Source organism: Cervus elaphus, chromosome 19 (assembly GCF_910594005.1).
Source record: "Cervus elaphus chromosome 19, mCerEla1.1, whole genome shotgun sequence".
NCBI lineage: Eukaryota > Metazoa > Chordata > Mammalia > Artiodactyla > Cervidae > Cervus > Cervus elaphus.
In genome coordinates, this window is record NC_057833.1 from 75,952,404 (window position 1) to 76,238,977 (window position 286,574).

The 286,574-nt window shown below is 45.7% G+C and overlaps 4 protein-coding genes and 2 long non-coding RNA genes across 8 annotated transcripts; 3 read left to right on the top strand and 3 right to left on the bottom strand.

Annotated features, from left to right (window-relative positions):
- Nucleotides 1-24,261: 24,261 nt before the first annotated feature.
- On the top strand, nucleotides 24,262-67,911 carry TMPRSS2 (transmembrane serine protease 2). Its single transcript, XM_043873607.1, has 14 exons — nucleotides 24,262-24,393; nucleotides 34,519-34,589; nucleotides 37,203-37,425; nucleotides 43,438-43,524; nucleotides 44,213-44,326; nucleotides 46,812-46,938; nucleotides 48,074-48,184; nucleotides 56,401-56,444; nucleotides 57,778-57,949; nucleotides 59,472-59,647; nucleotides 60,312-60,407; nucleotides 64,200-64,342; nucleotides 64,536-64,688; nucleotides 66,419-67,911. The coding sequence occupies exons 2-14, from the start codon at nucleotides 34,575-34,577 to the stop codon at nucleotides 66,428-66,430; spliced, it is 1,473 nt and encodes a 490-aa protein (XP_043729542.1). The 5' UTR covers nucleotides 24,262-24,393; nucleotides 34,519-34,574; the 3' UTR covers nucleotides 66,431-67,911.
- Nucleotides 67,912-73,901: 5,990 nt separating this feature from the next.
- On the bottom strand, nucleotides 73,902-120,216 carry MX1 (MX dynamin like GTPase 1). Of its 2 annotated transcripts, XM_043873606.1 has the most exons (16): nucleotides 120,038-120,216; nucleotides 117,403-117,480; nucleotides 116,636-116,732; nucleotides 107,371-107,454; nucleotides 95,066-95,258; nucleotides 94,411-94,548; nucleotides 91,973-92,127; nucleotides 91,245-91,383; nucleotides 88,991-89,189; nucleotides 86,513-86,591; nucleotides 86,078-86,200; nucleotides 85,534-85,675; nucleotides 82,005-82,163; nucleotides 79,029-79,105; nucleotides 77,455-77,694; nucleotides 73,902-74,480 (listed from the first exon to the last, which is right to left on the bottom strand). In XM_043873606.1, the coding sequence occupies exons 3-16, from the start codon at nucleotides 116,723-116,725 to the stop codon at nucleotides 74,250-74,252; spliced, it is 2,049 nt and encodes a 682-aa protein (XP_043729541.1). In that variant the 5' UTR covers nucleotides 116,726-116,732; nucleotides 117,403-117,480; nucleotides 120,038-120,216; the 3' UTR covers nucleotides 73,902-74,249. The 2 variants fall into 2 exon arrangements, with proteins under 2 accessions (XP_043729541.1, XP_043729540.1); XM_043873605.1 differs by lacking the exon at nucleotides 107,371-107,454 and having other exon boundaries at nucleotides 120,038-120,162.
- A 92-nt stretch (nucleotides 120,217-120,308) lies between these two features.
- Nucleotides 120,309-130,769, top strand: LOC122675181. Its single transcript, XR_006335212.1, has 4 exons — nucleotides 120,309-120,466; nucleotides 123,605-123,773; nucleotides 124,251-124,329; nucleotides 130,677-130,769. It is a non-coding gene; the product is annotated as an uncharacterized LOC122675181 (long non-coding RNA).
- Nucleotides 130,770-132,127: 1,358 nt separating this feature from the next.
- On the bottom strand, nucleotides 132,128-168,890 carry MX2 (MX dynamin like GTPase 2). Of its 2 annotated transcripts, none has more exons than XM_043873603.1 (15): nucleotides 168,821-168,890; nucleotides 162,232-162,427; nucleotides 161,792-162,127; nucleotides 160,798-160,990; nucleotides 158,870-159,001; nucleotides 155,564-155,718; nucleotides 154,066-154,204; nucleotides 151,637-151,835; nucleotides 144,568-144,646; nucleotides 140,187-140,309; nucleotides 139,830-139,971; nucleotides 138,532-138,690; nucleotides 136,814-136,890; nucleotides 135,505-135,759; nucleotides 132,128-134,170 (listed from the first exon to the last, which is right to left on the bottom strand). In XM_043873603.1, the coding sequence occupies exons 3-15, from the start codon at nucleotides 162,056-162,058 to the stop codon at nucleotides 133,931-133,933; spliced, it is 2,160 nt and encodes a 719-aa protein (XP_043729538.1). In that variant the 5' UTR covers nucleotides 162,059-162,127; nucleotides 162,232-162,427; nucleotides 168,821-168,890; the 3' UTR covers nucleotides 132,128-133,930. The 2 variants fall into 2 exon arrangements, with proteins under 2 accessions (XP_043729538.1, XP_043729539.1); XM_043873604.1 differs by lacking the exon at nucleotides 168,821-168,890 and adding an exon at nucleotides 162,534-162,801.
- A 3,975-nt stretch (nucleotides 168,891-172,865) lies between these two features.
- On the bottom strand, nucleotides 172,866-230,738 carry FAM3B (FAM3 metabolism regulating signaling molecule B). Its single transcript, XM_043873609.1, has 8 exons — nucleotides 230,597-230,738; nucleotides 221,124-221,267; nucleotides 203,622-203,745; nucleotides 179,092-179,150; nucleotides 177,556-177,606; nucleotides 176,398-176,485; nucleotides 174,502-174,634; nucleotides 172,866-173,109 (listed from the first exon to the last, which is right to left on the bottom strand). The coding sequence occupies exons 1-8, from the start codon at nucleotides 230,613-230,615 to the stop codon at nucleotides 173,020-173,022; spliced, it is 708 nt and encodes a 235-aa protein (XP_043729544.1). The 5' UTR covers nucleotides 230,616-230,738; the 3' UTR covers nucleotides 172,866-173,019.
- Nucleotides 187,690-206,978, top strand: LOC122675183. The gene is made up of 3 exons (XR_006335214.1): nucleotides 187,690-187,699; nucleotides 192,427-192,432; nucleotides 206,843-206,978. It is a non-coding gene; the product is annotated as an uncharacterized LOC122675183 (long non-coding RNA).
- Nucleotides 230,739-286,574: the final 55,836 nt, after the last annotated feature.

Genomic DNA, 286,574 nt, shown 5'->3' on the forward strand with positions numbered 1-286,574 from the left:
GTGTGTGATGAGGGGTCCATGCCCGCAGGGAGAGCCCACAGCAATGCCCATTCCTAGGCTGGGTTTTCCTTCTGTAAATAAGATAGAAGAAAACCCTCCAATAGTGGATGGGCATTAAGATTGTGCCTCTAAAGGACTTGAGGTGTCACTGGAATCACCCTCACCATGGTCCCTGGATCAAGCTGGGGTCCAGTCTGGTCCACCTCTCATCACAGGCCAGCTGCTCCTTCTGCCTGGAACCCCTTCTTCATTCTGCCTCCCTGGACCTCTTCCCCCCTTGGTCCCTCCTGCCCCCATCTCAGGCTCTGCCCTCTTATCCTCCTTCCCCTGAGGACCCCCTGCCCCACACCAGCTCCATTCGTGGGGGTCACTCCCTGCCCGGGGGTCCGTCGAGACCTGGGGTCTCAGTAGCATCATCCTCTGCTGGTGACTGAAGCCTTGAGTGTCCTTTCCCTCAGCTCTGATAGAGTGGCCATCCCCACTTAGAGGCTCAGTTGGCAGCCGTGTCAATTTCCTGGGACCCGTCACGAAATACCATGTGCTGTGAGGAGTTGAACAACACAGCTCCTTACAGCCTGGAGGCCAGAACCCCGAGTTCAAGGTGTCAGCAGGTCTGGTTTCTCTTGAAGCTCTCTCCTTGGCTTGTGGGTGGCTGTTTTCTTGTTGCGTCCTCAGTGGTTTTCTCTCTGTCACATCCCTGTTCTCTGTATCCAGATTCTCCTTGTGAGGATGCCAATCAGATGGGATTAGAGTCATCTTCACTGAATCAGCTCTTTAAAGGCCCAACCTCCAAATGCAGGACATTCAAAGTCCTGGGGTTAGGGCTTCACCATGTGAATTGAGAATGGACACAATTCAACCCATAAAAGCATCTGAAACTCAATCTTCCCAAGACCACATTCTTAACCATCCCCAAATCTGCTTCTTCGTCTCAGTAAATGGCCCTTCCCTTCCAGGGGTTGTTTTCAGGGTCCTCTCTGACTCCCCACTTGCCTCTCGCCCACATCCACTCACTAAGGCTGATCCCATCGCTCTGTCACTGTCCCAGCCTCCAGGATTCTTGGCCCCACCAAACACGGTGTCTCTGTGCACCTCCCTCATCCACGTGGCTCACCAGCAATTTATTCTGAACATAGCAGAGAGCAGAGTATGCCTTCCAAGTGTAAACCAAGCCCTGTGATGTCTCAGCTCCCATCCAACTCAGAATGTAACCTGCATTCTTCCCGAGGCCCCAAGACCTCCCACCACCTGCCCCCATCTCCCATCTCTTATCTCATCTTTCATGGTTCCTGTTTTTTCTCCCATGCAGCCCCTAGGGCTGCTCTCTGAGCCTCTACCTGGAAAGCTATTGCCCTACACAGGGGCACCCGTTCCTCTCCAGCCTCTCGTCAGGGCCTCCCTGACTCCCATGTGAGAAGGAGCCTCTCCCTGCCCCCTTGCCCTGGTTTAATTTTTCTTTTTTGCTCTTAGCTCCACTCCACACTATGTGTTTATTGTCTGCAAATTTCGGCCTTTTCTGGTGGAACAACAGTTGCACATGGACAAGCCCTCCCTGAGCCCCCAGCACAGGCCTGGCGCGTGGCAGATGATCAGTAATTGTGGGGGTGTCCAAGAGCAGAAGCAGGCATGGGGGGGACCCTCCTCTGTTCTCCTCGTCCCACTAAGTAAGGACATGAGGAGCAGGGAGGCCACACAGAAGAAGATGGGAGTGTTCGCAGCAGCTTCTGGTCTCAGGCTGCAGGGAGATAGGTATCCGAAGCTCAGCGCTGTATGTTCAGCACTGCCCGGACCCGGAGCTTCTGGAACAGGTGGTCCAGTGGTGCCAAGGGCCCTCCGTGCCAGGAGCAGCCGCACAGATGCCCACATACACAGAGGCGAGCGAAGACTGCCCAGCACTCAGTTCTACAAGGGAGGAGCTGCAACCTCCAGCAGTGTCCACCGACTGGGCACTGAGAGGAAGGAAGGTGCCCGTGGGAGGAGGTGCCCTGTGCTGTGGACGAGCCGCCCCTAGGCAGCTCCACGCGCGTCTCAGGGAGAACATCAATGACCCCAGGTTCCCACATCTTCCCGTATATAGCGAAGTACTAACATCACTTACTCTAAATATCTCTTCTTTGTGACCAGCAGTGGATAACCTTTTACCGAGATGTATGATTGACTGCAGGTATTTTCCAGCCAAAAAATAATGTATAAACCAGCTTCTCCCCAACCTCTTGGGGGCAGTTCCCTCAGAGCTGCTATAGGCTGTCTCCTGGACTCAGGAAGTCCCTGGATAAAACTTAAACTCAGCTCTGCTGTGTTGCATTTTTTTTCTTTCCTTTTTAAAAAAGATTTATTTGTTCATTTTTGGCTGTGCCGGGTCTTTGTTGCTGCACACTGGCTTTTCTCTTTTTTCAGCCCATGGGGGCTGCTCTTGTTTTCTCTTGTTTTGGGGCGCGGGTGAACTGGCTTCTCACTGTAGTGGCTTCTCTTGTTGAGGAGCACAGCCTCTAGGCATGCGGGCTTCAGTATTTGCGGCTCCCGGACTCTAAAGCACAAGCTCAGTCGTTGTAGCACTCCGGCTTTCTTGCTCGGTGGCATGTGGGATCTTCCTGGAGCAGAAATCAAACCTGTGTCCCCTGCATTGGCAGGCAGATTTTTAACCACTAGACCACATGGGGAGCCCTGCATTTTTTTTCTTTAAGTTGACAGGTTCAGGGTAGCTGGGGCCACCCCTGCTCCATCTAAAAGGTATGGAGCCCGAGCAGCCAGATCTCTCAAGAAAAGATAGAGAACTGGATTTCTGTGAAGTCTCCCTATTTTAAAATGTTGTTTCAAAATGGTTTTATATTTCTGTGTTTCTGGAAGGATGGACTCATACCTGGATTGACCACTACACTTAGGAGCTTGGTTCTAGATCAGTCTAAAGTGACTTGACACAGTTTTAAAGTGATTGATGGTTTTCCTTCTGGCCCCTAGCCTTATAGTTAAGTCATAGAACAGTTAAGACACTAAAACAGTGATTTAACTTTGCAAACCTTGTAGAGGAGAATATTGCCATTGGGTTCGTCCCTCCCATCTTACAAGATGCTGCTGGACAGGCAACCTCAACCCAAGCTTGCTCAGCACTTTCACATGAATTAGAGTAAATCATCCTTTCCGGCATTTGCTGGATGCTGTCATGTTAAAGGTATGCATCTCGCATGACTACAGATGTGAAACACACCCCTGTAGTTGTGCAGTCCACAACCTGCACAACCATACATGACACCCTAGGTGTGGATGCCTCTGTCCAGCCCATCCCAGGAGTACACCAGTTTGGAAAAGATGAACCCTTGGATTTGCCTAGCTCTTCCTGGTTTGCAAAGTCTCTCCTCATTCATTGGTCAATCTAATGTTCCACGATGGAGAAATATGTTGTTACGCCAATTTTGTGAATAAAGGAACTAGGTAAGCAATTTGCCTATGAGATTACAGAAGGAGTTAGAAGCAGAGGGAGTGCAGACCTCAGTGCTCTGACCACAGGGATCCCTGGAGGCCTGGGAGGGGCCACTCTGGTGTCTCTGGGCCTCCTCTTCCATCTCTTGGGCAGTTGGTTCTCTCAGTCCCGTTCTGACAGCCAGAATGCACTGGGGGCCATCTCCAGTCCCTCCCAGAGCACTGCCTGGGGGTGACTAGCGGAACTGGGAGCCGTTCCTTCTTGAAGGCCATAGTTGGTAAAGGAGAAAAGAGATTGCTGTCTTCGTCCATCTTTAAAAAAAAAAAATTATATTTATTGATTTGGCTGCTCTAGGTCTTTGTTTCAGCACGTGGGATCTAGCTTCCTGACCAGGGATCAAACCCAGGCCCCCTGCAATGGGAGTGTGGAGTCTTGGCTGCTGGACCACCAGAGAGGTCCCCTCTTTCATCTTCAATGTGCAGTAACTTACTGTTTCACAGCAGACGATTTGTACCCAAACTGAAAGATCTTTACAACCAGGAACATGACTGCTGTTTAGTTTTCCTTATTAACTCTACTGAATAATTTATCTCTGTCCAACTATGGAAAATTGGTCCATTAATGTCAGGTTCAGGCTCCTCAACACCACTCACTCACCAAAACAGAGCCCAGCTCACTTGCTAGTCCTGGCGGTAAGGCAGAGCTCACCTCTGCGGCAGAGGGAGGCGGGTGAGATTTGCCCTGGAATGGAAACTGGGGGCTCTTAGGAGCTGGGGGGCTGGGGGGGCACAGGTATGATTAGGGTTAGGTGTAGATCGTGCTGCCAGAGCCACACTGGTGGGAAGAGCCGGGCAGGGAGTTTAAAGCAGGGTTCATAGAACCTCAGGGCATGAACTGTGTGTTGACACTTCCCACTGAAAGTGGACCTTTTGGGAGGTTTCCGGAATGAATGACCAAGTAGTTTGCCTGAGCCTCCTGGAATAGCAGCCACGCTAACAAAGGTGTTGGGTAAAATCTTATTAATGTAGACAGGCAGGGGCATGGGGCATGGGGGGTTTCAGTTTTCATATTTTAAAGGAAAGAGTCACTGAAGCAGCTACAGTTTCTAAAAATCAGTGAGAAAAAAGGCATGTCTTTGTATTTTCATCTTTAAATATATATACACACATTGCATATATATACTATATAGATGTGTATGTTTGCACTTGTATGGGTTTATACACACATACATATGTATACACATGACAAGGCTATGTGTGTACACAGTGACAGGTCTTCGTGTGTACTCAATCACATCTAACTCATTGCGATCCCATGAACTGTGGCCTGCCAGGCTTCTCTGTCCATAGGATTCTCCAGGCAAGAATACTGCAGTGGGTTGCCATTTCCTCCAGGGGATCTTCCCCACCCAGGGATCGAACCCACGTCTCTTACATCTCCTGCATTGACAGTCGGGTTCTTTACCACTGAGCCACCTAGCGCAGCCCCGTGAGTACACATACGTGCATAGATATTGAACTTGTGTTCAGCGGGGTCACACAGCTCAACTGAACTGAACTAGAGTCATTTGAGTCCAGATGAACCATGAGGCATATTGATCAGTTACAGCTCATTTCTTGAGCAGAGGCAGCCACACCTGGAGCATCCCTGAGCCTGAAGAAGTGAGAGAAGGACTAGGTAGTCCTGAAGCTGCTGGCCACCCCAGGTTGCACCCCAGGTGCACCTCTTGTTCTGCTTTGTAGCCTGTGGCCCCCAACCCAACAGAGCAGCTGTCTCTTTCACATTCTGCATAGACTCACGACTGGACATTGTGTTCCCCTGGGGAGAAAGAGGTTGAAGAGTTTTATGAACCTTTGAACCAGCCATTACCAGGAAAAAAAAAATTAGATGCAGGTTGCTAAGCTGCCTTCCTGACTCAGGGCATCAGGGATCAGGTAGAGGGAGGGAACTGGGAGACGTAAATTCAGCCAGTGCCAAGGTCTGACCATGGAAGTTTGGGGAACCCCCATGTCTCCTCAAAGTCTGAAAGGGCATTTAAGCGTGAGTACCAAAAAGAGTACGTGTAGCATCACTGGCCAGGCTTAATCTTTTCCCAAAGTTACTTGCCTGGATTTGAGCTAGAAGAGAGAAATTAGGTGTAACATGAAAAAAATCAAGCTTTTTTTTTTTTTTTTTTTTAATCCCCATGTTTTTGTTTTTCTGATGTGGACCATTTTTAAAGTCTTAATTAGATTTGTTACAACATTGCTTCTGTTTTGTGTTTTGGCTTTTGGCCTTGAGGTATGTAGGATCTCAGCTCCCCAGTAAGGGATCAAACCTGGACCCTCTGCATTGGAAGGCAGAGTCCTAACCACTGGACCGCCAGGGAAGTCACATCCAGCATGTTTTAGAATGAGGAATACTTGTGAAAAACAAAACCTCTGATTTTTAGATCTTTAAGAACTTACTATGAATGGAATAACATTTCTAATTTTTCTCTTTTTCAGAGAAGAGAACTATCCAGATCAGTGATACCCCTCTTTGTAGTGTGGGGGTGTCAGCAGGGTGAAGACCCAGGGCTCACACAGAGGTTCAGTGGGGCTGGTTTCATCAGAGCAATCTTCCTGCAAATACGTCGCATTTGGTAATAAAAACATTTTGATTTCCCTTGACATTAAGCTGCTTCCTGCAAAGATAATAAAAACTGTATTGCTCATTTAGAAACAAATTTTAATAAAATGCTAAAAGTAAGAGGGGAGGAATATTATTTGCTAAGCAAATGAAACTTATCAGGAGTCTCCAGGGTATCTGATCTCACTGAGCACCCTGCCCCCACAAGCATCTTCCTCTTCCTGCCACATACCTGGTGGGGCAGGGGTGGTGGCAGAAACCAGGGGCGCAAGTCCATCTCATCTCCCATCTTAAACTCTTCAAGGATGCCCCTGCACTGAGGTCCAACTAAGTTCTTTGAACAGGTCTGTGAGGTCTCTGAGGTCTGACCCAGCCCACTGTTTAAAAATTTCACATTTATTTGTTTTTGGCTGTGCTGGGTCTTTGTGACTGCACACAGTTTCTCTGGTTGCAATGTGCAGGCTTCTCGTTGCAGCGTCTTCTCTTGTTGCCAAGCACAGGTTCTAGGCTCGAGGGCTTCAGTAGTTGGCAGCACATGGGCTTTAGCTGTTCTGGGGCATGTGGGATCTTCCCGGACCAGGGATCGAACTCATGTCCCCAGCGTTGGCACAGACAGATTCTTATCCACTGTACCACCAGGGAAGTCTGACCCAGCCCACCTTTAAAGGTTTCTCAAGCAGTAGCACATTTCCAGTGAAATCTTGCACATGCTGCAAGATGGACCCAGCAGACTTAGCGGATGAAAAGGAGAGTTCAGATCACCCCACCTTGGCCCCCACGCCCCATGGGACCTGGTCCTCTCCTAGCATATGTGGTGGTCCCAGGCCTCCCTGCCAGGAGAAGGGGAGAAGCAGCTCCTGCGTGCAGTCTCTGTCCCCCACTGGAGCCACTCACTGGTCCCCACCTCCCCCAACTTGCTGAGGCTGTCAGCCTTAGTCCTGGTCCCAGTAGGGAACTCCCAGCCTCTGGACATCCTCCAAGGGATGAGCTGGCCAGCAGGTGTGCTGGTCTCACTTTCCTGAAAGCATGCAGCTTGAAAGAAAAGGATCTGTGACCATGACCTCCCCGAAAACTGTCCCGCCCTTTAATGCCTCAGCACCTTGCCTTTTATTCAGCTCTGAGGTTTTCAGAAAGTCCAGGATGTGAGCTTGAAACTAACTCTGATGGCTGACCTTTAAGAAAGTTTGTTTAACAATAAATCGTTATTCTGAGAGCAGGGGGTCATCTACTAAAATGCTTTAACCTGTGCGCTGGCATTTGTATTTTAACCTGCACTTCTGCTCCGGTTTCTTGTCTGAAAGTGTTGGCATTCAACAATATGATGGAAATATTAGTTTTGACCTGATGAAAAAAACTTCTAGTCCCTAAGGCAGAGTGAACACAGTTCATTGGGCTCCTGACAGAAGGTCCATATAGGGGGCTCTGATGATAACAGGATTTTTGGTGCTCCAAGTTGGAAATGTGGTTGGACGAGACACAGAGCTTGAAACTTCCCAGACTGGGGTTGATGGTTCCTCCATCAGGGGGTTAACTCCACAGTCGATTAATGGGAAATGGATAAGTTCACATATGTAAGCAGTGAACATCCTTAATTTATGGTTCTTAGCTGCATGGGTACACCTTGAGCATCTAGAACACGTCGCCATGAGGATGTGGGTTTGAGTCAGGCTGGGGGTTTTGCTAGAGCTATAGCAGGCCATGCTTTAGGAGGCAGTGGTGTGTCCTGAGTATTATGAGCAGTACTGCCAATAGTACATGCACGCTTAGTTGCTCAGTTGTGTCTGACTTTGTAGCTCGCCAGGATCCTCTGTCCATGAGATTCTCCAGGTAAGAATGCTGGAGTGGGTTGCCATTTCCCCCTCCTTGGGATCTTCCCGAACCAGAGATGGAACCTGCATCTCTTGTGTCTTTACCACAAGCACCACATGCAAAGCCAGTTAGCACCAGTAGTAATAACTGAGTAATAGTGATATTTTTTCTAAACCTTTTACGTGCCATTACTCATTTAAACCCAACTTTTCTCTCTATGGCTTTTCCACTGCAGCCCTAAGAGATTAGTTGACTTCTGTCCTGTGTCAGCTTCCCTGGAGACAGGAAGTTTCTTAAGGAGTGTTAAACATTTTGGGGGTGAAAGAAGCAGCTTTGGATAGAGGGAAGGGCTGAGCTGTGGTGCCATCACCCCAGAGGCCTGGGCCACCCCCAGGGAGTCAGGGCTACTTCCCACTGGTCACTGGTGCAGACGCTGTCCTGGGAGAGGAGGGTCCTGGGAGGGGATCTGGCGTCCCAGCCTGGAGATGGGCATTTGGTCAGGAGCCGCCTAGGACCCCATGAAGAGCCAGTGTGTTCTGAGGCACTGCGGTTAGAGGGTTACAGGGCTGTCTCTTCATGGCTGTGAGAGGAGACAGTCAGTGGTGAATAAACCTCTCAGCGCAGGAGCTCATCTTCTCCAGAGGAAAAAGAACATTAAGCAAGAGAAAGGCACGGAATCATGGAAAGAGCCAGACTGTGGCTCAGGCACTGGGTCTGGCTGGCTCAGGGGAGGCCCCGGGAGGTGGTGGGGCCCCTCCCCAGCACTCCTCCCTCTGTGCACCAGGATAGTGGCCGGGCAGAGCCAAGGACCAGGCCTGAGTCTAGCCTGTCTGACCAGAACTGGCTGATGGAAATCGAAGCCCGGCAAGCCAGCCATAGACCTGGAGTCTGCACCTCCAGTGATGTCCCATCCAGCATGGAAAAATCGTAAAACCTCCACCTGAACTGGCAAAAGGAAGTGGGTCCAGGGCAGAATTGGGACCACCAGCACCTCCAGGAGAGCAGGGCAGGGACAGCGGTAAGGGACAGCCAGGTGGCTGCCAAATAAAATGCTGCTTCTTCTCCTCCCCTTTCTAAGTGGCTTTTCTTTTCTTTTTTTTTAAATTTCCACTGTCCTGTATTTGCTCCACTGTTATGAATCTGGTGCCTCTGGGGACAGAGTGGGAACTTAGCCCCCAGAGCCAAGGTGGCTTGCTGCCCTGAGTGAATGCACATCGTCCAGTGCCCCGGCCTAGATCCCTGAATGCAGCGTGATTCCTCATGGAGGCGGGAGGACCAGGGCAGGAGGCAGGGGGCCCAGGGCCCAGGAGGAGGCTGACAGAGGGCTGCTCCTCCTTCACTGCGGCTGCTGTGGGCGTTCCCCCCTCTCCCACCCCGCCCGCCCGCCCCACACACCCTTGCCCCTGCAATTGCCTCCCTCTGCGTTCTGGGGCAAAGGGAGCCCAGAGACCCAGAACAGACTGAGGACACAGGCCCCGCCCACATCCGGGTACCAGGAGCTCCGGGCCCTAAGCTGATGGCGCCGCCCAGGAGTCGGCCGAGCCCAGAGACCCAGTTCTGGCCTTAGCCCCACCTGTGTGCTGAAGCAGGGTCTGGTGCATCCCCTCTCCCAGAGCCTCAGGACCCTCAGTTGTAAAAATGGGGAAATCAATGCCTCTCTCTCAAAGTGAGGTAGCATAAACCCCCAGCGTGATGACTGGCGCAGAAAATGTTTAATGAAAGGTAATTGTTTTTACGGGCCAGAGGCCCAGGACTTGCTGAGCCTTGGCGCAAAGCCTTACCACTGGCTTCAATCACGAGAAACAACAACTACTGAAAACTTTTTCCTTGTGTGAACAAGTGGGATCTGGGCTCACCCAAAGAACTTGGTGAAAGTATGGAGACCATCCCAAGCAGCCGCTAGAGATGCTGTTTGCTCAGCAGTGGGGTTTGATGAGGGGCCTCATTAACTCTGGAAGGACCGGCCATAAGTCCTGAGCTCACCGGGCATGGCATCATATGGCTTCCGCACAGTCCTCCTCATTTTGGTTCGGAATAAATCCTGTGTGTCCTGCATCCTTGTTTTTCAAGGGACTTGATTCCTTTTTACTCTTTCTGACTCTGGGCACCCATGGAACTCTGGTGAGCACCAAAACCACAACACAGAATTATCCTGTCCATCTGAAGCACCATGGGGCCAAGATGGTCTTATTACTGCCAGGTGGTGAGCAGTTCCATCCTTCTCATCAAGGCATTCATGTTCAGGGGCTTCCCAATGGTACAGCAGTTAAACCTCTGTGCTCCCAATGCAAGGGGCTTGGGTTTGATCCCTGGTCAGGGGACTAGATCCCACATGCCGCAACTAAAGAACCAGCGTGTCACAACTAAGACCCAGCACAGCTTAATAAATAGAAATAAATATTTTAAAAAGGCATTCATGTTCAGCTACACACATTATAAAAAAAAAGTTTAATGACACGTGCATCATTTGTAAAATTATGAAATACTCCATATGTACAATAACATATGTGTGCATGCATGCTAAGTCACTTCAGTCGTATCCAATTCTTTGCTAGTCTATGGACTGTAGCCCACCAGGCTCCTCTGTCCACGGGGTTTTCCAGGCAAGAATACTGGAGTGGGGTGCCTTGCCCTCCTCCAGGGGATCTTCCCCACCCAGGGATTGAACCTGCATCTCTTGTGTCTCTGCATTGGCGGCAGGTTCTTTACCACTGAGCCACCTGGGAAGCCCCAACAATAGCATACTGCTGTTCAGTTGCTCAGTCGTGTCCAACTCTGAGACCCCTAGACTGCAGCATGCCAGGCTTCCCTGCCCTTCGCTGTCTCCCAGAGTTTGCTCAAAATCATGTCCTTTGAGTCGGTGATGCCATCCAACCATCTCATCCTCTGTCGTCCCCTTCTCCTGCCTGCAATCTTTCCCAGCATCAGGGTCTTTCCCAGTGAGTCAGCTCTTTGCATCAGGTGGCCAAAGTATTGGAGCTTCAACTTCAGCATCAGTCCTTCCAATAAATATTCAGTGTTGATTTCCTTTAGGATGGACTGGTTTGATCTCCTTGCTGTTCAAAAGACTCTCAAGAGTCTTCTCCAGCACCATAGACCAAAGGCATCAATTCTTTAGCACTTAGCCTTTAAAAAAAAAAAAATATATATATATATATATATAAAATACAAAATGCTATAGAGAACATATAAAGGGAACACCTATGTCTTCATCAACCAGGCTTAGAGACATAATATCATGAATACATTATGCGTGATGTCCAGTCTCCCCAGCTTACATCTCTCCTCATTGAATCTCATCCATTCCCACTGGGGAAAAACTGCAGTACGGAGTTGGTGTTAATCCACTTCTTTCTCTTTTACACAGTTCACCATATATGTAGATACCTCTAAAAACATTGTTTAACATTGAATGTTCAGAACTTTACATGAAGGGAATCCTCTGTATTTTGTTCTCTTGAGGCTCACCTTTTTGCTCCACGTTTTGTGAGATTCATTTGTGGTAAAGCACACCCCTATCATTTGCCCAGTTTCATTGCATCATGTGAATTAGACCAACACATACTTATTTCTTTACCCACGAGAAGAACTGACAGGACTTCTTGTCAATATTTAGGTTGTTTCCAGGCTTTTGCAATAGCAATTGTGCCTCTGTAAACATTTCTATAGAAACTTCACAGGAATATTTCAGGCCACATACTTGGGAGTGAGATTGCTGGGTGAAGAGCTTTCAACAACTTCAGTGTTACTGCAGAATTCTGAAAAGGCTTCCAGTTACACCCTCCCCCTTTACCCTCCCCTCCCCTCCAGCTGACTCAGTTTGGGCCACACATGGTATTGAGTAACTTTAATTTTTGCTGATCTGGCATCTTTGTTTTTGTGGTGAAATATACCACACTCTTGATGAAAGTGAAAGAGGAGAATGAAAAAGTTGGCTGAAAGCTCAACATTCACAAAACTAAGATCATGGCATCCGGTCCCATCACTTCATGGCAAATAGGTGGGGAAACAGTGGCTGACTTTATTTTTTGGGGCTCCAAAATCCCTGCAGATGGTGATTGCAGCCATGAAATTAAAAGACGCTTACTCCTTGGAAGGAAAGTTATGACCAACCTAGATAGCATATTAAAAAGCAGAGACATTACTTTGCCAACAAAGGTCCGTCTGGTCAAGGCTATGGTTTTTCCAGTGGTCATGTATGGATGTGAGAGTTGGACTGTGAAGAAAGCTGAGCACCGAAAAATTGATGCTTTTGAACTGTGGTGTTGGAGAAGACTCTTTAGATTCCCTTGAACCACAAGGAGATCCAACCAGTCCATCCTAGAGGAGATCAGTCCTGGGTGTTCATTGGAAGGACTGATGCTGAAGCTGAAACTCCAGTACTTTGGCCACCTCATGTGAAGAGTTGACTCATTGGAAAAGACCCTGATGATGGGAGGGATTGGGGGCAGGAGGAGAAGGGGACGACAGAGGATGAGATGGCTGGATGGCATCACCCACTCGATGGACATGAGTTTGAGTAAACTCTAGGAGTTGGTGATGGACAGGGAGGCCTGGTGTGCTGTGATTCATGGGGTTGCAAAGAGTTGGACACGACTGAGCGACTGAACTGAACTGAACTGATCTGGTATCTTTGTTTTTGTGGTGAAATATACATTACACAAAAATTCACATATTAACCATTTTTAGGTGTGCAGTTCAACGGCATTAAGGACATTCACAGTGTGGTGCAACCATCTTTATTTCCAGAATGTTCCATCTCCCCAACTGAAACTCAGTCCCCTGAACACTCACTCTGTTCCCCGCTCCCAGCCCCTGCGAGCTGCCATCTACTCTCTGTCTAGGAATTTGACTCCTCTGGGGACCTCATAGGAGTAGAATCCCACAGCATTTGTGTTTTTGTCTGGCTTATTTCATTCCGCAATAATGTCCTCAAACTTCCTCTACATTGGAGCCCTCACTCAGTTTTAATTTGTTCTGTGTTCTACAATGATGTGTCTCTGTGTTTTCAAAAGGGGTTGGTTAGAGGACTTGACCTTGCACTTGAGGAAGCTGTCTAAGCAGTTTCTGTGTGGCCCTAGTGTTCTCCTTTAGTGCCAGAGCTTGCATTCCACGGGGCAATGAGTGACGGCATATCAGTCTGCTCAGGTTGCCATAACAAAACATCACAGACATTTACTCCTTGCAGTTCTAGAGGCTGAAAGTCCAAATCAGGGTGCTAGCCTGTTTGGTTCCTGGTGAGGACCCTCCTCCTGGCTCATAGACGGCTACCTTCTTGCTGTGTCTTCACATGGCCTTTCCTCAACGTGCGTACAAAGTGAGAGAGATCTTTCCACGAGGAGCATCAATCTTACCAATCACCAGTCTACCCATGACCTCACTAAACCTTCATTACCTGAAAGCTTTATCTCCAAATCCAATCACGTTGGGATGGGGCTTCAGCATCTGCATTTGAGGTTCATAATTCAGTCCACAACAGGTGTGAAATGGGGGACAAGCTGGAGCCCACACAGTTGGATTGTTGCCCCTGACCTTGATGGGAGTGTCCTGAAGAAGCTGGGGTGGGGCTCATCATCACAGAGGTAAACACACACGGCCTGGAGTCTCAGAAGCGAGAGGGTCAGGGGAAAGGGCCTGGACATTGCCCTGTGCGAAGAAGTGAGCCAGCTGGCCAGCAATGAATGTGGGAGCAAAACCTTTAATTCCTGCTTCACCTCTGCTCCCCAGATCTCCCAAGATCTCGTGGCCCAGTGTAACGAGAGGCACATAGGAAAGGAAATCCTAGCAAGGCTGTCCCGTACTAACTACTGCATCTTCTAAATACGCAAGCCCTTCGTTCTCATGTTCCCATATGGTCTTTAAATCATCCGAGTTGATTTACATATATGATGTGATGCAAGGTTCTAACTCCATCGTTTTCCATGTGGATAATGGATTATCCCATGAGATTTCTCCCCTGGCCTGTATCCCTGTAACATTTCATGTCTCCAGATAGATATGGCTGTGTCTTGCTCCTTGTTCTTTTCCATTCATGATTTCCTCCTCTCCTTATACCAGTATCATCACACAGCTTTCTAGAATGAAGTTAGGAGACTTGATCTCCTACATTTAGCCTTCTGACCAGGACAGTTGGTTTGGGAATAAGCTTGTCATGTCTTTGCTTTTCTTTGGGTGTCTTAACTTTTTCTGGTCTTTTGTTCTTTCTTGCTCACAAGTATATATTAGACTGATTTCATCAGTGAACTCCAAAAGATGTGTTAGAATTTTGGTTGCAATTGCATTCAGTCTAATATGTCAACTTGAGGAGATAATTAGTATCCTTGAAGTTGTATCTTCCATACACAAATTATTTATGTCTCCATCTATTTAGTCTTTAATACCTTCCAATAAGGGTTTATAATTTTCTCCGTAAGAAAGTTCATATATTTTAGTATATTTATCTCAAGGTAACTAATTTGTGTTGCCACTTAAGTGGTTTATCCTTGTGATTTTTTTCCTCAATTTTTTATGATGACACATTTCAAAGATGCAGAAAATAGGAAAGATTAGTAGAATAAATAGATGTACACCCTCCTCCTAGATCCATTGATTTTTTAAAATTTCCTGTATGTGGCTGGCTTTTTTTTTTTTTTTTTTGATGCACTGTTTGAAATTAAGTTGTAGGCATCATGACACTTCACCTCTAAATATTTTTCCATGCCTCTTGAAAAAAATGGATTTCCCTGGTGGCTCAGACAGTAAAGAATCCACCTGCAATGCAGGAGACCTGGGTTCGATCCCTGTGTTGGGAAGATCCCCTGGAGGAAGGCATGGCAACCCACTCCAGTATTCTTGCCTGGAGAATCCCCAAGGACAGAGGACCCTGGCGGGCTACAGTTCATGGGGTCACAAACAGTCAGACATAACTGAGTGACTAAGCACTTGAAAAAATGATATTCTCCTACAAAATCACACTACCAGTGTCAGTAAATGATACATTTAAAAGCTACATTTCCATTCTATTTATGTACCACATCTTCTTTATCCATTAACCTGTCGATGGACATTTAGTTTCCTTCCATGTTCTGGCTATTGTAAATAGTGCTACAATGAACACTTGGGTTCATGTGTCTTTTTGGATTATGGTTTTCTCAGGGTATATGCCCAGTAGTGGAATTGCTCGGTCATATAGTAGTTTTACTTTTAGTTTTTTAAGGAACTGCCACATTATTCTCCATTATTCAGCCATAAAAAGAAATGAAATTGGGTCATTTATAGAGATGTGGATGGACCTAGTTTGTCATACAGAGTAAAGTAAATCAGAAAGAGAAAAAACAATTATTGTATATTAATACATATATGTGGAATCTAGAAAAATGGTGCAGATGAAACTATTAGCAGGGCAGGAACAGAGATGCATGTGTAGAGAACAGACACGTGGGGAAAGGAGAGGGTGGGATGAATTGGGAGATTAGGATTGCCATATACACACCACCATGTGTGAAATAGCCAGTGGGAAGCTGCTTTGTAGCACAGACGGCTCAGCTCATGCTCTGTGGTGACCTAGAGGGGTGGGATGGGGGGCGTGGGGAGGCCCAGGAGGGAGGGGATACGTGTATACGTGTAGCTGCTTCATCCCACTCTACAGCAGAGGCTAACACGACACGGTAAAGCAATGATGTGCTCAGTGTCCCAGTTATGTCTGACTCTTTGCGACCTCACGGTCTGCAGACCGCCAGGCTCCTCTGTCCATGGGATTCTCCAGGCAGGAATACTGGAGGGGGTTGCAATTTCCTTCACCAGATCTTCCCAACCCAGAGACTGAAACTGCATCTCCTGTGTCTTCTGCACTGAAGGTGGATTCTTTACTGCTGGGCCATTGGGAAAGCCCATAAACCAGTTATGTGCTGTGCTAAGGCGCTTTAGTCTTGTCCATTTCTTTATGGCCCTATGGATCATAGCCTGCCAGACCCCTCTGTCCATGAGGTTTCCCAGGCAAGAATACTGGAGTTGCCACTTCCTCCTCCAGGGGATCTTTCTAATCCAGTGACCGAACCTGCATCTCCTGCATTACAAGTGGATTCTTTGCTGCTGAGCCATCAGGGAAGCCCATAAAGCAATTACACTCCAATTTAAAAAATCCTAACAAGGAAAACTGTTGCATCTCCAATGGTTAGTCGGTGATGTTCAGTTCAGTTCGGTTGCTCAGTTGTGTCCTATTGTTCGTGACCCCATGAAATGCAGCACACCAGGCTCCCTTGTCCATCACCAATTCCCTGAGTGGCTCAAACTCAGGTCCATTGAGTTGGTGATGCCATCCAGCCATCTCATCCTCTGTTGTCCCCTTTTCATCCTGCCTTCAATCTTTCCCAACACCAGGGTTTTTTTTTTACAGTGAGTCAGCTCTTTGCATCAGGTGGCCAAAGTATTTGAGCTTCCGCATCAGTTCTTCCAGTGAATTTAGGACTGATTTCCTTTAGGATTGACTGGTTTGATTTCCTTGCCATCCAAGGGACTCTCAAGAGTCTTCTCCAACACCAGTTCAAAAGCATCAATTCTTCGGCATTCAGCTTTCTTTATAGTTCAACTCTCACATCCACACATGACTACTGGAAAAACCTTAGTTTTGACTAGATGGATCTTTGTTGGCAAAGTAATGTCTCTGCTTTTTAATATGCTCTTTGGGTTGGTCATAGCTTTTGTTAAAGATATGTAGCTGATCCAGGACTCCAAGGTCGATATCTACCTGTAAGTATAGGTTCCTTCCACTGCACCACAAGTGCGGGGCGTTTCATCAGGCTGTACATGGACAGTTCTTCTGTGTATATGTAAGGTTGGTCTTGAGCAGCTTGAGCTGAGTAGATCTCCAAAATTTATGCCAGAATCTTAAATGTTTCCTTAGAGACTCTCACAGGGTTCAATCATGTTTACAGTCTAGATGATCCTCTCAAGGTGAAGTGGCTCCTTGCTTCTTTAACTTATATGCAGAGTGAAGTGAAGTGAAGTGAAGTCACTTAGTTGTGTCCAACTCTTTGCGACACCATGAACTGTAGCCTACCAGGCTCCTCCCATGGGATTTTTCAGGCAAGAGTACTGGAGTGGGTTACCATTTCCTTCTCCAGAGGATCTTCCCCACCCAGGGATCGAACCCGGGTCTCCCGCATTGTAGGCAGACACTTAACCATCTGAGCCACCAGGGAAGTCACATGATGCAGGGTACATCATGTGAAATGCTGTACTGGATGAAGCACAAGATGGAATCAAGATTGCAGGGATATATAACCTGATATATGGTTGATATATGATAATAACCTAATTATATGCAGGTTATTAATATATGATATATGATAATAACCTCAGATATGCAGATGACACCATCCTTATGGCTGAAAGCAAAGAGGAACTAAAAAGCCTCTGGATGAAAGTGAAAGAGGAGAGTGAAAAAACGGTGACAGACTTTGTTTTCTTGGTCTCCAAAATCACTGCAGATGGTGACTGCAGCCATGAAATTAAAAGATGCTTGTTCCTTGGAATAAAAGCTGGGTTTCCCTCATAGATCAATCGATAAAGAATCTGCCTGCATTGCAGGAGACCTGGATTTAATCCCTGGGTTGGGAAGATCCCCTGGAGAAGGAAATGGCTACCCACTCCAGTATTCTTGCCTGGAAAAATCCCAAGGACAGAGGAGCCTGGTGGGCTGCAGTCCATGGGGTCACAAAGAGTCGGACACAACTGAGCAACTAACACTTCATTTACTATGTGCAGTAATTGAAAATGAGTGTCCAGGAGTCTCCAGTGGAGGTGTGGGTTGACAGTGGCCTGCCATGGGATTAGGGGGACTGAATCCAACAGTCCTGGCATAAGTCTTTTTGAAGGAGTTCACGATTACAGCCATTACCCCTACCATAGTTTGGCCTGAGGCCAAGGAGGGAACACAGCCCCACTTATCAACAGAAAATTGGATTAAAGATTTACTGAGCATGGCTCCCCCCATCAGAGTTGGTGGTGTAGAAGGATGCAAATTATTTTTGTATACTGCCTCTGTATTTATCAAATGTAAATATAGATAACCAAACTTTCTTAATAATTCTAATAATTTTCTTTGCTTCTTTGAGGTCTTGTAGGTACACAATCAATATCATCTTCAATAATGACTTGTGTTCTTTTGTAATTCTTTGGCTAAAGCATTCAGTATGAGGTTGAGCAGAAACGGTGCTAACCATAATTCTTTTACCATTGAGGATACCTTTTGACACTTATAAATATCTTTTTTTAAAAAAATCTGAGCCACCGGGGACTCAGACTCTGTCTGTAATGCAGGAGATCCAGGTTCGATCCCTGGGTCAGGAAGATCCCCTGGAGAAGGGAATGGCAACCTACTCCAATATTCTTGCCTAGAGAATCCCATGGACAGAGGAGCCTGGCAGGCTACAGTCCATGGGATCGCAAAGAGTTGGACACGACTGAGCGACTAACACAGACACACAGACACATACACACACATGTATCCTTTATCAGGTAAGAAAGCTTCCTTTTATTTCATCTTTGCAGAGGACTTTTATTATGAGTGCATTTTAGTTTTACTGAATAAAATTTTTTTATCATTTAACATGTTAGACAATTTTTCTGTCTAATGTACTATTGCGTTGAATCATATGAACAGCTTTTCTAATGTTAAATCAGTATTATTGTTCCTAGGATAAACCCAACTTAGTCATAATCTTTTTTATACACTGTTGGATTCTTTTCCCTAATTTTTAAAAAGGATTTTCACATTTATATTCATGAAGTAGATTGGTTTATAACTTTTCTTGAACTTTTTTTGCTGGTTTAGGCACTGATGAGTTGGAGAGTATTTTCTATATACCTATTCCTTGGGGAAAAGCATTTGAAAGACTGGAATATTGTGTTTCTTAACTGTTTCAAAGAATTAACCTGGAAAAGCCTCTGGCCAATTGTTTGGTGTAGACATCTACAAGTGAGTGTTAGTCGCTCAGTTGTGTCCAACTCTTTGCAATGCCTTGAATAATAGCCCACCAGGCTCCTCTGTCTATGAATCTATATATGTCCATTAATAAAGCTTGCTCAAATCTTTATTTTTCAAATCTATATTTTTACTAAATTTTTGTTTGTCTGGCTGACCTGTCATTACTGAGAGAGATGATGGTGGATTTGAAAAGATCTTTTCCCTCTTCTATAAAATTTTCTTTGTACATTTTTGGGGGACTGTGTTTTTAGGTATAGGCAAGTTCACAAGTGTTATATTTCTCAGGTGACTTGTTTCTTTTACCATGACAAAGTCATTCGTCATTCTCCTTATTCCCAATAAGACCCTTTCTTTAAAAGTCTATTTTATCAACTATTAATTTAACCAAGTCAGCTTTCCTTTTCGTATGTCCATTCCACATAGTTCTCACAAATTACATGTTTCTGTCTTTAAAAATTAAAGATAGAAAGATAATTTATATCTTTCAAAAACCTATTCATATTATCATGACAGTTTGGAGTACATATGTACTATGATTACTGATGCACCTGTATATATATTTAGGTTATATTTCTTGCTTCTTTTTGTCTTCTTTCTGGGTCTGATTTTGCTTCTCTTCCTTCCCTATCTTTCTTTGCTTTATTTTGTTAAATTTCACTGAGTTTTTTCCCTTCTTATCTCATTGTCTCTCTGTTAGGTTTGGACTAGGTCAACATACACTCTATTTTTATTCTTTTTCAATTTTCCTTTTAACTCAATGAAGTCTCATGTTAATCCATGTGTTTATGCTCCTCCAGAAGATTGTATTGATTATAATGTTGTAATTCTGTTTCTCCTATCTAGAGCAGCAGAATTAAAACATTTTCCAATATCTTTGTTCTATTTTTTCTTGTTGTTGTCACTTTGCCTTCATATATTCACCATTATCAGTGGGGCCTTTTTTATGCTGTCAATATTTGTTGAGACATATTTGCATTTTTGCCATTTTCTTGCCTCACCATTTCCTTTTGCATGTCAGACTTTCCTTCTGGAATTATTTTTCTTCTTCCTGGATTTCATAATTTTCAAATTTCTATTTGTGATCAACACTGTCTTAGTTTGTCTATAAATGTCATTTCCCTCTTTCTTAAAGGATACTTTACAGGATATAAAATTTTAGGTTAACAGTCATTTTTTTGTCCAAACACTTTGAATATTTTATTCCACCATATTCTTCCTTCCATTTGGGGGCTAGGTCTGTTGCTTCAGGATGTTTTTTAGATCTTTTCTTTATTTTAAGAGTTCTGTAGTTTCACTATATTATACTTTAACTCTGGATTCCTCATTTTTTTCTGCTCAGAATTTGTTGTGCTTCAGTAATCTAAGGATTCATGACTTATCAATTTTGGGGAAAAAAAATTAATCACTATTGCTTTTAACTTTTTTCTCCATTATCACATTTTGGAAGTCTAATCAGATGTACATTAGATCTTCTGACCCTCCATACCACTTAGCTTCTTATAATTTTATATTTTTAAAAATAATTTCATCCTTCTATGTGAATTTTGGATAATTTCTTCAGGGATATATTCCAAGTCACTAATTCCCTCTTCAGCTATTGAAAAAGTATATTGTGGTTTGTTTCTAGAAGTTTTACTTAGTATTTTACCCAAATTCTCTTAATTTTAAACAATCCTTGCTTCTTATTCATTTTTAGAGTCTCTGCTTTATTTTTTCATATAGCAAATATACTTATTTTTTCATTTGTGTCTAATAATGCCAGTATCTATGGTCTGATTCTGCTATTGTTATGCTTGTTGATTTTTTGCATGCTCATTTGAATTATTTTTAATTAAATTAACCTCATTTTAATTGACCAGGAATTTTTCCTGGGTTGGAGAATATATTAGCTCTCCAGAACCAGTAAAAGATATATGTTATGTATGAATGTGTATGCGTATGTGAGCTTATTATTATAGGAATTAGCTCACCAGATTAGGGAGGACAAGTCTTACGACACGCTGTTTGAAACCTGGAAAACCAGGAAAACCAGTGGCATAATTTAGTCCAGGTCCTAAGGTCTAAGAATCAGAAACATTGATGCTGGTAGGCAGAAGATGGATGCCCCAGGTTGGGCAGAGAGAGCAAACTGGCCCTTCCTCTGTCTTTTTTATTTTAAGCCCTCAAAGAATTGAATGTTGCCCACCAGCACTGGTGAGGACAGATCTTTACTTAATCTATGATTTAAATGCTAATCTCTTCCAGAAACACCCTCACCAAGGTGTTATAGCACCAAGCAGTAGTATTTTATCAGTTACCTGGGAATCCTTTAGCCTAGTGAAGTTGACACATAAAATTATTCATCACAAGTGGCATTCCCCTAGAGAGGCTTGCTTCTGCCATTTGCCTGGGGCATTACCTACCTGGGATGGCTTTTCATTAAATTCTTGACTTGATGTTTCTCTGACTGCAAAGTTGGTGGGAGTTAGGGTTCAAAACTTGAATTCTCATAAGAGGGCTTGCTGGTACTTGTAAATTCTCAGGAGAGCATTAGTCCCCCTCCATTAAGCAACCCTGAATATTCATTGGAAGGACTGATGCTAAAGCTGAAGTTCCAATACTTTGGCCACATGTTGCGAAGAGCCGACTCATTGCAAAAGACTCTGATGCTGGGAAAGATTGAGAGCAAGAGGAGAAGGGGATGGCAGAGGATGAAATGATTGGATGGCATCACCAAATCGATGGACATGAATTTGAGCAAACTCCGGGAGATAGTGAAGGACAGGAAGCCTGGTGTGCTGCAGTCCATGGGGTTGCAAAGAGTCAGACACGACCTAGGGACTAAGCACAGTGTATTTTTAACATAGAAGAATATTGTTTTGTTTTACTGTATATGGCTACTCCCCTTGGTTGATAATTCTGATTTCTATTTGTACTCATGGAAAATGTGGTAAAGGAGGCTTAACTTCAGTGGTTGGATGCAGTGGTTCAATGATATTAAGAATTAGGGTTTACTGTCATCTCTATACTGTGCTTTTTTTTTTAACTGAAGTATAGTTAAAGACCCTGATGCTGGGAAAGACTGAAGGCAGGAGGAGGACGGGGGCTGACAGTGGATGAGATGGTTGGATGGCATCACTGACTGGATAGACATGAGTTTGAGTAAGCTCTGGGTGTTGGTGATGGACATGGAAGCCTGGTGTGCTGCAGTCCATGGGGTCACAAAGAGTCAGACACAACTGAGTGACTGAACTGAACTGATATTAATTTACAGTGTTACAATTTACAATGTTACAATTAACTTACAATTTACAATGTTAGTTTCAAGTGTACAGCAAAGTGACTCAGTTATATACATATTCTTTTTCAGATTCTTTTCCATCATAGGTTATCACAAAATACTGAGTATAGTTCTCTGTATGATATACATAGCAGGTCCTTGTTGTTTATCTATTTTATATAATAGTCTGTATATGTTAATCCCAGACTCTTAATTTATCTCCCCTCCTCTATCTCCTTTTCGTCTGTTTTGTAAATAAGTTCATTTGTATCATTTTTTTTTATATCCCACATATAAGTGATAGCATATGATATTTGTCTTCCTCTGTCTGACTTATTTCACCAGATATGATAATCCTTAGATCCATCTGTATTGCTGCAAATGACATTAATTAATTCATTTTTATGCCTGAGTAATGTTCCATTATATATATGTACCATATCTTCTTTATCTATTTCTATGTTAATGGACATTTAGGTTGATTCCATATCTTGGCCATTTTAAGTAGAGCTAGAGTGAACATTGGATGCACATATATTTTCAGATTAGACTTTTCTCCACCTATATACCCAGGAGTGGGAATGCTGGATCACATGGTAGCTCTATCTTTACTTTTTTAAGGAACCTCCATGCTGTTCTCCACAGTGGCTGCAGTAATTTGTTCCCACTAGTGGCATAGGAGCATTCCTTTTTCCCCACACCCTCTCCAGCCTCTATTACTTGTACTTTGTAATGATGGCCATTCTGGCTGGTGTGAGATGTATGCTGTGGTTCTTGGTGGAGAAGCTATCTTTGTTGTGGTACTAGCTCCCTGGTGATGGAGACAGCTATCAACAATTCCTGTGACTACTTGCTTTTTCCTCCAAGCACAAGGAAGAGGGTCTCTGAAGGCTCCAGTAGAAGAGAAAAAAATCCCAGCTTCCCCAGGCTGACCCTAGACCCAGGTGCAAAGGTGGGTTGTGTGTTCATCCCTGAAACACGAAGCCAGGCAAGGATGGGATTTAGCTGCTAAGCCGAACACTGGCCATGTGCTTACCTCCAGAACTGAGGTGGTTCCCCAAGCTACTCATTTGCTCCTGGGAACAAACGTTCCAGAAAGTTGCCAAAAGAAGGGGAAATGGACAGTGAGAAAACAACCACTAAAAGGATGAAGGTGCAGACACACATAGTGCCTGGTGTGTGGTGGACACTGAGGTCTGGTGAACGATGATGCCATTCCCAGCAGACTCCAAATACACTCCTCAAAACAGCAATAGACAAGTCACCACCAGAAGGCCACCTAACCTGTCAGTGACCTGACACTGACCTTGAGGCAGTCCTCGAGGGTCTTCTACTTGGACAACCTGCACACGGTGAAGGATGAGAGATGAGATGGGCCAAAGGGTGGGAGCCAAAGGAGAGGCTGGGAAGAACTTACTAGGCAAGTCCAGTCCCAGGACACCTGCCCAGGAAGGAATGCTGTGCCAACGCAGCACATCACTTGGAATGAATCGGGCTTTCTTCTGCCTCTACCTGATTCTAAAGCAATCCAGATTCATTTGTGTATTGCAAAGGACGTTGGGAAGAGCCTCTTAAAAGGAGGCAGAAAGCTAAGCTTTATCTCACCCTTTTCCCTCACCCTCTGCCTTAGTGGGGGCAGGAAGACCTCAAGCCACTCCTGGGGACGTTCTGAGGGCAGGGGAGGGACTTGGGACCTGAGGGCAGAGAAGGGCCCCCCAAGAGGACTGGGGAGGGTCCTTGGGCTCTAGCGCCCTGGCCAGCGGCCCCTGGAAGCAGATTCCTGGGTCCTCACCGAGGGCACAGAGATCAGGCGGATCCCCTGGGCCAGGGCTCGGCCGGTTCACTGGAGACTCGGTCGGCGCTCCCCAGAATCCCCTTGCCGAATCCAAACTTGAGTGTTCGGGCACAACCCGAACGACCCGCCGGCGACCGGCCCGGTCCCAGGGAATGCGGGAGGGAGACGCGCTCCTCTCCAACCCTAGACTACCCGCCGGGGATGGAAGCGTCCCCCGAGCTCCCTCTGGGTCTCTCCGGGAGCGCGTCCCGGGCTTTCCCTGGAGGAAACTCCTCCTCTCGCCGCCTTCGGCCCGACCAGCCCCGCCCGGGACAGCGGTTCCGGTCCGTCCCCTCCCTCTGTCCGAGGTGACCTGGGACCGGCGCTTGGGGGTGTTGCCCTGGGCGCTCGGACACCGCCTCCCAGGATTAAAGCGAGAGCCGGGGAGGGTCGGGGACTCCGAGCTGGGCCGAGGAAGAAGCGAACTCCAGAGGAGGCGGAGGAGAAGCAGGAGCAGGAAGGGGTGAGGGGAGGGGAGCTGCCCCGGAGCGTAGCAGGTAAGTGGCGCGCGCGACGGGTTCTCTGTGCTGGAGATTCTGGGAGCAAGGGAGGACTTGGGCGCCCGGGCTGGGTTGGGAGTAGCGGGAGGTGAAGCCAGGTGTGAGCAGCTCCGGCCTCGTGGGTCCGTCCTCCCGCCGTCGGGACGCAAGGGGCTGAGCCCGGCGAAGCGACCTGCGTGAGGTCGGGAGGGTTCCGGGAGCCTGGGACGCCTTGGCGCGGGGGTCAGAGGCTCGCCGGCTGCTCCGTTGGCATCACTGGGCTGGTGCAGGCTACTCTGCGGTCCCTTAGCCAATTGGTAGGCGAAAAGGTGCCTCGGGGTGGGTCCTCTTGCCTGAAATCGGCTCATGCTCCCCTGGCCCCTTAAGCTCCGAGTTGGGGACGAGGGGTGCGCCTTTTCCCTTCGGGGACGATGAGAGAGGGAGGGTTGTCCATCCGCTTCTTTGTTTCGGGAAAATCTCTGCAGCCTCGCGGTGTTACCTGAACTCCCGCTTCTTGGCTCCCTCCCAAAGTGGGGAGAAACTGGAAACTCTCGGAGATGCCGGGAGCGATAACGCCGGCGCGGCGGGGACTGGCCTGGAGGGCCTCCGGGCGAGGTGCGAACCGCTCGGTGGCCCCAGACGGCGACCCCGAGGCCACGGTCAGGGTTGGGCCGCCTGGACAGCCGGCAACGCCCCCCGCCCCCGCTCCGGTCCCCTGCGCTTCCATTGCGGGAAGGAGCGGTCCTGATCTCTCGGCTCACACTCCATGCCAGGGACAAGTCCCGACACCTGGGCGCTTCGGTCCACCGCATGCCATCCGGCAGGACCCCGGGCTGTGGCCCCGCGGCTGAACGCACCAGCTTGGCAGCGGGCACCGCTAAGAACTGCCTTATGGCCCCAAATTTCGCGCTTCCAGGCCTCAAAAGGGGAAGCACGGATTGAGGGCGGCCGCCGGCCCTGGCGTGCGCCCCGGCTTTTGGGAAGGGCCCACCCCGCCGGTGATCCCAAATCCGGAATTCCTTTTCGGACGCACAAGTGGCTGCGGGCCAGTCAGGTGGAATCCCAGCGGATCGTTTGGGAAGGAAAAGATAGCGACTCGAGATCTGACTATCGGGCAGGGGTCACCTGGGGCTCTGCCTCGAGCCTGAGAATCCCGCCGGGTTCAAACTCGCGCCGTAGTACTGGGACCACGGCAGGTTCGGGGCACACAGCAGGCGCCCTGGGCTCCCGGCGCTCCGGGCTGTAGAGAGCCAACCAACTGATGGAAAATTACCAAGGCTGCTAAGGAGAGCTTCAAGGTGTTTAGAAAATGTGAAGTGAGGGGAGGGTTGTTGACTTAGCCTGGGAGGTCTCCGAAGGATCTCCAGGAAGTGGGGACGGAGCCAATCTCCCCTGCAGGAGGGTGGGGGCTGGGAGTGGGAGCCGGGCTTACTTCACCCAGCTTCCTGGGGGTGCAGGCGCGGCTGCTGCTGAGTAAGGTGCAGCGGTTGGGGAACCCAGGGAGGCAGTGGAGGTTTGCTTCCGTCTTCCACAGCTTTTCCAGAAGTAGGCCTGCCTGCACCCCCACCACAGCCGACTTTACTGGACCCCTGAGGTCAACGTGAGAGGCCAGGGCAGCACCAGCAAGCCCACACCACAGGAGTCAGGGACCTGCGGTGGGGGCTCTGCCTTGAGATTGGCGTGGACACCTCTCTCTCCGCTTTTAAGGCCTTCAGCAGGCCAGCAGCAGGAGCCTTTTGTTCTTGACTGGGAGATTTGTTTGTTTGATCCCCAGCCATGCCTTTCTTATTGACTCCTCCAAGGTCAGTCTTTTTCCTACAAGGTTGTGTAGTCGCCTGGAGCCTACAGTGCTCAGGTTTGCTTGGTGGTTGGCCTCTGCTCACCCTGGGCTGTTCCACCCTGGACTCCTGCTTTAATTGTAGGAGAACATTGGGTTGTACCCCTGTTATCATAGGAACAGCCCATGTGGATGTGGCCTTTACTTCCAGCTGGGCATCCTTCCAGGCTCTTTATGATGCATGTAACTCAGTTGTGAGGAACTAAGGCAGACAGGGGAAATAACTTGCCCCAGGCGATCCCATGACCTGTAGGGAGGCCAGGGGGTGCAGGCAGGCCAGCTGGCTCGAGGGAAGCTTCGTGAGGCCTGGAATCCTCGTGGGAAAGGGGGTGGCTCTAGGGGCAGGCTGACTTCCTCATGATCCAAGAGCAGAGCTTCTTCCCTTCCCTCTCCCCCCCACCCCCGCCCCACTGGCTCGGAGCTGCTCACTTGCGGGGTAACCAGGCAAGGACAGCCTGCCCCTTTATGGGGCAGGGCAGAGGGCTGACCATCTCTGGTGCTGGGACGGATGGTACAAATGTCCTGTAGGCGATGAAGCCTAGACACGCGAAGGACACTATGACGGTTGTTGCAGAGACTTGGCCCAGCCTGGGACACCGGGTCTACCAGGATGTGTAAACCAGGGCTCCAGGCTGCTGCCTCTCACTTCTTTCCACTTAGGTCTGTGGCAGGAGTCCTGGGGGCCTCAATGACCACTGGGGGTCATTGCCCTGGTTTCAGTTGCTGCATCAGATTCTGATGGAATAGGAAATCTATTTTTCGAAGCCCTCCAGAATTATGCAATCCTTAGGCGTGGAGGCAGAAAAAGGAAAGGCGACTGGGTCAAAGCAGTGTCTGGTCAGCTTTGCTTACTTAAGGAGGGGAAGCCTAGGGGTGGGGGCACACTCAAGGCTCCTCCACCCTCTGCTGCTCTCTCAGCTCTGGGTCTGCTGGGTGGTCTTGCTTCCCACAATTGCTCAGTCTTTGCTGCCCTTCTTGGCACCCCCTAGGGGACCCCCAAGATGAGCTAAGGGGCCTCTGGGGAGGGAATGGCAAGTGTCACACACCTGGGTGCTGAGATGTGAATTGGGCCAGGCTTGGTGAGTCCCTTCCTAACTTGAGGTTGGGAACTCCTATGTATAGGCTATTTTGGGGGATCTGGCTTGCAAGCCGCTCAGGATGGTGGGCCTGGATGTGGGGGAGGGGACTCCCAGAGCCCCCGCCTCCACCGTGCCGATGGCCAGCCTGGTCCCAAATGCAGTAGCAGAGGGCTCAGCTGATCACACAGCCAGGTCTGAGGAACAACTCAGGCAGAACTCGAGATCAGGAAGAAGGAGAGGTGACCTCGGACTTGGTCTGCCCCAGCCACTGGACAGAGGTCCAGCGAAGAGGAACCAGGGGCGTGAAAAATGTCATGGGCAGTCTTAGAGACATCCAGGGAGAACGACAGACCCTGATTTTATGGTGGGCGTGTGGGCAGCTCCTTGAACTGTGAATAGTGTGAATCTTGAAGAGGGCAGGTGACCCTGCTCTTGTTAGAGGTCAGTTAAGGAGACGGTGGGAAGGACTTGCCTTGAGTGGAAGCTCCAGGCATTTATGTTGTGTGTGTGGGGGGGGGGGGGTGGTGCAGGAGGGTCAAGGGTGCAGAAATGTGATAAGGAAGCAGGAAATGTTTGAAAGGCTTGGAGAAGGAAATGGCAACCCAGAGAGGAGCCTGGCGGGCTACAGTTCATGGGGTTGCAAGGAGTTGGACGTGACTTAGCAAGTGCTGCGCTTAGTCGCTCAGTTGTGTCCGACTCTGTGTGACCCCATGGACTGCAGCCTGCCAGGCTCCTCTGTCCATGGGGATTCTCCAGGCAAGAATACTGGAGTGGGTTGCCATGCCCTCCTTCAGGGGATCTTCCCAACCCAGGGATTGAACCCAGGCCTCCCACACTGCAGTCGGATTCTTACCATCTGAGCCACTAGGGAAGTCCTGCAATTCACATTAATTCTTGCAGCTAGCTGCAAGTAAACAGCAACAAAAGCTTAAGTCTGGAAGCTTCTGCAAAGGCAGAGTGGACGGAATCATTGGGAGCTCCGTTGGACTTCTAGTGGACATCCATTAGAGAATTATTTTCTAGGGAGCTCTGATCTGGAAGGTGAGATGAAGCCCAGGCTTTTATGGTGGGTTGTTTGGATGTCACCTCACGTCAGCATCGCTTTAAGCTCCCTGCTTTCGGAGGGGCCCTCCTGGCAGGGCTAGCACCTGGCCTCATCTGAGACTTGATCTGAACACTGGGCATGTGAAGCCTGTGTTTTCTAGGGATAGATTTGTGTTTCTGATCACAAAAAATAAAAGATCATCATGTCTGGCCTCTCAGCTAAAGCCCAGTTTGGTTCTAGAATGTGCTGTAGACACAGCCTTCCAACGTTGGATCAAACGTTTTTTTGTGGGGTTTGAGGAACTGCTTCTCACAAGGGAACCTAGTGGATACTGAAACTTCCTCACTGTTGGAACTTGGTTTCCCTGGATTGAGTTAAATCTGCCTTCCTGATACCTCTGAACTTTTTGATCCTGACTTCTTCCTTAGGATCTTCACACAAAAAAATCGAGTCCTTTTCCCATACATCAGTGCCTTAGCTACTGTTATTACACTATTCTGGAGGGCTCATCGTGTGATGGGCATGGTGTTAGGCCACGAACACACTTAATCTGGACAAAACCCCATTTATCTGCTATCCTTGGGTCAGGAAGATCCCCTGGAGAAGGAAATGGCAACCCACTCCGGTATTCTTGCCTGGGAAATCCCATGGACAGAGGACCCTGGCGGGCTAGAGTTCATGGGTTTGCCAAGAGTTGGACATGACTGAAGTGACTCGGCACGCATGCCCATTTCACAGATGGACTCAGGCAAGTTCTTCGAACGTTAGACAGTGGCTTTTGTACTTTATCGAGGGACTGGCCACCTCTCCAGCCTGCCTGCTGGCATTCGGTTAGCCCAGTGCACTGGGATCTGTGAGGTCACTCACATCCTCAATTTGGCGTCTGCTTTGTCCACCTGCAGGCTTTCTGGCTCTCTCTGTCTTAAATTTCATTTTACTCATTTGGCCTTTGGGATGTAAAAAAAAAAAAAATTGGAACATTTTCTGTGTACGGTACAAAACTAGACTGAAAAAAAAAGGACCAGATTCAATTCCTGCCCTAAAAAGTTTGCAATCTCGTTTGGACAATGAGGCATTCATAGAAAAAGAAGCTTGGATGATGCAGGCAGTACCTCTCCTGAGCTGCTCCCCCCCCCCTTCTGTCTTTCTCATCCCTGGGTCAGCCACTGTGTGTGCCTTTTCTCTGATAGTCTTATATTTGTTTATGTTGAGCTGTTAATTAAATCCACCACCGTCTCTGTTAACTTCCCTCTCGCGGTGCATTTTGTCCCCATTGGGACCCGAGAACCTCTCCACGCGTAAGGTGATTGTATGCAGTGGCTGAGACGTAAGGGGCTCCATTGGTCATGGACCCTCAGATAATCTGTTGGTGGTGTTTGCTTTGGAGTTTGAAGAAGGCACGCCGAATCCGAGGTCAGGAAGGTGGGGTTTCTTCCACCCGTCACACCTCATCACGCGACCGGCGTCTGGAAGGCATTAGAGGGGGCCCGGGGCAGGCGCCCATGCATGAATGATGGGAAAGTCAGTGGCGCCTTCATAATAGGGAAAACCCCTGACTCCTGCGTGGGCATCGGTATCTACCTCTGTGACCTCATTTCCGTCGGTTTGGTAGTTTTCAAAATAAATCTCCAGCAAATGTGTTTTGAAGTCCAGAGTAAAGATACTGTAAGGAGGAACCCTCCTTGTCTAGAAATAGCTTCATCACGTCATGGGAGGCTGGTAGCGTTCCACAACACCGTCCTGTCGAGTGGTGGCCAGGGAGGTGACGTGAGGCTTGAGTCAGTCCCCTGAAAGGAGAGCCCAGGGTGGCCCGGGACAGTCACGCTCTGCCGTGTCACTCAAGTGGGCGACGTTGAAGTGGACATGTGCCAGGAGCAAGCAGCAGGGCAGAGCTTCGCCACATGTGAGTCTTGGTCACTTTGGGGAAAAGTGCTTCCCCGAGGCTGGCTTTCCGGAATCAAGAGCACTCACGGGTGTCCTCTGATGCCCGGAGAGAACATTCGAGAGGCAGTGTTGTCTCTGCCATCTGGGTTGTCTAGTTCCTTTCAGAAACCAGCTAAAGAGAGGGGCTACCTCGTACGGGAGTGGAATTGCCTGTTTTGGAAATTAATCGCACAGAACGTGATCCCCTGGTCCTTTTGGACACAGTACGTCCCCATGAGATCCAGGTCCCAGGGGAGACCTTTCTTCCTTTGTGTCTGGCCACCGAGAGTTAGGCTTCCCTGGTAGTTCAGATGGTAAAGAATGCCTGCAATGCAGGAGAGTTGGGTTCAATCCCTGGGTCAGGAAGATCCCCTGGAGGAGGAAATGGCAACCTACTCCAGTATCCCCTGCTGCAGAATTCCATAGACAGAGGAGTCTGGCAAGCTACAGTCCATGGGGTTTTGAAGAGTTGGACATGACTGAGTTACTAACACACACACACACCGACGGTTAGGGGCACTCCGACTCGTCTTCCCTTCCAGAGCCTGTGGCAGCCCATCTGGGCACATTTGGTGTCCTGGGTCCTCAGCGTCTACCGGCCCTGGGGTCTCTGGGTGAGAGAGGGTGGTGCTGCAGTCATTTCTGGGTCCTGGGCTTTTAGGGGACAGTTCACGGCTGCGGCTCCCGGTGCCCCTGGGCTCCCGGCTTCCTGGTCTCACTGTTTGGGATCTTGAATGACTAGGGAGTGTGGATTTCGGGCACTGATTCATCAGTCCTTTCAGAGGGCTCTTAAACTGGGAGAGCCGCCAGTGAGATCAGATTTTCATTTCCTGTAACTCCAACCAAACCTATAACTGGTAAGATAGCTCAGAGGCCCAGGGAGTGCCTGCCACTGCGGGCAGAGAAACCAGGGGCAAGAACCTTGGCCAGGGCAGGACTCACCTGAAACTAATCCAAGGAAGGTGCCAGCTTTTCCTGCTTAGACGAGAGGATTCTGTACTGCTGTCAAGTCTCAGAAACGTCTCTCGTTACAGAGCAGAAGTAGGAAAGGTTATTATTATGTGATCATCACACCCACGTAAAGATGTAAACATCGTGTATATTCTACATGCTGATCCCCTCCTCCTGGGTATGGGTCAGGTTTTTTCCCTCATACCTGGAATCATGTTGACTCTTTTTATTTTTTTAATCTTAAAAAAATCTCAAAGCTGTCAGCACGAACTGGTTCTTTTATTTTATCTTTACATGAAAAGCAAATGAAAGATCTGGTACATCTTCCTTGTGACTTGTTCAGCAAATTTTCCCGAGATTAAACACACTGACTTATATTTTTATTTATCCAAGTTAATGTTTGGGTTTTTTTTTAATGTGTAACGAGTCAAATAATAATTTTGCTTGGGACTCGGAGAGGCAGTGCCAGCTTGAGCTCCAGTGGGTTTTTCAGAGCTGGTGGATTTCATGTTGGCATCTTGGGCATTCTTTCCAGATGCAGATCTGCGAATCTATAAATGCTGCCAATCAGGCCCATCCTGCCTCTACGGGCTGTTCAACATTTATCAGCTTTATGGTCAGTTTTAGGAGCTTCCCATGTGGTGTTAGTGGTAAAGAATCCGCCTGTCAATGCAGGAGACTCAAGAAATATAGGTCCTATCCCTGGGTCAGGAAGATCCCCTGGAGTAGAAATGGCAACCCTCTCCAGTAGTCTTGCAAGGAAAATTTCATGGACAGGGGACCCTGGTGGGCTACAAAGTCAGTTCTGTATGTACAGCCTTGATGTACTCCTTTCCCAGTTTTGAACCAGCTTGTTGTTCCATGTCTGGTTCTAACTGTTGCTTCTTGACCTGCATACAGGTTTCACAGGAGGCAGGTAAAGTGGTCTGGTATCCCCTCTGTTTAAGAATTTTCCCCAGTTTGCCTCCTTAGGTAGGTTTATTCCTTAGATATTTTATTCTTTTCATTGCAATGGTAAATGGGATTATTTCCTTAATTTCTCTTTCTGATCTTTCATTGTTAGTGTGTCGGACTGCAAGAGATTTCTGTGTATTAATTTTGTATCCTGCGACTTTACTGAATTCATTGAGTAGTTCTAGTAGTTTTCTGGTGGCATCTTTAGGGTTTTCTATGTAGAGTAAGTATCATGCCATCTGCCAACAGTGACAGTTTTTCTTCTTCTTTGCCAATTTGTATTCATTTTATTTCTTTTTCAGCCCTGTATTGGGTGCCACTGTTATCCCCTCCCCCTCCTTTTTTTTTTTTTTAAAAACAGGTTTGTAAGTACTATGTTTGTTACACTGTGCAAAAACCTCTTATACTAAGTAAACAGCGAACTACATTCTTCTGAAAGATGCTTCTAGTATGTCCTAGATAACTTCTGTATCATGTACAGTGAAACCACTTTTAAAAAGCAGTGACTTAGGCAAACCAACCCTAATGATTCGTTAAACCATTTCCCTGTTTTACAGACAAGGAAACCGAGGCCCGGAAGCTTTATTAGGCTTGCCCCCAGGTCATGGCTAGTGTGAGTGCGTTTGGTTTGGATCCAGAGTCTGGTCCCAGGAGTCATGGGCGCAACCACCCTACTTTGCTGCCTGCATTGGCTATGCACCAGGCACTCTACAGATGAAAGATGCTCTGACCAGATCTACCAGCTTTGAAGCCCAGAGCTTTCTCACCCAGGACAGGGCCTGTGGGTGGGTGATTGTGAAGGCCGTTTCTTGGAATTACTGTTTGATCAATTCAAGGCAGCCAGGAGTGGTGGACAAAAGCCATTATTTGCTTATGATGGAAAGAGTGACGTCAGATGGGCTGTTACCATAAAGCTTTTTATGTTGATGGTCTTCCTAGACACCACTGTTCAAAAACGTCTGCAAACAAGATGACCAAGGGCTTTATTTTTCGTGACCAATTTCCTTATATGTTGATAAGTGTATTGTACAGGGCTTCCCAGGTGGCTCAGTGCCAAAGAATCCACCTGCCAATGTAGGAGACACAGGAGACAGTGGGTTCAATCCCTGGGCCAGGAAGATCCCCTGGAGCAGGAAATGGCAACCCACTCCAGTATTCTTGCTTGAAAAGTCTCTTGGACTGATATCTTTAGAAACCACTCAAGTGGTTAGTCCTGAATTTCCTTCTTTGCTGGATTTGGGAATAGTAAGTGGAGTATCGAGTGAGTCTAAATGTGTTTTATAGAATTTTTACACGTTTGTGTTGATTAAGGTTACAGCGACTCCATGGCTTGTTTGTATGTGTATGTGTTGGGTTTTTTCTTCCTCTGCTTTTTAAGATTTATTTATTTTTAATTGAAGGGTAATTGCTTTACAATATTGTGTTGGTTTCTGCCATACATCAGCATGAATCAGCCATACGTATACATCTGTCTCCTCCCTCTTGAACCTCCCTCTCACCTCATACAGCTTGTTTTTTTTAAAAAATATTTTATTTACTTATTTGGCTGCATGGAGTCTTGGTTGCAGCACACAGGATCTTTAGTTGCGGAATGTGGGATCTAGTACCCTGACCAGGGGTCCAACCTGGGCCCCCTGCATTGGGAGCACGGAGTCTTTGCCACTGCACCACCAGGAAAGCCCCTGATGGGTTATTTGAAAAGTCAGGTGTGGCCTCCCTCTGGGTCTAAGCTCTAGACCACTTGCTCCATGGTGGGGGTGGGAGGGTGGGGGGTGGACTGCTGCTCATTCTCCCTGAGGATGCTCTGGAGGGAAGAGCCACAACCTCTCATCACACCTGCCACTGCTGGGGCACGTGAGGTGTCTGCCTGCACCCTCAAGTTAAATCCTCATCCAAACAAGCCCGTGTGATGGCTGCGTTTGCTTCTGCCCGGCATCCAGAGAGGTCACTCGCCCAAGGGCATCAGGGGACATGGCACTGTCAGGAGCTGACCCAGGGCTTTGCTTTGCATCACCTCTGCCGAACTGTTGGCTGAAAATTCCCCAAGCCCATTTCTTTTTTACTGGATTCTCGTTTTGGTGGATGTAATGTCCGGGAAGTCTGGGCCTCCCGGTGGGAGCAGGGTGAGTGAGGCAGGCCCTGAATGTAAGTTACAAGCGAGCAGGTCCCCGGATGCTTCGGGGTGGGCAGCTGTGGGTACAGTGATGAGGTGAATGTGAAGGTGAGCAGGCACAACTGCCGTGGTTGTGGCGAGAGGTGACTGTTGCCCAGAACGTCTTCTGGTTCTTTCCTGTCTCATCTCCCACAAACTCACCAGTATGGAAACAAAACAGTCCTGTCGTTCTTTCCTCTAGGTCAACGCGAACGTTCCAAATACCTCCCTTGACCCGATGCTGCTGATAACATCAAGATGGCTTTAAACTCAGTAAGTGGTTAATCATTACCTCCCTGGCCTTGCCCCGTCCTGGGTTCCTTCTGCTGTTTCCAGCAGCGGCCCGTGCTGGTCAGTGCTGTCAGAACTGTCTGCTGGATGCTTGCTGGATGTTGTGAAGGCATTCCGGGGGTCAGGGGTGAGCAGGAGTGGGGTGGCGGGAGTTGCGTGGCCATTGTGCAGTTGTAGGGGGTGTGGTGGTATGAGGTTCTTCCTGCTCTGATCAGGATGGAACAGAGGGCAGGGGTGAGATGTGGGGACAGACAGAGGCAGGATGGTGGAGAGAGGGAATGTGTGTGTGTGTGTGTGTGTGTGTGTGTGTGTGTGTTAGTCGCACAATCATGTCCGACTGTTCGTAGTCCCATGGACTGTGGCCCACCAGGATCCTCTGTCCATTGGATTCTCCAGGCAAGAATACTGGAGTGGGTTGACGTTTCCTTCTCTAGGGAATCTTTCTTACCCAGAGATTGAACACGGGTCTCCCACATTGCAGGAAGATTCCTTCCCAGTTAAAAGAGAGTGCCCGGGACACCAGTGGCCAGCAGAGCAGTGTAGCCTCACTTACTCGTAGCCTGGGAGAGGCCAGGGCTGAAGCAAAGGGCTGGCCACCCCCTCTCTGAAACACCCCCCGCCCCCTCCCCACACTTTGGATACAAATGTACCTTACATTTGAGCCTCTTGATGAAAGTGAAAGAGGAGAGTGAAAAAGCTGGCTTAAAACTCAACATTCAAAAAACAAAGATCGTGGCATCCAGTCTCGTCACTTCATGACAAACAGATGGGGAAACAATGGAAACAGTGACAGACTTTGTTTTCTTGGACTCTAAAATCACTGCAGATGGTGACTGCAGCCATGAATTTAAAAGACTCTTGCTCCTTGGACGAAAAACTGTGACCAACCTAGATAGCATATTGAAAAACAGAGATATTACTTTGCCAACAAAGGTACATCTAGTCAAAGCTATGGTTTTTCCAGTAGTCATGTATGGATGTGAGAGTTGGACTATAAAGAAAGCTGAGCACTGAAGAATTGATACTTTTGAACTGCGGTGCTGGAGAAGACTCTTGAGAGTCCCTTGCACTGCAAGGAGATCAAACCAGGCAACCCTAAAAGAAATCAGTCCTGAGTATTCACTGGAAGGACTGATACTGAAGCTGAAACTCTAATATTTTGGCCACCTGATGCAAAGAACTGACTCATTGGAAGAGACCCTGATGCTGGGAAAGATTGAAGGCGGGAGGAGAAGGGGACAACAGAGGATGAGACGGCTGGATGGTATCACCGACTTGATGGACATGAGTTTAGCAAGCTCCAGGAGTTGGTGATGAACAGGGAAGCCTGGCATACTGCAGTCCATGGGATCGCAAAGAATTAGACACCACTGAGAGACTGAACTGACTGACTGGCTGTACCTTCCGCATCTCATCTCACTTATCATCTTACATTTAGGTTACTAAAAGTTGTGGTTGACAGCAGAGATCTCTCTTCTATCTGGAAAGCAGACCTTTTCCTGCCCCGTTCCTGTATTTGGTAGTTTTCACTGGATCCTTTTAAAATTCCAAACCCATGTTACAGGAGCTCACAGGGTCAGACCGCCGTGCCCGCTGCCACCTTTCCTGGGAAGGTCAGCGAGTTCTCAGATGCTTCAGATGGAGACCAGACGCCTGCACTGTTTCAGCCTCTGGCTTCCTCATTTAGATGAGAGATTACCTTCTGTTTTCCCTTTCTGTTACTGCTCTGGTCTTGGGTGCAAGCTTCAGACTCTGGAAGGGGCACGTTGGTGAGTTATTAAACTCAAGATTGGCTCACTGCTTTCTAACCACACTGCCCTGGAGGTCTCATTTAAAATTCTCAGCATTGAGTCGCCTCTGTTCAGGATACTAGTCCCCTCTGAGCTCTCAGTCAGCAAGGAACAAGGGGAGGAATTACTGAGTGGGGAGGAGTGTTGCAAGTGGGCACTTAGATAAGAGGGAAGGTGCAGCTGTCAGGGTGGCCTAGCGAGTGGGTGGTCTGTGGGAGCAGGAGTGGGCCTGAGCTCAGCAAATTCACAAGCTCCTGGGGTCCCCAGTGGCCTTGGGGGGTCAGGGTTTGGAAAGGACAGATTTTAAGCAGGCATAAGGGGAGGAGAGAAGTGCAAAAAAAAAAAAAAGAAAAGAAAAACAATGACAAGTAAAACCAAAATTAAAAAGCAAATGACAAGCTAGAAAACACATTTTTAAGAAAAGATTTACCACTGTCTACATAGTGTTCACAAAAAATTGGTAGAATACTAAGATTCCAATGGGCTTCCCTGGTGGCCCAGGGGTAAAGAATCCACCTGCAATGCAGGAGACATGGGTTTGATCCCTGGGTCAGGAAGATCCCCCGGAGAAGGGATTGGCTACCCACTCCAGTATTCTTACCTGGAAAATTCCATGAATATCAGCCTGGCGGGCTACAGTCATGGGGTTACGAAGACTCAGACATGACTGAGTAACTGAGAGTTTCACTTTCACATAGGAATCTGCAGTGCTGTCCCCGTGAACTGACTGAGTGCCATGGAATGTTTCTTTCAGCTTTGGAATAAGTACAGCTCTGTATCATTCATCTTCTTTTTAATCGTTTAGGGATCCTCACCAGGTGTCGGGCCTTACTATGAGAACCATGGATACCAGCCGGAAAGCTTGTACCCTCAGCAGCTGCCCACGGCTCCCCCTGCTTACGAGGTGTTCCCAGCTCAGTACTACCCGCCCGTGGTGCCCCAGTACACCCCAAGGGTTCAGACGCACGCCTCGACACCTGTCATCTACAGGCAGCCCAAACCTCCATCCGGGACAGCGTGCACCTCAAGTAGGACCCTTTTTGCTTTTATTTTCTCTAATGGAACCGAATTTTGGGTCTGCCTTCTCCAGTGTGCCCTCTGCCCCCACCAGCCCAGTGCCAGCTCTCCTCGGTCTGCAAGGCTGATGTGCATGCCTCTCCCTTCCCCATCTCTGTGTCAAAGTTGTGGACCCTGGTTCTCACCCCCCGGGGGCCTTTGGGGCCCTCTTAGCTAGGTGGCGCTAGTGTTAAAGAATCTGCCTGCCAGTGCAGGATATGCCAGAGTGGTGAATTCGATCCCTGGGTCAGGAAGATCCCCTGGTGGAGGAAATGGCTACCCACTCCATTACTCTTGCCTGGAGAATCCCATGGACAGAGGAGCCTGGCAGGCTACAGTCCATGGGGTTGCAAAGAGCTGGACACGACTGAGCGCAAAGCACACATACGTAGCTGCTAAGACCTTCATCTCCCACTAACGCTCCTGTCCCAGCTTGGCCTGTACCACCCAGGGTGGTCTTTCCAGCCCAGCCTCTCTGAACTGCTTCTTGTCTGCGTGGTTTACTACTGTATTATCTTGAGTAGATGGTAAGCCCCCAGCCCCCAGTGCAGGAAGAAACAACCTTTCTCCATGTACCCATTTCCTGGATGCTACAAGTCATGGTCAAGGTGCTTGATGAGTATTCTGTATTCAGTGAAGGAAGTGGCTGGTGGGGTTGTCACCCAGAAGCATCTGCAACATTTTCTCATGGCTTGAAGGATCTTGTAGGCAGACCTGAGCGGGCCATGGAGCGGGTGAGGGACTGCAGGTGGTGTGTCTTCTGCCCACCACCTTAATTCCATGTCTTTCATGTCCTCTCATTTGTCTGCTTTCTTTTTTGATAGTTCATATTTTTAATTAATTAATTAATCATTTTGGCCCCATTATGCTGCACGCAGGATCTTATTTCTGCGACCAGCGATTGAACCCGTGCCCCTTGCATTGGAAGCATGGAGTCTTAGCCTCTGGACCACCAGGGAAGCCCTTGTCTGCTCTCCTTACATTTCATTTTATCTTCTTTCCCTCCAGATCCCTTCCCTTTGTGCCCACTCCCCTAGCTTGTAACTTAGGCAAGTTGATGTGGTAAGCACCGCCCAGGCAGGACTAGTACAGCCAGTTACTTATATGAGCACAGAGCTAGTACAGGGGCTGGCCCAAGGGACATTTTCATTGATAACATTTTATTTTGTGAGATACACATACCCTCACACACAACTCACACAGTTAAAGATCTATGACAGGGTGAATTTCCATGTGCCAACAACCCACCATAAAGAGTGGCATCAGGTAATATCTGTACCCTTTGAAGATTCCTCTCCTCAGACCTCCCTAGCTCTTCACAACTGCCGTCACTTGTATTTCTGTCTCTGTCCTTTCCTTTGTCTCCCTCATGCTTCACAGATATCTGGCTCTTCCATCCTTCCTTCTCCCCACCGCTACTCTCTTCCATTCCTATGTTTTCTACCCCTTGGTGATCCCTTCTCCTTAATTACTCCTACTCCTTTCCTATGTGATTCTCTTTCCCTCCATCAGTTCATCGTGGTTCAAGAAATTACTTGTCTCTGCACTGATGTCTTTCTGGTGGTGGCTGTTCGATTGAGACGGTGGCTCCTAACAGGGTGATGTTGACCCTCAGGGGCATTTGGCAATGTCCGGAGACAGTTTTGGTTGCTCTAACTGGGATGGGGTTGCTACTAGCATCTGCTTGTTAGGTGCCAGTGATGATGCTAAACATCCTCCAGTGCACAGAATGACCACCACCAAGGATGACCCCGCCAAGATGTCCATGGTACCCAGGCTGAGGACCGCTGGTCTTAGCCCCTCATGGTCTTAGCTCATCCTTCCCTAACTCTTGGCAACCACTGATTTGTCTCTGTAATTTTGTCTTTATTAGAATATAGAGTTGGAGTCATGCAGCAGTATATAGCCTGTCAGAGCCTGACAGTATTTTGCAAGTGACTTAAATAGCACAAAGTCAAGAGATCCTCAGAGTACAAGGGACATTTTATCTTCCCGGCTCTGTTTATTTTAGCAAGAGATCTTTCACATTGAACCTTAATGCATGTGTTAGCGTTCGGGTTTTGGAGGCCTGAAGGTCAACAATCCTGTGAGGCAAATAGTTGACACTGGTCACAGAAGGGCTACATCAACAATTAATAACAATGAAGGTAAGAGGAGAGTGAAAAGGCCAGCTTGAAACTCAACATTAAAAAAACTAAGACGTGGCATCTGGTCCCATCACTTCTTGGTGGATAGAAGGGGAAAAAAGTGGAAGCAGTGACAAGATTTTATTTTTTTGGGGTTCCAGAATCACTTCGGATGGTGACTGCAACCATGAAATTAGAAGATGCTTGATCTAGGAAAGCCTAGACAGTGTATTAAAAAGCAGAGATATCACTTTGCTGACAGAGGTCCATATGGTCAGAAGCTTCCCTGGTGGCTCAGATGGTAAAAAAATCTGCCTGTAATGTGGGAGACCCAGGTCCAGTCTCTGGGTCAGGAAGATCCCCTGGAGAAGGAAATGGCAACCCACTCCAGTATGCTTGCCTGGAGAATCCCATGGACAGTGGAGCCTGGAGGGTTACAGTCCATGGGGTTGCAAAGAGTTGGACACAACTGAGTGACTAACACATACACACGGTTTTTCCAGTAGTCATGTACAGATGTGAGAGTTGGGCCATAAAGAAGGCTGAGCACCAAAGAATTGATTCTTTCAAATTGTGCTGGAGAAGACTCTTGAGAGAGTCCCTTGTACTGCAAGGAGATCAAACCAGTCAATCCTAAAGGAATTCAACCCTGAATATTCACTGGGAGGACTGATGCTGAAGCTGAAGCTGCAATACTTTGGCCAGCTGATTGCAAAGTGCTGACTCATTGGAAAAGACCCTGATGCTGGGAAAAATTAAAGGCAGGAGGAGAAGAAGGTGGCAGAGGATGAGATGGTTAGATAGCATCACCAACTCTATGAACATGAGTCTGAGCAAACTCCAGAAGATTGAGGGACTGGGAAGCCTGGCGTGCTGCAGTCCATGGAATTGCAAAGAATCGGACATGACTTAGGGACTGAACAACAATAACAAGGACAAATGATTAGTCAGTTGTACCTACACCCAAATAGGTACAATTGCAAACCAGCACCCATTCCAGTCTAACTGGCCAGACTCTGATCCCGAAATAGGTGTCCACCAGCAGTGAGATCTGGGGCCCCCGCTGCCCACACTCCTAGCGAGAGCCGAGCAGGTTGCCACCCTGTCCAGGAGAGGTTCAGGACACCTAGTTCAGGACACCCTCTCAATGAGAGGTTCAGGATGCCTGGTTTAACATCCTTCTACTCACCAGGCACGGTGTCTTATCTTGGATACTATGACACACAGGAAAGTCACCCAAAGGAAGAAATCACCCTTTACTGATGAATCAAATTGACCATTTGGAATTTCCCCTGGGCCTCCTTGGCGACACCACCTTGCCTGCTGCCAGACACATTGACCGCGAACCAAGTCCTGATAACACGTGGCTGGTGTCACATGGCACTCTTCAGACCAGCGGCCATGACCTCACCCAGGAGCCTGTAGGTCTGAGACTCGCCTCCTCTCCCCTAGCTGAGTCAGAATCTCTGGGTAACAGGCTGCCCAGGTGATTCCTAAGCCGGTTTGAGCACAGACTGTGGAATCTGCAGAATGTGGTAACAGAATGAGGGCTGAGGGTTCATGCTCAGATCCAGTGGTTCAACTGACTCCAGGAACTGGACGTCTTGGTCTGGTGGACTTCTGGAAGGAAAAATGTGCACAGGTCGGGTGCAGGGCCTCCCCATGGGCTCCACCGCTGCTGCCCGATGTCCTCCTGTAGCAGCTAAGGAGTAGTAGGTTGTATAAGAGCCTTCGCCCTGGCTCTCCTCTCCTCTGCCCATCCACCCATCTCCCGAGGGAAGCACCGGCTCTGGGGCGCTCTCTGCACAGGAGCTGCTGGGGGTGGTGGTTGTGGGCGTCTTACTCGGAAGCTTCGAAGGACTTGTGGCTTACGCTCTGACCAATAGTGGCGTGTCGGTTTGTTTTCAAATGGCACCCCACTCCAGGACTCTCGCCTGGAAAATCCCGTGGACGGAGGAGCCTGGTAGGCTGCAGTCCATGGGGTTGCGAAGAGTTGGACGTGACTGAGCAACTTCACTTTCACTTTTCACTTTCATCATTGGAGAAGGAAATGACAACCCACTCCAGTGTTCTTGCCTGGAGAATCCCAGGGACGGGGGAGCCTGGTGGGCTGCCGTCTATGGGGTCGCACAGAGTCGGACACGACTGAAGTGACTTAGCAGAAGCAGCAGCAGCAAACTCTGGTGACCTTGTCCTATAACTTGTCTTCTTGGCAGAAATGTGAGCCCAGAGCTCCTGTCCTCATACCTGGGGAGCGACCCTAGCACTGCCCTGTAGATACTCCCACAGTGATAGATCATCCTTCCTCTTCACAGTCCAGCGCGGCAGCCACTGGCCATGTGGGACTATTGAGCAGTTGAATTTACAGAATGATTTAATATCATTTAACATGAGAATTAATTAAAGTGAAAATAGCCACATGAGTCCAGTGACTGTGAGTCAGTGAGTCAGTGTGACTCTGGCCCACCCATTCCCTAAACTGCCTTGAGGAAGAGGCTTTTTTCTCCTGCCTCGAGTACCCCGACATGGAGATGAGAGAATGGCTGTGCTTTGTGGCTTGCAGGATCTTAGCTCCCCAACCAGGCGTCAAACCTGGGGCCCCTGCATTGGAAGCTTGGAGTCTTAACCTTTGGACAGCCAGGGACATCCCTGGAGATGACAGTTTGGGGAGTGTTATTATTATTTTGCTTATGCTTGCAATTACTGGAGCAAGGTATATTTCCTTTATTCAACCAATTTTTTACATTCATCAGTTTTTGGACTTTCTTAAGACTCAAAGACTATCTTACTTTCTTAAGAGCTTAACTTCAGTCTATGTTTGCTTTGTATCACGGCTTCCTGCTCTGGTTCTCCAAAAAGTTAACTTTAGTTCAACTCTCTGGAAGAAATAAGGCCTCACAGGATATGCTCTTAAAGAGAAAAGTCACTGTTAAAAAATGGAAATATAATTGCTTTACAATGTCGTGCTAGTTTCCGCTGTACGGACACTGAGAATCAGCCACAAGCATACATAGGTCCCCTCCCTCTTGAGCCTCCCTCTCACCGAGCCCCCCATCCCACCCCTCGAGGCCATCACAGAGCGCCGAGCTGAGCCCCTGTGTTGACCAGCAGCTTCCCACGGGCTGCTTTACACCCGGTGGTGTGTACGTGTCAACGACACTCTCTCCGTTTGTCCCGCCCTCTCCTTCCCCCACTGTGTCCACAAGGCTGTTCTGTGTCTGCCTCTTTATTCCTGCCTTGCAGATCGTTTCATCAGTACCATTCTTCTAGATTCCATATGTATGTTTTAAAACATGATATTTGCTTTCTTCTTTCTGACTTACTTCACTCTTGTATGATAGGCTCTAGGTTCATCTGCCTCACTAGAGCTGACTCAGTTTCATTCTTTTTATGGCTGAATAATATTTAAGTGTATAAGTAAGTAAGTAAGTGAAAGTCGCTCAGTCGTTTCCGACTCTTTGCGACCCCATGGACTATATAGTCCATGGAATTCTCCAGGCCAGAATGCTGGAGTGGGTAGCCTTTTCCTTCTCCAGGGACTCTTCCCATCCCAGGGATTGAACCCAGGCCTCCTACATTGCAGAAGGATTCTTTACCAGCTGAGCCACAAGAGAAGACCAAGAATACTGCAGTGGGTAGCCTATCCCTTCCCCAGGGTCTTCTTCCCGACCCAGGAATCAAACTGGTGTCTCCTGCATTGCAGGCAGATTCTTTACCAACTGAGCTATCAGAAAAGCCCTATTTAAGTGTAAACAAAATTATTATTCCTTGATAAGATATACCATAAAAGTACTGCATGAAATTTGAGAGTCTAAGAAACCAGGTGACTAAGTTGTGTACTCACTTCTTTTCCTGCAGAGACTAAGAAAGTCCTGTGCGTCACCTTCACCCTGGCGGCCCTACTGGCAGGAGCAATCCTTGCCGCCGTCCTCCTCTGGAAGTACAGTAAGTGCCGTCCAGGGCCGAGTTGCATTGTGCTGGCCCTTCAGCAGCCCTGCTGTCTGGACCAGGGGCCCACCCACAGCCCCTCAGGAAGCTTCCCATCTCTTTCCTCCCGTTTGACTACCAGATGCTTGGATAACCTTTCTTGGAAGCTGCCAGTCTCGTTGGCGTACTTCCTCCTCGCCTGTGGGTTGTCAAGATCCCTTGTCCTTCATGTGGTATTGACACATGGGGGACAAGCACGCTGAGTTCGCCCTGTGCTTTAGGACACCGGGTGGGGCCTGGCACTCGTGAGCACCCGCAGCTCGGGGGCACACCCGTCTCCTGCATTTCAGTGTACACGCTGGTGGCTGGAGGCCTACCCTCCCCGGGGGGCTCCTGCACCCACAGCCAGGCCTCCTCCACCAGCCTGGGGCAGGGATCATGGGTCACAGGACTCACCCGTGTGGCGGGGGCTCGGGGAACGGCTGTCTAGATCCCAGGTTAGGGATCCGCCTCTGACCGGAAGTGATAAACCCGGGGGATTCACCACTGCTGTGGTCAGCCCTGCTTCCTTTGACATACGCTGTCGGCAAGGACCCATCCCCTCCTTTTAACATAGAAGGGGACGGCTTGCTGTCTCTTGTCCCGAGGGCTGGGGGTTTCCTTGGATTCTCAGCCTGATGGGCGTCTCCCTCTGTTTCTCTGCAAGTGGAGGACAGGTGCTCAGGGTTGGAGTGCGGCTCCTCTGGGACCTGCGTGAGCCCCTCTCTCTGGTGCGATGGCATCCTGCACTGCCCCGGTGGCGAGGACGAGAACCGCTGCGGTGAGTGGCGGGGCTGCTGGTGGGAGGGGGCCCCCACAGAGGCCACAGCAAGGCAGGCGCATGGTGCCAGGCCCGTATCCCGCATGTCAATCACTCCATCACCGACTCCATTCCTGGAGGCTGAACCTTGCTTCCAAGCCCAGTTTTCAAGTGAGGAGACAGGCTCAGAGGGGGCGAGCTCCCGCCTGGAGTCACACAGCCAGGGGATGGGAGACCACAGCCCAGGGCCAGGCCACATTCATGCCCCAGCTGCCACAGGATGTGACTAAAACAGCAAACTGTTTAAAATATCAGGTTGGGAGTGGGCTCTGTGGTTTCTAAGCAAGCTGCCTTTCGGGTGGTCTATGTCTGTTGTCCCAGGGTGGACACTGCTTCTGCTTTTATTTTCAATGAATTTTTCAGTAGCTGTGGGCTTCCCAAGTGGCACTAGTGGTAAAGAATTCACCTCCCAGTGCAGGAGATGCAAGAGACATGCGTTCGGTCCATGGTTCGGGAAGATCCCCTGGAGAAGGGAAAGGCAACCCACTCCAGTATTCGTGCCTGGAGAATCCCATGGACAGAGGAGCCTGGTGGGTTATAATCCATGGGGTCACACAGAGTCAGACACGACTGAGCAACTGAACACAAAGTAGGTGTAGCAGGGAAAATGATGCCTGAGGATGAGGGTTGCGCTGATATCCGCTGAAGACCCTACCCAAAGCCTGAAGCCTGCTACATGCTCTGGGAGCCATTAACGTTGAGTGCAAGTGTAGACAGAGGCTGTGCTCCACCCCAGAGCTGTCCATCCTTCTGTGGCTGTCCTGGGGAGATGGTTCTCTTTTACACCCCATGTCCAGGTCAGGGCACCTGTGTGAGACACTGTTGTCCTGCCCGTGGGTTCCTCTGCACTGGGAGTTCCTGGAGTTCTCGCCTACAGGAGAGGATTTGCACTTGGCAGACTCACTCACTCTGCAGACTGTCCACATAGTGCTTTGCCTTCATGGGTGATAGTATATTTGTCACCATTTTCTTAAGTAAAGTGGAGAGTTTCTGAGGTTGAGCAGATGTGGTTACTCTATTGGATGGAATGGTGTTTGATGTTTTAATACCTGTGTCCACGCACGTTTGGATAACTCTAGCAAGACCAACTCATGATGTTGCCTGGAGAGACTTTCTCTTCTTAATGTTGAAGTTGTATTTATTTAAATACTGTAAGAGTTAATGTCCTCAAATAGATCAAAATTCGGGAAGTAGCTAAGGGTATGCAGTGAAAAATCCCACCTACCACTTCACTTACACTCTCACGTAACACACTCACACACAGTCTCATGCTCACAGATACTAATACATACACTCATACACTGTGAGATTAAATAGAGGACAGGTGCTGGTCTCCGACCCCAGTTCCCAGCACAGGGCTCCTGAGACCACGGTGATTTTCAAGTGATGAGACCACCTGGTGCATCTTTTGTTCTGGTATTTGGTCCCCGACCCCAGCTCCTGACACCGAGCTCCTAAGGCCCTTGTCATTTCGTGGGTGATAGAAGGGTCTTTTGTTCAATGAGGCGATTCTGGGTGGCTCCTGAATGGCTTCTGTGAGCGCTGGTCCCCACAAAGACTGAGCCATGGATAGAAGCTTGGGCCTGTCAGCCCCTCACCTCCCTGTCTTGAAACCACTTTCTCATCAGAAAACCACTGATCCTTTTACTGTCTCCATGGTTTTGCCTTTTCCCAAGTATCATAGAGTTGGAATCCTACAGGATGTGTGTAGCCTTTTCAGATTGGCTTCTTTCATCACTGACTGATGTGCACTTAAGGTTCCTCCATGTCTCTTCACAGCCTGATGGCTCATTTCTCTTGAAGGTTGAATCATATTCCACTGTCTGGATGCCCCACAGCTGGTTTATCCACTCACATGGTGGATGAAATCGTTCATCACCGAAGCATCAGGAAATCGAGGCTGATTGCTCCATGGTGGCCTGAGCCCGGATGTCAGGCCCTAAGCAACAACTAATCTGCTTTCTGTCTCCATAGATTTCTTCCTCCAGATGTTTCATAGAAATGGGGTCCTACAGTGTGTGGACCTTTGCCTGGCCTCTTTCAGTCAGGAGAATATCAATCGTGTGAACGTTCATGCCTGTTGTATCGTTTCAGTGTTTCATCCCCTTTCATGGATTAGTAATGTTCCACTGTGTGCAAGGACTGCATTCTGTGTGTTCCTCCGTCGACGAACGTTTGGATGTTACCCACTTTCGGCTTCTGTGAATAATGCTGTCATGAACGTGTGCATGATGTTCATTTTTATCTGAATACCTGTTTTTAGCTCTGTTGGCTGAAAGGCACATTTTGAGAGGAAAGGCTAGATTCGGGGCATCTCCTGTGTGTAGCTGGGGAGAGGGAGCCAGCTCCACCCCTCTGGAGGCTTTGTGTCCGGGGAGGATGCAGCCCGCGTGAGGACAGGATGAAGGTCACGGTCTGGGACTCACCGGAACCTCCCTTCCCACAGTTCGCCTCTATGGACCGAACTTCATCCTTCAGGTGTACTCGGCACAGAGGAAGTCCTGGCATCCCGTGTGCCAGGACGACTGGAGTGAGAGCTACGGGAGGGTGGCCTGCCAGGACATGGGCTACCGGTGAGTTCTGGGACCCTCGTCCTCCCCGGTGATGGTGACAGGCACAGAAGCATAGAATCGGTGCTTCTCTCTGCCCCTCCCCGGAAGTGCCAGCCGACGGACACCATACACGTCTGCCTTCTTCCCAAAGCTGCCCCAGGGAGCCAGCAGGGGAGCGTGCGCCCCACACCCACAGCCCCTTCCTGGCCGCCCCCAGCCCCACCTCCTCCTGGGCATCCATCTGTTCCTGGTTCCTCGGGGCTATCCAGCACCAAGGTCACCAGGGTCCCGGGTGCTGGCTAAGGGCCTTGAGAGACTCATTTCTGGAGGAGACTCCAGTGCAAGGTGGAAGCCTTGACTCAGCTCGCCTCCTGGGTGGGGGTTGAAGGTGGGGGCCAGTGGGGAGGACTGCGGGGGAGGCCGGAGGGAACAGATCTGTGAGAGCTTCACTACAGGAATGCAGGAGGCACTGGGGGCTTTTGAACAGAGAGAGGTGATCACTGGATTTATCGGTAAGAGAATACATCCCTCATGCGGCCGCCAGAGAAGGTTCCAGCCAGGGGCTCATCAGAGCACGCCTGCCAGTCCAGCCTCCCGGGGGGAGGCTGTGCCATTTTACTGCCACCTTCTCTTCCTTGGGAGTGTCCCCATGTGACTTCTCTGCAGTTCTAGCCTATTCCCCCTATGCCAGTTTTCAAAATGAATTACCACCTGGTAAGAAAGTTGCCATCTTAGCTAGGGAACTACTTCCAAATGCCACTCCCCCTAGTTGCAGTCTGTGTCATGATGAATGACGTAGGGATGTCTCATCATAGTTCAGGGTCTACATTTTATCACTGGGAGCATTTTGATGTGTAGTTACAGTATACGTTCGGGTACACTATACGTCCTCACACATCTGTATTCTTACTGCTCTTTTATCCTGATCCAGATTAGATTAGAAACATGACTGATAGAGGACTTTCCCCTGACACTTCGGGGTTATTGGATGCTTATCATGTGGTGTCACTTAATTAGAAGTTGTGTTTTTGTTTTCCAAAATGCTCTTAACCTGCACATCATATAAGAGAAGTACTGTGATATAGCGATAGCATAGGATTTGCAAATGCTCGCAGCAAAGCTATTATTTTAAGTAAGTCTTTCTGTCTTTTTTTAGGAATAGTTTCTATTCTAGCCAAGGAATAGCTGATAACAGCGGAGCCACAAGCTTTATGAAGCTGAACACAAGTGCCGGCAATGTCGATCTCTACAAAAAACTCTACCACAGGTATTCGATTTGCTGCTTTCTTTTTCTAAAAATGTGTTTTCTTGAAGTATAGGTGACTTACAGTGTTGTGTTCATTTCCACCAAACAGCAAAGTGATTCAGTTATACAAATATATGCATTCTTTTTCACATTCTTTTCCATATGGTTTATTACAAGATATTAAATATAGTTCCCTGTGGTAGACAGTAGGACATTGTTGTTTATATCCATCCCATATGTAATAGTTTGCATCTGCTAATCCCCAAATTCCAGTCCATCTGCTTTTCCCTCCCCTTGGCAACCACAAGCCTGTTTCTATGTCTATAAGTCTGTCTGCTTCATTGGTAAATTCATTTGTTTTATATTTTAGATTCTACAAATAAGTGATATCATATGGCATTTGTCTTTCTCTGTCTGGCTTACTTCATTTAGTATGATCATTTCTAGGTCCATCCATGTTCCTGCAAAAGGAATTATTTCATTTTTTCTTATGGTTGAGTAGTATTCCATTGTATATGTGTACTTCATCTTTATACTCTCATCGATAAGTGGATATTTAGGTTGCTTTCATGTCTTGACACTGCAAATAATGCTGCAGTGAACACTGGGGTGCATGTATCTTTTTGAGTTATACTTTGTCTGGGTATATGCCCAGGAGTAGCATTGCAGGATAATATGGCACTTTTATTTTTAGTCTTTTGAGGAATCTCAAAATTAATCAAACTAATTGCATAGACCACAGCCTTGTCTAACTCAGTGAAACTATGAGGCATGCCATGTAGGGCCACTCAAGATGGACGGGTCATGGTGGAGAGGTCTGACAAAATGTGTTCCACTGGAGAAGGGAATGGCAAACCATTTCAGTATTCTTGCCTTGAGAACCCCATGAACAGTATGAAATGGCAAAAAGATAGGACACTGAAAGATGAACTCCTCAGGTCAGTAGGTGCCCAATATGCTACTGGAGAAGAGTGAAGAAATAACTCCAGAAAGAATGAAGAGACAAGAGTCAAAGCAAAAACAATGCCCAGTTGAGGATGTGACTGGTGATGGAAGTAAAGTCCAATGCTGTAAAGAACACTATTGCATCGGAACCTGGAATGTTAGGTCCATGAATCACGGTAAATTGGAAGTGGTCAAACAGGAGATGGCAAGGGTGAACATCAACATTTTAGGAATCAGTGAACTAAAATGGACTGGAATGGGTGAATTTAACTCAGATGACCACTACTGTGGGCAAGAATCCCTTAGAAGAAATGGAGTAGCCCTCATAGTCAACAAAAGAGTCCAAAATGTAGTACCTGGATGCAATCTCAAAAAGGACAGAATGGTCTCTGTTCATTTCCAAGGCAAACCATTCAATATCATAGTATTCCAAGTCTATGACTCAACCAGTAAAACTGAAGTTGAATGGTTCTACAAGTCCTTCTAGAACTAACACCCAAAAAAGATGGCCTTTTCATCATAGGGGACTGGAATGCAAAAGTAGGAAGTCAAGAGATACCTGGAGTAACTGGCAAATTTGGCCTTGGAGTACAAAATGAAGCAGGACAAAGGCTAACAGAATTTTGCCAAGAGAACACACTGGTCATAGCAAACACCCTCTTCCAACAACACAAGAGAAGACTCTACACATGGACATCACCAAATGGTCAATACCGAAATCAGATTGATCATATTCTTTGCAGCCAAAGATGAAGAAACTCTACACAGTCAGCAAAAACAAGACTGGTAGCTGACTGTAGGTCAGATCATGAACTCCTTATTGCCAAATTCAGACTTAATTGAAGAAAGTAGGGAAAACCACTAGGCCATTCAGGTCTGACCTAAATCAAATCCTTTACGATTATACAGTGGAAGTGACAAATAGATTCAAGGGATTAGACCTGATAGACAGAGTGCCTGAAGAACTATGGATGGAGGTTCATGAAATTGACATTGTACAGGAGGCAGTGATCAAGACCCTCCCCAAGAAAAAGAAATGCAAAAAGGAACAATGGTTGTCTGAAGAGGCCTCACAAATAGCTGAAAAAAGAAGAGAAGCTAAAAGCAAAGGAGGAAAGGAAAGATATACCCATGTGAATGCAACGTTCCAAAGAATAGCAAGGAGAGATAAGAAAGCCTTCCTCAGTGATCAATGCAAAGAAATATAGGAAAACAATAGAATGCAAAAGACTAGAGATCTCTTTAAGAAAATTAGAGATACCAAGGGAATATTTCATGCAAAGATGGGCACAATAAAGGATGGAAATGGTATGGACTTAACAGAACAGAGGATACTAAGAAGAGGTGGCAAAAATACACAGAAGAACTGTACAAAAAAGATCTTCACGACCGAGATGACCACAATGGTGTGATCACCCAGGCAGACATCCTGGAATGTGAAGTCAAGTGGGCCTTAGGAAACATCACTACAAACAAAGCTAGTGGAGGTGATGGAATTCCAGCTGAGCTATTTCAAATCCTAAAAGCTGATGCTGTGAAAGTGCCGCACTCAATATGCCAGCAAGTTTGGAAAACTCAGCAGTGGCCACAGGACTGGAAAAAGTCAGTTTTCATTCCAATCCCAAAGACTGTTCAAACTATCATACAATTGCACTCATCTCACAGGCTAGCAAAGTAATGCTCAAAATTCTCCAAGCCAGGCTTTAACAATACATGAACCGTGAACTTGCAGATGTTCAAGTTGGGTTTAGAAAAGGCAGAGGAACCAGAAATCAAACTGCCAACATCCATTGGATCATTGAAAAAACAAGAGAGTTCCAGAAAATCATCTAATTCTGTTTTATTGACTACGCCAAAACCTTTGACTGTGTGGATCACAGCAAACTGTGGAAAATTCTTAAAGAAATGGGAATACCAGACCACCTTCCCTGCCTCCTGAGAAATCTGTATGTAGGTCAAGAAGAAACAGTTAGAACTGGACATGGAACAACAGACTGGTTACAAATAGGGAAAGGAGTACGTCAAAGGCTGTATATTGTCACTCTGCTTATTTAACTTATATACAGACTTCATCATGCAAAATGTCAGGCTGGATGAAGCACAAGCTGGAATCAGGATTGCTGAGAGAAATATCGATAAACTCAGATATGCAGATGACACCACCCTTATGGCAGAAAGTGAAGAAGAACTAAAGAGCCTCTTGATGAAAGTGAAAGAAAAGAGTGAAAATTTGGCTTAAAACTCAATATTCAGAAAACTAAGATCATGGCATCTGGTCCTATCATTTCATGGCAAATAGATGGGGAAACAGTGAGAGACTTTATTTCTTTGGGCTCCAAAATCACTGCAGATGGTGAGTGCAGCCATGAAATTAAAAGATGCTTGCTCCTTGGACGAAAAGCTATGACCGCCCTAGACAGCATATTAAAAAGCAGAGACATTACTTTACCAACAAAGGTCCAGCTAGTCAAAGCCATGGTTTTTCCAGTAGTCATGTGTGGTGTGTGATTTGGACTATAAAGAAAGCTGAGCACTGAAGAATTGATGCTTTTGAACTGTGGTGTTGGAGAAGACTCTTCAGAGTCCCTTGCACTGCAAGGAGATCCAACCAGTCCATTCTAAAGGAAATCAGTGCTGAATATTCATTGGAAGGACTGATGCTGAAGCTGAAACTCCAATACTTTGGCCACCTGATGTGAAGAACTGACTCACTGGGAGAGACCCTGATGCTGGGAAAGGTTGAAGGCGGGAGGAGAAGGGGATGACAGAGGATGAGATGGTTGGATGACATCACCTACTCAATGGACATTAATTTGAGCAAGCTCCAGGAGTTGGTGATGGACAGGGAAGCCTGGCGTGCTGTAGGCCATGGGGGTCACAAACAGTCAAACATGACTGAACAACTGAACTAAATGGAACAGAGGAATCTCCACACTGTTCTCCATAGTGGCTGCACCAACTTACATTCCCCCTGACAGTGTAGGAAGGTTTCCTTTTCTCCACAACCCTCCCAGCAGATTTGTTATTTGTAGACTTTTTAGTGATGGCTCTTCTGACCAGTGTGAGGTGATACCTCATTGTTTTGATTTGCATTTCTCTGATAATTAGTGATGTTGATCATCTTTTCATGGGTGTGTTGGGCATGGTTATTTCTTTTTTCCTTTCAAAAACTGCAAATGAGTAGAAGTCTGGGAGAATCACCGTTAAGAGTTTGATTTCTCTGTTGGTGGTGAGAGTTTGTCTGAGATTCTGACGGGGAGGAGATTGGACTCTAAGTAGGACCTGTCACTCTGATCAGCTCTGGGTTCATTCTAGGGAGGCGTTCATGCTTCAGTCATGTTTGATTCTTTGTAGCCCACAAGGCTCCTCTGTCCATGGGGTTCTCTAGGCAAGAATACTAGAGTGGGTTGCCATTTCCTCCCCCATGGAATCTTTTCGACCCAGGGATCAAACCCACATCTGCATTGCTGGCAGGTTCTTTACCATTAGCGCCACCTTGGGAGGTGGCTATGTTCTATTGGCCACCTGTTTGTGCCCTCTGCCCTCCGTGGTATTAGATAACATTACAAAATGAAGATTCCTCTTTCCCGATTTTCTTCTCTCTGCAGACACCAGAGATGCATCTTAGTGTGTGTTAGGGTGTGTGTCTAGGAGTCCAGAAGAATGTCTCATGGTCCCCACTGGGGTGTCCAGCTCATCCTGGTCGCCCTGCTGGTTCCACCCTGGAAACTCTGCTTCCCAGAGGTCCTCTCAGCCCAGGCAGTGGGGAAGGTTGGTCCCCCAGCCCCGGCCGTAGAGTCAGAGGATGCTGTGTGAGGGATGGGCCTGGGAGCTAGCAGCTACTCCAGTCTACCAGTGTTTCCCGTACCTGGAGGCCAACTTGCAGTGCTGGGAAGGTCGCAGTGTGTCCAGTGGGTGGACGTGAACCTGAGTTGGTCCCATGGTTGATGGTTTGACTAGTTAGGAGGGTGGGGGAGAGGGCTAGGCTTAAGCTACTCAGTTTGCGTTGCTTATGTTTAAAATGTTCACAGTCTTCCTAGAATCATTCGTGCTGGTGTTATTTAGTCGCTAAGTCGTGTCTGACTCTTTGGTGACCACATGGACTGTAGCCCTCCAGTCTCCTCTGTCTATGGGATTTTCCAGGCAAGAATACTGGAGAGGGTTTCCATGCCCTCCTCCAGGGGGATCTTCTTGGTCCAGGGACCAAATCTGGGTCTCCCACATTGCAGGCAGATTCTTTACCACTGAGCAACCAGGGAGTATAGAATACTGTTATCCAAATGGAATGTTCTTTCATGTAAAAGACACACAGCATAGAGCTTCCTCAGCTCCCAGTCCCCCATCACTGATCCAAACCATGTCGTCCCTCCCTGCTGGCCAGGTGCCAGGTGCTGTATTTAGGGAAAGAAGGACGAGTCAAGCTTCCCCCTCCTCTGTGAGTGGGAGACTGAAGCAGATTTGTGTTCCTGGCGGCCCAGGGGGCTGACTTCTGCCCGGGGCACCTGAGCCTGGCCGTCCCCAAGAATGTGACAGGCTGAGCCTAGGAGGAAGGGTGCCCATTGCCTGGTGTGGCCATCAAAACAGCAGGCCATGGTTTGCTCCCCTGAGAAGCTCAACACAGCTGCCTGGGCTCTCTGTAAAGACTGTCTCTGTCTTGCTGGGTTACTTGGAACCAGGGCTGAGCAAGGGAGGGAAGGCTGCCCCCTCGTGGTAACTCGAAAGATGTCTTCAGACTTTGGAGGAAAGGTCATTGCTTGGCTCATGGCGTCCTGTACGCTTGTCAGGGGCTGGGAGGACTTCTTTCCTGTTTGCTTTCAGATGTAGCACTTTGCTACTTGAACCTCAGGCTCCTCGTAGGGCTCGTCTGAGTGTCTGCCTCATGCCCTGATGCTGTGTTCTTCAGTCACTTAGTTGTGTCTGACTCTTTCCCACGGACTGCAGCACGCCAGGCTGCCCTGTCCTTCACCATCTCATTCTCTGTCGCTCTTCTCCTCCTGCCCTCAATCCTTCCCAGCATCAGGGTCAGGTGGCTGCACAGTATGCCACCACACAGGGAGAATGACCTGATGATCCTTAGAAAACATCCGCTCTCAATGGGGGCATGTCTTCTCTTGGCATCCAGTGCCGCCCAGCCAGAGACCACCAGGACACACTTTGTCTTGGAACCATGGGTGTCTCAGTGGGAGGGTGTTAGAAGGGATGTGGGCTTGTATTGAGTCATTTGGGGAAGGTTCCAGGAAGCTAGGCTTGGCCATGGGTTGGATGCTGTCCAGAAATGAGGGTGATTCTATAGCTGGTACCTTAATGCTTTTTCGTCAGAAGGTGAGTGTCATGAAGCCAGGCCACTGCTGGGCTTGGCAAAGAAGCACAGTCACTCGTGCCAGCCAGCAGAGGGGGCTGTTGGTCACTGTGAGGTTTGGACCAGGTTCATGGGATGAATTACAAGCTGGAATCAAGAATGCAGGGAGAAATATCAACAACCTCAGATACGCAGGTGATATGACTCTAATGGCAGAAAGTGAACAAGAACTAAAGAGCCTCTTGATGAGGGTGACAGAGGAGATTGAAAAAGCTGGCTTAAAACTCAACTTTCAAAAAACGAAGATCATGGCATCTGGCCCCATCACTTCATGGCAAATAGATGGGGGAAAACTGGAAACAATGACAGATTTTATTTTCTTGGGCTCCAAAGTCACTATGGATGGTGACTGCAGCCTTGAAATTCAAAGACGCTTGCTCCTTTGAAGGAAACCTATGACCAATCTAGATAGCATATTAAAAAGCAGAGGCATCATTTTGCTGACAAAGGTCCATATAGTCAAAGCTATGCTTTTTCCAGTAGTCATATACAGATATGAAAGTTGGACCATAAAGAGGGCTGAGTGCCAAAGAATTGATGCTTTTGAATTGTGGCACTAAGAAGTGCCTGAGAAGACTCTTGAGAGTCCCTTGGACAACAAGAGCAAACCAGTCAATCCTAAAGGAAATCAACCCTGCATATTCACTGGAAGGACTGATGCTAAAGCTGCGATATTTTGGCCAGCTGATGCAAAAAGCCAACTCATTGGAAAAGACTCAGCAGAGGAAAGATTGAGGGCAGGAGCAGAAGGAGTGACAGGATGAGATGGTTGGATGACATCATCAACACAATGGACATGAGTCTGAGCAAACTCCAGGAAACAGTGAAGGACAGGGAAGCCTGGCACGCTCTAGTCCATGGAGTCGCAAAGAGTTGGATGTGACTGAGTGACTGAACAACTACATGGGATTGTGTGATGGGTGTGCCTATGTCCTGCTCTACCGTGTAACAGTTATCTGGCCCCACATGAACTATGTTCAAAAGAATCCCGCCAGCTTCAAACACCTGGGTGTCAGAAACTGCTTTTCTTCTCAGCATGTCAGGAGAACATTCAGTACATAGTGTTTTTCAGGTCTATTATATCTTTCTAATTTTCTATTCATTCTATTAATTTTTGAGAGTTTGATATTGAAATTCCAACTGAAAATCTTTATCTACTTAAAAATTGTAGTGTATAGTGGAACTGTATGTAACTGTGTTCTCTATTTTCCAAATCTGCTGTAAATATGTTATCATAGTTCCATAATTTAAAAAAGAAAAAAAAAGGAACACTGCCAGCTTCAAATACCTAGGTATCAATGCTGCTTCTCTTTTTAGCACATTAGGAGAAAATTCAGTGTACAGTGGAATGCATTGGTTAGTTCTTTTTCATCTATAACCTGGAATATTTGCCTCCCAAGGAGTAACTCTTCTTCTGTTCCCAGGCAAATGGTTGTATAGTTTTCTGTGCAGTTCATATAAAGCAGTTATAAAAAGCTGCAAGTTTACAAAAGTCTTCCTTACAAAATTAAAGGGTGATTTTAAACTCCAAGAAAAAAAAATAACAGCTGATATGATGTGTGCTTTGACTTGACATGACTGAATGACTAACATACACACACACAGTGTGTGATTATCTTCACAACCACCTTTGGTACTATTATTAGCCCATTCTGCTGATGGGGAAATCGAGGCACAGAGAGGTTAAGTGCCTTGCCCAAGGTCACACAGCTTGGATTTGAACCCTGCAGTTTGACTTGGTGTCTACTCTTTACTACTGTCCCCCTATGTATGTAGATTTACTTCCTCTATTCATGTCTTCAATTGCAAACTCTTCTATATCTAAAGAGGCAGGGAGTGAGAACATTGGAAGAAAATATTTATTTCTAAGTATTTTGAGAATCAAGTGTCTTGCTTGTTATCATGACCAGAATTTCCCCCTCTTCTTTTGTAGTGATGTCTGCTCTTCAAAAACAGTGGTGTCTTTACGCTGTATAGGTAAGTGATTCTTGGTTTTCTGTTTTGTGTTTCTAAAATGGGATACATTTTGGTATCTCATTTGATATCAAAATCAAATGGTATCAAATTTGATACCTTACTGAACTGTATCTCAGTGTGTCTTTGGGGGACTTGGAGATAGAAGGTGGAGTAACAGTTCAGGAGATGCCCAGCACTCTGCCCAAGGGTTCCCATTCTTGAATCTGGATACACTGTAGATACCTACTGCTTTGGTCCAAGAACCAGCTGTCCCCTGAGGACAGACAAGCTCCAGAGACGGACGGGCCCTCTCTGTGGTGTCCACATTGTGGGGCTGGAGACCCATGGGTGTCCCCATTCCAGTGTTTGGACTACTTATAGTTTCCAACCTTTTTGGGCTTCCCTGTTGGCTCAGACAGTAAAGAATCTGCCTGCAATGCGGAAGACCTGAGTTCAAGTCCTCTGTCAGGAAGATCGCTTGGAGAAGGAAATGGCAACCCACTCCAGTATTCTTGCCTGGAAAAGTCCAAGGACAGAGGAACCTGATGGGCTACAATCCATGGAGTCACAAAGAGTTAGACATGACTGAGCAACTACCACTTTCACATTTTCCAAACCTTTTATGGGTATGGAGGACACTGTCCTTGAGCTCCCTTCTCTGGTATGGCCCCATCCTCTTCCCGTATGGGTCTCGGGCCTGAAGCTTGGATTCCCAGTTTGAACAGGTGAAGCTAGCAGTCGCTCCGGGGTGAACACCATTCCCCAGTGGTCCTGGCAGTAACTTCCCACACAGGTTGGTTCAAGCTTCTTTAGGTGCCCGGAGAGCATGGTGCCTGCCCTGCCCTCCTGCCCACGCCGTCCACCTTGTGATGGTTTGAGAGCAGTGCATAGGAGAAAAGCCCTCCTTAGCTTTGCTCAGGAATCTTGGGGTCTCTGAGCATTCAAGGGGGTCCCAGGGCCTTTGTTACTGCCCCGCTACATGCGTACTTGGGAGATGCTGATGGAATCACACAAGTGCCAAGCAACAGGCGGCATCCAGGGCTATCAGAAGTGGTGCTTCCTGCGGGTGGCTGCAGATGTGGGGGTGCAGGTGGGGAGTGTCCTTTGGCCCCCCACCCCAGCCAGAAGAGACCAGGCCGCCTATTCTAAAGTCAGAGCCCAGAGAAACAGGAACCAGAGGAGAGAATGATCACCCTGCAGCCAGGCCGGAACCTTGGGATGGGAACTGTCTGGGCACACAGCGTGGCAGGTGTCCGGGGGAGGCGGGAAGGGGGCAGCAAGGGGCGCAGTGGGATTGGGCGGGGGCGGCCCTGCTTTGCTCACGGGCCGGCTGCGCTGTGCTTGTTACTCTCAGAGTGCGGCGTCTCCGTGAAGGCGAGCCGCCAGAGCCGGATCGTGGGGGGATCGAATGCTTACTCGGGGGAATGGCCCTGGCAGGTTAGCCTGCACGTGCAGGGCATCCACGTCTGCGGCGGCTCCATCATCACCCCGGAGTGGATCGTGACGGCCGCGCACTGTGTGGAGGAGTAAGTCTCCAGGAGGTGGGGCCTGAGAGGGGGCGTGGCCTGAGGGAAGGGGCGGGGCCGGGGAGTAGGGGGCGGAGCCTGGGCTTCCGAGGTGGCTCTGCCAGAGGCCTTGAGCAAAGTCGCTGACTCCTGCAGGCTCCGGTTTCTTTGCGGACAACTGGGGCTTCTAAGGGCGCCTCCCTGGCGTCACAGGGAGGGTCAGACGACTTGAGAAGCACGTGAAACTGTGGCCAACACATCCCATAGCATGTGTCCATCGCTTTGAGTCAGCACAGGATGCAGTATAGGGCTGGGGTGATGCTATGATCAGAAGGAATTCCAGTCCACAGTCTTCTCAGCTCGGTCCTATCACTTCCTGAGGCCGCTGCCCTCTCGACAGGTTTGGGCTCCCTGGGTGCTCGTCCCAAGGGAAACTTGGAGACACTCAAACCTCAGGCTGTCCTGCTGGAAGGTTCTCTGTGACCCAGTAAGCAGCCTGGGCCCCAGAGTTTCCCATGCAGATGGGTGGGGAGGGGTGAGGATGGCCATCATTTGTAGTGTTAGCTTTTGTAGAAGATACTGTTCTTCCTCCTTTTTTCTTAAACAAGGAATTTTTTTGGTCACATGGATATTTTGAAAAAGCCACACTCATGGGAGCTGTTTGTCGTCTTTAGAGTGATGCTGGGCTTGATTTGGCTGTTCCCTGGCTGAGTAGCCTCAGACAATCCACTCCAGGTGTCTGACAGTAGCGTCTGCACCTGTAAGACAGATGTGCTGCTTCAAGGGTTGTTGTGAGGGTTGAAGGAAGGAGTGTGTATAACTCACGCGTGTCCACCAGATTCCATGGGCTCTACGATTTGGGATTTTCTTAGAAGGGAAGCACCCAAAAGAAGGTAGTGCTAGAGTGGTTATTAGACTCAGAGTCTACTCCCCAGTACACATTTATTAAGCACCTACTGTGTGCCGGGAGATGTTCTAGCATATAAAGATAAGTAAGACCCAGTCATGCTGGAAAAGGGGTTTCAAACCTCAGGGAGGCATTTAGATTCAAGAATAAGTGTTGTTGGGCTTCCCAGGTGGCGCTAGTAGTAAAGAACCTGCCTGCCTATGCAGGAAACGTGAGAGACATGGGTTTGATCCCTGGGTCAGGAAGATCCCCTGGAGGAGGGCAATATGCTTGCCTGGAGAATTCCATGGACAGAGGAGCATTGCAGGCTATAGTCTATAGGGTCACAAAGAGTCAGACATGACTGAAGTGACTTAGCACACGTGCATAAGTGTTCTTGGATTTGTGAGGGTTTGCAGGCTGGTTCAGAAATACGGGAGGAACATGATTCACTGATGAAGTAAAGGAGAGGGGTATGGGAGGGTGAGGCTGCGTAAGATAGGGAGAGAGAAGAGCCTGAGACCACCTGGCCTTTGCATGGTGTGGCTTCTGACAAGTCATGTCACCTCGGAGGCTGATGACTTTTGAGAACTGTGGGATGCGTGTTGTGTGTTTGCCGTTCTTACACGCTGAGCGGTGTTCGTCTCTGTCTTCCAGACCCCTTAACAATCCCAAGATCTGGGCGGCCTTTGCGGGAATCTTGAAACAATCTTACATGCTCTATGGAAGTGGATACCGAGTAGCAAAAGTGATTTCCCACCCAAATTATGATTCCAAGACCAAGAACTATGACATCGCTCTAATGAAGCTGCAGACACCTCTGACTTTCAACGGTGTGTACCTGTGTTCTGCAGCCCAGGGAGTTTTGACCAAATCTTAAGAGGCTGACTGGAATTAAAGCATGCTATGAAGACTGGATGGAGGAAATGTGCATTGAGTTACAGTGTGCAGGTCTGGGGGAGGCATTGACTGCTAGAAGAGGGTTTACCAGAGGCTGAGCCACCCCAAAATGTGCCTGTGGCCACTGAGCAATGCGGTCATCACCACGTCTTCCCTCCAGCACACAGTGACGACTTAGCACACATGCACGTCTACACAAGTCCTTTCATAATCAGGGTCTGGCCAGTGACAGCTGACACTGTGCCTTTAATTATAGTACACTGATCATTTACCTTCTTTGTCATCAGTTTAGTCTGTCGTTGATGCAGCCACACCATGGAAAGTGTCAACTATTTGCATCACAGGACTGTTGACTGTGGACCTTCAGTTTTCCCAAACCCTAACTTCCAGAGGGGAACTTCTTGTCTCTTAGAAAAAGGGTCCTGGCAGGGAGAGGAAGAGGATGCTAGGGCACATTGGAATCTAGAAGTCTCCTTGGGCCGCAGGGTGGTGGTCCCAGGCCCAGTGCATGCACATGGGAAGGTCCAGGTGCAGACCATCACCCGAAGCCTTCAGTTAGACCAGACCTGCTCATGGTGTTTTCTCTTCATGAAACAGACAAAGTGAAACCAGTGTGTCTGCCCAATCCAGGCATGATGCTGGAGCCAACTCAGTCCTGCTGGATTTCCGGGTGGGGGGCCACCTACGAGAAAGGTGAGTCTCCTGGCACAGGGTCTGCAGGTCCCATGAATCAGAGCATGGGTTCAGATGTGGGAGATCTAGGTTTTGATCCTGGTTCTACCACTGAATGATTGGATGACTTTTGCGTGATTCACCCAGGCTATTTGCCTCAGTTTCTCTACATGCTAGATGGGAAAATCCTACCTGCCCTACCTACTACAGTGCCCTGATTAAGATTAAATTCAAAGACTTCCCTGGTGGTCCAATGGTTAAAACTTCACTTTCCAGCGCAGTGGGTGTGGGTTCAATCCCTCGTCAGGTAGCGAAGATCCCGCATGCCTCGTGGTCAAAAAACCAAGATATAAAGCAGAAACAATACTGTGACAAATTCAACAGACTTTTTTTTACAATGGTCCACATCAAAAAATTAATTAAAAAAACAAATGGAACAGTGAGTGAAAACTGCTTTTTGGAGTGTAGAAGCCATCTAAACATGAGAGGCACATGGCCCACTGCGTTCAAGTCACATAGTCATTAACGGGCTGCCTGGAAGTCTGCCAGCCTTTGATGCTGAGGATAACGGTCTCGGTGAGGATGGGCCTGTGTGACTGGCGGCAGGTCATCAAAGCCTAGTCCTCCTGCCCTGACCACACAGAGGAGAAGAGGCTCTAGACTCTCCTGACGCAGGCTGGCCTTGCTGCCTTCAGTTATAATTTGGTTTCATCTCTGATAACACTTTTCAAATGAAGAGATCGTGGCTGTTTCCTTTATATGGAGCATTGGATGTGCTTCAGTTCTGTTCAGTCGCTCAGTGGGGTCTGACTCCTTTTGACCCCATGGACTGCAGCACACCAGGCTTCCCTGTCCATCACCAATTCCCAGGGCTTGCTCAAACTCATGAAAATCGAGTCAGTGATGCCATCCAACCATCTCATCTTCGGTCGTCCCTTCTCCTCCTGCCCTCAATCTTCCTCAGCATCAGAGTCTTTTCTAAGGAGTCAGTTCTTCGCATCAGATGGCCAAAGTATTGGAGCTTCAGCTTCAGCATCAGTCCTTCCAATGAATATTCAGGACTGATTTCCTTTAGAATGGACTGGTTTGATTGACTCTCAAGAGTCTTCTCCAACACCACTGTTCCAAAGCATCAGTTCTTCCGTGCTCAGCTTTCTTTATAGTCCAACTATCACATCCATACATGACTACTGGGAAAACCATAGCTTTGACTAGATGGACCTTTGTTGGCAAAGTAATGTCTCTGCTTTTTAATATGCTGTCTAGGGTGGTCATAGCGTTTCTTCCAAAGAGCAAGCATCTTTTAATTTCATGGTTGCATTCACCATCTGCAGTGATTTTGGAGCCCCCCAAAACAGTCTCTCACTGTTTCCATTGTTTCTCCATCTATTTGCCATGAAGTGATGGGATCGAATGCCATGATCTTAGTTTTCTGAATGTTGAGCTTTAAGCCAACTTTTTCACTCTCCTTTTTCACTTTCATCAAGAGGCTCTTTAGTTCTTCACTTTCTGCCATGAGGGTGGTGTCATCTGCATATCTGAGGTTTTTGATATTTCTCTTGGCAATCTTGAATACAGCTTGTGCTTCATCTAGCCCAACATTTCTCATGATGTACTCTGCATATAAGTTAAATAAGCAGGGTAACAATATACAGCTTTGCCTTTTCTGATTTGTAACCAATCTGTTGTTCCATGTCTGGTTCTAACTGTTTCTTCTTGGCTTGCATACAGATTTCTCAGGAGGCAGGTAAGGTGGTTTGGTATTCCCATCTCTTTAAGAATTTTCTGCAGTTTGTTGTGATCCATACAGTCAAAGGCTTTGGCGTAGTCAACAAAGCAGAAGTAAATGTTTTTCTGGAACTCTCTTGCTTTTTCAATGATCCAAAGAAGGTTGGCAATTTGATCTCTGGTTCTTTTGCCTTTTCTAAATCCAGCTTGACCATCTGCAAGTTCATGGTTCATGCACTGTTTAAACTTGGCTTGGAGAATTTTGAGCATTACTTTGCTAGCGTGTGAGATGAGTGCAACTGTGTGATAGTTTGGACATTCTTTGGCATTGCCTTTCTTTGGGATTGGAGTGAAAACTGACCTTTTCCAGTCCCGTGGCCACTGCTGAGTGTGTAGATGTGCTTAGTGGTACGTTTATATTAATATATTGTTTACATCCTTCCAGAAGTGTTTAGGGCACACCTACAAGGAATTCTTTAAAGCAGGGGTCTCAAACCCTAGGCCGTGGACTGGTGCTAGTCAGTGATCTGTTAGGAACCAGGCCACACAGGAGGAGGTGAGCGGCGGGTGAGCAAGCAAAGCTTCATTGTATTTATAGCTGCTCCCCATTGCTTTCATTACCACATTATCACAATGTAGTAATAATAGAAACGAAGTGCACAATAAATGTGATGCACTTGAATCATCCTGAAACCATCCCCCCACCTCCCTGGTCCGTGGAAAAATTGTCTTCTATGAAACTGGTCCCTGGTGCCAGGAAGGCTGGCAAGGTGAATAGTACATGGGCAGAGTGACTTAGAGGGAGAAGGGAGAGACGGCAGCTGGGCTGCGTATCCTGGCATCTGGGCTAGAGAAGCTCCTGGGTTGATCCTTCCAGTTGTGAGCAAGTTTCCCGAGCAGCCAAGACCGAAGGGAAAGTCAGCCATGATCTGTGGGGCACCTTCCACGGGCTGGGAAAGCAACAGTGAGCAAACTAAGACAAAACCTCTGCCTGCAGAAGCTTCACATTCTCCTATGGGTGCTGGGGCGGGGGCAGGCAGATTGTGCTCAGATAGGAAATGAGAAACTAGGTGCTTTCAAATGGTGGAGGCTTGTCATAGTGAGGGGTGGTCAGGGAGGGCTTCCTGGAAGAGGGAATATTTGAGCTGAAATCAACATAACAAGAATGTCTTAGGAACAGTGTGGCCAGGGCATGATGAACCAGGGGTGAGAGGGCAGTCTGGAGTCAGGTTGCATAGGGTATTGTAGGCTATGATGATAGCACTGGTTTCTAATCCAAGTGGGACAGGGAGCTGCTAGGGAGTGACATGGTTGGACGGCTAAGTAGGGACTCACAGAAAAGGTAGGCGGCATGGTGAGGAGACCACTGCCACATCCTGCGAGACAAGAAGGTGGCTCAGACCAGGGAGGTGGGTGTGGGGGTAGGGCAGAGCCACCAAATCTGCTGATGGATGGAGTGTCACGGGAGAGTGAGGAGTCTCGGGGGTCCTGCTTCGTGCTCGTGATCTAAGCCCCATGGTGGGGCATGGGGCCGCTTCCCGGCTTCAGGAGGATCAAGTGGTGTGGCTTAGGGCAGGGAAGTACTCCAGGAGAGGCCCTGCTTCAGCCCCCAAACCTGCAGAGCCTAGCAAACATCTATGCAGCAGGTGGGTGCCAGAGACAGCACAGACCTGCAAGTGGTTGGAGGTCTCCACGTGCAGGGAGCCGAGGGCAGGCAGTCAGGGGTGGAGGATCACGTGGGGCTGAGAAAGGTTGGGGTGCTTGAGGTGGAAACACAGGAGCTCCTGGTGCCGCCCTGGGAACTGTCCAGAGAAGAGAGCAGTGGAGGAGGAGAAGTGATCCCAGGGAACCACGTGGCTGGGCAATGAGCAGGTGACTCTAGGACACAGTTGGAGCTTGGTCCACAGCCCAGAGGCAGGTAGTCCTCCCCAAACACAATCTAGAGCCGCTTTAAACACATGCCCCAGCAGTTGAAAGGTGCCCGGGTTCCCCAGGAGCCGGCTTTGGAGGAGAGGCGTGGTCACATGTCCACGTGTCCAGGAGGGAGACCAGGCTTCCTGTGAGCTGTGCTGTCCTCTGTTGCAGGGAAGACCTCGGATGACCTGAACGCGGCCATGGTGCACCTCATTGAGCCCTGGCAGTGCAACAACAAGTACATGTACAACAACCTCATCACGTCCGCCATGATCTGTGCAGGCTACCTGCAGGGCACCGTCGACTCCTGCCAGGTGATGGCCAGCTAGGCCCTGCCCGGCTCCCACTGGGCCCATGAGGTGCACCCCTCCCGTACCTGGGACCCGGGGTTGGAGGAGACCCAGAGACTCTCCCTTCACCCTGCTGAGCCCTCATCCCACCTTCTTGCCCTCTGGCCTCTGCGGCTTGTGGATTGACTTCTGCTCTGTAACCTGCTGTGTCCCCCAGGGAGACAGTGGAGGTCCTCTGGTCACTCTGAAGAGCAGCGTCTGGTGGCTGATCGGAGACACGAGCTGGGGGTCAGGCTGTGCCAAGGCGTACAGACCGGGAGTGTACGGGAACGTGACCATGTTCACAGACTGGATCTATCGACAAATGAGGGTAACCTTTCCATCCTCCTGATCGGCTCCCCACTTCACTGTGTCAGAGCCCGGAGGTCTTGGAGGTGTGGGCCTGTGACAGGTGGCACCCCTCCCCGTATGCATTTGGATGCAAACTTCTGGGGCCCAGCTTTGCAGGGTCCAGGGCTCCCTGTGATGGGCTTGCTTCTGGCTCTAATAGCTCCATTCACCTACTCAGATGTCATTGCATCAAACTTCTGGTGACGGGCAGAGAGCAGAGGGAGGCAGGTCAGCCAGCCGTGACCCGGCCCTGTCCTTCTCTGGGCTCTCACGGGCACCCAAGGGAGCAACTGTTGTCTCTTGTACAAGCAGAGGGTGTGAGAAGGGAACGATCCCAGGGTTTCCTGGCGCCCCTGCTGCCTCTGGCTTCTGGCCGGGTGCATGATACTCAGCGGAGCCCAGTCTTGGGTTCTGCCCAGATCCTGGGTGAGGACCAGATGTCTGTCCATCACTGGGGCCTTGGGACTGGGCAGTGCTCACAGATTTTGGCTCCTTCCAGGGCTAGGTTCCAGGTGAAAGTCCTGTCTCCCTCAAGTCTCCAAAGGTGCCCAGGTGCCAGGAGATGGGGCAGAAGCTGAGGGCACTGCCTGGTGAGGCCTGGCCTGCATCTCCCCTGAGCGAAAACCTGACCTAACACCTTCAAGTGACTCAGGGCCCAGCCAGTCCCCACCCTGCAAAGGGCCGAGTACTGGAAATACATGACCCCCATTGTCCCATTGAGGACTGCATGATGGAGGGAAGCTGGGAGGGGTCCTGGGGAGACTGGGGGGGGGGAGGTGAGGCAGGCCAAGGGGTGACTGTCCCTCCAGGATGAGAGAGCAAACAGGCACTGTCTAGGCAAAGCTGCTGGCTCAGCAGCGGGAAGTGGGGGGGCTGGATGACGACAGAGGAGGTGGGGTAGAAAGCAGGACTAAGTAGACCCCGGATGACTTTCAGAGGCTAAGGTCATGCTTGGTTGGCCCAGAGACGCCTGTGTCCCAGCGGTGCTGAGAGATTGGACTCCCTCCCCCCCCCCCCCCCCCCCCACATCCCGGCCCTTCCTGTCCCCGGGCATTTGCACATACCGTTCTCCTCCTCTGTCAGTCTAACCCAACCTTCATGCTGTAGAAAAAAATATCCCTTTGTCTTACTCTTTAAATAATTTATTTATTTAATTCTTGGCTGTGCTGGGTCTTTATTCTGCACAGACGTTCTCTCGTGGTGTACGCAGGCCTCTCTCTCGTTGCAGTGGCTTCTCTTATGGGGGGGTTCCCAGGTGACGCTAGTGGTAAAGAACCTACCTGCCAGTGCAGAGAGACGTAAGAGACTCGAGTTCGATCCCTGGGTTGGGAAGATCCCCTGGAGGAGGGCACAGCAACCCACCCCAGTATTCTTGCCTGGAGAGTCCCATGGATAGAGGAGCCTGGCGGGCTTCGGTCCATGAGGTCACAAAGAATCTGGCGAGACTGAAGCAGTGTAGCTTGCACTCTTGTTGTGGAGCACAGGCTCTCGATCCCAGCCTCTGCAGTTGTGGTGCATGGGCTTAATTGCTCCGAAGCACGTGGTATCTTCCTGGATCAGGGATGGAACCCGTGTCTCCTGGGTTGGCAGGTGGACTCTTTACCACTGAGCCGCCAGGGAAGCCCTCCCTGTCAATGTAGGGGAAAAATAAATTTTCTACCTTTGTTTGTCTTAAGAAAATAACATCATTTCTTTTTCCTTTTTGAACAGGCAAACAGCTAATCTGTACGGCCTGGGTCCTTGGCAACATTCCACAAGAAAATGAAGGGGCTGATTTTTAATCTCCATGCACTACGTATATTTTGAAGTGATTCCAGGTCCTTTTGTTTTTATTTGATCATGATCCTGTATGTCTTGGCCCTTTCCACAGTCCTGTGAAGACCCGTGGCTCCACTACCCCTGGGCCCACCCTTCCAGAACCCTCGTCTGATTGGGGAGGCTGGCTGGACGTGGACAGCAGAGCCAGTGCAGAGCAAGGGGATGGTGTCTGCCCCACGGGGACCTTCCCTCGGGCCCCATTCCAGGGACCCCTCTTGGATGCACATGGGGCTGGCGACTTCTCAGCTGCTGGACGGCTTGAGAAAGGAAGGGGAAAAGCCTGGCAGGACCTGCAGGGGCCAGCCTCTGGGGCTACTGCTGGTGAGGCCACTTGGGGTAGCCCCAGGGCCTGTCTCCCCACGAGAGAATTTGATGAACATTCTTGAGTGCCTTCTTAGCAGCCCAGAGTGCTGGCTGGAAATAAAGGGACCAACTCTTCATGGGTGATGACTTGATAGCCACTTGAAAGGGGACCCAAACCTTTTTCTTTTGGGGGGTGTGTAGACAGAGCCCTGGGAACATATGTGATCACCCCCAGCATTGCTGGGGGCCCTCCACCCAGGGAGACCTGCCTTAATTCTCCAGGCTCTCCCTGGCCTCCCTTGAAGATGGTGCAATGCCCTGGGTCCCCACTGAGGTCTTCACCCCGAGTGGGGTGCCTGCTGACCCTCTTAAAGCCTGCTAATCATTCACCTGGAAATTGAGCTCCCCCAGGGAAATCAGGGATACTAATTAAAGAAACACTGTTTCCTGTAAAGCGTCTACCTGTTACTACCTCAGTGCCCATGAAACCAGGCCGTAGTCCTACTCTTAGCTTTTTGAAACTACTGTTGCCTTTGCTTGTGTGAGCAGTAGCCGACGTGAGCTGCTTTCACAAAGTGACTGCTCCCAATTTAATGTTCTGGAAATGTTGTCCTGAAGCCCAGCATCTGGGCTTGTGAGAAAGGAGAGAGGGGTGTGCAAGGGCCTCCCCGTGGCCCCTTCCAGCCACTCCTCAAATTCCCCTGCAGGGGAGAGTCAGGCTTCAGTGACCAAGTGTGAAGCGTAAACACGGGTGCTGTGAGGTCCTGCCTCCTCTCTGACACAGTGGTTTCGCAGAACGACTTGAATGATTCTGCACTAGGACTTGGCCTTGGAGTGGAAGTCAGGACGATCCGCTAGCAGGATGCTCGGGCGGCAGCATCCCCAGGGGCCATCCTGACCTGCCTCCTCCCGAGCCAGATTTTAAAAAGCGTCAAGATGGTGAGCAAGCGTGCCTTCTTTAGTGCTTCTTTTAATTTATGTGACCACTGTTTGTTCTTTGTTTTGTATCTTTTTTAAACTGTAAAATTCAATTGTGAAAAACTGTACCAATAAATTATGCATTTTTTTGTTTTTCAAACATGTGCAAGCAGAACCAGTCTGCATTTCCGTGTGGGGCCTGGATGTCAAGGCAGCCGCTGCATGGTGGCTTGGCAGGGGGTGAGGTCAGGTGGGGTGGGGCAGATGTGATCTCCTGGCTGCCCTGCTGGCCCTCACAGCTTGTCCTGTAGGACAGCAAAGTGCAAGTGTGAGAGTGTTAATTGTTCAGTCGTGTCCAACTCTTTGTGACCCCATGAACTGTAGCCTGCCAAGCTCCTGTGTCCATGGGATTCTCCAGTCAAGAATATTGGGGTGGGTAGCCATTCCCTTCTCCAGGGTATCTTCCCAACCCAGGGATTGAATCCAGGTCTCCTGCATTCCCGGCAGATTCTTTATCGTTTGAGTCACTAGGGAAGACAGCAGCCCCCGACTTTTTGGCACCAAGGGTCAGTTTCATGGAAGACAATTTTCTCATGAGCTGGGATGGTTCAGGTGGAGCGATGGGAAGCGGCCGATGAAGTTTCCCATCACCACTCCCCTCCTGCTGTGCAGCCTGGACCAGAACTGATCCTAGGGCCTGGGGACCCCTGCTGGAAGAGGTAACCAAGCTCCTTAAGGAGCATCACCTGTACCTCCCATTTCTCCCAGATACAGAACCTGAGACCCAACTCCCTTCTAGAACTCTCTGTGACCCCAGAGTCCTCAGAGTCTGCCTTCTCAAACTTGAGTCTAGCATCTCCTCCCCTAAAATTCCTGTGAGCTCACAGCAGCAGAGCGTCTTCCTTAACATGTGTCTCAGCCCCCCAGCGTTGTGCCCACAGGTAGGAGAGAGAGAGAGAGGGTAAATGTTTTCCTCCCTGGAAGAGAACTCCATGCATATTCTTCAAATAGCCCAAATCTGGCAGGTCCCAACGTGTAACAGGTGATTGGAGAGAATTGTCTGCGTTATGTCAGTTTGTGTTAAAATTATGGTAAAAGTTGTAACACAAAAAGTAAAGAAAACACGTGTTTTGTTAGATAATATTTTTTTAAGGATTTTTTTTTTTTGATGTGGGCCATCTTTAAAATCTTTTATGCTACAGCGCCAATACTTTCTCCACCTGATGCTAGGAGCTGACTCATTGGAAAAGACCCTGATGCTGGGAAAGATTGAAGGCAGGAGAAGGGGAGGGCAGGAGGAGAAGCGGATGACAGAGGACGAGATGACATGGTTGGATGGCATCACCAACTCAATGGACATGAGTTTGATCGCTCCAGGAGATGGTGAAGGACAGGGAAGCCTGGCGTGCTGCAGTCTGTGGGGTCACACAGAGTCGGACATGACTTAGCGACTGAACAGCAACGACAAAAGGGGACAAGTGGGGGGCAGGGGCCTGCCAGCCACCAGCCTTTGTCACCTGATTGCCATAGAGCTTTGTTTACTGTGTGTTTGCTTAAAGACACCTTATTGGTAGATACTGTCACTTCATTAACATTGAACTCATGGCCAGCAACCCCATATCTCACTCCTAAAGGACGCTTCTCTAGCACACGTGTTTTGTCTGGAGGGCACAGCCAGCCTTCCTGCACTTAGGAGATTAGACAGCACTTCCCATCCTGCTTGGGGCCATTTCAACATTGGCATCACCATCCAAAAATACAAAAATGCTAAACAACATGGCACTAAATAAACCGAAAAGGATACTTGTTCACAGTCTGAGCTGAAACGGGAAGGCAGGGTAGCCATATTCAAACTCAGTCAGCAGCTCAATATTTTTGCTCCTCTGCTGGTATCCACGAAAGGCTGCTCGTGTTCATTTGGGGTAACAAATCAACTTTAATGAGTAGGTGGATCTACAGGTAAGGAATCTGTGAATAATGAAGATGGACTGTGTCCTAAATGTGTCCCTGTGGCAGGGTAGCTGACATCTTTTTCAGTTGTATTTCTCATTTTGGAGTCTTCCTCCCGTGAGTGGCTTTAATTTTGAACAAAGCTGATTTCACTTAAAAGATCCAGCCAGGGAACTTTCCTGGTAGTCCAGTAGCTAAGAGTCTACATTCCCAATGCAGGGGGACTGGGTTTAATCCCAAGGTGGAACTAGATCCCACATGCTACAACGAAGATCAAAGATCCTGCGTGTGGCAACTAAAACCTAGTGTAGCCAAATGAATAAATATAAACAAACAACAGAGAAAGATCCAGCCTGAATGCTGAAACTAGGGAAATAGATATTTCTGTAGTTAAACCTTTACAAGAGACATACATTAATTTGCTTAATATAAATTAACCCAAAATACTAAAGTGGACACATGAGTACTAAAGGTGTGGAATCTGTGTTGATCACTTTGTGGCTTCTTGCAGCTGGGGAAGTAAGTGAGTTTCCAGGGTGGAGAATGAATTAACTTTGATTCAGTCCTCACTGAGCTGTTATGAGGGGTGGGGGCGGAGGGGGGGGCAGTCCTGCCTTAAACTCAGGTACCTGGTCTGTTCTAAGCTCCTCTCTGGTACTCCTGGGGTTGCCCTGATCTGGCTCAAAATTCAGAGACTTTATTCTTCTGACCAAGACTTCACCCTAGACCTGATTTTGTGAAGAGGACCCCCACACACATATACTCCGGGTTGGAGTCCTATCCCATAGCCACAGTCCTTTTCTGCTTTGGACACAGAGAGGGTGATGTATGATGTGGTACAGGCCAGAGCTCTTCCCCCAGGGTGCCCAGTGTTTTAAGAAAAATGTGCAATTTATGCTACTTCCAAAGTAGTTCAGTTCAGTTTAGTTGCTCAGTCATGTCCAACTCTTTATGACCCCATGGACTGCAGCATGCCAGGCTTCCCTGTCCATCACCAACTCCCGGAGCTTGCTCAAACTCATGAAAATCGAGTTGGTGATGCCATCCAATCATCTCATCCTCTGTCGTCCCCTTCTCCTGCCTTCAATCTTTCCCAGCATCAGGGTCTTTTCCAATGAGTCAGTTCTTTGCATCAGATGGCCAGAGTATTGGAGCTTCAGCTTCAGCATCAGTCCTTCCAATGAATATTCAGGACTGATTTCCTTTAGGATTGACTGGTTTGATCTCCTTGCTTTCCACGGGATTTTGAAGAGTCTTCTCCAGTACCACAGTTCAAAAGCATCAATTCTTTGTTTTGAAAAATCATTAATGCAGCTGTGCCTGCATTCTCTGACTCTCTGCAACCCCATGGACTGCAACCCACCAGGCTTCTCTGTCCATGGGATTCTCCAGGCAAGAATACTGAAGTGGGCTGCCATTTCCTTCTCTGGGGGATCTTCCCTACCCAGATATCAAACCCACGTCTACTGCATTGCAAGCAGTTTCTTTACCACTGGGCCACATGCAAAAGCCCATAATGTACCAGCTATTTCATTTTAAATGAATTAACCTCATAAATATCGGTGTTTGAGCCATCGTTTTGCTGTGATTAAAGAACCTGAACTCATAATCCCCTGAAAATCCACTGATCACTTGGATCCACTGAACCTTGGAAAGCCAAGGTCAGTGCCCCATTAGCTGCTTTTAAGGCTTCCTGGTTTACCAGTTGGATTGGATTCCTTTCCTCCCACACAGTAGCTGACTGTGGGGACTTTCCTGACTGGCTGCTTTTGCCTTTGCTCTTTGCTCCAAGAAGGAAAGTAATAAAGGTAGGTGCTCCATAGCATCTTAGAAGATAGTCAAGCAACCAACAAGTCATCTGGACATGTGCCTGGCATTTACTATGCCCACTCCCTCCCACAGCATTTATTAACCACCAGCAGACCCTGTGTTCTGGAAAACCGAGGCTTCCTGGTTCTGTCACTTCAACGTTGTCTACTTCCTCTCCTAGCTCTGCTCCAAACTCAGCCCCATACTTTGGGGTCAACTGAGCCCCAGACTTGCCTGGAGTGAGGGTCCCTGAGTAGGCATGATTGCTCTTCTAGTTCAGTCTGCCCAGGCTGATGGACCTTCAAGCCGGTGCTGTGGAGCCGGCAGCAGAGTCTGGAGAGGCAGGCTCTGATCCTGGTGTTGCCCTTCATAGATGGGAGATGGGGGACTGGGGTGGGGAGACGGGGGTTGCTTGAGCCCCACTGCCCTCTGAGTGATGGACTCACACAGAGTGGACTCCAGGGCTGCCTCTGCTTGACTCCTCAACAGATAGGAGGGGAGACAGTGTACTTCTCCCCTATCGATGGCCAGTCAAGACAGATCTGAGGGATTCCTGGACACCTCACGAAAGGAAAATGAGCACCTTGTGAATCCCCAGTGGGCTTGTCCCCCCAGGGAATTTCCTGTTCTCTGAAATACTGTCGGCTTTCTTCCCCCATCTGTCTAGGAATCTCTAGGAAAACTACATCAGCAAAGAAGAATCCTTGGCAACAGTGACACCTGTTGTTTCTGGTCGGGGCAGATTCTGCCCTGGGGGACTGGGCCGCCTGATACTGGAGCAGTTACTCAGCCAGCCACCAGGGGGCAGCAGCTCCAAATCTCAGAGCATCACTTACATATTTGTTGTTCGGTCGCTCAGTTGTGTCCATCTCTTTGCGACCCCATGGACTGCAGCACGCCACGCCTCCCTGTCCCCTACCATCTCCTGGAGCCTGCTCAAACTCATGTCCATTGAGTCAGTGATGCCATCCAACCATCTCATCCTCTGTCGTCCCCGTCTCTTGCCTTCAATCTTTCCCAGCATCAGGGTCTTTTCTAATGAGTTGGCTCTTCGAATCAGGTGACGAAAGTATTGGAGTTTCAGTTTCAGCATCAACCCTTCCAATGAATATTCAGGACTGATTTCCTTTAGGATTGACTGGTTTGATCTCCTTGCTGTCCAAGGGACTCTTCAAGAGTCTTCTCCAACACCACAGCTCAAAAGCATCAGTTCTTCGACTTTCAGCCTTCTCTATGGTCCAGCTCTCACATCCACACATGACTACTGGAAAAACCATAGCTTCGACTAAAGGACCTTTGTCAGCAAAGTAATGTCTCTGCTTTTTAAAATGCTGTCTAAGTTGGTCATAGCTTTTCCTCCAAGAAGCAAGTGTCTTTTCATTTCATGACTACAGTCACCATCTGCAGTGATTTTGGAGCCCAAGAAAGTAATAATCTTGTACAAAAATTCTCGCATTGTCCCAAGCTTTGAGGATTGTGGAATCCTGAGTGTCAGAAGGGGCCAGGGGTGGGGGTGGGGCAGGGGCTGGATGGGAGGGGACAGTGCAGCTAGTCCACCTCTTCCAACAAGCCGTTGTCCAGCTTGGCCTGGGAGTGAGTGGACAGCTCATGAGGCAGCCACTCCCTTTCTGGCTGGGTGTCTGCATGTCTCCATGGCTGCCTAGTCCAAGGAGGCCGGTCGGGACTCTACTGTGCTCCTTCTAGGTAACACGTGGTTAACATTCCGCCTTCTCACCTCCCAGACTAGAACAGCATCTGCTGTAAAATCCCCCCAGGTGGGCAGTGACCTCTCTCAACCTAGGCTTTCACCTTTTAGCTCCACACCAGGCATCCAGCAATTAAGCAGCCTGGATGCTCGATCAGCATACATTATAAATGACAAATGCCGATTGCTTCACCTTCTGTCCCATTTCTTTAACTTTATTCCGTACTTCCCTTCTAGCCTTTTATGAATAACCCACCACGTTCTTTCGCTCAACCATTCCTTCTGACCTGACCCAGTACAGAGGGCAGCCTTAGCATCCACTGATTGCTCCACAGATTCCCACCAAACGTCTCCCAAATAAAGAAGGTGTCAGAGAGGGCTTCGTGATGTCACAGTGGATAAGAATCCACCTGCCAATGCAGGAGACACAGGTTTGATCCCTGATCTGGGAAGATCCCATATGCCTAGGAGCAATGAAGCCCAGGCACCACAACTACTGAAGCCCAGGCACCCTGAAGCCCGTGCACCACAAGAGAAGCCGCCACAATGGGAAGCCGCAGCTATAGCAGGGTACGGAGCAGCCCTCACTCGCCACACTTAAAGAAAGCCCAGGTGCAGCAATGAAGACCCGGTGCAAGCAAAATAACAATAAAATAAATAAACATCAAAAAAGAAAGTATCAGAGAAATGTCTGGTGGAAAGGAGTTTATTACAAATCGAAGAAAGAGGCTTCGGTATGCATTCACAAATGTGGCACTCAGGCTCCTCAAACATGGGGTGTCAAAGGCTATTACAGAAATTGGAATGACCCTTGTACAGTGCTATGTGGGGATCAGTAACTGACAAGAGGGGTGAGGCATCGAAGGAAATCACCTGAAGCTTGAAGCCAGTGTGCTTATCCACTCAGAGACAGCAGAGACTACGGCTACAGGCTGACCACTGAGGCACCTGTGAAACGGGCAGCTAAGGGCGTGCGGCCGTCGGGGGAGCTGTCGGAGGTCCACCCCCTGCAGACCCGGGGCTGGGCGGACGGCGGGCTCAGCCCGGGAACTTGGCGAGCCGCTGCCGCGCGCGGGACAGCCGCTCCAGCCGCTCCTTCAGGAACTTCCTCTTCTCTCTGGTGTCGGTGCGCTCCTTTAGCAGCCAGTCGTACTGGTCCTTGTCCTGGAGCAGCTGCAGCATGCTCTTCTTGAGCTGCTCGCCATACGTCCGGAGCATGAAGAACTGGATGGTCAAGGGGATGTGGCTGGAGATGCGGGTGCTGACCTCCTGCGAGGAAGGAAGGCGCAGTTCACACGAGGGTCAGGGGCCGGGGCAGCCAGGAGACCCTGACTTCACCTCGGCACTCCGGCAGGGACCCAGTCCTCGCTTGGGTTTCAAACCCGCCCGCATCCTGCGGTCTGGGCAGCACCAGGATAGGGACCCACCCTGACTCTGGGCTCCCACCAGCCTCTCCTGACCACTGAATGGTTACTGCTGGTGGAAGAGGGCAAAACGTGCCCTAAGAAGGTAAATGCACGGAGTACTAAAACGACGGAGAACAGACCTGTGGACGCAGTCTGTGGGTGGGATGAACTGAGAGGAGCATTTAAACATATGCATCACCATGGGTAAAGCAGATAGCTAATGGAGAGTTGCTATATAACACATGGAGCTCAACTCCATACTCTGTGAGGACCTGGAGGGGTAGGATGGGGGTGAGGGAATGGGAGCAGGTTCAGGAGGGAGGGGACATATGTGTATTTACAGATGATTCTTGTTGTTGTATGGCAGAAATCAACATGACATTGTAAGCAATTATCCTCCAATTAAAAATAAAATGTAAAAACCTACATTTTAAAATTATTTACAACTCTGCCTAGAAGATTCTATAACCTCTTTTTTTTTTTTTTTTAAATCAAGGCTGAAATTATTTAGCACAAAAGGAGGTGGGCTCTCAAAAGCCACAGAAGGGAGCCCTCTGAGTTCTAAGCACGCTGGAAGTCACTTTCAACTTTCCTTTCTCCCTCTTCCTGAGGGAGTCCTTCCTGAGACAATACCCCCTTCCCACCTCACCCATGTCCTCTGCTCTCTTTTGGTCTATTAAAAAAATGTATCCAAAGAATAAATTTAATCAGATAAATGAAAAAAGGCAGACACCCAAATGAATTTTTTGGCCAACCCGATATTAATTTGCTTTACTTGACTATTTTCCTTTGTTTCTGCTGGACTAGGCAAAGAAAGAGATTCTCCCTCTAGACCCTCGAGAAGGCACCCAGCCCTGCTAACACCTTGACTTTAGCCAGTGAGGATCATACTTGATAGGAAAAGTAGGGAGTTCTCCTTAGTTGGGACAGGGCAAAGCTGTCTGCTGGTCGACTGGTTTCAAGTAGCACTGAAGGGACCAGATGAGGCAAAAAAATTTGAGGTATAAAAACTGGAAAGAGCAGGGAGAGTGTAAAACCACCACTCACTGCAGAGGGGTGAGTGTTTGTTGGGAAAACTCAGGAGAAACAGATGTAAAACCACCACAGACAGTTTAAGAGAATCAGCATGATTAACAAATGTAAGACAACATACAGAAATCAACAAATGAGATGTCATGGAAGAAAAGTCTCATTGACAGGAGGTACAAAGATGAGAAAAGAAGTAGGAATAAACTCCAGGTGTGTGTACCACCTACACAAAGAGAACTTTAAAACACTTCTGAGACTCCCCAAACGGATATTTAAGAAGGAACATCAGGGGTCTCCTGATGTTCTTGGATAAGAAATTTTTTAAAGGCACAAAGGTGTCAACTCCTCCACTGCAGGTAGAAATTCTTCTGAGGAAGGACTTTGGCCTGTGGTCTGCAGATTCAGCACCTGCCTGGTTTTCTGCATGGCTTGTCCTACCTACCTCAGACTTGATGAGCCAGCCTCCATAACTGCATAAGCCAGTTCCTTGATTTATACTTATCGATATAAAACAAGCCCTAGCCTTTCCCCAGATATAATGGTCAGTTTCATGTGTCAGCTTGACTGGGTTGTAGATCCACTTATTCAGTGGAACTCTCATCTAGGTATCACTGTGGAGATATTTTGTACATGTGGTTAATAGCTCCAATCAGTCAACTTTACGTAAGTAAAGGAAATCATCCTCAAGAATGTGGGTGGGCCTCACCCAAGCAGGTGAAGGCTTTAATATTTGTGTATCTGTGTGTATTACTCAGTCTCAAAGGTTCTGCCAGACAGCACTGGGGCGGGGGTGAGCTTGGCTGCAAGAGAAACCAAGGGGGCACAGGGCTTCCCTCTTTAATGGCTTCACACACACCCATGCACATCCCAGGGTCTGCAGAGTTCTGACCGTTTGAGCTTTGTTGCTCAGAGTGTATCCCCATCCAGCAACATGGCATCCTCTGGGAGCCTGTCAGTAATGCAGAATTGTGCCCCATCTCAGACCTGCCCCCCACCACCACATTTGCATCTCCGGAAGATCCTGGAGATGTGTGAGCATGGTTGGTGTGAGAAACTGCCTGAAGTGATGGAGACATCTGGTAAACCAGGAGGTTGCCATTTGTTTTCCTGTCCAGACTTTCACATACCCCCAGGCTCTGAGCTGTGCATCCTTCTCTAGATGAATTAGATGGGCCCTCAAGTTATTTGAAATGTAGGGTGCATGTGCTACATTGCTCAGTCATGTCCAACTCTTGTGAAACCCTATGAACTATAGCCTGCCAGGCTCCCCTGTCCATGGGATTCTCCAGGAAAGAATACTAGAATAGGTTGCCATGCCCTCCTCCAGGATATCTTCCTGACCCAGGCATTGAATCCATGTCTCTTACATCTCCTGCAATGGCAGACAGGTTCTTTACCACTAGTGTCGCCTGAGAAGCCCAAAATGTAGGGTAGCAATCAAAGTATAAGTCTCTGTGAGTGGCAGCTTCTCCGGGGCCAGTGGTCACTGCCGTCCACACTCCTCCTGCTGAATATTCACAAGAACCCTGGGAGGAGGTAATCACTTTACCTCCTTTTAGAGAGGAAAGCTAAGGCTCAGAGAGGTTAAATAACTTGACGGAGGCCACACAGTCAGCCCAAACCAGATGCAAGCAGCTCTAAGTAACAACCCTTCTCATGTCTGATCGAACTGCTCCTACAGAGGCTTACCAAGGGCTGAAAGATGGGCCTGGTGGTCCCCTTACAGAGACAAGACTGAAGAGACAAGCTCTTCATTCTCAGAAAAAAAGAATGGATGAGAAGCACTGTCCCGAGACTAGCAGACTCACCTGGTGGTACGCAGTCAGGTGTTGGAAGATCTCAGCTGCGGAGGGCTCTGAGGGCTGGGTTTGTTGAAAATGGTTTGATTTTTGCTTCTTTTCTTCTTCTGCCTCCTTCTCTCTGACCTGTTGCAATGCACGCCGGTACACCTGGTCCTGGCAGTAGACCAACTGCTCCATTTGGAAATGTAGCCGGATGGACTTCTCAGCTTCTTCTTCTTTTTCTAATCGAATGTCTTCAATTTTGGACTATAGCAAAAGAGAAACACAACAGAATTTCCATCGAGAAACAAATCACTGGGTCACAGGAAGATAGCTCCACTGCAAAGGCCACCTCTAGCAGGTGCCATCTAGAAGAGTTGGTGGCTTTGGAGCAGCCTTCTATCCCCACAATAGCTTCTCTGGGCAGGGAGTGGGGCTTCCCATTCTGGGCCGAGGGTCAGAATTTCCCAGGAAGCATGAGACACACAGATGACCAGACCTTGCATCCCCAGGGCCTGGGAACCTGCATGGGCTCTGTTCTCAGGCCTGATTTCCAGCTTTCTTCCTTTTCCCTTTTATAGACTTTTCCATCTGAGGAGGAGGAATATTTTTCTACCAGAGAACTCACAGGGATAAGATGGGGGCCAGATTCTATCAGTCAAATTCCATATATTTCATGTTCCTGGAGTTTAGAGGAACTGGCTGCCAGAAAGTCAAAGAGGGGACCCTTTACACAGAAAGTTACCTGGACCCCCTGACTTCACTGAATGCCAGAGTATGATGTGTGATGCCAAGTGTGGTCCTAAATCTTCTTCTCTATGTTCCTTCTGACTCAAAGGGCACTCTTAGTCCTATTCTGGAGATGAGGAATCAGAGGCCCAGGCAGGTTAAGAAGCCCCAAGACCTCTGGCTTGCAAAAGGCAGAGCCAGCCCTCCCATCTCTGCTGGGTGCTGGGTCTAAGGTTGGCATCCCCACCAGATTCATACATTGAAAGCCTAATCCTCAACAGGACAGCATTTGGAGGTTGGGGGTCTTTGGGAGGTAATTAGGTCATGAGGGTGGGGCCCCCACAAAGCGGTTAGTGACCCTCTGCGAAGAGACCCCAGGGAGCTCTCTTTCTACCCCTGCCCTCAGCCTCCTGTTTCGTGAAGACACTAATGAGAAGGCCACCAGCACCTCCATCTGTCTCCTGGACAATGAGAAATAAAATATTACGTGTCTGCAGTGGTATTAACTAGGCAGCCCAAGCCAGGACTAGGGGGAGCCCCGGTTCCTAGATCGGATGAGTCTTTCCTATTTGGTTTCCTCAATGAGTTTCCAGATTCAGGACATTCTCTTCAGCTGTAACAGGGTTCCACACTTACTATGGCTCTCCTCTGTTCCTGGGACTAAATATTTTCCTTCTGAATTCTTTCTCTCTTTCTCTCCCTCTTACTGCCTTTAACGAGACATCACTGCTCATATCTTAAATTCACTATTGATCTTGACTATTTGCTTCTCCAAATACATAATAAAGGTTGAATAGTCTTAATCTAAGAAATTTGTTTTCTAGTGTCAGGCCTACATTTTTTTTTTAAAGTAACTTAATGGTCAGTTTTACCTTGGCAGTTCGGTGGAGGTTGAAAAATTCACTAAAGTGTTTTCCTGAAACATCTGTGAAGGTATTCCGGATTATATCTGGTGAAAGAAAGACAGAGATGTCCAGTCTTGCTGGAAGGACCCATGACTTCATAAATTGCAAAAAATAAGAGGATGAAACAGTAGAAACAGTTCCGTGCCTCCCTCTTCCCCACCCCCAATCTTCTTTCTTTCTGAAGGAAGACGGTGTGCTTTCTTACTCAAAAACATCCTGGAGGAATTTTAAAAATCTAAATGTCTCCTGAAATATTTATCTGATGTTTAAATTTTCATCCCAAGTATAAATAGTTGCAAAGAATGCAATTTCTGTTGCTATAAATAGTTTAATATTTATAGTAAAACACATCACTTTTTAAAATACATCAATGGAATCAAAATAGCTCTGTTATCCACTTGAAAGAAATAGGTGAACAAACTCGTTTCAATCAGAAAACTTACATTATTTCATTTTATTTTGAAACTCATATTTCCACTTGACTTCCTCACAGAATGTTATCTTAGTTTGATGTACAGTATCTTTATGCTGGGAAATTTATTTTTGGCCACACTGTGAGGCATATGGGATCTTAGTTCACTGACCAGGGATTGAATCCTTGCCCCTGTAGTGGAAGTACAGAGTCCTAACCACTGGACCAGTGCTAACCACTGGCTGCTATGCTTTGAAATGTTTTGGCTATATATTATACTTTTCTCAACAGAAATAGGTATGTAAATAGAAAGCCTTGAAGTATTACACAAGAATTTCCTTTGGGACTGAATGAAGAATGCACAATTGATCAACAAGACACCATTACAGACTTTAGTTTGTAGTTATTAAGCCCGAAGGTAAAATTTAATTAGAAATACCAGGGAAGCCACTCAGACTTCCCTGGTGGTTCAGTGGATAAGAGTCCATCTGCCAACGCAAGGGACCCAAGTTTGATCCCTGGTCCAGGAAGATCCCACAAGCTGAGGGGAAATTAAACTTGTATACCACAACCACTAGGGCCCCTGAGCTGCAACTACTGACCCCGCGTGCTGCACCTACTGAGGCCCACAGGCCCTGGAGCCCGCGGCCCTCAACAAGGGAAGCCACCGAAACGAGAAGCCCGTTCACGGCGACTGGAGAGCAGCCCCCACTTGCTGCACCTGGAGAAAGACTGTGCGCAGCAAGGAGGGAGACCCCGTGCGGCCAAAAATAAATAAAAGGTCAAAGTGGGGAAAAAAAAAACACATGTCTTATCAACTGTGAAAAGGCTGTCCTTCCTTCACCCCTTCGAGTTCACGGATCCTCAAGATGATGACTTGAGGCTAAAATGAGACCCTTGAAATCTGAGTGAGGAGGGTGTTGGCCAAGGAGATGACAGAGAAGAGATTCAGGAAGCTCAGAGCAGTAAATAGGAGACCAGGGAGTGAAGATTCTCGAGGAGAAGCAGGTGGTGAGTACTGTGAGGGACTGTGCTTCTCCTCCACAGAGCCGACGTGGCTTCTGATTGGCACGTGACCACGCTGACACCGTCTCAGGTTCATGCCACACTTCAGAGGATCAGCCCACTCCCATAATGTACAGCTGTTTAGTCAACCTTACTCCTCAGAGATTTCGAATAAACAATAGTGCTTTGAGATTGTGAAGTATGCAAAGTGGTGGAGTAGAGGGAGGTGAGGTATGATAAGAAACATACTTCTGGTTCCTGTCCCTGGTTCCTAACACAGAGCTCTTAAACCCCTTAGAATATCCTGGAGCATCACTTGTTCTAACGAGGTGGCCCTAGACAGCTTCACGATGGGGCTGGTCACCAGAAAGACCAAGCCTTTGATTAGAAGCCTGGAACTTCCAACCCAGCTTCCCCCTTCCCAACTTCTGGGGGCTAGAGGACGGGCTGGAGATTGAATTAAAAATTGATTATGCTTCTATGGGATAATTGATTGTGTGTGTGTGGGTGTGTGTGTTAATAGCTCAGCCATGTCCAACTCTTTGTGACCCCATGGACTGTAGCCCTCCAGGCTCCTCTGTCCATGGAATTCTTCAGGCAGGAATAGTGAAGTGGGTTGCCATTCCCTGCTCAAGGGGATCTTCCCGATGCTGGGATCGAACTCAGGTTTCCCTCATTGCAAGCAGACTCTTTACCATCTGAACCACCAGGGAAGCTGGATAATTGATTATACCTTCATAAAAACCCTTAATGACCGGGCTCAAAGATAGCTATGCTGGTGAACATGACCACATGCCAAAAGGGTGGTCCCGCCCTCACCACTCCTCCGACAGAAGCACATGTGACAGAAGCACGTCACACCCTATGCATATCTTTCATTTGCAAACTTTCATTGCAACCTTGCAGTATTTCATATCTAACACCAGTAAACTGGTGTGTGTTTGTGTGCTCACTCAGTGTTGTCCCATTCTTTATGACCCCAGGGACTGTACCGTCAGGCTCCTCTGCCCATGGGATTCTCCAGGCCAGAATACTGGAGTGGGTTGCCATTCCCTTCTCCAGGGGATCTTCCCAACCCTGGGATAGAAGCCCCATGTCTTTTGCGGCTCCTGCATTGGCAGGCAGATTCCTTACCACTGAGCAATCTGGGAAGCCCCACTAATAAACTCGTAAAGGTAAGCAAATCCTTTATAGCAAACCAGTAAAGTAGAGTGTGCTCCTGAGTTCTGTGAGCTGTTCCAGCTGAGTATGGAACCCCAGGATTGGGTGGTGGGAACTGTGATTTGTAGCTGGTCACTCATCAGTACAGGAGTCTCAGACACGGAGCTGCCATCCACAGAGGTGGGTCTTATGAGCTGAGCCCTGAGCTGTGGGTCTGTGCAAACTCCAGGCAGTTAGTGTCAGAAGGGGAATGAATTGTTGGACACTCAGTTGAAGTCTGGAGAAGACTGATTGGGTTGCTTGTGTTGGAAAACACCCCAGCAGGAAATATTGATAAAATGCCTAAAGTAAAACCAAGAACCCACCTGTCACTGTGTGCAGCATGTCCACAGCAGGCTCTTCCAGGACTTTGACCTGCTTTTTTATGATGATCTCAAACGTCTTATAATTCACAAACCCTGGCAACTCTCTGCCACGATACCGATTTTCAAATTGCCTGATTTCTTTAAGTATGGCTTCATAACCTACAGAAGGAAAGGATAGCTCTGAATTATTTTGCAGAAATAACCTTGCTGGTTTGGCTGAACACAGTAGCATTCTGAACTTCCTGAAAATACAGAGGAGCAAGAAAAAAAACACATCAAATCTGATTTTCAAATTGAAAAAGATTCAAGAATTGCAATAAAGAAACAGATTTTGAGAGAACTGTCCTTAGTCATCTCAAGATGGCACGTGTAAGCCAGGGAAGGACATCGAAAAATAGCAAAAGCAGAAACTTACTAAGACAGAATTTTAAAAAATTTTGGCTTCACCTGACAGCATATGGGATCTTAGTTCCCTGATCAGGAATTGAACCAGGGCCCCCTGCATTGGACGGTGGAGTCTTAACCACTGGACCACTGGGAAAGTCCCAAGACATTTTGGAAAAGGTAACTTGAGTAGGAAATTTGGTAAGTTAAATTTGATTTTGTAAAGAAAATTGTATCATAGAGTACTATGACCTGCAGACACTTTAAAAAATAGAAATGGGGACTTTCCTGATGGTCCAGTGGTTAGGACTCTGTGGGCACAGTGCAGGGGGTAAGGGTTTGATCCCTGGCTGGGGAACCAGGATCCCACATGCCGCTCGAGGTGGACCCACTAAAAAAAAAAAAAGAAATGACCATAACGCCAGCTGGAATCAGTGACTCAGCATATATTCCCAGGTTGCAGGAGTAAAACCTATTTATAAACCAGAGGGATAATACAGTTGGATTATTAATGTGATATGGTATCACTGCTTACCACATAAAGCACTTAATTTTTTCTTTATATTCTTGGAATTCTTTTTACTCTAAACAAACTAGGGTGTAAAGAACTTCTTCCATGGGTTGGGGAGGGGAGGATGATTCAGAAGGACTAAGGTTCCTTCTTTTTGAAGAACTAACCAGGAATGGTAGCCTGGTTACCCTCTTTTGGTCAGGAGATACTTTCTCAAAGGCATTTAAAAAAAATTAAGATGTAATTGACATACCATAAATTCACCATTATTAAAGTATATGTTTAGTACATTCACAAAGTGGTGCAAACATCACCACTATCTAATTCTCAAGCATTTCCACCACCTCAGGGAACCCTGTTTCCACAGCACTCACTCCCATTCCCTCTACCCAGCCTTTGAAACCACTAATCCATTTTCTATTTCTATGGATTTGTATGTTTTGTACATTTCATGTAAATGGAATTGTACATCCTGTGGCCTTTTGTGCCTCACTTCTTCCACTTAGCATAAAGGCCTCTCTAGTACATGTGAGATGGGATCTCGTTGTGGATTTAACTTGCATTTCAGATGGCTAACAATATGTGTGTGTGCGTGCCCAGCTGTGTCTGACTCTTTGCCACCCCATGGACTGTAGCCCCCGAGGCTCCTCTGTCCATGGGATTTTCCAGGCAAGAATACTGAAGTGGGTTGCCATTTCCTTCTCCAGGGGATCTTCCTGACCCAGGGATCAAACCCACGACTCTTAGGTCTTTTGCATTGCCAGGCAGGTTCTTTACCACTAGCACCACCTGGGAAGTGAAGTCCTATAAAGACTACACCCTTATCATATACATGATTTTCAAATACTTTCTCCAATTCTGTGGAATGTCTTTCCACTTTCTTGATCATGTTCCTGGGTAGTGTTCTTTGATATGCACACAAGTTTAAATTTTGATGAAATCCAACACATTTTTTTCCATGTATTGCTTCTGCTTCAGGTGTTCTAGCTAAGGAGACCAGTACCTAATCCCAAGGTCACAAAGTTTTAAACCTATGCTTTTTTCTAAGAGTTTTACAGTTTTGGCTTGTACACTTTGGTTTTTGATCCATTTTGAGTTTATTTTTGGATAGGAGGTGCATGAGGGGGGTCCAAATTAATTCTTATATTTGGGCACCCAGTGACATGGAACTGATCATTTGTTGGGAGGAATTTATCATTTTAAAGAATGAGCCATTTTTCTCACAGGCTGTCTGCCATAAGCACTTTTGCCACAAAAACCTGGCCAGGCAACGCCACGAGGGAGCTTCTGGAAGCCAAAGACTGTTGTTTTCTTTGAAAGGGGTTAGCAGGGTGCTCCCCTTCCCCGACATAAGAACACACTGCATGGCAGGTGTACAACTCTCTGCTCACAGACTCAGCTTCTCTAAGCTGCACAAGGGGGAGGCAGAGGACAAGGTGGTTGGATGGCATCACAGACTCAATGGACATGAGTGTGCGCAAACTCTGGGAGATCGTGAAGGACAGAGGAGCCTGGTGTATTGCAGTCCACAGGGTCGCAGAGCGTCGGACATGACCAAGCAGCTGAGCAATAGCAACACATGGAACAAAGACTGTGGACACGTGACCAGCCCAGGAATGAATGTCCTGGACTTTGGTCCCCAAAGTTCACACCCTGCCCTGCCCTCTGTGCCCTCTGCCAGGGAATAAAGGTGCAGCCTCTGAATTATGCAGAAACTCCCTTGATTTCTCTCCCCATGTTCATTACTCAAAGCCAAGGAGGACCGTCAGTTTGAACCGCTGCTCAGTTTAAATAAATCATGAAACCACCACCACCCCCCACCACCATCAGATTGTTGGAATAAAAGCAAATTGAAATTTCCCTCAGCTGCTGCAGTTTTCTCATAGGTCAATATATGATTTAGTTTAGGCTTTTTAAAATAGTAAAAAAAAAAATAAGTTTCAGATCACATTTTCTACTTTTCTTAGACTCTTGAGGATTTGATGATGCAAGGTGGTACCCAAGATGTTGTTGTATTTTCTCTTCACCACTGCAACTGTAAGGGCTTCCCAGGTAGCACAGTGGTAAAGAATCCACCTGCCAACCTGGAGACATGGGTTTGATCCCTGGGTGGGGAGGTTCCCCTGGAGGAGGAAATGGCAACCCATTCCATTAGTCTTGCCTGGGAAATCCCACGGACAGAAGAGCCTGGCAGGCTACAGTCCATGGGGTTGCAAAGAGTCGGATGACTGAGCAACTAAACAGTGACTATAAGATCCATTACAGGACACATCAGGTTTCAAGGCCTCAGTGGGTTAACCAAGATGGAACCTGGGTTATTTCAGGGGCAGCACCACTGGGAACACAAAGGGCATGATACGCATGGCAGGCTCACCTGCTCACTGTTGGGGGAAAACTGATTCTTCCAAGAGTCATGATTGACATGGGCCATTGAATCCGCATCTTCTCTCTAGGTGTCCTCTGAAATCTGTACCTGACGCCTGCTGGCCAGAGTTCAGGGACTTGAAACAGCACATGTGGCTTTCACGCTACCAAGTCCTTACTCTGGCTGTCCTTGACCACTGTCATCACCCACCTCCCCCAGCCTTGGATTCAGCTCAACTTGACGTGTTTACCGTGGTGCCTCAGACTCACCTTTTTGGAAATTTTTCTCAACCACAGAACTCCATTTGCAGAACTCGGCTCGTACTTGGGTAAACAGTCGGGACTCAAGCGGCCCCACGAATTCCTCCCCTTCTATTCTTGAGATGATATCTTTATTAAATGTATCAATTTTCTGCCAAGAAGAAAAAAAGAATCAGCAGAGATATTCTAAACCGAGCAAGGTAGTTTGGTGGTTGTGTGCATGCAGAGAGTGGGTGAGTCCCTCTTTGCTCTATCTCAGGCCAGGTGGGAGGACAGGCGAGAAGAAGCTTGGGCAGCAGACAACCCCAAATTCCCCTCACTGCCTGGGGGGTCTCCAGCGAGGGAACGCACTTGAGGAAGAGCCAATAGCACGCATGGGGTGGTCCACCACTCCCTGCCCTCTGTCCTCTAACTCTGGGCCCATTTTGGTGCTAAGTGGACAGAATGAGTTCGGATCAGCTTCAGGGAAGTGAAGACGGATGAGCGTGGCACCCGTAATCCCTGTGGACAATGATGCACGACTCCCCAGCGTGGCGCCGCTGGCGGTTCTCACCTCTATCAGGGAGAGCATTTTCTCACTTTCTTCTTCTGGGATGTCCTTGCCATATTTCTGTAACTCTTCTGTTATTCTCTGGTGAGTCTCCTTTATTTGATTTTCCAACAGGGGCAGAGTTTTCTGAGAAAAACAACAGAAAGACATAAACATGAAGAGAGAATGAGCTGCAGTTGCTGATGGGGAAGGGCTGGGGTTAGGCCAGTGCTTGCAAGAAGCTCATTTTAAATTAGGCCGGGTGGGTAGTTTATCAGCGTCCCACTCAACAAGTGGTCCTCTGACAGGCAAGAGCCACACCCCCTGGGAGCATCCCAGGCCACATCCACACCCCTGAATCTGAGCCCACATCTTAACAAGATGTCCAGGAGATCCACGTGTGTCGACATGGTTTAGCTTTGCGCTTGCAAGACTCTGCTCAGCTCTGCGTGCACTTACACAAATGTGCATGATGAGCTCACTGGTCAGTCTTTCTGCCAGGCAGGGGACAGTGGCCCTCCCTTCCTCCAGAAGTTCCCTGCAAGAGAAGACAACATTCATGTCCACTTGGGTCTAGCCAGAAAATGCAGGTTGGCTCTCTGCTGCTGGGGAAAGCCAAAGTAAATACAGTTACTTCCCACTGGATGGCATGTCCTGCAACTGGATCACACAGATTTATGACTGAATTTTTGTAATGTTGCATATTTTGAAAAAACTGTATAGAATGATCCCTTCCAGCTGATATATTAAATGTGTCTTATGACATCTGACTATAAATGGTCTTTATAAAAATTCACATATCACCTAGAGATATGTTTCCATAACATGCATATGCCCTTCTGTATACACAGTGCGTATTGGTATTGGGCTTCATGAAAATATATTGACAGATATTTACACAGGTGCATGGATGAAGCCTGAACCGGGGGACCCACCCTTCTCCAAAATGAGAACTTAAACCATGAGCTGCTTGGGGAAGGAGACCAAGCCTTCCTCTCACTCTTTCCAAATATGTGTTTGTAGAGTGAGTTACTACACAGTTTTCCACATTTTAAAAGACTTTTAGGATGAAGGGCAGCCAGGAAACATGAGCTCACACACATCTCTGCAAGAGTACACTCATACCTAAGTTTTAGCTTCTGTACCTGTCGAATTTTTTAATTGTGGGAAAATACGCATAACATAAAATTCACCACTTGAATAATTTGTAAGCACACGTGTGTGAGCTAAGTCACTTCAGTTATATCTGACTCTTTGCGACCCCATGGAAGGTAGCCCAGCCAGGTTCCTCTGGCCATGGGATTCGCCAGGCGGGAATACTAGAGAGGGTTGCCATGCCCTCCTCCAGGGGATCTTCCTGACCTGGGGATCAAACCTGCATCTCCTGCATTGGCAGGCGAGTTGTTTACCACAAGTGCTACTTGGAAAGCCTGTACGCACATATTCAGTGGTATTAAGTACAATTACATTGATGTGTGACCATCACCACCATCTACCTCCAGAAATAGCTCATCTTCCCCACCTGAAATTCTGTTCCCATTATGCATCTCCCCATCCCCTCCCCCAGGTCCTGTCTCTATCAATTGGACCCCTTTAGGGATCTTATATAAGAGGAATCATATAGTGTCTTTTCATGACTGGCTTATTTCATTGAGCATAGTGCCCTCAAGGTACAGCCGTGTTATAGCAGGTGCTAGAATTTCCTTCCTTTCTAAGGCCAAATACTATTCCATTGTGTGGATGGAATTTTTTTTATCCATTTTGGATAAATATTGTGTTTATCTATCAATGGTCACTCAGGTTGCTTCCATGTTTTTTTTTTTTAGCTATTGTGAATAATGCTGCTATGAACACAGGACTGCAAGTATCTCTTCTGAATTATGTGTCTCGGCAGGCTTCTGGGAACATCAAATATGATAATGTTTACAAAGGGCACGCGTCTCCCCACATACACATGTGCACACACAAGGGATCTCAGTGAATGTGTCACTTTTTTCTCAACATCTTGTAAGAATCTTTTTATTGGCATCTCCTCGGCACAGCCCTATAATGGTTGCCAGGACTGTGACCTCTCATGCTAGTTCGTCCATACAAATCCCATGATTTTCAACATGTACATTCCACAGTCTTCACAATTAAAAACAAATCAGTGCTGAGCACGCTTTAGGGGACATTACTGAACACATCTCTGATTACTTGCCTGTGTGGAATTCCTAGAAATGGAACTCAGCCTTAGGGGCACCTGGGTGATCTCAGCACATGCTATAGGCAGCGCAGATGCAAGCCCACACCCCTCCTTTCCCACCAACTCTACGCCTTCTCATTATTTCAAAATAACCAATTTATCAGTTTTCATCGTGTTTTAAAAAAATTTCATTTTTGGCATCAGGGTTAGAGAGGCCTTTATCCTGGGATTATTAATTCTCCGCCTATATTTTCTTCTGAGAAGTGGTACTTTCTTTGTACTTAATTTTAAACTTCCACTGATATTTGTTTTGGTGTCCCATGTTAAGTAAGGACAAATTTAATTTTCCCCAACTATGAAATGATTATCTCAGTCCCACTGATTGATAATGAAACTGACAAAGCCCAGAAATTTGAAGTGCCACATTGATCACAGGCCAAATGTATGTATTTGACTCTATTTCTGGGTTTTCCACTCTGTTTCCATCCTGTGATACTTACGTTTATATTCCGTTTCCAGAACTATAATAAGTTATTGCAAAAAGTCTCCGCCTTCCTCTGAAGTTTTAGATTTATTTTTTGCCTACTTTGTGAATTCCTCCTTCACTCTTCCAGGCAGATTCCCCACGGTCACAGTAATGGAACGGACACACACGGATACTCTCAACAGCTGACCTTGGACAGCATGCATTTCTCCCATGAGGAAGGAGGTCCTTAACTTTGGTTCTCCCTGAGAAAGCTCCATGCACATACCTGAAATGTGTGTGATCCTCGAAGAATGCCTGCTCTCTCTGCAGGGCCTTGGCCAGGCTCAGTCGACTCTGTATGTCCTGCTGGCCACGGCACTTGACGATCATGTAGCCCTTCTTCAGGTGGAAGACCAGGTTTCTCACCACGTCCACGACCTTGTCTTCCGTGCCTTTGTCCACCAGATCAGGCTTTGTCAAGATTCCTGCGACCCAGAGACTCTGGTTACAGAATGTTCACATCTTCTCAGGGTGAGGAGTAAGGTCAGCTCCCCTCCTGGGGAGCGAGGTCCCCTGGCCCTGGGCTTGCTCCCATGCTGCTTGGGGCAGACAATGCAGCTCGCGTAGTGAAGGTGCGAGGCTCAACTCCTATGTGCTCCTTAAGTGCACTTCGACCAGATCTTGGCTCTCACGCCAGAGAGATAGCAGCGTGTAATGGCCTGTTATGTTCTTCCTGACCAGCAGAGGGGTTCACTCATGTAGTGGGTCTCAAACTTCCCTGTGCATCTGAGCCACCTTAAGGCCCTGCTCCAGAGATTCTGATTCAGGAGATTCGGTGGGATCAAGGGACTTGCATTTCTAAAAATTCTTCAGTTAATATTGGCGCAGGTGGGGCCTGGCTCACACTTGGGAAAATAAGGGTCTGACCAGGATCAGCTAGGTCATTTGCAGGACCCACTGCAAAATGAAAATGCAAATGCCTGTTTAAACAAGTATTGAAGACGGCATCATCAGAACATTGTGCCGAGCAAGGACCCATCTGCATGTGAGCTCAGGATTAACTCTGAGGTTTACTGTGCCCACTTGGAGCTGCAGCCCTGGCTGAGAGAGTCTCATCCCAGGCAGGATGGGCAGCAGAACAAGCAAAGAATGAGAACCAGCAGCTAAGGATGGTGGAGCAGAACGTGGAAGGGACTGACAGCATCACTGGTACACAGGTGAGCAGCCTCTGCCCACACTTCTTGTTAGGTGTGAAAATAAATTGCTGTTTGTTTCAGCCACTGCCCTCCAGCTCTCTGCTATTTACAGCCAAATGCATTTTTTCAAACATAACATTTTAACCCTTTTCACATGCACATTTCACATGTGTGAAACACTTTCACGTGGTTGGGCAACCTTGACTACTGTTCATCTTCAAAACCTTTTCATCTTCCCCAGCTGAGACTCTGTAACCGCCAAACACTAACTCCTATTTCTCCCTTCCCTCACTTGACTTCCTGTCTATGAACCTGACCACACTAGGTCCCTCATATGAATGAGATCATGCAGTATTTGACCTTTGGCACTGGTTTATGTCATTGAGCACAATGTCTTCAAGGTGTCAGAATGTCCCTCCCTTTTAAGGTTGGATACTATCCCACTGTGGGCTTCCCTGGTAGCTCAGCTGGTAAAGAATCTGCCTGCAATGCAGGAGACTCTGGTTTGAGTCCTGGGTTGGGAAGATCACCGGGCAAAGGGATAGGTTACCCACTGCAGTATTATTGGGATTCCCTGGTGGCTCAGATGGTAAAGAATCTGCCTGCAATATGGGATACCTGGGTTTGACCTGGGTTGGGAAGATTCCCCTGGAGGAGGGCATGACAGCACACTCCAGTATTCTTGCCTGGAGAATCCCCATGGACAGAGGAGCCTGGCGGGCTATAGCCCATGGGATCACAAAGAGTTGGCCATGACTGAGCGGCTAAGCACAGCACAGAACTATCCCATTGTATGGATACCTCACATCCTGTGTCTCCCCTCATCTTTCTGGGACACGTGAGTTTTGCTACATAAAATGCATTGTCAACTGATATAACTGTTTTCTGATTTTGCCTTGCCCCGGAACCCACCACACCTCTTATAAGCAGATAGACAAGGATTACGGGTCAACCCATGGCCAACAAGAGTCAATTGTGGCCCAAGAGTCATCTGGCCTCAATGGTTCTTGAATGGTTCTCATCTGCTGGGTGTCGGCCCCCACTCAGGTGTGCCAAGAAACACCCACTGGATTTAAAGGATGCTCTTCCACTGTCAAGCCACCTGCCATTTTCAGATTCTTCCCTGGTGGCTCAGACAGTAAAGAATCTGCCTGCAATGCAGGAGATTCAGGACACACGGGTTCAATCCCTGGGTCAGGAAGATCCTCTGGAGAAAGGAATGGCAATCCACTCCAGTATTCTTGCCTGGGAAATCCCAAGGACATAGGAGCTAGGAGAGCTACAGTCCATGGGGCCACAAAAAGTCAGACATGACTGAGTGACTAACAATTTCACTCTTCTTACCTATGGTCCTATCTCCCTGGGGGTCCACCTCCTGAGCCATGCGCAGCGCCTCTGTGGTGGCGATGTCCACGTTAGCAGGGACCACCACCAAGTTGATGGTCTCCTGCCTAAGGATATACTTCCTGATGAGAGACTTGATCTGTAAGAAAATGAGAGGGTATGAGAGTTGAGACAGGTCCTGACCTTGTACTTGCTTCAGGCCTTCCAAGAACCAAACACAGAGAAATGAGCTGACAACACAAGTCAGAAAAACTACATTTTCTGAGGGAACACTGTGAGGTTTTAACTCGTGAATCATCTCCCAAGACCTCAAAGCTGAAGGTCACAATGAAAAACAAGATGCCAAAAGAATTGCTTGACTATTCCCTAAATCTTTAATCCACAGGGTGAGATTCACTGATACAGGAATATCATTATATTTGCTCCTAATACTCTCTCTTCCCACATAAAACTCCTTCCTAATGCATGCCAATTTAGATATGGCACAGAGTGTAACTAACTATAACCAAAAATGAGTCACTGCATAAAACACAAATAAAATGCTTTCCCAACTTTGCCTCTTCCCATAGAAGCTTCCATCCAACTTGGTGGAGTAATTTCGACCAATGCATGCTCCAAATTCCCCACCTCCCCATACCCACTCCTCAAGCTTGGTCCTGGACTCACTGATGCTCTAATGCAGCCCCTGCCCCACAAGACCTGGGCCAGGATGGAGCCTGAAGTTTCACCTGATATTCAATGTCGAGCGGCTGGTTGCCCACAGCAACCCTGGTGATGCCAGGAAGGTCTATCAGGGTCAGATCTGGGACATGAGGGGAGCTGACCTCCAGACTAATCAGCTCATGACTGATCCCCATGCCTTCCCCAGCGATGGCAATCTGGGCTAGAGAAGAGGAAAAAGAAAAACGGAATAGAGCTTGGGGTAGAATATCTCATTACAGTGAAGCCTCTGAAGGCAACATCCACCTGCTGTGATGCAAGGGTAAGGCATATTTGGAGCAGATTCATTTCCCTGAAACAAAAAGGGACATCAAAGGATAATCCCGTATGTGCATTGCCAGTGGCCAGAATAGTCTACAGAGAGAACTAGCGAGAACACCTCTGTAGGTGACACCCATCTGAACCAGTCTTAACCTGGCAGAGCAGGTAATTTCTTCCTGGTGCCACACCTAAATGCCTCCCATTGATATACTAGGAACTTAACAAAGAGGTAAATGAAAACAAATAAAAATAAATGGTGACTCCTAAAACATGACCTGGAAAGTTATGGGTAGTGGTACATGCTTGTTTTGAGCAAGCTGAGCATTAGTTGTTGATATTCCACTAAGAGATTTAATTCTGTTCCTTCCTCCTTAATAATGAAAATTTCAAGATAAGAATTTATTGCACCAAATTTTTAGCTAATACCACTTGACCACTTTGTACATCCAGAACGTCTTTTTGGTATGCTTTATATAAGTCAAGAATGTAGAAGGAAATAATAGTAACACTGATATATGTACCACAATCTGCTAATTCTGCATTACCCCCCTCCAAATCCATTTCCCAGAGATGCGGTCATATAAAATTGTCTGGCCCATGGGATAGATGTGAAGATGCTATGTGCAACTTCCAGAAAATATGTTTAAGACAGGGATAGGCCATTTGCCAATGACTAGCTGGCAGGAATGGGCACTTGACTAAATGATGAAGGGGCCTTGGGAGCAGAGGCTACACAGTGTAGGAATGAGACAGAAGTCTGGGTTCATACCCTTGGAACCCTTACATCAGCTCTGAGAGAAATAAAACTGATGTTGTTTAAACCACTGTGTTAGTAACTTGTTTGCACAAATGCCTTCTTATGCCTTCCCATCTCCATATGGATGCTGCTTTATAGAAAGAATGCCACTTCTCCCATCAAAAGAGTTTGCTTCTTGAAATTGGACTTGAGTGCATTAATTTCTTTGGGTAACAGGATGTTACAAAATGTATTCCAGTAGACACTGAAGGGTGCTTACACATCAGAGCTTCGAACTCAGGTCTCTTGGTACTTGGAAACCTTCTACCACCATGTTAAAAAGCCCAAGCCAGTCACCTTTGGGGGACAGGCCACTATCAGACCATGGGAAGGTCTGGTCATTCCAGTTGAGGATTGGGTTGGTACCTGAGGTCATCCTAGACTGTTGGCCCCAGCCAAATCATCCTAGAGGAAAAGAACTGCCCAGCTGATCCTTTGAATCACAGGAAATAAACTGTTCCAAGCCATTAGGTTTTGAGATTATTTTGTTACACACCAAGGACTAACTGATACACGCTAATTTTGCATTTTCTGCAGGCAACCTAATCCCAACAAACACACAATAACATCTTCATAATATTATTTAATTTTTGCACAACAGCCAATAAATGGTAGTTAGTGCTTCCACTTTAGTAGAGTCAAATTCATTCTTTCCTACTGCTGGATATCAGTTCATACCATTTTTGTATCTTCCCCAAATGATTAGAACTTAATTATGTGACACACTAGGAAGAAATTAAAGTCAATAAGGAAAAATTGCTTACTCATCTCACTCACACTCAGCAGCAACTGAGTGTATCACTACTTTGTCCCTATCTACATCAAGCGTTAATTTTTTCTTTTCAGATGTTTCAAATTGATATAGTAATCTCTGTGCTGTGCATTTACTGAGACCTGCCATATATTATTCTAAGCTGGGATTATTCAAGCACATGAATCCCACTCTTGGAAGAAAAAGACTTCCAGTTCTGAACAGGATTCAGTGATGTTCCAGTCAGCATTTTGGAAAGCTGGTTAACAGGTGAAGGTGTTCCCTGGCTCCACACCCTGACATCAGATCTGTGGAGTGGGGAGGCCTTTGAATAAAGGACAAATATTCCATATTTGAAGACAAGCTTCAAAATTCACATTATGCTCAGATACATACTTACATACTAAGTAGTAAATTACTGAGGTCAGATTCTGTCCAAAGCACTGGTCTTAATGAGAGTAACAAAAGAGAAAATACAAGAGAGCTGGGGGCCTGATGGAGGGAAGGGAAGGTTCCTGAGGGATCAGAACAGGCCTAGAAAGGGGATAGTGGGGACAGTGACAGGCAGACCCCCATCTATTTCACCTGATTGACCAGATATTCAAATAGGCAATGAAAAACAAACATGGGACACTTACCTTCACTGATTTCCTTTTCCACCCGTGAAGCATCTGAAATCTCAATCTCTCTGTCCAGGAAGCTGACTTTGCCTTTCCACTCGCCTTCATTCCCGTGTTTTTTCAGCCTCAGCACGAGAGGACATCTTGTAACAATACCTAGGAAACCACTACTCATCAGGTCTATACTCTGCTGCTAACAGTCCTATATGGTGGTCTTTGACCAGTGGTTCTTAAATTTGTATATAATCATCTGGGAGGCTCCTAAAACTGCAAACTCCCTGTTCTCACCCTTTGACTCTCTGAGGCATGCTATCTGGGGTGACTCATGAATGTGCATCTAGAATGTACATTTCAGATGGAGTTTGACTTGAAATCCCCTACTTTAGATCTCTTGCTTCACCCCAGTGTTTTCCATCAGCCCAGGTGGTTCACTGCAGTGGGAAACCCCAGACTTCTGCAAACATCCTCCACCATCCCCCAGAAGACACCAAGAGAAGACAGCCATCGGTAAGCGGAGGACACAGCCCTCAGGAGAAACCAACCCTGGTAATACCTTGATCTTGGGCTTCTAGCCTCCCAAAATTTGAGAAGTAAACTTCTATTGTTTAAGCCCAAGTCTGAGGTCCTCTGTTACTGCAGCCTGAGCTAACCAAAACAGAAGGCAAGTGCTTACCGCTGCCCCTGGGGAGGGCAACCCCAGACAGAGCCTCCAGCACAGAGCTCTTGCCCGAGCTCTGGTCCCCAATGACGGCGATGGCGGGCAGGGCCAGGTCCTGCTCCACGCCCAGGGCCCGCAGGGAGTCGATGAGGTCAATGCAGGGCCGCACCTTCTCCTCGTATTGGCTGTACAGGTTGCTCTTGGACTCCTGGAAGAGGCAGAATGGGAGATCTCTATCATAGCCTGCAGGTCACGTTCCATCAAAGATGGACAACTTCAATCATCCTAATGTATACAAGTGATGAGAGCTCCCCAATCAAGAGAATGAGGGTAAAACAGAAATAAATATTTGAAGAAACAATAGCTAAAATGTCCTAAAACTTAGTGAAAACTGTTAACCCAAAGATCCCCAAAGCTCAATGAGCCCAGAGCAAAGGAAACATAAAGTAACTATATCAAGGCACCCTATAGTCAAATTGGTCAAAATCAGTGATAATGACAGAATGCCAGCCAGAAAATGACATGTTATGTACAGAGGAACAAACATGAGATTTATAGCATATTTCTCAGTAGAAACTATGCAAATGAGAAGACAGTGTAGCAACTTTGTTAAAGTACTGAGAAAAATCATCAACCTAAAATTTTCTACTCAGAAAAAAATATCTTTAAAAATAAGAAAGTAAGGACTTTTCTGGATGTACAAAAGTGAATGAATTCATCACTAGCAGACCTGCACTACAGGAAATGTTTAGCATGCCCTTCAAGCCAAAGGAAAATGATATTGAATGGACATTTTAATCTACACCAAGGAATTTACCCCAGAAATGGTGACTACTATATTTTTTTATTACTTAAATATCTTTAAAAGACATTTGGCCATTTCAATAAGAATAACAATGTAATGTGGGGGTTTAAAATATTGATAAAATAAAAACTCATGACAAAAATGGCATGAAGCCTGGGAGGAGAGAAATGGACACATATTATCACAAGGTTCGTATACTATATATGAAATAATATATTAGTACTTGAAGGTAAACTTGATAAATTAAAGACATAATATATTCCCTAAAATAGTTTTACTCAATAAACCAGCAAAGGAGATAAAATGAAATCATAAAAAACTTGGTTAATTCAAAAGAAAGCAGAAAAAGAGAAAATGAAGAATAGGGCAAATAGAAAACAAATAACAAAATGATCTTTCCAACTCCAATTATATTAACAATCACAGTAAATCTAAATAGTCTAAATACTCCTAGAATAGTCAAATGACTTTGAAAAAGAAAAGAGTTGGAGGGTTAACATGACCTGATTTCCATAATTATTATTAAAGCTGTGGTAACCAATTTTCTTTAGGATTGATTGGTTTGATCTCCTTGCAGTCCAAGGGACTCTCAAGAGGTTTCACCAGCAACACACTTCAAAAGCATCAGTTCCTCACCTCCCTTTACCCTTCCCAAATTACTCTTGGCAATTCCTTCTCCTCTCCTCTGTCCTGCCCACTTGTCCTTGTATCCACACCAAGTTCAAGCTCTCTCCTCTATTGCAAAGTCTTGAATAAAATCTTCCCCACTATTTTTAAACAAGTGTCCTGTGTGAGTTTTCTCAATAATGACACTTAAGAAAGGTTTGGAGCTTGAATCCCCAGGGAAAGCCTGCTGGTGGCTATGCACATAATTGGCTGTACCTTCATACTCCTCAGTGGCCTCTCAGCCCTCCTTATGGGTTCTTTTTGTTTTCATTTCTTTATATCACCCATTCCCAAGAGTTTATAAAACATGAACAATAATTAGCCAAAATGCATGTGCCAACCACCTGGGTTAAGAAAACACATATTCCCTGTACTTGAGATATTTCATCCACCCCTCCCCAGGTACCTTCCTCCTAAAACCCCTTTACCTCTAGAGGGTCCCTCTATTTCCAGGTTTATGATAACTATGTCCTTGCTCTTCATTTGTTTTACCACCCACCCATCTTTCCCTAAAAAATACATGGCTTATGGTTGCCTGGATCTTTATATAAATGGAATGATACAGTATATTTCTTCTGTGACCTGATTCTAGGGAATTCACCACTGTCTATTTATTGTTATTTACTTTTTTTTTTTGGTCATGCCATGTGGCTTGCAGGGGATCTTAGTCCCCCAACCACAGATTGAATCCAAGCTATGGCAGTTAAATTGTTGAGCCCGAACCATACAGCCACCAGCCACACCATTGTTTTTTAGACCCAGCCATCATGATACCTGGAAGTCTAGCTCATTACTTTTTACTGCTTCTTGGAATTCTGCTGCATACCACAATCTATGTATGCATTCCACTACTCATGGGCACTTGTGTTATTTCTGGTTTTGCTTATAAAAAGTGCTGTACAAACATGGCAAAATGCATCTCAAACTTCAGCACAAAGAAAAATCACCTAGAAGGCTTGTAGAAACACAGATGGTAGGCCCCACCCCTGAAATTTCTAGTTACTAGGTCTGGGGAAGGATGTGCGAGGGTGATAGTTTGCATTTCAAACTTCCCCAGAGATATTGATGCTGCTTCTCTGGGGATCATATTCTGAGAACCAAGGTCAACACCTAGAAGTGGAATTTCTGGGTCTTAAGATACACCTTGTTCAACCTGGCCAGAAAGGCCAAGGGCCAAGCTACAGTCACTTGATATGAAGAATCAACTCACTGGAAAAGATTCTGAGGCTGGGAAAGATTGAAGGCTAAAGGAGAAGAGTTTGGCAGAGGATGAGATGGTTAGATAGCATCACCGACTCAATGGACATGAGTTTAACTCTGGGAGACGGAAGACAGAGGAGCCTGGCATGCTACAGTCCATGGGGTTTCAAAGGACACAACTTAGCAACTGAATAACAAAAACAACAACATTCACACATGTTGGTGTGAGCATTATGAGTTCCTATTGCCCTGTACCTTGCGAGTTACAGCCAGGCAAGAGACAACAGTTATATCATGGTGCTGGAAAGATGGGTGAATTTCTTATTTTTCTGTGTCCTTCGGTGTAGTTTATAATATTGTTTAAAATACTGTTAACCACTGATTATGAAAATGGAGTCAATTGGAAAGCTGAAGATCCACGGGTCAATTGCTTTAAAACATATGACAGCAATAAACAGAGCCAGTTCTAAGTGCCCAGCCTCAAACTCCTCTCAGCAGCTGCACAAAGTAAATACTCTTATTTTCATTTTAGAAATGGAAAACCAGGCTTCTAAAAGGAGGAGTAATCACCCAAGATCTTACAACTGCAAGTGTCAGCAGTGGAATCAAATTTAGGTTGAACTGATTCCAGAAGCCAAGTTTGGTTCCCACCAAAAATATGTCTCATTCCTGGGAGAAAAGACACCACACGTCTTCACTGTCGGGGTGTCAGGAAGCATTTAACAAAAGGCTTCCTTGTGTGCTGTTTTGGATCTGTCAGGAACCCTCTGGCCCTTATTGATTCTTGAATATTCAGGAATCGAGGAGAGGCACGCCTTTCCCGGGGCTGAGGAATCCAGGCATTTCTCATTACAGTGTAAGTACCCTCTTCCTTCTTATGAAAAGGTGATCGTTTGCAACTCTCTCTTTGATAGGGATCATCTTGTGTTTTGTAAGTCTGGAATTTTAATCTTTGTCTTGGCTGAGAATAACCACCTTGTAAGACAGTATATATGCCCACACCATGTTGATTAAAACACCTTTGCTCCATCAGAGCTTTGGTCCCTGTGTCTTTCTTTCTTCCTTTCTTTCTCTCTCTATCTCTCTATTTCTGGCTAATTCCTTGAAGCGCGGAGGCCCGCTGAGCTCACTTTCTTGCCCGGGCTTCTAAGACCCTCTCGAGAAGGCGCACTGTGCCTTCACCCACTCGAGAGGGCGCCTGGTGCCTACGTGCAGCAGCGCCAGCCCTAAGAACAGGACTCTATTGGCTTTCCGCGTAAACCAGGGATATCAGCCTCTTTCTCTCTCTTACTTTCTTATCGTCGACCCCGGACCAGCAGGTTCCGGTCCATTAAAGGACCAACAAATTATCAGCCTCTTTCTCTCTCTTACTTTCTTATCGTCGACTCCAGACCACCAGGTTCCGGTCCATTAAAGGACCAACAAGTGGCGCCCAGAAACAGGGACTTGGTACACGTGGCTTCAGACGGAGTGACCCCCGGGGCCTATTGAGGCCAGTAAGTATTAAGACATGGGTCAATTGGCTGGAAAGCCCCCTCACTTTTCTGCTTTACTTCAGCACTTATTTAAAGTTCAGGGATTTTCAGTTTCATGCCAGAGAATAGAGGCTTGCCTTCAGACAGTAGTTGAATGTAACCCTTGGTTCCCTAATGAAGGTATTTCCGATAGATTTCTGGCCCCTATGGGCTCTCACTGAAACTGTGATTCTGCCATTCCAAGGTAATTCTAGCCCTCCTGATATATGGCAACAGGCAGAACACTTATTACATGAATATAAATTAGACAATGATACCTTAAAAAGACCCAATTAGAACAACAAAAGATATTTGAAGATTTTCCTACCAACCGTGGCCCAGTTGCTCCAAGTGCTCCTCTCCTGCCGGAGGGCACATATCCCAAAGTCTCTCCCTCGATAAAACCTAATGATTTTGGAAAGAACTCCCTTAAGACACCTTTTAACATTAAAACCGACAACACCTTTCTGAAGAACAATAATCTACCCCCTTTGCGACAGAGGCTCTCTGAATTGCTGGCTTTGCAATCACAAGTCTCTGAAGTCAGTGGTTTTTCTGCCTTTCCAGTTTTAAGAAATGCTGATGCTCAAGGGCAGATAATACCTCAATATGAAGGTATTAACCTTTTTCACATGCAACAAATGAAAAAGGCTGTAACTATGTATGGCTCACATTTGCCTTTTACTAGAGAGATTCTAAATGCTCTGGCATCTTCTATTGGAAACTTTATTCCCTATGATTGGCAAATTTTAATATAAGTTCTCCTTAAACCAGGAGAATATCTTCAATGGACAATGTGGTTTCATGATATAGCCAGAGATCAAGCTAACAAAAATGCTCGAGCTGGCGCTCCCCAAAATCAAATTACTTTTGAGATGCTAACTGGCACCTGACAATTTGACGCTATAGAAGCTCAAATACAATGCCCTCCTTTGTTGCATGATCAATTAAAAACAGTGGCCCTTGAAGCTTGGGATCGAATTACTCCTCAGGGGGAGCCTACAGGTAGCTACACTAAAATATTGCAGGGACCTAATGAAAAGTATGCCAATTTCTTAGCTAGATTAGAAACTGCTATTTCCCGTACAGTAACTGGAGAAGAAGCTAAAAGGCAACTAGAAAAATTACTTGCTTATGAAAATGCAAACCAGGAATGTCAAAGGGCTATAGCCCCAATTTGTGAGACAGGGACTATTTTTGATTATTTAAAGGCTTGTCACAATATAGAATCAGAAACTCAAAAGATGCAAATACTAGCTGAAACAATGGTTGCTGCCTTAAGAATAGGAAAATAATGGATGTTACACATGTGGAGATAAGTACCATTTAAAAAGAGGCTGCCCTAAGAAAACTTAAAAAAAAAAAAAAAAAAAAAAAACCTCCAAAAAATCTGCCCTTGCTGCCGTAGAGAAATGCATTGGGCCAAAGAGTGTAAATTTAAATTTGATATTGAAGGAAAACCTATTCCGGGAAACTCCAAGCAGGAGACCGACAGGTCCTCTTCAACAAAAACCAGGGGCAAATTCCATCTTTTCCCTCAAACCCTCAACATCCGGCAGTGCTGCCCTCGATAGACCAGCCCTAAACTCCTTTACCCTCAAGCAGCCCCCTCTAGAATACCTACTGGACTTTTTGGGCCCCTGCCCCCATAAACCTTCTGTCTTTTACTTGGCGGATCTAGTTTGACTTAACAGGCAGGAAGGCCAGGGGTCTCCAAATGGAAAAAATAGGCTGCAAGTGTCAGACATTTTTATCTATCTTAAGCAGCAAGAAGAAACTAGCGATTTTTTTTTTTCTCTATACAAATTTAAAAATCGCTTTCTCTTAAAATACTGTGTTGCCATAATGACACCTGGTTTCACTTGAAGTTAACTATTCTCAAACCCTGAGTTAACCAATGCATTTTTCTTATGGAAATGTCTGTCTTAAGCTATGTTAATGTGCATTTACTCCAGACTCTGTCTTCAAGTTGGTTCTGCCTAAGACTCAGAACAGACTTGAAAAACCGGTATGTTTTACTCATGCAAATGTTCTCTTAAGCTATGTTAATGAAACTACATTTGCTTGAAAACCTGCCTTTCTTCAATATTCATGTCAATCATTTTGTGGCCCCGGACAACTCACCTGGTGCTAAGGTTATCTCAAAATGCATGTTGTGGGTGAGGGGCCTGGTGCTGTTCTCTTCAGTTTTGAGACATTTCCTTTCTCTAATTAAGCAGACTGCTGGTAGTTATATGACATCTGGCCAAAGACTAACAGGGGGGCACTCTTTCCGCCCCCTTCTGATGCCTATGTCAAAAGCTTTCTCTATCTCCTTTATACTTTAATAAAACTTTATTACAAATAAATCTCAATTTGAGAACACATTACAAACTTCTACTGATTTCTAATTAGCTGTTCTAAAACATTTTGGAGAAATATCATTTCATTATCCTTCTGGTAAGCTATGGAATTTTCTTCAAAAACTTTGAATTTATTATTTCTCACATTTCTTTTATATAGATGGGACTAAAAACGCCAAAACTCCATTCTGGTCTCTTAAAAAATATAAAGTATTTTATACTAAATTTCATTCTGCTCAACAAAATAAATCATATGCTCTTATTCAAGTTATTTGCCTATATCCTTACCCCATTAATATAGTCTCTGATTCTATATATTCAGTTTTTGTGTTAAAAAATATAGAAACCTCCACCATAAACTCCTAGTTCTATTAAAATAGACAATGACCCTGCCTATATTTCTAGACACTTTAAACAATTTTTATGATCTTTTTTTATTAAACATATTACAGGTATTCCTTATAATCCACAGGCACAAGGCATAGTCAAACGAGCACATCACACACTAAAGTTAAAAATAAAAAAAATTTTTAAAGGCAGAATACACAGGAACACTACTGTCTTCCTTATCCGAGGCAGACTTTACTAGATTCCAACATATTTTCTAAACTCATAATTATTGTTAATACAGCTCTATTTGTTTTAAATTTTTTAAACCTACCACAGGGAAATATTTTAACAAGAGCAGAAAGACATTTCGAGGAATTGAAGGACATTTCTCTTCCTCTGCCCATCTGGGACCAAGACGGGTTCAGTAAACAATACAAATCTGGGAAATTAATCTCACAGGGAAAGGGATATGCTTGTATTTCCCCAGGTGGATCCAACAAATTTTTCCTCAGAAAATTCGACCCAAGGGGGCCCCCGACATTCAAAATGGAGACGAAACAAGAACTCCAGGAGGAAGAAATTCCAATACAGGCCATGGCGGCTCTAAAGATCTCCAGAAAGCACTGCCCTTGGAGACAACAATCCTATGATATCCCCTCTTGGGGACAAATAAAAACCCTCACTAATCAAGTTAAGAATCTGATTTCTTGTAAGTGGGTTGAATGCCCCAACCAAAAGACAAAGACTGGCTGAATGGATACAAAAGCAAGACCCCTATATATGCTGTCTACAAGAGACCCACCTCAAAGCAAGGGACACATACAGACTGAAAGTGAAGGGCTGGAAAAAAATACTCCACGCAAACCGAGACCAAAAGAAAGCAGGACTCGCAATACTTATATCAGATAAAATAGACTTCAAAATAAAGGCTGTGAAAAGAGACAAAGAAGGACACTACATAATGATCAAAGGATCAATCCAAGAAGAAGATATAACAATTATAAATATATATGCACCCAACATAGGAGCACCGCAATATGTAAGGCAAATGCTAACAAGAATGAAGAGGGAAATTAACAATAACACAATAATAGTGGGAGACTTTAATACCCCACTCACACTTATGGACAGATCAACTAAACAGAAAATTAACAAGGAAACACAAACTTTAAATGACACAATGGTCCAGCTATACCTAATTGATATCTATAGGACATTTCACCCCAAAACAATCAATTTCACCTTTTTCTCAAGTGCACATGGAACCTTCTCCAGAATAGATCACATCCTGGGCCATAAATCTAGCCTTGGTAAATTCAAAAAAATTGAAATCATTCCAGTAATCTTTTCTGACCACAATGCAGTAAGATTAGATCTCAATTACAGGGAAAAAACTATTAAAAATTCCAACATATGGAGGCTAAATAACACGCTTCTGAATCACAAACAAATCATAGAAGAAATCAAAAAAGAAATCAAAATATGCATAGAAACGAATGAAAATGAAAAGACAACAACCCAAAACCTATGGGACACTGTAAAAGCAGTGCTAAGGGGAAGGTTCATAGCAATACAGGCTTACCTCAAGAAACAAGGAAAAGGTCAAATAAATAGCCTAACTCTACACCTAAAGCAACTAGAGAAGGAAGAAATGAAGAACCCCAGAGTTAGTAGAAGGAAAGAAATCTTAAAAACTAGGGCAGAAATAAATGCAAAAGAAACAAAAGAGACCATAGCAAAAATCAACAAAGCTAAAAGCTGGTTTTTTGAAAAGGTAAATATAACTGACAAGCTGTTCGCCAGACTCGTCAAGAAACAAAGGGAGAAGAACCAAATCAACAAAATTAGAAATGAAAATGGAGAGATCACAACAGACAACTCTGAAATACAAAGGATCACAAGAGATTACTACCAGCAGCTCTATGCCAATAAAATGGACAAGTTGGAAGAAATGGACAAATTCTTAGAAAAGTATAATTTCCCAAAACTGAACCAGGAAGAAATAGAAGATCTTAACAGAACCATCACAAGCAAGGAAATAGAAACTGTAATCAGAAATCTTCCATCAAACAAAGGCCCAGGACCAGATGGCTTCACAGCTGAATTCTACTAAAAATTTAGAGAAGAGCTAACACCTGTCTTACTCAAACTCTTCCAGAAAATTTCAGAAGAAGGCAAACTTCCAGACTCATTCTATGAGGCCACCATCACCCTAATACCAAAACCAGACAAAGATGCCACAAAAAAAGAAAACTACAGGCCAGTATCACTGATGAACATAGATGCAAAAATCCTTAACAAAATTCTAGCAAACAGAATCCAACAACATATTGAAAAGATCATACATCATGACCAAGTGGGCCTTATCCCAGGAATGCAAAGATTCTTTAATATCTGCAAATCAATCAATGTAATACATCACATTAACAAATTGAAAGATAAAAACCATATAATTATCTCAATAGATGCAGGAAAAGCCTTTGACAAAATTCAACATCCATTTATGATAAAAAAACTCTCCAGGAAGCAGGCACAGAAGGAACATACCTCAACATAATAAAAGCTATATATGACAAACCCACAGCAAACATTATCCTCAATGGTGAAAAATTTAAAGCATTTCCCTTAAAGTCAGGAACAAGACAAGGGTGCCCACTCTCACCACTACTATTCAACATAGTTCTGGAAGTGTTGGCCACAGCAATCAGAGCAGAAAAAGAAATAAAAAGAATCCAGATAGGAAAAGAAGAAGTAAAATTCTCACTGTTTGCAGACGACATGATCCTCTACATAGAAAACCCTGAAGACTCTACCAGAAAATTACTGCAGCTAATCAATGAATACAGTAATGTTGCAGTATATAAAATTAACACACAGAAATCCCTTGCATTCCTATACACTAACAATGAGAAAACAGAGAAATTAAGGAAACAATACCATTCACCATTGCAACAAAAAGAATAAAATACTTAAAGAGTATATCTACCTAAAGAAACGAAAGACCTATACATAGAAAACTATAAAACACTGATGAAAGAAATCAAAGAGGACACAAATAGATGGAGAAATATACCGTGTTCATGGATTGGAAGACTCAATATTGTCAAAATGGCTATACTACCCAAAGCAATCTATAGATTCAATGCAATCCCTATCAAGCTACCAATGGTAGTTTTCACAGAACTAGAAAAAATAATTTCACAATTTGTATGGAAATACAAAAAACCTCGAATAGCCAAAGCAATCTTGAGAAAAGAAGAATGGAACTGGAGGAATCAACCTGCCTGACTTCAGGCTCTACTACAAAGCCGCAGTCATCAAGACAGTATGGTACTGGCACAAAGACAGAAATATAGATCAATGGAACAGAATTGAAAGCCCAGAGATAAATCCACGTACCTTTGGACACCTTATCTTTGACAAAGGAGGCAAGGATATACAATGGAAAAAAGACAACCTCTTTAACAAGTGGTGCTGGGAAAACTGGTCAACCACTTGTAAAAGAATGAAACTAGAACACCTTCTAACACCATACACAAAAATAAACTCAAAATGGATTAAAGATCTAAATGTAAGACCAGAAACTAAAACTCCTAGAGGAGAACATAGACAAAACACTCTCCGACATAAATCACAGCAAGATCCTCTATGACCCACCTCCCAGAATATTGGAAATAAAAGCAAAAATACACAAATGGGACCTAATTAAACTTAAAAGCTTTTGCACAACAAAAGAAACTATAAGTAAGGTGAAAAGACAGCCCTCAGATTGGGAGAAAATAATAGCAAATGAAGAAACAGACAAAGGATTAATCTCAAAAATATACAAGCAGCTCCTGCAGCTCAATTCCAGAAAAATAAATGACCCAATCAAAAAATGGGCCAGAAAACTAAACAGACATTTCTCCAAAGAAGACATACAGATGGCTAACAAACACATGAAAAGATGCTCAACATCACTCATTATCAGAGAAATGCAAATCAAAACCACAATGAGGTACCATTACACACCAGTCAGGATGGCTGCTATTCAAAAGTCTACAAGCAATAAATGCTGGAGAGGGTGTGGAGAAAAGGGAACCCTCTTACATTGTTGGTGGGAATGCAAACTAGTACAGCCACTATGGAGAACAGTGTGGAGATTCCTTAAAAAACTGGAAATAGAACTGCCATATGACCCAGCAATACCACTCCTGGGCATACACACTGAGGAAACTAGATCTGAAAGAGACACGTGCACCCCAATGTTCATCGCAGCACTGTTTATAATTGCCAGGACATGGAAGCAACCTAGATGCCCATCAGCAGACGAATGGATAAGGAAGCTGTGGTACATATACACAATGGAATATTACTCAGCCGTTAAAAAGAATTCATTTGAACCAGTTCTAATGAGATGGATGAAACTGGAGCCCATTATATAGAGTGAAGAAAGCCAGAAAGATAAAGACCAATACAGTATACTAAGGCATATATATGGAATTTTAAAAGATGGTAATGATAACCCAATATGCAAAACAGAGACACAGATGTACAGAACAGACTTTGGGACTCTGTGGGAGAAGGCGAGGGTGGGATGTTCTGAGAGAATAGTATTGAAACAAGTATACTATCAAGGGTGAAACAGATCACCAGCCCAGGTTGGATGCATGAGACAAGTGCTCAGGGCTGGTGCACTGGGAAGACCCAGAGGGATGGGATGGGGAGAGAGGCGGGAGGGGGGATCGGGATGGGGAGCAGATGTAAATCCATGGCTGATTCATGTCAATGTATGGCAAAAACCACTACAATATTGTAAAGTAATTAGCCTCCAACTAATAAAAATAAATGGAGAAAAAAAAAAAAAGAATCTGATTTCTTTTTTTTTATTTTTTTTTTTTTATTTATTTTTTCAGTGGGTTTTGTCATACATTGACATGAATCAGCAATAGATTTACACGTATTCCCCATCCCGATCCCCCCTCCCACCTCCCTCTCCACCTGATTCCAGAATCTGATTTCTCAACAGGGAATGCCTCAGAGTCCTGAAAACCTTATCACTATGCTCTGTTGGCCTGCACGACCCCCGCTGGAGCCGGATTAACTAATTTACTTACCCAACCCCCCTTTATTTCAGGTCATAAAATGGACGGAGAAAAGACCCAGGTATCAACCAATGACTCCACCCAAATGCCTCCTCCTTGGAACCCTCACACCCTGGGGAGGAGAGAAAACTAATTAACATTTCTTTATTTTATGAAGTCCTTCCTTTGTGTATGGGCCCAGCAAAATTATGCATAAACGTTGGCCGACAAACTTGGACTTTAGTCCTGCCTCCAAAAGAAGACTTGCAGACATTGCTGCCCTTTTTCTGTCTGTGAACCATGTTTATACTACTGAAACTTTAGGAAAAGAACAAAAAACATTATACATTATGCTGCTTAAGTGGCTAAAAAGGTTACTAACACTACGTTGAAACATTACCATGACGAAGGACTTGTTGGCTGGCTTCCTCCTCCTCCTCCTTCTCCTCCTCGAATTGTCCTCAACAAACAAATTGAGCTTGAACTATGAGACATATAAAACATAAAAACTTGCTGCCAATGTTAGGGGAAGCACACTGATTGAAACCGCCCACCCTGGCCAGGCACCATAGTAACCATTTGCATGAGTTGTTTTATGACGGGAGATCCTGATAAGGAATACAGAGCTAATAAGCCACCACCAACCGGAAGAGTTCGGGAAAGGTCGAGAGGAGACCCTGCCTGTCCGTCCACTTCCCAGAATCCCTCTCGCTAGCATCCATCTTGGCTGAGCAATGCGTGCGCCACCAGGAAAGACTCTGAATTAGAATGATTGGCCAAAGACCACCCGGAAACTAATCCCATCACCATAAAACCCGAGACTGTGAGTCACGTGACAGAGCAGTTCTCCTGGGTTCCCTCACCCTCCTGCTCTCCACCCGGGTGCCCTTCCCCAATAAAATCTCTTGCTTTATCAGCACATTTGTCTCCTCGGACAATTCATTTCCGAATGTTAGACAAGAGCCCAGTTTCAGGCCCTTTTTCCTTCAGCAAATGGCAACTCTGGTGGGAACTCTTCTTCGCTGAGACTGACATCCTGACCACTTGGGGTACTCAGGGGCCAGCTTGCCTGCCAATGGACCAGACCCAGCGGCTGCAACTGGGACCCTTTTGTCCCTGGTCTCCTCCTGATAAGGACAACTGGCCAGAGTGCCCCGACCGGAAAGGAACAAGAGACTTTATTGACCTCTCTCCCCTTCCTTCTCTCTTTCCTCTCCTTAGCCCTTCCTATCCTTCCCGTTTTTCTAGTTCCCTGGTCCTGGATGCAGGAATCTGGTCGAAGGGCCTCGGCCTGAGCTGAGGGTTGGAGACTGATCACCTCCTCTTGGCAGAGAATTCGAATTCTGGTTCTGGTTTCTGGTAGGGCCGAGTTCCAGTCCTCCCTTCTCTGGAAGCCCAGGGAAAAGTCCCGTAACGCCTGGGTGTCTGCAGGTGGCAGGAGACGTTTGCAAGTCCACCCCTTTTGCCCCGCTTTCCTGCCTCCTCCTCCTTCTTCTTTCAACCTGGCTTCCTTTCCTCCTTTTGAAATCTTTGAAGACATCTGAAGTTCTGTGTCTCTATAGAAGGTTTTCTGAGAGACTGCATTCTTGTATTTAAGGGAGTGTCTGATGAGGACTGCCAGGTTTATATGTGTGTTTTAACTCTGTTCTGTGTTGTGATTTTTGATGGCCATTTTGCTTTCTCTGGCCACCATTTGGTTTAGACCTGCCGCCATTTTGTTAAAACTTGATTTTCTTTCCCTGTGCCTTGAGACCAGGGCTCTCAGTAACACTTATCTAGACCATCTCTAACTCCTGAGACTGAGGGGAAAACGGGAAAAGCCTTTAAAATTTTTATTTGTTTCAACTTTTTTTTATAAACTAGTAAATTTTATATTGTAATATCTAATTCATGACCAAACTTAGAAAATGAAGCTAGATCTTGCACTGTGTCTGTCTTGGTATGTCTTTGTCTCTGGGTAATATTTTTTAGGTTAATTTGTAAATGAGCTCTATTTAATTGGCTTAAAGAAAGGTAAGTGCTTACAAATCAAATAATTCTAAATTAAACGATAAATTCCAGGTTCAGGTGAACTGGGAAATATTCAGTATTAAATACCTGATATTAATGTTTGTTGGCCTATTTAATATAGACATGTGTTAGAGTAATTAACATCAAGTAGAATATTTTTACTGTACCTAGGTTTAATATAAGTTAAATATTATATCTGTTACAAGTTTGTCAACAAGGAAATTACCTCGAGTGAAGAAACTTCTAAAAATGTAAATGAGATATGAGTTTGTATATAAACTCTATTAAGAATAATTATTCTTTAGGAATATCTGTCTACAATAGTCTCTCCAGATTGGCGTAAGTTGAATTTCTAAGCATTGTGATAAACTAAGTATTGGAAGTCTATTGAATAATTAGGTCATTTCCAAATAAAATACGGTTTTGAAACATTTACTACTAAACACTGATTTCCTTTTACAGAAAAACTAAAGAGATTTGGAACTATAAATGAATAATGTTTTATGCCACCATAAAATGTTTTAAAAAACAAGGGTTTTAGAAATTAGCACTGGTATTTATGCTCACCAATCTATAAAATGCTAATATAAAAGTTAGCTTTTGGTTGCTGAAGGAAAGCAGGAAGTGTGCTTTCAGTTAAAAAAAGGTATGAAAAAAATACTAAAAAGCTATGCATGATCAGGATTTTCTAAAATTGGATTATAATTAGTTAGATAAATAGATTTTGTTAGGAATGACATGGCCATAAGAAAACTGGTTAGACAGATCTGAAAGAGACACGTACACCCCAATGTTCATCGCAGCACTGTTTATAATTGCCAGGACATGGAAGCAACCTAGATGCCCATCAGCAGACGAATGGATAAGGAAGCTGTGGTACATATACACCATGGAATATTACTCAGCCGTTAAAAAGAATTTATTTGAATCAGTTCTAATGAGATGGATGAAACTGGAGCCCATCATACAGAGTGAAGTAAGCCAGAAAGATAAAGACCAATACAGTATACTAACACATATATATGGAATTTAAAAAGATGGTAATGATAACCCTATATGCAAAACAGAAAAAGAGACACAGATGTACAAAACAAACTTTTGGACTCTGTGGGAGAAGGCGAGGGTGGGATGTTTCGAGAGAACAGCATCAAAACATGTATACTCTCTAGGGTGAAACAGATCACCAGCCCAGGTTAGACGCATGAGACAAGTGCTCGGGGCCTGGTGCACTGGGAAGACCCAGAGGAATCGGGTGGAGAGGGAGGTGGGAGGGGGGATCGGGATGGGGAATACATGTAAATCCATGGCTGATTCATGTCAATGTATGACAAAAACCACTACAATATTGTAAAGTAATTAGCCTCCAACTAATAAAAATAAATGGAAAAAAAAAAAAAGAGAAAACTGGTTAGAGCCAATTAGGTCCAAGATGGCGGCGCTGACTTTCACTAGACTTTGAGCCTTGGTATTTACGCCCATTGTGACATATCAACAAGCTAAATGATACACCCATCAACATTGACTAAATCTGACCAAATGTTCTAAACACTTTTAATTGATCTTTTCGATAAAACTTCCTAAATCGAATTCTTTTGAAGTTCCTTTGACCTCTAGCTAACTTTGGGGTGCTTCAGAGGGCCCCTGAAACATCCCAAAGATAGATATTAAACTGTGTTTATTTGGTTGGTTAAATTACATGAAAAAGATTATCAAATAAGTAATAAATCCACTCATGTTATAATGTATGGTAAAATTACTAATACAGATACCCCCAAAATTATATGGTGTTCTTAACATTTTGATAGTCTTGGTATTCTAATGAAAAAGCTGATGACTTCACAAAAGTTAACAAAGGACTGAATGAACCAGTGAATATGCTTATAACTTTTACGGTTTCTATCTAAAAAATTATAGGTTTGAATCTTGTGTTTTCCAGGAGTAGGGAAAACCTTCCTCTCAAACTAATTATGAAAATAATTTGGTAAAATTATACGTTATAAACAAAACAATTATATTTTCTCTCTATCTGACTCCTCCAGAAATTTGAAACTCTTAGGTTTCCAGTAAGTTTATCAAATGAGCTAGGAAGGTTATCTCACTAACAGGTAAAAAAAATCTCAAGAAATTTTTGAGACCATAAAAAGGAAAGAGTTCACCTAGATTTGTTAGGCAAAATCTGTAATAAACCTTTGGTGTGAGTTTCCTAGCCCTGTTTTATATTAAAAGTTCATTCTGAGATTCTATAAGTGTTTCAGCAAAATAAAAGTCTATAATCAATTATGGTTATATAAATCATCAGACCAAAATTAGTGAGAACAGACCTATTTTACAAACAAACTAGGCTTAATTTGGTTATATTTGATAAAAATGAGGGTAACTTTAGGGAGAAAAAGATATTGCAAAAAATGTTAAATCCCAGTTTGTTAATGGAGGTCTGCATGTAGTAAGACTCATTTCTTGGATAGTTCTTTGCTGTTATGTGATATTAATGTAAAATTTAATTGAATTCTTAAAGAACACCTTAAGTTTGTTTCTGAAGCTTATCTCAGTAATCTATCTTTGGATGAAGATCAGATGCCTCATGACCTGCAACCAGGACTGGAAAAAGACATAATTTAAGGGACTGTCTTCAACCTGAATGGAAAGACTTTTTATCAGGTACTCTTAACTAGCTCATGCACAATGAAACTGAAGAGAAATTACCTCAGATTAATTCCCACTTCCAAAGGCCCCTACACTGGATTGGTCTATAGAGAAGACAGCTGACCTGATCTCACCTTAAAATGATGCTCAAACAAGAGAAACTACACTACACCAGGATGAAAAGACAACGACATCAGAGGTAGACAGCTTGCCCAAGATGCTGGACCTGATTCGTAAGATCATTTATAATGTTTTCTTGACTTCTTACACCTTTGCATATAAATCAAATGCTTTTCTATCATAGGTCTGATCCTATGCTAGTTTTAGAAATCAATCCAATTGTTGGGTTTGTGGCCAATTACCTGTATCTAGTTCTGGGTTGCCTTAGTAAATTTCTCTACTACAAGGCTCTAACTGGTTGGCCCTGGTAAAATTTACTTAAAAAAAAAAATTATAGTCATATTCAGGTCACTGTGATACTACTAGATGGGATCCCCTCACCAGGCCAATAATAATGCCTGCTTTGACTCTGGCCATAAATCTGAGCTTTTTTCTATTACTCAAGCTCAATCAGAGCAACAAGAAAAGTTTCAGCAAAAGGAGAAAGAAATCTCCCACGATTATGAGAAGGATTTATATAGAAAACACCAGGCTATGGTAATTTAGGTTTAAAGTCTCCTCTGTGTTGGAAACAATTAAATTATACTAAGTATAATCAGTCTAGTAACACTAGAAAACTGGGCTATGTGCCTTATAGATGGTGGTGTCAATGTATAATTTCCCTAAAAGATAAAGATTTGTACACAGTAGACTAAGTCAGATGACCTGGGATATACTGGGCTACATCTAATGGAAGCTCTTAAGTCTTACTTGTGACTTTACTAATTCTGCTGGCTGTGTTCTTTGTATTTCACCTGTTTTACAAAATTGCTGTTTCTTAGACTGTCAAATGTGTGACTGAGGCCTCTGATAGAATAATATATAGTTCCCTATGAGATCGATGATGATAACAGTGTAACTCTAGATATGGGAAAAAGCAACAAGAGGGAATGTTTTCCTGGACCAAGAGGCAAGTAAGACAGGTGGTCCAGAAAATTTTGGATACTGTATTATGACCTAGTCCAGTAACAGCACATTGAGTGGCCTGTCAACAAAAGCTTTGCCAAACCTGAGAATGGACATTCTAAGCACCATGAGATAAAATGGTCATGAAATGACCCCCTCAAAATCATGGTCAAGTTTATGAGCAAAAAGGGGCTCTGCCAACTGAAGATTGACACTTGCCATCTACATCTACAGAGATTAAATCATGGCCACTGCAACTGCTGACTTTCAACGGCCCTGAAAGGAGTTCAGGGTAAAAATCAGGAATGAGGCACTCGGTGCTCTGAGAAAAACTGGCAGAACAGGCCTTCAGATAGTTAGATCTTTTCAGGAGATTTTATGAGTCCCAATTCTTGCATTTTCTCATACCTAGAGAAACACTGACGTCATTAATGGTGACATCTGCTTTGGCTATTGAGGAAAATTTTAAAATTGAAAGTCAAAATAGAGTACTCAGCTATGGTTCAGACATCCTGGGAAATAACTAAGTGTTACTATGGGTGTAATTTCAGATTAGACATTGTATTGCTAAACACTTGAGTTTTCTGAGTCCTGTCAGGCTTAGATGCCACCATTCTCAAAACAATGTCTGCTGGAAACTTCTACCTTACTTTTTATAAAACTAGGCAACTGGCCACCTGGCTAAAATTCTCCCCAAAGTGCCAGGTCCAGACTGGGTTTCAGGCCTATTCTTCTAAAAAGAAAGAGATTTATTTTGTCTATTAAAATTCCAGTTATCCCTCCTCCAGCTATTACTAATTGGGTCTGTTACAACAAAATGGCAGACCAAGGGACTGAGATTTAAATCATACAAGGCTCAGATCTAGGACTTGGAATTCAGGAATACTTCCAATTCAGTGTCTCTTTTCCGAGCTTGGGCAGTCCTATGCCCCATTTTGACAGGAAGTTATCACAGTCATAGTTGCCCTGTTCCCTAAATTAAAACTGAGCAGGACTCTGTGGGGTGGCAACTCTGGAGTACAGATCTGCTGTGTGTTCTCCATTTCTTATCTGTAAGATATAGGCTTCATTCAGCCTCCTTGACCTTCCCTGAGTTCCAAAGGGTGGATTCAAACAATTGCTAATCAGGGAAGGGAGGGAATACAGAAACAGGAGAAACAATCAAATGGTGGTACAGCCTTGAGACAGGGTCCTGGTTCCTACTCAAAGAAATATGCATAACAATGTCTTTTGAGTTTTCTACGGAACTGGAGCCCCCACCCAGGTCAAGGATGGTGACTTCAGACTAAACACAAGATTCCTGGAGCACAGCTCTGTTGCTTCATCACCAGCCAATCACCCCAAATGTTGCCTCCTGTTTCTGCGGACCAGTGATGACCATCCTGTTAGGTCTCCTGTTTGGCCCCTATCTATTTCATCTCTGAGAGACACCAGCAGTTTCAAACTAAATTGCTGTTATTACAAGGGTGAAAGCTGGTTTCAGATGTGGAACACCCCAACTTAGATCAGGTAGAGAGAGACTTCTGCTCTGCTAGGCAGGCCTACACCCATGCACAGCAGGAAGAAGTTACAGAAGAAAAAGACCTCCGCCCCACTTCCCAAGAAGTATGAGTCAGTCTACTGAAGTATGAAGTCTCTCAGGGGGGAACTGTTAGGGGAAGCACACTGACTGAAACCGCCCACCCTGGCCAGGCACCATAGTAACCATTTGCATGAGTTGTTTTATGACGGGAGATCCTGATAAGGAATACAGAGCTAATAAGCCACCACCAACCGGAAGAGTTCGGGAAAGGTCGAGAGGAGACCCTGCCTGTCCGTCCACTTCCCAGAATCCCTCTCGCTAGCATCCATCTTGGCTGAGTGATGCGTGCACCACTAGGACAGACTCTGAATTAGAATGATTGGCCAAAGACCACCCGGAAACTAATCCCATCACCATAAAACCCAAGACTGTGAGTCACGTGACAGAGCAGTTCTCCTGGGTTCCCTTACCTACTGCTCTCCACCGGGGTGCCCTTTCCCAACAAAATCTCTTGCTTTGTCAGCATGTGTCTTCTCGGACAATTCCTTTCCAAGTGTTAGACAGGAGCCCAGTTTCGGGCCCTGGAAGGGGTCCCCCTTCCTGCAACACCAACACCAGAGAACTTGGGACTCAGACCGGATATTTCACAGGGACCAGTCATGGTCATAGTAACTATTTTTTTTGCTATAATCATATTTTATACAGGCCTGTGCCCCACTTACAATTTAACCTGTAAATTGTATTAATTGCCAATTTTGTGTTAATCCTGTTCATTTCAATCATAGTACCTATAGCTGGGAACAAATCAAATTTCATTTACTTGATAATGCCTCTCTAAATGTACAATTACTGCAAAAAGGAAATCTTTAAAACTTTTTCTAAATGTCTGCCCTCTTCCACTAATTTGGAAACTTTAGCTGAACAAATTATCCGGGCTAGACCCACAAGGATGGTTTCAAAGTATTACCCACAGCATCGTGTCTAAAACTGTAACTTTGGTAATTGTCTTGATAATTGTATTTGTTGTTCGTTGCCTTTCTATAAGGTTGGTTAATACCAAACTCATTTGGTCAGGACCTTTTTTTTTTTTTTTACAAATATAATAAAATAGGGGAAATTGTCAGAAAACATTTAACAAAAGGCTTCCTGTGTGCTGTTTTGAATCTGTCCGGAACCCTCTGGCCCTTATTGATTCCTGAATATTCAGGAGTTAAGAGGAGAGGCACGCCTTTGCCTTTCCCGGGGCTGAGGAATCCAGGCATTTCTCATTACAGTGTTAAATACCCTCTTCCTTCTAATGAAAAGTTGATCGTTTGCAACCTTCTCTTTGATAGGGATCATCTTATGTTTTGTAAGTCTGGAATTTTAATCTTTGTCTTGGCTGAGAATAACCACCTTGTAAGACTGTATATATGCCCACACCATGTTGATTAAAACACCTTTCCTCTATCAGAGCTTTGGTCCCCGTGTCTTTCTTTTTCTTTCTTTCTTTCTCTTTCTCTCTATCTCTCTATTTCTGGCTAATTCCTTGGAGCGCGGAGGCCCACTGAGCTCACTTTCTTTCCCGGACTTCTAAGACCCTCTCGAGAAGGCGCTCTGTGCCTTCATCCACTCGAGAGGGCGCCTGGTGCCTACGTGCAGCATCGCGAACCCTAAGAATAGGACTCTATTGGCTTTCCGCGTAAACCAGGGATACCAGCCTCTTTCTCTCTCTTACTTTCTTATCGTTGACTCCGGACCACCAGGTTCCAGTCCATTAAAGGACCAACAAGTTATCAGCCTCTTTCTCTCTCTTACTTTCTTATCGTCGACTCTGGACCAGCAGGTTCCGGTCCATTAAAGGACCAACATCGGGGATAGCACAATGACACTTAGGAGGTTTGAGCTCGAGACTGAATCATGATGTGGGCATGTGATCTCACAGGGTTCCTTGGGCCCAGTGCCTGGGCCCAATTCTTACACCAGCCCATCAGCCTCTTGCCTGGATTTTCCAGACCAAAATTGCACCCCAACCAGGTGGCTGAGATGGTAAAGAATCCTCCTGCAATACAGGAGACCCTGGTTTGACTCCTTGGTTGGGAAGATCCCCTAGAGAAAGGAATAGCTACCCACTCCAGTATTCTTGCCTGGAGAATCCCATGGACAGAGGAGCCTGGCAGGTTACAGTCCATGGAGTCACAGACAGACATGACTGAGTGACTAACACTTTCACTTTCAGCATCAGCTAAGGCAACACACTAATGGCATTTGGCTGCAAGAAGGGCCCAAGCAAAATGAGTCACATCTTTGCATCCACATCCAGCCCCTGAGAGATGAGGAAGTGAGCATCCCTCAGGCAGCAAGGGCATCGCTGTTATCAATGGGCAGCCCACAAGTGAACACAGTTCATGTCTACATGGATAGTGATTTTCAGGCATCAACTTACAGTTTCACGTTCCCCCATCATATCATCACTTCCATTTAGACTGGATTCAAGTGAAATAGGTTCTTCGATATCCAAGTCAGAATGAACCATCTTCTTCCTTTATCAGTTCAGCATAAATCAAGCACATAAGGATTAACACAATTCAGGAGCTGGGTACATTCAATCATGGACCCAAACCCACCGTGGGACACACAGGGATAGAGTGGGAGCTCAGAAAGAAACGACAGGAGAACTCCAAGGAACCAAATGTCAGATGAAGACAATGCTCCATCCCTGCTCAGGGGTCTTCAAAGACATGCTTCTGGATGCCAAAAGCTTTTTTAAAACTCTGTATTTCCCAAAATGATTACAGGTTGAACATCAAAAATTTTTTTCACCACAAATTGAAATAGCAACAAAGGATGAAATTTCTAATGCATTTTAAAATTTATGTTTAAAAATAAAATTACTGTAAGACTCTTTCCAATGTAGATGAGGGATTCTAAATATTTGATCATTTAATACCCAAACATATATATATATATATATATGTTGCATAGCTTGCATGATCTTAGTTCCCTGACTAGGGCTTGAACTCAGGTCCCAGCAGTGAAAGTGCTGAGTCCTAACCACTGGACTATATGTTAAAAATTTATAATTTTTTTTCTGGGACCATAAACTTCTAAGTACTAAAACTTATAATATGTAATAATTTCGGATAAAAGTAAATGAAAATATATTTCTCCTAGGACTTGAAATACATGTTATAAAAAGTATAAAGCACTTACCTCCAATATACCTTCCTTTTACCTGACACTGTAGTGCTGACTAGTTGGCAGAAATGCAGAGCTCTCCTCCAACACCACCTTGGAATCAGGCAAAACATACAAATTAGACCAAAACCCGGTGAATACAATACATAACAGTGCTCATCACCATACATCCCATTGCTGAGAATGGTGAAGATGCAGAGGGGATGTGCTTTGAAGGAAGTTCACAGTCCCCTGAGTCCTTTTGTATACCTTAAATATTTAAATTCTAAGGTTGAAGGACAAAGCAGAGAGACTTGCTGTCAGTGTACTGGATCAACATTTTTTTTTTTTTTTTTTTCCTGATGCTCTTCTTCTATCTTCTCTAGGGACTCTCCCCCAAGGCCTATGTGGATTTTGGATCCACATTGAAAGGGCAAGTTGAAAGGTCAAGCTTGCTTAAAAAAAAAAAAAAAGTGTGGGGGAGGGATGGATTCTGTTCATTGTATAGTGAAAGGTGATCAACTTTAAAGAATACTTATGGAGTCTGGCAATTTATTTCCTAACCACCACCCACCCCCATGCCTTTGGAAAGATTTCGTGTGCCCAGGGGCTGCTCGGCTGGAGCTGGGGCCCTGGGTTAAAGACCACAACCTCAGCTGACCTTACTGTACCCAGCCCAGTCATGTGGCATCATCGATCCCCAGGGCTAGCACTCGATGACCATGGGTGCTTTGAGAACAAAGAAGTCCCTCTCTTTGTTTCATAAAGTGACATTCCGTGAAAACCAAGTCTTGTGAGTTTTGTCTGTACATCTTAAATATCTGTACCTATCTCAGACAGTCTTTGAAAATCAATTTGGATCTTTGGGGCAAGGCCATCTCATTAATAAAAATCAGTGTTTTACTTACTTGTCACATTCAGCATCTGGCTGCACTTGTTGAACAGAACAGCCTAAATAATTCAGTCCAGGTAATCTTTTAAGAATTTATATTTGCTTTTTCTCATAGAAGTGTTTCACCTTCCAAAAACTCACTGACATTTAAATTGTTCATGATTGTAATAGGGAATAACAAATCTGACACCATATTAGAGCTGTTTCTTTTACTTTTACCTTTATATTCTATTGTTAGGGGAAGAACACTGACTGAAACCACCCACCCTGGCCAGGCACCACAGTAACCATTTGCATGAGTTGTTTTATGACAGGAGGTCTTGGTAAAGAACAGGGAACTAATAAGCCACCAGCGACCGAAAGAGTCCAGGAAAAGTCGAAAGGAGACACCACGTGTCTGACCACCTCCCAGAATCCTTCTCGCTGGCATCCATCTTGGCTGACCAAGGTGCCAGGAAGGACCCTGAATCAGAATGATTGGCTAAAGACAACCCCGAAACTATCCTATCACCATAAAACCCAAGAGTGCAAGCCACTTGGCAGAGCTGTTCTCCTGGGTTCCCTTACCCTCCTGCTCTCTGCCTGGGCGCCCTTACCGGATAAAATCTCTTGCTTTGTCAGCACATGTGTCTCCTTGGACAACCCATTTCCAAGTGTTAGATAAGAACTCAGTTTCCGGCCCTAGAAGGGGTCCCCCTTCCTGCAACAGTATTGCTTTTGCCACAAGTTAATCATTAAAGGGATGTTCCCTACTGCTTAGAGTAAACACAATGGCCCCCAAGCCAGGATGTAAAACTAAAATACTTTTTCAGCTCACAAGAAGCATCCAGACCCAGCCGCCTGTGAATGACTACAGTAAAGAAGAAATTAACACATCCCCTCCTACTTCCCTACTTCCAACAAAACCTTGATGTAAAATTTGACTTATTAATTCTGAGAATGCCACCCCTGGCTGCTCTGCAGGTTGCAGGTCTCAGCAACGCCTGGGCTTTCGGTCAGCCCCCAGGACTGTCCTACCTCGCTCCACCCGGAAAACTAACTGCGCCGGCCCTACACATCGCATCCCGCTGCACAAGCTGCCGGAAGCAGCTCTCCATCCCCTGGGCGACTTGTACTCCGCGCAGGGCACTTCAGTGCCTGCCCCATCTTCCCGGCCAGCCCCGCCCGGCTTTCTATAGAGAAGCTCCCGCAGGCAAAACCTGTTGGCGGAGACCCTCGGCTCCAACATCGCTCTTTTCAGCGAGACTGGGTAAGATCCCCGGGTCCTTGCGCTTCCAAGGATGCCTCCCCGCTCCCGGCGTTGACTTAAATTTGACTTGCACTCCTTAGCTCCCTCGGAGCCCCTCTTTACCTGCTCCGCTCCACCTTCCTATTTCTTCAGGCAGAAAAATCGCCAGTGCTTGGAGGACGGGAGGGGCGTCCTGCTTTTTGATGCGTCACTCAAGAGCCTCAGCAGCGTGTCGGTGGGAAAGCAGAATCAAGTATGCTCTGAACCCAGCGAACATTGCATTATCATCATCATGTCATCGTCACTATTGCGTGCTAAGTCGCTTCAGTCGTGTCCAACTCTTTACGACCCCCTGGACTGCAGCCCACCAGACTCCTCTGTCCATGGGATTCTCCAGGCAAGAATTCTGGGATGCCATAACTATTAATCATTTTCATTTTTACTATTACTCGTCTGCGCAATACCGGCACCCCAGAGCGCTCAACTCCCAGCCAAACGCCCAAATGCCCCTACCGGCGGAGGGTGCCCAGACCCAGGAGCGCTACACTTACCCGTCCCCAGCGGAGTGACCCGCCGGCTCCCGGCGCTCGCTCTCCTCGGCTTTATGCAGCGCGAGCGCCGCCCCTAGCTCGCCGACCCCGCCTCCCCGTCCCGCATCTGCTACCCAGCCTCGGGGAAACGAAACTCTTAGAAAATGTTCAGGGCTGCGGATCAGAAAGGAAACCGAAACCGAACGGGCGACGCACTTTCTCACCGGCGCCTCCCGAGGTCCCTGCGCCCCGCACCCTCAGCTGTATCCTAGAGGCACTAGAGGTGCGCCCCGCACCAGCAGCACCCCGAGGCGCTTGAGGGAAATGCAGATTCTCGGCCTGCACCCAGACCTGCTGCATCAGAAACTCCGAGCTTTATCCGGCCCTTCTGAAGCTCCTGGCAGTTTGAGAACCTCTGTTCAAGCAGCCCTGAGTCATCCAAAGCCGAAGGTAGCTTGGAGCCTAGCTGGTCCCTTGTTTGAACAGAGGCATTGATAACTGGGTATCAAACTCCTGCTGTAGGTTCACTGGGAACATTCCAGCACCGGTAGGGATTCTAAAGCATGCTAGGGAGTTACCCCCTTAGCCCCCTCCTCACCCAGACCTACATCAGGCTCCTTTCTCAATTTTCCTTGTCCTCTTCAAGCCCCGCCCCCGCCCCACCACCTTTAAATCTCTTGACCTCTCTGCATGTCATGTGGGATCTTGGTTTCTTGACCAGGGATTGAACCTGTGCCCCCTGAATTGGAAGCAGAATGTTCCCTGGACCACCAGGGAAGTCCCAAACCCTCCCTGAAGTTTAGCTCATTTGATTTCTTCAGGATGGAAATGAATAGAAAGTGGGGGACAAAGGTCAAATACACCCAAAGATGAGCCCTCCCGGAGGACTCTGGGAGTGAGGAGTAAAATTTCATTTTGGAAAGGGCTGGCACCCTACCTCCATTCTCCTTGGCTCAGCTAAACAAGTGTCTTCCCCACAAAGACTCCTGTGGTTATCGAGGGTCTCCTGCCCCCTACACAAAGACCCAGAACTGCTCCTTTTCCAAGTGCTGGGGTCAGATGTAGACTTTAGAAAAAAACTGCACACCTAAAAAAATTGAGAATTATATTTTACTTGGTGGACTTGCTGAGGACTTACCCTGGAAGACAGCCTCTCGGATTGCTCTTAGGGATGGCTCCAAACAGGTCAGAAAGGAGCCAGAATATATAGGAGTTTTTGCAACAAAATCCAGGTAGTGAAAATATTAACAAAGTTACTGTTAATTAAAGAAAAAAACTGACATCTCAAGTACATAAATTCAGCACTTTCCTATGTATGGGAAGATGCAAGAGTCTGGGCTCCTTGAAATTATTCCTTTGATGTGCACCTTAGCTGTCTAGGGCCAGCATCCCGCTTTTCCTCATCCTGAATCCCTCAAGCATGTACCGTCACAGGTCAAAAAATGCAGTGGCTGCTGGCGTGATGGCTGCAATATCTTTTGTTTACTGATAGGGCAAGTGACGTTCTTCAGCCACATCGGGAAAACTTGGGTGGAACCAATTTCAATGTGCTGGCACCCAAAAGAAGGAGAGGGGGCCACACAGAGCAGCTCCCTGGCCTGAAGTCTGGCATGTTCTATGGGGCCCTTTCCTGGGGTCTAATGGGAGAACACAGGCTTCCCCAGCAATTATCAAGGAACCCTTGCATGGCTGCTTACCCATCCAGGCCTCAGTTACTTCCTAGTTACAAATGAGAAATGGAATATTTCCTGCCGTATCAGTAAACAAGGATGTCACAGTCACCAGCCATTGTAGCCACAGCTTACGGTGAACTGGTGAGCCCTAAAGGCACTCAGGAAGGAGAATACTTGCCATCTAGCAGCCATCATGGCACTCTCTTCCAAAAACACAACAGAGGATGCTACACATGTACATCACCGGATGGTCAATACTGAAATCAGACTGATTATATTATTTGCAGCCAAAGATGGAGAAGCTGTATACAGTCAGCAAAAACAAGACCAGGAGCTGACTGTGGCTCTGATCATGAACTCCTTACTGCCAAATTCAGACTTAAATTAAAGAAAGTAGGGAAAACCACTCGGCTATTCAGGTATGACCTAAATCAAACCCCTTATAATTATACAGTGGAAGTGACAAGTAGACTCAAAGGATTAGATCTGATAGACACAGTGCCTGAAGAACTATGGATAGAGGTTCGTACCATTGTACAAGAGGCAGTGATCAAGACCATCCCCACGAAAAAGAAATGCAAAAAGGCAAAATGGTTGTCTGAGGAGGTCTTACACATAGCTGAGAAAAGAAAAGACGTGAAAGGCAAAGGAGAAAAGGAAAGATAAACCCATCTGAATGCAGAGTTCCAAAGAATAGCAAGGAGAGATAAGAAAGCCTTCCTCGGTGATCAATGCAAAAAATAGAGGAAAACAATAGAATGGGAAAGACTAGAGATCTCTTCTAGAGAAAATTAGAGATACCAAGGGAATATTTCATGCAAAGATGGGCTCAATAAAGGACAGAAATGGTATGGACCTAACAGAAGCAGAAGATATTAAGAAGAGGTGGCAAGAATATATAGAAGAACTGTACAAAACAGATCTTAATGACCTGGAAAACCACTATGGTGTGATCACTCACCTAGAGCCAGACATCTTGGAGTGTGAAGTCAAGTGGGCCTTAAGAAGCACCACTACAAACAAAGCTAGTAGAGATGATGGAATTCCAGCTGAGCTATTTCAGATTGAAAAGATGATGCTGTTAAAATGCTGCACTCAATATGTCAGCAAATTTGGAAAACTCAGCAGTGCCCACAGGACTAAAAAAGGCCAGTTTTCATTCCAATCCCAAAGAAAGGCAACGCCAAAGAATGTTCAAGTTCAGTTCAGTTCAGTCGCTCAGTCGTGTCCAGCTCTTTGTGACCCCATGGACTGCAGCACACCAGGCCTCCCTGTCCATCACCAACTCTCAGAGTTTACTCAAACTCATGGCGATTGAATCGGTGATGCCATCCAACCATCTCATCCTCTGTTGTTCCCTTCTCCTGTCACCTTCAATCTTTCCCAGCATCAGGGTCTTTTCCAGTGAGTCATTTCGGCACATCAGGTGGCCAAAGTATTGGAATTTCAGCTTCAGCATCAGTTCTTCCAATGAATATTCAGAACTGATTTCCTTTAAGATAGACTGTTTGGATCTCCTTGCAGTCCAAGGGACTCTCAAGAGTCTTCTCCAACACCACAGCTCAAAAGTATCATTTCTTTGGCACTCAGCTTTCTTTATGGTCCAACTCTCATATCCATACATGACTACTGGAAAAACCATAGCTTGGACTAGGCGCATACAAAGAAAAGCTGCTAAATTCTTTACCTTGGGATATATGGTTTTCTGTAATTTATACAAAAAAAATTTTTTTGGCATTCAAACTACCTGCTCTTTGTTGCAAAACATCTGTATAACCTGGCTTCTCCCCAGCCCCCTTCTCGGAGCAGTTTTCTCAGGGTCACTTGAGATGCTGTCTCCTGGGCTTGCAGTCCTATAAGTTTCTGCTGAATAACGTATATCTCCCAACTTTTAGCTTGCATGTATTTTTTTCAGCTGACACAAAGAAGAGTGAAGACTTAAATCTGAGGCATGATCTTACTTCTTCAAACCACAGAAGGCTCTCCCCTTGACTCCTGTACAGAAATGAACCCAGGAAGAACCACTGGCAAAAGTGAAAATTGGCCAGGGCACAAGTCACTGCCCGGGCCAGAACTAGGAACAGGTGAGTGAGGTGCCTGGAGTTCAGGGTTTAAAGAATCTCACTCTCAGTAGGTCAAGTGCATCCTTAAAATTGGTGCCCAGATGCTTCACTCTCCTCCCCCTCTTGCCTCCTGGCCTGGGATTTTAGTACCTGCTGCTTCCATATGCACCTTAGAAAGTAGTTCCCTAAAGAACTCAGGGGCTTGTTTAGGATGTAATTCAATAATAAGATAATAATAGCTTATATGCTCTAGGCCATAGTGTGTGGGTGCCACCCTGAGAAAGTAACTCACCTTCACAACCACCCTGTGAGGGGAGTGAGGTCATCATGCTCAGGTTACATATGTGGAGACTGAGGCCAACAAGTTAGGTTCCTCTTGGGCCCCTTGACTAGGAAGTAGGGGAGCTTAGACTGCAATCAAGCTTTTATTCTTGAGCCTGGGTTCCCTAACATCTTCTCTCCATGCTAAAGCTAACAAGATGCCGCTCTTGTTCTTAGGAAGTTCACAGCCTTTTACCTGAATTGTGGACTATTCTTCCCCTACTAGAGAGACACTGATGACTCTATATTCTACCAGGTAAGTGTCAAACTCTTAGCCCTTGAGAGTTGCCCTCCAGGCTCAGCACCCCACTCACCACTCCTGATCACACTTCTGCTGACCTGTCATCCTGGGCTCCCAGATTCTCCTTTCTGGCCAAGTCCCAGCTGTGTGTTTCTTGTCTCTGCAGCTATGCCTGGGTCGCACCTCTTCCAGCCTCCCCTTCCGTGGGCTTAATTAGCTCAGGCAAAGATGCTTTGCATTTCAGATGGATGTTCTGAATAGTGGGGATATGGCCACCTCCTCATTGAGGCTGTCATCTTGATAAACGTCTATCAAGCTTGGATGCTCCAGTGCCTAACCACCTACCAACAGTGGGTGCTTAGTAATCACGTGTGTGCTTAGTCACTCAGTCGGGTCCCACTCTTTGCGGCCTCATGGACGGTAGCCTGCCAGGTTCCTCTGTCCATGGGGATTTTCCAGGCAAGAATACTAGAGTGGGTTGCCATGTCCTCCTCCAGGGGCTCTTCCCCAAGCAGGGATTGAACCCATGTCTCTTATGGGGATTGAACCCATGTTTCCTGCATTGGCAGGTGGGTTCTTTACCACTCGTGCCATTTGGGAAGCCCCCTACCCTCTTCTTACTGTTTCCTAACTTCATTAAAGTGTCTGGCGTAAACACAGCATCCACAGGAAAGCATTTGTTGCTGTTCAATCGCTCAGTCATGCCCTATTCTTTGCAACCCATGGACTGCAGCATGCCAGGCTTCCCTCTCCTTCACCATCTCCCAGAGTTTGCTCAAACTCATGTCCATTGAGTCGATGATGCCATCCAACCATCTCATCCTCTGTCTCCCCCTGCTCCTCCTGCCCTCAATCTTTCCCAACATCAGGGTCCTTTCCAGGAAAGCATATCAATATGAGGCTAAAAAAATCACACTGACCCCAGAACCCCTCCTGCCTATGCAGTCTTGGGTGCTCAGGGCTCTGTAGGTCTCTTTGGCTCTTGTCCAGTTGTCTCATCACCTGCTGGCCTGGCTTTGCAGAGGAGAGGTGCACTGGTGTTGATGGGAAACCAGGCTGGGCAGTCTTCTATGCGTCACTCCCTACCTGTAGCTCAGATACCTGTGGGAAGCGAACGGAACCCCGCACCCCACTGCAGGGATGGGAGCCGGTAGAGGAATTCCAACCTGTTCACCTTGGCATGCCCAGCATCACCTCGCTCCACCTCCACTGCCTGAATGTAATACCTCCTCACTGCACAAGAACTTCCAATTCAGGGCTCTCATCTTCCACCTGGGCTTCTCCCCAGAAGTCAGCCAGCCTCCGTCCTTCTCCTGGCCTAATGGACTTGACTTGCTTTCTGGGAGCTGCACGCCCCAGCTCGCGGCTTCCCGGGACCATGGCTTCATCACACCGTCTTGGTCTTTTTCTGAACGCCCTGTCTGCTACCAGGCCATCAACCTGGTGGACAAGTCGGTGATGTTTGTTGCTATCCTTGTGATCCAGCACAGTTCCTGACACATAGCATTTCAATAAATGTTTCTAGAATTAAAGAATGAGTGAGTTAAGAGTCGGAGGATTGGCTGTTCCTGCAGAGTGGTCCTTATATGACCCCTGGAGAGTTCCCCCTAAGCCTCTCAGTTTCTGGTCTCCGGTTTCCCAGTCTATTCAAGTTGGGTTTCGGTTTCTTCTTCTCGGATCAGAGAAAGGAAGTCCTGCTGGTGCCTCCCTACAGTCCAGGGATCCAGAGAGGAGGGGCGGTGCGCGGGGGGCGGGGGCAGGGGGCCGGAGCCTCAGGAGACTGAAGGACGCTCCGGAGGGGGAGGGGGTGGGGTTAGGGGTCCGCCCCCCGCCCCGCCGGATGATTTCGCAGCCTGGCTGTCCTGTGTGCTGCGCGTTGTGGCCGCGCTGCTGCTGGGACCTTGCATCCAGCCCGGACGCAGTTCTTCCGGAGCGCGGGGTTGCGCGGGGCTCCGGGGGGCCTGGGAACCGACCCACCAGGGTCATGCTCCCCTCTCTGACGCTGGTCAGGGCCCTGTCAGTCCCTGCTGAAGACTGAGTGTCTGGTGTCACTGCCCCGTTTTCTCTTCTGGGCGGGTGACATATATCCGTGCTTCTCAAAAGACGGTCCCTCCGCCAGCAGTATTGGCTTCACCTTGGAGCTTATTAGAAACGCAGGGTCTGTCACTCTGGTGAAGCTGAGCTGGTGGCCCTGGGACGAGGCTTGGTGGTGTTGTTAGTCGCCCAGTTGGACTCTTTGCAACCGCGGAGACTGTAGCCCACCAGACATCTTTGTCCATGGGATCTCCCAGGCAAAAATACTGGAGAGGGTTGTCATTTCTTCCTCCAGGTGATCTTCCTGACCCAGGAATGGAACTCCCAGGGATCAAACTCGCATCTCCTGTCAGATCTCCTGTATTGCAGACAGATTCTTTACCGTTGAGCTACTGGGGAAGCTCTCATATGGCCCAATGTGGAGTCACTGGGGACGGCTGGTGGCCATTCCAAAATCATTTTTTCCTGGATAAGGGCCAGCTGTCCAGCTGGCATTCGTCGTGATCACTTGGTGAAGGTTTGATATTCCAATGGAGGAGGCAACAGTGCATGTTACCTGCCTTCCGGGGAACTCTCCCTAGGGGAATGGGAATTGGTCCGTCCAGGCTGTTCTTTGCACCAATTTCCTGCAAATTCCGACTCAGTTCCTCCTCTGCCTGCAACTGAGTTCCATGCTTTATGGAATAAAGTTGAATTTCTGTGTTAAAATTGCCATCTCTTGGTTATGGAGCATCTGTGGAGTGACCACGTCAGGCACTGGGCTAATTTGTCTACAGACATGATCTGGAAGATTGCAAAAATAAATGAAATAGGAAATGGAGCTCAGAGAAATGGACTTGATCTGGGGTGACCTTGGCCTGCAGCAGCTTGCAGCAAGGTTTGGTTTCCCTAGCCAGAGATTGAAGTCAGGCCCCAGCAGTGAGAGCACTGAATCCTAGTCATTAGACCACCAGGGCCAGTGGCTGGTGATAAGGCGCCTGGCCCATTGGCTTTGTAGAAATAATTTTCCACAAGTAAAGTGTTTATTAGGAGAAAAAAGAGTAGGTGTGAATAGACACACACGGGTGGGCTCAGAGTCATGCCCTTATGGCAGTTTGAATTACTTACGTGGGGCATTTCTTCCAGGTTTCCTCTGGCCAATCGTCTTGCTTTCCCTGGTTCTGAGGCTGCATTTGGTATATCTCGGGATCCTCCCATGTATGCACACATCTCTTAGCCAAGTTGGATTCCAGCTAAGAGGCCCCCAGGAAGGTTAACATCACTACCCGTAGGGAGGGTGCCAACTCCCTCTGTTTTTTGACCCCCAAGGAGCCTTCCTGTGCATGTGCAATCAAGAAGGCCTCCTTGATCCGGAGGATGAGAAATCTGTGGTCTTTATCTCTTATCTGGACAGGACTCTTGCCAGTGCCATTACTGTTCCTCTTAATTGTCTATCTAGAGGCAAAGCCAGCTATTTACCCTGTTCCTGTTCTTATTTCTATCTGGAAGTTATTTCTGTCTGTAAACGTCTAACCTCCTGTTGTTTAGTTGCTAAGTCATGTCTGACTCTTTGCGACCCTGTGGACTGAAACACACTAGGTTTCCCTGTCCTTCACCATCTCCCAGAGTTTGCCCAAACTCATGTCCATTGAGTTGGTGATGCCATCCAACCATCTCATCCTCATCATCCCCTTCTCCTCCTACCTTCAAGCTTTCCTAGCATCAGGGTCTTTTCCAATGAGTTGGCTCTTCGCATCGGATGGTCAGAGTATTGGAACTTCATCTTCAAATGTCTGACCTGAAACCCATCTATCTCCTGCCTCAAGTGCAGCTGACTGGTCCACGGCTGGACTGAAACTTCAGGAAAGACCCTGGGCCAGAGGCACCAGTCTGAGGCTCATGTGAATTCCTGAGCCAAGAAATGGTGAGGAAATTTCAGGGCTAAAATTTGTAGTAATTTGTTATGTAAAAATAGATAACCATTATACCATGTCACTATGCATGACAAAGGGGGCATTTTAGGACCTCAAGGATTAGAAACAAGATGGTCAATCCAAATTTGTTTATCCCACCTGTAGATACCTTCTTGTGGATAGTCCCTTGTCTTATAGCTACTAAGTCCAAGCTTGCTGTGCTCACTACATGACAGACCAATAATTTGGAAGAAGAGGTGTTGAGGCAAGTGAGAAAGTTAAAGCTTAGGCAGGTTGATAGATAGTCCAAGGCCCCTTAAGGAGGAGGAGGCAAACATTCTTTTTTTTTTTCACATTGTGTTGCCTTAGTCACATGGGCCGTTTAAGCAACAATACATCTTGCTCAAGGACATACTTTTCTTAAAGCTCTGCATTGCAACAACATATCTTGTCTGAAAATTGGTTTTTTACTTTAAGGCCAGAGTTAATGATATATCACAATATATCTTACTCCTGGAAAATGCTTTTCTTAGGCTCCACATTAATGATTATAATTGTAACAAATCTTGCCTTGGAGTCTGTTTTCGCATATCACTGCTTTCTTGCTTGAAGACAAGGTGCCCAGGAGCCCATTCTCCTTGGCTAATCTTATGCTGATATTATCTAAGATATATGTTGTGGGAAAGAGGTCTAGCAAAAGTTTTGCAACCTTGAAGTATTTTTTTATCTATTCTTAGTAGCCAACTGAAAAATGTATAAAGCTCTGCTTAACCTCAAAGAGAGGGGTACTCTTTCTACCTCTTTCTGATGTCTATGTCAAAAGCTTTCTCTATCCTTTCACTTTAATAAAATATATGCTGCACGAAGCTCTGAATGACTGAGACTGTGTCTTTGGTCCCAGAATGAAATTTTCTCCTTTAGAGACCACAAGCTTGGCACTGTTCACCGTAAGCTATCACAAAGAACAGTGACTTTATCAAAGAATTAGCCATCCAAGAAGATGGTGAACTAGAGTTCTAGAGTACCATCTTATGGGGGTCTGGATGCTAATTTCTTTTATAGAACAGAGAAGGGGAGAAGGCGAAGAAGTGAAATAAAAAGGCCTTAAGTCTTGCAAAACATCTCCTGGTTTCACAGTCTTGGGGAGGAGTTGTGTTAATTTCTTCTTTCCTGCAGCCATTCAGAGTTGGGCAAGTCTGGGTATCTCCTTGTGAGCTGAACAAAGGCAGTTTGGTTTAACATTCAGGTAGAGGGGCACGGTCCCCAAGGCAGGCCATTATGTATGTTTATAGCTATAGATGAACTTGCCAGGTGGCTCTGCAGTAAAGAATCTGCCTGCAGTGCAGGAGACTCAGCTTCAATCCCTGGGTCAGCAAGATCCCCTGGAGAAGGAAATGGCAAGCCACCCCAGTATTCTTGCCTGGAAAGTGCCATGAACAGAGGAGCCTGGTGGGATTCAGTCCATGGGGTCACAAAGAGTTGGACACAACTTAGAGACTAAACAACCACAACATAGCTATAGACAGAACAAAAGGAATGAACAGCAAAGGTCAAAGGAAAAGAAACAGATTCAACATGGAGTCAGCTTTTGTCTGTTATATTATCACTGTACCATTGATTGGGGAGAATATTCCTTCCCCACCCCACCTCCACCCCAATATGGAATCTCAAGGGGAGGCTGGGAGGGAGTGATACTGAGCAGGACCTTGAGAAGTTCCTGAGCACAAAAGCCTTTCTGTGTCCCCCGTTTCTTGATTACAGAAAATAGGCTCAGTCAGCCTCCATGACCTTCCCCGAGTTCCAGCAGTTGCTGATTAGGGAAGGGAGGTGATGCTGAGACAAGGGAGAAACAGTTGAGAGGCAGTAGTACAGCCTTGGAGCAGGGTCCTGGTTCCCCATCAAGGGACATATAAAACAATATCTTTGAGCTGTTCTGCAGATACTGAAACTCTTGTCAGGTGGGAGAAATTAGTGGTATGTTGCCCATAAGCACATAGACCCCAGTATAGTTGGAACCAGAGGTTGATTCACCACCAACCAATGAGAAGAACATCCACAAGCTGGCCATGTCCTTTTTGAAGCATTACTCTAAAACTTCTCACTACCCTCTCCAAGTTGGGACACGCAGTTTTGAGGGCATTAGCCTGTTGTGGCCCCCTTTGCCTGGCAAATCAATAAAGCTATTCTTTTCTACTTCATCCAAAATCTGTCTCCAAAAATTAATTCAGTGTGGGGGTAGAGAGGCTGGAATCAGCTTCAGGAGGGATCATATTCAAGCATAGGCAGATCACCAGATTTTGATCAAAGCACATTTCACCTGTAGGAGCAGGTTTGAAGTGTCCAAGGGCAGAGGAGAAAGGAGGGTCCCACAGGACCTCAGGGAACCCTGCCCCTCTGCCTGAATGTTAAACCTAACTGCCTTTGTTCTTTTCACAGGGAGACACCCTGACCTACCCACCTCTGAATGGCTGCAGGAAAGAAGAAATAACCTACCCCCTCCCCAAGACTGGTGAAACCAGGAGATAGTTTACAGGACTTAGGGCTCCTTTACTTTACTTCCTCACCTCCTCCCCTTCTTTGTAGGCTGTCAGAGGCTTAACATACAGTGAATGGTCAGACCACATGTGAAAAATCTGAACTTCAGGCTGCAGCGACCTGTCTAGGAAATCAATCCATTTTCTGCAGTAGCCAACCAAAGAAGCCAGCCTGTCTTAGGCCAACTTGCAGGAAGTCTGTCGCTGTTTCCAGTAGTCTGGGAAGTCAAACAGTAACTCCTGGAACAATAGCTTCAAATGACGAGGGTTCCCTTACCAAACCAGGTCCGTTTGCAGCAGACAAAGATTTTATTCACAAAGCAGCCAAGAGTGGGGAAGAAAGAACAAGTCTCAGATCCACCTCCCAGAATGTGAGGGAGTTGGGATATCTATGGGATAAGCAGGGTGGTCTTAGAGTTGGGGAAAGGTGATGGAGACAGAGGTGACATTATGCTAAAACCTAAGCTGATTTTCTATTTTTAGCATATGTTACCACCTTTTTGCTCATTTCTGTTGCACATGAAGGCTCAGATTGCACTGAGAGAAGCTGCTCCAGAAGCCAGGATACTTGTGAACTTTTTTTGCTAGGAAGAACATGTGTGTGCACGCGTGCTCAGTCCTCCTCTCAGGGCAATCTGAGCCTTCATTTTTTTTCCACTATAAAGCTTTCCCACTCCTCTGCCTGTCCTTGAGTTTCTGCCAAAATGGAAGTGATGGTGGCTGACCCACTTGCTACAGCCAGCTGTAAATGAGTAACTTTGCTTGTCCTTGTGGACTCAGAGTGCCTCCAGAAGGAACCAACCTTGCCCACACCTGGATTTCAGACTTCTGACATCCAGAACTGTGAGAGAACAACTTCTGTTGGTTTAAGACACTCAGTTTGTGCTACCTTGTGTTGCAGTCCCCAGAAACTCATACACTTGATACTAAGCATCTTCCCTAGATGCCTCGCACCTAAGTTTTGGGGTCAGTCCTGAGGAGGTAAGTGAGAAGGCTTGGTTGAGGCTGTGTGCATGTGCACACATGTGTGAATGCATGTGTACACATGTGTGAAATGTGCTAAGTATTTAGGGGCAGATTTGACTATACAAGTTATGACATAAATGATAACATCAGATTTCATTTTTCTCAGACTCTGTTGTTCACAACCACATTTATACTGTGAAGGGATTTGATTCTTTTCTTTCTTTAGTTCTGCTACTATTTGTACCCTTCATAAAATGAGGGAAAATCCAAAAATAAGAAAAGTATGACATCTAAGCTAAGACCAATGTTTGTCTTTTAAATTTTCTTATAATCTTCAATTTTGATATTACACTTCTTTAAAATCAGGGTAAATTTGTAAGACATGGATTCCCACTTGTGCCACTTTTATTTAACATAGTACTGAAAGTTCTAGACACAGTAATTAGGCAAGATATGGAAATAAAAGGCATCCAAGTCAGAAATGAAGAATCAAAATAATTTCACTTCACAGATGATATGACCTTGTGTGTATTAGAAAAACCATAAATATACCACAAAACTAACTAAGAATGAATTCAACAAAGTAGCAAGATAGCAAATCAACACATAAAAATGATATATGTAAATTTACATATATGTAAATTAGCAGTGAATGAGTTGAAAAAGAAATTAACAATTCCATTTACAAGAAGAACACAATACTTCGTAACTAAGGGATTGAAAAACTTGTACACAGAAAACTATAAGATATTGCTTAAAGAAATTAAAGAAGACACAAGTAAATGGAAAGATATCCTATGTTCATGGATTGAAAGACTTAATATTGTTAAGATGCAAGTACTACCCAAAGCAATCTATGGATTCATTACAATTTCTATCGAAATCCCAATGACCTTGTTTTTTTGCAAAGATAGGACAACTCATCCTAAAATTCACATGGAATTTCACAGAAACATGAACAGCCAAAACTCATGGGAAAAAAGAACAAAGCTGGAGGACTCAGAGTTCCTGATTTCAAAACTTACAAGTCTACAATTATCAAAACAGTATGGTAATGTCATAAAGTCAGTCATATAGACCAGTGGAATAGAACAGAAAGCCCAGAAACAAGTCTTTGCATATATGGTCAAATGATTTTTGACAAGGGCACCAAGAACAATAGGGAAAGAACAGCCATTTCAAAAAATGGTGCTAGGAAAACTGGATGTCCATATGCAAAAGGATGTTTATCTAACATCATATGCAAAAATTGTCAAAAAAATATCAAAGAACTAAATGTAAGAATTGACTGAAAGAGTCTTAGAGCTGAGAGCCTCTCTATAGACCTAGAGGTAAAGAAAAATTAGAGGGAAAAATTGCTAGCAGTTTTGAACACCTGCTTTGGGACACATAGTTTGTAAAAATGTTTTCACTTAACCCTCCTAAAATTGCTGTGAAGTCATTAGCTTAGTTCAAAGAAGAAAATAAAATTATCCATAATCCCACAATTTAGAGATGACCACTATTGTGAAGCTCTATATTTTTTAAAAAAATGTTTCTCATTATCAAATGTCTCTTTAAGACTTAGTATAGCAATGGAGCTCACTGCATTCAGAGAAACTAAATTAAAAATGGTATCACTCAGCCACTTTCATCTAGGGGGACTGGGAAACACCATCACAGCAAATGATGGGAAGCAGGTGGTACGACTGAATTTCTAAGAAAAGGACCAGCTAAGGGACACCATTCCAAACAACCAAACTGGATTTAAGCCACGGCCTCAGTTAATCCCCATCATTCATTTGTTCAATGAGATATTTATTAAGTGAACTACTATGCGTCAGAGGCCACGCAAGATTCTGGAAATACAAAAGAATAAGAACTGACCTTACCTCTCTGAGTTCTCCTAATCTAATGGGGAGGGGTGACAAGTGAACAAAGAATGACAGCAATGTAACTGGGGGCTCTGGGGCCCAAGCACCAGAGAGACCCCTCTTCACACAGGAAGGGGAAGACCTCCTGGAGGAGGTGACAGCTCTGAGCAGCTCAGGGCTTCAGATATAATCTCTTGTTCTGAGTGCAGGATAGCAAAGATGGACGCAGACAGCAGCAGAAAGGTCTGGTCCCAAACAAAAGGCCAATTCCTAGACCAACTCCTTTAATGATCATACACATAAGCAAAACCCAGAAGTACTGCTGTTCCTTTGGGATTTACCCCTTGAAATGGGGGAATTCGTAGAGAGCTTGCTGTGCCTGAGTCAGCCGATAAATCTTCTCCTTCAGGAATTTCCTCTTGGTAGCTGTATCACTCTGTTCTTGAAGCAGCCAGGAATAGTGCTGTGTGTCCTGTAGTAGCTGCATCATGGTTTTCTGCACCTTGTCACCATTCTCTTGGAGCATAAAGTACTGAATGATGAATGGGATCTGATTGGCGAGACGTTTGCTGGTTTCCTGGAAGAGGGGGTAAGAGGGGTCAGCTGGAGGGGTCTATGGTTGCAGAGAGAAGTTCCTTGGATGCATGCTAAGTCCTTGGATCCCATCCATCTCCACTCCAGTGGTCAGTGCCAACCAAGGGAAGCATCTCTTTGGGTCGCCCCATTTTCATGACCCAGGTATTCCCTCTGACACTAAGATCCACCTGAAGGCTAGCAGACCCAGCCACGTTCTAGACATCCCAGCCTTCCTGGAAGGGAGCTCCTCCTCACCCCCTCTCTCCAGGGAGGAGAGACCTCCTGGCAGTGAACCCCGGGTCCCTCCTGGGAGATGATCGGGACATATTTCAATGCTTATTTCATTCACTCCTTTCATCAGCATCTCCGGTGTGCCTGACAGGTGGACCCCACATCTGGGTCTCTCTACTTTCTATCCTAATCAAGAAAGGGCTTCAGGAGTTGGGTAGTTTAAAAGCTACTTTCTGGGACTTCCTTAGTAGTCTAGTGGCTAAGACTCTGCAGGGGACCTGGGTTCGATCCCTGGTCAGGGAACTAGATCGCATATGTCACAACTAAGATTCCATGCAACCAAATAAATAAATAAAAACTTAACTAAAATAAAAAGCTACCTTCTTTTCCATGCACCCTAATACTTTAATCCATGGATGAAGCCTTAGAAACCATGAAGTTGGCTGGGCTGCAAAATTTAGGGACAGGCTTTTTCACTTCTACTTTGTGGGACTTAGTTTGAGTTTGAGGCACTCTGGGTACCCTCTGAACATGTAAGAAAGCTAAAACATAGCCAGTAAAGTTAGTGCTTATGTTTTGCTGTATTCTGATCATAGTAATTTTGGAATTTATGCAGAGAATAAAATATAATGAACTTTGGAGTTGGAATTAATTTTGAACACATGTTCTGCTAAGATGAAAAATCTGATTTGGGGAAAATTAATTAACAGTGTCTTGATAGGGTTACTGTCCCTGGTGGCTCAGATGTAAAGAATCTGCCTGCAATGCAGGAGACCAGGGTTCAATCCCTGGGTGGGGAAGATCTCCTGGAGATGGGAATGGCTACCCATTGCAGTATTCTTGCCTGGAGAATTCCATGGACAGAGGAACCTGGCAGGCATGGGGTCTAAAAGAGTCGGACCTGACTGAGCAACTAACTCTTTCCCTTTCAGTGTTACTGTAAAACTATGATGAGATGCTATATGAGTAGGTTTTCACAGCCTAAAGGGCTTTGTATGCAGAGATGCCCTGTTCTTTGCTCAGCAAAGCAGCTGTCAGCCAGGACACCCCGCTTTCTGCTCGGTAGGGACCACAGCACTCTGACCTGTATCCCTACATGCTCACCATGAAATATGCATTCAGGTGGACCCCAATCTCAACAATGGAGGAAACTGAAGATTGATCATTTAAAAGGGGCTGCTTCAACTGAGGATTCTCTGAAGCCTTCCCCATGGAATTAAAAATCTCTTCTCGGACTCTGTTCAGAACCACGCCGTAAATCTGGTCTTGACAAAAAACCAGCTTCTCCATCTTGAACTGAAGTTGGATCAGACTTGTTGCTTCTGCCATTTGTTCTGTTTTTATGTCTTCGATCTTGTTCTGGTCGAATAAAGAAGATAAATACATTACTTTTCCTTTTCTTCCCCTGCTGTTTAAACAGCTTAGAAAGTATTATTACTATTACTACAGTACCGTATTATGATGTTGAACACTGAATTAAAAATAATCTGAGGTCAACGAAGGTCTGAGACTTTTCAGGGGCAATTTTCAGAAGCTCCCAGTCTGCCCTCCGCTGTGTCCTCACCTGTTGCATCTTGTGGCTTCCCACCTTGCACACGCCATGCTCACCCTCTCTCCTGCCTGTTGTGTGTTCGTCAGTATATATGCTGCCGAAGTGAGCACCTGTCTGTTCTTTCTCTTGGCCCCAACCTATTTCCTCGCACGTTACTGTCTTTCTGCTTCCTCAGTTACGGTTTAGTCTACATGTTCAAGCCCATCACTCTTGTCTCTGTTGTCGGCTTGAATCCAAGCATTCAAGAATGCATCCGGTGCTAATGAGCACCATGGGATAACAGCTCCATCTCTGTGCTTCCCAGAAATCCTGCGACTCCCGAGTCATGCACATGGGCAAAGGCATCCCAGGAAAGGGAGATGTGACTCAGTGGAACTGGGTCACAGGTTGACTTTTGAGTTTCAAAGGGATTTTTGTGCACTGAAGGCAGAGACAGCGGTTTGCGAGAAGAGAGTCACAAGGGCAGGTTCTTCGTTGAAGTGTATGTGGCCAGTGACAACCCACCCCCCTTGCAGATTGGGGGCCTGAGAGCAGAAATGGACTGTGAGTCACTTCCCAAGAGGAGTTTTATGGGAGGACACAAGATCCTGGCTTCTGATGCAACTCGGGAGAAGAGGGTATAGATGGTGGAGGGAAGTGGCTGGGTGGGAGCCAGGTAGCTGCACCCAGATCTCTGTTCATCCCAGGATGCTACAGGGGACAGAGGCCCTTGAACCTTCCTGGCCCCAGAACAGCCTGTGCTTGCCGCAGGTAAGAATACTGGAGTAGGTTGCCATTTCCTTCTCCAGGGGATCTTCCTGGACAGGGATCAAACCCGCGCACTGGCAGGCAGACTATAAGCAAGAAACTGTGGGTGCTTACCTGGACGGTCTGATGCAGATTGCAAAATTCAGCAAAATGCTTTTTAACTGTGTCCTTGAAAGTTTGCCAGATAATTTCTGATCAAGGAAAGAACGAAACATCAGCAAAATGCAAGCAGGAATGAAATGGTTTAAAGACACAGGAGGATAAATCATGATACAATAGCAGGAATGAAATGGGTTAAAGACACAGGAGGATAAATCATGATACACTGGCCCCATTCTGGTACTGAGTTCTTCAGACCTACAGACCAAGAGAGAAGGAGGGATGGCCCGTAATCCCATGGAGAAACCAAATCCAACCCCATCCTGAGCAGATCCTGTCAACTTCTGGTCGATTCCTGGGTGTGCACTCTCGGCAGGATTGTTGCTGTTGTTTAGTCGCTCAGTCGTGTCCAACTCCTTTGCAACCCCATGGATGGTAGCCTTCCAGGCTCTTCTGTCCATGGGATTCTCCAGGCAAGAATACTGGAGTTCGTTGTCATGTCCTCCTCCAGGGGATCTTCCTGACCCAGGGATCAAACCCACGACACCTGTGTCTCCTGCATTGGCAAGCTTATTCTTTACCACTTGTGCCACCTGGGAGCCCCTCTCTGCAGGGTTAGCAGCTATTCCACACACCTCGCCATCCAGGCTTAGGTAAGAGGTGCATAAAGCTCATGCACACTCTCAGTTCAGTTCAGCTCAGCCACTCAGTCATGTCCAAGTCTTTGCGACCCCATGGACTGCAGCACACCAGGCATCCCTGTCCATCACCAACTCCCAGAGTCTGCTCAAACTCATGTCCATTGAGTCAGTGATGCCATCCAACCATCTTGTCCTCTGTCGTCCCCTTCTCCTCCTGCCTTCCATCTTTCCCAGCATCAGGGTCTTTTCTAATGAGTCCATTCTTTGCATCAGGTGGCCAAAGTATTGGAGTTTCAGCTTCAGCATCAGTCCTTCCAATGAATATTCAGGACTGATTTCCTTTAGGATGGACTGGTTAAATCTCCTTGCAGTCCAAGGGACTCTCAAGAGTCTTCTCCAACACCACAGTTCAAAAGCTTCAATTCTTCAGCACTCAGCTTTCTTTATAGTCCAACTCTCACATCCACACATGACTACTGGAAAAACCATAGCTTTGACTAGACAGACCTTTGTTAGGAAAGTAATGTCTCTGCTTTTTATATGCTGTCTAGGTTGGTCATAACTTTTCTTCCAAGGAGCAAGCATCTTTTAATTTCATGGCTACAGTCACCGTCTGCAGTGATTTTGGAGCCCCCCAAAATAAAGTCTGTCACTGTTTCCATTGTTTCCCCATCTATTTGCCATAAAATGATGGGACCGGATGCCATGATCTTAGTTTTTGAGTGTTGCGTTTTAAGGCAACTTTTTCACTCTCCTCTTTCACTTTCATCAAGAGGCTTTTTAGTTCTTCTTCACTTTCTGCCATAAAGGTGGTGTCATCTGTGTATGTGAGGTTATTGATATTTCTCCCAGCAATCTTGACTCCAGCTTGTGCTTCATCCAGCCTGGCATTTCTCATGATGTACTCTGCATATAAGTTAAATAAGCAGGGTGACAACATACAGCCTTGACCACACTCTCCCCCTCCCCCTAAGTGGACAAACATCTGCAGGCTGTGTTTGATAATTCCATTCCAATCTCTTCCTCCAAGCACTGAGACCTATGGGAGGTATAAGGGTAACAAAGTGAAAGTTTTTTATGAGAGTTCCTCACCCATGACCTTCTGGAGCATCTTGAGTGCTGGGTCTATCAGTTGCCCCAGGTAGTGCTTCACGACAGTCTCAAACGTCTTATAATTGACAAATCCAAGAAGTTCTTTGCCTCGATACTTCGTTTCATATTTTGAGACTTCCTCGTTAAGGATACTTTTAACTGCAACAAAAACAAACCACCAGGATAAATTCTAATAATTTCACAGACAGTTAAAAGATAGGGATTTTTTTCAGGTCTTGCTTACCCAACGAATCCTATGGCAATGTTTCTAAATAGTTTCTTTTAATCATGAAAATAATTATTTGTCGCCTGATAATGCCGGTTTGAGAAATATTGACAGTTAAGAAACAAAAATCTTTTTCTATTCCAATGTGTTTCAGTTGAGAGTCATCATGCCAGGAGAGAAGCTGAGTGTTTATAATTGGTAGGGGAAAAAAATCTGATTAATTAAATGAAAATAGAAACAAAAAATTCTTGCGGCCCTTACAGCTCTTCTTCCAAGACTACATATAGCTGGAGGGCTGTTACCATGGAAGGAATAGCGCTGCTTTTATTAAGTGTCAAAACAGAGCTTCCTCGGCAGACCAGTGGTTAAGAACCCACCTTGCAATGCACGGGAGACTACTTCGATCCCTGGTCCAGGCGGATCCCACATGCTGCGAGGCGACTAAGCCCACACACCACAACCGCTGAGCCCACGCCCTGGGGCCCACGAGTCACAGCTGCTGAGCCACATGCAGCAGTTACTGAGGTCCGAGTGTCCTAGAGCCTGTGCTCCGCAACAAAAAAGCCCCTACTCTCTGCAACTAGAGAAAGCTTGTGTGCAGTGATGAAGACCCCGTGCTGCCAAAAATAAATAAATAAAAATATATATTTTAAAGTGTCAAAGCAAAGATACACACACATACACACACTACAACACCACACAGGCACACACCCTATTGGCCTTTGGGCTGGAGCAGATAGAAGTTGGAACTCTGCCAGAGGAAGTAAGGAGTTTGTTGTCAAAGCATAGACCTTTCTGATCTTGGACTGGGGGTAAAGAGGAGGAAAGAGACAGGGTAAGTGAAACTGCTGAGCCTCAAAACACAGAAGCAAGGAGACAGTTGGTGGAATGGTCTACTATCGAATTGGCGAAGGCCATGCTCCACAAGAATGGCTGGGAAGCTGTTACAGATACTAAGAGGTCCCTAGTGTGGGCACAGTCGGCTCTTCGCACAATTTTTATGTGCCAGAAGTAGCTTCTGGTCTTGGTAAACATGATGCTGCTTTTGGGGCAGCCCTGTCCCAGGACTTACCTTTTTCAATGTTGGCGCTAAGTATGAGTACCCAGCTTGTAAACTCCTCTCTGATTTTGTTACATAAGCGGGACTCTGTCTCCATTACAATTTCTTCTCCTTCTATTAACTTTTGAATGTCCTCGTTAAATACCTTAATTTTCTGAAAAGATGAGATAAAACCATCAATCTGTGCTGTAATTATATTAAAGAGCAGGGATCCGGATCAGCCGTGCATGGTGGTGTGGGGGCTGGGGCTCCAAGGGGGTCAGATGACCCACCAGCCCCCTCATACACCCCCCCACCCGCTACCCCCACCCCACCACCTCGTGAGAAACGAGGAGGGCAGGGCAACAGGGAGTCCTGGGTAATCCTCACCTCTATGAGGAAGAACATTTTATCCCCTTCATTGCTGGGAATGTCATCCCCGTACTGGCGCAGCTCCTCTGTCGCCCTCTGGTGCTTCTCCTTTATTTGGTTTTCTAACAAGGGGAGTGATTTCTGAACAAAATAAGAGCAAGCGATGAAAGGCTACAACTTGATGAACTTCTTTTGTTTTTAAGTCGCTAAGTCCTATCTGACTCTTTTCTGACCCCAGGGACTGTAGCCCACCAGGCTTCTGTCTAAGGGATTTCCCAGGCAAGAATACTGGAGTGTATTGCCATTTCCTTCTCCAGGGGATCTTCCCTGAACAAAATAAGAGCAAACAATGAAACGCTGCAGCTTGCTGAAATTAGCTGACAGGTATCTTAGGTGTATGGGCAGAGTCCCGTTTGAAAGCATTCCATTTCTATTATTGTGTGACTCTTGTTGAGAGCGACTCCTGCTAAGAACTCAAGGAGGACTTGGGATGCAACGTTATGCGTGATACAGCTTGGACAATCTGGTGTTGAGAATTCTGCAGTTCTGTCATGTGACCAAAGTGGGGAGGGAATCCGGTGGTGGCCAGTTTTGGGTTTTTTGTTTGTTTAACTCAGAGCTTTCATTGAGATAACAAGTACCTTTGAATATAATGGAAGGTTTCTTTGGTGAAATGTCCCCTATAACATCTGAGTGTTATAAACTGATAAATGGTGCTTAGGAGATCAGTCCTGGGTGTTCATTGGAAGGACTGATGCTGAAGCTGAAACTCCAATACTTTGGCCACCTGATGCAAAGAGTTGACTCATTGGAAAAGACCCTGATGCTGGGAGGGATTGGGGGCAGGAGGAGAAGGGGATGACAGAAGATGAGATGGCTGGATGGCATCACCAACTCGATGGACATGAGTTTGAGTAAACTCCGGGAGCTGGTGATGGACAGGGAGGCCTGGCATGCTGCGATTCATGGGGTCGCAAAGAGTCGGACAGGACTGAGCAACCGAACTGAACTGAACTGAACTGATGCCTGTGTGTCGGTGTCGGCTGGCTAACGTCCAAAGCAGCCAATGTTGCTGATGACAATTTAGCAATTGTCATCAACTGTGGAGGAGCAGGAACGATGGAGGGGGCCCCGAGGAGGGTTGTCTTTGGGGTGAGCATCATTCCAAGTCCTTTACATCTCAGTGAAGCCCCACACTGTGGTACAAAGCACATGACTTCATTGCCTGTTTCTCACAAGAAAGGAAAAGGCTCAGAGAGACAAACTGTTTGATATCATCACTGAGGTGGTAAGCAGCAGACTTCACTTTACACCTGCTCACACCTTGACAGCCTGAGAAGGTAAAAACCGCAGGTTGTAGTCAGCCAGACAGAATGAGCTTTTGGGATTTAGAGGAAGTTTGCGGAGTAGTGTACTAAGAAGTTGATAAGGTCTCATCCTCTCTCTCTTTGGACAGTTTGTATCTGTAGGCAGAAAGGTATTAATCTTTTTTCCTGATATTTCAAGTGATCATGATTGTGTCTTGAAATAAATTTTAAAAATTAATTGAAAATAGCACAAAACTGAAATTCAAAATTTAAAGTGCAATATTTAAATGTTGAGAACTGTTATGAAAAAAAATATCAAAATATAACATCTTTTTTTTAAAAGAGATGCTTTTCTCAATTAGATAGGAGATAGAGCTTTTAGATGGGCTTCCCCAGTGGTGCTAGAGGTAAAGAAACTGCTTGCCAATGCAGGAGACAGATGTGAAAAATGTGGGTTAGATCCCTGGTTTGGGAAGATCCCCTGGAGGAGGGCACGGCAACCCACTCCAGTATTCTTGCCTGGAGAATCCCATGGACAGAGGAACCTGCTGGGCTACAGTCCATAGGGTTGCGAAGAGTTGGACACGACTGAAGTGATTTAGTACTAGCAGCATAGATTTTAGACAGGGTTATTTCTTTTGGAATTCTCTGCTGCAAATTGAACGGATTCTATCAGAATCAGTACTTCTCCAAGTATGTTCCCAAGATCACTTGAGAAAAACAAATTCATGGGCCCCACCCCAGACCTACTGACTCAGAAGCTCAGCTGGGGCCCAGGAATATGAATTTAAACAAATTTTCTAGGTAACATTTTTGCCTAACTCTGTGTTAGGCAAAAATTCTCCAGGCAAGAATACTGGAGTGGGTTGCTGTGCCCTCCTCCAGGCAATCTTCCCAACCCAGGGATCTAACCCACATTTCTTACATCTGTCTCCTGCATTGGCAAGCAGTTTCTTTACCACAAGCACCACATACAGTTTGAGAAGTGTTGCCCCTAACAAATATTTTGAGTATGTGTTTCCTGGTTCAAAAGAATTCATTGTTTCCATGCAACATGCAATTTAGCACGGACTGGGATCCAGCCCCTGAGTTCTACCTCTGTACTCAAGGTTCATCTTCTCATGGACAATGGTTCAGGCAAGCGTGACAAATACTCCATTTATCATTTGGCTTTCTCTCTATTGTTCTGACTGAGTGATTTCCATTATTCTACCTTCCAGATCACTTGTTTATTCTTCTTCATTACTCATTCTGCTATTTATTGTCTTTAGATCAGCTTTCATCTTGGCAAATGAATTTCTTTTTTCCTCCTCTTTATAATTTTTAGTTCCTTTTTTACAGTAACCTGCATTTCTGTCCATAGCCTTTCTTAATTCCTCCAGTATTTTCATTATCTCCCTTTTGAACTCAGCATCTATCAGACTGAAGAAGTATGTTTCATTGTTCTTTCAGGGGCATTCTCTTGGCCTTTTCATTGAGAGTTGCTCTTCTGCATCTTCATTTTACTTCTATTTCTCTTACTCAAGAGAGTTTAGGAGAAATGATTATCTACTGTGGTCTCAGAGGGCTATTTTGATGTGAAAGGGTACTTGTGTAGCTTGTGTGGGTTTAATATTTTTAATGGGAGGGCTATTTTTAGTATGGACACCTGCCACTTCTTTCCTCCTCATGTCTGGCCATTATCCTCTTGATTTGTTGTTGTTTACTCTATAAGTTGTGTCTGACTCTTTGCAACTGCCCAGACTGCAGCAGGCCAGGTCTCCCTGTCCTTCACCATCTCCCAGAGTTTGCTCAAACTCGTGTCCATTGAGTCAGTGATGCTATCCAACCATCTCATCCACTGTCACCCCCTTCTCTTCTTGCCTTCAATCTTTGCCAGCATCAGGGTCTTTTCCAACGAGTCGGCCCTTCACATCAGACGGCCAAAGTGTTGGAGCTTCAGCTTCAGCCTCGGTCCTTCCAATGAATATTCAGGTTTGATTTCCTTTAGGATTGACTGATTTGATCTCCTTGCAGTCCCATGGATTCTCAAGAGTCTTCTCTAGCACCACAATTCGAAAGCATCAATTCTTTGGTGCTCAGCCTTCTTTATGGTCCAACTCTCATGTCATCCTCTTGATGGGGGTGTGCAGATTCAGTAGCTGGTGCCCAGTCCTGGAGCCCACAATGGTGATGGTGATGGCTATAAATATTCTATTTCTCAATAAGCACCAAGCCAGAGTCCCCCTTCAAAGACATCATGAGAACTTTGTCTGTGGTTTTCTTATTTTGAGAATCACTGAAAACCAAACGTTTATTTCCTACAAGTTTGAAGCTGGGAAAATGTTTTATATTTATATTTTTAATTTATCATTTAAAAACTTGTTGAGGTGAACCATTCTTAAAGTCTTTATTGAATTTGTTACAAGATTACTTCTGTATTATGTTTTGGATTTTTGGCCTCGAAGCACTTGGGACCTCAGTTCCCTGACCAGGGATCCAACCTGCACCCCTGCATTGGAAGGTGAAGTCTTAACCAGTGTTCCATCAGGAAGTCTCAAAGGAAAGTGATTTTTATACTGTGAATTGTTAACAAACTATTAAAAATTTGCTAACTTGATATTCACTCCTTTTTACACTGCTAACCTGTTAGCATTTTCCTTCTCTCTTTGCTGGCCCCAAATTGACAGATTCAACTCTTTATTTCAACACTATGCAGTTACTGCTTTTCTGTTTCAGAAGCTCTTTTGTGAGCCTCTGACCAGGAGTGATTTGGTTTTCAGAATGTTCTTATTTGTCTGCTGGTTTGGACATTTCACTGGAGTGTCTTAGTCAACCCATGACTAAGAAAGTGACGTGAACAGGCTGTCATTTTTTTTTTTTAAAGATTTGGTTTTTTGATGTGGATCATTTTTAAAGTCTCTACTGAATTCGTTATAATATTGCTTCTCTTTTATGTTTTGGTTTATTGGGCACAAGGCATGTGGGATCTTAGCTAGAGATTGAACCTGTATCGCCTGCATTGGAAGGTTGAGTCTTAACCACTGGACCACCAGGTACGTACCCAAGGCTGTCATTTTTTTTATAGCTTGCAACTTAAACTACTCACTCACATTGATGTGCCATATGAGCTCGGTGGTAAGTCTTTCTGCCAGAAGAGGCACCGTGGCCTTTCCTTCATCTAGAAGAACCCTGAAACAAGACAGAGCACGCATGAATTTAAGAAGGGCCCATAGGATCACTTTCCAGTATTGTACCTTATAAGTGGGTAGATGAGCTCAGTTCCTTGGAGTGATGCACACCATCAGAAAAGCCAGGTGGTACATGAGGACAGTTGATAATTAAGGAGCAAGATCATATCTAGGCAGGCATAGTACTAGAGAGGTTACCTTTTTTTTTCTTTTTGTGCCCCAATAAACTCAGGTGGTAAGTCATTTTTTCAGGAAAAGCAAAACAATACAATTTCATAGAGGCTAAGTGACTTGCCCAAAGTAGTATTTTATTTCTTATAGCAAATATTTATCCCTAATTAGATGTATCAATCTTGATAAAGAAGAAAGCTAGAGACATCATATTTCTGATTTTAACTATATTGCAAAGCTACTGTAATTAAAGCAGTATGGTGTTAGAATAAAGACACATATAGTCCAGTATTCTTGTCTGGAAAATTTCATGGAGAGGAGTCTGGCAGGCTACAGTCCATGAGGCTGCAAAGAGTCAGACATGACTTAGAGACTAAACAGCAACAGCATAGATCTACGGGACAGAATAGCAAGCCCAGAAATAAATCCATGCATATACAGTTAACTGATTTTTGCAAAAGTGCCAAGAATACACAATAGGAAAAGGATAACCTGTTCAACAAAAGGTGTTGGGAAAATTAGATATCCACAGCAAAATGGATCCTTTTTTTACACTAGATACGAAAGTCAACTGAAAACTGATTAAAGGCTTAATGTAAAACCCAAAACTGTAAAACTCCTAGAAGAAAACATGGGGGGACATCTTCATCATATTGATCTTGGAAATGATTTCATGAATATGACACTAAAAGCACAGGCAACAAAAGCAAATATAGACTAGTAGGATGATGTCAAACTCAAAACTTCAGCACTGCAAGTCAACAATCAGCAAAGGAAAAGGCGACCTACGAAATGGGAGGAAATATTTGCAAACCACATATCTGATAAGGGGTTAATTTCCAAAATATGCAAGGATCTCCACAATTCTATAGCAAATAAACCCTAATAACTCAATTTAAAAATGGGCCAAAAGACTCAAATAGAGATTTTTTTCCTCAAAGAAAACATACAAAAGGCACATGGAAAGATGGTCAGCATCATTAATTATCTGGGAAATGCAAATCAAAACCACAATTAAACATCACATCATATCAGTTAGGATGATATTATTAAAAAAAAAAGACAAGTGTTGGCAAGGATGTGGAGAAATTGAAACACTAGTATACTGTTGATGGGAACTCAAAATGATGCAGCCTGTATGGAAAGCAGCAATAAATACCTTAAAAAATTAACAATGGAACTACCATATGATCTAGCAATCCCACTTCTGGGCATTTATTCAAAAGAATTGAAATCAAGATCTCAAAGACTTATTAGGGCTCCTATATTCACTGTAGCACCGTTCACAAGAGCGAAGATGTGGAAACAACCTCAATATTCATGGAAAGATAAATGGATTAAAAATTGTAGATACATGCAATAGGATATAATTCAGCATTTAACAAGAAGGGAATTTTGCAGTATGTGACAATATGAATTAACCTTGAAGATGTTATGCTAAGTGAAATAAACCAGTCACAGAAAAACAAATACTACATAATTCCATTTATGTGCTCTATCTAAAACAGTCAGACTCAGGCAATCAGAGAGTGGAATGGTGGTTGCCAGGTGTTGTGTGGAGGAGGAAATGAAGAGTGCTAATCAAAGGGTAAAAAGTTTGTGTTACGAAAGATAAACACATTCTAGAGAGCTGCCGAACAATATCATGCCTGTAGTTAACAATACCACTTTGTGCACTTAAACATTTGTTAGGAGGGTGAACCTCATGTTAAATGTTCTTTCCATAATAAAATTAAATTTAAAAAATGTTTACATGGTCTGTACTAAGTGCCTATTCCATTCTAAGGGCTTTACACCTATTTAATCATTGAACAACCAATTTTAGAGAGAGAAAGGCAAAGGCATGGGAATGTTAAGCAGCTTGCCCAGAGTCACAGACCAGGTGGTCTGGCTGCAAAGTGTTTACCTTTAACATAAATTCATGAAGGACCCAGTAGGATCATTTTTTTCAGTGCTACTGTGAGCATCTTTGCTGCAAAAGAGCTGAGTCCCAGCACTTGGGCACACAAGGATTGAAACGCAGATATTCAGTGACAAAGCACTTCAGCACACTTTTTCATGCAAGCCTTAACTTTCCCAAAGACCTTGAACAGTGGTTTTCAAAGTGTCCCTGGACCAGCAACGTTGACCTCAACTGGGAAGTTGCAGTGCTTGCGCTTAGTCACGGTCATGTGACTCTTTGAGATACTTTGGATTGTGGCCTGCCAGGCTCCCCTGTCCATGGGATTTCTAGGCGAGAAACTGGAATAGGTTGCCATTTTTCTCCTCCAGGGGACCTCCCTGACCCAGGGATCAAACCCAAGTCTCTCATGTCTTTGGCATTTCAGGTGGATCCTGTACCTGCTGAGCCACCAGGAAAGCCTGGGAACTTGAAGAAACACAAATTCTTGGGGCCTACCTCAGAACTCAGAAACTCTGGGATGGCACAGCTAGCTGAATTTTAACCAACTCTCCCACAAATTGGTCCTTGAAAGAAAAGCTATGACAAATCTAGACAGTATATTAAAAAGCAGAGGCATCATTTTGCCAACAAAATCTGTAGAGTCAAAGCTATGGTTTTTCCAGTTGTCATGTACAGATTTGACATAAGGAAAGCTGAGCACTGAAGAATTGGTGCTTTCAAATGGTGATGCTGGAGAAGACTCTTGAGAATCCCTTGGACAGCAAGGAGATCAAACTGATCAATCCGAAAGGAAATCAAACCTGAATATTCATTGGAAGGACTGAAGCTGAAGCTGAAGCTCCAATACTTTGGCCACCTGATATGAAGAGCTGACTCACTGGAAAAGACCCTGATGGTGGGAAAGATTGAGGGCAGAAGAAGAAGGGGATGACAGAGGATGAGATGGTTGGATGGCATCCCCAACTCAATGGACATGAGTTTGAGGAAACTCTGGGAGATAGTGAAGGACAGGGAAGGCTGGCGTGCTGTAGTCCATAGGGTTACAAAAAGAGTCGGGCACACCTGAGTGACTGACAACAATAACCCACAAATTCTGTTGCTTGCTTAAGGTTGAGAACCATGGGTGTGATTGTTACAGAATCTTCCCTTTGCTTGTCAGCAGTCTTCTCTGCTGTAACACTCAATACTTCTGAAAGCCTTCTGTTTCTTTCACTCAGGGCAGGAGCAGAGAGAAAAAAGGAACCAGGGTGATATTTATGGTGTGCTGGCCAGAATATTTGCATCTGCCATGTTATTTAATGCTAAACACAATCCCATAAAGCAGTAGCAGGACTCTCTGAGCAGATGAAAAAGCAGAAGCTCAGAGAGGTAGAGCCATCTCCCAAAGGCACAGAGTAAGTAGTAAATCAGGTCTGCAAAAATTCACCATTTTCCCAGAGTCTCTCTTTAAAGTAGGAGAGACTACTCCCTACTCTCCCCCATGGCTCGGGAACATCAAGTTCCTAAATAAAAGGAAAGGAAAAAAGTATCCAGTTCAATGGAAAAAACCCCAATGTCTTTCAAGATTTTTGTGGGACTCAAATGAGAGAGCAAGGGAAAGCATTTTGGGAAACTAAAGTGTGGTATGACAGTGGTCCCCAGCCTTTTTGGCACCAGGGACTGGTTTCCTGGAAGGCAATTTTTCCACAGACCCAGAGGGGAATGGTTTGGGGATGATTCGCATAAGGAGCTCAAAACTGAGATTCTTCGTATCTGTGGTTCGCAGTAGTTTGTGCTTCTATGAGAATCTAATGCTGCTGTTTATCTGACAGGAGATGGAGTTTAGGTGGTAACACAAGCAATGGGGAGCAGTTGTAAATACAGATGAAGCTTCTCTCGCTTGCAGATCAGTCATCTCCTGCTACGTGGCCCAGTTCCTAAGAGGCCACAGACCTGCAATGGTCCATGGCCTGGGGCTTGGGGACCCTTGTCCTATGGAATACTCGGCTTCAATTTAAATGAGTGTCATCATCAGAATCCACGAAAAAATGAATTAAGTAAGCCAATGCATTTAATACTAAAATAATAAAAAGCGTTGGTTATGCTAATTGTGAATGTCAACATTTTATGAATCAGTGAACTAAAATGACTGGAATGGGTGAATTTAACTCAGATGGCCATTATATCTACTACTGTGGGCAAGAATCCCTTAGAAGAAATGGAGTAGCCATTGTAGTAAACAAAAGAGTCCGAAATGCAGTACTTGGATGCGGTCTCAAAAATGACAGAATGATCTCTGTTTGTTTCTAAGGCAAACCGTTCAATATCACAGTAATCCAACCCGTAAGGCTGAAGAAGCTGAAGTTGAACGGTTCTATGATGACTTACAAGACTTTCTAGAGCTAACACCCAAAAGAGATGTCCTTTTCATTATAGGGGACTGGAATACAAAAGTAAGAAGTCAAGAAACACTGGAGTAATAGGCAAATTTGATCTTGGAGTACAGAATGAAGCAGGGCAAAGGCTAATAGAGTTTTGCCAAGAGAACACACTGGTCATAGAAAACACCCTCTTCCAACAACACAAGAGAAGACTCTACACATGGACATCACCAGATGGTCAACACCGAAATCAGACTGATTATATTGTTTGCAACCAAAGGTGGAGAAGCTTTATATAGTTAGCAAAAACAAGACTGGGAGCTGACTGTGGCTCAGATCATGAACTCCTTATTGCCAAATTCAGACTGAAATTGAAGAAAGTAGGTAAAACCACTAGACCATTCAGGTATGACTTAAATCAAATCCCTTACAATTATACAGTGGAAGTGAGAAATAGACTCAAGGGACTAGATCTGATAGAGTGCTTGATGAACTATGGATGGAGGTTCATGACAGCAAACAGGGATCAAGACCATCCCCAAGAAAAGGAAATGCAAAAAAGCAAAATGGCTGTCTGAAGAGGGCTTACAAATAACTGTGAAAAGAAGAGAAGCAAAAAGCAAAGGAGAAAAGGAAAGATATACCCATTTGAATGCAAAGTTCCAAAGAATAGCAAGGAGAGATTAGAAAGCCTTCCTCAGTGATCTATGCAAAGAAATAGAGGAAAACAATACAGTGGGAAAGACTAGAGATCTCGTCAAGAAAATTAGATACCAAGGGAACATTTCATGCAAAGACGGGCTCAATAAGGACAGAAATGGTATGGACCTAACAGAAGGAGAAGATATTAAGAAGAGGTGGTAAGAATACACAGAAGAACTATACAAAAAAGATCTTCACGACCCATATAATCATGATGTTGTGATCACTCACCTAGAGCCAGACATCTGGAATGTGAAGTCAAGTGGACCTTAGGAACCATCACTACAAACAGAGGTAGTGGAGGTGATGGAATTCCAGCTGAGCTATTTCAAATCCTAAAAGACGATGCTGTGAAAGTGCTGCACTCAATATGCCAGCAAATTTGGAAAACTCAGCAGTGGCCACAGGACTGGAAAAGATCAGTTTTCATTCCAACCCCAAAGGAAGGCAATGCCAAAGAATGCTCAAACTACCGCACAATTGCACTTATCTCACAGGCTTGTAAAGTAATGCTCCAAATTCACCAAGCCAGGCTTCAACAGTACGTGAACCATGAACTTGCAGATGTTCAAGCTGGTTTTAGAAAAGGAAGAGGAACTAGAGATCAAACTGCCAACATCCGTTGGATCATCGAAAAAGCAAGAGAGTTCCAGAAAAACATCTATTTGTGCTTTATTGACTATGCCAAAGCATTTGACTGTGTGGATCACAACAAACTGGAAAATTCTTAAAGAGATGGGAATACCAGACCACCTGACCTGTCTCTTGAGAAACCTGTATGCAGGTCAGGAAGCAACAGTTAGAACAGGACATGGAACAACAGACTGGTTCCAATTAGGAAAAGGAGTACGTCAAGGCTATAGATTGTCATCCTGCTTATTTAACTTATATGCAGAGTACATCATGAGAAATGCTGGGCTGGATGAAGCACGGGCTGGAATCAAGATTGCTGGGAGAAATATCAATAACCTCAGATATGCAGATGACACCACCCTTATGGCAGAAAGTGAAAAAGAACTAAAGAGCCTCTTGGTGAAAGTGAAAGATGAGAGTGAAAAAGTTGGCTTAATGCTCAACATTCAGAAAACTAAAATCATGGCATCCAGTTTCATCACTCCATGGCAAATAGACGGGGAAACAGTGGAAACAGTGACAGACTTTATTTTGGGGGCTCCAAAATCACTGCAGATGGTGACTGCAGCCATGAAATTAAAAGATGCTTGCTCCTTGGAAGAAAAGTTATGATTAACCTAGACAGCATAATAAAAAGTCGAGACATTACTTTGCCGACAAAGGTCCATCTAGTAAAGGCTACGGTTTTTCCAGTAGGTCCTGTATGGATGTGAGAGTTGGACCATAAAGAGAGCTGAGTGCTAAAGAATTGATGCTTTTGAACTGTGGTGTTGGAGAAGACTCTTGAGATTCCCTTGGACTGAAAGGAGATCCAAGTAATCCATCCTAAAGGAAATCAGTCCTGAATGTTCATTGGAAGGACTGACGTTGAAGCTGGAACTCCAATACTTTGGCCACCTGATGTGAAGAGCTGATTCATTTGAAAAGACCCTGATGCTGGGAAAGATCGAAGGCAGGAGGAGAAGGGGTTGACAGAGAATGAGTTAGTTGGATGGCATCACTGACTCAATGGACATGAGTTTGAGTAAACTCCAGGAGTTGGTGATGGACAGGGAGGCCTGGCGTGCTGCAGTCCATGGGATCACAATGAGTTGGACACGACTGAGCGACTGAACTGAGCTGATGCTAACTGTATAATTTTTAAATATGGTAATCATCTTGGCCAATTCTGGTAGACAGGGCTGGTTTCCCTGGAGTCCAAGGCTGTAGTGAAGAATCTTACCTGAAATACGGATGTGTCTGAAAGAACAGTGTTTCTTTCATGGTTGCCTCTGCCAAGCTCAGCTTGTTGGTGATATCCTGCTGGCCCCGGCACTTCACGATCATATAGCCCTTCTTGAGATGATAGGTGAGGTTCTGCATGACCTTCAGGACGCTTTTCTCAGTGCCCTTGTCCACTAGGTCTGGTTTGGTCAGGATCCCTGTGAGATGATTAGAGGAGCGCAAGTGGAAAGGTCAACTTTCTCTTCAAATATGTTGAACGCTACCAGGCTACGGGGTCTTTTTTGGCCAAGACCAGCAGATTATCATTTTCCCACTGTATATTCTTACCACTTTTGCCCCAAATCAGCTAACTCCACAGACACGACTTTATTTCTGGGCTTGCTATTCTGTCACATAGGTCTGTATGTCTGTCTTTTTGCTAGCACCATACTGCTTTAATCAGAGTCACTTTGTAATATACTTGCCATCAGGGATTATGATGCCTCCAACTTTCTTCTTTATCAAGACTGTTATGACCAAGAGCCTTTTCTGCCCAGTGCCCGTCAGCTCATTCTTTCACTCCATTGGCATTCCTCTCACTTGTATTTTTATTTGCTCATCCAGTCACTCAACTCGTTAACTGCCTTGTGTAATTTATTTAACAAATGTCTCTTGGGTGCCCACTGAGTCCCCAACACTAAGGCAGCATGCATCATCAGAACCAACTCACTCCATCACTATGTCTCCAAAAGCACATCATTCCCTAGTGTAAGGAGGGTCTGTGACTGTCGAGGGTCTCCTGTCACAGGCTCACTCTGCCCCTCTAGTGGGACCTCCTTTGAGATCCTCCCTGCCTTCCTCTCCCACGCTCCTGCCCTTACTCCTGTCGCTCACACTGAACTGAAGGCTTTGAATTCCAAGTGACTGTGTTCTTGATGGATGCTTGGTTTGCTTCCACCTTTTGGCTGCTGTGTACTTGAGTGTATATTCCATTTCTTTTTTAAATTTAACATACTTTTCTCTATTTCTATACTTGACCTAGAATGCATGGAAAATTTGCACAGTGTTTTAAGGCTGTTTGGAATATACTAAGGCCTGATTGTGTATACTCTATGCATATAGTACTTAACTGAATTTACAACAATAGATAATATTTAGTGAAAACTTACAGATTATCAGAGTTTGTGGCTAAAGAATGCTGGAATGGGTAGCCATTCCCTTCTTCAGGGAATCTTCCCCATCCAGGGATCAAACCCATGTCTCTTGTGTCTTCTGCATTGGTAGGCAGTTTTTTTTTTTTTTTTTAACCACTGAGCTACCTGGGAAGCCCCATGAGAAGAACAGAAAACTACTGGTAAGAAGTATTACTCAACTTCTATAAAGATATTGATATCCAAATGGATCTATCTACTTAATAGATGAAACTATCTTCTGTGGTCATTAATGAGACATCCCTAATGACTTATGATTGCATAATGGTGGATGACCCCAAACCTGAGTCTTCTCTCTGGTTCATTGTGTTCTAGATACCTGTAGAAGTCAGCAGGTAACAGGGTACAAGTCTAGTCTGGCATATAATAATACACTAAACTCGAGTTGTATTCCCCTACTGGTATTTTTATCCTTACTGGAAACCTGGGCATTTGTTGGGGAAAAAGTAGCAAAGGCAGTAATATACTAGGTATCCAATTAGTCAAAGAAAATGACTGGCACACTTTCAGGAAGGTAAACTCAGATGGGTAAGTGAAGTGATTGGAGAGAAGTGGCATTAAGTAACAATATTAGAATTTCAAAAATAGCTGCTCTCATTTGCCCAAGGATATGTAGCCAGTAAATTGTAGAACAAGGATTGAAACCCAGGCAATCTGTGCTCTTAAACCAAATCCCCTATAATGCCTTCTGCAGGGGACATTTTTAAAAAAGGAATTTAAGAGAACCCATCTCCCCAAGGAAGAGTTCTACTTGAAAATAAACTCTATAGACACCTGTGCTCCAGTGTAAACCTGGAAGTGTGTTCCCTGAGTATGTTCACACACGCCCTGGCGAGAACTTTTCCATGAACTAAAGACTCACAAGAATTTTTCCTGTGGACTTGCAGAGTTGATGGGCCAGTCAGTTCCTCCTTTCTGGACCATTGTGGGAGAGCAAATAAGGTATTTCTCCTCCCTGATCCAGAATGGGTTGAGAATGCAAATAAGGGACAATAGGAAGGAGGGCAAAGAACCTCCAAATATTGGCCATACATCTAGCCCTGAACATGAGTGAGGGTGACCCATCTGTTGTGTACAACTGCACCCCGAGCCCACGGAGTCTCCCTGGGAACAGAGCTTGTATCTGATGCAAGGTGTGGGCACCTCTAACAGAGCTGTTACATCCAGGACCTTCTAAATATCTGAGGGGTCTCCCCTGGCTTCCTGTCCTCTAAGGAGCTTGGCGCTTTCTTCTTACCTATGGTCCTGTCTCCATCGGGGTCCACCTCCTGGGCCATGCTCAGTGCCTCTGTGGTGGCGATGTCCACGTTGCAGGGGACTACCACCAAGTTGATGGTCTCTTGCCTCTGGATGTACTTTTTGATGAGTGCCTTGATCTGATGCCAAGGAGTCACAACAGAAGAGCACATCTCTGGTCACCCAAGAGCACAGCTGGTCATCCCAGAGCACCACCCAGTTTTCACACTTCTGAGCTTTGGCTCAGCCTACGCTCTTCCTCTAGAATGTCTGACCACCTGCCCTCATTGAGTTCTCTGCTGAGGTTCTGCTTATCCTCTAGAGCTCATCACTGGTACTTCTTCTTTCCCAAAGGCTCCCTGATACCCGTGGCCAGATGAGACCCCTCCTTCCTCGACAGATCTTCCCTGGGATGCTTCTGAGCTGACAGCAGGAGGAAGAGGCATGCTCTGACCCCGGGCAAGCATTTTTGTCATGCCCTGGGAAATCCCACCCATTTGCTGAATGAAGTAGGGTAAGAAGTGTAGAATTAGCCCCTTAACTCAGGAATGGGAGTGACCTAATTACAAGGCTCCCAGAGACAGAGAATGGTGATCTGGATGTTGAGGAAGAAAGAGTTATCAAGTGCCTGAGACAGTGGGGCCAGCAGAGACCCATCCAAGAGGGACTGCCATGGTCTTAGTTGGGCTGTAATTGGGTTCCCAACACTGGCAGTGCCGCCCCCCACTCACCTCCTCGGAAAAGGGAAGAGGGCAGCTGTGACCTCAGTCCTAGGGAAAGAGGGTCTCATCTTCTCCCTCTCCTCCACCCCGTCCCTTTACACCCTGGACAACAACCCTGCTTCTGAGACCATCCTTGCCTCCTTGGCCTCCACGTGAGCTGGCTCGGCAAGGCTTGACAAGGCTGGTCTCAGGGTGGACCCAGCCAGAGATCAGGTGTGATTCTGGCATCCCTGTGACGACTACGTTCTCAGGCAACCTTAAGTGGGAAGGTCTTTGGTAAAGAAGCCCCAGGCTCAGCAGCTGTTGGTTTGTATCCGTCAGAACTGCTCTGCGGTTCTCATGCAAATCTACCGTACAGGCCTTCTTGTCCCTAGCCAGAGATCACAATCTGTGTCCTGATTGGTTTACGTAGTGCTACTTAAAAGACTTGTGGCTAAGATCGGTAGAGCCCATGTAAAAATCCAATGTCTGGCTTCTTTTAAATATTAGGATAGTGGTAACACTGAGTCCATATTCCCACAGGACAGCATTGTACAGGGTGTGCGTTATACACCTCCAGGCCTACAGAGTCAGCTTTGCCTGTTTCCATGACTGCCAGGCCCTTGTCTGAACCCGAGTATGAGGCCCCAGCCCTAGACTGTCCTCCGCAGTCTCCTCCCCAACTACTCAGGCTGTGGGCTGGGAATGTGCACCAGAGCCCTGGGGGCTGCCGGCAGAGACCTCAGAAGTGCCCCCTGCTGAGCGTGGGGCCCACTCCCAAGTTGCAGAGTGGCTCACCTGCAGTCCGATGTCCTGTGGCTGGTTTTCCACAGCCACCCTGGTGATGCCGGGAAGGTCAATGAGGGTCAGATCTGGGACCTCAGGGGAGGTGACCTCCAGATTGATGAGCTCATGGCTGATGCCAACTCCATTCCCAGCTATGATATTCTGGGCTATGGAGACCAAGAGAGGAGAAACCCTGAGTCCAGATGAAGAACCCAACCAAGCAAAAACAGTGGAATCTGTGGGCAGATTTATGTGTCTCATCTATTTATGTGTCTCACCTGTATTTGGGGACAGTCCTAAGGTGAGAAACAAGGAGGCAATTTAAGCACAGCCCTGATGAATTGCCTAATTCTTTAGAGATTAGGAGGTGGGGGAATGACGGCAACCAGGCTACTTTGTAAACGTTTCCTGCTTTAGCTATCACTCCCAGTCACTACTTAAGCTATGATTTTGTAACTCTGTATTGAAGTGAAACATACATACAGGAAAGTACCTTTGTTTTAAGCCTGTGGCTTGGTGAGTTTCACAGGTGGGACCCATTGGTGTCACAGAAACACACATCAAGAAACAGAACATGGGCAGCCCCCCTGCCCTGCTAAAGCCCCTCTCTCCCTGCGGATCGCTAGCCCTCACATAAAGTAGTGCTTATCTTAAGCTTTACCAGCATCTACTCTTTTACCCATTTTTGTACTTTATACTTGGTTGAGCCAAGTGAATTTGCTGATAGATAACCACTTTCGACCTACAAGAAGAGCATTTTCCTGTGGTCCCACCTAATATAAAAGGAATCGTAAACTACGTCTTCTCTTGGTATCATGCCTGTGTGCATGTGTGCTAAGTCACTCAGTCATGTCTGACTCTTTGTGACCCCATGGACTGTACCTTGCAAGGCTCCTCTATCCATGAGATTCTCCAGGCAAGACTACTGGAGTGGGTTGCCATGCCCTCCCCTAGGGGATCTTCTCGACCCAGGGATCAAACCCGAGTCTCTTGCGGCTTCTGCATTGCAGGTGGATTCTTTACCGCTGAGCCACTTGGGGAAACCCTCTCTTCGTCACTCTTTCTCAGCTCAACATTTCGTTTGCATGATTCCTTTATACTGGTGCTTGTGGCTGAGGGCTGTTCCTATTCATTGCCATTCTGTGTCTTGATCCAGTCTGTGGGGTGTGGGGGGTTGGGGCTGGGGGGGTGTGGAGGGAGGTGGGTAATCATAGCTGCTTGCTTGCTAAGTCACTCAGTCATGTCTGACTCTTTGTGACTCTTATGAACTGGAGCCTGCCTGGCTCCTCTGTCCATGGGATTTTCCAGGCAAGAGTGCTGGAGTGGGTTGCTGTGCCCTCCTCCAGAGGATCTTCCTGACCCAGGAACTTAATCTATTATGTCTCCTGCATTGGCAGCAGATTCTTTTACCACCAGCACCACCTGGGAATCACAATAGTGCTGCTATAGAGATTCTAGAAGCTGACTTTTGGTGCACATTTTGGCTGGGAATGTACTTGGGATAAAGAAAGCTGAGCGCTGAAGAATTGATGCTTTTGAACTGTGGTGTTGGAGAAGACTCTTGAGATTCCCTTGGACTGCAAAGAGATCCAACCAGTCCATCCTAAAGGAGATCAGTCCTGAGTGTTCATTGGAAGGACTGATGTTGAATTTGAAACTGCAATACTTTAGCCACCTGATTCGAAGAAATGACTCATTTGAAAAGACCCTGATGCTGGGAAAGACTGAGGGCAGGAGGAGAAGGGGACGACAGAGGATGAGATGGCTGGATGGCATCACTGACTCAATGGACATGAGTTTGGGTGGACTCTGGGAGCTGGTGATGGACAGGGAGGCCTGGCGTGCTGCAGTTGATGGGGGTCGCAAAGATTTGGACACGACTGAGCAACTGAACTGAACTGATACTCGGGATTAGAGTTTTGAGGTGTTATGGGGGATGCACACACCTCCAGCTTTAGTGGATATTTTGTCAGTTTTCCAAAGTAGTTGCACCAACTTACACTCCCAACCGCAGTGGACCAGAGTTCCAAGATGCTACAGATGCTTTAGAGATGCTATTCTAAAGATGCTCATTACTCATCCTTACACAAAACATTCACCCAAGTTCACAGAACGTGCCCTCCCAGTCCTGCCCACAGAGCTCGCAGCTAGAGAGAGACTGGGCAGATCTCAGCCACGCTGCAGGATGTGCTGGGCACATGTGGACAGGACAGGCATAGCAGGCCCCGCAGGGCAGAGCTTTTATCATTTGAAGCTAGGAGACTTGCCAGGTGAAGGTCTCAGGAAGTTCCTGTTTTGGGGGTGGGTGCTAGAATTGAGGCAGCACTTTGCAATTTGGGGAGTGATCCCTCTGGTGAGCCAGCTGGGGACACAAGATTCTCAGGGAGCTGAGGCCCAGGAGTCACGTGAAAACCCCAGCCTTGGATGGAGTTTGCTGCTCAGTGAGGCATAAGCCCATCTCCCTAGAATGGAAGCTATGGCCACAGAATTTCCTGTTATGATCAGAGTGAATTTTTGCCTGTCTGGCTGAGCCCAGCTTGAGAGCAGGAAGGGGAAGATGCCTTGGAGAGTGGTGGGCAGGCCCAGGGACCTTGGAGGCAGGGCTGCGAGGGGATGACCTCCAGGGTCCCCTCCGAATGGGTATGGACGTGGGTTCCAGGAGCGTGCTACTTCAGTCATGTCCGACTCTTTGTGACCCTATGGACTGTAGCCCACCAGGCTCCTCTGTTCATGGGATTCTCCAGGCAAGAATACTAGAGTGAGTTGCCATGCCCTCCTCCAGGGGATCTTCCCCACCCAGGGATCAAACCTGTGTCTCTTATGTCTCCTGCACTGGTAGGCGGGTTCTTCACCACTAGCGCCTCCTGGGAAGACATTCCAGGAGCAACTGAGCCTGCTTCTCATTCGGTGGTTACGTCAGGCTGATCTCAAGAGTTGGATGTGCTTCTAGGAGTGGTGGGTGGGCGGGGTTGGCTTTGGGGGAAACCTCACAGCTTGGAGACAGGGATGCGGCCACAGGCAACAAGACACTTCAGGTTAGAGCAGCTCCTCGCGACACATGTCCCCAGCGCTGACCGGGGTAGCTGGAGCAGGGGTGCTGTCTGGGACAGTTCCCAGAGGAGAGGCAGGTAAAACTGACAGTCGCGAAAGGGTAGGACTATGTAGCAAGGAGGAGGGACGTGTGCGAGGCAGAGGGCGGCACGTGGGAAAGCCTGGAAAGAAGAGATGGTGCTCGCTGTGGGGCTGGAGAGGCCCGGGTGACTGCTGATGACCCCAGGGGGAGAAGGAGCCGACCTGCAGATGCCCGCAGGGCCCTACCTTTACGGATCTCCCACTCCACCTCGGAGGGGTTGTGCAGCTGTAGCGTTATGTTGCGGTAGCTGATTCTCCCCGTCCACTCACACTCCAGCTTTGTCAGTTTCAGCACCAGTGGACACCGGGTGATGATTCCTGAGAGAGAGTTTCCCAAACAGCCTCTAAGTTTCCCTTAAAAAGAACCATTCACAGGTGCCCTTTTCTTTTCTTTTTTGACTGCACCACAAGGCATGTAGAATCTTGGTTCCCTGACCAGGGATTGAACCCCCATCTCTTGAATTGGGAGCATGGAGTTCTAACCACTGGACCACCAGGGAAGCGCCACCCTTTGCTCTTATCCTCCCCAGTGTCCCCAGAGGCCTTGTCTGAAAGCTGTATCCCTCTCTAGGGAGGACTCAGTCCAGCCCCACTAATTACCCCTGTTCCTAGAAAGGCCAGAGGCACAGTCCAGGTGGCAGCCAAGGGTCACGACAGGGGTAGGAGTGGGAGGGAAGCAGTGAGATTTACCTGGCCCCATCCAGCCCTCCTAGCCCCTCACACTCGGGCATGGAGGGAGCCCAAAGCACTGTCCTGTAAGGGGCTCCTGCCTGCCCCACAAGACTGCCACGGCCACACTGGCCTCCAGACTCTTTGCTCTGTTGCTTTTCTCCTGGAAATGCTGAACCCAGGGCGGAGAGGAGGAGCCACTGGTCCCCACTCTGACTCCATCACACATCAGAGTTGGGTGGATGGGGATCTCACAGGAGACCCGGGAGTAAAGGACCGACTGCCCATGATTGGGAGGACACACAGGCCGGGACGCCTGGTCTGGGTGGTTGTTGAGGGCTGTGCAGGGCCCATGAAGCCCCCATATCCTCCTCTGTGCCCAGGAGGCAGCCCTGGATCCCTGGGTTCCTGTTATTTTTGACAGATGGGCAGTGCTGGAAGAAGATTGGTATGAGAGAGGGAATCAGGACAGGGGAAACTACCCACTTGAGGGTGCCAGGTGCGTCCTTTTTTCCCCTTTATAATTATTTTCATTGTCAGAATGTATGACAGCTTTTTAATTCTGTGCTTGCATGCGTGCGTGCTAAGTAACTTCAGTCATGTCCAACTCTTTGCGACTCCATGGACTGTAGCTGGCCAGGCTCCTCCGTCCATGGGATTCTCCAGGCCAGAATACTGGAGTGGGTAGCCTTTTCCTTCTCCAGGGGATCTTCCCAACTCAGTGACTGAACCCAGGTCTCCTGCATTGCAGGCAGATTCTTTACCAGCTGAGCCACCAGGGAAGCCCAGATGATCATAGTAGTAGTAAGTGTTAGTTACTCAGTTCTGTACGACTCTTTGAGACCCCATGGACTATAGCCTGCCAGTTTCCTCTGTCCATGGGATTCTCCAGGCAAGAATACTGGAGTGGGTTGCCATGCTTAATTCTACACAAGCTTAAATTTTTTTTTGAAGGGAAACAGGAACTTCCTTGGTGGTCCAGTGGTTAAAACTCTGAACGACTCATAATGCAAGGGGTGCAGGTTCAATCCCTTGTGGGCATGAAAGCCCACATGCCTTGAGGCATGACCAAAAAAAAAAAAATTCTTTTTTAAAATGAAACATTTAAAAACATATCACACCATGATCCTGGCTAATAGCTTCTCAAAGTGTTGAGAAAATTCTTCAAAAAGACTTTACATGTTACCAGAAACTCACAAATTAACATAGAAATGTATCTAGAGTCTTAGAGGACTAGAAAGAAACCAACTGATACAAAGCCCAGCAATGACTGTTGACACGTGAAAGAGGACTCAGGACCTAGGGTAGCAGGAGCATCCAGGCCCACCCCCTACCCCACCCCCTGCCCACATCACCCGTCCAGGGGGGCTTCCCGTGGCCCCTCCTGAGCCTACTGGTCCTGGGATGCTCTGTGGCTTGCAGGAGGCTGCCCCAGCAGTGCTTACCGCTGCCCCTGGGGAGGGCGACCCCCGACAGAGCCTCCAGCACGGAGCTCTTGCCCGAGCTCTGGTCCCCGATGACGGCGATGGCGGGCAGGGCCAGGTCCTGCTCCACGCCCAGGGCCCGCAGGGAGTCAATGAGGTCAATGCAGGGCCGCACCTTCTCCTCATACTTTCTGTACAGGTTGTTTTCTGGCTCCTGGAGGAGACAGACAGACTCACAGCCTTGGTCTCTGATGGACTCCCACTGCTTTCTGGAATTTGCAGCTGAATTGATGGATTTGCTCTTGTTGGGTTAGAGACAGGAGGGGCGAGAGGTGGACCCGGGTGTGCCAGAGGCAAGGCCCCCCGCACTTGTTCCTGCAGAGGCTTGGCTTCCACTGCTGTGGGCTGGAGGTGGAGGTGCCCGTGTGAGTTGGGAGATGACCCTGCGAGGGCAGGCGCTCCCAGCTGGAGGGAGGGGAGAAGCCCACCCGGGCCTGCAGGGCTGGGGTGGGGGGTGGCTGACAGTGATGACTGTGGCAGTCACAGCTGGAGGGAAAGCTCCCAGGCAGGAGACCCCAGCACAGAGAACGGAGGCTCCAGATCCATGTCCAGGAAGGTCACTGTTGCCCCAGAGACTGTGTCTGCCCCCGGGGCTTGTTGGAAGTGCCCAGAAGGTTGGGGGTGGGGGAGGGCACCAGCTGTGCTACGGAACTGGACTAGACTGGCAGGTTTTATTCCCCACTTCCCCCCACCCCTCCACCTTCTTTCAGATGGTAAAGAATCTGCCTGCAATGCAGGAGACCCAGGTTGCATCACTGGGTCCTGAAGATCCCCTGGGGGAGAAAACGGCAACCCACCCCAGTACTCTTGCCTGGAGAATCCCATGGGCAGAGGAGCCGGGCTGCGGTCCATGGGGTCGCAAAGAGTCAGACAGGACTGCGTGACTAACACACACACTTCTCTCCCCTCCCTCCCTCTCATGCACCCTTCCTGACCCACCCTCCTCTCACCTTACCTTTGACCTCTGTTGGCCCCCATTTGCTTCTGGCTGCTGAGGGTCCAAATTCAGCTGATGGAAGTTGTTGGGAAGGAAGTTGGGGTGGCTCTCTCGCACCTGCCAATGGAGGGGACTCATTGTTTGCTCCGGTGCTGGAGCCGGTGGTGCTGGAGCCGGCGGCGGCGCTGGTGGCTGCTGATGGAAGTTCAGGTCTTCCTTTGGGCGGGGCTGAGTGGAAGTCAGAATGTGCCTCCTTGACTTCAAAGGCCTGTAGGACAGCGACATGACTGTCTGCTCGAAGAGCTGGGGTATGCGGTCTCTGGGGCTCAGCGCCTCCGGTCTTCTCGACGAGCTCTGCGAAGACACAAGAGGGGAGCGTGGCCCAGAGGTCCCCCAGCAGACCTTCCTGGGGGCTGTATTTCCTCCAGCTCTGCCTTGCCCAACCCCTTACAACCCACCTGCTGCTCACTGACGCAGGGCAGGCCAGCAGCCCAGCTCAGGCCTGTCTGCAGGAGGGGCTGATGGCCGCAAACAGGCACAGAACACAAAAGGGGTGTTGGTGGTGCCCCCGGGCCTGGGGACAAGGGGACTCTGCGCTTCCAGGGGAGAGTCTGAAGGTTCTGCTGTCACTTCTGCTGGGCTCCGTGTCGTCACCTACAGTTCAAGATGGAGAGGAGGCAGTAAGGTGTGGAGAGATGACAGGGAGCCCGTCCAGCATCCCTTGGTAGGCAATCTCTGCCCCGCCGTCACCGTTTCTCACCCAGGCTAGGTCAGGCTGCTGGAGATTCTGGGAGAAAGGTTGCTGGGGTCTCTTACTTCTCCGTGGGACCTACAATCAGGTGGTCGTCCCCCTAGAGACAGCTGGCCTCACCCAGCACTGCTCTGAGATGCTCATTTCGTTTTCACAGCAACCCTGCATGTCAGCACCTAATTTGCACTTTTTCAGGTCAAGAAGGTGAAGCGCAGTGGTCTAGTTACTGGCCTGAGTCAGGGCCCAGAGGCTGGCCAGGGACTCTGGGTCATGAACACTTTCCTGCTGTGACCGCCCCCCCACCCCCCACAGGGACCAGAGTGGAGACAGTGAGTTGAATGGCTTCGCTCCCCTCCCAAATGCGAGTCCACCTGGATATGTGGCTGTGACCTTATTGGGAAAAGCCCACTCGCAGAGGAATTGAGGCAGATCTGGGGATGATGGTGGGCCCGAAATGCAAGAAGAGACAGGTGGGGAGGGTTTGAGACACAGGAGCCCCTTGCCTGGAGGGCAAAGGAGGCAGAGACTGGAGGGTCGCTGCCCCAAGTCAGGGACCCCCGAGGGGATCAGGGGCCCCAGAAGCTGGGAGAGGGGCCTGAAAGAGTTCTCCCTCAGAGCCTCTGGGAAGAACTAGTTCTACTGACACCTCGCCCTGGAACTTCTGGCCTGAGAACTGGGAGAGAATAGATATCCTATGTGTCTGAGTTGGGGGCATTTGTCATGCCAGCTCCAGGGCACTAACCACTGGGGAGGATTGGAGTCTCGAGGTGGTGCCTACCCCGTCACTGACCCTTGGGGCATCCGTGTGTGCCCTGTTTCCAGCCGTCTGTCCACCCCCTCCTCACAAAAGTGGCCCCATCCTTGCACACACTATGGCCCTTTCCCTTCTAAGCCCCTGGTCTCATCCTGTCACTACCCTTTCTAAAAACTTCTGGGGTCTTTGTTTTCAGAACAAAGTTCCTAAAGAATTTGGTCCTAACCTACCTTTTCCTATTTGATACCATCTCTGAATGCTGGGCCAATTTTTTTTGCCTTCCCTCAAACTGGACCTGCACATTCATAACCTTGTGTGTGCCATTGGCCTAGCTTTAAAAGTGAGGGTGGTTCATTCACTGATTCATTCATTCAACAGATGTGTATTGAGGACTAATGCAGGCTGAATTGTGTCCCCAAGTTCATATGTCAGAGTCCTAACCTCTAGGACCTCGGTGTGTGTCTACACTGGAGAGATGGGCTTTAAAGAGGATATTGAGGTAAACGAGGTGTCTTAATGAGAACCTCACCGGTGTCTTAATGAGAAAAAAACAGATTAGGACACAGATACACACGGAGGCAAGACCACGTGAGGACACAGGGAGAGGACTGCCGTCTCCATGTCCAGGAGGCCTCGGGAGAAAGTAACCCTGCTGACACCTTAGTGTTGGACTTCTGGCCTCCAGACTGTGAGAAAATAAATTTCTGTTGTCTAAGCCATCCACCCTGCGGCGCTTTGTTACGGCAGCCTGAGCAAACTAATACGAGGACCTACTATGTGCGAGGTGGTTCCTGCCGTGAGGGTTCAGTAGTGAGCAAGCCAGATGAAGTCCCTGCCTCCAGTACACACATTCTGTCAGGGAGGACACCCCCAAACAAGAAAGCGGACCAATGAAGAAGGCTGCAGTAATGCAACCCCAGGTGATGATGGAGTGTCTGGAAGAAAGGGAGTGGGTGACAGATCCTGGGGTCAGTGTCAGAGGTGGAGGCAGGGGCTGTTAGAGGGTGTGTCCACGTGTACAGGAAACAGGAAATGAATGAGGAGAGCAGCAATTATTTGAGGACTTGGGGAGGAGCCTTCCTGGCAGAACAAGTTCAAGTGCAAAGGTCCTGAGGTCAGAATGAGCTCAGGGAACTGGGAGAAGCACCCTTGTCTCCTGGGGGTTCGGAAAGCCCCTCTGGTCCTCTCTGCCTTGCACTGACCGGGCTGTGCCCTGGCCTTTCCTGGCATGACTGGGGCTGGACCTGACATTTGGGTTTGGGTTGGAAGGAGGTGAAGTCTTCTACCTGTGCTTTTCTAAGCGGTGAGCTCCACTGACCTGGAGACCCTAAAAAAGGGAGACCCCCCCCCACAGGCTCATCCCTGCTCCTGGGGGAGCCCTGCAAAGGATGTCCAGTGGTGGGAGCACCCTTATCTCTGTGCTGAAATCCTAAGACAGCACCTCTGTTCCCTCTTGTGGATGAAGGGCAGTAAGACTGCTCAGTTGAGTGTTGGGCAGAAGGCCAGTCTTACAGGCAACCCCAACCTTACAGTCACAGTCAGCTGATTCCCGATGTGTGGGGCTGTGGGGGGATGAAGCAGGCACTTCCTGGCCAGGAATTGCTGGCATGCAGCCCTCAAGTGCCCTGTGGCTGAGGCTAGCTTTAGAGGAAAACACTCTCAGCCAGCCCCTCCCACTGGTTGGGGACTAAAACTAAATCTGGGTTTTTACAGCTGTTTTGCATCTTCCTGTTCTTCATTTCTCTGAGTCCCTGAGGTTTAGCCTTTTCTCTGTTCCACATCTGAATAGTTTCCCATGGGGCCAGTCTCCCCCACGAAATTCATTGTCTTACAAAATACCTGACCCTTCAGCAAGTGTCTAGAGAAAGTATGATCCCATGAAAAGGCCTCTGCTTTTTCTTTTTCATCCTGCTGGAAGCATCCTCAGATATTTTCCCCCAGTAGTGCCAAGGAGTGCTGGCAATGAGGAGAAGCTGGAAGAGACAGGGATGGACTCTACGCAGAATCTCAGGAGGAACCAGCCCTGCTAATGCTTCCATCTCAGACTTCCAGCCTCCAGGGCTGGGAGAGACTAAATTTTCATTTTTTAAGCCCTCTAGCCTGGGTTACTGTGCCATAACAACCCTAGGACACTCACATACCATTGATGTTCAGTCACTCAGTCGTGTCTGACTCTCTTCAACCCCATGGACTGCAGCATGCCAGGCTCCCTCTTTCACAATCTCCTGGAGCTTGCTCAAATCCATGTCCATTGAGTCAGTGTTGCCATCCAATCATCTCATCCTCTGTCATCCCCTTCTCCTCCTGCCCTCAAGCTTTCCCAGCATCAGGGTCTTTTCTCATGAGTCAGCTCTTTGCATTGGGTGGCCAAATTATTGGAACTTCAGCTTCAGTATCAGTCCCTCCAATGAATATTCAGGGTTGATTTCCTTTAGGATTGACTGGTTTAATCGCCTTGCTGTTGAAGGGACTCTCAAGAGTATTCTCTAGCACCACAGTTCAAAGGCATAGTGGTTTATACCTTATCTGTTCCCCCCAAGGCCTTTCTTTGCTGGGTGGACTTGGCATCATATCTGTCTCTAAGTAAAATTCTGAAGGCATAATAATCCACCAGTTCATGCTACAACGGGAATCAGCAAATGCTAGAAAGCAGGTGTCCTTGCCCCTCGAGAGAAACAGTGTCAGGAGCCCTCTTGGCCACCCCTGCCTCAAGCAAGAGGGATCCTGAAGCTCTGAGAACAGGCTTTGGGGCTTCAATTATGATTCTGAAAGTGTGTGTCATTCTATATATCATCAAACAGTTGACTAAATTCGGACACTATCTACCGGGAGATGACAGTGGATACCACAGGACTATTATCAGATGAGGCTCACCCTATCACCCGCCCCCACCTCATCCTGCTGCTAATTACAAACTGGCATTTGTCATCTGTCTCTAGGCTTCCCAGGTGGCACAGTGGCAAAGAATATGCCTGCCAATGCAGGAGATGCAGGAGATTCTGGTTTGATCCCTGGAGAAGGAAATGGCATCCCACTCCAGTGTTCTTACCTGGGAAATCCTATGAACAGAGGCACCTGTTGGGATATAGTCCATGGGGTCACAGTTGGACACAACTGAGTGACCGAGCACACACACATACACACACACGCACACACCTAATTCTACAAGGATTAAATCCTGGGCCACTGCAGCTGCTCCCCTGAAAGTAGTTCAGGATGGAGATCAGGAGCAAGGGCCTCTGTGCTCTGGGATAAACTGGCAGAACAGGTCTTCAGGTAGTTTGATATTTTCCGGAGAAGATTTTATGAGCACAATTCTTGCATCTCCTCATATCTAGAAAAGCACTAAAATCACTAATGGTGACATCTGCTCCTCGTGACTAGCAGTGAGCTTCTGCCGAAATGTGTGCTTGATTGCACATACGCCCTTCACTATAATCATATATTACTGACTTCCCCACTAGCTGTTTGTCACAGCTCCTCAGAGCTATCCAAAATGCTGTCTCTCAGGCTATCATCCTCATTTTGCCCCCAATAAAACTTAACTCACAACTCTCATGTGCATTTTCCCCCCAGTCAACACTGCCCACTTCAGATGCAAACCGCTAGCAAGGACACTCCCCACCTCATCCCACCGCCCCTCTTGCGTTTGAATAATCTGCTAAAGCAGAAACCTTTCACTGACTAGATCACAGGTTTATTATAAAAGGATTTCCCAGGTGGCGCTAGTTCTTTACAGAACCTGCCTGCAATGCAGGAGACATAAGAGACACGGTGCGAACCCAGGGTGGGGAAGATCCCCTGGAGGAGGGCACGGCAACCCACTCTAGTATTCTTGCCCGGAGAAACTCCATGGACAGAGGAGCCTGGTGAGCTGCAGTCCATGGGATCACAAAGATTCGGACACGACTGAGGGAAATAGCATGCACACAGACACAACTCAGGAAAAGTGAAAGCCGCTCAGTCATGTCCTACTCTTTGCGACCTCATGGACTATACAGTTCACGGAATTCTCCAGGCCAGAATACTGGAGTGGGTGGCCTTTTCCTTCGTCAGGGGATCTTCTCAACCCAGGGATTGGACCCAGGTCTCCGTCATTGCAGGTGGATTCTTTACCAGCTAAGCCACCAGGGAAGCCCAACTCAGAAAAAGCCAGACGGAGAAGATGCAGAGCGCAGGCGCAGGACGAGGGTGGAGCTTCCACTCTGCGAGCACCGCTGTCCCGCATCTCCAGTGCGCTCCAGAAGCCCTCCAAACACTCTCCGGTAGTAAGGCGGCTTCATTCCATAGACCTGAGTGATTCCATCGCTGACTATCCGAGATTGAACTCAATCTCCTGCCCTGCTTCCCTTCCGGGAGATGGGGAGTGGCTGGAAGCGCCAGTCCTCTGTCACGTGATCGCTCACCTAGGCAACCGGCTCCTACCTCATTAACGTAACACGGGGACCTGACACCACCTGATTAGCATAACAGAAGCGGATGCTCTCCTCCCTTCTGAGGGTTTTAGGAACACCCATTAGGCTGGAACTGAAAGTGAAAGTGAGGTCGCTCAGCTGTGTTCGACTCTTTCCGAGCCCTTGGACTGTCGCCTACTAGGCTCCTCCCTCCATGGGATTCTCCAGGCAAGGTAGTGGAGTGGGTTGCCGTTTCCTTCTCCAGGGGATCTTCCCGACCCAGGGATCGAACCCGAGGCTCCTGCATTGCAGGCGGATTCTTTACCATCTGAGCCACCTGGGAAGCCCAACACAGACCAAATAATCTCTCCTTTTCCCCTGCAATTGTGAATATTAGGAAATAGTCACCTGGATGAGTTAGTATCTATCCTCATACTTACTTTTTTTTCTTGTGATGAGGACTTTTAAGATCTGCCCTTTTTGTTGTTATTGTTTAGTCTCTAAGTCGTGTCTGACTATTTTGCAGCCCCATGGACTGTAGCCTCCCAGGCTTCTCTGTCCATGGCACTCTCTGGGCAAGAATACTGGAGTGAGTTGCCATGCCCTTCTCCAGGGGATCTTCCCAACCTGAGGATTGAACCTGCATCCCCTGAGTCTCCTGCACGGGCAGGAGGGTTCTTTACCACTACTACCACCTGGGAAGCCTTCTACTCTCTTAGCAACTTTCTAAAATGCTACACAGTATTATTAGCTGTGGAGATGCAAGGTACAGCAAGGTGACTATAGTTAATATTTTATTCTAAATCACAGCTTCACAGAGCATGAAACTCTCTCCCCTCCTCAGGATGTACAACTTCCATGGAAGTTCCAGAAGCCACTTCTGAGTGGTCACAAGGTCTTTGGCCAGACTCGGGGAGATGGGCACCCCCTGTGCTCCCAGTCCCGCCGCTTCCTTTCTAGAGCGTGCATTCAGGGATGGCTAGGGGCCAGCACCAGCACACAACGCAGGCAGCTTCAGAAACATCATCTTTCTGCCTCCAGCCTTCTGGCACAAGCCACGTTTAACAGGAGCCGCTTTTAATAGAAATGCAGATCTGCTGCAGGAAGAAGCATTTAGGTAGCCCTCCCCGCACTGACCCAGCTCTTACCTGTGCACCTGTAGGAGGGAGGCCGGCAAAGTCATCTCTGCCTATTCCTCCCTTTCCTTTTAAAGGATCCCTCCTCCCCTCGTGGTTTCCTTTCCCAGAAGCAAAGGAAATGAAACTAATGACTTGCCACAAAAATGAAACCATTAGCCTGCCACAGAAACGAAACCTGAAGTATCCATCCATTTCCTGGTGCTTCACACAGTGGTCCTCAGACTCCAGCTGCATCAGAGTCTCCTGGTGGGCTTGTGAACTCATGGGAGGGGGTGGGGCGGGAGATGGGTAACTGGGCTAACAGGTTCTCGGCAGGCAGGCTGGGGCCAACCACACTTGGAGAACGGGTCACTTAGCATAAGCACTGTCCAGAAGGACTTTCTGACTTTTCTGTGTCCTGCCACTCTCTGCCCGTATTAAGCTCTGAACATGCCAGGAAGGGATATCCACAACCCCCACAGCCTCCCTCACGTAGGTGTGCGGTGCGTACCCTCACACTTGGGCTGGTTCCCAGGAGTGAGCCTGACTTCCTGGTCCTGTGCGGGTTACTTCACCTGCAAAGCTACAGGCACGCACCCCCCGGGGTCCCAAAGCCCTCCCTTCGCTGTGACTGAAGCGTGAGTGAGTTGGGCACCCCCACCACCAAAGTATGGGGGGCCCCAAGGAGCCCTGGGGGTTCGGGGCTGGCACAGGATGGGGGGATTCTGCCTCCATCTCAACGTCACACCCATAGGGCTTTCCAAAACAAAACAAAAAATCTTAGAAAATTAAGAAAATGAATCCCAAGCACTTTTTTGCTCATTCACCTGACTTGTGGGCAAAATGTCCTCTAAAGAAGAAATCTGGAGGCTTAAAAGATGGTTTTCAAAGCCTGACATTAAGAGGTCCTGGGGATAGTTTCCAGGGTCTGCGTCCTGCAGGACCTGATGCCCAGGTCATCCATCCAGAGGCTCCTGGGCAGAGAGGGAAGACGGAGGGAAGAACTGGACAGCTGACTTTGCAGCGAGTTTTCTGATTCATCAGCTGTGTCAGAGGGTGGATGCCTCTGCAGTGCCAGGAAAGGCACAGGGAAGACACCGCAGAGGCCAGACAGAGTGGGACCCCTTCCACAGAGGGAGCGAGGGAAGTTCGCTTGAGGAGGCGGCTGAGGATCCACCCTCCCCAGCAGCACAGCACCCCTCCTTGGCACACCCCTCAGGAAGGCTCTCCGGGAAGGTTCGGGGCCTCAGCAGCATCAAGGCACCGGACTAGTTCACAAGCTACTGTCCGGGGATTCGGGCGGGACCTTGGTGATGACCCCTGGCCAGGGTCCCGCATCCCACCCGGCCCACGGACCCTCTGAGGAAGGGATGGTCCGGGTGCTCAAACACCCTCAGCAGGACCGCTCCTTCTGAGTTTGCTTTCTCGTTGTGCAGAGGAGACCATGCAGTGTCTCCCCCGCTAATGGATTAAGGAGGTGAGGAACTGGGAGCCTGTGCACAGGCGAGATTCTAAGTGTGTGTCTGTGCAGGGTGGTGGAGTAGCAGAGGCCACTGTGGGTGGCAATCCCCCAGCTCTTCACTGTCTGGACCCCCCTTACTCCAGTGGTGCAGGGGTGGGGGTGGGGGATGATGGTGACCCATCTCAGGGCAGGTGCTAGGAGGCTGTCAGCCCTCATGCATGCATGGTGCCCGTGGACGGAGGACAGGCCTGGGTGGGTAGTGTCAGTGTCCGGGCTAGAGGGTGACAAAGGGCTGCTGGCAATAGAGGGTCTCAGCTCCTTAGACAGGAACAAGCTCCATTTCTGCATCAGTGATGTCTAAAGTCCAGTGTGTGTGTGTGTGTGTGTGTGTGTGTGTGTTCAGTCACTCTTTTAAGACCCCTTGGACTGCAGCCCACCAGGCTCCTCTGTCCATGATGATTCTCCAGGCAAGAATATTTGAGCGTACCATTTCCTTCTCCAGGGGATCATCCCGACTCAGGGATTGAACCCGCATCTCCTGCATTGACAGGCCGGTTCTTTACCGCTGAGCCACCAGGGAAGCCTGTCAAAAGTCCAGGCATATTGGTAATAGGGATTCTTAGAGCTCAGCAAGTGCCTGCCCTTCACAGGGTGGAGGTTAGAGGCCCTGCCCTCTCGTGGGAGGAGCAGTCCTTGCAGGCCCACCCACTCTCCAGCAGCAGAGAGGGGGAGAGTGGGGGTGGGGGTAGAGGAGGCTCAGGCTCACTTCCACATGGGGGAAGGGTGGGGACGTCTGGGGAGAGAGGACAGACGCTCAGGACGGGTGACTGCCCATCTGTGTCTCAGTTTCCTTGACAGCTTGGTTTTGTAATAGACTTTATTTGTTTTAGGTTCACAGTAAAAAGAGGAAGACACAGAGATTCTGAGATTTCCCCTAGACTCCCTGCCTCACCCCCCACCACAGGCACAGCCTCCCCACTGTTGACCGCCCCCTCCAGAGGGGTGACCTCCCCGCTGACACATTGTCATCACGCAGAGCCCACGGTTTACACTAGGGTCACTCTTGGGGTTGGACACCCGGTGGGTCTGGACAAGTGTGCTGTGGCAGGCGCCCACCGTGAGTCCCGCTGCCCTCCAAGTCCTCCGTGCTCGTCCTGATCACCCCTCCCTCCTCCAGCCCCCACCCTCCCGGGGCCTCCATTCTGCTGCCTTTTCACTGACCCTCAAGGTCCCTTCCAGGCCTCCTCTGAGGTGGTCCAGAGCCCAGAAGGGGGTTCTCTCTGATGGCCTGTTTGTGTCCAAATTTCTCCTTTTTCTTAGGACACCAGTCACACTGGATAGGGGCCACCTGACTCAAACTTATTACACCAACAGTGACCCTATTTCCACACAAGGTCACATTCTGTGGTACTGCCGGTCAGTTATGACTCAACTCACGAGTTAGGGAGGAATAGAGTCTAGCCTGTAACAGGGCCCCAGCCAAGATCCCACCGAGTGGTTTGCAGATTCCTCTGCAGAGAGAGACTCAGGATCCCTGAGGGGTCCATGGTCACCCCCCCCCCCCCCACTGCCAAGAGGCTGATGTGTTCCCCCTGGTTGGCAGCAGGGTGCAATGATGAGGGCTCACACCTGTCCTGGCAGGAGCTTTGGCAAACATCTGCACTTTCGCTCTCTCTGGCTTCCATTTCCGATAGGGACCCTCCTTCAGCCTGGCCCCCACGCTCAGAGTTGAGCCTCCACTGTCCTTCAGCCCACCTACAACCACAGAGGACTCAGTGCTGCTGTCAGTCACTGAGACCTGGGGAGTCGGATCCTGCAAGGATGCTGAAATTCAGGGTGCCACGTGCTGCCGTGTTTTTAAAAGGAGGCCTGCTGATAAAAGTACTTGAAAATCGTTCATCTGTTCTAACCCCTCTATGGATAGGTGAGAAACTGGAGGCTAGATAAGCACTATCAAGCTGGCATCAAAGTCTCCTATCATTTCTGGGAGCCAGGTTTGGGAGGGAGGTCAGAAAGAGCACTTGGCAATGACTTGATTTTCTTAACCCCAAGGCGCTGGGCATCTTGGCATGTGGATCTACAGTGTGCCTCCTAGGAAGTCAGGGTTGTACGGTGGTCCTCCTGAGAGCAGCCCCTGCCTGCCCGGCCCATCAGAGATCCCTCCTCCCCATCCTGTTAAACAAGGTGCCACTGGAGAACACCCCTGCGTGGACGCAGACACTGAATCTCTTCACCATCGTATTGCTTGTGCCCGAGTTAGGTGCACCCAGATTTGTGGGATGAATGAATAAGTTCAGGGACCTGCAAGGAGAGCTCAAGAAGGTTGACCCAAGAAGGTGGCTAAGCCCTATGGCTACTGCTCATTGTCCCTATGAGATGACCGTCCATAAGGAGGGTGTGCTCTGTGGTCGGAGAATAAAGGTTTTCTCTCTGCAGAGTTATCTGGACCACACGGGTCAAACTTGGATCTGATGATAAAATAGCTCCACACCTTAACAGGCAGGGGCTGCTTCCCCTAATCCTCTCCTTCCCAGGTGACGTCACTGAATCCTCTTGAGCACGACCATGCATTTCAGCTCAACATCTTCACTCTATAAACACTGGCATAAAAAGTCTGTGGGACAAGATTTTATACAACTGGCAAATATTCTGATTGGTTGGTTGACAAACCTGAAATATTCATCAAATATTGACCATTGGAGAAGGGCCGCAGTCCATTCAGGATGCATTTGTCTATAAAAAGCCCATTTGTCGAGGCGGGGCAATGTTAGCTGGGCCCTTTTGGTATGCAGCCTTCTACCTGGATCTCGGCTGGCCAGCCAGAATACCTGTTCTTCGCATCATCTGAGTGGTTGATCTGTGCAAAGGAAAGAAAAGGATTTAATTTATCCATTCATCTAATCAGCAATGCTTAATGTGCCAGCTGTGAGCAAAATCAGAAAAGAGGATCACTCGCTAGAATGGGATTTGCTCCAGCCTACTCAGTAGTCATGTATGGATGTGAGAGTTGGACCATAAAGAAGGCTGAGTGCCGAAGGATTGATGCTTTGGAACTTTGGTTTTGGAGAAGACTCTCGAGAGTCCCTTGGACTGCAAGGAGATCAAACCAGTCCATCCTAAAGGAAATCAAGCCTGAATATTCATTGGAAGGACTGAGGCTGAAGCTGAAGCTCCAATACTTTGACCACTTGATGTGACGAACAACTCATTGGAAAAGATGTTGGTGCTGGGAAAGATTAAAGACAGGAAAAGGGGATGACAGAGGTTGAGATAGTTGGATGGCATCACTGACTTGATGGACAAGAGTTTGAGCAGGCCCGGGGAGTTGGTGATGGACAGGGAAGCCTGGTGTGTTGCAGTCCATGGGCTTGCACAGAGTCAGACCGACTGAGCTACTGAACTGATAACTGACTTATGTTTCAGGTACACTGCAAGGTGATTCAGTTATACACGTACACATATATTATTTTTCGGATTATTTTCTGTTATAGATTATTACAAAATATTGACTATAGTTCCCTGTACTATATAGTAAACCTGTGTTGCTTGTTGCATATCTATAAAATTCATCTATTTAAAGTTTAGTGGTTTTAATGATAAAGTGGTTACTCAGTGGTTTTCAGTATATTCACAGAGACATGAAAGCATCATCACACTCAATTTTAAAACGTATTCTGGGAATTCCCTGGCAGTCTAGTGGTAAGGAATTGGTGCTTTCACTACTAGAGTCTGGATTCAAATCCTGGTCAGGGAACTAAGATCCTGCAAGCCACATCCTGGCAAAACAAACAAATGAAAACATTTTCATCCCTGAAACAAGAAAGCACATACCCTCTCACCATGCCCCACAGCCCAGTCAGCTCCTAATCTACTTTCTCTCTCTGGTTTTGACTGTTACATAAATTTCATTCACATGGACTCACACTGTATATGGCGTTTTGTATTTGGTTTTCTCACTTAGTATGTTTTCAAGGTTCACTCATGTCACAGAATATATCAATACTTCATTTCTTTATGTGCCCGAGTAATATTTCAGTGTGCACTTACATCTATTTTATTTATACATTTTTAAGTCCATTCATCCAATCTGGGTTGTTCCTGATTTTTTGCTGTTAGGAATAATAGCACATTCCTGTGCAAGATTTTGTGTGAACATGTGTTTTTGTTCTCTTGGCTGTGCATCTGTGAGTGGAATTGCTAGGACATATGGTAACTGTTTGAGAAGAAGGGATGTTTAACAATCACTCACCTTTTCTCTCTGAATTCCTGGAGGAAGTTCAAAGCCTTTTGCTGCCACAAACACCCAGCTTGACCTGAACCGCATGTTCCTGATCTCTTTACTTCCCAGGGCTTCTATGGCCTTCTTGGCATCCTCCTTCAGCCTGGGGGGATGAAAAGGGGAGACGCCTGTGAATGTCTCACCTGCAGACTCGGTTGTGTACTCTGGAACACAGTCTGGTCCTAGGACAGGTTTCTAAAGCAGCACCTGCTATCCTGGGGCACAGGGCAGGAGAGAGGTGTGAACACTGGCTGAGTGTAACATCTCTGTGTGCGTGTGTGCTCAGGCGTGTCTGACTCTTTGCAACCCCACAGGCTGTAGCCTGCCAGGATTCTCTGTCCATGGGGTTTCCCAGGCAAGAATACCTGAGTGGGTTGCCATCTCTTTCTCCAGGGGATCTTCCTGACCCAGGGATCGAACCTGTGTCTCCTGCATTGGCAGGCGGGTTCGTTACTGCTTGAGCCATTCAGGAAGCCTCTAGTTACACATAAGGCCACATTCAGGACTCTTTGGAAAAGACCCTGATGCTGGAAAAGATGGAGGGTAGGAGGAGAAGGGGGCGACAGAGGATGAGATGGTTAGATGAGGAATAAAAAACTCAATGGACATGAATTTGAGAAAACTCTGAGAGATAGTGGACAGGGAAGGCTGGAGTGCTGTAGTCCATGGGATCACAAAGAGTCAGATACAACTGAGCGACTTAGCAGCAACAACAAAAGACCCTTTTAGAGTCAATCTGGGGCACAGAGTTTTAATTCTCAATTCTGAAAAGCCCTGGGTCTCACGGTCCAATTATCCTCACCCCTAAACAACATAATTTCCAGTCCTTGCTGCTGCCTGTTTACTGACCACAGAATAAAGCAAACAGAAAATGCTGAAAGATGAAAACAAATGTCAAAACTGTATCTTTCATATTCACAAAAGTCAGTATCAAAAAAGAGAAAAAAAAAAGACCTAAACAATCTTGAAAGTGAAAGTCGCTCAGTCGCGTTAGACTCTTTGCAACCCCACGGACTATACAGTTCATGGAATTCTCCAGGCCAGAATACTGGAGTGGGTTGCCATTCCCTTCTCCAGGGGATCTTCCCAACCCAGGGATCGAACTCAGGTCTCCTGCATTGCAGGCGGATTCTTTACCAGCTAAGCCACCAGGGAAGCCCTAAACAATCTTACTTTGTAGAAAGCTGCCATTTAGAGCTCATAAAGGAAAGAGGGCAGAAAGGAAAAGAAAAACAATAAGCTCAGATTTTCCTAAGTGGGCTAAATCCAAGTTTTTCAAAGCATATGCCGAAGAATTTCCACCCGGGGAAGATACTCTATTAAAGAAGAGGATCTGAATTCAAACACGTCTGGGAAATGTCTTGTTCAGGAGTCCCGTCTTGGGAAGTCACAATGCAAATTGGCACTGTGAGGTTCTCGGAAGTTGTGCAGTGAAGAAGCACATGTTTACCTAGAAGAGCACATGTGGAAAGCTCTGAGCCAGGTCACGTTCTCTCTCATAAAAGCACTGCAGATGAGTGCACTTGTGTGTGTGTGTGTGTGTGTGTGTGTGTGTCCCACTCTGCGTTTAGCTCTCTGGCCAAGGGTTAGCTTTGCTATCTTATTTACTGTCAGTGAGGAATTTGTCTTGCTACCTGGAAATAGTTCTTATTTCTAAGATTCATGTGCTCCACCAGCTCATCATTTTTCTGGAAATGCAATCTGTTCATCATGGCCGCCCATTCCTTCTCCTTAAAGAAGCCTCCTGTTCCTTGGAGCTCTGTTCTCTCCCAAAGGGTGTCCTGAGGGACCCTGACAGAGCTGGCACTCTGCCCTCAGCTGGCATCTCTGACTCTGGCCCCTGCCGTGATATAACTGTACACTCACCTGCTGCTGCCGTCATCGTGGGTTACCATGAAGAGCAGGGACTTCGAGGGAGCGCTCTGAATAAAGTTTGTCATCGGTCCAGAGTTATCTGCCGGGTCAAGGTACATTGATTTAGGACCTTCTCCATCAGCTGAGGCTGTGACCCTAGAGGTTGTTCTGCTCTCAACTCTGTGCTCTGTGTTCTGAATCCTCTGATTCTAGAGCTGTCTCTCTACCATGCACCTGATCTTCTAGTGCCCTCATAGTAAATGACCTGGGTTCCATGCTGGGGCCACGTGAGGTGGGCAGCACGATCAGATCATAAAGACTCTTGTGAGTTTGACTCTCAAACCAACCAGCAATGATTTCACAGAACAGGTGGACTTTTCTCTACAATCACTGAGAAAGTACCAGATCTGGTGTGACCATCTCAGAGCTGAGTGGCTCCAGGACACTGAAGATCAATGGGAGACATACACGCCTGACCCGGACAGGTAAGTCTTTGCTGAGAGACCCTTCTGTTTCTTACAGGGAGAAAACAAAGGTTCAGCTCAAATCCCGTTATTTACCATTGGAGCTTGTCATTTATAGTTAGGATCAAGTTTAATGACAGAGTGAAAACACAGCATTCCCCAGGGCATTGGGGATAGCTTCTTAATTGTTCCTCTCCGTTATCTTTACAAAGACTTGTTTCTGTTAATTATCAGGGTTAAATAAAAATAACTGCAGTGGAGATTCAGAGCCCAGAATGGAGGGATCATTGGAGGAGGGTGGGCACGTGGTCTCCAGGATCATGCAGACCAACAAGCCCATCACAGGGAAGACAACGATACATATGATGACATTCAGGACTGGATACTGAGCATGTTATTCTGGTTTAAAACAAAAAGAGATGTTTTCTCTCTTCTTTTATCTGATGAAGGAGCAGAATCAAAGTTCCAGGACAAGTGTGAGCAGAGAAGAGACACGCTCTAGCTCATGCCTTCCAACTTAAGTGTACACACTCAGAGACCACAAGGATTACATCAGGCCACTCTAGAGTACTCATGTGCGCTTCTGGCAGCTTTCTTGGTAGACAAAATAAGAACGTTTGACATTTTTGATTGTGGGTTTTTGATCTTAATTCATTTTAATTCGATATAATTCATTTTAAGTTTAAGAGGAAAAGAGTTTTCTTACCACCTTCGTACATATCGAAATACTGTGTTGCTATCACTTTCCCAGTCACATCTGGAAATGAAAGAAACAGCTTTTGAAAGAAGGTTCATGGAGACTCAGGGTGCATGTGTGGTACTGTGGTTCTGAAAATGGGCTTCCCTGGTGGCTCAGAGGTAAAGAACCTGCCTGCCAGTGAAGGTGATACCGGTTCAATGCCTGGGTCTGGAAGATCCCACAGGTGAGGAAATGGCAACCTGCTCCAGGATTTTTGCCTGGAGAATTCCAGGCATGAGGTCCATGAGGTCCAAAAGAGCTGGATACAACTGAGCGAATGAACAACAATACCAAAGTTCTGAAAATGGTGTGTTCCTTCTCCCTGTCTTCCAGGAAGCATGATGCCTGGTCCCACCTAAAGGAAAGGCCCGCCTTCCCTGGAGGGGCCCCCGATGATGTGGGTCAGGAAGGCAGGGCGCCTCATCTGCCCGGAGCCTCTCTCCCGCCTGCTTCCAGTTAGATTCTCATCCATGCTCTTGCCCAGCGCACCTGCCTCTTCCTGAGAAGAGGCCCACCCTCAGCCCTTTCTACTCCCTCTATCTATTTTCTTGCCTGATTATCAGAGCTGGCACACATTCCTAGGTTCCTACAGCCTGGGATCACAGGAGTCTGTGCTCACCTTGCTCACAGGGACAGACCGCACTGGAAGCCCCTTCCCCAAACCTGCTACCATCCTTACTGTCAGGGGTCCCAGTGGCAAGAGTGACAGGTGTTCTTTTCCAGGCCTCAGAGGAGGTCAGGCCGCGCTCCTCTGAGGTCCTTTCGTCAGACAAGATAGGAACTGGCGTCACCCTCTGCTCGGCCACCAGGAAGCAGAGCAAAGACGAGGCCCAGCCCCAGGCTGTCCGTGTTCTCGGGTCTGCTGGCCCTGGTTTAGCTCTGACTTCTGCAGGTCCTTCTTCTTCTTCTTAAAGTCGTTTTAGATTCCACAGATAGGCGCGAATACAGGATACTTGTTTTTCTCTTTCTGACTGACTGCACTCTGTATGACAAACTCCAGGCCCACACATCTGTACCAATGACCCTATTTTGTTCCTTTCAGTGGCTGTACCACACTGTCTTTATCCATTCATCTGTTGTTGGAAATTTAGGACATATATACAATACCATATGTAAAATAAATAGCTAGTGGGACTCTGCTATAAAGCACGGGAAGCTCAGCTTGGTGCTGTGACCTAGAAGGGTGGGATGGGGGAAGCAAAGCCCAAGAAGCAGAGGATATGTATACACACATAGCTAATTCACTATATCATACAGCAGAGACTAACACAACATTGCAATTATACACCAATAAAACTTAGTAAATTTATATCTGATTTCATTTTTTGGGGGGGAAGAATCACAAACTTACAAAGTGAGGCATTGTCAAAATAGTTAAATATATACTCTTAAATGCATTAAAATATAAACCTAAACAGTGTGCAAAAATAAACCCACAGTACCACAGAATGCCCAAACACAAAGCTTTTAGAGGTGTTTTAAAGACAACATTTAATAACTTACAGTTGACAACGGCGATGTTTATTCCTCTTGCAACATTCCCAGTCTTTTCTCCTATGAGCCTGAAATGTAAATAAGCATCAATCACAGAACTCCTTTCTTACTAAGCAGTGAGCAGCCCTCCCTGCTCTATAAGATCTTCTCTTGGCAGAATTACTGTTTATCCTTTGTCACTTATCATTTCCTTGTAGATACACACTGGCTTTGGCCCAGATCCCTTGAAAGTCATCCCTACACTTGGTGTATGCATATCCATCCCCACACCCATGTCTGTAGATGGAATCCCTCAGAGAACTTGGGAATTGCATATAGTCTCATAATCTACACAAACAGCCAGGGAGAGAAATGCCAGTGTTTGCTTAGCACAGCCTTTCTGCAAACACTGTCTCACTGAAGTGTTAACCTCCTCATGGGAGGGCATTCGTTTTCCAACTATATAAATATGGAGAACAACCACCAATAGAATGCATTAGGAGCCAGAAAGTCTGGAGACACACACACGCACATACTCTACCTGGTTACTTGCATAGTCTAATGAAAGTTTACTGGACCATGAATGAGGAGATGAGAAATGGGAAGAGAAAGGAGACGGCAAAGTAGAGAGATAGTGAAGATGTATACTTGCTGGGCTTCGACAATGGATGGGATGTGAGACACATAAGAGAAGGGGCTGGCAAACATGACTGACACATTCAGCCTGGCTGGCTGGAAAAAATGAGGTGCAAGAGGTGGATGAAAAGAACTGGGTCTGATCCAACTCTGGTGTCAGCTTCTCTTCATCCTGTTCCCCTCACCACTCAGAGCTTTTGCTGATGCCTGGGAAGCTTGGCATTTTGCAGTCCATGGGGTCACAAAGAGTCGAACATGACTGAATGACTGAACAACAAAGAATCCTTTTATCCAACCACAAAAAGTAACCCTGTTTATCTCCTTAAATAAATTCCTTTCACTACCTCACTTAATTTTTACTTTTAAATTGGAGACTATGAAATGCCCAGCTTCAAGGGGATTATGCCTTAAAACCAGGGAGAAAACTGACTTTCCTGGAAATGGGAAGCATTACTGAAGACCTTGAGAATTGTGTGTGTGTCCATCTGTATGTGTGCATGCATCCTCTGTCAAGTTTTAGAATCAATGATACGATAGCTTCATAAAAAGAATTTGAAAGCTGTCCTCCTCTTTTGATGCTTTAGAACAGTAAATATGGCCCTGGAATATTCTGTTCTTGACATGCTTACCAAAAGTCCCTGTGGATCTTCCAAACTAAGTCCTTCTGCAGAGAGGGAGCTTTTAGGGGGCAATTTTAGAGAATATCCTATAAAAATCTGAAGAAAGAAAAAATGGGTAATAAACCTATTCTCTCATAGGGAAATGTTTTTAAATGGAACTTAAAAAAAAAAAAAAGATCTGCTAAAGTATGCTAGATTACCTAATAAGTAGTAAAGCATTCTTAGGCTAAGATTTTTGAGAAGGCTAAGTTTCAAGGTGGTGAGACCAGCATTTAAAGTCATTTTAATACTAGGAGTATTTGCTGATTTCAGAGAAAGTACAAAAGATGAGTAGCATTTCTGACAACCATCTGAGGCAAAGAGAACAAAGGTTGGAAGCCAGGGCCGACCAAAAGGAGGGCCCTGATAAACCTTCCACGTTTGTTTGGGTTAGGGTCGAAAAGAATTGAATCCTAAAAGTGAAAGTGAATCAGAAAAAAAAAAAAAAAAAAGAACTTGCATGGTTGTGGTGTAGTTTTAAGTCCAATGGGTGGCTCAGAAAAATAAATCTCAATCCTTAACATATATTCAGATCATTCTGTTCTGCTAAAGGTTCTGCATCCCTGGCAGAAACAAACAGAAAATCCTCAGTAGAAGAAGATAATACGATCTAATGCCTCAATAAAAGACAAAATAAACAACAACAACAAAACCCAAAGCAAAGCAATTCACCAAATGCACTGTCTGGCATTCTGCACGTAAAGAGAGAAGTCAACATAAAGAACCAACACAACCAACAACAAAAAAAAAAACTGGTGATAAGGACTCATGGACCCCAAATAGTAGATTTATCAAACAGACTTTCAAACTACCATACTTAATATGTTTAAGAAGATGATAGATAAGACTGAAGATTTCAGAACTGGAAACTACAAAAAAAGATAGATGAGAAAAATAAAGTTCTAAAAATAGAATATTTAAAATTAATAATTAACGGCAGATTATATTCAGTAGAAAAGAGAATCAGGAAACAGAAAACAGCTCTGTCCACAATGAAGGGCAGAGATACAAAGATGGAAAACAACAAATGGAGTGTATTCTACGGAGAACATAGTAATCAAGTCTGGCATATGTTTCATCAAAAGTCTTAGAAGTATGGGAGAAAGTGAATGGGGCAGAAGAGTCAATGACGAAGAATTTATTAAATGTGATGAAGGACTTCAATAGGCACATATTTAAGAAGCCAAATAAATTCCAAACAAGATAAAGCAACAAAAACAATGGACAAAGAAGGTGCAAGTACTGAAAACCACAGACAAGGAAAAAAATCTTTAAGGCAATCAGACAGGGAAAAAAAAGACAGTTACTTTCACATTATCAGCTTTTCGATTGTTGGTTGACCTCTCAAGAGAAACAATAGAAGCCAGAAGACAGTGGAACAGTCTCTTGAATAGGTTGAAAGAAAAATAATAGCCAACTCACCACAGAAAAAAAAATCTTTTAGCAATGAAGATGAAATAAAGATACTTGAAAGAGACATAAATTTAGAAAATTCTTCACCAGCAAACCATTCAGTAGCTTTTGCTCTGTGTCTTTTGCTATAACAAACTTTATCTGTAGTATTAACTCTCATTTAGTTTTATGAGTCTTAGTCATTGAAACTAAGGGTGTTTATGCCCCACCCCCAATACTCAACCAAAATATATGCATATATGCAGCAAAAGTATGAACAGAACTATTTATAGCACTGTGATTCATCACAACTCCAGAGTAGAAATAACCCAAATGTCATTCAACAGGAGAATAAATAAATAAATTGTACTATATTTATGCAATTCAATATTATACAGCAATGCAAATCAACTTCTTTTATATACTAACAACAAACAATTGGAAATTAAAATTTTAAACTTATTTTTAGGTTTTAATTTAAAAATTATGCACAATAGCATAAAAGTGTGAGATGTTTAGAGATTAAAAATGGCAAAAGGTCTGTAAGATGCATACACTGAATGCTACAAACCATTACTGAGACAAATTAAATTTAAATAAATGAAGCTGAGTAAAAGACTCAGTATTACCAAGATGTCAATTTCCCCCAAATTATCTAGAGATCCAATGCAATCTCAATTTAAAAAAAAGCCAGTTGGTTTTTTGTATAGACATTTATAAGTTGACTCAAAAACTCATATGGAAATAGTTTCCATAGAGGATTCAGTAGAGAAAGACAGTGTGATGAACACACGGTGGTAGAACACTTAGTTAGCCAGGTTTTTAAATGATTATGATTCATATTTCACATCATTTTCAAAAAAAATTCAAAATGGATATATCATCTTATATAAAATAAAAACCTAAAACTATCAAAATTCCAGATGTTTAAAAGAAACTTTGGAGAAAAAAATTTGTGACCTTGGGTTAGACAGAAAGTTTTTAGATATGCCGTGAAAAACATGTTCTGTAGAAGAAAAAAACTGGTAAATTAGATTTCATTAGAATTAAGGCTCTCTGGGCTTTGAAAAACACAGCTAGGAGAAGAACACAAGACACAAAATGGGAAAATCTGTATGCAACTCTTATATTTAATAAAGAGCCTGGATACAAAATATACAAAGAAACCTCAAAATTAATAATAAGAAAACAACCCAATTAAAAATGAGCTGATTTGAATAGGTATTTCACAAAATAAAATGCACTTACAACAAATAAACACATGAAAAGAGGCTCAACACTATTAGTAATTAGAGAAATGCAAATTTAAACCACATTCTGCACATCTATTAGCATGTCTAAAGTAGAAAGACTGACCATAGCAAGCATTGGTAAATATAGTGGCTTCACTGTAACTTATACATTGATAGGGAATTAAAATGGTATGCTCACTTTGCTTTAAATTTCACTCCAATTTCTTCTTGCTTGCATGGCTTCTGCTTGCTTGCATGATTTCTGAAGAAAAGTCTGATGTAATTCTTATCTTGGTAAGGTAACACCAGGTAAGGTGTTTTTTGTTTTCTGGCTATTCCCCCCTCCCCCGGCTAGTTTCAAGATTTTCTTTTTGTCTTCAATCTTCTCTAGTTTGAATACAGTTTACTTAGGTGTACATTTTAGGGTATTTATCCTCCTTGGAATTCTTTGAGCTTCCTGAACCTGTGGTTTGGTGTCTGTGTCTAATTTTGAAAGGTTCTCAGCAGTATTACTTAAAATATTTCTTTCTCTTTTCCTTTTTCTGGTACTGTTATTGCATATATTATACCTTTTGAAGCTGTCCCACAATTGTTGGATGTTCTCTTCTTTTTTGTTTTTCCAAGTTTTTCTTTTTTTTTTTTCTTCCCCTTTTCTCAGTTTGGGAGGTATTACTGACACATTCTTAAGCTCACTGATTCTTTCCTTGGATGTGTCTAGACCACTAATGAGCCCATCAAAGGTGTTCTTCATTTCCGCCTTATCCTTTTGATTCTTCCTTGGGATTTCCATGTCTCTGCTTACATTACTCATTTGTTCTTGCATTCTGTCCACTTTTTCCATTACAGCTCTTAGTATATTACTAAGAAAAATTATTATCGTTAAAAAACTATTAACCATAGTTGTTTAAATATTTCTTTTGTGTTAATTCCAAAATCTCTGCTATATTTGGGTAAGTGACTGATGCTTTTTAAGTCTCTTTAAATTGTTGTTTTTACTTTTAATAAGCATTGTTATTTTTGCTGAAAGGCAGACACAGATAACTTGGTGTTTATCATGAACTTTATGTTCATCTGGCAAGGAGTTGGGTTGTGTTTACTCTCTGCTATAGCCGTAAGTGTCAGAGGCTAACATTTCTCCCTGCCTTCTTGAGTATCCCTATAGGCTTTTTAGACCCTGATGCTGGGAAAGATTGAGGGCAGGAAGAGAAGGAGACGACAGAGAATGAGGTGGTTAGATAGCATCACTGACTCAACGGACATGAATTTGAGCAAGCTCCAGGAGATTGTGAAAGACAGGGAAGCCTGGTGTCTTGCAGTCCATGGGGTCACAAAGAGTCAGACTTGCCTTAGGGACTGAACAACAACAGACTCTTCGACACTGGGTTTGAGACTTTCAGTTCTTCTCTTCTTTAATCCTTTGTTATTTTATAGGAGCCCTATTATGTGGTAATGAGATGTCGGATGAGGACGTGTTCTCTAGTCATGTGACTAGATCTCAGTCTCTCAGTGAGCCTGTGCCCCTGGGTTGTGGCCTTCACAAGTGACTTATTTTTTCTTCCACTCCTTAGGTGAGACAGAAAGGCCAGAGGGGCCTGGAGTTGGGTATTTCCCTTCCCAACACAGGTTAGCCATTGTTAAAATCTACATTGGTTAGACTCTGGTAAAACCACTTCCCTTGAAGGCAGGCTGTTGTTAAAGAGAACAGAACACTGTGAACATATTTCAAAAGGGTTCTTTTTCCACTGGCTTCCCTGGAAGTTCAGCGCGGTAAAGAATACACCTGCAATGCAGGAGACCTCAGTTCGATTCCTGGGTTGGGGAAGATCTCCTGGAGAAGGGATTCCCTCCAGTATTCTTAGACTTCCCTGGTGGCCCAGTTGGTAAAGAAGTGAAAGTGAAAGTCGCTCAGTCATGTCCGACTCTTTGTGACCCCATGGACTATACAATCCATAGAATTCTCTAGGCCAGAATACTGGAGTGGGTAGCCTTTCCCCTTCTCCAGGGGATTTTCCCAACCCAGGGATCGAATCCAGGTCTCCTGCATAGCAGGTGGATTCTTTACCAGCTGAGCCACAAGGGAAGCCCAAGAAGACTGGAGTGGGTAGCCTATCCCTTCTCTAGCAGACCTTCTGGACCCAGGAATTGAACCAGAGTCTCCTGCACTGCAGGCAGATTCTTTACCAACGGAGCTACCGGGGAAGCCCCAGGTGGTAAAGAATTGGTCTGCAATGCGGGAGACCTGAGTTTGATTCCTGGGATAGGAAGATCCCCTGGAGTGGGAAATGGGAACCCACTGCAGTATTCTTGCCTGGAGAATCCCCATGGACAGAGGAGCCTGGCGGACTACAGTCCATGGGGCTGCAAAGAGTCAGACACTGCCGAGCTACTTAGCACAGCACAACACAGCACTTTTCCACTCCTGCTGCCAGAACCTCAAGGGGATTTCATTTTTCTTTGATCTTCACTCTGAAAGCCTGATAGGGCTCTTGGAGGGAAAACTCAGGAAGGCCGAGGAGCCCTCCAAGGCTTGGCTTCCAGGAGTTAATCTCTCAGGCTTGTCCAAGCTCAGTCTCTAGCAGTTAGTCATTTCACCTTTAAGGGTTCCTACCTAATGCTGGCTCCAGCTGAGCTCTCTGCTCCAGGTAAGCTGTGATTCTATGAATCTGCCTGTCTTTCCAGTTTTCAGGGTAGTGGTTTGCCCTGTGATCTCAATTCTTTTTGTATGTACATGTTTTTAATATACAGCATAATTTGGGATTTTTGTGCTGTGATTCAACCTAAGAATCACCTTCTTGGCAGTTTATAGGCCACTTATTAACATGTGAGATATATTTGGGTTTTTTTTTTGTGTGTGTGATGCTTTCATACTTGGGTTGTTTTCATTGCTTTTCAAATATTTAAATTTTTGCTTTCACTATATGGGGCGTATTGGCTTTGTTAAAGGTCCTATACTAACTAAAGCATGGACATGCTTAGTCATGCATTCATGTCCAATTCTTTGTGACCCCATGGACTCCTCTGTCCATGGGATTTCCCAGGCAAGAATGCTGGAGTGGGTTGCCATTTCCTACTCCAGAGGATCTTCCTGACCCAGGGATTGAGCCCATGTCTCTCGTGGCTCCTGCCTTGGCAGGAGGATTCTTTACCACTGGTCCACCTGGGAAGCCCAAACTAAATCATGTTGTGCTGTGCTTAGTCACTCAGTCATGCCTGACTCTTTGTGACCCCCATGTACTGTAGCCCACAAGGCTCCTCTGTCCATAGGAATTCTCCAGGCAAGAATACTGGAGGGGCTTGCCATTCCCTCCTCCAGGGTATCTTCCCAACCCAGGGATCAGACCCAGCTCTCCTGCATTGTAGGTGGATTCTTTACCATCTGAGCCACCAAGGAACTCATGGATAAGCATGTTTAAAAAAGGTGTCTAAAAAATAAAAAGCAAAGTATGGAGAACAGTTTTACAACACAAAAGGGCTAACTACCTTAATACATAAAGAAATCAATTTTAGAAGCCCAATGATAGGAATAAAATGGGCAAGAGATATGAACAGTTCACAGGACATATCATCCTCCCTCAGTATCTGCAAAGAGTTGGTTTCAGGATTTGCCATGGATACCCAAATCCAAGTGCTCAAGTTGCATAGCTGACCCTCGTGTCTGCCAGATTCATATTAGTGGATTCAACCAAGCACAGATCATAAACATAGAGGGGGAGAGCTGACATACAGCTAGCTGTTTTTAGCATGAAAATACCCTGGATTCACTTGGGTTTACTCACAGCAAGAATGATGAGAGTAAAACACTGATCTGAGATGAACGTTCTCTTGGAATGGAAAAAAGTCAAAATATTGGTCAACATGCTTTGTTGGACAGACTATGAGGAAGCTAATCATTCTCATTGTGTTCTTCTGAATCCTCAGAGAAGCAGATAGCGAAACAGAGCTAAATGCCAAGAATTTTTATTGGAAAAATACCTATGAGAGAAGATGACAGGGGTGGGGTTAACAGGGATGGTGGGCAGACCCCAACTCAAGCCTGACTCTAAGGGGAGGAAAAGCTGGGGTGGACATGTCCCAGGCTGCTGGGCCATCTCAGGAGGTTTCAGCAAGGCCACTGGACATCTGAGACCTCAACCTGGCCTTCAGCTGAGCTTGTGTTTCCCAGGAATGCAGCTTCCTGCTTCTAGGTTCTGACAAGGGTTATTGTCTCTTTGGCCAAACTCTACTCAAGCCCTCCAATCTCTTTTTCAAATAATTTTATTTATTTATTTATTTAATTTTTGGCTACGCTGGGTCTTAGTTGCTTTTCTCTAGCTGTGGCGAGTGGGAGCTACTCTCTGGTTTCAGTGTGTGGGCTTTTCATTGCAGTGGCTTCTCTTGCTCTGGAGCATGGGTTCTAGGAAGCTCAGGCTTCAGTTGTTGTGGCTCCCAGGCTCTACAGCACAGGATCAATTTGGACTTAGTTGCTCCTCAGAATGTGGAATCCTCCCGGATCAGGGATTTGAACCTGTGTCTCCTGCAATGCTGCAGTTCATGGGGTCACAAAGAGTTGGGCACGACTGAGTGACTGAACAACTCCTGCATTGCCAGGTAGATTCTTTACTACTGAGCCACCGAGGAAGCCCTGCCCTGAAGTCTTTTTAAACTAGGCTTGACTTTTGGATAAACTTCTTGGTGTTTATCTTCACATTGCCCAATTTTAGCAGGAATTCTGCTAAGTCAGTTTAAAGGTGTGGTTAAATGTCCCACCTTTGATATCTGATCATCACCCATATAAAATCAGTTTGCTTATCCTCCTAGCCTCCAGGTGATGTCTGATCACCCTGGCCCGCCTTTAGCAAGAATCTTGTTAGCCTGTTTTGCCAGAATACCCTAGCCTCCGGTGCTTCCTCTTGGTAGTCTTCCATCCATGGTCTCCACACTGCTTCTTGGCTGTCACTTCTTGCCCACGATGTATCTGGAGTTGAATCCTATCTCTCACCTTCATTGGAGGAACTCACAGCAGTCGTCCCCACACCTGCTGCCATCACCCCCTTGAATAAAGTCTGCCTGGCCATTTTCACAAAGTGTCATGAACATTTTTTTTTTTTTTCCTGTAACAGTCCTCAGTCACTGGCTGGGAGCAGCCAGGGGAAGCCTGGCCTCCAGCAAACCTGCTGCGGATTTCAAAATGCAGCAGCTGGAGCTCTTCTTCAATGAACTTCCTGCCACTAGAAATCTGAGAAGTGCATTCTCACAGTCACCTCACTCAAATGTTGCTGGAGGGACAGTTGCTTAATTCCAGGCAATGACTTAACAAAGTTCAAAGTGGATGCTATTTATACAGTGCTGTGCTGTGCTTAGTCATGTCTGACTCTGCGACCCCACAGACTGTAGCCCGCAAGGCTCCTCTGTCCATGGGATTCTCCAAGCAAGAATACTGGAGTGGGTTGCCATGCCCTCCTCCAGGGGCTCTTCCCAACCCAGGGATTGAACCCAGGTCTCCTGCATTGCAGACAGATTCTTTACCATCTGAGCTACCAGGGAAGCCTATGAATACTAGAGTGGGTAGCCTATCCCTTCTCCAGGGGATCCTCCCAACCTCAGAATCAAACAGGTGTCTCCTGCATTGCAGGTGGATTCTTTACCAGCTGAGCTACCAGGGAAGCCCATTTATATAGTAACACTGTACTAAGTATGCAGTAATCCGTAAGTCTATACTCAGCCAAACTATCAGTTGATTGTGAGTGGGAATGAATACACTTTAAACATGAAGAATCTTTAAAAAACATTACCTCCCCTTGTACCCTTCTCTCAGGATGTTACTGGAAGGTGTGCTCTAGCAAAACAAGGGTGAAAACTAAGAAAGCAGAAGGTACTACATCCAGGAAACAGGGACTCCAATGGCAGAGAAGGAGACAGAGGTTATCCAGAGTGGTGTTAGAGAGGGGTCCCTGGATGACAGACACACAGTGGCTTCAGGACAACCTGGCTGATTGGAGTGGAACAGAAGCTTCACAAGGTGACGTTGGCAAATAACCTGATGTGAGAGATTTATTTTAACTGGAGGAAATTTAGGGATTAAATTGACATTAAGTTCATGGAAAACCAAGGGAGCCAACCACAAACAAAATGTAATTATTGTATACAACATGCTTCAGTCGTGAAGAATCTTTGCTTCGTCCTATGGGAGGTGGGAGGGGGGATCGAGATGGGGAATACGTGTAAATCTATGGCTGATTCATATCAATGTATGACAAAACCCACTGAAATGTTGTGAAGTAATTAGCCTCCAACTAATAAAAAATTAAAAAAAAAAAAAACAACCAAACTAGAGGCTAGAGTTTGAATATATTCTGAGACGGACCCTCACAGCCACATAACCAAAACTTAAAACCGTCCTGACAGCCCCCAAATACTCACTCTGACCTTAAACAAAACCTACACTTTCTTCATGTCAGCATGACCTTGCAGTTACGAACAAGTCAGCTCATACAATGCAAAGACATGTAAGTTTCTAGTAATAAATCACACTAGAAGACAAGGCATTTATTCATTCAAGCTTTATAAACCCAGTTGTGAGTACTGGGAGCCACACCTCCTAACCACCTTCCAGCTGGAAGTATCCTTGTTTGCCAGAGGTTGGGTTCTCACTTGGTAAAATATTCCAATCAAGTAAAGCTCTCTGAATTTTATGCTCACAGTCATAATCATGTAAAGGCTGAATTTTGCTCAAACCATGATGACAGTATAGTGACTTAATCAGAACAATGGTAAGGAAAGAGGACAGGAATTGTGTGATACAGTAGAAGACAGCTAAACTCCCAAGGGGCAAGTTCCCTTCTCCAGGGGATCTTCCCAACTCAGGGGTCAAACTAAGGTCTCCTGCATTGCAGGTAGATTCTTCACCGTCTGAATCAGAAGGGAAGCCCAAGGAAAGAGAACAGAAATTGTGTGGTACAGTAGAAAGAGAGGTGACCTACTGGGGCAAGGTAGCACATAAAACAGGAAAATAAGGAGGGTGTGGTATAATCTTGCTGATCAGAGGTGGGGATGTGAGTGAGCAGGGAGCTCTGCTGACAGCTGGAAGGGCTGTTCCCGGGGCAGGAGTGCCTGTAGGTGCCCAGACCATGACATTTGTAGGGATGAAGTGAAGTTGCTCAGTCGTGTCCGACTCTTTACGACCCCATGGACTGTAGCCTACCAGGCTCCTCCATCGATGGAATTTTCCAGGCAAGAGTACCGGAGTGGGTTGCCATTTCCTTCTCCAGGGGATCTTCCCGACCCAGGGATGAAGGAAATGCCAAAAAAACCCCAAAAAACAAAAAAAAACCCAAAACCAACAAAACACTTGTCATTCTACACAAACCTGCATCTTTTCTATATGAGACAACGAGGTCTCTACAACCTGAACTGTCTGTTCCAGGAGTCAGTAACGAGAAAATACAATGCTAAAGCCACAAGCAAGTGTCTCAGCATCTGGCCGCATTTATTCCTGTTCCTTTTAATTTGTTTTTATTTCTGCTTATCCTGCTTTATTCTGCATTGAATTCTGAAAAACATCTAGAATATTGTTGGAAGCAGGCAAGCTACCTTTGGGTGCTACACATTCATAGAAAGATTTAGTGGTTCCTTTAGACTACTGGATTCAAGGTGGTTCACTCAGCAGATCCTACGTTCACCAGGGTGGAATCCTGGCTCTGTCACTAACAGCTGTGTGATGGGGAGCAGGTGATTGAACCTCTCACCTCTCTGTGACTCTGTTTTCTTGTCAGTATCATAGAAATCATAATGGTAACTACCTCAGAGGGAGTCATATGAAGTCAATGCTCAAGTGAGGTGGTATGTACAAGGTAGGATGATACAGTCCTACATCATGGTCTGGAGAAGGTATCAGGTGCTATAGAGCAGGGTGGCTCCCAGGCTCTGGGGTCTGAGCTTGACTAACCTTCTTCTGATGATGTGATTCTAGATAAGTGACCTGACCCCCTGTCCCCAGTCCTCCCAGGTCTTCCTACCTCTTCCTTTCCAAGGGATCCTGCTAAGTTTTCAACCTATCTCACTGACAATTCAGTTCATTAGGTCATCACCTCTGAAATTTTATCAATTAGTTAGGTTCAGTTCAGCCGCTCAGTTGTGTTGACTCTGACTCTTTGCAACCCCATGGACTGCAGCACGCCAGGCTTCCCTGTCCATCACCAACTCCCGGAGCTTGCTCAAACTCATGTCCATCGAGTCGGTGATGCCATCCAACTATCTCATCCTCTGTCGTCCCCTTCTCCTCCTGTCTTTGATCTTTCCCAGCATCAGTCTTTTCCAGTGAGTTAGTTCTTCCCATCAGATGGCCAAAGTATTGGAGCTTCAGCTTCAGCATCAGCATCAATCCTTCCAATGAATAGTCAGGATGATTTCCTTTAGAATTGAATGGTTTGATCTCCTTGCACTCCAAGGGACTCACACAATTACCGTACAGCATGACCATCAGTTCAGTTCAGTTCAGTCGCTCAGTCATGTCCGACTCTTTGCAACCCCATGGACTGCAGCACACCAAGCCTCCCTGTCCATCACCAACTCCTGGAGTTTACTCAAACTCATGTCCATTGAGTCGGTTATGCCATCCAACAATCTGTCATCCCCTTCTCCTCCTGCCTGCAATTTTTCCCATCATCAGGGTCTTTTCCAATGATTCAGTTCTTTGCATCAGGTGACCAAAGTATTGCAGTTTCAACTTCAACATCAATCCTGCTGATGAACATTCAGGACTGATTTCCTTTAGGATGGACTGATTGGATCTCCTCGCAGTCCAAGGGACTCTCAAGTGTTTTCTCCAACACCACAGTTCAAAAGCATCAATTGTTCAGTGCTTAGCCTTCTTTATGGTCCAACTCTCACATCCATACACGACTACTGGAAAAACCATAACTTTGACTAGACAGACCTTTGTTGGCAAAGTAACATTTCTGCTTCTTAATATGCTGTCTAGGTTGGTCAAAACTTCTCTTCCAAGGAGTAATCATCTTTTAATTTCATGGCTGCAGTCACCATCTGCAGTGATTTTGGAAGCCAAAAAATAAAGTCTGTCACTGTTTCCACTGTTTCCCCATCTATTTCCCATGAAGTGATGGGACCAGATGCCATGATCTTAGTTTTCTGAATGTTGCGTTTTAAGCCAACTTTTTCACTCTCCTCTTTCACTTTCATCAAGAGGCTCTTTAGTTCTTCACTTTCTGCCATAAAGGTGGTATCATCTGCATATCTGAGGTTATTGATATTGCTCATGGCAATCTTGATTCCAGCTTGTGCTTCATCCATCCAGCCCAGTGTTTCTTATGATGTACTCTGCATATAAGTTAAATAAGCAGGGTGACAATATACAGCCTTGACGTACTCCTTTCCCTATTTGGAACCAGTCTGTTGTTCCATGTCCAGCTCTAACTGTTGCTTCCTGACCTGCATACAGATTTCTCAAGATGCAGGTTAGGTGGTCTGGTACTCCCATCTCAGAATTTTCCACATTTTGTTGTGATCCACACAGTCAAAAGCTTTGGCATAGTCAATAAAGCAGAAATAGATGTTTTTCTGGAACTCTCTTGCTTTATTGATAATCCAACGCATGTTGGCGATTTGATCTCTGGTTCCTCTGCTTTTTCTAAAACTGGCTTGAACATCTGGAAATTCACAGTTCACATACTGTTGAAAGTATTACCATGGACATTGGCAAACTCTGTTCTCTCCATCTATACCAATGGTTCTTTTTTTTTTTTTTTTAAATGGAAGGATAATTGCTTTACAGAACTTTGTTGTTTTCTGTCAAACCTCACCATGAATCAGCCATAGGTATCCATATATCCCCTACCTTTTGAACCCCCCCATCTCCCTCCCCATCCCACCCCCCTAGGCTGAGACAGAGCCCCTGTTTGAGTTTCTTGAACCATGTAACAAATCCCTGTTAGCTATCTATTTTACATACAGTAATGTAAATTTCCATGTTACTATTTCTATACATCTCACCCTCTCTTCCCCTCTCCCCACATCCATAAGTCTATTCTCTATGTCTGGTTCTCTGTTGCTGCCCTGTAAATAAGTTCTTCAGTACCATTCTTCTAGATTCCGTATATATGTGTTAGAATATGATATTTATCTTTCTCTTTCTGACTTACTTCACTCTGTATAATAGGTTCTAGATTCATCCACCTCATCAGAACTGATTCAAATATGTTCCTTTTTGTGGCTGAGTAATATCCATTCTGAGTAACATACAAGATGGTCAACACCAAAATCAGATTGATTATATTCTTTGCAGCCAAAGATGGAGAAGCTCTATACAGTCAGCAAAAACAAGACCGGGAGCTGACTGTGGCTCAGATCATGAACTCCTTATTGCCAAATTCAGACTGAAATTGAAGAAAGTAGGGGAAAACCACTAGACCATTCAGGTATGATCTTAATCAAATCCCTTATGATTATACAGTGGAAGTGAGAAATAGATTTAAGGGACTAGATCTGATAGACAGAGTTCCTGATGAACTATGGACAGAGGCTCGTGACACTGTACAGGACACAGGGATCAAGACAATCCCCAAGAAAAAGAAATGCAAAAAAGCAAAATGGCTGTCTGAGGAGGACTTACAAATAGCTGTGAAAAGAAGAGAAGCGAAAAGCAAAGGAGAAAAGGAAAGATATACCCATTTGAATGCAGAGTTCCAAAGAATAGCAAGGAGAGATAAGAAAGCCTTCCTCAGTGACTAATGCAAAGAAATAGAAGAAAACAATAGCATGGGAAAGACTAGAGACCTCTTCAAGAAAATTAGAGATACCAAGGGAACATTTCATGCAAAGATGGGCATAATAAAAGACAGAAATGGTATGGGCCTAACAGAAGCAGAAGATATTAAGAAGAGGTGGCAAGAACACACAGAAGAACTGTACAAAAAAGATCTTCATGACCCAGATAATCAAGATGGTGTGATCACTCACCTAGAGCCAGACATCCTGGAATGTGAAGTCAAGTGGGCCTTAGGAAGCATCACTACAAACAAAGCTAGTGGAGGTGATGGAATTCCAGTTGAGCTATTTCAAATCCTAAAAGGTGATGCTGTGAAAGTGCTGCACTCAATATGTCAGCAAATTTGGAAAACTCAGCAGTGGCCACAGAACTGGAAAAAGTCAGTTTTCATTCCAATTCCAAAGAAAGACAATGCCAAAGAATGCTCAAACTACTGCACAACTGCACTAATCTCTCACGCTAGTAAAGTAATGCTGAAAATTCTCCAAGCCAGACTTCAGCAATACATGAACCGCAAACTTCCAGTTGTTCAAGCTGGCTTTAGAAAAAGCAGAGGAACCAGAGATCAAATTGCCAACATGTGCTGGATCATTGAAAAAGCAAGAGAGTTCCAGAAAAACATACATTTTGGCTTTATTGACTATACCAAAGCCTTGACTCTGTGGTTCACAATAAACTGTGGAAGATTCTGAAAGAGATGGAATACTAGACCACCTGACCTGCATCTTGAGAAATCTGTATGCAGGTCAGGAAGCAACAGTTAGAACTGGACATGGAGCAACAGACTGGTTCCAAATAGGAAAAGGAGTCCATCAAGGCTGTATATTGTCACCCTGCTTATTTAACTTAGATGCAGAGTACATCATAAGAAACACTGGGCTGGAGGAAGCACAAGCTGGAATCAAGATTGCCAGGAGAAATATCAATAACCTCAGATATGCAGATGATACCACCCTTATGGCAGAAAGTGAAGAACTAAAGAGCCTCTTGATGAAAGTGAAAGAGGAGAGTGAAAAAGTTGGCTTAAAGCTCAACATTCAGAAAACTAAGATCATGGCATCTGGTCCCATCACTTCATGGGAAATAGATGGGGAAACAGTGGAAACAGTGACAGACTTTATTTTTTGGCTTCCAAAATCACTGCAGATGGTGATTGCAGCCATGAAATTAAGAAACACTTACTCCTTGGAAGGAAAGTTATGACCAACCTAGACAGCATATTAAGAAGCAGAAATGTTACTTTGCCAACAAAGGTCTGTCTAGTCAAAGTTATGGTTTTTCCAGTAGTCATGTATGGATGTGAGAGTTGGACTATAAAAAAAGCGGAGCACAGAAGAATTGATGCTTTTGAACTGTGGTGTTTGGAGAAAACACTTGAGAGTCCCTTGGACAGCAAGGAGATCCAACCAGTCCATCCTAAAGGAGATCAGTCCTGGGTGTTCATTGGAAGGACTGATGTTGAAGCTGAAACTCCAGTACTTTGGCTCCCTGATGGGAAGAGCTGACTCATTGGAAAAGACTCTGATGCTGGGAACGATTGAGGGTGGGAGGAGAAGGGGACGACAGAGGATGAGATTGTTGGATGGTATTACGGATTCAATGGACATGAGCTTGGGTAAACTCCAGGAGTTGGTGATGGACAGGGAGGCCTGGTGTGCTGTGGTTCATAGGGTTGAAGAGAGTCAGATATGACTGAGTGACTGAACTGAAACTGAATATTCCATTGTGTATATATACCACAACATCTTTGTCCATTCATCTGTTGATGGGCATCTAGGTGGCTTCCATGTTCTAGCTATTGTAAATAGTGCTTCAATGAACAATGGGATACAAGTGTCTTTTTCAATTTTGGTTTCCCCGGGTATATGCCTAGGAGTGGGACTGTTGGGTCATATGGTGGTTTTATCTCTAGTTTTTTAAGGAATTTCCATACCATCTTCCATAGTGGCTGTATCAATTTACATTCCCACCAACAGTGTAAGAGTGTTCCCTTTTCTCCACACCCTCTCCAGCATTTACTGTTTGTAGACCTTTTGATGATGGCCATTCTGACTGGTGTGAGATGATATCTCAGTGTAGTTTTGATTTGCATTTCTCTAATAATGAGTGATATTGAGCATCTTTTCATGTGTTTGTTAGCCATCTGTATGTCTTCTTTGGAGAAATGTCTGTTTAGGTGTTTTCCCCACTTTTTGATTGGGTTCTTGTTTTTTTTCTGGCATTAAGTTGTATGAGCTGCTTGTGTATTTTGGAAATTAATCCTTTGTCAGTTGTTTCATTTGCTATTATTTTCTCCCATTATGAGGGTTGTCTTTTCACCTTGCTTAAAGTTTCTTTTGCTGTGCAAAAGCTTTTAAGTTTAATCAGGTCCCACTTGTTTACTTTGTTTTTATTTCCATTATTTTAGGAGGTGGGTCATAGAGGATCTTGCTTTGATTTATGACATCGAGTGTTGTTCCTATGTTTTCCTCTAAGAACTTTATAGTTTCTGGTCTTACATTTAGGTCTTTAATACATTTTGAGTTTATCTTTGTGTATGGTTTTAGGAAGTGTTCTAATTTCATTCTTTTACGTGGAGCTGTCCAGTTTTTCCAGCACCATTTATTGAAGAGGCTGTCTTTGCCCCATTGTATATTCTTGCCCCCTTTGTCAAAAATAAGGTACCCATAGATGCATGAGTTTATTTCTGGGCTTTCTGTCTTCTTCCATTTGTCTATAGTTCTGTTTCTGTGCCAGTACCATACTGTCTTGACGACTGTAGCTTTGTAGGATAATCTGTAGTCAGGAAGGATGATTCCTCTAGCTCCATTCTTCTTTCTCAAGAAGAGTGCTTTGGCTATTCAGGGTCTTTTGTGTTTCCATATGAATTGTGAAATTTTTTGTTCTAATTCTGTGAAAAATGCCATTGGTAATTTGACAGGGATCACATTGAATCTGTAGATTGCATTTGGTAGTATAGTCATTTTAACAATATTGATTCTTCCTACCCAGGAACATGGATTATCTCCCTCCATCTGTTTATGTCATCTTTGATTTCTTTTATTAGTGTCTTATAAATTTCTGTGTACAGTTCTTTTGTCTCCTTAAGTAAGTTCATTCCTAGATATTTAATTTTTTTGTTGCCATGGTGAATGGGATTGATTCCTTAATTTGTCTTTCTGATTTTTCATTGTTAGAATATAGAAATGAGAATCATTTCTGTGTATTGATTTTGTATCCTGCAACTTTGTTAAATTCACTGATTAGCTCTAGGAATTTTCTGATACTATCTTTAGGGTTTTCTATGTGTAGTATCGTGTCATCTGCAAACAGTGAGAGCTTTACTTCTTCTTTTCTGATCCAGATTCCTTTTATTTCCTTTTCTTCTTGACTGCTATAGCTAGGACTTTCACAACTATGTTGAATAATAGTGGTGAAAGTGGACACCCTTGACTTGATTGACTACTTCCTTTTCCATGTTGGGGAAAATTTTAAGTATAATCTCTTCAAAAATTTTCTCATACCCTTTCTTTTTCTCTTTTTCTTCTCGGACCCCTATAATTCACATGTTGGTGCATTTGATACTTTCCCAGAGGTCTCTGAGGCTATCCTCAGTTCTTTTCATTCTTTTTACTTTATTCTTCTCTTCAGAAATTATTTCCACCATTTTATCTTCCAGCTCACTGATTCACTCTTCTGCTTCAGATATTCTGCTATTGATTCCTTCTAGAGTATTTTTAATTTCAGTAACTGTGTTGTTTGTCTCTTTATGTTTATTCTTTAATTCTTCCAGGTCTTTGTTGATTGATTCTTGCATTTTCTCCATTTTGTTTTCAAGGTTTTTGATCATCTTTACTATCATTATTCTCAATTATTTTTCAGGCAGTTTGCCTGTTTCCTCTTCATTTATTTGTACTTCTGTGTTTCTAGTTTGTTCCTTCATTTGTGTAGTATTTCTCTGCTTTTTCATTTTTTTTTTTTTTTTTGAACTTATTGTGTTTGTGGTCTCCTTTTCCCAGGCTTCAAGGTTGAAGTCTTTCTTTTGGTTTCTGTCCTCCTAAGGTTGGTCCAGTGGTTTGTGTAAGCTTCTTTCAGGGTGAGATTTGTGCTGAGTTTTTGTTTGTTTGTTTGTTTTTTCTCTGATGGGGAAGGTTGAATTAGGTGGTAATCCTGTCTGTTGATAATTGCGTTTGTACTTTTATTTTGTTTTGTTTAGATGAGGCATCCTGCACAGGGTGCTACTGGTGGTTGGCTGATGCCAGGTCTTGTATTCAACTGGATTCCTTTGTGTGAGTTCTCAGTATTTGAAACTCCCTAGAGTTAGTTCTCTGGAGAAGGCAATGGCACCCCACTTCAGTACTCTTGGCTGGAAAATCCCATGGATGGAGGAGCCGGTAGGCTGCAGTCCATGGGGTCGCGAAGAGTCGGACACGACTGAGCGACTTCACTTTCACTTTTCACTTTCATGCATTGGAGAAGGAAATGGCAACCCACACCAGTGTTCTTGCCTGGAGAATCCCAGGGACGGGGGAGCCGAGTGGGCTGCTGTCTATGGGGTCGCACAGAGTTGGCCACGACTGAAGCAACCTAGCAGCAGCAGCAGCAGTAGCAGAGTTAGTTCTCTGGTAGTCTAGGTTCCTAGAGTCAGTGCTCCCACTCCAAAGGCTCAGGACTTGATCTCTTTTCAGGAACAAAGATTCCACAAGTGGTTTGTTATGGCATTAAGTGAGATTAAAACAAATATCCAAAAATGAGAAACCAAAGATGAAACCCAGACAAATGGCAGCTAGAAAATTGGCAAATAATAATTAAAATAATGACATATACACATATACATATACACCCATGAGCAAAGTCAAAACAGTCCAATGAAAATAAAGTACAGTGGATTGACCTGGTGAACAAAGAAATCAGAAATTATATTTACCAGTTAAGAACAAAACTAACTAAAGCACAGACTGGAAAACAAAACTAAAGCAAGGTGACAAGTGGGAAATAAAGCAATGAAAACAAAAGTAACAAATATGTTGAGAGGAAAGGAAAGAAATAAAAGATAGCAAGAATAGATATGCAGTGTTAAATTGAGGTAGATGAAGAAGATTTATATACATTAAAGATTAACTGCAAGGGGAAAAGAACAGTAAGAAAGGCAAACAAAGGTATAAATGTAGAAAAAATAATAAGTTTAAAAAATTTTAAATTAAAAAAAGAGAAAAGAAAAAAGAAAAAAAAGAAAAAAGAAAAATTCACAGAACTGCAAAGGCCCAACATAGAGGCAGAGTTTTAAAACAACAATAAAAAATGTGACTGAGGAAAAAAAAAAGCTCAAAAGCTTAATTAGATTTCATAGTGCTGATAAAATCGACAACTCCATCAGAGGGGGGATAAAAGGGAGAAAAAAAATCCAAAAAATCTACAGAACAAGTGAAAACATAAGAATAATAAACGTTTTTCTTGAGTCACTGCTGTCAGAGTCCTTTCCCTCGCTTGGAGTCACAGTCCACCTCACCTCCCTAGGATGCCCTCCAACACTTTGCTCATCTCTGGACCTGCTGTGGGGGCAACTCAGTCTAATCTGGTCCTACTCCTGTGTGTTCTTGCCTCCAATGTCCACAGCTATCAGAACTCGTGTGTTTTCTTTTGTGGGAGCTCTCAACGTCCTTTTATATATTCCATAGACACAGAGTCTGCTAGTTGATTGTGTGGATTTAATCTGCAGTTTGTACAGCTGGTGGGAAGGTTTGGGTCTTATTCCCTAGCCACACTGCCCCTGGGTTTCAATTGTGGTTTTATTTCCACCTCTGCATGTGGGTTGTCCACTGGCGTTTGCTCCTGAGGCTGCCCTGGAGGACTTGAGTTTGCCCCTGTGAGGGCCAGGTGTGGAGGTGGTGCAGCTGCTTGGGTTGCAGGGGTTCTGGCAGCACCAAGTACTCAGGGGGGTTGGTGGCTAGGGCAGCAGGAAATATAGTGCTCTAGAAGGGTATTGGCCAATATGTTCCAGTATCCTTGCCTGGAGAATCCCCCTCCCTGACAGAGAAGCCTGGCAGGCCACAGTCTACAAAAGGGTCGCAAAGAGTTGGACACTAGCAAAGCGACCCTAAGCACATAGATGCAAGACTTTTTTTGCCTGTGGCAGCTCTGCCCCAGTGAGAGTTGAGGATGAAGGTGGTGCAGCTGCTTGGCTTGAGGCGACCCTGGTGGCCCCAAGGGTGCAGGGACACGGACTGCCTCCACCGCAGGAGTTATGGCCCTATCAGAGTCTTTTTCCAACTTTGTGTAGCTGGCAATCAGAAGGCCTTTTTGGCCAGTCTTTCTCCATAGCTCCTCCCATTCAGGCACTAAGAGGGCTCCCTTGCCTGGCGTCCTTCTCTGTTGTTTGGTGCATCAGGCACATAGAGGGGCCCCCTGGCTGGGGTCCTACTTTGTAGATTGGCACATCAATCACTTAAAGGGGCCCCCTGGCTGGGGTCCTACTCTGTGGTTCAGTGCATCAGGCGTTTGATGGGCCAGCCTCTCTATTGTTCAGCTGCCAATGCTGGCGTGTGGGGGGAGTGAGGCTATGGCTCCACCCTCTACGTGTGACTCAGCAGTATTGCCTTGCTCCCGGCTTTTCTCCACAGGCTTTTCCCAGCACAGTCTCCTCCCTCACATCCCCTTGATCCATCTCTCTGCAATCAACAGCAGTTCTCACCCTGGGATTTCTCCACAATCCCTAAACTCCAGCTCCCAGCTGCTGCGCCTTCCAGAGGACCAGCATCCCTGTCCGGGGTATGTGTGGCTGCGGCAAGGACTGTCTGATTCTCATTCCATCTAGGCTGCCACAGCTCAGCTGTTTCACTCTCAGCCTTAAATGTTTCTCCTCTGACTTGGACAATTGCCCCCATGTGGGGATCGAACTCCTGCTTTAGTCCCCTACCCACCGAGGGCAGGTCCAGTCCTACTAACACTATTTTCCCCTGTAGTTCCTTCCTGCTACTGAATTTTGCATGGTTCTGTATATTCTTTTCCACTGGTCAGGTACTCCTGTCCACTCTCAACTGGTGTTCTGCATGCACTTCTGTGTCTGAAGGTGTATTCCTGATGTATCTGTGGAGAGAGATGTGCTCCACGTTCACCTACTCCTCTGCTATCTTGTTCTCTCCTATACCAGTGGTTCTTAATGAGGTGGGGAATAGGATTATGCCACCCTGGAGACATGTGACAATATCTGGGATGAGTGCTGTTGTCATAGCCAGAGGGAAGGGAGAAGTTCTATGGCATCCAGTGGGTGGAGGCCTGGGGAACTGCCACGCCTGCAATGCCCAGTGTGGCCCCCACTGCACAGAACCAGCAGCCCCGTGTATCCATGGGGTTGAGGCGGAGAACCCTGAACTGTGAAATCAGCTTCTTGGGCAGGAGCCACAAGTTCCATGTCAGGATCCCTCCACTGAGTGCCTCACCCCTGGGGGTTCATCGGTGGATGAATGTTTGTCAATAAACTGGCAGAGTGAATGGGGCTTAGAGAAGGGATGGACCCGTAGAGGGGTTATTTCTACCCAACTCACAAACACTGAACAAGGGATAGGCCAGGACTGAGTAAGGCATATGAAACTGAATCTGACCCCCTCTCTAAATGTGCTGCCCACTCCCTGGTGGACAAGGTACGTACAGAGACAAATGACTGAGATGGAGGGAGGAAAATGCAGATGAGCCAAGTGCTCTGGGCAACAAGCAACCAACAAAAAAGGGAAGGTGGGCCTGGTTTAGGGGGATTAGTGGGATGACTCCGAATGGCCTCCTGCTCAGGGTTAGGAGCACTCAGTTTATTTTATCTGCAGTAATCACTTAATCACCCAAACCATCCTTAAGTTGGGTGTTGTGGGTTACCCTGAGTTCCCTCAAAGTTCAATTGTTATACTAATCCTAAGAGCCTCAGAATGTGACCTCATTTGGATACAGGACCTTTAAGGAGATGACTCAGTTAAAACAAGATCTTTAGAGTGACCCTAATCCAATATGAAAGAGCCTGTTGATGAGGGTGAAAGAGGAAAGTGAAAAAGCTGGCCTAAAACTCAACATTCAAAAAACTAAGATCATGGAATCTGGTCCCATCACTTCATGGCAAACAGAAGGGGACAATGTGGAAACAGTGACAGATCTTATTTTCTTGAGCTCCAAAATCACTGTGGACAGTGACTGCAGTCATGAAATTAAAAGACACTTGATCCTTGGAAGAAAAGTTATGACAAACCTAGACAGTGTATTAAAAAGCAGAGACTTCATTTTGCTGACAAAGGTCCATCTAGTCAAAGCTATAGTTTTCCCAGCAATCATCATGTATGGATGTGAGATCTGGACCATAAAGAAGGAGGAACGTCGAAGAGTTAATGCTTTCAAATTGTAGTGTTGGAGAAGACGCTTGAGAGTCACTTGGACAGCAAGGAAATCAAACCAGTCAATCCTAAAGGAAATCAGCCCTGAATATTCTTTGGAAGAACTGATGCTAAAGCTGAAGCTCTAATACTTTGGCCACCTCATGCGAAGAACCAACTCATTGGAAAAGACCCTGATGCTGGGAAAGATTGAAGGCAGGAGGAGAAGGGGGCGAGAGAGGATGAGAAGGTTGGATGGCATCCCACTTAATGAACAGGAGTTTCAGCAAGCTCCAGGAGATAGTGAAGAACAAGGATCCTGATGAGCTGCAGTCCATGGGGTCACAATAGATTGAACATGACTTAGTGAGTGAACAACAACAGCAATCCAAAATGACAGGTGTCCTTTTAAAGAGGGGAAGTTGGGACCAAGACACAAGGAGGGAAGGTGATGTGAAGACCCAGGGTGAAAGTGGCATCTGCAAGTCAAGGGGAGAGGCTGAGACAGACATTCCCTAGCAGCCCCAGAGGGAACCAGCCCTGCCCACACCTCGATCTTGACCTTTGGCTTCCAGAGTGTGAGAGAATGAACGTCCATTGCTTACGCTGCCCTGTCTGTGTACTTTGTTATGCAGCTCTAGCCATGGAACATGCTGGGCTAGGACAGTTCCAAGTGCCAGGGATTAGAGGACTATTAAGGGTAGGGCAGTTGCAGGGAATCTGGACTGAGTTGAGCAAGGGGTGTGGGCTGCAGGGAGAGATGACACTGACTTTATTCCAGGAGGGTGAGACTCAAAACCCAAATGCAAGGACAACTATGTCCTGAGTTTTGGTGTTTCCCTGACTTTGAAGGGCTAGAGTACAAAATATATACTGAAGTTTGTGCTGTGTGTGTGCGAGCGTGCTAAGTCGCTTCAGTTGTGTCTGACTCTGATCCTATGGACTGGAGCCCGCCAGGCTCCTCTGTCCATGGGATTCTCCAGGCAAGAATACTGGAGTGGGTTGCCATTTCCTTCTCCAGGGGATCTTCCTGACCCAGGGACTGAACTCCCATGTCTCTTACATCTTCTGCATTGACAGATGGGTTCTTTACCACTAGTGCCACCTGGGAAGCCCTGAGTTTTGCGCTGACTGCTGTCAAATGGAAGCTCAACATGTGACACATAAAACCACAAGAGATAATCCATGTGTCCCTACGCCACCGTGGGCACAGCAGGCTTTCTCAGCTCCCCTCGGATGCCCCTAGCCTCTGCCTAAAGTCAAGGACATGCCCCTCTCTCCTGGGACAGACTTGCTGCCTAGTCAGTTTCAGATTCTGCCTGCAATGCAGGAGACCTGGGTTCGATCCCTGGGTTGGGAAGATCCCCTGGAGAAAGAAATGGCAACTCACTCCAGTATTCTTCCCTGGAGAATGCCATGGACAGAGGAGTCCATAGGGTCAGAAAGAGTCAGACACAACTGAGCGACTTTCACTTTCACTTTTCAGCCTCAGAGAAGGCAAACAACCACGTGGGGGAGCTAGGCTTTCTTTTCTTGCACTGATACTTACATCTCATCCTCAAAGCAGATCTTGGCGTATTTGTCCCTGCCACCCCCGCTGAGCAACCGGTAGGCATAGGTGTCTGCGGGACACGGGGACCAGTGATCACATTTTTGCCTTTTGGGGGTTGGGGCTGCAACAAACAGGAATATGACAGTTAGCATCACACAGTATTGATCAGAAGAATCCACTGCTTGGCCATGAATGGCAGTTTGTCTGTCCCAGGACTTCATATTGGCAAATCCCAGTAGTGGTAGAGGGCTTCCCAGGTGGCTCAGATGGTGAAGAATCCACCTACAATGCAGGAGACCTTGGTTTAATTCCTGGGTTGGGAAGATCCCCAAGAGGAGGGAATGGCCTCCCATGTCAGTAGTGGTAGAGGAAAACTGGGAAGATGTGAAGCTAATTCAACCTGCTTTTGTCCTCAAATAGCAAACATGCAAAAGGAGGGGATGCTGAGTAGATGGAACCATTTAAAAGGAGTTGGGAATCACTCTTAATCTTTAAGCGTGCTGGTGAACCAACCAGTAGCCTGTGGAACATCTATCCAGCTTCTGAATTTACATACCTGAAATACACACACACACACACTCTTGACCACTGTTAGTCCTGCCCCCAGGCCACAGGTGTAAGACCTTGTACCAAGGCCAGAAGTAGATCCCAGAAACAAGGTCACCTCTGAAGCTGACCGAGCCCCTTTGTGATAGTTGCCAAAAGCCCAGCCCTGCCCCCACCCCCCCCGCCCTTGATCCTCATGAGCAGGCTTCCTGACCCATTATTAGACAAAAATGCCCTCCCCAGTGCTCACCCTAACCAATCACCTAATGCCACCCTTCCAGCAGGAATTTTCTTTGTCTTGAGGCTTTAAAAATTGGCTACCAACCCACGAAAGGGGTCAGCTCTCTCTGGTCTGTCAGGAGGTATTGGCCTGCTAGCTCGCAGCACCCACATTATCTCTGCTCTTTGTTCTCTATAAACGCACTCCCTTCTGAGATGCTCTGTGTCTGGAAACTCTTTTCCAACCCACGTTCAGACTGCCTCCACAACACCACTCTGGCCCTGGCCGACCCCTCTCCTTTCCCTTAAGCCTGAGACACTGAGGTCTTCTGCCTGGGCTGCTGTCAGTGGTGGCAGGCCCCGGAGACGTCTTGCCCAGCAACAGAGGTCAGCAATGGGGGAGGGTGGGGTCAGCCAGCCCCGGGCACTACCTGCATCTCCCACTACTGGGGGCCTTGCTGCCATCACTACCACTCGTGTCCCCCTCCTTTCACAGGTGTGGCCGTCGGGCCTCACCCACAGAACCCAGAGTCTTGTGCTGGGCTCAAATTTTAATCCTGAGTTTCCAGAAAAAAAAAATCAGAACGTGCTCCCACTCCTCCAGTTTGAGTGGGGACATGCTTATGGATCCCTGCAGCGCTCTTCTGTTTCATCTACCTGGATGAAAGCTCGGCCGGCAGGGTGGCTGGGAGGCCCTGCTGGGGGAGTCAGGACTACCCATGAGTCCTGTGATGGCTGAGTGCCATGGGGCTAAGCTGGATCAGGGCTGAGCTGCTTGGGGATCATGGGGATGCTGGTGCGTGCCCACTCCTGGTGCCCCCCCAACATCACACTTATCTCTTCACATCTTTCTTCCCCTCACTTGCGCTACTCCCATCACTAACCAAAGCTCCAACCCACCTCGCACTGTCCAGCTTGCCCTGTTTTATTTTCTTTTGCTTAGCCCTCATCACTGTTTAACACCCCATAGTTTTTTTAAAGACAGCTTCTCCATGAGGACAAGGATGTCATCTGTTTATTTTCGCCGCACTCCCAGCACCTAGTGGGTGTGCAGCATAAGCAGCTCCTCCATCAGGATGTTGAACAAATATGGAGTGGAGCAGGACCCCGTGGGGCCTCCCTGGGACGGATCCCCACCCTCCCCCTGGCCTGAGTCCTCTGCCTGCCTATTGTCTGTAGAAAAGCTGAGTCTCCCAGGACTCCCCAGAGTCACAAAAGCCTGACTCAAGAATTAATGACTGAAGGTATATGTGACCGTATAGTGACAAAAGCAGCAGTTGGGCCAGGAGAAGTGGTAACAATTTAAACAGTAAATCAGCGATATGGCAGTGACAGAATCTTTAGTTCCTCCCTGAAGTACACAACACGGATAAGAGTATCTCATGCACAGCACTGAGTTGTTTTACAGGTTCTAAAACCACCACCAAAAGGAAGAGGGTAACCACCCAAGGACTACCGTGTGTGTTTTAAGTTGCTTCCGTTGTGTCGGACTCTTTGTGACCCTATGGACTGTATCCCACCAGGCTTCTCTGTCCATGCGATTCTCCAGGCAAGAATACTGGAGTGGGTTGCCATGCCCTCCTCCAGGGGATCTTCCCTACCCAGGAATTGAACCCACATCTCTTACATCTACCTGCACTGGCAAGCAGAGTCTTTACCCCTAGTGCCACCTGGGAAGCCACCCGATGACCATTATTAGCATGTATATTCCAGACCTACTGGAGCCTCAGGAGTGATTACACTAACCCCTGGTACCCTGCTGTGACACTAAACTAGCGGGCAGTCACTCCTCGCCCTTCTTTTTTCGGTTCTGGCAACAACAGGCCCTTGAGCCCCAGGTCTGGTCTCTAGGTGCACCTACGTGACGGGTGCCCGAGGCAGGAGCAGCAGACTCCCAGCTGAGAGCAGGTGGAAGGAAAGCGGGGGCCGGCAGTTCTCTGAAAAGCACAGCTGCATGATGGCCTAGCGTGCTTGGGCACCAGGGAGTTGGGGCTCCTCCCCTCAACCGGCCCTTGTTCCTCCTCCTGCCCGTCAGAAAGAAAAATAAGGTCAACCCTCCCTCCTCGCTCCGTGGATTCCACATCTTGGACTCAACCAACCAGGAACTGAAAAGATTAAACAAAATTCCTGAAAGACCCAAAAAGCAAAACTTGAATTTGCATCTGGCAGGCAATGCTTTACTTAGCATTTACATTGTATTTACAACTATTGACATATCATTTACATTGTACTAGGCTTTATGCTTAACCTAGCTATGATTTAAAGTGTGTAGGAGGGTTGTTAAGACAGCAAATCCTCAGCGTTCTCATCACAAATTTTTTTCTATTTCTTTAATTTTGTGTATATATGAGGTGGTGGATATTTACTAACTTGTGCAAACCATCTCATGATGTCTGTAAGTCCGGTCACCATGCTGCACACCTTAAACTCATCCTTGCCTGTTTAGTCGCCAGTCATGTCAGGCTCTGTGACCCTGCGGACTGTAGCCCGCCAGGCTCCTCTGTCCGCGGGATTATCCAGGCAAGGATACTGGAGTGGGTTGCCACGCCCTCCTCCAGGGGATCTTCCCGACCGACCCAGGGACTGAACCCATGTCTCTTGCATTGCCGGGTGGATTTTTTACTACTGACCACCAGAGAAGCCTCCAAACGTCTCCAGTGCTGTATATCAATTATGGGATTCCCTGGTAGCTCAGCTGGTAAAGAATCCGCCTGTATATCAATTATATCATAATAAAATTGAAAGAAAAAGAGATGAAGTATAAAGGAAGATGTAGGTGGATAACATGCAGAAATTGTGCCACTTTATATAAGGCACCTGAGCATCTGTGCATTTTGGCATCTGCAGAGGTCTTGGAATCAATTTCCCACAGATAGGGGGGATGACTGTAGTTGTCTCAATCAGGCTTGACCTTCCAAAGGTCACTGGAAGCCTGAGAAATGCTTGTCACAGCAGCAACTTCCCATTTTGTGCCTGTCCCTCTGGGAAATTTGGAAAGCTGGGAACTGCGAGTGTTGCTGAGGACAGCGGGAAACAGGAGCCAGTTCTGGAAAGCTGTCAGGCTCGACGGAGTCACCTGAACTGACAGGTGCGCTGTGGTTCCACTCCTGGGTATGTAAATACCGAAAAAAGTCTCAGCCATGTCCACGAGGAGACCTGTGGGGATGTCTGCTACACAGCATCTGTGTGGTGACAAGCTGGAGGCAACGGGGAGCCGGCCCCCACTCCCAAGAGAGAAAGAAGAGGAAAATACGAGAACTCAAGCCCCAGGCACCATGCAGCCTGAGCAGCCTCAGAGGAGAGGCACCCACAGCCAGACAGGGCCTCAGGCACGGCGCTGAGTGACACCAAGAAGCAGGCCCACGCAGCACCGAAATGCACGCCTGCAAAACAGGACAAGCTGGGATGCAAGTAGATGTTCAACAGAAGGGTGTCATTAGATGCATCAGAGGGCTGGGGGACAGTGGGTGATGTCAGAGAGGGAAGTGGGGATAAAGGGAGAAATAAATAAAATGAGAGAGAAGGAGGAAAGTGGGGGATAAGATGGATTAGGAGATTAGGACTGATATATATACATGACTGTGTATAAGATACACATTAATAATGTATGTACAAAATAGCTGAGAAAAGAAGAGAAGCTAAAGGCAAAGGAGAAAAAGTAAGATAAACCCACCTGAATGCAGAGTTCCAAAGAAAAGCAAGGAGAGATAAGAAAGCCTCCTTCAGTGATCGATGCAAAGAAATAGAAGAAAATAATAGAATGGGAAAGACTAGAGATCTCTTCAAGAAAATTAGAGCTACCAAGGGAACATTTCATGCAAAGATGGGCACAATAAAGGACAGAAATCGTATGGACCTGACTGAAGCAGAAGATATTAAGAAGAGGTGCCAAGAACACACAGAAGAATTATACAAAAAAGATCTTCATGATCCAGATAATCACAATGGTGTGATCACACACCTGGAGCCAGACATCCTAGAATGTAAAGTCAAATGGGCCTTAGGAACCATCACTACGAACAAAGCTAGTGGAGGTGATAGAATTCCAGCTGAGCTATTTCAGGTCCTAAAAGATGATGCTGTTAAAGTGCTGCACTCAATATGCAGCAAATTTGGAAAACTCAGCTGTGGCCACAGGACTGGAAAAGGTCAGTTTTCATTCCAATCCCAAAGAATGTTCAAACTACCGCACAACTGCACCCATCTCACACACTAGCAACGTAATGCTCAAAATTCTCCAAGCCAGGGTTGCTTCAACAGTATGTGAACTGTGAACTTCCAGATGTTCAAGCAGGATTTAGAAAAGGCAGAGGAACCAGAGATCAAATTGCCAACATCCATTGGATCATTGAAAAAACAAGAGAGTTCCAGAAAAACATCTAATTCTGTTTTATTGACTATGCCAAAGCCTTTGACTGTATGGATCACAACAAACTGTGGAAAATTATTCAAGAGATGGGAATACCAGACCACCTGACCTGCCTCCTGAGAAATCTGTATGCAGGTCAGGAAGCAACAGTTAGAACAGGACATGGAACAACAGACTGGTTCCAATTTGGGAAAGGACTGCCTCAAGGCTGTATATTGTCACCCTGCTTATTTAACTTACACGCAGAGTATATCATGTGAAATGCCGGGGTGGATGAAGCACAAGCTGGAATCAAGACTGCCGGGAGAAATATCAATAACCTCAGATATGCAGATGACACCACCCATATGGCAGAAAGCAAAGAAGAGCAAAAGAGCCTCTTGATGAAAGTGAAAGAGGAGAGTGAAAATTTGGCTTAAAACTCAACATTCAAAAAATAAAGATCATGATATCCAGTTCCATCACTTCATGGCAAATAGATGGGCAAACAATGGAAACAGTGGCTGACTTTATTTTGGGGGGCTCCAAAATCACTGCAGATGGTGACTGCAGCCATGAAATTAAAAGACACTTGCTCCTTGGAACAAAAGTTATGACCAACCTAGACAGCTTATTAAAAAGCAGAGAGGCATTGCTTTGCTGATAAAGGTCCATCTAGTTAAAGTTATGGTTTTTCTAGTAGTCATGTATGGATGTGAGATTTGGACTATAAAGAAAGCTGAGCACTGAAGTATTGATGCTTTTGAACTGTGGTGTTGGAAAAGACTCTTGAGAGTCCCTGGGACTTCAAGGAGATCAAACCAGTCAATCCTCAAGGAAATCATTCCTGAATATTCATTGGAAGGCTGATGCTGAAGCTGAAACTCCAATACTTCAGCCACCTGATGCGAAGAACTGACTCATTGGTAAAGACCCTGATGCTGGGAAAGGCTGAAGGCAAGAGAAGTGGATGACAGAGGATGAGATGGTTGAATGGCATCACCAACTCAATGGACATGATTTGGGCAAGCTCTGGGAGTTGGTGATGGACAGGGAAGCCTGCAGTCCATGGGGTCGCAAAGAGTTGGACATGACTGAGCAACTGAACTGAACTGATCTGAATGCACAAAATGGGCTTCCCCGGTGGTACAGTGTAAAAAATCCACCTGCCAATGCAGGAGACTCAGGTTTGATCGCTGGGTCAGCAAGACCCCCTGGAGAAGGAAATGGCAACAGGCTCCAGTATCCTTGCCTGGAAAATTTTATGGAAAGAGGAGCCTGGCGGGCTACTGTCCATGAGGTCGCAAAGAGTTTGACACGGCTGAGAGAGTGAGCACAAACACATGTATAAGATAGATAACTAATGAGGACCAACTGTAGAGCAGAGGGAACTCTACTCAGCGTAATTCAAGGAAGGGATATATGTAAACATGTAAACATATATGTAAACATATGTAAACATGATTCACTTTGCTGTACAGCAGAAACTAAGGCAACACTGTATTTTTTCCCAATACAATTTTTTTAATTAATTAGTTAATTAAATGAGGGCGGCCTGGGCCATGGCAGGTCACCTCTGCCCCTAGTCCAGAGGTTCTGACCACTGAAGATGGTGGTCCTCTTGCTCTCTGTCCCTCCCTGGCTCCACCAGGGCTTGCCTCCCGTTCATCCACTCACCTGACCTTCCTTCCTACAATTCTTGTCCCAGGCCCGCCTGGTGATAGTTCTTATTAAAGGGGCAGTGAGGGGCCTGCCCCTCTGCTGGTTTCCCTGGCAACCGATGAGCCCACCTGGTTCAGTGGCCCCTGTTAACTGATAACCTCCCCCTGCCCCTGGGAGCAAAGCTTCCCACCAGGACCTGCTGCCTTGGCAGCACTGTGAGTGTGGGTGTACCCCAGGACCCTGCTCCCAATGTGTAAGCCCCCCATCCATTAAACCAACGATGTCTGTGTTGCTGACTCTGGGTGCTTTCTTGGGTCTTGAAACTGGGCAACTGCAGGGCTTGTAGGCCTGCTGGGGGACAGCCGGACAGGGAGGAAAGGAAGGAGTGGGTCGAGGAGCAGAGACGTGGGAAGACTTGCCCCTCAGGGGGAGGGAGACTGTGTGTCTGTCCCGTCCTGGAGGCGAGCCCAGAACCTTCCACGAAGTCCTCATCTCCCCGTGAAATATGAGAAGGGGGATGCAAGGGTTAATAGTCCGTCACCTGTCGCTCTGGCTAAGCCATGAGAAGAACAGCATAGGTAAAGAATAAAAGCCAGATATAGCAACTAAGTATAATCTAAAGAAAAAGTCCATCGGGCTGATTAGTTGGGGTTGTCATGCTTTGATAAGCTAAGGAGGAACACGGTGTGGACCTTGGAACGCCAGGTCAGTGCAAGTTCAGAACGCTGCTTGTGCACACACTGATGGTTCTTCCGATGTTCCTGTGAAGATTGCTGCCCCCGGCCGTGTGATGCCCTTAGGACTAGGAGGTAACATAAAAGTACAGAGAAGAGCATGAACTCTGGGATGTGACTGGGGGCATGGGAACCTTATGTTATCTAAAAACCAGACACTTTCTGCATACCGAGAGCTCAATAAAAGCGATGTGGACTCCGTCAGCAGGGCTCTTGATCCTAGAGGTCATGAGTCCCCTGGTCCCATCTTTAAAACACTAATACAGTATACTAACACACATATATGGAATTTAGAAAGATGGTAACGATGACCATGTGCGAGACAGCAAAAGAGACACAGATGTAGAGAAGTCTTTTGGACTCTGGGAGAAGGCAAGGGTAGGATGATTTGAGAGAATAGCATTGAAACATGTAAATTATCATATGTGAAACAGATCACCAGTCCAGGTTCGATGCATGAGGCAGGGTGCTCAGAGCTGTAGCACTGGGATGACCCTGAGGGGAGGGATGGGGATGGGGAGGGAGGTGGGAGGGAGGTTAAGGATGGGGAACACATCTACACCCATGGCTGATTCATGTCAATGTATGGCAAAAACTACTACAATATTGTAACGTAATTAGCCTCCAATTAAAATAAATGAATGAATTAAAAAAAAAAAACTTTAATTCTGTCTCTAGTTTCCTTTTTCCAAACTGTGCAGTAACCAATTTCAGTCACTACCTGCTGCGCTGGCTGCAGCAAGTGGAGCCCAATGTGGGGCTCGAAAGTGAAGGATTGCCGAGAGAGAAGCTAAAGTTGAACAATCGCAGCAGGGTCCGAGGAAGAGTGGGGTGAGGCCTCTGGAAATCCCCCTTTGCAGTAAGTAACACTCTCTCAGGCATTGAAACCGGGGTTAAGCATGGAAAATTCAGAAAGCTTGGAACAACACCGGCTGTATATACGCCTTGTAAGGCAGCTTTTAAAAGAGGCGGGGCAGCGGGGTGGAGTAGGGGGCAAAAATCAGTGAGGGCCGGCCATTGGAGCTTTTACAAACCATTGAGAAACATTGCTGGCGGTTCCCTTCTTTAGATTTAGGAACATGGGAAAACGTAGGTAGTGAGTTAGAGAAACTTCTTTGCAAGGGAGTGCCCTTGCCTGCATCTATCCGGTCAACTTGGACACTGATAAAATCTGTTTTGGAACCTCTTCAGACCCCTAAAAGCTCAGAAGGGAGTGAGGATGAAAGTGAAACCCCATCAGAGGGAGGACCTGAATATACAGAGCCCGAAGGGGTAGAACAAGCTGCACCTCCTTCTGTGTCTTTGCTTAAGAAAGAGGAATTTCCTCTGCCTCCTCTTCCTCCCCCTCTCGTCTTAACTGCTGGAGCAGCTCAAGCTTTTCCTTCCTTAGGACAGATAGCAGTTCTGTCGCCCCTCCAGAAAGGCTTTTGGCAGGCTCGACAGGAGGGTTGATTTGGAGGTTATGGCTATGGCATTTCCATTGGCAATATATGAATGGATAGCTCCTGGGACAGATCCTAATAATCCTAGTGGGGTGTATGAGGCTATACACAAGCAGATTCAAAATATTAAAGGAACGTAAGCAAGCTGTTCAGAATTATGGAGTAAATTCTCCTTTCACCTTGGGAATAGTGCAGGGACTAGCTGACGGTTCCCGTTTGATTATGGTGGCTCATGACCAAGCCAGGGAGATCCCCATCTCTTCAGATCAATTGATAGGCAGTGGAAATTGGGGGAGAACTCAAGATCAAGTGCTTATGGAACAGGTGAGGCGACACTACATAAGAGCCTGGGAGAGAACAGAGGTTAAAGGACAGGCTTTCTTTACTTTAAGAGAAGGCTTCACCACCCCAGAGAGACAATTCCTGCTGGGACAACATCTTATCAGTCAGGCCACCCCTGTCATCAGAGCCCATTTGAACACTCTTTGGTTTATTTTTTAGCTATGAAACTATGACTACAAAAAAGAGAGATGACATTTTGGACACTGAATGGCCAGGATATTCTTTAGACTCCAGAGAAAACTGGTTAAAATAAAATCTTTTTTGAAATTGCAAAACCGGTTCTTCTTGCATGTACAATTAGGAAAAAGTTGGCTTGTTAAAATACTTTTTAGGAGCTCCAATTCTGCCTGAGAAACAAAAACGGGCCTGGGAAAAAACCTGAAGTTAACTCTTATCATGTCCTTGGGATACACAGCCCACTCTATCTGGAACTCCAGCCATGAACAAATTGGTAGAACTCAAACCAAGAAAAAAAAATGAAGGGGCAAAGAGACATTTTAAATTTCAAGAGGAAAACTGTGAGATCTCTGTCTGTCTGTCTGTCTAAATTTATCTGTATCTCAGTGTGTGTCTTTGTTTTAGGATAATATGAGGTTAACTTATAAATGAGCTCTATTTAATTTCAGGTTCACATGAACTGAGAAATATTCAATATTAAGTAACATTAATGTTTTGTTTGTTAGGCTAATTATGTCTTGAGTCATCAACATTGTGTAATACTTTTATTGTGCTTAGGCTTAATATAAATTAAATATGTCGACAAGGAAAGTAACTTGAGTGAAGGAACTTTAAAAATACACACACACACAAATATATATGAGATGAAAACTTTTAGATAAACTCTACTAAAAACAATTATATTTTAGAAATGTCTATCTAAAATAATCTCTGAGGACTGGGGTAACCTAAATTTCTAGGGCTGTGCTAAACTAAATGATAAAAGTTTATTAAATCGCTAGGTCATTGCAAATAAATTAAGATTTTTGAAACATTAATTACTGAACACTAACAGAGAAACTAAAGAGACAGTGGATTATTAATAAATATGTTTAGTGCCATCCTGAGATGTTCTCTATTAAAAAAAAATTAAAACTGGTATTTATGTTCACCAATCTACAAAATGCTAATAGAAAAGACAGTTCATGGTTTCTTAAGGAAAATGAGATTTATGTTTTTAATAAAAAAGGTATGAAAAATAAAATTTCAGTCTACTAAAAAGTGAGACTAAACTTGCAGGTGGTTATTCACTAAATAGATAAAGTGATGAATACAAAAAGTGTAAAAAAGGTTTGTGGCAAGTGAAAGAAGAGTTTTGTGCATGGTACATTTTCTTAAGACATAAACTGCCTTTGAAGTCTTATTGGTACTGTGACTAAGTAAAAAACTATTATTTCACAGTGAATATAAGCTGGTACCAATCTGGAATTTGGTTTTCTCTTCCTGTTAAAAGAACAAAGTTTTCTTGGAATATGGCTTTTGATAACAGATTATGTAAATTTCTTTGTCTTTAAGTGATTCATACTTGCTTATAAAATCTTTTGTTACTTTGATAAAATGAATGTTATTTCACAATGATCTATGGAGACTATGGCAAACATGCACAAAGATCATTCTGCTTCTACAAAATTAACCCTTCATCAGGAAATTTAAAAAGGATAAACAATGGTTTTAAACCAAACAGTCAGGGCTATGGGAAGTCCAAGATGGCCACTTGGCTTTTCCTGGGTCCCTGACAAACCTCACTTTTATTTCATAAGCTAAAGCCTTTCCTGGCTTCAGGGTTGATATCTCACAATAGGAAAAAAAAAAAAAAAGGTTAAAATGTGTTTTCTACAGTCTCCAGTGACTGGGACATCCACTTTGCTGGACAGGTCATACAGACATTGGCAAAAAATTTCACAAACTTCTTGTAGACTATCATTTTTACTGATGTCCTTGGTCGTCAGGCAAGGACCACAGAGCAAAGGGATTGGTTACATGAGATTGAACAGACTGCTAAATATGACTACAATTTTCATGACTTTTTGTCTGACATATTTCTGGCTTCTAATTTTTGTTTTCAGATATAAAAAAGCTCTTCTCCTCAAGTCACTAATGGTTTAAAAGAATTTAGTGGTTTACACCTGCGGGTAAAATTAAAACATTTCTCTTTTCTCTTTGCCTCGTCCCTCCAGAAATTGGAGGTATTTGGGCTGTGAACAGCTTCATCAAGGTAAAAAGGACTATCTCCAGACATTTACAAAAATCTCAGAGTATACTGAGGATCTCTAAAAGAAATATCCCCCCCACCCCGACGGATGTCAGGCCTATGGCATCTAATACGTTTCACTGAATCTTCAGTTCTAGTTTTGCTAATTAATATCTGTATTTACTAAGGGGGCTTCCCTGGTGGCTCAGATGGTAGAGGTCTGCCTGCAATGCGGGAGACCTGGGTTCAATCCCTGGGTCGGGAAGATCCTCTGGACAAGGAAATGGTTACCCACTCTAGTACTCTTGCCTGGAGAATTCATGGACAGATGAGCCTGGTAGCCTAGTTCCTTGTGCTTATGTTACACTGTTAAGAGGTTTAATTAAGTTATTCAAAAGGACACTCTATGTTTGTTTCTAAAGATTATCTCAGTAACCAGTCTTTGAATGAAGATCAGATGCTCCAGGATCTACAACCAGCAAATTAACAACAGGCCACAGTCATTTAACAAACCAAGTCAGATGACCTGGAGATGTTACTGAGCTATACCTAATGAAAGTTCTTGACTTAAAGTTCTTACTTATGATTTTACTATTACTGCTAACTATATTGTTTTCTATACTGCCTGTTTCAAAGAGTGTTGTCCCTTACATTATCAAATGTGTGACTGAGCCACTGATATAATGAGAGTATATAGTTCCATATGAAACCCATAGTTATGATGGATGTAACTCATATATCTCTCTTTGGTAAGCTCTCTTACATACATGTGACTATTGATACATTCTCTTAATTTAAATGGACCACTACTCAATCTGGTGAAACTACAAAACATGTACAAAGACATTTATATGCTTGTTTTTCTGTTATAAAACTACCAAAAACTGTAAAAACTGATAGCAGCCCTGTTTATACCAGTAGAGCATTCCAACAATTTCTTAAAATTTGGTCTATAAAACATTCTACCAGCATTCCCTATAATGCACAAGGACAGGCCATAGTGGAGATGGCTAATCAATCACTGAAACATACGATACAAAAACAAAAAAGGGGGCGATGCCATAAGACAATAAACAATATTGAATAAAGCTTTATTTACTGTCAATTTTTTTTAATATTTCAGCACAAACTATGGAAACTGCAGCTGAGCGACATTTTCAGGCTACATCCGCAAATACAGCTAAGCCTGTGATTTGGTGGCAAGACCCACTAATAAATGCTCGGTCACCAGGGAAGTTAATTACATGGGGAAGATGGTTTGCTTGTATCTCCCCAGGAGAAGGTCTAGAACCTGTGTGGATTCCAGCTCACAGAGTAAAACCGAGCAGAAACAGCCAGTGACTCCAGGCAACCTGATCATGGCTATGTTTGCCCTGATAACCATCGCAGTGAGTATTACCCCTGGCTTTGGCAGAAGCAAAGAATTATACCTATTGAGTCTATGTACCTAATTCCCCCACTGCTAAGGCCTGTTAATTGGGCGGATCTATTCCTGTTTATGTTAATGAATCCTCCTGGACCCCTGGTCCAGAAGACAAGCGTTTGCCCTTCATAAAAAGGAAGAGGAGACCCCCTTCAACAGTACTTTGGGTTTTGACACTTGTCCTCTTTGCCTGGGTGCTTACCAGCGCTGTCTTAATCTATCAATCCAGGCTTGGCTTTCTGTAAATTCTTTGGACAGAAACACACTAAGGCTTAACTGCATCTACTTTCTGGATTGCGCTTTGGATATCGAGAAACTAATCAAAATAATCTACCAAATCAGATAGAGCCCTGTGTGAGAACAGATGCATATGGGCCAACCGACAAGATCAAATACACTGGGATAACTGCCGCGGGACTGAGGTGGTGATCTTACTTAATGGTTCCATGGAATTGTCTGGGACCGGTCCCCTAAGGGGTATACACTGTCTAATTGCTTACACCATAACTCATCCTGCAATCCTTATAAGAAGTTGCATTGGCATGTATGTGAGTACAATCATACTACTACTACTACACACTAAGAATATCCCATTATCTGGCATGGCAGGGGCATGTCTTCACCATAGCAACAGCTCGAATCAGGTAAGGCTCAAATATAAATATGGAAGTTGGCCAAAAACCTAAAGAAATATCGAATTTGGGATGGAAATTATTCTCATTCCACAGTTTATACTCTGTCATTCAATACATCAACAAACTGGACGTTTTACACTCAAACTTGTGTTTGAGATCCATACGTGATTATGATTGGCACTATAACTATTAACAAGACAGAAAGGAAACTAACCTGCCAGGATTGCAAACTATATACTTGTTTGATTCAACTTTAACCATTTCTATGTGATGTTGCACAGGTGTTTAGGAGTCTGGCTGCCAGTAACTCAAAGTAGGCCTTGGGAACCCTCCCCTGACATGCATACTTTGCTCACAGTACTAAATACCATTCTGAAAAGATCCAAGTATTTCATTGAGCTCCTTCTTGCCACCGTAACGGGCATTATTGCCATCACCACCACAGTGGCAGTGGCGGGAGTAACTCTCCATCAGATGGTACAAACCACCACTTTTGTGCAGGAGTGGCATAAAAATGCCAGTTCCGCTTGGGGAGCCCAAACTCATATAGATGAGGAGATTAACAACAGATTGGTGGATGTAGAAAGGAACCTACATATTGCAGTGCTACTGTTAGGGGCAGAAGTGCAAAATCTTAAATTACAAATGCATTTAAAGTGTGACGAGAATATTACTACTTTCTGTGTGACCCCCCCAGGAATATAACCAATCTGAACACTCCTGGGAAAATATTAGACGACACTTGCAGGGCTATATGGCTGACAACCTTACTCTAGATGTTAAACAGGCAAAAATCATTGGCATGCAGCATGCTTCTCTTAGACTACTACCAGGAACAGATACACTTCAAGGAATAGCAGAGGGCCCTAAATCATTGAGTCCTCTTGAGTGGACCTGAGGTATCAGAGGTGGTCTCACTAAAACACTACACATGCTTTGTTGTTTCACTATAATCCTCTGTTTAGTCTTCAGAGGCACATGAAAAGTCCCCTGAGAACTAATGAAGAAAGAAGTCGTGAGACCGGCGTATCTTCTGCTAAAAAAACAAAAAGGGGGAAATGCAGGAGTTAATAGTCAGCCGCCTGTCACTCTGGCTAAGTCATGAGAAGAACACCATGGGAAAAGAATAAAAGTGAGATATAGCAACTAAGTATAATCTAAAGAAAAAGTCCATCCGGCTCATTAGTTGGGGTCGTCATGCCTTGCTGAGCTAAGGAGGAACATGATGTGGACCTTGGAACTCCCGCTCAGCACAAGTTCAGAATGCTGCTTGTGGAAACACTGATGGTTCTTCCGATGTTCCTGTGAAGATTGCTGCCCCTGGCTGTGTGATGCCTTTGGTACCAGGAGGTAACATAAAAGTACAGAGAAGAGCATTAACTCTGGGATGTGACTGGGGGCATGGGAACCTTAAGTTATCTAAAAACTGGATACTTCTGCATACTAAGAGCTCAAAATAAGTGATGTGGAATTGATCAGCAGGGCCCTTGATCCTAGAGGTCATGAGTCCCCTGGTCCCATCTTTAGAACCTTAGTTCTGTCTCTAGTTTCCTTTTTCCAAACTGTGTGTTGACCACTTTTGATCCCTACCTGCTGTGCTTGGCTGCAGCAGGGGGAGGCAGGGAGGCCAGAGGACGAAGACCTGCTGTCCAGGCAGATTCCAACCACTGACCAGGTTCCTGAGCAGGAGGAGACTGGCTCTAGAAAATGAGCCGAGTCAGCAGGACTTGTCCGTGCGTGCAAAATCACACGGGAATGGTGGGGAGGCTACACCCAACCCACTGACAGATGGTGTGAACCTAGGGAGAACTGGATTTACAAAGGGAAGGGTCAACTCCATGGAATTCCAGAGCCATGATCAAGGGCCTCCACAGCTATGTCAAGAAATGGGCCATTTTAAGAGAATAGATAATGAAGTGGGCAAAGCCAAGCCACAATGAAGGAGTGGCAGCCCACGGTGGTGGATGCAGGTGGTCTCACTCCGGGGCCTGGGCCATGGGGGTTCAGTGCTCAGAGCCCCAGTTTCCAATGTTCGTTTTGCTCAGTGCCTGACATTGACCTCACACCTCAATGTGATCTTCCTTCTCTGCTGATTCTGAGTGGGTGTGTCACTCACGGTGGCCCGTAGCCTCGGGGACTGAGGAATGTAGGTCAAACTCTGTGCGGAGCCCAAAGTAACAGAGGATTCCAGGGCCCCGAGGCCTGCAGGAGTTGTGTTCTATCCTTGAACCTTGTCCTGAGGCCAGGAAAGCATCCTCTACCCGCCTGTCTGCCAGGCACAGAGGGGCTCTGAAGGTGGCACCTGGACAGGGCGCACCTATCCCTCGGGAGCATCCATTCCCCCAGCCACACCGTGGATAACAGCACAGAGTAAGTGTGGCCGCCAAGCCAGCCCGACCCCATGGAGGATGCCGTCCCCTTTTAATGTTTTATCCATGTAAGAAATCGAATATTTCTTGCCATATCAGTAAACAAGGATGTCACAGTCATCAGCAGTTGCAGCCCTCCTATGAGAGCCAGTGAGCCCTGAGGGAACTCAAGAAGGAAAGAACACCTGCCATCTAGCAGCCATCAGGCTGCAGCCACTTCCTACGGTGAGCTCTGAGGAACTCAGGACACAAACCAGGATACTGGGCCAGAGAGCTGAGGCGCATATAAAAGGAATGATTTCAGTGAACCTAGATTCTTGCATCTTCCCATACATGGAAAAGTGCTAAATTCCTTAACTTGGGATATCTGGTTTTCTTTAAATAATGGTCATCTTTTGATGTTCAGACTACCTGCCTTTTGTTGCAAAACTTCTACATAACCTGGCTCCTCCCCTTGCCTCCTCAGAGTTTCTCTCTCAGAGCTCCTTGAGATGCTGTCTCCCGGACCTGAAGTCCTAAAATTTCCCTCCGAATAAAACATAACTCTCAACTTTTAGGTTGTGAATATTTTTTAAGTCAACACACGTGAGTGTTAAACTACAAATCACAAGACACAACCTCCACACTCTGGGTCCACCAGACTCCTGAGCAGTCAAGAGTTCCCCCAGAGCTGAGCCTGCAAGCCAGTAGGATCCAGGACACAGCTTCTGGCTTTCAGCACCACCTTTGGTTCCCAATAACTCAACGTGCTTCGTCACAAGGGAGGATGACAGGGCCTCCCTGCTCCCCTGGTGGGAATCAGAAACCACATGAATGAGCCCGTATAAAAAGATCAGGTCAGAGGCAGCTCTTGGAGGCAAGCCCTCACCCGGAACAGACTCCCATTTTGTATAAAATTGGAGAAAATGAGAAAGTCAGCCCTTTGAGAGCAGATCCATTCCCTTAACACACACGGTCTCCCCCAGGGCACTGGCCTCATCCATAATCCACATGCAATAAAATCCATCTGATTACAAGCAAATTCACTGTGAAAAATCCTACTTAAAATAAAAACACTTCAGTCATAGTCAATATCTAAGAAGTTCTTTTTTTTTTCTGGCCATAAAAGGTAAACAAGTTTGAAAAGCAATGGTTTTTATAACATTTTAAAATCATCACCTGGCTCTTTATACCTGTGACAATTAATTTTGTATCATTTATTTCTGTTAAAAGTATATCAGCTAACTATTTACTATTTACTGCTCACATCACTACAACGAGATTGTGGGAAAAGGAACAGGTGATGACTTCAGGGTCCCACACATTTTCCAATGTAATTTTTAGTGGATATTTTGTAATTTCACTTCATCCCCTATTCCAGTGTGAATTTTTAATGCATCCTGCATACAAAGCTTGCTTTCCTAACATCATGGCTTGCTTGGGGTCTCATGGGGTGTGAGCAGGGCAATGGAGTGGGAACTAGGGGAGAGGATTCTTCCTCCTCCTCCTCCTCCTCTTTCTCATCAACATAAACGGCAGTAGAGACCACAGCCCAGTCTCACCGCTGCAGCAGGGCTGCAAGTCCTTGCCTTGACCCCACCGTGGTACCCACCTTTGAGGATGGGTTTCTTGCCGATGCTCTGGATGCTGTAGACCGCGCTGGACAGGTGCACTTCTGGGATGAGCTCTGCCAGCAGGTACCCGGAGTACCAGGCACACAGGGAGACGAAGATGAAGAACACTGCCTTCAGGGTGCCTGTGGACAGACAGACAACAAGACGCATGTGGGTGCCCCCACCTGCTCTCCTGACCCCATCCAGGCCTTCCTGATAGCACCCCTGAGTCTTGGCAGAATGCCCCGTGGGGAATTCCTCAGGACGGTGGGCTGGCAAGGGCCTGGGGGCACTCAGTGGAGCCCATCGGCTTCCAAGCACAGCCAGAGGGGAACAGGATCGGGTGACGTGAGCAGGTAACAGGAGTGGGATGTGAAGGAGGTCGGGCTGAGGTTCCCATCTGCTGCTGTGCTGGTGAGCTTCCTCACGGGCTCACATCAAGGACTCGTCAGGTGGCCCTGACACCTGGCCTTGGGACAGAAGAGGCCCTTCCCTCCAGAGCCCATGGGACTTAGGAAGCTCCTGGTAGCAGACAGAAACCCGGAGGGTGGCGGAGGCGCCCTGGTTTGTTTACTGTGTCACCAGTGCTGAGGGTGGGACCTGGCACCCGTGAGCACGCAGTCACCCTTGTGACACTGGAAATGGTCCCCAGACTGTCATTATCCTCAGACAAGGCTGGAGGGACACCCACGGTTCCTGGTGAAGGATGTTGTTGAGTCCTGCTGCAGGCCACAGGTGCGAGGCTTTGCACCGATCACACGGAAGTGGAAGCAGAATTCAGAATCAAGGTCAACTCTGAAGCTGACTGAGCCCCATTTAAACCATTGCCTAAGCCCCCGATCATTACTAACCAGCTTCCTGCCTCCCAGTTAGACAAAATGCCCACTCCAGTAAACACACTGTGCTTTGCTCAGTCGCTCAGTCGTGTCTGACTCTTTTCGACCCCACTGACTGTATCCTGCCAGGCTCCTCCGTCCATGGGATTCTCCAGGCAAGAATACTGGAGTGGGTTGCCATGCCCTCCTCCAGGGGATCTTCCCAACCCAGGGAGGGAACTCAGATCTCCTGCACTGCAGGCAGATTCTTTACCATCTGAGACACCAGGAAAGCCCAAGAGTACTGGAGTGGGTAGCCTATCCCTTCTGCAAGAGGATCTTCCCAATCCAGGAATCGAACTGGGGTCTCCTGTGCTACAGGTGGATTCTTTACCAGCTGAACTACCAGAGAAGCCCAAATACCCTACAGCACCCCAACCAATCACCTAATGCTAACCTTCCAGCAGTAATTTTGTCTTGAGGCTACAATAATTGGCTATTGACCCATGAAAACTGTTGACTCTCCCTGGTCTTTCAGGAGTTGTTGGCCCACTGAGCAGCTCCTAATGCCCACATTATCTCTGCTCTTTGCTTTTAGTAATAAACTCACTCCCTTCTGAAATGCTCTGTGTCTGGAAATTCTTTTCCAAACCGCGCTCAGATTGCCTCCACAGACATCTCTGGAGAGACTCTGTCTGTTTGACAGACTCCAGGATCCTCCTCTGAACTCCTGGGGACAAGGCAGTGACCCACTCTTAGGTTCCTAGAGGCCTGGGGGATAGCTCTGTCCCTCCACAGACAAGTTTTTTAGATTTTACTCCATAAAGAGTCCACAGATCAGGACTGTGCAGCATTCCCCAAACTGCCAAGATCCAGGGATGGCCCAAGACCCTGCACAAGGGGACTCAGGGATGTCCCCCATCAGTGTTTAGGTCCAGTCCTGAGAAATAACAAGAGGACGAATGGATGGATGGAAGGATGGAGGAAGGGAGAGAGGGAAGAAAGAGAGGGAGAAAGGAATGGAGGATGAGGGTAAAACAAGAGGCGGGGAGGGGAAGGCAGGGGAAGAGCCTGCCCACCGGACCCCACACCTCCTCACTGTCTTCTTTCTGTTCCCTCTCAGGCAAAGCATCCGGAAATAACTGTACCCTGGAGTGGCTCCAGGTCTCACCATCCCCCTGCGCTCTAGGCAGCTGAGCTGGTCGAGGCCTCCAGAGCCTCTAGGCTGCCAGCCCCAGGCCCCTTGGATGGCTCTGCCCCGTCCACACCCTCCCTGGACAGCATACACCCTCCTGGAGGCGGGAGGTTCCCCCGTCCTGGGCAGACTAGCCTCCTCTGCTGGCTTTTCCCTTCTGTGTCTCTCCGCAGGATCTCAGATGAGCTCACACGGACCGTCCTCCGAGCTCTGGACAAGGCTGCCCTGTCGGGAGCCGTTATGGGAGGTCCCGCCCGTGACGAAGTCATTAAGAACATACCGGGCAGGCAAGGCCGTCCGAGACCCCCATCCATGACGAGGTCACAAGGAAAATACCTGACAGGCAAGGCCGTCTAGGATAAGGGACCCTCCAGGTTGGCTTCGGCCTCTGCCCCACCCTATATAATCCCCCCTTTTTCTGCTGTTGTTCTTGTTTGCCCTGCTGCGGATTCTTGTGTTGCCTGCCGAGAGCTCTCCTGCTCCTCTTTCACTGAATAAAGACCAACTTAAAACCCTAATTAATAAATCTCCTGGACGCTGGTACCCTATGAAGGGGCCAGGGATGAAGGAAATGCTTCAGTTCAAACCCTTTAGCTGGCATTCTGGCTTGTTTGATAAATGTGTGCTCTCATTGCACAAAATGCTCATGATTGTTCTAAACATAGTACGCTAACAAAAGAAACTATTAAGCATAGGCCCTGTCGCGGGGTGAGAAAAGCTCCACAAATATTATAGCCACAAATGTGCCTAATAGAAAATAGTTTAGATAGAGATTAGCTGGCAACTTCTTGCAGGTAATTAACTTTTACACTAAGAGCCTGTTTTGTGCCATATCTGCTGTTTTTGAAATCCTTTGCATTTCTGTTCTGTAAAAAATGTAATCCTATCTAGCTCCCTTGGAGATGACACCTAATAGAAAGAAAATAGATTAACCACAAATAAGACAGGGTCGGCTACTGAAGTTGCTTAAAGTTGTACCAGGTGCAAGCCATAAATTGTCAACAGGCCTGAAAGCCAAAAGATATTATACATAGAGATTAACCATAAAAAAGGCCCTAATAGGCACAGAGCCCTTTGGGGGGTGAGGAAGCCCTATTAGAGAATACAAAAAATATTGTTTTAAAAGTTGTTATTAGATCAACGTTTGATTGATGTTAATGTGCTGAGGTTGTGCAGTGGAAACTATTGTTAATATAGTTAAAGATATAGTAAAATAAGAGTTTAGCCCTAGTGTAAAAATAATAAGATAATTGTTAGTTTTAACCAGGAGTGCTAAACAGGGGCTGCCTCTCCAGAGCCACAGAGTCTTTGTGTGTTAAACTTTTTAGATAAATTTAGCTGAGAATTTCTGAAAAAAGACTGACTTTATGTTAACAGGATTGTATTTCTATTATGTTACAACTTGCTGTACCATGAGACTGCCACTTTTCTGTTTTCTGCTAACCTCAAGGCCAGAAGATAATGTACAAAAAATCTATGGGAAAAGACTCTCATAAACAAAAAGTATACAGAGCACACCTGGTTTCGTGAAGGACAAGCTGATATAATGTTAAACTAAGTCTGTGTGCTTATCTGTCCCTTAGAAATGTACCAACTTAGGGTATAAAGGCTATGGTGAAAAATAAAGCAACTGCCAGACACTGCTGCATATTCCTGGTCTGGTCTCTTTCTTTCTCTCTCTCTCTCTCTCCCTAGCAGACTTGGCCCTATCAAGGCCGGTCCTACATGTCTCTCTCTCACCGACGCCGTTCATCCTGAAGGTTCCCCTGGATCCTGCTGGGGCTGGACCCCGGCACTGCCCCCTTGCTGACCTGTCAGCACCCAGGATGCCTCGCAGGGCCTCGAAGGCCCCAGACGAAACCCTTGATCCTCCCCAGCTCCCCAGTCTGCTCCTGCCCCACATCTTGCCCAGGACAGGCTCCAACGTCTGGGCCTCTTCCCAATTCCACATGTCTCCTGCCAGGCTTTGGTGGAATCCACTGGCCAGGCTGCTGGGGCCCCGCCACAGACCTCTCTTCATCTCTATGGCTTCTGTCTTCCCAGGTCCCCCATCCTGGCTCTTCTTTCTCCCTGGTAGTGAACCTAGATGCTCCCCATGGTGGGTGCTGACTTATCACTGGAGTGCAATAAAGAATGGGCTTCCCAGGTGGTGCTAGTGGTAAAGAATCCACCTACTAATGCCGGAGATATAAGAGACATGGGTTCAATCCCTGGGCTGGGAAGATCCCCTGGAGGAGGAAATGGCAGCCACTCCAGTATTCTTGCCTGGAGAATCCCATGGACAGAGGAGCCTGGTGGGATACAGTCCATAGGGTCGCCAAGAGTTGGACACAACTGAAGTGATTTAGCCTGCACCCATGCACATAATAAAGGATACATCTCATCTTTATCCCAGTTCCTGGCACAGAATTCCTCAAACTCTGATAACTTCCTGATTGGAGTGTCTGCTGTGGTTCATTCGGGGCCCCTTTCATCCACACCAGAATTTATGCTAATGAGGTGGGTCCTGGGATAGTTTCCAGGGAGGGTGGCTGGCCATACCAGAAAGACCCCGCCCACACCTCAGACCCACTCTCAAACCCCAGGAGAGGGGAGAGAAAGGAGGCCAGCTCAGTCATGTACCAATGATGTAATAAGATCCCAGTGAAACTTGGAACTCAGAAACTTGGGGGGTTTCCTGGCGGAGAACACACAGATGTGCCAGGAGGGGACGTATCCCGATTCCCAGGGGTGTGGGTATGGGACTTTTGCTCTGGGCCCTCCAGGTCTTTGCTGATGGCCATGCCTGCTGCTCAGTTGTGTCCCACTCTTTGTGACCCCAAGGGCTGTAACCTGCCAGGCTCTTCTGTCCATGGGATTCTCCAGGCACGAATACCCGAGTGGCTTGCCACTTCCTCCTCCAGGGGATCTTCCCAACCCAGGGCTCAAACCTGTGTCTCTTGCATTGACAGGCAGATTCTTTACCACTGCACTACCTGGGAAGCCCTGCATTTGGCTGGTCCTCCTGATTTGTATCCTAAAGGATAAAACTGCAATCGCAAATACAGGAGTGCTTGCAGTGTTTCTGTGAATCGTTCCAGAACTGCCCCTGCCCTAGGAGTTGTGGGAAGCCTCTGTTTTGTAGCCGGCTGCTCAGAAGTGTGGGTGGCTCCTGAAGCCTGTGGCTGGCATCTGAAGACAGGGCAGCTCGCAGGGTGCACAGCCCTTAGCCCCTGCGTTCTGTGGGTGGTGGGTGTCAGAGGTGAACTGAATGGCTGGACACTTAGTCTGTGTCAGAGGGCTGGTGTCTCCCCACCCAGAGCCCTGAGCAGAGACCAGTGGGTATTCCCCAGGCCCCTTTCCCACTCTCCAGAGCCCAGTCCTGGGTATCCTCTTTCTCTGGCCATGATGAAATGCAAACCTCTGTCAGTCTGGCCATGTCGAGCCCCGGATCTCAGCTCCTTCTTCATTCCTAATACCTAGAGATTCCCTCCCCCCCATCCCCCTCCCCCACCGACCTGGACTAACATGGGGTGGGTTATATCCGGTCAGTTCTGCAGGTGCTTGGGGGGGGGGGGGGGGGGGTTGTCTGGTTAGCTTAGGTAGTCACCTGGTGAAACAGGACCCCTCTGCCTCACCTGGATCATTTAGTCATGTTTTCAAGTGCATATTTCAATATCAATTCCCTCTTTTTTCCAACCATGCAGTTTCTGAGAAGGTTAGAATGTAATGCAGAGAAGGCTGGGAAATGACTGAGACAGAGTGGTTATTGCAGCCCCTACCACAGGGACCTCTCCAAGCTGGAGAAACCAGCCATAGAAAACACAGCGAGAGCCCAGGGGGAGCTGGCATGCTGTCCCGGAAACCCCTTTGTCTGTTCTGAGCTCCAGCCTCGCCGACCCGCTGCTGAGCTGCCCGTTACATCTGCACCCTGGGGATGAGTTTGTCCCTCTGCCTCCAGGGCGCCCACCTCCAGACCCTGGCCATCTGTTCCTTCAAAGGCCCCAGCGCAGATCTGTGGCCTCCTGGGTGTGGCCTGCGCGGGCACCCTCAGGTCAGCCCATAGGCGCTGCCCACCACGTCTCCCCTCCAGGTCTGCGCCGCACACCAGGGATGGGGTGAGGGTCACAGGGGACAGGCTGCTGCATGCGCCCTGAGTGAACTGTGGGATGCGACTGCTGGAAACATGGATTTGGCATCAACAGAGTCTCAGGTTCGAAAACAATAGTTCACTGTGTCCCACGTGTCAATTCACAGACAAGTGTTGTATTTGAAGAAAACTGGCAAAGTGGAGGTTATTCAGATCTTCTCAATGTCACACGTGAGATCTTTGAGCAAAGAGTTGCTGTTTGGTTTGGAGGAGACTGAAAGGGAGCGGGGTGCCACCTCTCTGATGCCCTTTTGCTTGGAAGGGAGGCATGGTTTTGTCCCCACGTGAAGCAGGACAAACCGGTGGCAGTGACGAGGAAGATAATGAAGAGAGAATAAAAGCCCAGACATCCTCACACAAGGAATCATGAACTTGGAACTTAAACATTTTCCAGGGGCTCCTAGGAAGGCTATAAAGAGTCTGTGCTCCGGGGGAGGGTGCAGCTGCTGACCCCCAGGCCAGGTTTCCCACAGTGACTGGGAGGAGCCATGATCTGCAGCCAGAACCCTCCTGGGGAGGGCGGGCAGATCCAGCAGCACGCACTGGGACCAGTTTACGGTAAGAAGATGAGGCATGGGTGGGTGGTGGAGCCAGCACCTGGGCCGCGGTGGGGGGCATGGCTGAGGATTCATCTTGGGAAAGGTGGAGGCTCAAGGACTTGGCTAAGATCAGCCCCGGTGCAGGGGGCAGGGCGGGGAGGTCTACCCCAGCAGGCGAGGTCCAGCACCTTCCGATGTGGAGGAGGAGACAGGAAGTACACAGAGTCCAGGAAGTTCTGTGATTCTGTGACCAGGATCTGGCCTTTCCTCATAAGGCAATAAAGTTGTCATCAGCCCACAGACGTGTCCTGAGTGCTTCTACCAGTTGTCACCCATGAGCATTAGAGCAAAGGCCATTCTGGGCACAGGTAGGAAGCTGGAGCTTCCTCCTCAGAGACCCTCTGTTAGAGCGAATGTGTGTATGCCCTCCCCTCGCCCCTCGCCTCAGATGCTCGGGTGTTTCAGGCTGGCGCTGACCACTTAGGCTGGAGGACAAAGCCAGTGCCCACTAAGGCAGGATACTGGTGAGGAGGGTCTCAGGATCCCCCCGCCCATCCAATCCTGAACCCACAAGAGCACACTCAAGAGGGATTCCTTCCACATCAAGTGGACGAGGATGCTGCTTGTTACTGGCAGCCTCCCCACAGGGACTCACATCCCCTGGACCCCCGGAGCAGCCACACCTGCACTTCTTGTCCTTGAGAAGCTGGGGGCGCTGAGGGGTGGGTGAACCAGACTTGGGTTTCAGCGGCTTTGTGGCTCCAGGCCCTGCTGGTCTCAGTGGCCACAACTGTCACAGTCCTGTTGATGAGGCTTTTTGGCAGTAGGGCTGGGAAGTGTCACACCTGAGCATCTCAGCAGGTTTGCAAGGTAACCCACCTTTCAAAGTTCACATGTCAGCACCCGTACTTTTAAGGAATTAGGATGACTGTTCCAGGTAGCTGCCCTTCTCCTTCGGTCTGAGTGTCCTTCCTAGAGGCCTACTCGGGGCAGACCTGGGGCTTGACTGAAGTGTCTAGGGAAATGCTACTTCCACGCATTGTCAGATCCTTAGCTCACAAAATCAAAAGTGGCATAGCCCTGACCTTTTGCGAGTATTCTCTCTGGCAGCCACACCCAGATAAATGACAACTCAGTGTGACTTCAAAGCTTGATGTGAAAGGACCACATAGCTCACAAATGAATCACAAGGACTGTGTGTGAAAAAGTAGTAGGTGGGGGGAAAAGCAATCTAATAATATTCAATTATTTTCCACCAAGTCAGCAGCAAAATCATATAAGTATATACTAAATAACATGTTGTGCTCAGATGCTCAGTCGTGTCTCACTTTTTGTGACCCCATGGACTGTAGCCCACTAGGCTACTCTGTCCACGGGATTCTTCTGGCAAGAATGCTAGAGTGGGGTTCCATTTCCTCTTCCCAGGGATCTTCCCGACCTAGGGATTGAACCTGAACCTCTTTTGTCTCTAGCATTGACAGGCAGATTCTTTACCACTATCGCCACCTGGAAAGCCCAAGTGTACAATGTAGAAATAATGAAAAAAAAATTCTTCCAAAATGGCTGTAATAAAAGTCAGTGCCCCAAGAGATATATTTTTTTCCCCCAAGCAAAGAGGTGCATCTCCTCACATTTATCCTACAAGCCATGCGAGTTACCCAAAGCAGTACTGTTCATAGAAAAATGGTTTTGTAGAAAGCATGGATATTTTACACAAATACAACAAAAGTCTTAAAACTGGGCTTTCCTACATGTTGGGCATGGAGCAGAAAAGCAATGAGCAGGACTTTCTGCTGTGTGGTCACACAACCTGAACGCCTCTCAGGGAGGAAGGAGGTCGCCTGCCACCCAGGCAGGGATGGAGGGCTGACCTCTAGAGAGGCCAGGAGAACGCTCCATTTTTGATCTTTTCATTTCTTCCCACTATGCTGCCACACTCTGGGAGGAATCCATATTTCCTCCAATTACGGAAGAAACAGCAAAATTGACTAGAAAGGGAATGTGTGGCAGGGGCCAGAGGTTCACATGGACCCCAGGGTGCCTGAATTCACAGGCAGGCGGGAGGGCGAGGCACACAGAGGCCACTGTTGGGAAAACGAGTGCTGGGAGATGAAATAGTGTCTTTCTTACTTTTTTTCCCCCAAACATTCTGCAGGCTCAAGTAGTTTGGAGGAGAGGAGTGGGGAGTAGGGCGTCTTATAAAAAGCTACTGGAACTGTCATAAAAGGGACAATGGGGCATTCCTAGTTAATGAGACCCCACTTCCCAGCCACCCGCAGACCGGTGACTTAAAACACTCAGTTTCTTCACTCTTCATAATTCCCTGGGCTCGTCGGGTGGACCTGTGGCTAGGATCCCTGGCTTCGGCCCGAGGGACCCCAAGTGCAGTTCACAAGGACCTCTGACCGGCTCTGACCGGCTCGGGCAGCCCCCTCCCGGCCCAGGAGCGCGGGGGCCTTGAGCACCTCCCGCCTAAGGGCTCGCTGGGTTCCGCTCTAGCTGCGATCAGCCACCCGCTGCTCTCCAGGCAAAGCGTCACAGTCACTGGTTCCCCCCTTTTCTCCGCCCTGCACGCCACTAGGGCGGTGGGGACAGGCGGGAGGGCGGACGAAACCCCAGCCCACTCGCGCCGCGGCTGGATTCGCTTCACGCATTCCTGATCCCCGAAGAGAAGACCCTCCCCGTGCCGCCCCCACCTCTGGCTCCGCGCGGCGGGTCCCAGGAAGGGCGAGGGGGCGACTCTCCCGTGCCGGGCCCCCCTTCCCGTCTCCCTCCGGTGGGGGATTGCACTCACCAGCAGCCACGGGGCGCATCTTCCAGGTGCGGCTCCGGGCCCTCCTGACCCTTGGCCGCAGCTCCGGGCGACAGAGGGAGCCTCGCGAGGGCTGGACTGACCACTGGGCGACACGCCCTGGGGGGCAGGCCGGCGGCGAGGAGGGCGGGCAGACGCGTGTGCTGGTGTGCCAGGCGGGTGCGGGCGGGGCAGGTGAGCGCGGCAGGTGCGCTGGCTGCGCCCCGGAGCTCTGGGTCAGCAGCCCAGGCTGACTAGGGGATCAGAGAGAACCAGAGGGTTTTGCTCTGAAGGAAGGACGCCCTCCCTTTATGGTTGGCGGCTCCAGATCCCAATTGTCTCTCAAGGTCAAGAGACTGCCAAGATTGCCATATTCTGAGTCTTTAAGACGTTCCACCAGAATCCAGGTTCCAAGTCCAGGTCACGGGGGCCACTGTTCTAAGGCTCTTCGCTTCCTCCAGAAGTTTCTGCCCACTGCTGTTTGCACAATCCAGCCTCCTGCCTCTTGCTTCCTCCTTGACTCTGGGAGTTGATCGTGGAAAACAGAACAATGTCCTAGGCCCCATGGTCAGAGTGGCAGGGCTGCAGGTCCTTGAGTTTCCAGGAGGCCAGGCATGCTCGAGTGGGAGGCCAACAGATGTTGGAAGTGAGCTTCCCAGAAGACGCGCCACCTCCAAAGAGAAAGGGCTGTGTCTCCCCCACAGATGGCTTGCACTCCAGACATCCATCAGGTTGTAGGGGCTTTTGAAAGTCACAGTGGACTCAGACTCCCAAGGGCAAGTTAAAGCTCCAAGGGCAGTTGGTCACTTTTGTGGAAAAAAGAGCTCCCGAGAGGCAGGAAGCGCCACCCTCTGGATCTGTTGGTTCCTGCAGTTCTGCTCCCCTAAGAAAGCCCAGAAGACTCCAAAGTACCCTGGGTGGTGGTGGGGGGCCAAGGAAGCTTGGCTGTGACCTGCCCAGAAGACAGGGGTCTCTATTACAACTCCTTTTCCGGGACCAGCTTCCCTGGTAGTTCAGTTGGAAAAGAATCCACCTGCAGTGCTGAAGACCCCAGATCAATTCCTGGGTCTGGAAGATCCACTGGAGAAGGAATAGGCTGCCCACCCCAGTATTCTGGCCTGGAGAATGCCATGGACAGAGGAGCCTGGTGGGCTGCAGAGGCAAATAGTCTGACACAACTGAGCGACTTTCACTCACTTCACTCCAGGACTCCAGAAGGGGAACCGGCTTGAGCATGGCACATTTCCGTCTGGATGCTTCTCTGAGCTACCCTATAGTGCTGCTCAGAAGTCATTCCCCAACTATTCCTAACAGTTACACTAAACGCTGTGAATCAGCTCAGTAAAGGGAGTGTGGGTTTCATCTCACCTTTGTCTTGAGCTCACCTCATTTTAGAGATGGAGCTTTTATCTCTGAGTTAGCTTTCATTTAAAAAAAAAATGTGGTCAAAAGTGCTCTTAACATAAAATTTATCACTTTTTACCAAATTTAAAAAAATATACACTTTTAAGTGTACAGTTCAGTGACCTTAAGACTACTCACGTTTTTGCACAACGGAACTCCAGAACATTTTTATCTTGCAAAACTACAACTTTGTTCCTATTAGTCAAATATTCCCCACTAGCACCTGGTACCCACCATTCTATTTTCTGTTTTAAGACTTTGAGTACTTCGGATATCTCAGGTAATTGGAATCATACAGTGTTTATCTTATTATGACCAGCTTATTTCCCTTAGTATAATGAACCTGAGATTTATCTGTGTTGTAGTATGAGACAGGATTTCAGTCCTTTTTAAGACCAAATACTATTATATGTGAAACAGATCGCCAGCCCAGGTTGGATGCATGAGACAGGGTGCTCAGGGCTGGTGCACTGGGATGACCCAGAGGGATGGGATGGGGAGGGAAGTGGGAGGGGGGTTCAGGATGGGGAACACATGTACACCCATGGCTGATTCATGTCAATGTATGGCAAAAACCACTACAATATTATAAAGTAATTAGCCTCCAATTAAAATAAATAAATAAAAAGACCAAATACTATTCCTTTATATGTATAGGCCACATTGTCTTTATCTATTTGTCCCTTGATGATCACTAGATGTTGTTTCCACCTCCAGGCTAGTGTGAATAATGCTGCTATGAACATAGGTGTGCAAATATCTTTTCAATTCTCTTGGGTATATACCAGAAGTGGGATTGCTGGATCATATGGTAATTCTATTTTAATTCTTTTGAGGAACTACTATACTGTTTTCCACAGTGGCTGCACCATTTTACATGCCTAATAACTCCATTTTACAAGTGTTCCGATTTCTCTGCATGCTCACCAACATATTATTTTTATTTTATAGTAGTCATCCTGAAGGATGTGAGGTGATAGCTCATCGTAGTTGGATTTCCACTTCTCTAATATATCAGTATTGTTGATATGCTTTTCATATGCTTGTTCGTTATCTGTATATTATCTCTGGAGAAATGTCTATTCAGGTCATTTGCCTATTAATAAATCTGGTTTGTTTTGTTGTTGTTAAGTTGTAGGAGTTCTTTAAATATTCTGGACATTAACTCATGATCAGATATATGGTTGATAAATATTTCCCCCAATCCATAGTTTTAACTGTGAGGACTGTGCCCTTTAATGTGCAGAAGTCTTGTTTGATGTTTTTATTTGGCTCATCTACTGTTCCTTTTGTTGCCTGTGTTTTTGGTGTCATACCCAATAAATTATTATCAAATCCAGTGTCAGAAAACTTTCTTCCTATGTTTTCTTCCAAGAGTTTTACAGTTTTAGGCCTTGAATCCACTTCAAGTTAATTTTCTTGTACATGGTTTTAGGTAAGGATCTGATTTAATTCTTTTGCATGTGGATATTCAGTTTTTCCCAACTCCATTTGTTGAAAAGACTTTCTAGTCTGTCTTTATGCCAGTACCACACTTTTTGGATGACTGTTGCTTTATAATAAGTTTTGAAATCAGGAAGTGTGAACCCTCCAACTTGGTTCTTCTTTTTCAAGGTTACTTTAGTTGCTCAGAATCCCCTTAAATTCCATTTGATCTCAATAATTGATTTTTCTATTTCTGCAAAAAGAAATATTTTGATAGGAATAGCACTGAAACTGTAGATTGCTTTTGGTAGTATAGGTGATTTGTGTGTGTGCGTGTTAATTGCTAAGTTGTGTCTGACTCTTTGAGACCCTGTGGACTGTAGCCTGCCAGACTCCACTGTCCATGGAATTCTCCAGGCAAGAATTCTAGAGTGGGTTGCCATTTCCTTCTCCAAGGGATCTTCCCATCTCAGGGATCAAACCTGGGTCTTCTCAATTGCAGGAAGATTCTTTACTGTCTGAGCCATCAGGGAAGCCCATGGGTAGCTTGACAATATTAAATTTTCAGATCTATGGACACTGGATGGCTTTTCATTTCTTTGTGTCTTCTATAATTTCCTTCAGCAGTTTTGTACTTTTCAGTGAACTTTCTTAGTTAGATTAGGGTTTGCTTTCAGTTTGCTGTAATCACCGTACATCCAGACCCCACTCCTGATTCTCACACTGTCTATGAGAAACTTCCTCAAGTTCTTAGCAACTTCCCTGGATAAACACAACATAGCTTCCATGTCTGGGGAGCTGTACTAAGGAATTTTCTTTAAAGAAGAAATGCTGTGCACACACAACACTGAAAAAGGTAATGAAATCTATGGGAGTGACAAATGACGGAGTGATTGTTCGAATAAATTACTGTGTCACCACTTGTAACTCTATGAAGGAATTTAAAATGATTGGTGTCAGGAGCATTCATTACTTGTAATACACATGAAACATGTACATGAAATACACGTTAAGTGGCAAAGCAGGAACAAACAGTGGACACTGGTACATATAAAAAGACTGGAAACACATCAAAGTGAAAAACTGTTTCATTTCCTGGAGCAGATTGGACTGGGTAGCCATTCCCTTCTCCAGGGGATCTTCCTGACCCAGGGATGGAATCCATGTCTCCTACATTGTAGGCAGATTCTTTACTGTCTGAGCCACCTGGGAAGCTGGTATAAAGCCACATTACTTTTACAATTTTGAAAATAAATGTGCACTGAAAACTTCTATAACCTCTGCTTCATTCCCCCTCCATACCTCATGCTTCCCTGGGCCACCAGCTCATTCTCCAAACTCTTCTCTCACAGCCCCTCCCCACCCAGCAAGTCTGTTTCATAGGAGTCCCCTCTCCTTCACAGGTACTTCTTGCCAAGTCCAGAGTTCCCTTCTCAGAGACCACCACTGTCCCAAGCATTTCCTGTAGCCATCAGAGCTACCTCACCCAAGCCCACATAGGATTCCCTCATCCTGTTTATACACATGCTATAATTTTGTACATGGTATTTCATGACTTACCTTTGATGTTATAATATCTCAGAAAGCATCATACACAAGCGCACACAGACTTGGCCTGTTACAGTGGATTCCTGTATTCTCTTCTACCGTTGGATTCTTTTATTCTTTTATTTTCTTCTATTCTTTTAATTGTTTGATGAACCGTCTTTTATTGTTGGATTGTAGATCTTTTAACCATATTTTTTATTGTTGGGTGATCCTTTTCCTTAAAAACATTTTTTTTTTTTTTTTGCTGCCCTGGATCTCCATTGCTTAGCTTGGACTTTCTCTAGTTGCAGCGATCAGGGGCTACTCTTTGCTGCGAGGCATGGGCTTCTCATTGCAATGGCTTCTCTTGTTTCGGAGCACTGGCTCGAAGTTCATATGGCTATGAAGTGCACAGGCTTCAGTAGTTGTGGCTCCTGGGCCCTAAACTCAGTAGTTTGGCGCACGGGCTTAGTTGTTCCATAGTGTGCAGGATCATCCAGGAGGAGGGATTGAATCTGTGTCCCCTGCATTGGCAGGTGGATTCTTATCCACTGTACTACCAAGGAAGTCCTCTATTCTTTAACTAGGCTACAGAAGGGCATTTTGTTTTTTTTCCCAGGCTTTTCTACTATGAACAATGCTGCAGGAAACACCTTTGTGCATCTGTCTTGGCATACATATAGGGGTGGATTTAAAGTAAATTCCTAGAAGTGAATTACTGAATCAAAGGTTATGTGAATTCTGAATTTTACCAGATACTTCCCACAGCCCAACAGGGAAGTTACACTTATTTACAGGGTGGCCAGCAGCATATGAGAATCCCAATTTTTCATATCCTTCCTGACACATTATATTACCCAACTTTTTGATCTACACAGCCTGTTGTTGAAAAAACTTAGTATGGTTCTAACTGATTCTCTCATTAAAGTGACAGCCTTGGCATACTTCCATAGGTTTAAAAGTCATCTGTGATTGGTGCCTGTTTGTTTTCCCAGGAAGAATCTAGTCATATACATTGCACACTTTTCTATTAAGTTAACTTTTTTTTTTCTGATTATGTTAGTAGCTCTGAGAAGTAATTTGTGGACTAGATAATACATGTATATAGTTCACTTTTATTTTTAAAAATTTAAATTGTATTTATTTATTGTTTTTGGCTGTGCTGGGTCTTCATTACTGCGTATGGGCTTGCCTCTAGTTGCAGCAAGTGGGTGCTACTTTCTAGCTGCAGTGTGCAGGCTTCTCATTGCAGCAGCTTCTCGTTGCAGAACACGGGCTTAGGCATACAGGTTTCGGTAGTTGCGGCACTCAGGCTCAGTAGTTGGGGCTCGCAGCCTCTAGAGCTCAGGTTCAGTAGTCTTGCCACAAGGGCTAAGCTGTCCCTCAGCATGTGTGGTCTTAGTTCCCGGACCAGGGGTCAAACCTGTGTCCCCTGATTTGGCAGGTGGATTCCCAACCACTGAACCACCAGGGAAGTTCCCATAGTTCAATTTTTAAAAGTATATTAGAAGGTTGATAGTAATAACTCGCCCCCTTACTCTTGCATCTTCTCTACCCAATAGAAAACCAATAGGTTTTTAATAGGTTATTAATTTTTTGGGAGTGCTTCCAGAATTTCATTATACACATTCAACTAAATAAGAATATCCCCCCCCCTTCAACACTCAAACTAACATGCTCTCACTCTGACCCACCTCTTGCCTCTCAAGATATCTTGGAGAGCCTGCTGCTTGCGCACACAGCGCTCTTCTTCGTCCTTCCGCACCTGCAGAGCATCCTACAGCAAGGATGGACCACAGTTTACCAGCTCCCTAACATAGCTGCTTCTTTTCCACCTTCTTTTAGTACTAAATACCCCGTGATGAAAACCTCTCACATAGAACAAGTTTGAAACTACTTGTTTCAAACAAGTGAAGAAAAGTAAATAAATCCCTAGAAAAGCTGCTGGGCTTGTCTATCAGTAATCCTGAGGTTCTGCTAGAACAGACCCGGATTGGATGCTGTGTTCGTGGACATGTTCCCCTCCCCCCGCCCCCTAGCAGTATTCATGCATATCTCCCTTTAAGGGCTTTTCAAGGAAAATTTTTACTGCTCGACTTTCACCTTCACTTGTTACTTTAAGAAAGCACTGCTGTTTAAAGCAGTGCTAAGGGGAAGGTTCATAGCATTACAGGCTTACATCAAGAAACAAGAAAAAAGCCAAATAAATAACCTAACTCTACACCTAAAGCAATTAGAGAAGGAAGAAATGAAGAACCCCAGGGTTAGCAGAAGGAAAGAAATCTTAAAAATTAAGGCAGAAATAAATGCAATAGAAACTAAAGAGACCATAGCAAAAATCAACAAAGCTAAAAGCTGGTTTTTTGAAAAAATAAACAAAATTGACAAACCATTAGCAAGACTCATTAAGAAACAAAGAGAGAAGAACCAAATTAACAAAATTAGAAATGAAAATGGAGAGATCACAACAGACAACACTGAAATACAAAGGATCATAAGAGACTACTACCAGCAGCTCTATGCCAATAAAATGGACAACTTGGATGAAATGGACAAATTCTTAGAAAAGTATAACTTTCCAAAACTGAACCAGGAAGCAATAGAAGATCTTAACAGACCCATCACAGGCAAGGAAATCGAAACTGTAATCAAAAATCTTCCAGCAAACAAAAGCCCAGGACCAGATGGCTTCACAGCTGAATTCTACCAAAAATTTAGAGAAGAGCTAACACCTACCTTACTCAAACTCTTCCAGAAAATTGCAGAAGAAGGTAAACTTCCAAACTCATTCTATGAGGCCACCATCACCCTAATTCCAAAATCAGACAAAGATGCCACAAAAAAAGAAAACTACAGGCCAATATCACTGATGAACATAGATGCAAAAACCCTTAACAAAATTCTAGCAAACAGAATCCAACAACATATTAAAAAAATCATACACCACGACCAAGTGGGCTTTACCCCAGGAATGCAAGGATTCTTCAATATCCGCAAATCAATCAATGTAATACACCACATTAACAAATTGAAAGATAAAAACCATATGATTATCTCAATAGATGCAGAGAAAGCCTTTGACAAAATTCAACACTCATTTATGATTAAAACTCTCCAAAAAGCAGGAATAGAAGGAACATACCTCAACATAATAAAAGCTATATATGACAAACCCACAGCAAGCATCACCCTCAATGGTGAAAAATTGAAAGCATTTCCCCTGAAATCAGGAACAAGACAAGGGTGCCCACTCTCACCACTACTGTTCAACATAGTGTTGGAAGTTCTGGCCACAGCAATCAGAGCAGAAAAAGAAGTAAAAGGAATCCAGATAGGAAAAGAAGAAGTGAAACTCTCACTGTTTGCAGATGACATGATCCTCTACATAGAAAACCCTAAAGACTCTACCAGAAAATTACTAGAACTAATCAATGAATATAGTAAAGTTGCAGGATATAAAATTAACACACAGAAATCCCTTGCATTCCTATATACTAACAATGAAAAAACAGAAAGAGAAATTAAGGAAACAATACCATTCACCATTGCAACAAAAAGAATAAAATACTTAGGAGTATATCTACCTAAAGAAACAAAAGACCTATACATAGAAAACTATAAAACACTGATGAAAGAAATCAAAGAGGACACAAACAGATGGAGAAACATACCGTGTTCATGGATTGGAAGAATCAATATTGTCAAAATGGCTATTCTACCCAAAGCAATCTATAGATTCAATGCAATCCCTATCAAGCTACCAACGGTATTTTTCACAGAACTAGACCAAAGAATTTCACAATTTGTATGGAAATACAAAAAACCTCGAATAGCCAAAGTAATCTTGAGAAAGAAGAATGGAACTGGAGGAATCAACCTGCCTGACTTCAGACTCTACTACAAAGCCACAGTCATCAAGACAGTGTGGTACTGGCACAAAGACAGAAATATAGACCAATGGAACAGAATAGAAAGCCCAGAGATAAATCCACGAACCTATGGACAACTTATCTTTGACAAAGGAGGCAAGGATATACAATGGAAAAAAGACAACCTCTTTAACAAGTGGTGCTGGGAAAACTGGTCAACCACTTGCAAAAGAATGAAACTAGAACACTTTCTAACACCATACACAAAAATAAACTCAAAATGGATTAAAGATCTAAATGTCAGACCAGAAACTATAAAACTCCTAGAGGAGAACATAGGCAAAACACTCTCTGACATAAATCACAGCAAGATCCTCTATGACCCACCTCCCAGAATATTGGAAATAAAAGCAAAACTAAACAAATGGGATCTAATGAAACTTAAAAGCTTTTGCACTACAAAGGAAACTATAAGTAAGGTGAAAAGACAGCCGTCAGATTGGGAGAAAATAATAGCAAATGAAGAAACAGACAAAGGATTAATCTCAAAAATATACAAGCAACTCCTGCAGCTCAATTCCAGAAAAATAAATGACCCAATCAAAAAGTGGGCCAAAGAACTAAACAGACATTTCTCCAAAGAAGACATACAGATGGCTAACAAACACATGAAAAGGTGCTCAACATCACTCATTATTAGAGAAATGCAAATCAAAACCACAATGAGGTACCATTACACACCAGTCAGGATGGCTGCTATCCAAAAGTCTACAAGCAATAAATGCTGGAGAGGGTGTGGAGAAAAGGGAACCCTCTTACACTGTTGGTGGGAATGCAAACTAGTACAGCCACTATGGAGAACAGTGTGGAGATTTCTTAAAAAACTGGAAATAGAACTGCCATATGACCCAGCAATACCACTTCTGGGCATACACACTGAGGAAACCAGATCTGAAAGAGACACATGCACCCCAATGTTCATCGCAGCACTGTTTATAATAGCCAGGACATGGAAGCAACCTAGATGCCCATCAGCAGATGAATGGATAAGGAAGCTGTGGTACATATACACCATGGAATTTTACTCAGCCGTCAAAAGGAATTCATTTGAACCAGTCCTAATGAGATGGATGAAACTGGAGCCCCTTATACAGAGTGAAGTAAGCCAGAAAGATAAAGAACATTACAGCATACTAACACATATATATGGAATTTAGAAAGATGGTAACGATAACCCTATATGCAAAACAGAAAAAGAGACACAGAAATACAGAACAGACTTTTGAACTCTGTGGGAGAAGGTGAGGGTGGGATGTTTCAAAAGAACAGCATGTATACTATCTATGGTGAAACAGATCACCAGCCCAGGTGGGATGCATGAGACAAGTGCTCCGGCCTGGTGCACTGGGAAGACCCAGAGGAATCGGGTGGAGAGGGAGGTGGGAGGGGGGATCGGGATGGGGAATACGTGTAAATCTATGGCTGATTCATATCAATGTATGACAAAACCCACTGAAATGTTGTGAAGTAATTAGCCTCCAACTAATAAAAAAATTAAAAAAAAAAAAAAAAGAAAGCACTGCTGTTTAAGAAGGGACTTTCCTTAAAACACATTCCTATGTGAAGCAACCAAAATAGCAAGGTGGCGGGCGGGGGGGGGGGGGGGAGGGGACACCTTCTTTTATATATAGTGCAAAGCACCCCCTTCCTACACAAAGGGACATATACTATAGACATGGATATAAAATTATAAATTGTCTATTATAGCTTTTGCAATTTTATATTTATTAGTTCCTTATTGTAGGTAATAAAAAATTTTTTCCTGTTTATTTTTACTTTGGATATCAAATTTTTCCCTGTAGGCAGCTAAAAAATGTTTGATTTTTCTTTTCATAGTTTTGTTTAGCTTAGAAAGGCCTTTTTCTCCCTCCCTTTCCCCTACATTTTATTTTTAAATCAAAATATTTGATTCCTCTATACTAAGTTTTGATGGAAATTCAAACTTCAGCTGCCCAGCCAGTTGTTCACTGTTTGTTGAATGGTAACCTTCCTTCATCGATTTGAAATGTCTCTTCCTCATATTAAGTGCCACATGTAACAATCTTGTACATATCTGGACTTTGTTCTGTTCTTTCTGCCTTATTTCCTTCTGCTTAGGTATTTTCTAGTGATTTGTGCATGTTTATTTTCCACATGAACTTAAAAAATTTGTTTTTAACTTATTTTATATTGGAGTATAGTTGATTAACAATGAATGTCATATTAATTTCTGCTGTACAGTAAAGTGATTCAGTTTTACATACGTATCTCATCTTTTTCAAATTCGTTTCCCATGTAGGTTATTGCAGAGTATTGAGCAGAGTTCCCTGTGCTATATAGTAGGTCCTTGTTGGTTATCTATTTTATATACAGCAGTGTGGACATGTCAACCCCAAAGTCTCAATCTATCCGCACCCCTCTTCGTCCCTGGTAACCATAAGTTCATTCTCTAAGTCTATGAGCTTTATCTGTTTTGCATTAACAAATAAGTTCATGTTTACTTTCCCCAGGAACTTTGGGTTCAGCTGACGGTTCGTGAGCAGTTACTACCCTCCAGCCACGAAGCCTGCACTCTGTTTTGGACGTTTTACTGAGAAATCTTTTTCAAACTGCACAATAGCCTAAAGTGGAGATATCGGAACCATTTATGGATGGTGAAGTGAACATCAAATGTCACGAAGTTCATCAGTTAGTGATCAAAGTTTCTCCAGGGTTGCAAATGGGTCCACACATCCTCCCTCTGTAAGTTCATTTGCTTACTTAGCACATCAATTAAGACAACTCCAGCGCCTCCTAAGAATTCTATTTTAATAACTATGATCCCTAAGTTCCATCTACTTGTATCCATGAACATCCTTGCTTCCGAAGTTTAATTCTCCATCTCAAAAATTCGTAGCACATAAAATGCTAAGACTTCAAAAAATTCTCCTACATAATTACATGTAACTTCTTTACAACTAAGTCAATCCTGATTTTTCTCGTTTATTGTACAGCTGGATGTATTGAAATGTCCCGAAATTTCTGAAAACTAACTTCCCTTCTTCTGCAGCTGTGAGATATTGTCACTGTGTCTCCCCAAAATTGCTCACCCTTTCTCTATTTATTCTCTGCGTAGCTTTTTCTGACTTTCCCCCCAGTTCACTAATTATATGTTCAGCTCTATCAAACCTGCTGTTAAACCTATTCGTTGTTTGTTGTTGTTCTCAGTGTGTGTGTGTGTGTGTGTATAAAATTTCTAGAAATTCTAAAGGGTTCTTTTTCAAAGCAGTCCTCCCTAGGACTCTTCTTCACTCCTCTATACCTGTCCAAATTCTCTTCCTTGTTTGGGGGGCTATTTACTGTCTGTCTCCTCCAGCAAGATATAAGCTCCACCAAGGCAAGACCTCCTCATAAGCATCTCTGGGACACTAGCACCTGGAACAGAGCCTGACATGAAGGGGTTTCTCCATGAGTCTCTGGTGAACACCTGAGTACATGGATAAGGCGTGAACCAGTGATCCCATGGGGAAGAGACAGCAAGTCAGGAGGGGTGGCCCCCTGCCACGAGAGCTGGGTTATGAGGCTGATCTGAGGGAGGGGCAAGAGGCTGGCTCAAGGGGCAGAACCCAGGAAACAAGAAGATCCACAGGATCCTGGGAAGGAACAGTCAGAGACAGAGAAGGAATCATCCAATCAAAGGTAATAAAGACCAGCATCACCAGTCTGTTTCCTTCTGACCACACAGATTACAAATGAAGGACGTTTGGAGCAGAGGATGTTTGCAACCACATCTTCATGTCCTGGGGCCAAAACATCCTAGATGTCTTTTTTTTTTTTTTTTTTCAGTCAACACAAAAATTCATAGCACAATTGAGAGGAAGATACAGAAATTGACAATATATCCCCTGCCGCCCACTCAGGGATAGGCTGCCCCTTATCAATGTGCCCCCCAGAGTGTATATTTGTTAGAACTGAGGAACCGACACATCGTTACAATGAAAACTGACACATCAAAGACTCCAAAAGCCCACCCTTTACTTTAGGCCTTTTTCTCAGTTATGCATGCACTGAGGGTTTACACAAATGGACAATGGCATCTATTCATCTTTGCGGCCTCATACATAGTAATTTCACTGCTTTAAACCCCTTTGCCCTGCCTGGTCATCCTACCACCCCACCCCAACCACTGATCTTTTTATTGTCTCTGCAGTTTTGCCTTTTCCAGAATGTTCTGTAGTTGGAACCATACAGTGTATAGTCTTCTCAGATTGGCTTTTTTTTTTTAAACTTAGTAATACACATTTAAGGTTTCTCCATATCTTTTTATGACTTAATAGCCCACTTCCTTTAAGCACTGAAGTGTTCTATTATCTAAATGTACTAGTTTCTTTATCCATTCACGTACTATAGGACATCTGTTACTTCCAAGTTTGGGCAATTATTCATAAAGCTGCTGCAAGCGAAGAGGAAGTAAAGAGCCTCTTGATGAGGGTGAAAAAGCTGGCTTAAAAATTCAACATTCAAAAAACTAAGATCATGGCATCAAGTCCCATCACTTCATGGCAAAAAAAAGGGAAAAAGTGGAAACAGTGACAGATTTTATTTCCTTGGGCTCCAAAATCTTTCCGGATGGTGACTGCACCCATGAAATTAAAAGACGCTTGCTCCTTGGAAGGAGAGCTATGACCAATCTAGACAGCATATTAAAAAAACAGAGACATCACTTTGCTGACAAAGGTCTGTATGGTCAAAGCTATGGTTTTTCCAGTAGTCGTGTATGGATGTGAGAGTTGGACCATGCAGCGTTGAAGATTTTGGTTATTCTAATAGGTGTGTTTTGGTATCTCAATTTTGTTTTGATTTGCATTTCCCTGATGACCTATGATATGAAGCATCTTTTCTTATGTGTATGTGCCATCTGCATGTCTTCTCTGGTGAGGTGTCAAGGGATTTAATCTTTTTTAACAGGTTGTTTTCTTGTTGTTAAGTTTTTAAATTTTTATTTATTTAATTTATTTTTGACTGTGCTGGGTCTTCATTGCTGCTCACGGCTTCCTCTAGTCGTAGTGAGCAGAGGCTACTACTTATTTCTGTGCACAGGCTTATCATTGTGGTGACTTTTCCTGTTGTGGCCCGAGGGCTTAGTTGCTCTGCAGCATGTGGAATCCTCCCAGACCAGGGATGAAACCCATGTCCTCTGCATTGGCAGGCAAACTCCTACCCATCGTACCACCAGGGAAGTCCTTGTTTTTAAGTTTTAAGAGTTCTTTGTATATTTTGGATAACAGTCCTTCATCAGATTGCTAAAGGTCTGGTGGCTTATCATAATTTTCTAGACATTGTCTTTTGCAGGGTAGAGTATTTAATTTTAATGAAGTCTAGGTTATCAATGATTTCTTTAATGGAAGGTGCCTTGGCATTGCATCAAAAAAGGCATCACCATACCCACGGCCATGTAGGTTTTCTGCTACATTATCTTCTATGAGTTTTGTAATTTTGAATTAATTTTTGTAAAGGGTATAAGGTCTGTTTTAATGTGTATGTCCAGTTGTTCCAGCACCATTTGTTAAAGAGACCATTTTTGTCCCATTGTATTATCTTTGCTCCTTTGTCAAAGATCAGCTAACTATACTTAGGTAGGTCTATTTCCGAGCTCTGTATTCTGTTCCATTGATGTATTTGCTTTTTCTTTCACCAATATCACACTACTGTGGTTACTGCAGCTTTATGGTAAGTACTGAAGTTGGGTAGTGACAGTCTTCTGAATTTGTTCTTCTTCAAAATTGTGTTGGCTATCCTAGGTCTTTTGCCTCTATGAATAAACTTTAGAATCAGTCTGCCAAAGTCCATAACATAAGAGTTTTGATTGAGATGGCATTGAATCTACAGATCAAGTTGGGAAGAACTGACATCTTGACAATACTGAGTCTGTCTATAAGTGTAGAATATCTCTCCATTTATTTTGTTTTTCTTTGATTTCATTCATCAAAGTTCTGTAGTTTTCCTCAGATAGATTTTACAGACACTTTGTTAGATCTATATGTAAGTATTTAATTTTGGGGGGGGTGCTAATTAAATGGTATTGTGTTCTTAATTTCAAATTCCACTTGTTCATTGCTGGTGTATAACAAGTGATGGACTTTGACGTCAAGTTAATAAGCTTTGTATCCTGCAGTTCCAGGAGTGTTTTGTTGATTGTTTAGACTTTCCTGTAGAGATGATCATGTCCTCTGTGAACAAAGACAGTTTTATTTCTTCCTCCCCAATCTGTATACCTGTTATTTCTTTTTCTTATTAGTCTTATTGAAGAGGTAGAATGTTCAGTACCAGAGTAATGAGAGAGGACATCCTTGATTGTACCTGGCATCAATGGGAAGGCCCTGAGATCCTCACCACTTAACATGATGCTTGCTGTCGGTTTTTTTGTAGACATTCTTTATCAAGTTGAGGCAGGTCCTCTCTATTTCAATTTCCTGAGCGTTTTCACCAAGAACTCTGTGCTGTGAGTATGCTGGGATTTTGTCACATGCATCTATTAATATGATCATGTGATTTGTCTTTTTTAGCCTGTTCATACGATGGATTGCATTAACTGACTTTTGAATATTGATTCAGTCCTGCGTAGCTAAGATAAAGCCTGCTTGGTTGTGGTGTGTCATTTATTTTCTGTGTCGGTGGATTTGATTTGCTAATATTTTGTTGAAAATTTTTACATGTATATGAGAAGTATTGGTCTACAGTTTTCTTGTAATGTCCCTGTCTGGTTTTGGTAATAGGGTGATAACAGCCTCCCAGAATGAGTTAGGAAGTGTTGCCTCTGTTTCTACCTTCTGAAAGAGATTATACAGAATTGTTACAATTTCCTCCATAAATGTCTGTCAGAATTTCACCTGGTGAATTGACTGGTGAATTCAGGCCTGGTGCCTTCTGTTTTAGAAGGTTATTAATTATTGATTCCATTTCTTTAATGAATGTAGGCCTATTCAAATTGTCTATTCCTACTTGTGTGAGTTTTGGCAAATTGTGTCTGTTGCAGGGGAAAGGAAAAAGAGGAATGAGTTTTCCTGAGAATAAAGAAGATAAAAAGAACAGTGAGCAGGCCTGAACATTCCTAGTTTCCTTTACTTTAACTGCTCTTAACTCTGTATGTTTGTGACTAAGTTTGCTTTTCTGCCCCCTGACTCTGCAGGAGCTACATTTTGCACCTATTATCCTTGCTTACCCTTACAGCACCCTCTTAACCTTATGGTTCCTCTTTTTTAAAAAAAGCATATCAGAAAGAAGGCCACAAAGCCACTGAACTGCCAGACTCAATTACTGGGTTACTGACGCCAGCCTGTGACTGTCTTTGAACAAGTTTGTAACACTTTGCTCCTCATCTCTGACCCCTGACTTCAAATCCTCATCTTTTACAAGCACTAGTGGTAAAGAACCCACCTGCTGATTCAGGAGACGTAAGAGACACGGATTTGATCCCGGGGTCGGGAAGATCCTCTGGAGAAGGAAAGGCAACCCTCTCCAGTATTCTTGCCTGGAGAATTCATGAACAGAGGAGCCAATCCATGGGGTCAGGAAGAGTCGGGCACGACTGAGTGACTGAACAACAATAACAATGGCTTGAATCTCTGTTGAGATACAATTTACTGGTGGCCAAATGATGGGCCCTCTCAAAATTAGAGAAACTAACAAACTAGTTTGTAGGGCACAAACCAAAAAGCCACTGACAACTCTGGGGTTCCTAGGAATTGTGGGATTTTGTCACATATGGATACCAAATTTGGGGCTAACTGCAAAGCCATTAGACCATGCTTTGAAAGGTCCAGATTCTGAACCTTTGGTTTGGACGGGATACTGTCAAAGGGCTTCCCTGGCGTCTCAGATGGTAAAGAATCTGCCTGTAATGCAGGAGACATGGGTTCGATCCCTGGACTGGGAAGATCCCCTGGAGAAGGGAATGGCAATCCAATCCAGTATTCTTGCCTGGGGAATTCCATGGACCGAGGAGTCTGGCAGGCTACAGTCCAGGAGTTGCAAGGAGTCGGACATGACTTAGTGACTAACACACACACTGTCAAAAGGCTTACAAGACTCTGAAACTTAAACTCATGTTTACCCTGGCCCTAGGCCTGCTTGATCTCCAGAAAGAATTCAAACTACATGTGCATGAGAGGCAGGGGATGGCCCTGGGCATACTTATACAACTGGTGGGAGACATTCCCTGACCAGTAGCCTATCTTGCAAAACAGCTGGACACCACAGCTGCCAGCTGGGCCTCCCTGCTTACAAGCAGTGGCCACCACCTGCGATCTACAGAAAGGTTCACTTTGTCCATACAACGACCTTGAACATCCCACATTAAGTCCTGGTCCTCTTGGAACAAAAGGGTGGATACTGGTTGACGTCAGGGAGGATGGGAAAACATAAGGCAATCCTCCTTGATGATCCCAATGTCACCACTGGAGCGACCAGTGTTTTAAATTCTGCTACCCTGCTTCCCTCCCTCTCTAAGAAGGAGATCCTCCAGAACTGCCTGGAGGTTTTGAAGACCACTTACCCCAGTCAACTGGATTTGACAGGTAAGCCTCTGAGTGAAGCTGACTGGGACCTGTTTACTGATGGCAGTAGTTTTGGGAAGGACGGTCAGACATATGCAGGATACGGAGCAGTTGAGGAGTAGCTACGAGCGGAGGTAGTTGCAGCCGCCCCGCCCGCACCCCCACCTCTGCACACAGAGCTGATTGCTCTAACCAGAGCTCTAATCTTATCAAAAGGAGAAAGAACCTGACTTCCTGGGCTTTACCTGACTCTGGGGATCCCAGAGCCTTTTATAAAAAGGAGATAAAGTAAGGAACAAAAAGAAAGAGCCTTCTAAACTTTCCCCCAAGACAAAAGCTTGATGATTGGATCCTAATGAAAACTAAAGTTATAAAAGTTGACGGAATTTAGATAAAGGTATATAAAATTAGTGTATTTAAATGGGCTTTATATCAGGTGGTTACAACTCTTATTTAAGTATATTGTAGGATAGATAAGGCGTATAGATTGCCACTAAGAAAATATTAACTAAACATACTGAAGAAACCAGTAGAGTTACCTGCGCCATACAAAATAGGTAAAAACTGGAACTAACATACAAGGGCTAATAAAAGTAAAATAGTAATTTTGCTTTGGTTTAATTTATAAATTCAGAAAGGTCTTTGCTGAATGCTTTATACAAACCATTGAAGGCATAATTGTTTAAACTCTAAAGTTACAAAATATAGAACTTTGTAAAATGAATTTCAGTTTGATTAAAAATTTTGTCACTGACTTTAGTAACTTTAGGTGCCAAAACCGTTCGTTGAAAAACTAAACAACCATCTTTGTCTTGCAAATGTCTCAACCAGAATATGAATACAGGTCACAAGTACCTGATAAACTATTAAGCTTTTTTTTTTCCCCATTTATTTTTATTAGTTGGAGGCTAATTGCTTTACAATATTGTAGTAGTTTTTGCCATACATTGACATGAATCAGCCATGGATTTACATGTGGGATGGGGAATACATGTAAACTATTAAGTTTATCTTGTAATGCCTGATTCATTACTAAGCTTTTAAGTGAAGCCATCAGATCTCTTGTCTGCCTGTTTATGTCTGTGTACCCATTATACATGAGATTATCTCTATTTCTGAAAGGTAATATTGAAATTAAATTAATAAGGAGCTCTATTTAATTAAGAAAAGATGCTACATTTAACTAAACTGACCAAAATGAATTTCAGGCTCACGTAAACTGGGAAATATCCAATATTAAGTTGATACTGGTATTAACGTTTAAGTTTATTGATCTAATTAATATAGGCATGTCATTAAGAGTCATCAAAATTCAATTACATGGGACTGAATGAACTGATACATGTGATTTATAACTTTGTGACTTTAGAAAATATACTAGCTTGAATCTCTGTTTTTCAAAAATATCTTTTATGCTGTAAGCTACAACAGGTTGATAAAAACAAAGATAAAACATTTTCTCTGTCTCCCTACCTGATCCTGCTAGAGTTTAGCTTCTCCAACTGGCTCTCCTATGGACTTGATGGTTTACTGCAACTGAATTACAACTAGTTATACTAATCATTGCTTACTTTGTCCTTTGTTTCCCAATTGCTTATGCTTTTGTCTCCCTGTTACACTATGACTTTTTCAGTGTTATTAGCTGCATTACTTAGATCCTAGTTTATAAGATTATTGTTTCTTACTGTACCCAGTGTGTAACCAGTCCTCCAACAATAATGATGACTAGATGACTTAAAGCAGTTGATCGGAAATGCAGCTCCATATAAGGTCAACTATTGTAACAGTATAAGTCTAGATATGGGAAGAAACAACAAAAGGAAATATTTTCCTGGATCACAAGAGACTAGTAAGTACAGGTAGTCCAGAGAATCTTGAATATTGTTTTATGGCCTAGTCCAGTAATAGCACATTGAGTGACCTGTCAACAAAACCTTCACCAGACCTGGGAATGAGCATTCCTAGCACCATGGGACAAAATGGTCATGTAATACCCCCAAACTATGGTCAGATTCATGACCCTGAAGGGGCTCTGCCAACTGGAAATTGGCAATTGCCATCTACCTCTACAAAGATTAAATCATGGCCACTGAAGCTGCTGACCTTCAATACCTCCTGAAAGGAGTTTAGGGTTGAAACTAGGAATGAGGCACTCTGTGCTCTGGAAAAACTGTCAGAAGAGACCTTCAGATAGTTAGACACTTTCAGGAGAAGATTTTTATGAGCCCTTCTTAACATCTTCTCATACCTAGAGAAACATTAACATCATTGATGGTGACAATCACTTTGGCTAACAAGGAAAAATTATAATTAAAGTCAAAATAGAGTAGCTATGGAAATAACTAGGTGACACCATGGTATTTTAGACAAGTCCTTATATTGTTAAGAACTTGGGTCTCCTGAGCTGTGTCAGACTTAGGATGCCATCAGCCATTCTAAAAACAAAGTCTGCTAGCAGCTGGTGACTACAACCTTACTTTTAAAAGGTCTCTTCTTGTAACTATTACATGTTTAGACAATGAAATTGCTCTGGATCATGTGTTGACAAAAACAAAAAAAACAAACACATGTGTAATGACCAACAGCCACATTAAAGGTTAAGACCTACTTAGATAAACCTAGACAACCGGCTACCTGGCTACAAGTCTCCTCAAAGTGTTAAGCCTAAATTAGCATCCAGGAGAATTTTTTTTTCTACTTTGTCTATTAACGTGCAGGTTTTCATTCCTTCAACTACTTCTGAGTCCAAATTGCTCCATTCATTTGGACAAGATGACCCAAGCACTGACCCTATCTGAATCACAGTCAAAACTGTCATCAAACGTATCTTGCTTCTTCTTCTTTGGTCTCAAGCTACAAAAACTCTTTTACTGATCTATGGCCTCTGTTTTTTTAAAACTGTTAAGTTTTGTCTCCTCCAGATGACACCAGTTTTGCATCAAGATAATGATGATGTAGAGATTACAGTCACTCCCTTGAATAGATCCTGTGGGAATAACCATAAAACTCACCCAGGGGCCCCTTAACAAAACAGGATGAGAGCTCCATGACCCCCACTAGGTAGGGTTTATGAGTCCCATGTCAGCACTGAAGAAGTTATGGAAGACAGACAGTCTGTCCCTTGTCACCCCAATAAAGATTTCTTAGGGTTCATGTCTCTCAAAGGAAATTTGAAGGAGATAGATGGGCCCCTGCACTGAACAGCTAGTGACTGTCAAACAAAGCAAAACTGAGGTTCTGTCCTCAGCCAGACAAGAACAACACCTATTTCCCGTCCTCCCTTCTCTTTCCTGCAAACAAAGAAGATAAAGAAAACAGTGAGGAGGCCTCAATATTCCAAGCTTTTTTACTTTAACTGTTCCTTACTCTGCATGTCTGTAACTAAGTTTGCTTTTCTGCTCCTTAAGTCTGCAAGAGCTACATTTCACATGTATTATCCTTTGCTTACCCTTACAACACGCTCTTCCCCTTGTAGTTCCTCTTTTTTACACATCAGAAAGAAGGCTGCAGAACCACTGAACTGCCAGACTCAATTACTGGGTGACTGATGTCAGCCTATGAGTGTCTTTGAACAAAATCCTAACACCTTTGTCCCTCATCACTGACTTCTGACCACTAGCACTCATCTTATATAAGCCTCTAGACTCCTCATGGAAGGGGGACAGTTCTTGAGGCATGAGCCTACTGTATTCCCCTCTCTGCCAGCTGAGAATCAAAGCGAGCTTTTTATTTCCTACAAACTCTGTCTCCGTATTTTTTTATTTGTCTTTGGTGGGCAGAGAAAGCCAAGATTTGGGCCAGCAACATGTTTTTTAAGGAATCAGTCCAACTTATCTAGATCAAGAAATTTGTGGGCATAAGTTGTTCACAGTATTCCTTTAATACTTTTTTAATGCCCATAGGGTCAGTAGTGATAGTTTAAATTTAATTTGTGATATTGGTAATTTGTGTTCTTTTGTTTTTTCTTAGCCTGGCTAGAGGCTTATCAATTTTATTGATCTTTTCAAAGAACTAGCTTTTTGTTTTATTGATTTCCTATTTTACTGATTTCTGCTCTCATTCTTATTATTTCTTTTCTTCTGCTTGTTTTGGATTTGATTTGCTCTTCTTTTACTAATTTCCTAAGGTAGAAACTTAGATGATTAACTTTGGGTCCTTCTTCTTTTCTTATACATGCATTCAATGCTATAAAGTGTTCCCTAAGCACTGTTTGGCTCTATCCCACAAAGTTTGATAAGTTATGTTTTCATTTTCATTTGGTTCAAAATATTTTAAAATTTCTCATGGTGTGGTGCTAGTGGTAAAGAATCTGCTTGCCAGTGTAGGAGATGCAGGTTCGATCCCTGGGTTGGGAAGATCCCCTGGAGGAGGAAATGGCAACCCATTCCAGAATTCTTGCCTGGAAAATCGCATGGGCAGAGGAGCCTGGCGGGCTATAGTCTACAGGGTCACAGACAGCCACACACAACTGAAGCAACTTAGCATACACACATTCTTTTTTGCCCAGGTTTTATTTAGAAGCATGTTGTTTAATCTCCATGTATTTTTGGATTTTCCAGTTATCTGTCTGTTATTTATTTCCAGTTTAATTCCTTTGTAAGTCTGACAACAGATATTATCTAGCTTCTATTATTTTAAATTTGTTAAACTGTGTTTTATGGCCCAGAAAATGGTATCTCTTGGTGGCTATTCATGCTAGCTTGAAAAGAATGTGTATTCTGCTGTGGTCTCCAATAAAGCCCAATACAACGCAGCAACTCCACCTCAAGGCTATCCCCTAGAATATGAGCTGCAGGCATTTATGTTCATAGCATCCACAGAAGATTACAGCCAGAACCCACATACAATCTGAAAGTCTATCAATAGGAAAAAAGATAAATGAACTGTGGTATACTCACAGGGTAAAATCCTACTCATGGATTTAAAAATTTAAAAAAAGCACTGCTGTTAATTGCAACAGCATGGATAACTCTCAAAAACAACATGCATACCAAGACTTCCTGGGCGGTCCAATGTCTAAGATGCAATGCAGGGGGCCTGGGTTCAATCCCAGTCAGGGAACTAAGATCCCACATGCCACAACTAAGACCCAGCGCAGCCAAATCAATACATGTTACAAAAACAACATGCATACCATACCAAATGTATGACTGATCACATTTAGATGACATTCAAGAGCAGATAATAGTCATCTGTGGTACAGAAGACTGAATAGTGGTTTCCTCTGAGTGCAGGGGTGGAAAGACAGTTGGAAAGGATTTGGGGAAAATCTGCATGCGCGATGGAGAAGTTATTTATCTTTATTTGGGCAGCAAGTACACAAGAATCTTACATAAAAAGTTATAGGGCTATATGTGTACTTTACTGCATAAAATACACATATTGAAGTACGAAGAGTACTTCAATCATGTATGTTATCAGGAAAAGAAAAAACAAGTGGGCAGAGATGACAAAGCTGGACGGTGCTGAGGGAGCATGTTTACAGCTTAGTCGGGCCGATGCAGTGCTCACCAGACACCTGGTCAAGTGCCAATCCAGACCCGAGTGGCCCCTCTGAAGCCTGCCTTTGGCTCTGGCTGGCCAAAGTGCAAAGCTGCCTTCATCAAAGTGCAAGCTGCCTTCATCCTTCTTTGGGAGACTGGAGGGAATACTGGTGGTCCTGTCTCAGCTTGGACACCGCCCTCCCCCCCACTACACTATATCCTGCTCTTCCTTAAGGGCCTCCCCCAAGCCTGTCTTTATTTCTGTCTCCCTCCCCCATTGGCCCCCACATGCTTCTGGTCACCCCAGACTCTCCAGTAGAAATCAGTTCACAGGAGGCTGGCCGAGGAGCCATGTCATGGATGTGACTGGGGGTCATGAGTGCCTGCCCAGGTCAGTCATCATCACTCACACACACAGAGAACGAGACCCAAAGTGCTTTTGCTTTTTCTTAATGCTTAGCAAACTTAAGTGATCTCAGTCTTTTTTTTTTTTTTGCCTTTCCCTGATTTCACATACTGAATGAAACATACTTTTCAAGTGTTAAGATCATTGCATTTAATTTTTTATTTCTTTTGTGTCCTCTTACAGGGCTTTGCAGTCAGTGACCATTCAATTTATACTGCAGACCAGCAGTTCTCAAAGTGTGCTCAGGGGACCCCTAGAGGGTCCACATGACCCTTCAGGGATTTTCCAAGGTCCAAACCTATACACTGTAACATGAATTGCCTTTCCTACTCTCATTCTCCCAGGAGTACACGGTGGAGCTTTCCACTGTCTACTGAGAAGGTCTGCATGGCTCAGTGAACCAGCATCTTCAAACGAGGGATGAGAAATGATACAAGATCATGCAAGGGCAAAAGACCCACTCCAAGTGCCAGACAGACCACTATATTTCACGCAGCAGAGTAAGGAAAACTCTTTCAGATTCTACATTGCAACTCATCTTTAAGAAAATACCATTTGTTGGGATTTCCCTGGCGGTTCAGTAGTTAAGATTCCCCACTTCCACTGCACAGGGCACAGGTTTGATGCCTGGTCAGGGAACTAAGGGGGCTTCGTCAGGAGCTCAGCAGTAAAGAATCTGGCTGCAATGCAGGAGATGCCGGTTTGATCCTGGGGTTGGCAAGATCCCCTTGAGGAGGGAATGGCAACCCCCTCCAGTATTCTTGCCTGAAAAATCCCATGACAGAGGAGTCTGGCAGGTTACAGTCCATGGGGTCCAACAGAGTCAGACATGACTGAAGCAACTTAGCACACATGCACACACAGGAAACTATTATCCCACATGCTGCATAGTGTGGTCAAAAAAAGAAAATGATAGGGAATGATTAAAAAAAAAAAAAAAAAAGAAAGTATCATTTGTTGAAGTTTGGCACAGGATCAAAGCAGGATAGCCACAGTTATGTAAGAAGGATACTAAGACACTCCACACTGGAACTTCCCTGGTGGTTCAGTGCTTAAAGAACCTGTCTTGCAATGCAAGGGATGTGAGTTCAATCCCTGGTTGGGGAACTACGATCCCAGGGCTGAGGAGCAATGAAGCCCACACACTCCAACTACTGGGCCTCTGTACCACAACGAAGATCCCACATGAGGCAATGAAGACCCCGCACGCCACAGCTAAGATCCAACACAGCCAAATAAATAAATACAAATAAAGTTACTCCACACTGTTCTATGTATCATGTGACGCCAGAGTTTTGCCAGTCCTTCCACCAAAACAACACGTTACAACAGACTGAATACCAAAGGTGCCCTGAGGACCCAGCTGTCTTCTGCTAAGGACATTAAAGAGATTTGCAAAAGTTTAAAACAATGGCATTCTTTTCGCTATTCTGTTTTGGAGAGTAAAGTTATTTTTCACAAAAATATGTTGACAGGCAATGACTATAGTGCTATTATTTCAAAGTGAATTAACAAATACTAAAAAATTTTCTGTTTTAATTTCAAATGTGTAACCTACATACAGGCTTCCCTGGTGGCTCAGACAGTAAAGAATCTGCCTGCATTGTGGGAGACCCAGATTCCATCCCTGAGTCAGGAAGATCCCCTGGAGAAGGGAATGGCAACCCACTCCAGTATTCTTGCCTGGAGAATTCCATGCACAGAGGAGCCTTGACAGACTATGGTCCATGGGGTCGCAAAGAGTCGGACATGACTGAGCAACTAACACAGGGACACAACCTACAGAAACAAAAGCTTTTCTGGGTTTCTCTGTCACTTTTAAATTTACAGAGGGGTTCTGAGATGAAAAAGTTTGAGGACTGCTGTTTTTGGCTGCCTGACTAGAATATTGAGCAGACCCTTTAGAAATGGAAGGACCAGATACTGCAGCCAGACAGACCTGTGTTTCCATCAATGTTCCTCACTGCGCTGATGGATGTGGAGTACCTAATTTAATATCCCTGACCCTTGGGGTTTTATTTTTAATCTGTGCAATGGGAAGAATAACATCATTTTCAGAGCTGCTGAGATTAAATAATGTACCAGCACAGACCATCTGCAGCTAGCAGGCACTCGGACATTTTGTTATTTTTGCATGCTGCACTTGGTCCTCTAAGGCTTTGAGGCAGTCAGAGCCTCAGTTGAATTAGGATTGAAGTTCAGATGCCCAGCTGGCTGGTCAATTACAGGGACAGAAAGGCTCTCCATGTCATGAGACACAGCCCAAGACAGTCATAGGAGGGTAGAAGGGTTGACACTTCAGAGCTCTTCCAACCTTGGAGAGGAACTGTTCACCTTTCGACATATCTAAACTGGAGGTCACCAGGTCCCGGAGAGGCGAGTGGAAATGAGCATGCACACACTGACCACACCCAGACCATGAGACCCTCATGCCAGGTCTCTCCCTCTTCACCCTTCCGCCAACTGATGTTCAGTCTGCTCTTACATGCATTCTTCCTGGAATGCAAGATGTGTGAGAAACAAAAGGAAAAACCCAACATCCAAATGCCCTTCCTTGTTGCTGGTTTTCACTCTTCATGAGACTAGTTTTGTTGGCTTTAGTGGCTGAGATTTTAGGAGGAAGAGCATGGAAACTGGATCAGACTGACCCATATCTCCCAGTGCTGTCCGTCAGTGTGAGCCAGTGTGTATGGTGGGGGGGGGGGGGAATCACAATGCCACCTCAGAGTGACAGGATGAGCAGATACCTAGAACAAGGCTGGGTGCACAAGACCTGGTTAGTGTCAGTTGCTCACTGGTGTCCAACTCTTTGCAACCCCAGACTGTAGCCTGCCAGGCTTCTCTGTCCATGGAATTCTCCAGGCAAGAATACTGGAGTGGGTGGCCATGCCCTTTTCCTGGGGAATGTTTGAACCCAGGGATCAAACCCGGGTGTCCTACATTGCAGGAAAGGCTCCCCATAAAAGGTCGATATCCTCATGGCAATGGGTCATTTTGTCTCCCACTAGCATAAGCAATCAAGAGAAAAACCAGCTGAATTTCAGTTTTGATTAAGAAAAATATAAGGGACAACCAAAGAAACACTGTATGACATCTGTCCTGGGATATTCTAAGGAGAAAAAAATGTTTCTTAAAGGCAATCCTTTTAGGAAAGAAAACAAGAAAACTCAACAGCCTATGTATGTAATAGTCCAAAAAAACGTAAAGGAAGAAAACGAAAATATTTCCGAAACTCAGAGTTGGGTGAGTTGGCCTGAGCGGCAGCGTGTTGACAGTTCTTGCGCGTGTGGGACCCTCTTCGCTGTACCCAAACTATCCCCCATCAGCCCAACAGCATGCTGCCGGGGCCCCACGTGAACCCCACCCCGCCCTTTTTCTTTCCCATCTTCTGGTGAAGATCGCTGCCCTCCAGACCTCCATGCGGCCTGGGGTGCTTCCAGCTTGGAAGCGCATGATTATGAACGCTTTTCCTCGGGGAGTGGTTGGAGAACTGAAGATACAGGAGGCCCTGCAGAAGTCACCAGAGCACAGCCCCCTGGCGTCTGCCCGCCCTCCCTGACTCCTGCGGGTCCCCGCGCCCCGCGGTCCTCACGACGTCACTCCGACGGCCCCCGCTGGTCCCCCTACTTCCTGCCACCCTTCCTTTCCGGACGTCGTCCACTTTTCCACACCTCTGCACGCGCCGAAAGCCCGAAGCTTGCCAATTTGGGGAACAGCCGGGGTTCGAGGGGGCTCTGATTCCCTGGAGCTCGCCCTCTCCCACGGCAGCTTCTGGAACTCTCTGCTGGGGGCGCTCGGAGGGGGACTCTGAGGGGCGGCCAGCCCGGAGGTCCTAGGCCACGTGGTGTTCTCGCTCAAGGCCCCCTCGGAGGACGAGCATGGAGTCGGGGGCGCAGGTCTCTCGCGTGCTGAGAAGAGCCGGGGAGGCGGTCCAGTGAAGCGCAGCACGGATGTGGGGTATCCGTCCCCGGAAACCAGAGGTGCTAGACACCCTCGGGCTCATTCCCGAGACCCCCAGGCAGGCCCCTCCGACCTCCTTTGGCCTGCATGGTGGCCCGCGTCTCCATAAACCGCGAACCGGCCCCGCGGTCCCGTCCCGAATCCAGCCCCAACCCGGTCTCCTCTAGGCCAGAACCGGGACCAGACCCCAACGGGACCCCATCTCCGTTCCGCCGCCGGCACACCCGGCCCCTGACCCTTCCTGACCCAGGTTCCCGCCCCTTCTCTTACCGCGTGGCCGCCTCCGGCCTCCACGGGTTCTGGGCAGTCCGCGCCGCGCCCACGCCGTCCCCATCCCCGCCGGTCCGCGCACACGTGGCGGGGTCTACGCTGCCTCTTCCGCCGCCGCTGGGGGGCCGTACTCCAATCTGCGCCGGCTTTCTCTCCTGGTGGACCCCAGGGGAAGAAAGTTGGTTCTCCACACAGCCTGCCCCACGTCCGTCCCGCAGATGCCGGCATGAGTGTGGTATTTGGGTCCCTCACCGCCTTTGCTGAGCGCGTGTTCCCTGGGCCCACCGCCGCCTCTCCTGTCCCCTCCCTTTGGGCCCACACCATTCTCCCTACCAGGGAGAGCCCCCGGGGAGACTCAGGAACCCACAGACAGTTTCCTAAGGAGGCCCTGCTGGTGGCCCAGCCACTACCCTGGCTTTCCTGGGGTTGTGTGCTTAAATTGCCCAAGGAAATGACCCCACTCCAGGCCATGGCCACAGCCAAGTTCTCACGGCAGAGGAGACTGCATTCAAAAAGGGTAGGCTGTATGTTTCTAGAAAGTTGTCCATTTCTTCTAGATTGTCAAATTCGTCGGCATACAATTGTTCATAGTATTTTCTTACAGTTTTTGTATTTCTGTGGTATCAGGTGAGATTATTCTCTTTTCAGCTTTTATTTTGTGTACTTGGGTTCACTCTCTTTTCTTGGTGAGCCTGGTCAGAGATTAGTCAATTTTGTTTACCCTTTCAAAGTCCCAGCTCTTGGTTTTGTTGATTTTTCCCCATTGTTTTTTTAATCTCCATTTTATTTATTTCCTCGCTGATCTTTATTATTTCCTTCCTTTTTCTGACTTTAGGCTTTGTTCTGCTTTTTGGAATTCTTTTAGGTGATAAGTTAGGTTGTTTACTTGAAATTTTTCTTGTTTTTTGATGAAGGCCTGTATCACTATGAAATTGTGGTTGGTGGGGGATGGACTGGGAGTTTGAGATTAGTATATAGGATGGATAAACAGCAAAGTCCTACTGTACAGCACAGGGAACTATACTCAATATCCTGTGATAAACCCAATGGAAAATAATAGTTTTTTAAAAAAAGAATGTATATATGTGTATAACTGAGTCACTTTGCTATACAGCAGAGGTTAGCAGAACATGGTAAATCAATTATACTTCAATTTTTTTTTTTCCCAGTGGGTTTTGTCATACATTGATATGAATCAGCCATAGATTTACACGTATTCCCCATCCCGATCCCCCCTCCCACCTCCCTCTCCACCCGATTCCTCCGGGTCTTCCCAGTGCACCAGGCCTGAGCACTTGTCTCATGCATCCCACCCGGGCTGGTGATCTGTTTCACCATAGATAATATACATGCTATTCTTTCGAAACATCCCACCCTCACCTTCTCCCACAGAGTTCAAAAGTCTGTTCTGTACTTCTGTGTCTCTTTTTCTGTTTTGCATATAGGGTTATCGTTACCATCTTTCTAAATTCCATATATATGTGTTAGTATGCTGTAATGATCTTTATCTTTCTGGCTTACTTCACTCTGTATAATGGGCTCCAGTTTCATCCATCTCATTAGAACTGATTCAAATGAATTCTTTTTAACGGCTGAGTAATATTCCATGGTGTATATGTACCACAGCTTCCTTATCCATTCATCTGCTGATGGGCATCTAGGTTGCTTCCATGTCCTGGCTATTATAAACAGTGCTGCGATGAACATTGGGGTGCACATGTCTCTTTCAGATCTGGTTTCCTCAGTGTGTATGCCCAGAAGTGGTATTGCTGGGTCATATGGCAGTTCTATTTCCAGTTTTTTAAGAAATCTCCACACTGTTTTCCATAGTGGCTGTACTAGTTTGCATTCCCACCAACAGTGTAAGAGGGTTCCCTTTTCTCCACACCCTCTCCAGCATTTATTGCTTGTAGACTTTTGGATAGCAGCCATCCTGACTGGCGTGTAATGGTACCTCATTGTGGTTTTGATTTGCATTTCTCTAATAATGAGTGATGTTGAGCATCTTTTCATGTGTTTGTTAGCCATCTGAATTATACTTCAATTTTTTAAAATATCCTCTAATAAACCATGGGCTTCCCTGGTGGCTTAGAGGTTAAAGCGTCTGCCTGCAATGCAGGAGACCCGGGTTTGATCCCTGAGTAATGGAGAAGTAGATTTTAAAAGATTATATATATATATGTATGTATATGAAGTGAAGTGAAGTCAAAGTCACTGAGTCGTGTCTGACTCTTTGCGACCCCATGGACTATACAGTCCATGGAATTCTCCAGGCCAGAATACTGGAGTGGGTAGCCTTTCCCTTCTCCAGGGGATATATATATATATGTGTGTGTGTGTGTGTGTGTGGGTGTGTGTGTGTATACACATATATACACACACATATATATCATATACATACTAAGTTGCTTCAGTTGTGTCTGACTCTGTGTGACCCTTTGGACTGTAGTCCACCAGGCTCCTCTGTCCAGGGGGTTTTCCCAGGCAAGAATACTAGAATGGGCTGCCATTCTTTCCTCCAGGGGATCTTACTGATCCAGGGATTGAACCTATGTCTCTTTACGTGTCCTGAGTTGGCAGGCAGGTTCTCTACCATATATGCCACCTGAGAAGTCCATATATATATGTGTGTGTGTGTATATATATATGTGTATGTATACCTGAGTCACTTTGGTGTACAGCAGAAATGAACACAACATTGTAAATCAACTATACGTGGATAAAAAGTAAATTCAAAAAAAGGACTGGATGTTGGAAATGACCCTGTTCAGGATTGCTATGTGAGCTCCCTTGGCCAGGCAGCCCCTATTTCATGCTCTGTCCATCAGCATGGCCCTGCCCACTTCCTCAAGTCAAGCTTCAGTTTTCCCACTGAGGTTTTCTGTCCCTTTATAATCATGTATCCTTGGGCGGGGTGGAGGGGGGAGAAGCATGAGGACCCCTGGTTGAAGTACTTTAGAATTAATCTCTATATTAAAATGTTTCTGTGAAAATGCTCCCCACCTACCCTTCCTTCTCTTGATGCCCCACCCACGTCTTTTGGGTATTTGCTACAAAGCCAGGTAAATGGCTTTTATCACATGGCTGATGGACCTGCTGGCCTCTACGTTCCTGGTGTGCAAGGACTATGTTTATTCTTTATGTTCCCAGCATCCAGCACTGCTAGGCACTGAGGAAGCACTCAGAAATAAACTATGTGCTGCATGGATGCCTACGAAAATGCAAGGTGGGTGACAAGTCCAGGTTTCACTTAGTTCACCTGCCTGTTAGTCAGCTGGGGCTGGTGTAACAAAACATACCTCAGGCTGGGGATTTCAACAGGAGGAGTTTACTTTTTCACGGTCCAGGAGGCTGAAGTCCAAGGTCAAGGTGGCCGAAGATTAGGTCCTTGGTGAGGTCCCTCTTCCAGGCTTACAGATGGCTTCCCTCACTGTGTGGTCCCATGACCACAGTGTGTGTGTGTGTGAGAGAGAGAGAGTGCACCCATATATCTGTGCTCTGGTATCTCTTCCTCTTATAAGAACACTGACCCCGCCAAGAACTTCATTGTCACGACCTCTCCTAGACCAGATGACCCCCAGGAATCCCATCTTCAGATCCCATCACATTGCATCTTAGGACTTCAACATATGGATTTGGGGCTGAGGGGAACACAGGCATTCATTCTGTAACAGCAGTGATCATCCAAATCGAGGGTTATATGAACTTCTAGGAGCTGGAAGGAGGCCTCTTACAGGGAGTCTTCCTTCAAAGCCCTTAGCCTGCAAGTTAAGAAATTGATGGTCATGGGTTAAGTGACTTGTCCATGGCAGTGTGTCCACACCTATGTGTTATGTATAAATCTTACCCCTTTGTTTGTTTTTTTTTTTTATTATTTTTGGTCGCACTGGGTCTTCATTGCTTTGCACAGGCTTGCTCTAGTTGCTGCGAACGGGAACTATTTTTTGTTGCCATGTATGGGCTTCTCCTTGTGGTGGCTGCTCTTGTGGCAGAGCATAGGCTCTAGGCACGCAAGCTTTAGTAATTGTGGTGCACAAGTTCAATAGTTGCAGATTCCAAACTCTAGAGCACAGGCTCGGTAGTTGTGGCACGTGGGCTTAGTTGTTGCGTGACATGTGGAGTCTTCCTACACCAGAGATCAAACCCATGTCCCCTGCACTGGCAGGCAGATTCTTACTCACTATGCCTCCAGCTGCTGCTGCTGTGAAGTCACTTCAGTCATGTCCAGCTCCAGGGATATCCTTAAATCTTACCTCTTTGAAAGCCTGATCTTCAAGGGCCTCAAACTGGATTCAACCTGGAGTAATAATAAGCTTGCATTTTTGTATTTTCATAAAACAGTGCTTTGGCTACCACCTGTAACTGTAGCTGGAGTTCAGGCCACAGGATCAGGAGAAGGAGTCATACCTCCAATTAGCTCAGTCATTGGTGTTGACAGCTAAGGTATTCGAACAACACAGGATTTGGCTGGAGAAGAGAGGCTTTCTGAGAGAAATAAAAACATTAAAATCACTGTTGTAGCTTGTTCTTGACATCATAATGTGGAAAGAAGTCAGAATATCTGGTGAAGAATGCAAAGCAAAAACTCCTTGGTCGCATTGCCTAACAACCATCGTGCCAAGGAACCTGGCTTATTCTTTTCTTATAATGGAAACTTTCCTTTTAAAAACCATGATCTAAAGCTGCTTTTTTCTCACAATGTCTAACAGTGATCAGCAAGTTGCAAGAATAGCATGTAGTTACACATACACATATACATACACACACACGTTTTCCAAGAGGTGACAAGAAAAAATTTAAAGCCTGTTTAATAAAAGTGTCTGCCTTCTTTCTAAGGAGAGAAAGAAAAGCAGCTTTCACTTTTTCATGGGCTCAGTTTCACCTGGTCCTCACCTTCCTCCGTTCCCTTCTCCAGCTCTTAACGGAGCAGTGAATGAATGAACAGAGGCTCATTCGGACCTGTGACTTCCATGATGTCATTTTACAGCCACAATAGGGCAGAACCGTAGGACCCACTTTACAGATGTGACAGTTGAGGATCAGTTGCAGACCTGTGAGGTCTAGTGAGTGGGTCATTGTCACCCAGCTGTTGGGATAGGGGCTGCTGGTCATCTATCATGCTATATTCCAATACCTGTTCACCTTATGTGTCTGACCCTTTGTGACCCCATGGACAGTCCATGGAATTCTCCAGGCCAGAATACTGGAGTGAGTAGCCTTTCCCTTCTCCAGGGGATCTTCCAACCCAGGGTTCGAACCCAGGTCTTCGCATTGCAGCTGGATTCTTTACCAGCTGAGCCACCAGGGAAGCCCTACTTATGGACAGGACTTGTTTATTGTTTTTTAGTCCCAGAGTCATGTCCTATTCTTTTGCAACCCCATGGACTATAGCCTGCCAGGCTCCTCTGTCCATAGGATTCTAAAGGCAAGAATACAGGAGTGGGCTGCTATTTCTTCTCCAGGTGATCTTCCTGACCCAGGGATCAAACCTGCATCTTCTGTATTGGCAGGTTGGTGGTTTTTTGTTGTTGTTGTTGTTTTTACCACTGAGCCACCAGAGAAGCCCAAGACTTGTTTATCCAGTTACTAAAACCATACTTGGCACATAGCAAATTTTCAGTACCTTTTGAATAAATGAATGAAGAAATGAATCTGGAAAGCAATGGAGTAAAGTAAAGACGACGTTTAATTTGACTTTACAAATTCTAGGTTCCAGTCTCAGCTCCGCCACATTTCTAATCAGTTCAGCTAATTTTTCCAGCCCTTAGTTTCTTCACCTTTAAGATGGCATCACCTTTAAGATGATGACGATTGTTAACTATCTGCCTCTACAGTTTTCATAAAGATGAGATGAAAACTCCCCTGTAGGGTTCCTGGGGGAGTTTGAAGCCAGCGGTGACAAAGGGGATTGCTGAATGGGGCTCTGGGCTGGAGTGGAAAACCACCTTCCCCACCCCCACCCCCCTTGTGCAGAGGGAGGACATTACACTGACCAGACCACAAAGAGCACTTTGTCTTCAGGCTCCCTCCCCACCCCCAAATCCCCTCCCCACACCCTGGCAGCCGGAGTTAGAAAAAAATGTGTGCTGGGAATTAGGAATCTAAATGAAGTCCTCAGGTCCCAGCTGTCTTCCCCAGCCTACCATTTCCACCATTCCGGTCAGCACTGGTGCAGGCTGCTGGCTCTCAGCTGGGGACCCACGTTGGAATCACGAGGCACATCCCAGTGCAGAACCAAGGCTTCACCCCTGAGATGCTGATGTTGTCCAGAAGGGAGCCCAGGAGCTGACATTTGTAGAAGAACTCTAGATAGCTCCCATATGTAGACAGAATTAGGTTCCACTGAGTTAGTGTGTAAGGTTTTGGGGGCGTTCTTGTTATTTGGGGTCAGATAATTCTTTGCTCTGGGGACTGTCCTGTCCCCAGGAGGATGGTTGGTAGCAGCCCTGTTCTCTGTCCTCTGGCCAGTGGCATCGCCCCAATTGTGAGCACCACAGAACCCTCCCTGGGAGGCAGAACCGTCCCAGGTGAGAAGCACTGACTTGAGAAGAAAGGATGGCAGGAGAGAGGCTGTCGTGGCTTCAGACTCTCAGTGGGCATCCCAGGACCTGCACCGCCCGGGAAGGAGTTTGTTGGAATTGCGGGCCCCCGCCACCCCAGGGGGCTCCCGGAGATGCTATGCAGGGGTTGCTTTGAGAGCACTGTCAGGCTACCCGTGCTGCTTTCCTCTGGAAGCACTTATTAACAGAGTCAACTTATTTTTTTAAATTGGAGGATAACTGCTTACTGTGTTGTGTTGGTTTTTGCTGCACAACAACGGGAATCAGATGTATGTATGCATGTGTCCCCTCCCTCTTGAGCGCCCTCCCGCTCCTCATCCCACCCCTCTGGGTCATCACAGAGCGCCAAGCTGAGCTCCCATGCTTCCCAGCAGCTTCCCCCCAGCTGTTTTACCCACGGTGGTGTGCACATGTCAATGCCACACTCTCAACTCTCCCCCATTCCTTCCCCTGCTGTGTCCACAAGTCCGTTCTCTACATCTGCATCTTTACTTCTGCAGATAGGTTCATCCATGCCATTTTTCTAGACTCCATATATACATGTGAATACATGATAATTGTTTTTCTGTGTCTGACTCACTTCACTCTAACAGAATTTGTTTATTAAAACAGCAGTTCACTAGGAATTCCCTCGTGGTCCAGTGGTTAGGACTTTGCGCTTTCACTGCCGTAGGCCCAGGTGCAATCCCTGGTTGGGGAACTAAGAACCCACAAGCCGTGCAGCTCTGCCGAAACAAACAAACAAACGAACAAAAGAATAAAATAGCAATTCACCATCTGCATCTAGGTGACATTCCGTCAGAGCATCAGGGTGGATAAGACTTTAAGAATTCACTCCAAGCACCCAGATGAAGCCTCTTGGGGGGGAGGGGGGTGTGGCCCCTTGTAACACAGCTAGTCAAGGTGTGGCAGGGAGGGGAGGTGAGAGGGTCTACCTGGGGTGTGCCTATGTTGGGTCTTGATGGATGGGAGGAGAGGGGTGGGGACAGCTTATGAGGGAGGTTATGAGAGAAGGGATGCTCATAATCAGGGAACTGGGTCACAGAGACAGCCTGTTCCTTCCACCCCTTCCTCTAGACACCTTGCAAATGACAGTCACGCCCAGCCAATGCTTCCTGGTGTGTGAACTAGAGGCTGCCTCTGGTGGGGTCGTGGTGAGCAGGGGTTTGTGAGGGGGACTGGCCTGGCCTGGCCAGTGCCACCAGGGCACAGTGTGGCAGGCACCCCCACTTAGGGCCGGGGGGGCACAGCCGTGCCTGCTGAACATCTGCTCTGCCTCCTGGAAGGACCAGCCTTGGAGTTCTCTCTGGCCTCTCCCAGAGTTTGTGCAGGCGAGAGCTGGATGGATGGAGCATGGATCTCTAGGGTAGCCTCGAAGGTGGGGGAGCCACGAAAGGGCAGCCTGTGGGGTTTTATGGAAACAGGCCATGGTGATGGGATGGGGGGCCATGATGTTTATCTAAACCAGCCCTTCCCCTCCATGTTGCTCTCCCTTCCCCTATTTTTTCCTCTCCTCTGCAGCACTGAGTACTGCCCAGCAGTGTTTTATACATTTTTGGCAGTATTTTAGGCATTTTTGTGTTAACTGGCTTATCACCTGGAGTGTAAACCTCTCTCTACCAGACAACAAGTTCCATGAGGATAGATAAGGTCCCTGACTTGTTCACAGTGGGATCCCAGGGGCCTCGGATAGGGCTGGTCTCAGCTGGCACTGCTTCAATATTTGTTCAATGCCTGGACACAACGAATAAGCAAATAGATTGATAAGCCTTGAATTTGTTTTAACGGTAACTGAAGGGAACGCCTCTTCCTTCTTCCCCTCCCTGTGATGACTTCATTGACTGTGTATTTACCAGCTTTTAAAAAAGTCCTTGGGGTTTCCCCAATAAATCACCAAGAGGAAAACATCAATTTTGCTGTTCTTGGGTGGAGGGGGAGTTCTGTTGCTTGGGTTCACTTTCTTCTCTTTTAAAGACATTGTTGTTGTTCAGTCACTAAGTCGTGTCCAACTCTTTGTGACTCCATGGACTGCAGCACACCAGGTTCCCCTGTCCTTCACTGTCTCCCAAAATTCACTCAAATTCTTGTCCATTGAGTTGATAATGTCATCCAACCATCTCATCCTCTGTCACCCTCTTCTCCTTCTGCCTTCACTCTTTCCCAACATCAGGGTCTTTTCCAATAAGTAGGCTCTTCTCATCAGGTGGCCAAAGTATTGGAGCTTCAGCAGCAGTCCTTCCAATGACTATCCAGGGTTGATTTCCTTTAGGATTTACTGGTTTGATCTCTTTAAAATTAGCAAGGTCTTAAAATAATAATAATGATAATAACATCAGCCAGATGACTGATTTCATCCTCTGCTGAGTGGAGTGTGAATTTGAATAGCTTCACTGGAAAAATATTTAAATCCTTGACTTGACAGACGCTCCACTTCAGATAACATGGGGATGCTGTCTGCTCCAGCTACCTAATGAGGTGGCCAGAAGGAACCAAGGAAATAGTGAAATTCCAGACAAAAGCGTAGAGGTAACAGAATATGTTACTCAAACAGTCAAAACATGGACGGGGTACTGTCATGGTTGCTGGGCAGGAATCTGAGATCCTATCCTTTCACATTCCTAAGCCAGGACAAATTATTGTTCTTCTCGCATGGGTTAGAACTGGTTCTTTCTGAAACTGGGAGCCAGGTTGAATCCCTTCCTCCACTATTCATGCATTCCACTCTCAAGGGGGCAGATCTAGCCAGCCCACAGCAGCTGGCATGGGCCGGCGTGTGTTCTGGTTGTTTGAAGTTTGATGTGTGCCAGCTATTATTTCACAACTTGATGATTGTTCCAGGCATAGGAGTGTCACAGGTGTGCCCTGGAAGAGGTAGAGTTAGGTCAAATTGGGGCTGGTCTTGAGTGCTTGCATATGGATTTTTCTCCTGTGGCTGCTGCAAGTCATGGAAGTGTTTAGGATGGGAGTGGTCCAGCTCATAGGGAAGGTGGGTTCAGGATGGGAGAGGCTGAGGACAAGGAGATGAATAAGGGAACCAACTCAGGAGCCCAGAGGACAGGTGGCTAGAACAATCCAGGTGAGTGCAGAGGGGTTTGGGCTCTTTAGGAGGTAGGACTGAGAGGGTAACAGGCAAGAAGGCCAGGGGTCTCCAAATGGAGGAAAGAGGCTGTAAGTGCCAGACATTTTTCTCTCTCTTAAGCGGCAGGAAGAAACAAACCAGTGATCTGTTTTTCCTTCTCTATACAAATTTAAAAGGAGGTTTCTCTTAACATTCTGTGTTGCCATGACACCTGGTCTCACCTAAAGCTAACCACTCTCAAACTTTGAGTTAACCAATACATGCCTTTTTCGTATGGAAATGTGGTCTTAAGCTATGTTAATGAACCCCAGACTCAATCTTCAAGTTGGTTCTGCTAAACGGCCTAACTTACTTCCTCAGGTATTGTTCTCCTAATCTATGTAAACGGAACTATTTGTTGGTATTCTGCCCTTCTAAAAGATTCAAGTCAATCGTTTTATGGCCTGGGATGAATTATCTGATGCCATTCTAAATTTTATGACATTCCTTTCATTTCATTAACAGACTGTGAGTGACTATATAACATACAGCTAAAGACTAGGAGGGGGGTACTCATTTGCCCCCTTCTGATGTCTATGTCAGAAGCTTTCTCTATACTTTAATAAAACTTTATTACACAAAAGCTCTGAGTGATCCAGCCTCGTCTCTGGCCCCGGATTGAATTCGTCTCCTCCGGAGGCCAAGAATCCCGCGTCTTATCGTTCAGCAACAACCTTTCATCTTGGGGGCTCGTCCGGGATCCTTCAGGACAAGGTAAGGATGCTTGGAGCTCTAGTTCTTTGTTCTCCTAGCGAACACGTTTTCCGCTGTACTTTACTAACTCTATGGTGTGCTTGTGTAAATGAATGAAACGCCCTGCACGAAGCAAGTGAGGAGCCCTGCTCTGCGGTCCCGCGGTGACCTCATAAGGCTATGGCAAAAACCTGTCGGGCGTTTATACCGACCTGCCAATGCCAAGAGGCAACCAATGTCTCCTTCGGGAACTGACCAGAAACGGGCAAAGCGTGTGGACCGAACTCTCCTTTCTCGGTCAAACTTTTCGGTCTCTTTGACCATTTCATAGCTCCTTGGGAATTAGAAGTACTAACCTTATCTATCGGATCATAGACTTTCAAGGGACTTGTGACCTATGTTGCTGCTATACTGTGGTCTAGGTCTCAAACTTGGATTGGTAGTCAGGAAGCGCCTAGCCTCGCTAGGCATGGAAAGCTCGGAAGCTAGACGGAGCTCTAACTCCCAGAGCATCTCTGAGGTTAAAGGTTACTCGGATTGGAACTGCAATGGTTTTTTCCTTTGGTAACACTGGCTCTTAGTGGACCAGAGGAGGCTCTTATACCGGTGTGGTGACGCTTGGAAGGAACATCTCAGTTTCATCTTGTATCGGTCTTATTGCGGTCAGAAATGTACTCAGGGTCGTGCACAGGCACTCAGGTGATGAATGTTTCCCCCAGAGGTCTTAGCTTGGGAAGCATTCCGGAAGGTTACTCTGATTGCGCCCCGGGTGGCATCAGAGGCAAGCGAGGTGAAGGGCTGGACGTCAGGTAGGGATGCCATCAGGTCTACCCCTGGTGCATCCCCACCCCGTCTCGGTGGTAGAACCGGGAGGGACGAGTGTGACGCCTGCGTCGGTAAGGGACAGACTAAGTCCGACCAGGAAGGAAAAGCTTTGGTGTAACGTCTGTCTACACCCCCATCTAGAGCAGGGAGGGACGCCTCCGGTAGAAAAAATGGCGCTGGTCGCTTTTTTTCTCTCTTACAGATGGGAGCTAACAATTCCAGCCTCACTCCTTTGAACTGTATCCTGAAAAACTGGGATAGATTTGATCCCCAGGGCTTAAAGAAGACACACCTGGTCTTCCTATGTGATACTGCATGGCCACGGTCCCCACTGGGAGTCAGGCGGTCCCAGCTACAGAACCAGACTGGGACTATAACACTGCTAAAGGAAGATGGGATCAGAGTCATTTTGTCAGATGTATTCTTGAAGGACTCAGACAGGCGTGTTCTAAGCCTTTAAACTATGGCAAACTGGCAGACATAGAACAGGAGGAGAAAGAAGCTCCTGGTAAATTCCTAGATAGACTGAGAGAAGCCCTTCGCAGATTCACTGAGATTGATCCCGAAAGTGAAGAAGGGAAAGTGATCTTAAAAGATAAATTTCTCACTCAGTCGGCTCCAGATATTCGCCGTAAGTTATCAAAACGGGCGTATGGACCAAATCAGTCTTTAGATAATCTGTTACAACTGGCTCAGACAGTCTATTATGGTAGGGAATATGAGGAAAAGAAAGAAAGGCAGAGAAAGACGAAGGAAAAGGCGGAAGCCCTCGCAATGGCTATGAAAACCGTTATTAAGCAGCCTGAGAAAAATGCCCAGAGGGACCCAGGTGAAAAGGGATGGGCTTGCTATTGCTGTGGAAAGGAGGGGCATCTCAAGCGGGATTGCCCTCAGGCATCTAAGCCGCCCCCGGCTCCATGTCCGGTCTGCAAGGGACCACACTGGAGGAGAGACTGCCCCCAGAGGCGTAGGTCTCAGGGGTCTAACTCTCAAGACAATCAGGACTGAAGGTGCCCGGGGGTCCCCACACAAGCTCCCGTCCTAATTACACCTGAGGAACCCCGGGTATTAATAACAGTGGGAGGCCAATCCGTCAATTTCCTTTTAGATACTGGGGCAACTTACTCCGTGCTTACTGAAGCCCCTGGCCCACTTTCTTCCCGATCCGCTTCCATAATGGGACTGTCTGGACGAGCCAAAAGGTATTACTTCAGTTATTCTCTATCATGCAACTGGGATTCTGTGCTATTTTCACACGAGTTTCTTATCGTGCCAGAATCACCCTCACCCCTTTTGGGGAGGGATATACTGAGCAAAGTCCATGCCTCTGTTTTCATGAATATGGAGCCTTCCCTTTCTCTCCCTTTAGTTGAACAAAATGTGAATCCTAGAGCATGGGCTGATGGAAAATCTGTGGGTCGAGCACAAAATGCTATTCCTGTGGTTGTCAAGCTCAAAGACCCACACTTATTCCCACATAAGAAGCAGTATCCACTGAAACCTGAGGTTAAGGAAGGGTTAAAACCCATCATTGAAAATTTAAAGGAACAGGGACTATTAGTTCCCTGTAACAGTCCATGCAACACTCCTATTTTGGGTGTAAAAAAATCAAATGATAAATGGAGATTAGTTCAAGATTTACGAATAATAAATGAGGCTGTGGTTCCTTTACACCCCGTGGTGCCTAATCCTTATACTCTATTGTCTGAAATTCCTGAACGAGCCAAATATTTTTCAGTAATTGATTTGAAAGATGCCTTCTATTCAGTACCTTTGGCGGAGGAAAGTCAATTTCTATTTGCTTTTGAAGACCCCACACAGCCAGCTTCCCAGTTAACCTGGACAGTTTTGCCGCAGGGATTTCGTGACAGTCCTCACTTATTTGGACAAAGTTTGTCAAGAGATCTACAAAACTTTAATAGCTCTGAAGTGGTAGTGTTACAATATGTAGATGATATTTTGCTCTGTGCTGAGACAGAGGAAGCTTGTTCACGAGCCTCAGAAGATTTCTTAAACTTTCTGGCAGGCTGCGGTTACAAGGCATCAAGAGAAAAGGCTCAGCTTTGTCAACAATCTGTTAGATATCTGGGCCTAATCATCTCAGAAGGGACTAGGGCCATAGGCCCTGAGAGAATTAAACCTATACTAAACCATCCCCTACCTATGACTTTAAGACAATTGAGAGGATTTTTGGGAATCACAGGCTACTGTCGTATTTGGATTCCGAGCTATGGGGAACTTGCCCGGCCTTTATATAAACTTATAGCTGAAACTCAGCAGGCCCAAACCGACAAACTGGTTTGGTCTCCAGATACTCAAAAGGCTTTTAAGGTTCTTCAGACTGCTCTCCTGCAAGCTCCGGCTTTGAGTTTGCCCACAGGGTCAGAATTTAACCTGTTTGTCACTGAAAGAAAAGGTATGGCCTTGGGAGTTTTGACACAACCCCGGGGACCTCACCAGCAACCTATTGCTTATCTAAGCAAAGAATTAGATGTAATTGCACGTGGGTGGCCCCACTGCCTAAGAGTAATTGGGGCAGCGGCTTTATTAGCACCTGAAGCTTTAAAAATAATTAATGGGCGAAACCTTACTGTACTGACTTCTCATGATGTGAGTGGAATCTTAAATTCTAAGGTTAATATTTGGATGACAGACAGTAGGCTTCTTAAATATCAGTCACTGTTGTTAGAAGGACCAGTAACTAAGCTTAAAGTTTGTGGAAATTTAAATCCTGCCACTTTCCTTCCTGAGAAGGAAGATGAAACACCTGATCACGATTGTTCCCAATTCCTAACCTTAAACTATGCAGCTCGGGAGGATCTAATGGATACCCCATTAGACAATCCTGACATGGAAATATTTACAGACGGCAGTTCTTTTGTTCAGGATGGAAAGCGCAAAGCAGGTTACGCTGTGGTGACTGCTGAACAGGTTTTAGAAGCAAAATCTCTCCCCCAGGGAACCAGTGCCCAGTTAGCGGAGCTTGTGGCTCTGACCCGAGCTCTAGAGTTAAGCAAAGGGCAGCGAGTGAATATCTACACTGATTCTAAGTATGCTTATTTGACTTTACATGCTCATGCTGCAATATGGAAAGAAAGACAGTTTAAAACAGCAACAGGAGAACCTATTAAGCATTTCAGAGAGATTGAGAGACTTTTAACTGCTATCTATTGTCCTAAAGAAGCAGCTGTTATGCATTGCAAAGGGCACAACAGGGATGGGAGTAAAGTAGCTGCCGGTAACCTGCTGGCTGATTCTCAAGCCAAAAAAGCGGCACTTTACGAAACCCCCTCCCTACAGACGCCTTTGATCTGGACAGGTCCTGTGGAACAGGAAAAACCACAATATACTGAGGAAGAATTAGAAAGATATGAGAAAAGAGGAGCAAAGATTACTGATAAAGGATGGTTACAGTCCGAGGATGGACGATTAATAATTCCTGAAAATGCTCAGTGGAAAATTCTTAAGGGTTTACATCAGAGTTTTCATTTGGGTGTAGAAAGTACTTACCAGATGGCTTCTCGTTTGTTTGAAGGTAAAAATATAATGAAAACTTTAAAGAACATTATCAAACGGTGTGAGGTATGTCAGAAAAATAACCCAAAGACTGAAAAGCTAGCAAAATCTGGATTACAACGAAAGGGAAAGTATCCTGGAGAAGACTGGGAAATTGATTTTACTCATATGCCAAAAGCTAATGGATATTCTTGCTTACAAGTTTGGGTGGATACTTTTACTGGATGGATTGAGGCGTTCCCCTGTCGTAGTGAACAAGCTAAAGAGGTTATAAAGATTTTAATCCATGAAATTATCCCCAGGTTTGGGCTGCCACGGAGCCTTCAGAGTGACAATGGTTCTGCCTTTAAAGCTGCTGTAACTCAGGGGGTGTCTAAAGCTCTAGGAATAGAATATCACTTACACTGTTCCTGGAGACCCCAATCCTCAGGAAAGGTTGAAAAAGCTAATGACATTATCAAAAGACATCTGCGCAAATTAACTCAAGAAACGCAAGACAACTGGATTAAAGTCCTACCCATAGCTTTAATGAGGGCTCGAACTGCCCCAAAAAAGGAGGGACTGTCCCCCTTTGAATGTATTTATGGAAGGCCTTTCTTACGCACAGACATTGTTATAGATCCTGAAGCCTTGGAGTTAACTAATTATGTAACTCAACTCTCAGCTTTTCAACAGGCATTAAAAGAACTCCGGGAGAGGACTCCTGACCCAGCCTCTGAATCCAGCAAGCCTCTATTTGAGCCAGGAACCGAGGTCCTCATAAAAACATTGGGATCTGGGGGCTCATCCCTCGAGCCCCTCTGGGAAGGCCCTTACCAGGTTATTCTTTCTTCTCCCACAGCTGTCAAAGTCCCAGGAATTGATTCGTGGGTACATCACACTCGAGTCAAGAGGTGGCACCCTGACCAGAACTAAGTGATGTCATTTTATGTTTTACTTTCTATGCTCTGACTTTGTATGTTTCAGATGGGCCTGATAATCTATGTGAGCCTACTTCTGCTGACTCCAGAAATCCTGAGTCTGCCCTTTGATCCTCAAGACAATGCCTTCCTGTCCTGGGCTCACTCCTATGCTGCATTCCACAATCGGTCTAACTGCTGGGTCTGCGGAGCACTCCCCTCCTCATCAGTGAAAGGCTTCCCGTGGTGGACATCTCCACTTCAAAGAAAAGACTTTCTCCAAGTCTGCGAATACCTTCGACAACAATCACAGGTGATGCCTCTTCTTCGTCTGATGACATCTAACAACCCTAGAATGGACTGGTGCAATACTTTGTACCTTAACTATGGACATAACGTGACTTTTAATACTGATTGTTTTGTTTTTGCTGTTTGCTCCCTGCATCTGTAACTGTGTAACTGGATTTGTTTCTAGTCGCATGAAAGCTTTTAAGTTACAAATGGTTGCTCAAACTCCTGCTATCACTGCAGCTTCTTCCGACTACTATTTGGGGCCCCTGGATCAGACATCCTCACTATGAGGATTAGGAGAATATGTTGCCTCACCAATTTAGGGACAACGCCCCTTGTCAGCTCGGAAGCAGTTATGGAATGAAAACGACGCCCCTTTTCCCTAGGCAACATAATTCTCCTAAAAGAAAAGGGGGGAATGAGAGGGTAACAGGCAAGAAGGCCAGGGGTCTCCAAATGGAGGAAAGAGGCTGTAAGTGCCAGACATTTTTCTCTCTCTTAAGCGGCAGGAAGAAACAAACCAGTGATCTGTTTTTCCTTCTCTATACAAATTTAAAAGGAGGTTTCTCTTAACATTCTGTGTTGCCATGACACCTGGTCTCACCTAAAGCTAACCACTCTCAAACTTTGAGTTAACCAATACATGCCTTTTTCGTATGGAAATGTGGTCTTAAGCTATGTTAATGAACCCCAGACTCAATCTTCAAGTTGGTTCTGCTAAACGGCCTAACTTACTTCCTCAGGTATTGTTCTCCTAATCTATGTAAACGGAACTATTTGTTGGTATTCTGCCCTTCTAAAAGATTCAAGTCAATCGTTTTATGGCCTGGGATGAATTATCTGATGCCATTCTAAATTTTATGACATTCCTTTCATTTCATTAACAGACTGTGAGTGACTATATAACATACAGCTAAAGACTAGGAGGGGGGTACTCATTTGCCCCCTTCTGATGTCTATGTCAGAAGCTTTCTCTATACTTTAATAAAACTTTATTACACAAAAGCTCTGAGTGATCCAGCCTCGTCTCTGGCCCCGGATTGAATTCGTCTCCTCCGGAGGCCAAGAATCTTATCGTTCAGCAACAACCTTTCAGGACCAAAAGCAATTTGAATGGGGAATAAGGAAAGGGAGGGCATGGGATGATTTAGGTTTCCAGCCTAGGCTTTTGGTGGGGGGGAGGGGGAGGGGAAAGGTTGGCATCCACGAAGAGAATAAAATAAGAACAGAATCAAGTGTGGAACAAGAAGAAAACAATGCACAAGGCTGCTTTTTCAATAGTCGTTCCTCATTATTAAAAGTAACATGTTTAGAAAACATAGAACTTTCAAAAGAATATTGTAAATTAACTGTAGCTCTTTTAGAGATAACCTCTCTGACTTTTTGCTCCATTTTTTTCAGTCTTTGGTCTCTCTCTCTCTCTCTTTTTTTTTTTTTTTGGTCTCTCTTTTTTTAATCCATCTTTTAAAAAACTTCTTTTATTGAAGTGTAGTTGATTTACAATGTTGTGTTAGTTTCTGGTGTACAGAATAGTGATCCAGTTCTACATATTGGGTTGGTCAAAAAATTCATTCTGGTTTACCATAAGATGTTTCAGATTCTTTTCCATTATAGGTTAATACAAGGTATTGAGTATATCCTATACAGGTCCTATACAGATATAGTAGGTCCTATACAGATATAGTAGGTCCTATATAGTAGGTCTGATACAGTAGGTCCTTGTTTGTTTATTTTATATGTAGTAGTATGTATCTGTTAATCCCAGACTCCTAACTTATTCCTGCCCCACTTCCCCTTTGGTAACCATCAATTTGTTTTCTATGTCTGTGTGTCTATTTCTGTTTTGTTTATAAGTTCATTTGTATCATTTTTTTTAGATTCCACAAATAAGTGACATCATATATTTTCTGAATGTGTTTATGTGTGTGTTTGTGTAAACGTGGATGTGCATTTAAAAGTATTGATTTCACTGTATAAACAGTTTATTTTTTTTCTTAGTAAGATATTTTTTTGGTCTCCAAAATCATTGCAGATGGTGACTGCAACCATGAAATTAAAAGACTCTTGCTCCTTAGAAGAAAAGCTATGACCAACCTAGACAGCATATTAAAAAGCAGAAACATTAAAAAGCAGAGACATTACTTTGCCAACAAAGGTCTGTCTAGTCAAAGCTATGGTTTTTCCAGTAGTCATGTATGGATGTGAGAGTTGGACTATAAATAAAGCTGAGCGCTGAAGAGTTGATGCTTTTGAACTGTGGTGTTGGAGAAGACTCTTGAGAGTCTCTTGGACTGCAAGGAGATCCAACCAGGCAATCCTGGAGGAAATCAGTCCTGAATATTCATTGGAAGGACTGATGCTGAAGCTAAAACTTCAATACTTTGACCACCTGATGCGAAGAACTGACTCATTGGAAAGACTCTGATGCTGGGAAAGATTGAAGGCAAGAGGAGAAGGGGACAACAGAGGATGAGATGGTAGGATGGCATCACCGACTCGATGGACATGAGTTTGAGCAAGCTCTAGGAGTTGGTGATGAACAGGGAAGCCTGGCCTGCAGCAGTCCATGGGGTTGCAAAGAGTTGGCCATGACTGAACGACTGAACTAAACTGAATGACATAATCATTTCCCAACCTTTAAATTATTAAAAGGAAACCAGACTTCATTTCATTCCATTTCTTATATACCGTGTTTTTCACAAAGTGAATGTTTGTGGGCCTCCTGCATCAAGCAAGTCTATTGGCACCACTTTTCCAATAGCATTTGCCTACATCATGTCTCGTGGTCATGTTTTGATGAATCTTGTAACATTTCAAAGTTTCCACATTATTACTATATTTGTTAGGGTGATATTTGTGATCAGTGATGATCACTGACCTTTATGCTCCTTCTGCAACTCATGAAGACTCAGATGATGGTGAGCATTTTTAGCAATAAATTATTTTTTAATTATGTAAGGCATGTATATTTTAAAAAGATATAATGCTACTTCACACTTAATAGGCTATAGTATAGTGTAAACATAAACTTGTGTAACTTGCTTTATTGTGATATTCGCTTTATTGTGGTGATCTAGAGCCACACCTATAACATCTCTGAGGTCTGCCTGTATATTTTTAATGGTTGCTGATTATTCCACCCTATGAATGTGTGAGAGTTACTTTATTTCTTTACTGTTGGACTTGTAGGTCTTCCATTTTTTCCACCTTGTATAGTACAACAATACATTTGTATTAAATCTTTACCTAAGTTTCAACTAAAGAGTTTAAAAACATTTAAATAAACAAACTCAAGAAAAGACAAAGAAACAAGCAAACAAAAACCTTAAATGATATAAAAATGTATATGATAACAGTGGAAGATCAGGGATTTCCCTGGTGACCCAGTAATTAGGACTCTCAGTTGCCACTGCAGGGGCATAGGTTCAATCCCAGGTTGGAACCAAGATCCCACATGCTGCATGGCATGGTCAAAAAATGACAAAAAAAAAAAAAAAAAGTGAAAAAAGAAAAAAAAAAATCCTAGAAGACCAGAGTTTCAGTATGAACATGGTCATGTAAGACGGCAAACACCCTCTGCTTCTCTGGGAAATCACAGATGAGAAATCAGAAAAATGAGATGAGTGAACTGCACTCCCTGCACCTTACATTTTTAGTGAAAGTAGGAGGGAGGGAGAAGCTGCAGGTGGAAAGAGTGTGGAGAAGCTTCCAGAAGCAGCTGAGAGAGGGCAGAGGCCACAGGGAAGGAATGGAATGATAAAGGATGACCAGTGATTTCAGGTTCCAGCAGCACCCAACTCAGAAGGCACCAGAAAGAGTTCATTTCCCCACAGGAGGGGCTCACTGTCAAGTGTGAAAGCCTGTCCTTTCTTTTCAACAAGGGAAAAGTGAAGGAGAGGGACCAGAGCCGGGGGTACTTCTGGGAGAAGCAGCACACACACATTCCATATTTTCAGAAAACAGTCCACACACTTGGCAGCCGAGAAGGGGGGAATATTAGAATTGTGAGACCTGGAGTTTGGATGAAACCTATACTTGCTTCCCCATTGGTACCTCCTGCAAATAGCTGGTCTCTAATATGGTGAGTGAGTGAGCAATTTAAAAACACAACTCAAGCACAATTATGAGCAGCTATCATTAAAAAGAAAAAGAAATTTAAAAAAAAAGCAAAAAAACTTACCATCCAATGAGGAACACTCACCAGAAAAAGGTCTTTGGAAAGCAGGTAGAGAATGGAAGTGTGTGTTTCATCACAATTTTTTTTTTTTTTAAACCAAAGCAATTCACTGAAGCAATTCCTTCCATGAAGAAGGCCCATAATGAAAATGTGCAAAGATTAGGGGAAATAACAAACTCATCGGAGGAAATAAAATTCAAGCTGACCAAACTCAAGAAGGCCTGGGGAAAAAAAAAAAAGATGGAATCACACAGAGAAGCCCCAGAGAAAACAGACCGTCAAGAAAACCTAACAGGAACACAGGAGACAGAATGAGGCAAGAAAAAAAGGAGTCAGGATGGTGGAGTAGGAGGAGGTGGAGTTCATCTCCTGCCCACCACCCCCCCTACCCCTGATGCATCAAGAAAACATCTACAAATGGGACAATTCTCACAGAGCACCCTCTAAACACTGGCAGAGGACCTCAGACACCTAAAGGGACAAAAAAGATTCCCACGTAACCAGGTAAGAAAGAAGAAGGGAAAAGAAAGAGGAGACGAAGTGGGATAAGACTTGTGTTCCTGGTTGGGGGGCATGAGCCTTGGGGGATGGGAATGAGTTCCACAACCAGGAATGCTTGTGGAGAAGGCGCCATTGTCAAGTGATGTGCAAGGAGGAGGTGTGGGGGTGGGCGGCCACTACAGCCTCTCTCCCCACATCCCAGCCCCTGCCTCCCCAGCCACTAGGGAAGGCCCCCACCAGAGCCTGCAATCTCTTGCACCTACAGCCACAGGCTCCCCCATGTGACCTATCACTGCTGGGGCCAGCTCCTTCACGCATGTGGCCGCCAGCCCCCCCTGCACAACCAGCCCCTACTGGGACTCTCATGGTCCCAGCTGCTGCTGCCTCCTCCTCCACCCCAGTCCCCACCAGAGCAGATGCTCTCTCGACCACCACTGCCTCCACGCCCCCTCCTCTCTGGAGCAGACTCCTGTGCTCCCCGGCAGTCTCAGGAAGCAGACCTCTGTGGGTGGTCCACATGCAGAGGTGGGGTTAAACCCACAGCTGAGCCCCAGGGGCCATGCAACTAAAGAAGAAAAGTTGAAATCTCTTCTCTCAGCTGTGCAAACTGCCACCCCCGTGACCAGCTTTGTAAACCTAGCATCTGTAGACCATCTTCCAGGGAGGAGGGAATGACCACCCACTCCAGCATTCTTGCCTTAAAAATCCCATGGACAGTGGAACTTAGCGGGCTGCAGCGCATGGGGTCACAAAAAGTCAGACAGGACTGAGTGAACACATAGAACATGTGAATGGACAATGAGTGCTCCCATAGCCAAGACGGGTCATCTTCAGCAGACTTTATGGGCATGTACACATGGGGTCAGGGCCAGGCCAGGATCTGTGCTGCCCCCATAGTGCCCACAGCGGGTGCAGAGCCATGATGCTGCGATCCTGGAATCTGACTTCAGTGAATCTGTGTTGGTGACCTGACAAAAGCAATTCCTGAGAGTCTCCGGGGCCAGTTGCCAGCATAGCCATGGTTTAGATGGGGCTGAGAGCTGTGCCAACAACCATGTAATCTGAGAACTTGCACAGCGGGTGAAAGGTGACACGACGGAGCACTCCCACAGATGAATAGTTCCCGCCGTGAAAAAAAAAAAGCTGGCTTAAAACTCAACGTTCAGAAAACTGAGGTCATGGCATCCGGTCCCATAACTTCATGGCAAATAGATGGAGGAAAAATGGAAACAGTGACAGATTTTATTTTCTTGGGCTCTAAGATCACTGTGGACTGTGACTGCAGCCATGAAATTAAAAGACACTTGCTCCTTGGAAGAAAAACTATGAAAAACCTAGACAGTGTATTAAATAGCAGAGACATCGCTTTGCTGACAAAGGTCTGTATAGTCAAAGCTATGGGTTTTCCTGTAGTCATGTTTGGATGTGAGAGTTGGACCATAAAGAAGGCTGAGCCCCAAAGAATTGATACTTTTGAACTGTGGTGCTGGAGAAGGCTCTTGAGAGTCACTTGGACAGCAAGGAGATCAAACCAGTCAGTCCTGAAGGAAATATTCATTGGAAGGACTGATACTGAAGCTGAAACGTCAGGACTTTGGCCACCTGATGTGAAAAGCTGACTAATTGGAAAAGACCCTGATGCTAGGAAAGATTGAGGGCAGGAGGAGAAGGGGATGACAGAGGATGAGATAGTGGCATCACCAACTCAAGGGACATGAGTTTGAGTAAACTCAGGGAGATGGTGAAGGACAGGGAAGTCTGGCGTGCTACAGTCCATGGGGTCACAAAGAGCTGGACGGAACTTAGTGACTGAACAACAGCAACAGTGGCTTCGCTCCCTATGGGAGTGCTCCAGTCCCACCTACCTCACACCTTAGATCAGAAACACAGCTAAGAAACAGATCTGAGGGCTTCTATTCCAACAACTAGGGAGCGGATCCTGCCTCTGATAAAAGGCCCTGTTCAGTGCGCAGTGCAGGCTCTGGTGACAATGTCAGTCACACCTCCTATCAAGGGGATAATGGCCACACACACTGAGAAAGAGGTGGCGGACACCTATACTAAAAACAGCCCTCGTGCCAAAAAGCATTCAACCCACACATGCTACAAAGGGATGGTCCCATAGAAAGATAGCCCTCCAGGACAGTCTGAGAGTCTGGCATTAAGGGGAAGAGCCCCTAGAGCATTTAGCCTTGAAGGTCAGCAGGGCTTGAGTAAAGAGCCCCACAGAGCTGGGGGAAGCAGAGAATCCACTCTTGGAGGGCGTCCACAGGTCTCACGTGCACTGGGACCCAAAACAAAGCAGTATCTCCATGGGAACCACCCTTGGGCTCCACCTCCCTAAGGACAGTTTCCTGGGGAGGCGAAGGTCAACAGTAGCTTATTATGGGGGCAAGGACACTGGTAGTGGAAGACACAGGGAATATTGATTGGAGTGAGCTTTCCCAAAGGTCCACACTTTGGTACCAAGACCCGGACCCACCCAACAAGCTGCAGGCTCCAGTGCTAATAAGCATCAGGCTAAACACCCAGCAGAGCCCCACGCATCAGCAGTCTGCACAGAGTCATCCTGAGTTCACTGTGGGCAGGAGGAGAAGGGGACGACAAAGTATATGATGGTTGGATGGCATCACCAACTCAATGTGTTACTGAAAGAGGTATGTGGGTCTGGCTGCTCGCCGCTCAAAAGCCAAGAAACAGGCCAGACTGGTGGAAAGGAAAGTTGGCTTTATTTCAGATGCCAGCACCTTAGGGGAAGAGTGGTGGACATCTGTCCAAAGGCTGACTCCTCTATACCCTGACAAACAGGGGATGAGAGCTTTTATAGACAGATTAGGGGAGGGTCTACATGCAGACACAACACAGTCATCTCTAAGTCATCTTCAAATTGGTCATCAGTGCTCTGACCAACATCATCTTGGTTGTTTTAGGTACAGTTAATCTTCAGTTCCAGGGTACATTTGTTCCTATTTCTTTTTTTTTTTTTTAATTTTTTTATTAGTTGGAGGCTAATTACTTCACAACATTTCAGTGGGTTTTGTCATACATTGATATGAATCAGCCATAGATTTACACTTATTCCCCATCCCGATCCCCCCTCCCACCTCCCTCTCCACCCGATTCCTCTGGGTCTTCCCAGTGCACCAGGCCTGAGCACTTGTCTCATGCATCCCACCTGGGCTGGTGATCTGTTTCACCATAGATAGTATACATGCTGTTCTTTAGAAACATCCCACCCTCACCTTCTCCCACAGAGTTCAAAAGTCTGTTCTGTATTTCTGTGTCTCTTTTTCTGTTTTGCATATAGGGTTATCCTTACCATCTTTCTAAATTCCATATATATGTGTTAGTATGCTGTAATGTTCTTTATCTTTCTGGCTTACTTCACTCTGTATAAGGGGCTCCAGTTTCATCCATCTCATTAGGACTGGTTCAAATGAATTCTTTTTGACGGCTGAGTAATATTCCATGGTGTATATGTACCACAGCTTCCTTATCCATTCATCTGCTGATGGGCATCTAGGTTGCTTCCATGTCCTGGCTATTATAAACAGTGCTGCGATGAACATTGGGGTGCACGTGTCTCTTTCAGATCTGGTTTCCTCAGTGTGTATGCCCAGAAGTGGGATTGCTGGGTCATATGGCAGTTCTATTTCCAGTTTTTTAAGGAATCTCCACACTGTTTTCCATAGTGGCTGTACTAGTTTGCATTCCCACCAACAGTGTAAGAGGGTTCCCTTTTCTCCACACCCTCTCCAGCATTTATTGCTTGTAGACTTTTGGATAGCAGCCATCCTGACTGGTGTGTAATGGTACCTCATTGTGGTTTTGATTTGCATTTCTCTAATAATGAGTGATGTTGAGCACCTTTTCATGTGTTTGTTAGCCATCTGTATGTCTTCTTTGGAGAAATGTCTGTTTAGTTCTCTGGCCCATTTTTTGATTGGGTCATTTATTTTTCTGGAATTGAGCTGCAGGAGCTGCTTGTATATTTTTGAGATTAATCCTTTGTCTGTTTCTTCATTTGCTATTATTTTCTCCCAATCTGACGGCTGTCTTTTCACCTTACTTATAGTTTCCTTTGTAGTGCAAAAGCTTTTAAGTTTCATTAGATCCCATTTGTTTAGTTTTGCTTTTATTTCCAATATTCTGGGAGGTGGGTCATAGAGGATCTTGCTGTGATTTATGTCAGAGAGTGTTTTGCCTATGTTCTCCTCTAGGAGTTTTATAGTTTCTGGTCTGACATTTAGATCTTTAATCCATTTTGAGTTTATTTTTGTGTATGGTGTTAGAAAGTGTTCTAGTTTCATTCTTTTACAAGTGGTTGACCAGTTTTCCCAGCACCACTTGTTAAAGAGGTTGTCTTTTTTCCATTGTATATCCTTGCCTCCTTTGTCAAAGATAAGGTGTCCATAGGTTCGTGGATTTATCTCTGGGCTTTCAATTCTGTTCCATTGGTCTATATTTCTGTCTTTGTGCCAGTACCACACTGTCTTGATGACTGTGGCTTTGTAGTAGAGTCTGAAGTCAGGCAGGTTGATTCCTCCAGTTCCATTCTTCTTTCTCAAGATTGCTTTGGCTATTCGAGGTTTTTTGTATTTCCATACAAATTGTGAAATTCTTTGGTCTAGTTCTGTGAAAAATACCGTTGGTAGCTTGATAGGGATTGCATTGAATCTATAGATTGCTTTGGGTAGAATAGCCATTTTGACAATATTGATTCTTCCAATCCATGAACACGGTATGTTTCTCCATCTGTTTGTGTCCTCTTTGATTTCTTTCATCAGTGTTTTATAGTTTTCTATGTATAGGTCTTTTGTTTCTTTAGGTAGATATACTCCTAAGTATTTTATTCTTTTTGTTGCAATGGTGAATGGTATTGTTTCCTTAATTTCTCTTTCTGTTTTTTCATTGTTAGTATATAGGAATGCAAGGGATTTCTGTGTGTTAATTTTATATCCTGCAACTTTACTATATTCATTGATTAGTTCTAGTAATTTTCTGGTAGAGTCTTTAGGGTTTTCTATGTAGAGGATCATGTCATCTGCAAACAGTGAGAGTTTCACTTCTTCTTTTCCTATCTGGATTCCTTTTACTTCTTTTTCTGCTCTGATTGCTGTGGCCAGAACTTCCAACACTATGTTGAACAGTAGTGGTGAGAGTGGGCACCCTTGTCTTGTTCCTGATTTCAGGGGAAATGCTTTCAATTTTTCACCATTGAGGGTGATGCTTGCTGTGGGTTTGTCATATATAGCTTTTATTATGTTGAGGTATGTTCCTTCTATTCCTGCTTTTTGGAGAGTTTTAATCATAAATGAGTGTTGAATTTTGTCAAAGGCTTTCTCTGCATCTATTGAGATAATCATATGGTTTTTATCTTTCAATTTGTTAATGTGGTGTATTACATTGATTGATTTGCGGATATTGAAGAATCCTTGCATTCCTGGGGTAAAGCCCACTTGGTCGTGGTGTATGATTTTTTTAATATGTTGTTGGATTCTGTTTGCTAGAATTTTGTTAAGGGTTTTTGCATCTATGTTCATCAGTGATATTGGCCTGTAGTTTTCTTTTTTTGTGGCATCTTTGTCTGATTTTGGAATTAGGGTGATGGTGGCCTCATAGAATGAGTTTGGAAGTTTACCTTCTTCTGCAATTTTCTGGAAGAGTTTGAGTAAGGTAGGTGTTAGCTCTTCTCTAAATTTTTGGTAGAATTCAGCTGTGAAGCCATCTGGTCCTGGGCTTTTGTTTGCTGGAAGATTTTTGATTACAGTTTCGATTTCCTTGCCTGTGATGGGTCTGTTAAGATCTTCTATTGCTTCCTGGTTCAGTTTTGGAAAGTTATACTTTTCTAAGAATTTGTCCATTTCATCCAAGTTGTCCATTTTATTGGCATAGAGCTGCTGGTAGTAGTCTCTTATGATCCTTTGTATTTCAGTGTTGTCTGTTGTGATCTCTCCATTTTCATTTCTAATTTTGTTAATTTGGTTCTTCTCTCTTTGTTTCTTAATGAGTCTTGCTAATGGTTTGTCAATTTTGTTTATTTTTTCAAAAAACCAGCTTTTAGCTTTGTTGATTTTTGCTATGGTCTCTTTAGTTTCTATTGCATTTATTTCTGCCTTAATTTTTAAGATTTCTTTCCTTCTGCTAACCCTGGGGTTCTTCATTTCTTCCTTCTCTAATTGCTTTAGGTGTAGAGTTAGGTTATTTATTTGGCTTTTTTCTTGTTTCTTGATGTAAGCCTGTAATGCTATGAACCTTCCCCTTAGCACTGCTTTTACAGTGTCCCATAGGTTTTGGGTTGTTGTGTTTTCATTTTCATTCATTTCTATACATATTTTGATTTCTTTTTTGATTTCTTCTATGATTTGTTGGTTATTCAGAAGCGTGTTATTTAGCCTCCAGGTGTTTGAATTTTTAACAATTTTTTTCCTGTAATTGAGATCTAATCTTACTGCACTGTGGTCAGAAAAGATGACTGGAATGATTTCAATTTTTTTGAATTTTCCAAGACTAGATTTATGGCCCAGGATGTGATCTATTCTGGAGAAGGTTCCGTGTGCACTTGAGAAAAAGGTGAAGTTGATTGTTTTGGGGTGAAATGTCCTATAGATATCAATTAGGTCTAGCTGGTCCATTGTGTCATTTAAAGTTTGTGTTTCCTTGTTAATTTTCTGTTTAGTTGATCTATCCATAGTTGTGAGTGGGGTATTAAAGTCTCCCACTATTATTGTGTTACTATTAATTTCCTCTTTCATACTCGTTAGTGTTTGCCGTACATATTGTGGTGCTCCTATGTTGGGTGCATATATATTTATAATTGTTATATCTTCTTCTTGGATTGATCCTTTGATCATTATGTAGTGTCCTTCTTTGTCTCTTTTCACAGCTTTTATTTGAAAGTCTATTTTATCTGATATGAGTATTGCGACTCCTGCTTTCTTTTGGTCTCCATTTGCATGAAATATTTTTTTCCAGCCCTTCACTTTTAGTCTGTATGTGTCTCTTGTTTTGAGGTGGGTCTCTTGTAGACAGCATATATGGGGGTCTTGTTTTTGTATCCATTCAGCCAATCTTTGTCTTTTGGTTGGGGCATTCAACCCATTTACATTTAAGGTAATTATTGATAGGTGTGGTCCCGTTGCCATTTACTTTGTTGTTTTGGGTTCACGTTTATACAACCTTTCTGCATTTCCTGTCTAGAGAAGATCCTTTAGCATTTGTTGAAGAGCTGATTTGGTGGTGCTGAATTCTCTCAGCTTTTGCTTATCTGTAAAGCTTTTGAGTTCTCCTTCATATCTGAATGAGATCCTTGCTGGATACAGTAATCTAGGTTGTAGGTTATTCTCTTTCATTACTTTCAGGACGTCCTGCCATTCCCTTCTGGCCTGGAGGGTTTCTATTGATAGGTCAGCTGTTATCCTTATGGGAATCCCTTTGTGTGTTATTTGTTGTTTTTCCCTTGCTGCTTTTAATATTTGTTCTTTGTGTTTGATCTTTGTTAGTTTGATTAATATGTGTCTTGGGGTGTTTCGCCTTGGGTTTATCCTGTTTGGGACTCTCTGGGTTTCTTGGACTTGAGTGGCTATTTCCTTCCCCATTTTAGGGAAGTTTTCAGCTATTATCTCCTCGAGTATTTTCTCATGGCCTTTCTTTTTGTCTTCTTCTTCTGGGACTCCTATGATTCAAATGTTGGGGCGTTTCACTTTGTCCCAGAGGTCCCTGAGGTTGTCCTCATTTCTTTTGATCCTTTTTTCTTTTTTCCTCTCTGCTTCATTTATTTCCACCATTTTATCTTCTACCTCACTTATCCTATCTTCTGCCTCCGTTATTCTACTCTTGGTTCCCTCCAAAGTGTTTTTGATCTCATTCATTGCATTGTTCATTTTTAATTGACTCTTTTTTATTTCTTCTAAGTCTTTATTAAACAATTCTTGTATCTTTTCAATCTTTGTCTCCAGGCTATTTATCTGTAACTCCATTTTGTTTTCAAGATTTTGGATCATTTTTATTATCATTATTCTCAATTCTTTTTCAGGTAGATTCCCTATCTCCTCCTCTTTTGTTTGACTTGGTGGGCATTTTTCATGTTCCTTTACCTGTTGGGTATTTCTTTGCCTTTTCATCTTGTTTAGATTGCTGTGTCTGGAGTGGACTTTCTGTATTCTGGAGGTCTGTGGTTCCTTTTTATTGTGGAGGATTTACCCAGTGGGTGGGGTTAGACAATTGGCTTGTCAAGGTTTCCCGGTTAGGGAAGCTTGCGTCAGTGTACTGGTGTGTGGAACTTGATTTCTTCTCTTTGGAGAGCAATGGAGTGCCCAGTAATGAGTTTTGAGATGGGTCTATGTGTTAGGTGTGACCTTGGGCAGCCTGTATGTTGACATTCGGGGCTATGTTCCTGTGTTGCTGGAGAATTTGCGTGGTATGTCTTGCTCTAAAACTTATTGGCTCTTGGGTGGTGGTTGGTTTCAGTGTAGGCATGGAGGC

Bases quoted from the DNA above. Each gene is read 5' to 3' on its own strand.
- FAM3B (XM_043873609.1), bottom strand. The intron at 177,607-179,091 runs GTAAGTTATTAA...TTTCATTTCCAG, and splicing joins AAACATCGCCGTTGTCAACT to ATGTGACTGGGAAAGTGATA. The intron at 173,110-174,501 runs GTGAGTGATTGT...TCCTTTGCACAG, and splicing joins CAGGAATTCAGAGAGAAAAG to ATCAACCACTCAGATGATGC.
- MX2 (XM_043873603.1), bottom strand. From the start codon at position 162,058: ATGTCGCTGTCCTACAGGCCTTTGAAGTCAAGGAGGCACATTCTGACT. The intron at 159,002-160,797 runs GTAAGCACTGCT...ACTCTCTCTCAG, and splicing joins CGCCCTCCCCAGGGGCAGCG to GAATCATCACCCGGTGTCCA. The intron at 155,719-158,869 runs GTAGGGCCCTGC...TGGTCTCCATAG, and splicing joins GGAGTGGGAGATCCGTAAAG to CCCAGAATATCATAGCTGGG.
- MX1 (XM_043873606.1), bottom strand. From the start codon at position 116,725: ATGGTTCATTCTGACTTGGATATCGAAGAACCTATTTCACTTGAATCC. The intron at 95,259-107,370 runs GTAATGTTTCAA...TGCCTCTTCCAG, and splicing joins CCAACAAGTCCTTCGTCATG to GAGTCCAAGAGCAACCTGTA. The intron at 77,695-79,028 runs GTAAAACTGACC...CTTTTGCTATAG, and splicing joins ACCTCCACCGAACTGCCAAG to TCCAAAATTGAAGACATTCG.
- TMPRSS2 (XM_043873607.1), top strand. The intron at 57,950-59,471 runs GTAAGTCTCCAG...TCTGTCTTCCAG, and splicing joins GCCGCGCACTGTGTGGAGGA to ACCCCTTAACAATCCCAAGA. The intron at 59,648-60,311 runs GTGTGTACCTGT...TTCATGAAACAG, and splicing joins GACACCTCTGACTTTCAACG to ACAAAGTGAAACCAGTGTGT.